Source organism: Pinus tabuliformis, chromosome 4_1 (assembly GCF_031772625.1).
Source record: "Pinus tabuliformis cultivar Carrire ecotype Pingquan chromosome 4_1, CPIR1, whole genome shotgun sequence".
NCBI classification, from domain to species: domain Eukaryota; kingdom Viridiplantae; phylum Streptophyta; class Pinopsida; order Pinales; family Pinaceae; genus Pinus; species Pinus tabuliformis.
This window is the reverse complement of record NC_142303.1, coordinates 201,671,609-201,959,966: the sequence shown is the minus strand read 5'-3', so window position 1 is coordinate 201,959,966 and position 288,358 is coordinate 201,671,609. Positions and strand designations below refer to the sequence as shown.

Sequence of the window (288,358 nt, the reverse complement as noted above, 5' to 3'; positions counted from 1 at the left end):
GGAAAGGATGTGTACCATGTTCCATATGCTAGTGAAATTGGTAGTTTGATGAATGCAATGGTTTGTACATGACCAGACATTGCACATGCAATGGGAGTATTGAGTAGGTTTATGTCAAAAATAGGGAAGGAGGATTGGAAAACAATAATGTGGGTTTTTGGGTATCTGCATGGCACTAGTGATTATGGTTTGTGCTACCAAGGAAGACCATGATTGGATAGAGTGTTGGACATATATGGCTTTGTTGATGCAGACTGGGTTGGAGATATGGATCAGAGAAGATCTACAAGTGGGTATGTGTTTAACCTATTTGAAGGAACAATCAATTGGATGAGCAAGAGATAGTCTGTAGTGGCACTTTCAACTACAGAGGTTGAATACATGACAACCACTCATGCAAGCAAGGAAGCAATTTGGTTGCAAAGATTGTGTTTAGGTATGGAGTTGGTACAACGAGATATAAGGATTTATTGTGACAACCAAAGTGAAATTTTCTTATCAAAGAACCCTGCTTATTATTTGAAGACAAAGCATATTGATGTTCAATATCACTTTGAGAGGGATATGGTTGAAGACAAAATATGTTGCTGGTAAAGGTGGACACTTTGAAGAATGTTGCAGAGTGCATTGACAAAGTTTATGAGCACATAGAAGTTTTCTTGGGGTAGAGAAACAATGAGCAATGCAACCCTGGATCAATGACTGTGTACCCCTACAACCCCCTGTGTGCAAATAAAACAACAAATGGGAGAATGTTGGGTATGTGTTATATTATTTACATGACTAGTCATAGGCACTGTTACGATGTGTCAAGCGTAGCAGGGGATGTATCCCCCCTTGCAAGTACTGCCCCCCTGCACAAGGTTTAGGGCAGTGCCCATAAATTTTGTTTTGTTTTGTTTTTTTGTGGACCCAAGGATAGGAATGGACCCACCCATGGTATTTTGTAGATCTAGTTAAGGGAATTATGATTATGTTTTAATCCAAGAGTTAATGGATTGAGATTTTATGAATTCTTCATCATGTATATAATTTATTATAACATTGAAAGGAATATATTAAAAATAAATATGTTTTTCCTAGTTTTGGGTTCTAGAAGAAAAATCTCTATGTATATTTTTTGTTCTCTCCATTGTATATTTACTAATTTTTTTTAAGAATTTGATTACAGGTAATTTCTGTACATGGTTAAAACCTTCAGAATGATCAAGGAAACTTTCTTGGTATTCTTCTCTATATTGTTCATGAACTTGTAGATTTGTTACTTGATGTTGCTCTTGAGTCCCTTGCTCTTCTCTTCCTCCCTAAGATGCATATAGGTATTTGATTGAGATAAGGATTTTCTCCACCTGAGATGCAAGTAGGTCTTTAATTGCTATCAAGATTTGAGAGATTACTTGAAGAAGCATTCCTTCCTTTTTCTCATTTCCAATTGTTGTGAAAATTTGAGAGATTCCTTTGAATACCATTTCTTCCTTTACTCAACAAGCTCTTCTGATAGTTGATAGATTCTATCAACAGATAGGGGAATATGTTTTTTTGAACTTTTCTAGAAAATAAACTATGAAAGCCTTAATCTCTTTTAACACGTCACCAGGAAAGACATCAAAATGTCGGGGAATTTAATTATCTGTTAAAAATAATTCATTCACTAAAACGTTAATTGTCAACTAGCTTGTTCGTAAAATTCAAGATCCTACACTATATGTGTGGAGTTCAAGGCATTGATAATATTCCTATCCTATTGATGCAGAATGGAAACTAAATCAAACAACTCACAACTATCTAAAGACAGTCGCGGGGAAAGTAAATCACCTGTGTGGAAATTAAATGGACACAAAACCACACCACTGTAAGTATTGAAAGGAAAGACAACTCAACTATTCTTCATTATGAAAAGGACAAGAAAAGTAATCGATCCATCGATGATCTATAAACACCAGCGATTAATACTTCCATTAAAGAGAAGATTTCAAGAATAAATAACAAACAACTCTAATGATAACCAATCTCTCCATTGCAAAGACATGAATGATCTAGCAATATGTTATGAATATAATTTATATAAATATAAATAATAATAATAATCAGATTAATGATTAATTAATTAATGATTAGTGTTAAAGAGACATGTCTCTAATGACATGATCGTTCATGATGGGGCACTTTCCTAGGTATATAAGTGGACCATCATTTGTAATCGATCAATCAATCATATTTTATATCTCTTGTATTCAAATATTCTTATATAAAAATATTATTCGTCCCATGATGGACATTCTTATATTTCAGATATTCTGAATATTATACTGCGTATATGAACCTTGTTCATTACATTGATATTAGAGACTCGTTCTATGATCCCAACCATTAGCCAAAATTTTACCACATACTCTAAGATTTTGAAATTTCTCCTACAGTTTCACAGTCAATTCGATTTTGGCCTTTGGCCTTTTGAAGTTGAAGTTGGCCTGGTCATAAAAAAAAATAATAACATAAAATAAAATAAAATTTATACTATAATTTATATATATATATAAATTAAAAAAAAAAAAAAAAAAAAAAATAAATAAATAAATAATATAAATATATATATAAATAACCAAAAAAAATTAAAGTGAAAAAAATAAAAATTTGATAACTGCGTTCAACTACCACCCTCCGTAAGACTGACATCCTTCACACCCGCCATGGTTTACACAACCTTTTGTTGCCTATCCACATCCGTAAGCCCAATTGTTTTCAATTAAGGTGTTCCACCACCTAAAAAAATAGGATATCAAATACTACAGTCACAACTCACAATCACCAATTTTCATTTAAAAAGGGGTTCAGATATTAACGTGTTGGTCGTACAAAATATGTATATATATATATATTAGCTACTGTACAAATTTTTCCTATTTGTGAGCTATTCTCAGCCAATAATTTACACCTGATCAATCCGTATGATGTGACGTGACCGACCTTTCGTATGGTCACAACCTCATAAGAATTCCCTTTAATTTTTGGAAAGGTAAATTAATAAAGGTTTTTCTAGGAGGGAAATATTAAATTACCTTGAAATAATTCAAAGTTATTTATAATGGTAAAAATAATAAATTATTATATTTTATAGTTTGTGTAAAAAGAGATTTAATTAAAGCTAAAGGGGAAATATAATATTATATTTCAAATATTTAAAAGGAAAAAAAGGTGACTAGGTGAATAAAGATTCACTATATATTTTTGTTTGTTTGTTCAGTTTGGTAGTTTTTTCCATTTTCTATTATATAATAAACAAGTTTACGCCACACAGATTAACTTGGTGGCCTCAACTTGCCTCGAGGGGAAACCAAGTCTGTTGGCCACCGGTCAACGTTGTAAGCCATCCAAAAACAATATTGTTTTAATCTTTCCAGCCAAGCTAGATACGTCTCTATCTTATGTCGAGACACTACATAATTGTAAAAACTGACATTTAAAAAAACATAAAAATTAAAAACTAACCGCATAAACCAAAATTATGCATGGGGTTGAGTCTAATCCTTCTAATCCTCTGAGGCAGATGCAACGGGATCTGGATCCTCAGCTGATGCCCCTGGCATGCCAGACAGCTCTAGAATGCAAGGGATGTGGCGGTCGATTCTATCCATCCTAATATCCTGTTTGTGCAATTGGAAGAGAATTTTCTCCATGTCCTTCTTATAATTCGACATTCCCTGAACTGTCACGCCATACTCACTGATATCTACTACATCGCCTTGCCTTGTAAACTCTTCATTAACGAGTACAATTACAATGTTTTCTTGAACTGAGTGATTCTCCCACGGGTGTTGCCTGGATCCGGAACAAGAGTCCTCCAATTATCCATCTCTTCCTCTGACTCACTTCCTTGCTTTACCTCCTCTTCCCATTCTTCCAACAATTTTCGAATGCCAGCATTTGTCCCCTCATGGTAAGCCTCTGCTGCTTCAGTGATGAGATGCTCTACTAATTTCCGACCCTTGCGTGTTTCTGACGTGCTCAACCCCTTTTCTATCCAGGGAGTTGGGCCTCTCTTGCCGCACCCACGACCTCTTGCAGCACGAGCCATGACCTATTTTCCAGAACACTGTTGACACCCATAAAAAGTTAGATTAAATTCAGAATTTTCGTAATACACCACCTTGCCTATTCATGCTTATTCTCTGCACCATTTCTCACCGCATACGAGTAGGGGTGGGCCGAAGACTGCAATTCCCAGAGGGGAGGTCTTTGTCCCTTACCCCTTGGCCCACTATTGTTCCCTTCCCCCTTACTATGGTTTGTATGCATGTTATCCCACCTCGTCTCAGGCCGAGCCCATAGGCCCTCCTTGATTCTATTAGTACGCTTGTGATGGTTCCAGTTCCTTGTTCCCTTGGCCCAAAGATAAATGGCTTTGCCTCTAAGGTCCCTCCGGCTGGTTTTCCACTCAGGATTCCTGGCCTTGCCATCAATCCCATGCGGTTTCCAGCTACCCCAGCAGTTTCTTTGCAGACTACATGTGTGGCTGCAACCCCAGCCCCTTGCCATCGACTGCCCCCTGCCCCTCTCTATAAACCACGGCCTCTCTTGAATTGCGGTGCCACTATCAAGCTTTCCCCCGACCTTAGTTACAGAGCATAGAGCTTCACAATCCTGCAACAAGATTTCCCCCCCCAAACAGTCATGCGTTTTACCCATTTGGGAGAAAGTATAGACACAAAACCAGGCCATGGCAAGCAGTTGCCTCCCCCATTTCCACCAACAACATTCTATTCCCCATATTTTCAGACTCTTTCCCCTCCTTTCCCCCTAGCATACCCCCAACCAGAACATAGATTCAATGCTGAGGCAAGGCCGAATTACATACCTGGTTTCTGCAGGCATCTGTCCGCAGCCTAGGTTCCTCCTGTTCCGTCGACCTTCCACTGCTCTGTATTGCCACCCTTCTCCACAGTCTTTCGTTCTTGCGTTGCACGTCGAATAACCTCACCTACCACTAAACCCAATCTTATCTCCTATCCTCCCACCTTGGCCACTTCCCCATCATGCATTCATGCCAAGGGTCACCGCACGCCCTTCCTTGAGCACGTGGGGGACGACGGTAATAAGTTCTCAGGTACTAAACACGACTGCACCCAGGCTATCCCAACTAGCGGCCTACATCCTGATTGGGATCATGAGTTGCTTGGATTTTGCTTTCGTGGCTCTGTTTGGAGTCCTGGGCCAGTATTACCTCCAGGGGTTCGAAGGTTACATCCTAGGGTCAGACTGGCCACTGCATTTCTAACATGTCTTGTTGATGATCGCACCCGCAATTAGCCAGGAAGTCGACCCCTTTGTTTCCATCCCTCCTGACATATCTGACCTTTATGTAATCAAATTGGGGGATGATTTCGCCTATCTCTTGGATGAGTCTCGCAGTCCTCCATCTCTGACTGAGTTTATCCCACTTAGTGACATTATTTAGTTTTGCCATCGTATTTATGACTAGGCTTGAATCGCCTTCCACCTCTAGGTTTCGATATCCCATTCTGGCAGCGATTAGGAGAGCCTGTTGCACTACAACAAACTCTACTTCATTGTTACTGGCTATCCCACAACTTTCTGTATAAATGAGTCGGGTGTTAGCCCGGGGTTCTCGAAAGAGGCCACCTAGCCTTGCCTCACTAGGGTTTCCTTTGGAAGCCCCATCAAAGTTAAGTTTCCTGAAGCCTTCTTCTGAGGGGGTGAAATGGGACCCGAAGGTCATACCCGCCTTGCTTGTCTTCCATGCCTTAGTAGCAATCATCCCCGGGGCTAAATTGAGTTTTTGTAGGATGTAGGCTTCTTGGGGAGGCACTTGCTAGTCTTCTTTGTGCCATGTCTCAGCAAGGATTGTTTCCCTTATATTCTGGACTATGCCATCCCATACTTTCTATTGTGTAGTGGCTTTCTTCTTGAAAATTATATGGTTTCGATCCTTCCAGATCACCTAGAGGGTGAGTCCTAGGGCCAGACCCCATGCCCGATTAACTACAGGGCTTGAATATATATGGTTCTGCCATAGGAGTATTATTCCTTTATTGCTATTTTGGTCTCTTTCCATTCTTTCGAAAACTCCTTGCATTTCCCTCCACTTTTGCTTCACAAACTGGCATGTGTTGAGGATATGCTCCATATCTTCCTTGTGTTGATGACATAGCCAGCAAAAGGAGGTCCCTTGAAAGCCTCTTTTTTGTATTTGGTCCCTTGGGCCACTAGCCTCTGTTGTAGGGAAAAGTATCCGACTCGGATGACCCTATCCCACTCTAAGGGTGATAGTACCTTAGCAACAACTGTAAAACAAACTACTTAAGGTTTACTTCTTTATGAAAGCAAAAGAGAATGGAGAAATGCACTAACCGTTGCCTTGCGCTTAATGTCGAATCCAAACTCTTCTCTTTGGCTGCTTGCTCCCAGCTCCTTGCTCTTTTACTGGCCCAGCTACAATGAGATCCTGCAAAATAACAAAGAAGGAAACTACAAGAAGCATGCAATCATAACTGGTTCAAGGATTAGTGTAAACCAAACATGCAATTATCACAATATATTATTGAAACAAGAGCACATAGGAGAACCTCAGTAGCTTTTATTAATGAAGAAGTAAAGGTTCTGAGAGTATTACAACCATTGAAGGCTCCAATCCAGCAACACCTCCCAGCAGAAAGAATTTCTCCTCTTCACCTCTCTCAAACAATCACCCAATAGCTCTATAGTGAAACCAACAGCATATCATTACTTTGCACCAAATTCCAGCCTCCTGAGCTCATAGGAGAGAGCTCAATATATAGATGAATTGAGAAAGGATGAGTCAGCTTGCAACTGATGTGTAGTTGCCTTGTGTCCTCTCTCTCTTCAGTTAATCTTTAGTTGATCTTCAGTTCTTGAGTCCACTTGGAGAACCTTGCTTCCACTTGGAGAAATAGAGCCTCTGACTCATCACAAGGCGAAATACCTGATCCAAGTGTCATTTTTGGAAGATTCCAGAGCAATGACTCAGTGTGCCACTTGTCCCATCTCGCTCAGCGCAGGTGGCCTTTGTCCCACTTGCTTTGCAACGCAGGTACACCATGGAGCAACTGAGTTTCAGCGCAGAAACCTAGTGGAGCACCTGCTTTGATTTCAGGATTGCTTGTTTTTGAGTATTTTCAGGTGGAGAACTGATCTGAGAGCTGTTGGTTTGCTGACCTTGTTCCTCTAGGGGTAGGAACATCATGTTTAGGGAACTTTGGATCCCTTGGATTATTGACAATTCATGCTTGTTGCTGTAAGGCACAAAATTGTCTATAACAGCCTCCCTTCTAGATCTTTTTCAATATGATATCTTGCCCTTCCTGATCTTGTCTTACTTGGATGTCATATGCTTCATTTATAGTAAAGGTGCCTTTGGTGGTGTGACCCCATCTCAAAATGTCAGCATCCTGGCGGATCATTATTTGTCTTGTCCTTAGTTCTTTATCTAGAGTTGTCCATTGTTCTGTTTCAATTGCCTGGTCCCAATCTTCCTTTGTCTTCCATCTCCTCCAGCTTCCCAGCCCTTGCTCTTCTTTCCAGAATTGTCCCACCTCATGCTTATTCCTGTCCCTGGTGTACTAATATATGTCCCTGAGCTCCTACCTCTCTATTATTTTTTCTCTTTGTTGCCAAGAATTAGTCCAGACTTTGTTTTTTTGCCATTGCGAATCTCCCAGAAGGCATGCTAATGAATAAGGTGCCTGTTGCAGGTTGCCAAATTCCACACCGTCGATCCTTTAGGGGGATCTTGATATCTCAGGATATCCTCAGTTCTCACCGGCATGTTGTACTTCCATGTATAGATTTGTTTCCATAGATTTGATCCCCCACCCATCCATCGCCACTAGAGTTTTTCTCCCATGGTGTGGTTTAGGATGTAGGGATCTCTAAGACCTAGCCCACCATCCAATTTATTTTTGATCAGGACTTGCCACGATACCAATGCCCATTTCCTGATCTGTTGGGCTCCACCCCACAAGAATTTTTTGAAGATATCCACCATTTTGGAACATGCTCCTTTTGGGGCAGCCATTCCTGAGAGTTGGTATATTGGTATCAACTGAAGCATTGCTTTGAGAAGCATTGTTCTGCCGGCTATGTTTAGAGATCTAAAAGTCCAACAATTGAGCTTTCCTTGAAGTTTTTGGAGGATGTTCTGCCAACAAGCATTTCTTAAAGGGTTATCAGAGAGGGGCATGCCTAAGTATTTGGACGACAGATTTCCAGTACTGAACCCTAGGATTCTGGCTAGATAGTTCTTGAAATTCCCTTGGGTATTGAAGAAAAAAATGCAGTATTTTTCGTTATTTATCATAGTCCCCAAGGCTCCCAAAAAGGTGTTTAGAATGTCTCTAATACGTCACGCTTCCCTCAGGGTAGCTTGACAGAAAAGCATAATGTCGTTGACGAATTGCTGATGGGTGATGGGCATGTCATTGCCCCATATCCTTAGGCCTTGGAGATGGGATTCACGAACCTCATGTTTTATGTACCAACCTAGACCTTCCACTGTTATGATAAACAAGAAGGGAGATATAGGGTCCCCCTGCCTAAGGCCCCAGGTTGGGATGAACATCGAGGTAGGAGTTCCATTCAGCAGGATAGAGAAGATCAAGGAGGATATCATGGAAAATATCCAATTGATCCATCTTTGGGAGAAGCCATAGGCTTTGGGGATACTCGCCAGAACCCCTAGCTGAGTCTATCATACGCCTTGGATAAATCCAACTTTATCATCATGCCCGGAATCTTATGGGTCTTAAGAGAGTGGACTACTTCTTGGTATGTAATGAAGCCATCAAGGATTTTTCTACCCTCAACAAATCTTGTTTGTTTAGGAGAAATGAGGTTGGGGAGTAAGGGCTTCAAACGTTTAACAATGAGAGTAGCAGTAATCTTGTAAATAACATTACATAGGGAAATGGGTCGAAATCCTTGGGGATCATCAGATTGAGTAGTTTTAGGAATCAAAGCGATAAAAGTAGAATTCAGACTGGGACATACCTTTTTGATACATCTAGATTCCTCCACAACCTCAAGGATGTCTTGCCCCATGAATGGCCAGGTGGCTTGATAGAACTCTACGGTGAACCCATCCAATCCAAGGGATTTATTCTTCTACATTCCTTTGACTATCTCTTCTACTTCTTCTAGGGTGGCAGCGCACATTAGGGACATGTTCTGATCACGAGTTATTAGTTGGGGGATATGCTGCGTGTTTATTTGAGTGGCTCCCATTCTATTTTCAGGGGTTTCCATGAGTAGGTCTTTGAAGTGGTTGGCTAGAAGTTCTTCCATCTCTTCATGTTGAAATTTGCACTGTCCTTCCTCATTCTTTAAGGAGTAAATTCTATTGTGTTGAAGATGGTGCACCATGCCTTTGTGGAAGAATATTGTATTTCTCTCTCCTTCCCGCAACCACTGGATCCAAGATTTCTATTTCCAGAGGATATCTTTCGATTTTCTTCTTTACTCCATTCCTGAATAATTTTCTGTTGGACTTCCACCATACGCTTGCTTAACTCATCTCGATCCTTGATAATGTGTCTGCATTCTTCTTTATTCCACTTCCTGAGCTTCTTCTTTAGCTCTTTTAGTTTCAATTTGAAGGTGTGCATCCTGTTCCTGCCTTGCTGTTCACTTCGTGTCTACCATTCCACGATTTTTTGAGGATTCCCGAGTCTTTGAGCTAGAAGGATTCAAACCTGAAGGGGTGGTTCTTGGGTCTTGCTTTTAGATCCAACTCCAGGCATACTGGACAATGGTCCAACCCCATGCAAGGAAGGATTTAAGCTTCTATGAAAATATCTCCTCTTTTCAGTTGTTCTATGAGTAGGAATCTATTCAGCTAGCATGCTATTTAATGAATCCCTCCTCTTTTGTTGTTCCAAGTGTGAATCCCATTGATTGTGGGCATATCAACGAGGCATAAATTTGTGATGGTTTCACTGAAGGCTTCCATATCTGCATCCGGTCTTCTCATTCCATCCTTTTTTTCCCCTGGGGCTGTAATCATGTTAAAGTTCCCCCCCCACTGCCCATAGGTCTTCTGGGTATAGTTTTCTCAGGTTTACCAACTTTTGTAGGAAGGATCCTCTTTCTCCAGGGATATGGGCTCCATATACCCTTGTAAATAGAGCCCATTCATTGGATCCAATATTCCAAAATTCACCTGTGAGGATTCTTGGTAGGCTGACCCAGTCTTCAAACCATACTTCCTCTAGATTCTAGAGAATCGCCAGTCCCCCTACGTTGCCATTAGCATCCTGAGCCATGACTTGGTACTCAGGATTAAAGTGATCCATAATTTCTTTTAGTTTTCTTTCACTAATTTTGGTTTCCTGTACTATTATAATACTTGGATTAACTTTTTTCAGTCTCTCTTTAAGGTAACTTTGTTTGCCTCTGCTATTGAGGCCTCTAATGTTCTAGGTTGTAATAATCATTTCAACAATTTTAGAGGTTGGTGGAAAACTTCTGACAATGGTACTACTCTTCTCGAATTAACCAGCAGCTCGCCAACCATCTATATGGATTCATTCATCGTTATCCTTCCTCTTTTTTTGCCTCCTTTTCCTTGTGTTCCTGCCTCTTTCCCTTGGCTAGCTTGGGCCCCTAAATGGTCAGGTTGGCTTATTATCTCTGAGCCCTACTTGTCTTTATATTGTTGAAAAGTGTCCTTATAGAGTTTCTTCTGGTCTTCCGAGATGAATCTTTTGTCCAGATGTCTCCATTCCTGCAATAGCCGCTTCATAACTTGCTCTTCTGCACTTAAGTCTTCTTTCTGGTTATCAACCTCCATTGGGGTTTGTTCCACCACCTGCATGGTGTTCGCCGATCCTTGGTATGCCTCTGTCACCATCTTCTTCATTTTGTTCCCTTCTAGTTCTTTATATTTTTGGCCTCCCGTTTCGGGGTGATGTCCCTCATGGCCTCTCCCATGTCGTCTTCCTGTAATACCAAAAAGCGGTTCTGGGGTCTTTGTTATTTCTCTATTTGATTTGCTTTTTGGTTCCATGGCTGCCTCTAGGTTTTTTTTATCTGTTGCACCTCTTGGGACCCTTCTTCATCTTCCTTTTCCATCGATTCCCCTACCCTCATGTTCGTAGAGGGGTTCTCTTTCTAGTTAAGGGGGCATGCCCGGAACAAGTGGCCATATTCATGGCATCAGCGACACCTGAATGCTATGTGTTCGTAGTCTAGAGGTTGTGGCCATACGTCATTGTGGTATTCTAGCTTTGTGTAATCTGGGAGTGGCTCCGTAATATTCATGTAGACGCAGATCTAGGCATAGGAAGTATATCGCCTTTTCTTGTCGAATTTGCCACTTTAACAAAGGTGCCGATAGAGCTACCGATTCCTTCTAAGATCTCTGGATCCTAGAATTCCATTGGTAGGCCGAATAGCCGCACCCAAATTGGGGCAGCCAAGAGTTTCTCCTGATCTGGGTTGTAGCATTCTTCCCAATGCCTAATGAAGAGACCGACATTGTTGAAAAAGTATGACCCATCCTCGAAAACTCTTTCTTTGTCTTCCAGATTTGAGAATATCACTGTGAAAAATCCCTTCACCCCAAGCTTGAGATCAATGTGGCCTTTTGGTTTCCATCTTTGCTGGATCCACTTGATCAACTCTTTCTCTATCGGCCATGCCCCAATGAACTTGCAGATGAGGGCATGGTCCTTCATTTATTTTCAATACTCCTCTAGTTTGTTGTTTAGGATAATGAATCTTGGTTTTTTGGCAGCTCTTGGCAGGCATTTTCCTCCCAAACCCACTTTCCATTTAGCTCCCAAAATTGGTGTTCCTTTACCTCTTCCCTCGTTTCTGCCAGTTTCTCCATGCTAGCTCGATTCTACTACTGCGATGTTCCTATAGGAGGGGATCTCTCCCCCCTACCATACCGTTCATTCTTTCCTCAGCCGTGCGTCGCAAGTCTGTTTGCAGGTCTTCGTCTGGTAGTACACTAGTAGGGGTGTCAAGGGAAAGTCGTGGAGACCCTCAAAACCCTAACCACTTGCGCTCCTTGCGATTTCCACCATATTGAAGAGCCAAAACTCATAAGATTCACCATTCTATTATAAAAGGCTAAATAAAAGTATTTTCGAAGAAAAAAAATCATCAATAAAATATTATAGTATTTTTCATTAAACATTTATAATAAAGGTTATTAGAAAAGGGGGGAAAGTAAAAAAGAAGCCAAGATATAAAGGGTTATAATAGAAAGTTATTTGATAATTATTAGAACTTGGGTTCATATAAAAAGAACCGGTATTATCAAAGAAGTGTAAAGGAATATTGAAGAAGAGGGTCTTTCATACTTATCATACTCACTTGTTAGAAAGGATACATAAACCCCTTGGTCAAAGTACTGTTGACGAAACTATCAATGAACACAAAATAGAGTCATTCACTCAAGAAAAAATAATGGAATATATTTCTGAAATGAAGGAAGATTTTCATAAACTTCATATAACTATGCTTCAATTCTATTCAAAATTAAAGGGACTCTTGCAAGAAAAAATTCCATTATTTCTATCTCACCCGCCAAACATAAAAATTATATAGATCCTAAACTCACTAACCAATTGGTGATTCTTGAGTTAAATATAATTGAAAGGTTAGACCTCTAGAACAAAAAACAATATGACATAATTGACTCAGAATTAAACATTGGGGACTATATTGCAATTCTTTGTTCAATCCCTATGCACCGATCAAGGTGACATAATTTTGGGTTCACTCTGGATGGAATCACTAGGGTCGTTCATTTTAAATATGAAGAAAATTTTTCTGACATTTTCTTACAAGAAGAAAAAAATAACGCTACAAGACCTTACATTGAAACTAGATTCAGTAACCCTAGAACACATAAAAGATATCGAAAAAATAATCCTTCGAGAAAGTCAAAAGGCAATGCAAAATAAGCAAAAATAAGTTGACAAGATTATCGTAAAAAAAATGAAGAAGTTTCTTGCCTTAAGGTACACAATTAAAAATTACTTGCAAAAATCAAGAAATCCAAAGATAAGAAGAAAAAACTTAACCATTAAAAGGAAAGTTCCGAGAAGAAACTCAACGAGAATCTATCAGAGAAAGAAGAAGAAAATTTGCATTTTAAAAACCTCAAGCAAAAGTTTTTTTCACATAGGAAAATATGGGCAGATCAACCCTGAAGGAAATCAAATCCCGCCAGCCACACTATCAGGGCCTAACCCCAAGGGCGTTGAGGAGAATTGACCCTGTAACCTCTTGATCGGAGAGGCACTTAACAACAAGGACTTGACTGGTTGAGCTAACCCTTGGAGCTCTCAATCAAAAGTTATTAGAACAAATCAAAGATTTAAAAAATGAGAAACTTGAGCATCAAAATGAAGTTGAATCAGAAGCTTAAGAAATTTCACGTTAAAAAAAATCATAACCAAAATCCGCTTACTCATATTAAGAAATTTAAATATGATAAGAAATCATTAAAGAACAAATTAGAAGAACTTATCATGAAAGAAGTATCGAAGTTTTCAAACGTGTTGAAGAAAAAGGAACGAATTTTGATCTAGTGAATATCACAACTCAAGAAGATGACAAACCCGTTGAAGGAAAAACATACTCATATGGTATAGTCCAAACAATGAAAATTCCAAGTGAATATTCTAGAACCAACTCAACAAAACCAATACTTGAAGTAAATCAAGAAATTGCCACACACATGATAAGGGAAAATCAAATTACAAAAAATCCTTATCGCTATCTGAATCACAAGAGTAGACATTTCAATCAGTCTACATATATGTATCACTCAAAACAAAAACAACATACTTATGTTCCAAAGAATATTGATGTTTGATAAATTGATTCTTACGATAACAATTTATTAAAACCATCAAATAATTGCAAGGTTCCACATAAAATTGATTTAGGATAGTTATATCCCTTCTTAATTCGACAATTTTTTTTATCACTCAGAGGATCCTATCATCGAAGCTGAGAACTCAAATAACTCCAAAAGATACAAATAGATTACAAGACAAAGAAACATATGACATGTCTTATTAGTAATAAGATTTGGGGACAAAGCCTTCAAAAGAGGAACACAATGTTATGAATATAATTTATATAAAAATAATATGAATAATAATAATGAAAATGATAATCATAATAATGATAAGTATTGAAGAAACACGTCTCTAAGGACATGAACTTTCATGAAGGGGCACATTACTAGGTGGTGGGCTCCAGTATTGTAGCAATAATGCTACAACTCCTGGAGCTCCATTCTTTAATTTTATCAACCCGGTAGTTCGTACAAACTTGGAAGCGACGGTGCTGTGTGCACAAGTACTAGCTCTTGTCGCAGCTGTCACTTGGTCAGCTGGCACAAGTCCGCTAGGGCTCAAGCCAACTTCTATATGCTCTCAGAAGAAGCTTGCTAAATGATGGACGAAGGCTATCTTAAAGGAAATTAATCTATTTTGCAAAAATGAACTGATAGCCAACCAAAACATGGAAACCCTAGTAAACCCTAATCTGACTAGCTCAACCTCGATGATGCAATGGTGGGAGTGCAAGTGTCTGGAAATGATGCCATTACTTCTAATGATGTGAAATGCATGAACTTAAACTACCTCTATTGAAAAGAACATTGTTTTTGTATTTTTGCTTAAGTGGATGGAGTGATTATGATTTTGTTTCTTATTAGGGTTTGGCTGTGCAGAGGTGGTGCGAAGGGAGAGAAAGCTTGGGAAAGGTCAGGAGGGCTAGGAGAGGTCCCAGAGGATCCCTAGCATCAGTCCACAGAAGTCCACAACGTTCAGGTGCTCGGCAACCGAGTTTGCAGGCTTCTACAGGATGTCTGCAGGGGATTCTACAGGAAACTCAGGAATTCTACAGGATGTTTCGAAATGGGATGTTTGAGGATGGATGGTTGATGGAAGATGCATGGATGGTTATGGAGGTAGGATGGGGGTCTGAAGTGACCCAGGAACTGATGGATGGAGTGGTGAGATGATGTGGAAGGCTGACTTGCATCAACGAAGGTGTAGGCAATGGAAAAGCAAGAAGGTAGGGTTACGTGGCAAAAGAGCAGATGGGAGATGAGGAAACAGACTTGGTGATGGAGGAGCTGATCTGGACGAGGCTCAGATGAACGAGGAGGTGATGAAGGTGATAGAGATGCCCTGCACAATGCTCATTCAAACGAATCAATGAATCCTTGCAAACAAACCAAGTCCTAGCTAACTTAATCCAACTGTCAATGAAATGAATAAACAACAGCTTTGTTTGGAAAGAGAACCATGTACATCACGTGAGTAAGAACATTCAAAAAGATCTAAATGCATGACAAACTCCTACCAATCGATTCTAACCATAAAAAGCTACTTTAACCATCAAAAGAAATCTAAATAACAAAGAAAGATCTAAATCTAGATAGCAGATTTTATTTCAAGAACGCAGCAAAACACATAAAGATAAACAAGGGAGGTACTGGGCGCTTGAGATGGGCCCAACCCCAAGAGCTACAGCCTCCCAAGAGAGATTTAGAGCTGGTGCAAAGCTGGATTCATCTTTATTAAACAAGAATGAAGAGTTACATCAAAACTGTCCACAAGGAGAGCTTGAGAATGAGCTGAAAGCAAAGCTAATATATTGCATAAAAATCGAACTACAAACTAGCTAACTAATGGCTAAAACAAAATGACTAACTGGCTAACCAAATTGACTAACCACTAGCTAACCAAAATGAGGCCCTAAGCCTTCTTATTTATACAATTTGAGGACCCAATAGTCCTCCTAAAATTTAGGGACTTGGCTGCCCAAGACTTGTAGTTAACAGCAGTCCTACTTGACTTGCTTGGCTGCCCTTGTGCTCATTGATTTGGTTGCCTTTGAACTCCGAGCTGATGGTGGAGAATTCGAGGTAAGGGCCCATAAATGAGGGGGACACCTTCCTACAAATCCTCTAGCTTGTTCTCCCACGAATTTGGCTGCCAAGTGCTCATTAAGACCTTCAATTTTGTCTCCAAGTTGACCAAAAAGGCTACACAAAGCACCCATTAGACTTTTTGGCATAATGACTAACCAAATTCACTCTATTAACATAAATATAATAAAAAACATGCAATAAACTAATGAGAATGGTGGACTAAGCCAAATTAGGAGGTTGAATGAGCCCCATTTTTGGGGCTCATCATCACCCCCCTACTGAAAGTGTTGCTCATCCTCTGAGCAACCAATCTCTCTCCTCGTCTTTGATGGCCCTGGTGGCTTCTTTGGCTAACATCTCGGCCGATTCCTCCTTTGGCTTCCCTATTTTCAAACTTCCTGTAGAAACAGTTCGCTGGCTTCCTGTAGAAACAGTCCTCTGTCTTCCTGTAGAAACAGTCCTCTGTCTTCCTGTAGAAACAGTCTGCTAACTGTTCTCTGTCTTCCTGTAGAAGCAGTCTTTGAGTCCATCACCTTGATTTGCTTCTCTCTAGGTGAAGGTTTTTAGCTTCCTCATTCATAGATGATGGACCCCTTTGAAGGAGACTCTTCCTTTTGTTTAGCTGTGGTGTCCTCAATTGTAATTGGCTCCTTTGACTGTGGCTAGGGTCTGCCAGCTTTTATCCACATGCTCCTTCTTGCCTTAAAGTACATGGAAGGCTCCCTTTTTTGCTTCCCTTTTTGCCTTGGAGATGTGCTTAGGGCATCTAGCACTGCTATTGCCTCCCTGGCCAAAATCTCAGGCGATTTATCCCTTTGCTGCTCCGTTTCCAGACTTCCTGTAGAAGGTCCTGTGTCAACTGTTTTGGTCTGCGTGGCTGAGGGTGCCTTCTTCTTGAACTGTGCTGCTAGGCATGGTGAGAATACCCGTGTGACAGTGTCACATTTTTCATCATCATTCATCACTGCTTCATTGAGATCTTGATCTGTCTAGACAGATCTGAATATAGAGCCGAGATGTAACCCTTGTTATTTCTGCACTATATACACAGTCTTCTTTGTCCATCCGGGATACTGCGTTTCAGGTATGCCGAGCTTGTAATTGCTTCAGTGATAGATTTAGAGCTACTTTTCACACTAACCATATAACAGCCACAAAAAGAAAAAAGTAGTTTATATGTGCACAGGTGAGCGTTACAGTGGTTTATCATTATCATGTGGAGCATTTGTTAACAGGAACCTTGGAAGAGAATGTGATGCAGCGCTATTTGAAAAAAATTCCGTGTATCCCACAAGCAAACCACCATTCTTGAGTCTTGACCCACAGGCAGACTGGTTTTAATTGTCCCCACTTCAACCAAGCTAGTTCACCACCCTTTAAAATCTCATGCATGGAAATGGTATTTTTGAGCCTACCTTTCTTCAAGCTTCACTGTGTCCTGCTTGGCTGTGGGTGATTTTCTTTTCAGCTGGGCTGTGGCAGCCTTCATCTTCTCCCCCTTTCTGCTCTTCTTCCTCACTGTTAGAAGGACTGATATCTTTGGCCAAAACTCTTCATTTTTGTCCAACAGTTCAGTTCACCACATGACATAATCTCAATACGTTCATCCACCAATGGTCCTGGACACCCTTGCAAGTTAGCTATCACGACATCCTTCCCAGCAGCATATTTTCCTGTGTCTTCATTGCCATTCTCATCCAATGAGGATGTTGATGGTCCTTGCAAAACATCCTGCTGAGTAGCCTCTGTTACACATCTCCCTGCATGATCTTCATTTATTTCTCCCAATATTGGAATTGAAATAGGCTGTTTTGACTGTCCAGAATCAACATGTTTTTCTTGAAAAGATGCAATAACAGTTGTGTTGTGTCCAGCATCATTGTCTCTTGGATTTTCATTCATCCCACCTTGTCGTGTACCCTCCATCTCTGTCAGACTGCTCCGGAAGGCTATGCTGTATTTCCTGTAGAAGACTTCACCCGTTTCCTGTAGAACGTGATTCTGCCTTTGGGTGAGCCCGATGCACGAGTGAAATTCGAACCAGGTAGGAAACTCAGCGGAGGACGATAGGTTAAGTCGATTGTGGGAGCAGAGGATGTATACTTTGAGTTAAACATGATGCAAGTGCAAGTTAGCAATCAATCTGTGAGTTTCAGCTGAGCGTTGATTAATTGTTGCGTGATTTGTGGTGAAGGAGTGCAGTGGCCAAGCGTACGTGGCCACATGCAGACGGCAGTGCTGTGAAGCTGCATGTCCTCTTCCCGTTAACCAACTGCACTGGAGTTAAACTCTCTATCACTGTTTTTTCTTTTAATTTTTACGTGAGTCCACTGTCCACGTGCACTGCGTGACTTCCAGCTGAGTGCTAGAGAAGACAAACGGTTGAGCCTCGCTAATCCGTGGCTTAATTCCACCATTCCATCAATTCATGCAGTTTTCAAATTAAACTTATGCAATAGAAGAATGAGATTAGTCACATACCTCGAAGTTGAATGGCTGCCGTGAGCTGCTGTGGGCTGTCATTGCTGCATGCATTTGATTTTATGGTTGCATGATGGCTTGGTTGCTGATTCATGGCTGGTTTCCTTGTGCAGGTGTCCTCTGGCCAGATGCATGCAACAAGAGTTCATTTCCACGTTCAGATCTGCACCCTCAAACTGCTGCCATTGAATTTTCACAGGACCAGAACTTGTTTTCACCATTTCTCCCAAACGGTGAAGCGGATTGATCTGAAACTCGGTGAGCATGTTCCTACCATCATTATGCATCTCCCATAGCAAAATCGTGATCAACGGATGCACGGATTTCGAGAAAAATGGAAAATGGCTGAATATTTCAGAGCTCAATTTCTCGGAAACCGTGCATCGGAATCGGCTGAAACTGCTTGGGTAGGCTACTATCACCCATGTGCATCTCCCCATGAAACAGGTTTTAAAACGGATGCACGGATATGGAGAAAATGCAAAAATGGCTGATGGTGATGGAGGCTGATTTCTTGGAAACCATGCGTCGGAATTGGCTGAAACTGCTCAGGCATGTTGTCATCAACCTTGTACAATTCCCCATAAAACGGTTTGTCAAATGGATGCATGGTTTTCAAGTTATGGCAAAAACAAATTTTGCTCTATGGATTTTTGCTTCAAGGCACTTTGCATGTGTTTGCATGGTATGACAAAATGAATTTTGGCTGTGATGCAGGTATGGAGATGATGGAGGAGGAGTTGGAAGATTGCATGAGGACTTCTGAACCCTTGAGGAAGCTACCATGTTCGCCAAACCACTTTTTGAAATGCATGCCTAGTTTCCCACAATTTCTACAGGAAGTTCCTGTAGAAGCACAATGAGAAGCACAAGGAGGTGGAAAAAATGATGGATGAAGGCAAGGGATGGACACACAAGTGCTTGTAGGCCTAATCAACAGATTCCCACCATTAGATTCACTTTTGAAATTGGATTTGGCTCATCCAAAGGTTCTACAGGATGTTTCCTGTAGAAATACAGAGCTTCCTGTAGAAGGCAAGAAAATTCCTTTGACCTTGATTTGAGTGCTCCTCCTGTCATGAAACGTTTTTCTTGCAACCTGCAATGTCACTGCTACAACATGAAATTATTCAATGGAGATTAGCTTTTATTTTTCTTTTTCTTTTTCTCTTTTTTTTTGAAAAAAACAACTAGGGCGCCTCATGGAGGTTTTCACCCTAATTGCCTGCCTTGGGCGCCTCCAAGGGAGGTTTTCACCCAAAGATCTTATTCTCTTTTCTCTTTTTTTCCAACCCATTGACCGCCTCATGGAGGTTTTCAATCAATGAGCCAATCTAAGGCGCCTCCGAGGAGGTTTTCACCTTAGATTTCTATTTTCCTCTTTTTTCATTTTTTTTTTTTTTTTTTTTTGTTTTTTTTTTTTCTACCCTACCCTACTTGAAAAACAAAATCATTTTCAAGTATAAGAATACTTCCAATGGAGCCATGTGCATCGAGATTAGAGAAAAAATGATGTGAAGGCTCGAAATGCATGCTTGGACAAGTATCCAGATCTCAGAGACCAAATGATCTGGCGTTGAAGGGATCAAACAAAGCTGAGGAAGAAAGTACTGCTGCAACTTAGTGACCTTCTGAAACCATATCTCAATATAGCTTTGATATCCTTGGTTCTTTCGCTGATCTGGATCATTCTTCATGTCACCTTCTATCATGACCTTCTGATCTTCCTCTTTTTGTTGATCTTTCTCTTGAGTACATGGAGGATTTGATGATAACCATGAGGGAACTCTCTCGATCTCTGATTTAGATCTCTTCTCTTCATCAAGTGCAGCCCATGGTTCTTTGATCTCCTCTTTTGAATCTTGTTTTTTTGGATGTGGTCCTTCAATGCTTTCAAGATAATCTCTTTTTTGCAATGCTTTTCCTGAGCTATGGTGAAGATCATTGAGCTCAAAAGGAGTCATTTGCACATGTTGTGCCTCAGCTTTGCACTTGTGTTGAGCTGCTCCAATGTGTGGGTTTGGAGATGATGGTACGGGTAGTTGAGTGGAGGTGTGAAATTGAGATGGAGATGGATGGCAGTGTGGTTGGGTAGGCATTTGGGGTTGCCTTGGTGGAGGAGGAGGCGATGGTTGTGGATGAGCAGGTGGTGGAGGAAAATGAGCGGGATGAGAGTTATACTGGGGCCTCCACTCCTGATAAGGTGCATTCCACCGAGGCTGTGGCTGAGCATAAGAGTGAAATGAATGAGCAGCTGGTTGGGCATAATATGGATCTGTGAAGGAATAAGGAGGAGGTGTGAACAAGGAAGGGTGAGCAGGGGGACCCCAAGAAGGCATGAAGTGGCTTGGTAAGGGTCATAATAGGTCTCGGGTGTCCCTTGTAGTTCCTGCTGGTAGGGTACGGGTCCATGTGGCCTCCTTTGGTTCATATAACAGAGTGATTCAGTGGCTCCCTTGGCTCTTTGATATGTAGCTTTGATTCTGGGCAAGGAAGGGCACTGATCTGTAGGATGGTATTCTTCACAGATGAAACGCACTTCTAGAGGGTGCATTGGACATTCGTTCCTAGGATGCTTTCTAGTGCACCTAGGACAAAAAATGGCCAAAGCCCTCTTGGCTTCTTCTTGCTTCTTTTGGATCTGCAAGGTATCCAGTTGCATGGCAAGAAACTGCCTCATATCACTCTTGAAATCTTCGATCTGATTTGCAAATTCATCTTTGGACAAGGGACTGCTCCCAACATTTCTGCTTGTAGCCATTTGCTTCAGAGGAATGTTTCTTCTTCTTCTCCCCTAGAGGTTCTTCAGATATGTCTTGATGTCCACCCAGGGGTTCTTTCATCACAGCCATCGAAGAAGAACGTTGGCTGTGTGAAGCAGTGGGGGTGTTGTGCAATCATTTTTCTAACTTATCTCTACTCCTACAAAGCATGAAATGAAATCTTTTTGGTTGATTTTTTGTTTTTTCTACTTCTACCTGCAAAGCTAAAATAGATTGAACTGCAACTAACTATCTTGCTGAAATGAAAATGCGGAATTGAAATGAAAGCAGGAAAGGACTAATCTATTTTGCTCAAATGAAATTGCAGGAATGAAATGCTAGGCTACGCTTGCGAAATTGAAATGCTAATCTACGGTTGCAGAAATGAAATTGCGGAATTGAAATGCTAATCTATGAAAGCAGGAATGCTAATCTATGAAAGCAGGAAATGCTAATCTATGAAAGCAGGAAATGTCTATGCTACTTTTGCAGAATGGAAATGAAATAAACTACTTAGCAGAAAGTTGTAGTAGAAAATAGAAGAATAGCAACAATCACCAATACTCTGCCGCTTCCCCGGCAACGGCGCGAAAAAGATGGTGGGCTCCAGTATTGTAGCAATAATGCTACAACTCCTGGAGCTCCCTTCTTTAATTTTATCAACCCGGTAGTTCGTACAAACTTGGAAGCGACGGTGCTGTATGCACAAGTACTAGCTCTTGTCGCAGCTGTCACTTGGTCAGCTGGCACAAGTCCGCTAGGGCTCAAGCCAACTTATATATGCTCTCAGAAGAAGCTTGCTAAATGATGGACGAAGGCTATCTTAAAGGAAATTAATCTATTTTGCAAAAATGAACTGAAAGCCAACCAAAACATGGAAACCCTAGTAAACCCTAATCTGACTAGCTCAACCTCGATGATGCAATGGTGGGAGTGCAAGTGTCTGGAAATGATGCCATTACTTCTAATGATGTGAAATGCATGAACTTAAACTACCTCTATTGAAAAGAACATTGTTTTTTTATTTTTGCTTAAGTGGATGGAGTGATTATGATTTTGTTTCTTATTAGGGTTTGGCTGTGCAGAGGTGGTGCGAAGGGAGAGAAAGCTTGGGAAAGGTTAGGAGGGCTAGGAGAGGTCCCAGAGGATCCCTAGCATCAGTCCACAGAAGTCCACAACGTTCAGGTGCTCGGCAACCGAGTTTGCAGGCTTCTACAGGATGTCTGCAGGGGATTCTACAGGAAACTCAGGAATTCTACAGGATGTTTCGAGATGGGATGTTTGAGGATGGATGGTTGATGGAAGATGCATGGATGGTTATGGAGGTAGGATGGGGGTCTGAAGTGACCCATGAACTGATGGATGGAGTGGTGAGATGATGTGGAAGGCTGACTTGCATCAACGAAGGTGTAGGCAATGGAAAAGCAAGAAGGTAGGGTTACGTGGCAAAAGAGCAGATGGGAGATGAGGAAACAGACTTGGTGATGGAGGAGCTGATCTGGACGAGGCTCAGATGAACGAGGAGGTGATGAAGGTGATAGAGATGCCCTGCACAATGCTCATTCAAACGAATCAATGAATCCTTGCAAACAAACCAAGTCCTAGCTAACTTAATCCAACTGTCAATGAAATGAATAAACAACAGCTTTGTTTGGAAAGAGAACCATGTACATCACGTGAGTAAGAACATTCAAAAAGATCTAAATGCATGAAAAACTCCTACCAAGCGATTCTAACCATAAAAAGCTACTTTAACCATCAAAAGAAATCTAAATAACAAAGAAAGATCTAAATCTAGATAGCAGATTTTATTTCAAGAACGCAGCAAAACACATAAAGATAAACAAGGGAGGTACTGGGCGCTTGAGATGGGCCCAACCCCAAGAGCTACAGCCTCCCAAGAGAGATTTAGAGCTGGTGCAAAGCTGGATTCATCTTTATTAAACAAGAATGAAGAGTTACATCAAAACTGTCCACAAGGAGAGCTTGAGAATGAGCTGAAAGCAAAGCTAATCTATTGCATAAAAATCGAACTACAAACTAGCTAACTAATGGCTAAAACAAAATGACTAACTGGCTAACCAAATTGACTAACCACTAGCTAACCAAAATGAGGCCCTAAGCCTTCTTATTTATACAATTTGAGGACCCAACAGTCCTCCTAAAATTTAGGGACTTGGCTGCCCAAGACTTGTAGTTAACAGCAGTCCTACTTGACTTGCTTAGCTGCCCTTGTGCTCATTGATTTGGTTGCCTTTGAACTCCGAGCTGATGGTGGAGAATTCGAGGTAAGGGCCCATAAATGAGGGGGACACCTTCCTACAAATCCTCTAGCTTGTTCTCCCACGAATTTGGCTGCCAAGTGCTCATTAAGACCTTCAATTTTGTCTCCAAGTTGACCAAAAAGGCTACACAAAGCACCCATTAGACTTGTTGGCATAATGACTAACCAAATTCATTCTATTAACATAAATATAATAAAAAACATGCAATAAACTAATGAGAATGGTGGACTAAGCCAAATTAGGAGGTTGAATGAGCCCAAATAATGGTACATTTTTGGGGCTCATCACTAGGTATATAACCGGACTCTCTTTTGTAATCTATCTATAATATCTCATATCCGTTGTATTCAAACATTCTTATATAAATATATTATTCTTCCCATGATGAACATTCTTATATTTCAGATATTCTGAATATTTCGCTGTGTATATGAACCTTGTTTGTTACACAATCCTAGATACTCTCTATGTAATCTTTGGAAACCTCCCTACTACTCTAATGCAACCTCTATTTTTACTAACTAACTGACTCTTCTCCTATTATTCTCCCATACATTTTATAGAAATAAACAAGGGTGAATTGGAACCAATTACCCCAAATCTGGATTGTCAAAGCCATGGATAGATTACAAAATAGGACTGTCGAAGCCATGGATAGATTACAAAATATTGTCTTTACTTGATTTTAGTAGATCTTAGTTGAAAAAAAACTCAAGATTTGATTACATCTAATCCATCTAACATACAATCAAATGAGAATAGTTTTGATTTAGTTTAATTACTAATTTCTTGCTATGTTTGGATTGTAGTTTGTTGACGATTGCAACAAGAAAGGACCCTTTCAAAGAACCATGTGTATTTCCTAATAAATGAACATTTTGGAGAAATCACTCGAATGTAAAATAATTAGGGATATTTTTGACAAATACAATGTCGTGGATTTTCTATATTATTCTTCATTTCTTTAGAAATCATGCTTGAATACCATTACCTGATTCTTCCTAGCATGAGTTGTTTGAGTTGGTGTTAATTTTTGAATTTGAGGTAAAATTCCACCTTTTATAGCTCAAATTACCAATATAATGATGGCATTAGATTCCTATTTTCTATAGGACCAAAATCGACCTAAATATCACCGAATTTGGTCAAGCAGAAGTTGAGTTATGGATTATTTTATTCATACATGTATTATGGGCTGGGTTGGCCCTAACCACAAGGGTAACTTCTTGGGTCAGCCTTAGCCTCAAGTAGACCCTTAGGAAATCCTATAAATAGAAGATACCTCAAGCTCATTTGGACACATTCAATCAATATATCTTCTCTTCTCTTTTGTCTTTGTTCGCACAGGTTTGATGGGAGGAGTTCGTGCAAGGGTCTGAAATCACAGGCGTGAGTTTCGCTCTGAGTTAGGGTTGTCTGGTTTCTAGATGCTAACACTAAACATGCAATTTTAGTCCCCGAACACTGGCACATAGTGGTTATGAGAGCATCCAAAGAGCCTTGGACTCTGGCACAAACACTTATGGGAGTATTCAGGGCTTCAAAGGCAGATCTGGAGGTGTCGGTCCTCAGACGCTCGCACAGAGTGGTTTTGAGAGCGTCTAGGTTGTCTCAGATGCACACATAATAAATTCATGGGCACAACCAAGGGTTTTTGAGTAGATCTGATGATTTGGTCCTCGGACGCATGCGCAAAATGGTATGGGAGCATCCGGGCTGCCACAATCGCTGGTACATAGTTCTCAGAGAGCGTTAAGGGCTGCTATAGTTGCTCACACAATTTCTCCTCCCTATGTCCAAGACTCAATGATGAGATTTCAATATTTCTATGATTCCGCTCAATGTTCAACAACGTTCGACACAGTGACAACAATATACAACATTTGACATCAGTTTGTGGCACCACATTACAACCATCAATATGAGGGTTTTGATTTCTAGGATGATTAGATCTGTTTCATGGATATCATTATTGTTTTGTTGCATAGATAAAGTTATGGATCATTGTACTCTCTTTTGCTGCATCATTTGATGACAATATAAGAAGAAGAAGATTTGCAAGGGTTTTCCCCATAGCAGGTTTTTCCCTGGTCTTGGACCAATCTTGGTGTTTCTATGTTTGTGCATGCTTTTATTCTACTGTTCCTTTTATGTTTCGCTGCATTGATGATGATGACGTTGTTTTTTCTATATAATTGCATATGTTGATGAATAATGGTGTAGATATGAATAATATAATGATGATATGGGGTGAAATTAATGTATTAATGATGAAATTCAATTATCAAAGCAAAGGACAATGGAGCCCTATGAAACGATAACATGGTATCAGAGCTGGGCTGAAGAAAAGTCATGAAGATCACCCCGATAATGACACCTTTGATGGAAACAAGAAGAGCATGGTGGAGACCTAAAAGAATTCTAAGGTTTGAAGAAAACCCTAGGAATATTGCTGATTAGGGTTTGATGGATTCTATGAGGTTAGGGTTGGAGAGAAAACCCTGGTTTATGGAAAAGACTTGAGATTTGATGTATGAAACTCTAGGATGGTCTATGTGAAGATTCTCAAGCACTTGAAGAAGATTTGATGAAGCCCTAGATGGGATAATCTTAGCAAACCAGATTGGATACTTGAAGGCAACATTAGTATATGGACCATGGACATTGATGGCCCTTGAAGATTGGTTCAAGAGGGAGAGGATCACCTTTCATTGAAGATAAGTATTTCTTGACTCATGATGCTTCTTACTTGTTAGACTTATAAATATGATGATTATTTTTATTACTTCTACTTCCTGCATATGTATTTGAGTATATGGATGTTTCTAATCTCCTTGATGAGATGTGATGCATAGATACTTCTTGAGGATCATTTTAAGTTGCAGATATGGAAATAAATAGAGGTACTTGATGAAAATATGTTTAAGTGCTTCAAGCAGCCTAAGTCTAATGAGAAGGTGCACAGGTATTTGAATACCGCAAGGTATGCATGGTATGTTGTGTTTAATCTATTGGCTCGGTAAGCCCTAAAGTATCATGAGAATGTCTCTTTCTTTAATGGATCATACATGCATATGAAAGTGACTTGGATCTATGTTTCCTATGATGAAATGATGCACCTGGTGTTGAAGGTTTTGATCTTCTTGAATTCTATGAAGCTATCTAATGTTGATACATTGATACACTTAACATCTATGTTGATCCTATAAAGAAGGTTAACACCTTGAATCTAGAAAATGATACTCTTGATACTTGTCATGATGGATTTCATATAGAAGGATAGCTCATTGACTCCTATACATGAGTCTGATGGTAATGCTTGCGATAAGAATGATTAAAGCATATGGAAAGAGAGATTGACACTCTTGTTATTTTGATAAATATTTATTGAATGACCTAATTTAATCTCATTGGTCATGAAGAGCATGATAACCTTGATGGGAGAGGTATAAATGTAAGATTGATATTCCAGATTTCTTACTGCCTGTGGTCTTGTCTTGATGGCATATGATTAAAATGGATGAAGTGACTTGATAGAAAGTGCTATTGTGTTCATAATATTTGAGATATGACGTTGCATCTATCTGCGGCTTTGAGTCTAACCATTGATGAAAGATTGATGTCAGAATGTTGATAGCCATGATAGATATATCTTTATGATCTAACAAGATCTGTTGTTGCCTGACTCTAGTAGAGACAGGTTGATGATATGAATGAAGATGAATGATGCATATCCATAGACATAGGGAGAATATCTTCTCAAGACTCTTACTCATACTACTATTTGCATTATGTGTTGCTGAAGTATGATTTATGTGCATCTGACAGTATTGATCCGCAGTAGAGTCTCAAATCTGAAGCCCATACAGAAATTAGGGTTTTTGCTCCGGATGTAGTCACAGATCTAGGAGATCTCGTCCCTCGACGCTCACATGCTAAGGCTTAGACATCATCCAGGTAGTTAAAGATGCTCCCATGCTAACCTGAAGGGAGCATCCAAAGGTTTGACTACAGTTGAGCATCATCTGAAGCTTTATGAAGTTGTCTGAATTCTAAATAAATATGTTTCTGACATATTCTGCCTCTGTAATCTAATCCTTGAAAGTTGTTGGGTTAAATTGTTGATCACATAATAAATTATTGTGCATGAAACTGGATGGTCACTTGGAACATGCCTTCCTACAGGTGTGTGGAAGATAACAACAAGATATGCTAGCAGGAAAAGGTTTAATGATTGTCATAATATAGACCGAACTTGTGTTTGCGGGTGACCGGGACATAGATATAGATATGTCACTACATTTGTGCTACAAGAGGTTGGCATGATTTGGTTGATTGATATAAATGAATAATGTTTTGTTATGATGATTGAGAATAAATTTGAATTGACAATTGAGATATGTTTTGACTATAGATATCTCTACGATAGAAAATTTGGACTTGACCTAATGTCTAATGATCTGATGTTATGTGGGCATAATGACTTATGTGAATATTCAGAAAAATGATTTTGTATTGTCCTCCTTGTTCCTAGCACAATGGTTGAAGTAATATGAAAATGGAACCTACATGAATTATCCTAGGTCAATGCATTTTCACTTAGTGACAAAAATGACTTGTATTATGATTATGAGAATGACTTGATAAAGTTCGGATTGATAATGCATGGTTGATGAAATCTTGTTGGCATGACGAAGTCATGATTTGATATGAACTCCACCTGTCTCCTGCTTGAAAGAATTCATACTATGATATTGATGACTTTGATAATGGTCGTGATCTGACTTCTAAACTATGACGAGATGAATTTTCTATATGATGACACAAAATTTTTGTAAGGCTGATTATGCTGGCTTAACAATGCATTATGCTTAGAGCATTTCAATCCAGATATGTCTATATTTGATAGTTATCGAATGAAGTCAGGATGATAAGTTCCAAGGTATGGCTTTGATATTGATTATGGTTTTGGTTTTATATCCTGATGATCTACTTGTGACAGGTGATGAGCCTCTAATAATCTAAATCAGAGGGAGATGGATTCTGAAGCCCGAAATGATGTATCATGGCATGATGAATCGATTTCTAAAATCCGGGAAAGAAATTCCATGTTGCAAAGCTATTGGAAAATGTTTTTGAATAATGAGAATGTAAATCCTTGGATACTCCGATTTTCCATTCAAGATGTGGTTGAACCTGACATGGCATCCAATAGTTGTTTGAAGCATTGATGTTCCATTTTGAACATCCATCTGTATATATATGATGTGCATAGAACCTGAATGAATTCATGAGTGAGTTGCTTCACTCACATAAGGTTGCCGCCAAGAATCCTTTGAAATATCTGCATGAGGTGTTCAATTTTGAGAATGAGATATTTCTCCTATGATATGTGTCTGCATAGATGTATTGCTAATATTTGAGATTATTGTTGATAAGGACATTTGGATGTTGCTTTAGTATGAAATCTTCCATGTTATCTTGGACTAGAGTTCCATAGTTCGATTGAGATTGAGTACGATGTTACTAGCATGGCTAATTGTGATGCACGACGAAGAAGCTCCTTGGAGAGATTTCTAAGCATGATTTGGATATGACATGGATACATTGTGATCCGATTAGCAGAAAGTCCCATATTTATAGTTGGGACCGAGATACTCTCATATACTGAGACCATGCAGTTGTTCGAAACAAGCTCAGGCTTGTGGTTGGCACCTCCTTGAGAGGGAGGGTGATTATGGTATCATTTTGTGATTTATATGATTATATATGATCTAACATGATATTTGATTTGATGTTCTGTATGAACAAGAAACAACTTCTATTGAGACAAGAAGATACCATAATTGAGTATGATGAGAGCAATGTGGACTGAGGACACTGAGCCAACTCTTCCTCCCTGTTTGAGATCCTAGGGAGATGGAGGGCTCCTGGGGTTGAGGGAACTCTGGAAAATAGGATGTTACCTCTATTTGTTACCCATAATGTTGGATAATGTTGCTCTCCTATCTTCATAAGGTCGAAGAGTGTTTATCCCTTGTTTGATCTTTGCAGCATATACCCCAGTTGGCATCATACTCACAAGTAGGCTAGCTTGTCAGGAATATCGCTCCTTGTTTGTCCAACGAGTTGAGAGTGTACTTGAGGTGTACAACCCAAGTCGATTATGATGCAAGTGTTCTACCACATGACTATTGAGGGTCTTTGATGGAAAGATCAATAGGCAATAAGATGGGTTGAGATAACCCTATGCGATTCCAAGTTGAGATTGAGCTCCCTGATGAGATCCCAAGGTTGAGATGTGCTCCCCTGTGTGTGTGGATATCCTATTTCTAGATATGGGGTTGCAGATGTATAACTCGCCCATGATATTTCGAGCCGAGATGTGCTCCCCGATGTGGTTCCAAGTTGAGATGTGCTCCTTGATGATATGCTCTTCGATGACGATTGCTGATATTCTGGGTAACAACCCACTGACCGAGATTCCAGGTAGCAACCTAATGGATAGAGGGTGGTAGCTTTATCTCCCCTCCGAAATTCTTCTTCTTTTAGATCCGAGAATGTTCAACATAGGAGAAGGTAGAATCAAGAGATAAGAAGGAATAAGCAAAGGATAGATCAAGATGTACAATGATGATTTTTGATGATGAGACACTTGAGATAGACATGGCACGATGACTACATGAAATAGATGATTTTTAATTGTTACACTAAAAAATGTCACCATGACTATTTGCAGTTAGTATGGCTCCATCAACTGTCATACTATCCTCCTTGGCAAGCCTCATACCTCTGCTCTCCATGTCAAACTTCAAGAAAGAGAGAAAGTCATTAAAAATATATATATCTCTGGGTACGCAGTTTCTCTTAGCCTTACCTGCGTGTACGCACTCCAAGTTCACAATACCTGCGTACTAGTACGCTCTGTATGTAAAGCAATGGGTGCGTACTCCTGTAAAGGTCAAAAGGCGCAAGTTTCACTCCAAAAAAGTTACTTGTGGTCATTTCTAGAGTCTTCTAGAAGCTTGTTTGACGTGTATGAAGCGCCTCCAGATGGTTCATGTATCCCTACCTAAGAGGAACTTATCCCATCAAGAGGGGAGCTATCCCATCCAAAGAGGGGCTTATCCCATTGATGGTGGACCTGAATAACTTCCTCTAGAGCACTATAAATACAGGCATTGGGCCAAAGGGAGAGGAGGTTGAAAGCTGAACATTCCTAAGGGTAGATGCTGCTGGAATTAGGACTTCCTTGTAGAAGCTTGTGAGGAGAGATTACCATCTTTACTTGTTTCCATTGGGAGGTGGGTGAGCTGATCAGAGTAAGGGAGAACTCTTGTGGACCCTGGGAGGAGCTTGCACAACACCAAGGCTCAGGTTGTAATGGTTCCTTTTGTTACCTTTTAATACAAATTAGTCCATTCTTCTCAACAATTTGTTATTTATGAGTTGTTTCATATACTCCTTGGTCTATATGTTAAATATGTTTTATTTTATGTGATATTCAGGTGCTATTTAATCGTTTGATTGTTAGTGAATGCAGGTTTCGAAGGGAAGGAGGAGCTCATCCGGATCAACGAAGCTGGACTACTACAACAGCGTTGGATTACAGGTAGGATCTAAACACTTGATTTCTCATATTGTAAAAGCATATTAAGAGAAGGATTGCTCTAATTTGTCTTGTTTGTCATTAGAAAGTCTTAGGCTTCTAGGAAGGTCGGTTGTGTCCGCACTAACGACTCTTTCCACGTGACAAAATGGCGACTCCGCTGGGGAATCCATGAATGTGTTTGAGTTCTTTTTGATTTGATATTTTGGTCTGAGAAAAATCGCTTGTTTTCTGATTTTTGGCTGTCTAACTGTGTATTTGGGTGGGTTAGCTTAGAGTCAATTTAGATTTTTATTTTTCTTAGCTTTGCCAGCAGTACGCAGTCTCTGAGTTTGACACAGTGCGTACTTGTACGCACTGTGTCTTTGTTCACAGGGCGTACCCGCGTCTGTGTCAACAGATCACCTGCGTACCCCTGTCAAATTTGAGAAAATTCCATTTTTCCTCTTTAGATTTTGTTTTTACTTTGTTTTTACTGCCCAGATCCATTAGTTTACTGTCAAAGATCTTCACCTAAACTTGTCCCGTTAGTGTCGAGGGTTTTGGTGGAATTCATAGGGATTTTGCCTTAGGGTTTGATTTTTAACTGGTCCTGTAGTGACTTTGGCGTTATAGGTTGTCAAACTTTGGATCTCCTTGGTTTTGATCAGTCCTCTTAGGAGTCGGGCCTGTCATAGAAGTCACCCTTGTGAGAGACCTACCTTTGTGTCTTCTCTTTGCGAATCTCGAAAAGTTTGTTTGTTAAAGCCTTGAATTCCATTCTTGAGAAAAAAGAACAAAAAGATTTCGATTTTGTTTTTTGGTTAGTTTATGATTCTGCATGAACTGATCCTTAGTTGCATTTTGACTGAGTAAAACATCCGGGAATTATCCTTGTAGGCTTTTGTCCTCATTATTTTTTGCTTTTAGGTAAATTTACTTTTGATTTGCTTTTGAGTGAATTTGATTTGATTGTCTTAGATTTGTTAAATTTCATTTGATAAATAGTTTTTACATGCTTTATTAATCTAGAAAAAACACAAAAATTCTTTTGGAAAAAGTTTGCTTTGGTAGCATTTGTAGACTTTTGGGAGAAAAAGGAAATTTTGTAGAGTAATTAGTGGTCATGAGTTGTGTGTTTTGAAAAGATAAAGAAAATTGTTTCTTTGATTGTCTTTACTAAGAAAGTTGTTTTCTATAAAATTTGCATTTTCCAACTCTCTTAGTTAGGAGATTCATTGAAAAAGAAAAGTAGTGTAAATCATCTTAGGTGCATCTTTGTAGTGGTTGCGAGTCGAGTCTACACACCACCAGTTTCATCTCCACTACCTTTTGTCTTTAAGAAAAACCATAAAATTAACGCTTAAAGTAAAATCCACTTAGTAACTTTTATTTACTAGGGCTCTGAAACACCAATTTAGATCAGGCTAGTGTCTTGGAGTAGGAGAGTAATTAACTCTCCAAGACAACAAAACCAAACAAGTAGCTTATCTTGTGATAGAATAAATCCAATTGTTTCATTTGTACTCTGGGAAATCTCCTCTTAAAGGAGAAGCACGAGCTCGTGTCCGAACCAGTGAGGGGATCAATCCTCCCTCGTTGGGAACGACGCCAGACACGCACGTATTACAAACGGTAAACCTCGGATTAACCATTGTCGAGGAGCCAGGGGTCACTTGTCGGTAAACCTTGGATTATTGTCAAGGAGCCGGCAAGGGGATTGAGCTTGATACTCTGCCCTTGCGTGCTGTCGGAGTGTAGACTGTTCCCCCAGGTGCATTTGTTGCGGTTGGTAACCTTAGTGACCATTATCTTTAGGATTCTACCGAGGTGACGGTGGAGGGAAGATCCCACTGTACCTGGAGCAGACGTCGGCTAGACTCACTTGGATTTTCCGGGGGGTTCACTTCACTCGAGACGGTTAAAGTGGAGGAACTTGTGCCGGTCTATTCATTAAGCAGGTTGCCGGGGTAACTGTTCCACCCGCCACTTCTGTACTGAATCCGACGATGTTGGGTTTCATCTCCAACTAGCGTTTTCGGTCTGGAAGGTTACTGTTTGTGCTTGGTTTGACGCCCTAGATTCTTTAGGCGTGTGATTCAAATTTGTTTGGTTCTTTAGAGACTTTAGGTGGTTTGCTTTGAGATTTTACTTTGTTTGCGTGTGCAGTAGTTAAAAGTTTTTAACTGTGGCGGAATTACCGAGACAGTCCCGTCGACTTCGGGGCAAGTCTCCTGAGGTTGTTTCTGTGGCCGAATTGTTGAGGAAATCCCGTAGACTTCGGGGTGAACCTCCTCAAGACGTCCCAAGTCATTACGAAGGTTTAAAGGTCCTTGTAACTCCTCCTAGTGGCAGTAGAGTAGGTTCACCTGAAGAAGGAGAGTCTTCGTTGGTAGTCCATCAAGATTACCAAAGTCTAGAAACAGGTTATAATCCTGAAGCAGTTGCAGTTTCCGAGCTTGCTGGTAGTTTTTCATCTACTAGTGATATAGGCGAAGAACCTGAAATATCTGAACCTGTTACTCCAACTTCTAGTGTACCAGATTCACCTAGGGTAGAAAGAGTCATCACCGAAAATCTTCCTACTGGTTTGATAGCTATTGAAGAACTTGCTCCAGAGGAAGAATTAGGCGTATCTATCCTTGAAGATCAACCTACTATTGATCTAAGGGAGCGTGAATCTATCTTTTACAGTCCTCCTAGAAGTACTACTTGGTACCTTTCGTTAACCAATTATTTAGACAACTCAGGGGTAGGTTTTTCTCCACCTCGTACTCCTTTTCCACCTGGAGGTATTTATACTCCTGTAAATATGTCTGGTCAGTCGTCCGTGTTCACTCAATCTCTTGAATCTTTCTTACACGGCGGTCCTTCTGTTCCCACCGGGTATCAGTCACTTTCTGGTACCTTTGCGGGGGCATCTCCTCAACCCATTGATCATGGGTTATTAGTTGGAAACAATGGTAATAAACCGTTGGGTGTAGGGGACATTTACATGATGTCAGGTTCAGTTCCCGTTTCTCAACCTCAAGGTGGCCAATTAACGCCTGGGGGGCAACCTCAAGGTACACAAATTGTGTCTGGGGGGCAACCTCAAGGCCAGTATGTACCCATAGTACAATACATGCCTCAAGGTCAACCCCAGCCTCAATATGTACCCCAGGGTCAACCTCAGTATCAATATTTACCTCAAGGGTATCAACCCCAAGGGTATCAACCTCAAGGGTATCAACCTCAAGGTCAAGGTCAACCCCAGTATCAGTATTTACCCCAAGGTTATCAACCTCAAGGTCAATACTCGAGTCAAGGTTATCAACCACCTCAAGGTCAGTCATATGTTCAAGGTATGGGAACTGTGCCTTTCAGTTATCAATCCTATCCTCAATCCGGTTATGGATCTCAGTATCCTCAACCTCTTACGGGTCAATACCCCGGAATGATAGTGTGGGATCCATCACAAGGTCAACAGGTGTTGCAGCCAAGTATACAGTTGTTACCTCAAACTGGACAACCCGTAGTTTCTGGTTCACCCCAGCAAACGCAACCTGTCCAGTCAAATGTTCAAACTTCTGTAACTTCGGTAGTTACTCAGCCGCCAATTGCACCTAGTACTCCATCTCAAACGACTGGTGCAACTACCGCAACATCTACCGCACTTACTTCTGGAGTATCGACAGCTCCGGTTTCTACTGTCTCTGCAACCACTCCTCAGACATCTTTACCGTTGTCCGGATCTACGATTCAAACCACGGTCCAGATGCCTGTAGGGCAGCCTGGTTTAAGTACTGTTGTAACAAGTCAACCTCAATTTACCTATCAATAGTACCAGGGACAGTACCAATTTGGTCCTGCTGTCCAACAACCAGTTTACCAGTATCAACCATATCCTGGGTACACTTATCAACAACCTCAACAACCCCAGTACGGTCCGGTTAATCCTGGTTTTCCAGGAGGATATAATATCCCAAATGCGATTCCTGTTCGTAGTTATCCTGGATATCCTCCTCCTGGAACTGGTATTGTGACCCAGAGTTTTAGAGATCCTAACCGGCAATTACCGTTTATCGCAACTTTGGATTTACCCGACTTGACGCGCCTAACGAACGATCCAATTCAATATCTTCCGTTCTGGCCGCCAATGCCAAATAAGTTGCCCAGTGATATACCCAAGTTCGAAGGTAAGTCTGGAGAGGATCCGTCCAATCACGTGATGACTTACCACCTCTGGTGCGCTTCAAATTCTATCTCGGATGATTCGATCCGCTTACGTCTTTTCCAGCGTACGCTCATTGGTCTCGCGGCCAAGTGTTACATTGAGTTACCACGGGCCTCTTTTTACAATTTTAGCCAGTTAGCTACCTCGTTCCTAACTCATTTTCAGTTGCCGGTCAGATACGACAATGGTACTGAGTTATTAACTTCATTAAAACAATCGACGTCCACTTATATTTCCGATCATATTCATGAATGGAGACGTCGAAGACGTTTAGTGAAAGTTTTTATCCCGGACCAAATCTTAGCTGAATGGTTTGTAAAATCATTATTACCGAAGATTACTGAAGATGTAGCTAAGGCCGGAGTAGTTACTGAGGAGAAAGTCATTGCTCAAGCCCAGTACCTTGACTTAGTTTACACTCAGTCGGGTACGTTGCACGAGAAGATCCCAGATCTTCCTAAGTCGAATCAAATTGATGCTGCTCCTTCGGGGTCTCATGCTGCTGATGGCATGATTGGTACGGTGAATACTAAAAGTAAGAAGAAATCCTCAAAGAATTCTTCTCCAATAATAACCTTACCGGACTCCCCGACAGGAGAATCTTCTCCTGAAATTACCGCCGACATTCACGCTGTAGAGTCATCTACGGCTAAATCAAAAAACGGTGGTAAGAAGTAAGGTAAGAAGAAGGATAAAGCAGACAAGGCTCCAAAGGAGAAAAAAGAGAAGTCAGAATCTAACGACGAAAAGCGCAAACCTCGCTATCCTTGTTTAATTTGTGAAGAAGATCATTTCACAAGAGATTGCCCCCATCGGGCAGAGGTTGTGAAAATCGTTAAAGGTTCCCCAACTCCTGCTGTGTTGAAAGATCCGTTTCCAAAGCAGGAGAGTAAAATGATAGGTTCTTCCTTGAGTGCCAGTGAAGAACCCATATTGATGATGTCTCATGTACGGATTGCGACTCGATCGCAAGATTATGGTAGTAAGAATCCTGTTGATGGTAAAGAAGCAGAATCTTCTCATTCTAATCCATCAACCTCAGCTCCCGGTTCCGATCCACTACAGATCGAGAAACCTAACCCGGACTTGGTAATCAAACCGCCCGCCAAGGGTATACTTCGAAAGTCTGCTTTCAATCCACATGCGAGAGCAGCTCAGAATTATAACATTGTTGAGGATTTAGCTGTTTCACCCTCAGCAATGTCGGCTTTGGAAGTGCTGCAATCATGCCCAGCACAACGAAAATTACTCTTGTCGGCTATAGGAGCTGTTGATATTCAGGACCCGAACCTGATAATCTTTGATCTAGAAAATAGTACACTGCGTCTCCCTCATCAGATGGCTTTCCAGATTCCAGTGATAGTCAAAAATAGGCCTATTCATCGGACTGTAATTGATGAAGGAGCTTCTACGTGTATTATGTCGATTCAGTGTTGGAGATCGCTTGGTTCTCCTTCACTGAACCAATCCCCGACGATTCTTAAGGCCTTTGATGGCCGTGGGTTCCATCCGTTTGGCATTCTACAGGATTTGCCTATAGGGGTTGAAGGAAAAACCGTTAGTCTGGATGTGGAGGTGGTTGATGCCCCTCTAGACTACAACCTTCTTTTGGGTCGCAGTTGGTCTTACACTATGACAGCGGTCGTGTCATCGGTCTTCAGAGTAATAAAGTTTCCACATAATGGTAAGATCGTAACGATAGACCAGCTGGCTTACTTTTCATCCGACCGAACCTCTTCAGAGAGTATCCAACATGTCGGTAAAATGACTATCCCTTACAAGGATGTTGGTGTAGGATTAGTTAAAGATTCTGGTTTACTGGGAACTTTTCCTTTTCCTTCGATCAATGCAGACCCTTCATTCGCGTCCATTCATATGATTACTTCAAACACTATTATTTACGATGATCCTTGGATTGTCCCATCTGAATCTGAGATAGACTCATTCGGTAATGCAATGCCTTTGAGTCCATATGAAATTGCTTATGAGGCCGTGCAGTCTTTTTCCGACTCCAGTTCAACCCAATTCGACCAAATGAATGTGGTCCGTGAGGAATCACTTTTCACATCAACCTCAGAACGGATAACATTTCCTGAAGTCGTGTCATCTGACGAACAACTTCGCGAAATCCTAAGTGTAGACGATCTACCATGGGAAGATCTTCATCATAGATCTTCGTTTTTACCTGAGGGTGATGACTTTGAAAATGATTTTTCATCAATTTTTACAGCTGAATATGTCAAGGACGCTAAGAATCCCACGAAACATCCTGATTCAGAGTTGAATTTGGGAAACATTTCCCAAACTATTGCCATTGACATCTCAGTTAAAACCGGAATTATTGAAAACATTCATATAGGCGCCTCGTGTACAGATAACGAAATTCAAACATACAAGGTCCTATTTCAAGAATTCCGCGACGTGTTTGCCTGGTCCTATGAGGAAATGCCAGGAATTGATCCCTCCATTGTTGTTCATGAAATCAAGACTTACCCGGACGCTAAACCCGTTCGGCAACGTCTGCGTCAGATACACCCTAGGAAAGCGGCTGCGATTAAAGCAGAATTCGAGAAGCTGTTGAAAGCAGGTTTCATTTATCCGATCCCGTTAACGGATTGGGTATCGAATATTGTTCCGGTTAACAAGAAACAAGGAACAATAAGAATATGTATCGACTATAGGGATATAAATCGTGCTTGTCCAAAAGACAACTATCCCACGCCCTATATCGATCAAATAATTGATGATTGTGCCGACAGTGAAATATTTTCCTTTATGGACGGTTTTTCCGGTTACAACCAAATCAATATTCTACCTGCCGATCAACCAAAAACGGCTTTCATTTGTCCTTGGGGGACATTTGCTTACTGCAAATTACCTTTTGGACTTAAGAACGCCGGAGCCACTTTCCAACGGGCAATGTCTTACGCGTTTCACGATATCAAGCACATTGTGCAACCGTATCTCGATGATTTGCCTGCTCATTCTTTACATCGAGCTGATCACCTTGTCCACTTACGCGCTATTTTTATGAGGTGTCGGCATTATCGAATTCGGTTGAACCCACACAAATGTGTCTTCTGCATAAAAATGGGACGATTGCTAGGATTTGTCGTTTCAAAAGCCGGTATCCACGTCGATCCCTCGAAGGTCGAAGCTATCATCAAATTGCCTCCTCCTTCGAGTTTGCGCCAACTCCAAAGTTTGCAGGGGAAAGCAAACTTTTTACGTCGATTCATTCCTAACTATGCCGAGGTTACAAAGGGTTTCACCCGGTTGTTGAAACAAAACGCTCAATTTTCTTGGGATGACATAGCTCAGAAATCTTTTGATGCACTTAAGCACGCGTTGACCCATGCACTGTTGCTGCATCCTCCCAACTACAACCAAGACTACTTTTTGTATCTCGCCGCTTCCCACTCCACCATTGGAATGGTCTTAGTTCAGGAAGACGAATTCAGAACGGAACATGTGATATATTATCTTAGTAGGACATTAAATCCCACCGAGCTAAAATATTCTCATGTGGAGAAATTGGCCCTGGCAGCCGTTCAGGCTGTCCAGCATTTTCGTCATTACATTCTTCTCCGTAAAACTACAGTGATTTCAGATTGCAACCATATGATCTATATTTTGACTAAACAATTGCTAGGGGGCAAGTACTCCAAATGGATTGTTATCCTGCAGGAGTTCGATTTAGAGTTCGAGAAGTCCAAGTCTAAGAAATCCTTAGTTTTTGCGGAATTGATGTGTGACTTCCCGCGTGCTGACACGGAAACTGTGGCAGAGGAACCCATTGCGAACGAATCTCTGTTTCTTATCAGCACTTTAGATCCGTGGTATGGGGATATAATCGTCTATCTCCAAACCCAATCCTTTCGGCCCGAAGCTTCAAAGTCGGAACGCCGGAAAATTCGATTCCAGTCCCAACAGTACAGAATTATTGGAGATACTCTTTATCGTCGTGGGGCGGACTTAGTTTTTCGTCGTTGCTTAACTCATGAAGAAGCAGAAAGGGCTCTGAATGACTGTCATTCTGGAGCATGTGGCGGTCATATGTCTGGGTATGCCACAGCTCAGAAGGTGTTGCGTGCTGGCTATTTCTGGCCGTCCATGTTTAAAGATTGTATCATTGCGGTCCGGAAATGCCACAACTGTCAAGTGTTTGATCGCAAGATGCGCGCACCACCTGCTCCTCTCCACCCTATAATTGTCGTTGGTCCTTTTGCTAAATGGGGTATCGATTTTATTACATGTAACCCTCACTCGGCCGGGGGGCATGCGTATATCATCCTTGCGGTTGATTATTTTACTAAGTGGGCCGAGGCGATGCCTACATTCGAGGCAAGCGGCAAGACAATAGCGATTTTCGTATTCAATCATATTATTGCTAGGTTTGGTGTCCCACAAGCGATAATCACTGACCATGGATGCCATTTTCGAAACATTATGATGATCGAACTTACAAGCCATCTTGGTTTACGCCATGATAGTTCTACTCCTTATTATCCTCAAGCAAACGGTTTGGTTGAATCCATCAACAAAGTTCTAGTTATCAGCGGTTGATTATTTTACTAAGTGGGCCGAGGCGATGCCTACATTCGAGGCAAGCGGCAAGACAACAGCGATTTTCATATTCAATCATATTATTGCTAGGTTTGGTGTCCCACAAGCGATAATCACTAACCATGGACGCCATTTTTGAAACATTATGATGACCGAACTTACAAGCCAGCTTGGTTTACGCCATGATAGTTCTACTCCTTATTATCCTCAAGCAAACGGTTTGGTTGAATCCATCAACAAAGTTTTGGTTATCATGATCCGACGAATCATTGGTATTCATCAGTCGAATTGGCATAACATGTTATTTTCAGCGCTTTGGGCATACCGAACCTCAGTAAAAACATCAACAGGGTTCACTCCTTTCCAATTAGTTTATGGTTTGGAAGCAGTGTTTCCCATTGAATGCGAAATCCCATCACTTCAAATGGCTATCGAATTACTTCCAGCTACTTCCGAAGAGGAGAAGCGTCTATTATACTTAGCTAAATTAGATGAGACTCGACGTGACGCTGCTTTGGCAATCGAGACTCACGCAAAAAGGATGAAAGCTCAGTATGATCGTAACGTGACCCCTCGTAATTTTTCGGAAGGAGACCTAGTGCTATTATATGATCAAGCTAACGATAAATTAGGTGCTGGAAAATTCGTTCCCATGTGGCATGGGCCCTACATTGTCAAGCGAAAGCTAGCAAAAGGGGCCTATGAGCTGGTAGATTTTGATGGGGACTCTTTGGGTAAGCCCAGAAATGGACTTTACCTAAAGAGGTATTATGCTTAAATGGTGGGTATGGAGATTCAGTTAGTTTTAGTTAGGTTACTTTTTCTTTCTAGCTGGTATGTTTGCTTAGTTTAGACAGTGTGCTTAGCTTAGAGAGTGTGTTTTTCGTCGTTATTCTGGCTTATCTTGGTTTTACTCTTGATATTGCAGATGTCGACGCCTCTCCAAACGTACATTGGATTTGCTGATGGTGCTTGTCGTAGTACACGGAATATCTCTTCCGCAGCTTGGGTTATCTATTCGCCCTCTGACGAGTTAGTTTCTATGCATGGGGTGAGCCTCGGTCAAACAAAAAACAACATTGCAGAATACAGTGCAGTGATTGAGCTATTATCTGAATCTATTTCATTTGGGATTCAGAGTTTGATAGTGAGGTTAGATTCTGAACTCGTTGTATTACAGCTTAATAGAGTCTATGCCATTAGAAATCCGGTGTTATTAAGATTGTTTTTGAGGGTGCGTCTCTTGGAACGTGAATTTAATTACATTGAATATCAGCATATTCCAAGGTCGTTAAATACATTAGCAGATGCAATGGCGTCTCGAATGTTAAATAGACATTTGTAACAATCATAAATGTAAATTTATAAACATTTCATCACACATTTTTAACAAAATAAGCCGTAATAATGATATATATAGATAGGAGTGTGTCAAAAATATACATCGTCTTCGATCATAGGTTGAAAAACACCTTATGATCGGCAAAAATGATAAATACAAAAAACCAAAAATGTCGCATGTGTCTACAAAGTGACTAGCCAATCACTGGTGGTGCTCTCTATACGAGACCACTGCCCGCGCTACCCTACACAAGAACCTCCTGAAAGGTCCTGGGACTGCGACCACGTAGCGCTGAAGTCGGATAGGAATGTCATCTATAGTGGTCTCTGGTATACCCGCTGTCAGACGCTCTAGATCCTGTTCCAGCTCGGCTAAGGTCTCTGCGGCCGCATCCTGTGGGGCTGGTGCTGGTACAGCTGGTACTCTTCTCTCAAAAGCCCGGAGATTGGCCGGACGCCGTGGACCTACATCTGCATTTTGGAAATTTGTGCTGTCAGTTTTGAGACGATATATAAAAAACAAAAAAAATAGATAATTTAAAAAACTTGTGAAAAATGAAATACCTCTGTCGTCCCATTGTTCTCCCTGTGGAAGAACCATGTCCGGATCATTGCGAAAATCCATTCCGGCATAAGGAAAATCCTGGATCGCAAAGACCTGGCCCTCCAGCCAGTGAAAGTAACCATCAGGAAATCGAACAACTGCTGCTCCCTCATCAGGATGCCGGGCCATTACGGCAACCCATCTCGTCAACTTAGGCTCCCGAGGAGGCCCAACTGGAACTGTAAGATGCTGGGGGATCAGCATTGGAACTCTCTCTAGGGCAAAGCTCACAACTAAAGGCCCATATCCAAAGGTCTTCAGTTGTCTGTTCTTTGCCCTGGTTAGTTGGTCCTTCATATTGGCCAACACAGCATCACACCAGTTGAAAATGGTGCCTTGGAAGAAATCTATAGCCATCCGCATTTGGGAACCAGTGGCTATGTGCAAAGCGGCAGCACCGCAAAGTCTGGTAACTGTAAAGGCAATTACCATAAGTTCAGGTCGGGATATGTATTTGATTTCTATCCCCTTATCTTGGTTTTGATTATTGCACCACTCTAGCCGGAGACTAGCAAGGGATTGGCCACCCGGCCTAGTCCCGAATAGAGAGAGTTGCTCGCCCCTGTTAGGAAAGCCAGTGAGAAAATATATGTCTGAGGACTCTATCTCGAGCTGGTGTTCTCCGATGTAAAAACATTGATCCTGAATGTTCCACCTTTCAACCAGCCACTCTAAGAATGGCACCTGGGCCCTCATGCCAGGTATGGCCCAGTACTTGTAGAGACCGCATGCCTTTAAAGCATCAATGGAAGGTTGATGACCTATTGCGACCAAATCGATATCTTCGTGTTCTCTTTCACGCCAATCTATCATGGTGGGCAATCTACACACCAAAAAACATTAATTAGAATTCATAAAATAAAATTTTGATGGTTGATTTTTGTGTTTGGGGTTTGAAAATCCACTTTGCGCGGAGTACGCACCCCGCGTTCAGAAAACAGAGCGGTGGGACGCAGCTGTTCTGAAGGTGGGCTGCGTACTCCGACCTTTTTCCCATATACGAAAAAGTCGGGGTACGCAGGTCGCCCATGGGGCACCTGCGTCCCCCGAGAAGCGGACCCTAAAACCCAAAACCCTCTAAAAAATCAAACTAAGACTTGAAATGAAATTCTAAACGGATGAAATTGAAGAGGAGGATGTTGTGAAATACCTGAAAGAGACGGCGCTCGATTCTGACGGTCGGATTCTCCGCAAAGTCCACGGGAAGTTTCTTGTCAAAAGCCCTTTTCTCAACCTCAACAGTAAAATGGTAAAAATGACATGGTAAAAAGTCTTTTTATAGGTTTTTTGGATAAATGAATGCTAAATTTGTTTATTTTTCACCATGAAAGGATATTTTTCAATGTGTTTTTGCCCATCTTAAATAGGTATGAGTAATGTGTTGTTTTTGTGCAGGACAAAGGGGCTTTGGGGTAAAATCATCATTTTTCACGAACCAAGAAATCAGAGTCATCTTTTAAGCCCTTTTCTGACTCCTAAAACATGAAAAGATTGCCGAGCGTTTCTTTTACACTCGTTAAAACGGAATTAAAAGACGGTCCTCTTACAACCCTTTTCTGACCGTAAAAACACGAAAAGATTGCCGGATTTTTGTCGTTTCAAATTCGATACTGGAAATAAAACGACATGCCTCTGATCGCTTTTTACTTTTCAGGTCAAAGGCATTAATCATGAAAGTACTCCTTGGTCGCAAGATCAAGCGGTTCTCTCAGGTATTATTTTATACTTTTTCGGGCTTGGGAGACACAAACTTACGAAAAAGTCCACCTTGGAGTCTTCTTTAGTTTTTTCAGACTCTCTAAAATTGAAAAACGTCGAGTTTCTCCTATACTGGACTCGTTAAAATTCCACAGTAAAGGACCTGTTCGATTACAAACAGGAACGGACCACTCCTTCTTAGGGTCCGAATCTAAACTAAGTTGGACTCATCCGAAGGATGAGCTTATAATCAAGCATATGTTATCCTCCTCAAGCTTGTAAAAAATAAAGAGGTACTTGCCAGAAATGGTGGGGGAAAAGAGAGAAGAATGAACCTATTTGTCATCCTTTGTTACAGAAGAACCTTATCACCGCTCTTGAACACGACACTTTTCATTCACCTGGGTTGGGAAATCCTTTGCCTTAAAGTTGATCAAACCACTTTAAAAGTCTTCAACCGTTTCTGGGTATTGACTTTGGGTCAATTGTTACCAAGCCATCTGTCGTGTCGTTATGTGTTCAAGAGGTCTCTGCAAATAAACCATTCATATGCAAAATACTTGTCATCCATTTGACCATCCCTGAGTTAGTCCTTACAACAACATTTCTTCAACTTGAACAATGATTTCGTTTTGTGGGCTTGCCTGCAACGGGTCGCTTTCTATCGACATCAGCACATTATCTAGAAAGATGACTTAGAAATCGTCAGTACCTTGAAGTCTGCATGCATCAATGGCAGGTTTCTCGCCTTTGACGACAGTTTACATCATTGACTTTCGATCAAAGGATTCCGTGACGTGTTCGACATCAACCCATTTATTCACATTTCATGGATTGTACTGGGTACTTTGAGAACCATTGACATTACTGGTGGTCTCTCTCACACTTGTTAACGGTTTACATCATTGACCGGTAATCAAGTGGTTTCTACCATGCTCGACATCAACTCATTTATTCGTATGGATAGAATCGTACCAATTCGGGAAGTAGAAATGAAGACCCTGGATCTAGTTTCCACCATCCAGGCTGCGAGGAGTTTTGTATTCATTATATAGTAGACTAATCATAAACAGATGGCTGCGTCCATACTGTGTCTACAAAAGTCTATGATTGTGATGTACTGCAAAATCATTCTTGTATCAGAGCAGTAGTTAGATTGTTAGTTAAAGTTTTCAATCTGAGTATGGGAATGCCTACCTCAGCGATGATACCTTCTTATATATGTATTTTGTGTTGGATATTTGCAGGTTTTGACGGGGTCCTCCGCAAGATACTCCTTGAAATGATAAAGTACTTCACCCTTCCTAGATCATAAAAACCCTAATCTACTACAGGCTTCGCACTTTAGGGGGCAATCTGTTACACTAAAAAATGTCACCATGACTATTTGCAGTTAGTATGGCTCCATCAACTGTCATACTATCCTCCTTGGCAAGCCTCATACCTCTGCTCTCCATGTCAAACTTCAAGAAAGAGAGAAAGTCATTAAAAATATATATATATCTGGGTACGCAGTTTCTCTTAGCCTTACCTGCGTGTACGCACTCCAAGTTCACAATACCTGCGTACTTGTACACTCTGTATGTAAAGCAATGGGTGCGTACTCCTGTAAAGGTCAAAAGGCGCAAGTTTCACTCCAAAAAAGTTACTTGTGGTCATTTCTAGAGTCTTCTAGAAGCTTGTTTGACGTGTATGAAGCGCCTCCAGATGGTTCATGTATCCCTACCTAAGAGGAACTTATCCCATCAAGAGGGGAGCTATCCCATCCAAAGAGGGGCTTATCCCATTGATGGTGGACCTGAATAACTTCCTCTAGAGCACTATAAATACAGGCATTGGGCCAAAGGGAGAGGAGGTTGAAAGCTGAACATTCCTAAGGGTAGATGCTGCTGGAATTAGGACTTCCTTGTAGAAGCTTGTGAGGAGAGATTACCATCTTTACTTGTTTCCATTGGGAGGCGGGTGAGCTGATCAGAGTAAGGGAGAACTCTTGTGGACCCTGGGAGGAGCTTGCACAACACCAAGGCTCAGGTTGTAATGGTTCCTTTTGTTACCTTTTAATACAAATTAGTCCATTCTTCTCAACAATTTGTTATTTATGAGTTGTTTCATATACTCCTTGGTCTATATGTTAAATATGTTTTATTTTATGTGATATTCAGGTGTTATTTAATCGTTTGATTGTTAGTGAATGCAGGTTTTGAAGGGAAGGAGGAGCTCATCCGGATCAACGAAGCTGGACTACTACAACAGCGTTGGATTACAGGTAGGATCTAAACACTTGATTTCTCATATTGTAAAAGCATATTTAGAGAAGGATTGCTCTTATTTGTCTTGTTTGTCATTAGAAAGTCTTAGGCTTCTAGGAAGGTCGATTGTGTCCGCACTAACGACTCTTTCCGCGTGACATTAATTATACTTGATGACACTTGAAGATTCTAGAATGGCATATTGATTGATGGACAAATATTGCTAGGTGGAATTCTCCCTAGTTGAGAGGGAGTCTTATTTTTTTCAACTGTAGTCAAATTCCACCTTGGATAGCTCAAATGAACAAGATAATGATGTCATTAGATTCCAATTTTCGAGAGGACCAAAATCTACCTAAAGATCACCCAGTTTGGTCAAGTGAAAGTTGAGTTATGAATTATTTTATTCATACATGTATTATGGACTAGGTCGGCCCTAACCACAAGGGTAATTGTTTGGGTCAGCCTTAACCCCAAGTGGACCCTCAGGAAATCCTATAAATAGAAGAGACCTAAAGCTCATTTGGACACATTCTATCAAGCTATATTCTCTTCTCTTTTTTCTTGGTTCGCACAGGCTTGACGGAAGGAGTTCGCACAAGGGTCTGAAATCACAGGCATGAGTTTCACTCTAAGTTAGGGCTTTCTGGTTTCTGGATGCTGGCATAGAACAAGGATTTTTATTCCTTGGAAATTGGAAGATAGTGGTTATGAGAGCATCTAGAGAGCCTTGGACACTAGCACAGAGGCTTATGGGAGCCTCCAGGGCTTCAAAGGCAGATCTGGAGGTGTCGGTACCCGGATGCTCGCACAAAGTGATTTTGAGAGCATCCAGGCTGTCTTGGACGCACACATAGTAACTTCGCAGACGATACCAAGGGTTTTTGAGTAGATATGATTATTTGGTCCCTAGACACATGCACAAAATGGTATGGGAGCATCTGGGCTTCTACATTTGCTGGCACACAGTTCTCAGAGAGCGTCCAGGGCTACTATAGTCACTCGCACAGTTTCTCCTCCCTATGTCTGAGACTCAAAGATGATATTTTAGTATTCTGGTGATTCCACTTAGTGTTAAACAATGTTTTTCATAGTGACAACAATATACAACAATTGACATCAGTTTGTGACAACACATTACAACCATCAGTATGAGGGTTTTGATTTCTAGCATGATTAGATCTGTTTCATGGATATCATTATTGTTTTGTTGCATAGATAAAGTTATGGATCATTGTACTCTCTTTTTCTGCATCATTTGATGATGATCCAAGAAGAAGAATATTTGCAAGGGTTTTCCTCATAGTGTGTTTTTCCCTGGTCTTGGACCAATCCTGGTGTCTCTATGTTTGTGCATGCTTTTCTATTACAATTCCTTTTATGTTTTGCTGCATTGATGATGATGACGTTTTTATTTCTTTATAATTTCATATGTTTATATATATTGGTGTAGATATGAATAATATAATGATGATATGGAGTGAACTTAATGTATTAATGATGGAATGCAATTATCAAAGAAAATAACAATGTAGCCCTACAAAAAAATAACAGTTGGAGCCTTATGGAGTTAACCTAGGTATGAGTTGAACATCACAGATCCATGTCATCACTCTTAGGAACAAAACCCATGTTGCATAATTCCCCCTAGAGCTGCATAAGTATGACAACCTCAGAGGCTGGTCACAATGATTAAATGTAAGCCACATTAACAACACTAGTAAAACTACCATCAGCAAAACCAACAACAATCTTTCCTAATTCATCTAAATTAAAGGAAAATAACGATAATTAACTACTATAGCATTCATAACCTTATTTTGGCTCATTCATGAAGAACTACATCAAGACAGGTAATAGACAGGTAAAGAAGTGTAATAAAATCACTGAAAATCAGTGTTTAGAATGGTGAAAAGATGACAATTTGGAAACTCAAAAAGTAGAAGTAGGCATGAATTAATCCTACAACTAAGAGATCAATTTATACTCACAATAAATGGTTTGGGTTGTTGAGGTATGGGCTCTAGCAAGTGGCTTTAAATATAACCGTTAAACCCCGCCTAAAAATGCATGATAATGTGCACATTAAAAAAATGGTGCAATTTGAAGGCATACATGAGTTTCTTTCAAGAGACCCGTGGACATATGAATTTTTATTTTGTGAGTCACAAATATACACATTATTCCATAATAAAAAAGGGTGTATTGGAACTCAAAATATGTTTTCTTGAAGAATTTTTTGGAGAAATAGAGTCTGCTATAGGGAAAAGGGTATGATTTCACGACCAAAAACTGCATCTCAGAACAAGTCTGGCCAAAAATGTTGTAACACAACCCTAGAGTTGTAACAATTTCACTTTTGTTTCTTTCATATTGGTTACTTTTTGTTACATATTTCTAAATGTCCTTATTCATCTCTTTCTAAAAAAAATTGTCACACATTATAGTAAGTCTTGAAAAAATTTACATGGCATACAACTAGTGAGCCTTGCAACTCCTTTGGAAATTTGGACTTAAATTTTGATATTGGGCTTAGATAAATTCTTCCCTTATATCAGTGCATGTCATTCTTCCATTCAAATCTTTAATTATGGAACATGTTTCTAGGTTTTTGGCATACTTTCCTCAAATTTCATCTAATCATTCAAAAACTACAATTGAGTTTGCAAATGATGGTATCTATTCATTCTTTCATGAAATAGTATCAACAAATATATTTTCCTTGCACATTTTATGTAGTATTTCCATATCAAATGTGGCAATTTTATTTATCAATTTATGTTATTCTAGAAACAATGTTTTTTTTTCTAAAGGTATTGAAGGCTATTGTGATCTATACATATCGAGATTTGCTTACTAAGACATGCGTAATGGGAAACATTTATTTATCATATACATACTTGAGCATTCTCTTGTATTGACCTTCCTATTTCAAATACCTTAGGGTGGTCTTATTGCATTAATTTTTCTCTTATCCCAAACCTCAAAGCATCATATTCAATTACAAAAGGTTTTGTAAAATCAACGGTTGGTAATACAAGTGTTGATGACATAATTTTATTCAATGCTTTAAAACACTTTTGTATTTCATCATTCCATTGAAACATTTTTTTCTTGAAGATATTCATCAATGAGGAGTTCACATAAGCATAGACTTCAAATGAATATTTGATAATATTCTATGAAACCCAAAAATCCCATTAGCTTGGAAATGTCATTTGTCTTGGGTCATTCTATAATTTCTGTAATTTTTACTTGGATCTATCTTCACCCATTCCTTTCATATCACATCACCATAGAAGTATCCTATTTTTTAACCAAACATGCATTTTGACACTTTTGCATAGAATTGGTTTTCTTCGAAAAGATAATACTTGTTCAAAGTGTTTTAGATGTTCCTTCTATGTTTTATCATAGATGAGAACATATTCTAAAAATCCCAATACAAAATTTCTTATAAATTTAAGGCTATAACATTTCATTCTTGTTATTTTGAATTTTTAGTGAACTTTAGGAGTTTGGAAAGTAATTTTTCACCATAAATCCTAATCTTAGCCTGATTTGATCATATCCCAATCTCAAGACTAGTTTTGGGAAATACTTGGCTCCATGAATTTCACCCAACATTTCATCTATGAAATGAATATATATATATATAGATATTTTAGTGAATTAAAATTTCTATTGATTATAAAAAAAAAATCAATACATCAAATTGTTTTCCGTCATAGTCTGCCACTAGGGAAACCAAACCAGTGACGAAAAAGTAAATCCTTAGTCCAAAAGAGTACAAATAGAGTGAAAAAAATATTATGAGAGAGAGTGCCATCATGAGATACAAGTATACCAAAAATATATGCTATGTTAACTGAAACAAAATGGCCAAAACTATGCCTTTGGCCAGTAGTGACAGTGGGAATGCCAACCATAGAGAAACAACTCCAACCATTATGACAAGATTAGGAGTGATGACTATATTGAGGTAGATAGATTGATAAGAACAACAATATTTCCCTAATAGGTTGCATATTTCCCTTTGTGAAGCAAGGCTTCAATTTTTGAAAGCCTCATTGCCATGCCTTTGTGTTCAAAATACATTTTCATCTTTTATGTGTGGAAGATGCTAAGCTAGAGGGAAAACATTCTTTTATTATCTCCCTTGTCTTTGAGTTCCTTTCTAATAAGAGTCTTAATGTGATAGTAGAGATTTATTATTTACAAGTACTAGTTCTTCGGGCCACGAGTGTGGCTAGGATAGGGATTCAATTAGCTTGAGAAAGGATATCATCATCAGTATGAGCTTCACACTCATGCATAGATTTAATGGATGCTTGGTTAATTCATTGGTGTATGTGCTTAAGCATAGCCTCGTTGTAGTTGTGCACTACAAATTGAGCCTATGAGCAGTATCAAGAGCTTCCTTCACCACATATAGCAAATCCATGTCATCATCTCATGTGTTGATGGGGCATGGTGGAATTATACCGGAGTAGAGTGATAGTGAATGTTATGAAGGAGCGAGAATGGAAGGTGAAGGAAAAGGCACAGGCTCTGTGAATGTTGAAGCAACTTGGAGGAACATAAAGACCAGCTACAATCCAATAATGAGAGGAGGGAAAAATAAAAATAGGTTCCAAGAGAGTGTAGAAATACCACAAAGGTAATAAAAGAAAGGCTCTAAGGGAGGCTCAAGTTAGGCCAAAAACTACAATAAAGCACCTCCATAAGTAGACTTGAATTGTGACTGAAATTAACTAGGAAGAGATGATATGAAAAGTATAATGAGAGAATACACCGAAGCAAGGCAAAAAAAATAAAATAAAAAATAAAATAATCCCTGTAATTTAAATTCCAGACTGATGCACTTCAAAAAAAACTTGAGAGTACCATTGTAAGAGAGAACATGAGTAGATCAGAGATGGGTACTATCCATGCACTAGTGCTGAGAACAAAGTGAAATCCTAAGCCTACCTTCCTGAGAATTAACATAGCAAATTTTAAGTGCCACCCGAAGTATCCTTATCATTGCAATTCTTGAAATTGGATTCTCGTGACCAACTAAGTTACAATAAAAGTTTTAGGGGAGGATAGGTTAGGAGGACACAGACCTACCCCTTTCACGAAGATGGAAACACCAACAAATGATTGGGGAGAATTGGGAAAGGTGGTAGGCTTCTACTTAAGGTTACCGCTTACCACTATAAACAAACCTCGCCACGAATGATAATATGAAGGAATTACCAAATTGAGGGAACCCCAAAGCGCTTTGGGATGTGTAATAATCGAAGAGAGTACCATGAGTTAATGCATTGAAGTTTGGCACCAAGTGGAGGGAAATTTGGCACCTCCCCCCCCCACCAAGTGAAGTAGGGTGATAGTCCAGGTCAAGCCTCCCCTCCTCTCACACTTTGCCTGGTTATCATCCTGATCATAGGGGGGGGCGGGGGGTGACGAAGAAATTGGTTTGTAATTTTTATCTTGTTTAATCCTTTGTGATATATATATATATATATATATATATATATATATATATATATATATATATATATATATATATATATATATATCATGTCTCTTAATTAGCATTTTTATTTATATAATATTCATCTCTATCTTCTATTGTATTTTTATGTTTATTTATTTACATTTATTATTGTTTATTTATAAGACCACCCTTATGTTACCTCATAAAACCAAAATTTTTGAGTATATCATTTTGGAAAACTCTTTTGGAGTCTAAGATATAGTTTTCAAAAAGGATTCGAGAATATTTTATAAATGTTTTGTGCATAAATAAATTTAATATCACTTGAATAAGGAGCCAAAAGGACCCGAACACAAGCATTTTGGAAGGCTTGTCATCCATCTACAAGCTAACAACAATCTTGAAGGAGAAATGCAAACCCATAATAGCGGTATAAAATCCATGAAGTTGTAATAGCCCCATGGTTTTTATACACACACACACACACACACACACACACACAGAGTTTAAGTCTAAACAGTGAGGCCAACCTTGGGAACTGAAAAGAACAATTATCCTAAGCACAATTCAAATTCTGGACACCTACATACAACAATGTTTTTAGAAAGCCCTATTAAAAGGGTCATCTCAAGAAAAGTAACAATGGTTATCCTTTGAAGGTCATCCTTTGAAAAAACTACTGACATCTAGAATAAATTGTAACAGTGATTGAATAAGCATCTCTAAGCCTTGAGAAGAAATCGTATATTGGATAAAAGAATCTCTTTGATTGTCTTATAATAGACAATGATAAAAGGAGCAACAACATATTATCTTTGTTTCATAATTGATCTTAAAGTTATAAAACCAAGAAAAGAAAACTACAACAAAAGGCTAGAAGAACAATTAAAAGAGCATGACATCCTTGTAGCAGACCTTGTAGCACCCTCTATGATCTTGGAGGACAAAGGTACATAATCATAAGGTATGTGTATTATGTTAAGGATCTAAAATGAGACATTTTAGGGTTAGTTTCTTATATGATTCTAGATTTTGTTATCGAAAGTTATTAATATTGATATTAATATCTAAGACTGTAAATCCTAGGTGACACATAGTCATATAGAAACCCTAACCCTAATATATCATTACTATTGACTTCTAGGGTTTGTAGGTAATCTAGGGTATCAAGTAAACCCTAATGTTGATTGAACGAGAAGATAATTTTATTTTTTCTAGATCGAGGATTTTTACTTGGAAACTGTAGATAGAAACCCTAGATTGAGAACATTTACATAATGTTTTTGGTATCACATATTTTGCTTGGTTGTATTTGTCGATAAGTATTGTAGGTATAGATATTATGGATAAATACATAAGGAACACCTCAAGGAAACCCTACAAGGTTTGTAAAGGAGCAACTCAAGGTACACTCAAAATTCACATGATTTATTGCTAGTCTTCCTCACTCAAAATGGTACAATTGTTTTTTGAAATTTTACTAACTCTCTCATGTTTAGGTTTTTGAATCATAAGGATTCTTGTTAGGGCGGTTAATCAATAGATTGAATCTACCCTTATCATACTATCTCTTGTTGGATTATATTTTGGTGAGACCCTAACCTTTAGGGTTCTGTAAAACCCTAACCTCTTGATGCTTAGGGTATGTTGACAATCAAACCCTAGCCAATTTAAGGTTTGATGTTAAAGAATAGAAATCATGATTAATTCCTACTACATTGATGTTTAGGTTTTTGATTGTGTTATAGTAAAAACCTAGCCCTTTAGGGATTTTCTATTCAGAACATATAATGAAATCCTAGATCTTTAGAGTTTGGTGAACTAGGGTTTATGAGAAAACCCTTGTATTAGAAAAACCCTAGGAATGAAGCCCTAGGTGTATAAGCTTCTGCATAATTGAAACCATAGCATGGTCAAATTGTTGAAGTTTGATATATGTATCTAGGGTTTACAATAAAACCCCTAGTAAGAGATTGATATAAGAATGAATCCCTAGATATGAAGTTATAGTATGTTAATTAATGAAATCTAAGGTTTTATACAAAACCCTAGTAAAATTTGACATAAATTTCTAGGGAATAATATTGAAAATATAAAATTCTATGATTGATTTGCTAACTTGTTTAATTTGTTGATATCAAAGTTTTAAGTCTCGATTATGGAATCTAGAGTTTATAACAAAAACCCTAGCAACTTGTTGAAAAGATGTGACCAATGTTAACTATGAACCTACTTTGGTGTTGATATTTTTTATTCTTCATTTGTAATGATATAATTTTGACTTCATGCTCTTGTACATACATATTTTTGTTCGTTTGTACTTGTTGAAGTTATGCAGGTACATAATCTTCAAGATGATGAAGATGCTTACCTTGTATAATTTGATGGTGATGTTGAGCATGATGGAAAGAGGAAGTATGAGAACCTTGATAAAATTAAAGTATAGATTAAAGTTCGATAGATGACCTTGTTTCCATGTGAAGGAATGATGAAGTTTTGGAAGGTCTAAAATTCTCTGATAAATTGTTGATGCGAAAGGAAGAGCCTATGTGAAGAATTAGATAGTTGATGAACTTGTCCCCTAGTTATCTCCCTAGTTGAGAGGGATCCTGAAGAGAAAAGGTCATGAGGATGTTTGAGATCAGATAATATTTAAAGAACTACAGATAAGTTGCTAATGATTGATGAAGTTGTAAACAAAAACTTGGTTACATTGAAAAGTGTTGAGGCTGAATTTGGTGCTACTGGAAAATTGAAAAAGGAAGCTTCCAACAATATGTATTTGGATTATGATTTAAGCAACATCAGAATAACCAAAACTCCAAAGGTTTGTGCTAAACATATATGTATATATATTGAAAGTTTATTATTGATTAGGGTTGTGATTGTGTAGGATATCTCCTTAAGAAGGTTAAACGTTTGAAGCAATGATGCTTGGATTGGTGGATATATCTCATTTAGTTGATAAGGAGAGATGAAGCATCTTGGGGTGAAAATATGCTTGGGAGGACATATGGACAACCTCTAATGATGTCAATATCCAGAAGTAGGGATGGTGGCATTGGCCTTAGAGATATTACCTTGGATACACACCTAGATCCCTTGGTTGGTGTTAGAGTGGAAGCCTGATGGTACCTAGAGTCGTTGAAGCTTGGAACACACCTTAGTCCCAACCAAATTAGATACCTTGGTCAAGTATCTAATCTATAACACTGTGTGTGTTATGACTCTTCATAGAGTATATCATTTTTAGATCTTCCATATATATGTAATTATGAATACCTACCTAGTTAAGAGGGAGTGTTGAAGGATGCAACTAGTGTCGGTCTTGATAATTCCATTTGAGTCATGTAAAAAAAACTATTTATAAAATACTTTTTTTATTAAATTATTAAAGCATGGGTTTCATTTTTGGGTCAATGGTCAATAGGTCAAAAGCTAATCCAAGTTGATATTGGTGGCCACCCGCCTATTCCACCTAGACTTCCCAATCAATTTCATTTGTTTCCTTGTTCATTTCAATATTTACTTTTTTAGCAGTTTTTCGGGTCTTGAACTTCCGGAGCAGTTTTGACCCCCTAAATGATGTTTTTTTGGGGTCCGTGGCAAGCTCGTGGCCATAGGCACAACCTTGTGGCAAAACCTATAGTACTCAGGAAGACATTTCCAACGAAGTATCCTACGCGCCAAACAGAGATAATATGACCAAGTTACGACCTCAGGAAGTTGGCTGCCCAACTAACACCAACAGGGCCCACAAACTCTTGGTGTTACATCTCCTAGGGTTAGGGTTTTGGTTTTTTAGGGTTTTCTCATGTTTTCCAATAATAAATAGGGCCTTAAGCCTCATTGTAACATAGTTCACCAGCATGTAGCCGCCACATCTCTTCTCAGAGATAAGCTACCATCACCCGAGCTATCTTATTTCCATTCTGTTTGTAAGCATAGTTCAATATTTTTCTATTAATGAAATGAAGTGTTTTTCTACAGCATCTTTTTGTTTATGATTATATCTGTAAGTTGTTGCATTCATGTTTAAGTTCATATCAATGGTATCAGAGTGGTCTGATCTTTCTCTGTTTTTCTTTGCATGTCCCCAACGAGGTCGGGGTATAAGGAGTTAGGGCTTGATCTGGTTGAGCTATTGCAAGATCAGCCTCGCAAAACTTGACGACCTCCCATGGCGGAAGAAAATAAAGACAAGGGGGCAAGAGATCCTTTCAAAAAGTTGCTCGAGGAAGCCCTCAAGCGAGAGAGGGATGCAATGATGGATAACTTTACCCAGATCCTTTGACGACCACCCACAGGCGATGCATATTCATCCAACAGCCACTCTGGAGGTGCCACTCCTCTTAAGGTACAAGTTAGCTTTGATATTCCCATATTCGAAGGCATGATAGATGCAGACATTGTAGATACATGGTTAAATCTATTGGAAGGATATTTTTCAGCATGATTTTTCTAATCGGGAAAAGATTAATTTTTTACTTCTTAAAGCTGTACCACAAGTCAAGGATTGGTGGGAGACCTACTGTGAACAAAATGATGAGAGTGAACGCTCGTTGTTTTCAGTCACACCCACTTGGAATTATTTTCAAGACACCATCAAGGAACAATATTACCCTGTCGAGAGCTATGAAGACAACTACATAAAGTGGACCACAGTACAACAGGGACGGGACCAAGATGTGCCAGAGTTCAAAAATACTTTCCATACCCTTCGCATGAAGTTGGGTATCAAGGATATTGAGCGATATGTGGTGCTCAAATACTGTGGTTGTCTACATAAGTACATCCAAGATGAGATGTATTTCCTGGACATTTCCTCGCTCGGCATGACGTATTGGTACACTTTCAAGATTGAGCAGAAATTTAAACAAAAGAAGCGGAACTTTGGATCTGCAAATCCAAAGCAAGGAAAATGTGCTCCCAAACCACAAAACAAAGGACCAAGCCAAGGTGACGCTACCCAGGACAGCTTGCCGAAGCTGCAAGAAAAGAACAACACCATGAAAACGAGGAAGGACACGAGAAAATGGTGTGAGTTCCATAATAACTCCACTCACAATACAAGTGAGTGTCGGACCAAGCAGTCTGGTGGCCGAGCTGAAGGCTTCTGAATCAGACATAGGTTCCGACTCTGAATTATAACCCAATAAGGAAACTGTCAAAGGGAAGAAAATCATTAATGCAGAGCCCAATGCCACAATGGCCATCACCAAGATCCAGAAGATTGAGCCTGAAGATCCAGAGGAGGGGGAATGCCTCTTCCACTCACATATGTGGGTGAAGGGTTCTCCTCTGTAGTTCATTGTCGAAAACGAGAGAAAAAATAACCTCATTTCAGTATAGGTCGTGAAGTGGTTGGGCCTAAAGACTATAGCACATCTACAGTCGTACACCATCAGATGGCTTCACCAAGGATGAGATCTTCGTGTCAGTCAGTAGTGCCTCCTTCCCTACAACATCAAGCCCTTCACAGATGATGTACTGTGTGACGTTGCTCCTCTTGAAGTTTGTGATTATTAGGAAAACCATACTTGTGGAAACAACATGTTGTATATGAGTCTATACCTTGGCATGTGAGTATTAGTTTGGCTAATAAGTTGTATAGGATATCGTAGGTAGCGCCACCTACCGCCATCTCTTTGATTACTGCAAAGAAATGCAGTAAGATCATTTCCCAGAATAGGAAATTTGTTTTCCTTATGATTCTCCCCCAAGGCAAGAAGAAGGTTGTGGCCACAGCTTCCAGGTAGAGCTCCTCTGCACTGCAACAACAGATGGACAAGGTCATGGAGGAGTACATGGATATTTTCACCTCACCCATAGGGATACCTTTGCACTGTCAATTCAAGCACTCCATCGATGCACACCACTTGCCAATGGACCTATCTATCGATGCTCTGTTTAGGAGAATGACGAGATCAAGAGGTAGATTTAGTAACTATTGTAGAAAGGACACATCAGGCCAAGCTCATCACCTTGTGGGAGCCCGATTGTATTGGTACAGAAGAAGGATGCAACTTGGAGGCTCTGTATTGACTACTCGGTGCTGAACAAGATCACTGTTCGGAACAGGTACCCAATCCCATGGATTGATGACCTTCTAGACCAGTTCAAGGGGGAAAAATATTTCAGTAAGATTGACTTGAAGTCAGGTTATCACCAAGTGCCTATTGAACCCTCCGATGTGTGGAAGATTTCCTTCAAATCCAAGGAGGGCCTTTTTAAATGGTTGGTCATGCCATTCAGATTGACGAACGCCCCTGCAACCTTCATGAGACTGATGGATGACACCTTGTGACCCTTCACCAATGCATTCGTGGTGGTGTATTCATATGACATCTTGATCTTTAGCTAGAGTTGGGAAGAGCACCTCCACCATAGTTGACATGTCCTTCAAACCCTGCACCAACACAAGTTGTGTGCTAACTTGGAGAAATGCACCTTTGGCCTGAACCAGGTTCAATATCTGGGGTACATCATTGATGAGTAGGGTGTACATGTGGACCCATCCAAGATACTAGTCATTCGGGATTGGCCAGCCCCATCCACTCTAAGAAAGCTCCACATCTTTTTGGGTCTTGCAAATTTCTACCGTAGGTTCATGTTGGGGTTCTCTCACATCACCTGGCCTTTAAGTCAAGTCACCAAGGGTGGAGCAAAAGCAAAGTTTTTTTGGTCAGAAACCCAACAACAAGCATTCTCCGAGTTGAATAATCACCTCTTTTCTGCACCAATGCTCACATAACCATACTTGCAACAACCATTTGATATTGAGGTAGATGCCTCTGACTATGTTATTGGTTTGGTTCTTACTCAGCATGGGCATCCAATGGCTTACCACACTGAGACACTTTCAGACAGAGTTCAAAATTACCCCACTTACGACAAAGAAATGTATTCCATTGTGCAGGTCTACCGTCAATGGAAGCATTACATTCTGGGGAAGGAAACGGTCATCCACATAGACCACCGACCTCTACATTTCATGCAAACACAATGGAAGTTGCAGAATGATCGTCATCAGAAATGGTCCACCTATTTGCAACAATTACATTTGAACATTAAGTATAAGAAGGGCAACACCAATATGTTGTTGATTGCCTCAAATGACCACCGGTCATGGCGCTGATCACTGTGCTCGACTCCTGTGGGCACGAGACATCGGGGTGGCCGCATATTTACCAGAGCAATCCAAAATTTGGAAACATATACCAGACACTCTTGGAAGGGAAGCAAGTTCTAAATTTTCACCTTCAGGATGCACTATTATGCCACCTGGGACACATTTGTGTTCCTTCAACTGAGCGTGCCAAGATGATTTGGGAGGTGCACTACAATTGGGTCGCTGGACATTTCGAAGTAGAGAAAACAGTGGTGGTATTGCAGAAATATTTTTATTGACCGAAAAGTCGTCAGGATGTTGGGAAGTACATTAGATCCTGCACTGCCTACACCATTTCCAAACCAACCATCAAGAAGCAAGGCTTGTATACTCCTCTACCTACTCCTAACCGACCTTGGGAATTTGTCTCCATGGATTACATGTCGGTCCTTCCTTATACTAAGCAGGGCAATGATTGCATTTTCGTGGTCGTCGACAGATTCTCTAAGATGGCCATTATGGCAGCTTGCAAGAAGAGTATCACAACAAAGTCCATTGCTAAGCTCTTCTTTGAACGAGTATGGGTGCACTTTGGGATCCCACAGTCCATTTTCTCAGATTGGGACAACAGATTCTTGAGTGCATTTTGGTCAAGTCTCTGGTCGATGTTGGATAAAAAACTTACTAAGTTGACAACTTTCCATCCCCATACTGATGGAAAAACATAGGTTGTCAACAGGATGATCATACACATTATGCACATGTACAACTTGAAGCATCCACACACGTGGTATGAAAGTCTCCCCTATGTCCAACACAGCTACAACAAAGATCTCCACAGCTCAACATGCCACAACCCCTTTCTTGTAGGGTTGGGATTTCATCCATTATGCCCCATTAATGTGGACATGCCATTTGCAGCCACTCAGGTAGATTTGACTCACGTTCAGTCCGAAGTTGAAAGGGCTAACAACTTCATTGAGTGCATTCAACACATCTTCCAGTAGGTCTATGATATATTGGACAGATCCAATGCTAAGTATAAGTAGTGCCATGATCAACATTGAGTTCTGCACAAATTCCAAGTGGGTAAGAAAGTTTGGATACATTTGCAGAAGGAGCGCCTTACTGGACCCCACCACAAGCTTTGCCCGCTTTGATATGGGCCATACACCATCACCAAGGGCATCAATGATAACGCCTTCGAGCTCAGCATCCCATCATTGCTTGGTCTACACCTAGTGTTCAATGTAGGTTGCCTTCGGCCATACTTTCCACCATTGTTGGACACATCTGACATTGGAGAAAAACTCACACCAACAAAGCTCAACCCAGAATCCATGGAACATGACACAACTAATCAAATCATGGACACACATATCAATAACACTCACCAACAGAGGATACATCTATATCGAGTTGTCAAAGCAGGCCAACTCCTTCACTAGGGAAAGTGGTTTAATAGGGACCAGGTTCAACATAAATTTTCTCACCTCATGGATGCTCTGCACACAATGGGGACCATTTCTTCCTAATGGGGGAGGAATGATCCAGGTGGATATTGGTGGCCACCCGCCTATTCCACCTAGACCCCCCGTCAGTTTCATTTGTTTCCTTGTTCATTTCAGCATTTACTGTTTTTAGCAGTTTTTCAGGTCGTGAACTTCTAAAGCAGTTTTGACCCCCTAAACAACCTTTTTTTGGGGTCCACGGCAAGCTCATAACCATATGCACGGGCCTATGGAAAAACCTGTAGTACTCAGAGAGACCTTTCCAAAAAGGTATCGTATGTGCCAAATAGAGATAATATGACCAAGTTACGACCCCGCGAAGTTGGCTGCCCAACTAATCCCAATGGGGCCCACAAACTCTTGGTGTTACATCTCTTGGGGTTAGGGTTGATCCAGGTCCGGGTGTGACAAAGGACCCTTCCAAGACCTTTTACTTTCGTGATGTTTTAAATTGCATTTTTATAAGAACATAAATGAATACATGTGCATGCTGTAAAGAAGAGGAACATGACAATCATCAGCACATGAAAACATAAGACATTGATAACAGAGTTCATCCAGGAGGGACTACGTCTCTAGGCCCCGGTGTCAAGATGGTGTAGGCTGCTACATTAAGTGCTGTCAATAGTGATGATGTACATAAGAGATGATTTCGCTATCATACAAGGAAAATTCCCTCATGCAGGAGTGGCTCCAAGAGATGTTTCGCTACAGGAACTCTTAGTCAAAAGGACTCCTATAAGTATGACACAAACTCATGCATGATGATAATGAGAATCCCGCCAGCATGGCACAAAAGGGATCTCAATGCAAACATGAATGGCAACACGTGAGTATCCCATCAACATACAATAAAGGGATCTCAAACAAAACATGACGAATCATGACAATGAGTACATCCCACAAATGATTCTGCATCACATCAAGCATGATTCATGAAAATGAGTAAGAAACAAGATCCCACATCAAACATCAAACAGGGATCTGTGTAGCACAATGCATAGCAAATGAAGCACATGAACACACTACCTATACCTCACATCCTGGGGCCATCTGAAGAAGTAGATGTCAAACTGCTGAAGCTGTTCGTACCATCGATCTTACAACATCGAATCGCATGGAAATGACTATTTGCACATGAATGCTAACACCTGCATTCCGCTCAGAAAAGTGACCAAAAAATGAAATGAGCAAATAGAAAATCTGAACACACCATTAGATTTGTGGCGTCGAATAGTGCAAAATTGACTGTCAAATTTCTGAATTCTGAGAAAGTGAAAATATGGGGCTCAAGGAATATTTTAGATTCCCCCTAGATTCCTCAAAGATTCTCTCCTCTGGGTCCTCTACAAATCGGCTGCTTGTTGGCTCCCGGTTAATGGCGGTGTAGAAGGTCAATGCTCCCCGTGTGTTTCGTGGCATATGCTTAAATCTAGCGATATGTCTGTTTACTAACACTTGCGGGTTTTGGTGCAACGACAATCGTGTCTCCAACAAGTGGTACCAGAGCCAGAGGTCTCGAGTTCAAAACACACTGGGCTCATGTTGGGGGGGGGAGGAGATTGTTGGCTCCTGGTTAATGGCAGTGTAGAAGGTCAACGCTCCCCGTGTGTTTCGTGGCATGTGCTTAAATCTAGCAATATGTCTATTTACTAAAACCTGCGGGTTTTGGTGTAACAACAATTGTGTCTCCAACACTGCTCAGATCAGGAAATTGACTCCGCCACCGGGTTCGTGTCACTGAGAGGTGTAGGATCTACATAAAAGTTGTCCAATTTGGACACTGAGAAAATTTCACCCTCCTAGAAATTTTGCTCAATCATGGTTCCACCTGCATTAAAAATTAATTAAAAAAATGTCACCTCGAATTTTGTGCCCGCTCCTGGTTCCTCCATGCTACCTGGGTGCACTGGTGAAATGAAGGCTTATATAAATTTTTGGGTGGATTAATCAATAAAGTTGTTTAGGTGGCTTGGTTAAGGCAACGAATTATGAGGAGGAGGTCAGGTGGTCAAACCCCGACCCCTCCATATTAATGTAAAACCTGTTTTTACTAAAACCGCATCCTTTTATTTTTTGGGGTCGGGTCCGCCTTGGGCGGCCCACCGCTTAACCCCCACAGCTCCTTGCATTTTTGGTTTCGGGTTGTTGGAGTGTATGTGGGTTGGTTTCAATGCGGGTTTATTTGTTATACATGGGGCCACCGCACGGTGGCGGGCCAACCCACGTCACTAGCGTTGGCTCGATACCCGCCGTCCTCCCTTAATTAACACGACAGTGGTATATGTGTTGGGGTTTGGAGAGGCGTGGGGTGGTGGCCCACCACCCTGACTTTATATATATATTTTTAATTTTTATAACATATAGCCCCTTTTTGAATTTCCAAAATTTGACTGTAGGAGTCATTCTAATAAGGCCACAATTTCACCCAGAATCTGGCCTAGGTTGGTCGGAATCCGGTGGCTGGGTTTTGGTGAAATTGTTCCCTCCTTAAGCATGCCCAGTCACCCAAGTCAACCCTGAACTTTGACTGCCTCTAACTTTCGCATACGAGCTTGGTTTGACGAACCATTCACACCGTTGCGATCAGGACGACGAGATATATGCTTTGGTCTTGGTTCAACAACATTCTAATCATTTTTATTTTTGACCCTTTCTGAGTCCTCTAGGACTTCTGCCTGTGTCTGGAGCCACCTAGATCAATCCTCCCCACTGAGGAGATTTTGGTCCTCCAAAAGCATGAAAAAATAATCTGCAACTTCTTTGTACCTTGTCTGCATCACAAGCGTCTTGAAAAGGTCTCGCTTCCATCTCCTTCACCTTTGTTCTTCGGAGCCTTAAGTGATAAGATGACACCTGCAACCTTTGCAACCTGTAGTACATTGTTTTGCAAATGACTTGCTTGGCTTACATGACTAACTAATGACCCAAGCATCCCATACTTGCCACAAGTTTATAACACATACTCGGTGGTCAAGTTTACATCAAGATGGAAACAATACCCCAACTACAACAATAAGGCCAGAATATCATTGTTGCTTCAACAAGTGGTGGAAAACACATCACCACTACAACACACGATTTACAAAATATAAGGCCAAACATTATTTTTTCTTTTGACAAGTGATGGAAACACGACATCACTTTCACAGTTTATCATGCAACTCAAAATAAGACCAGACATCATTGTTGCAGAACAAGTGATGCAAAACACATAATCACTTTTACATCTTGAAATGCAACAAATGATTTACAAAAGCACGACCATGACAAGACAACATATCTAGAAACCATTTTTCACTTATCAAGGTGAATGGGTCACCTCCCTGTGGTGGTTTTGCTTGTCGAACAATTTTTTGACTTGGTTCATGCATCGACACTTTGTTTTTAAGTCGTTGCTATGGATGAAGCCTCCAACAAGTGGCTTTTTGATGGCCACCTTTGTTGCAATGACTGCAATACATCTTCTTCCTCGAAATCTGCTTACCATGTTTCTTTACTTGTTGTTGAGAGGGTCTTTCATGCCTCATCCTTTTGTGTGTTGCATCTCTTTTCCAACTCTTAGAAAATGTATGGTTATGTAATCCACAAAAGGTACATGTCTTTCGATGCCATGTTTTATGTTCATCATTAACAACATGATCATAATCGAAATGAACACTCGAATGTCGAGAGTGGTTATACCTTTCCTTGTTGTCTTGGGTGTAAGTATGGCGATGAGAGCTTGCCTCAGCTCTTTCTCTACAATGGAAACTGACATCGGATGATGGGGATGTGTTCCCATCATTCTCTTTCCTCGATGATTTCGATGATATCTCGGAAGAATTTGACACCTTCAAGCATTCTCTTTTGGTGTATATCAAGCCTGCAAATTGAGGTCTCTGCACAACCTCCAATGGTTGAGTTATGCCTTGGTTATTAACACCAATTTTTTCTTCCTCCTCATGCCTCGTCCTTGTAAGGAGCCTCATGTTTGTCCCTATAATTGGGATCTCCAAATCTCCAACAGAAAGCATACTATGTGACAACGAAACCGAAAGGAAATCAACATCTTTTACCTCCTCTTTCGATTTGGAAAGAACTGATGAGGGTTTCTCATCATCTGTTGTTGGTGGTTCGCTAGTTGTCTCGGCGCATTCCCTAACTTCCTTTCTGACATACCCAAGTCCTATTTGATGGGGTAATTCCTCCACCTTGATGGGGTTGACAATTCCTTGGTCATTAATGCCCAAGCCTTTTCCTTCATACCCCATTTTCTTCAACAGTTTGGAGCCAATTCTTGTGGTATGATTTTCAAAAACAGCGAAATCATCATCAGGACACATACATGAATTCAGAGAATTACTTTTTACCTCATATGGGTCACACTGCAACTTTTCCAAGGCCTCGTCCTTTGCTTGCAGCTGTTGTAGCAAACTATGTGTATCCTGTTTCTCTTCATGTAGAAGAATCTTCAATTTAGCATTTTATGTTTGAAGATTATGTTTGTTGTGCTCCAGTTCTTCTAGGGCCTCTTCCGTGGCTTGCAACTGAAGCTGCAATCGCTCTTTTTCCTCTGTCTCTTTTTGTAGAGTTTCATACATTATTTCCACTCTTTTGGAAATTTTGAGCATGGTCTCGTACATCGATTTTTCATCCTCTATCGCTGCACGTTCCATTGTTCATGCTTACAATTCACATCCACAAAAAGACCGCTCTGATACCACTTGATCCAGGTCTGGGTGTGACAAAGGACCCTTCCAAAACCTTTTACTTTCATGATGTGTTAAATTTCATTTTTAAAAGAATATAAATTAATACATGTGCATGTTGTAAAGAAGAGGAACATGACAATCACCAGCACATGAAGACATAAGACGTTGATAACGGAGTTCATCCAAGAGGGTTTATGTCTCCAGGCCTCGGTGTCAAGATGGTGTAGGCTGTTGCATTAAGTGCTGTCAATAGTGATGATGTACATAAGAGATGATGTCGCTATCATAAAAGGAAAATGCCCTCACACAAGAGTGACTCCAAGAGATGTTCCACTACAGGAACTCTAAGTCAAAAGGACTCCTATTAGTATGACACAAACTCATGCATGATGATAATGAACATCCTGCCAATATGGCATAAAAGGGATCTCAATGAAAACATGCATGGTGACACGAGTATCCCATCAACATACAACAAAGGGATCTCCAACAAGACATGACGAATCATGACAATGAGTACATCCCACAAATGATTCCGCATCACATCAAGCAAGGATCATGAAAATGAGTAAGAAACAGGATCCCACATCAAACATTAAACAAGGATCTGTGTAGCACAATGCATAGCAAAAGAAGTACATGAACACACTGCATATACCTCACATTCTGGGGCCATCTGAAGAAGCAGATGTCAAACTGCTAAAGTTGTTCGGACCATCGATCTCACATCATCGAATAGCATGGAAATGACTACTTGCACATGAATGCTGACACCTGCATTCCACTTAGAAAAGTGGTCGAAAAATTAAATGAGCAAATAGAAAATCCGAACACACCATCAGATTTGTGGCGTCGAATAGTGAAAAATTGGCTATCAAATTTCTGAATTTTGAGAAAGTGAAAATCTGGGGCTCAAGGAATCTTTTATTCCCTATAGATTCCTCAAATATTCCCTCCTTCGGGTCCTCTGCAAATCGGCTGCTCAGATAAGGAAACTAACTATGCCATCGGGTTCATGTCGCCGAGAGGTGTAGGATCAACATAAAATTTGTCCAATTTAGACACTACGGAAATTTCACCCTCCTAGAAATTTTGCTCAGTCATAGTTCCACCTGCATTAAAAATTAATTTAAAAAATGTCACCTCGAATTTCATGCCCGCTCCTAGTTCCTCCATGCTACCTGGGGGCACTAGTGAAATGAAGGCTTATATAAATTTTTGGGCGGATTAATCAATAAGGTTATTTAGGTGGATTGGTTAAGGCAACGAATTATGAGGAGGAGGTTGGGTGGTCAAACCTCGACCCCTCCATATTAACGCAAAACCTGTTTTATTAAAACCACATCCTTTTATTTTTGGGGGTCAAGTCTGCCTTGGGTGGCCCGCCCCTTAACCCCCACAGCTCCTTGCATTTTTGGTGGCGCATTTAGTTTCGGGCCATTGGATTGTATGTGGGTTGGTTTCAATGCAAGTTCGTTTGTTGTACATGGGGCCGCCGCACGATGGCAGGCCAGTCCACATGGCTGGCACGGGCTCGATGCCTGCCGACCTCCGTTACCACAAATAAAAGGACCACTGTATATAAAAGGCATCCTCTAGATTTCAAGTTCGAGGGAGCCACGCTCTAGCCCGGTGTGTCTGTATCAAATCATCGTTGTAGTAAATTTAGAGGCTGCCACTTCTATATGCTCGCTTGACCTAACCTGAGTTTACAACGACAGAGAGCCGAGGTAATAGACCATGCATCAGAGGTATACCCTTAGTTTCCCATTGACAGAGAGACAACCCATTAACAAAGACAGAAAAATAGTAGCAGATTGATACAACATACCAGTATCAACCTAATTTCATGACTGCCAAATTCTTTTGTTTCGAATGACAACGAAAGAGCTTCACTGACGTGTTCTGGTCAAGATTGTTGATATTCAATCTCTTGTGTTCGTTTCAAAATAAGTACCATAGGTCCCATCTCATTGTTGTTACAACAACGTCAAGATAATAAGTGCAGTTGTTCCTTTGCTTCAACCACTGCATGCTCGTTTATTGTGTCTATGGAAAATTTTCATGTGGACTCCTACGTTGATGGTGGATGGTTCCCTGACCAAGCTTGTAAACTAGTTCTCATCCAAAAAAATTCGTAGCACGAGATGTGCAAGGCTGAAGTCGACCCTATAATAAGGGTGTCCAGAGACATTCGTTGGAGCAGTTTATCTTTTACGTCACACCTCTTGGATACACACATCAAACTCAAATCCCAGGGTTCGAATAGTGGAGGCAAATTTATAAGGCCGAGTTGACGCCTTTTAGAAGAATTATAATACATTTTATTATTCCCATTATCTCTTTGCTCACGACTTAGATGTACACGTGCATGCTCGACAATTAGCCACATTTTATCATTGACAATGAAATTTTTTTCATTATAAGCAAGCATATTAAATCCATGCCTACACGTGCATAATTTTCTATTCAGTATTGAAAAGTGAAAAAAAAAAACTTCGCAAGTTGATGAAGTTTTGGAGTTTTTGAACACTCTTATATTTTCTACTATTCATGGTATGATAAATGTTAGCGAAACTTCTCTCTGAAATTCAAAATTGCTTGCAACATGCACATAAGAAGATCGAGTTTTTCAACTTGAATCTTTGTTAGAGAAAGAGGAACTACAAAAGCGTAGTCATGGTTCTAAACTTGTTTTGTTCATAATAATCTCATTTTTTAGTCCAAAGTTGACTGTAATTAGTAGCCAGAAATTGTTCAGATCACTAAGCCCAGTGCAAAAGTAGATTTGAATGCAGAAGAAGAAATTCAACTTACACTTCCCAAGTCCATTATCAGACCTTGGGAAGAACTTGTCAACAAAAAGCACAGAACAAGTCTTGGATATGATAAGGAGGCGTCATTTCATTCTCAGGACTACTTAAAGCCAATCAAATTTCAAAATGTTGGATTTCTTTAGGACAATTCATCTTCACCTATTCCTACTCCTCCATAAAAACAAAATGTCAAATGCCAACATTGTAACAAAGTTGGCCATATGAAAGATCATTGTTTTGATCTTCACCCATGTGAGCATTGTGGTCAGCACACTCATTCTTCAAACATAAGCTTCAAAAATAAGCCTCCTGGAAGAACAAAGATTCACCTTGGATGGATCGCTTCTTCGCAATGGGATTCAACAACCAAGAAGATATTTCACTCATATCGCATAATTTGATCACAAGTACTAAAAGGTCTTGCAGTTGGGTTTTCTCCATCTTCTCACCTTGTATCTAACAAGGGGGGAATCAATGGTCATTTACAAGTTTCAAAGATAAATCAAGCAGTCCTAAGCCACAACTTGAACCTGTTGCCTAAGCCTACAACCAGAGATAGTCATACCCAGATTCAGAGTTGCAGCCAGAGACATAGAAGCCCCTGAACATGCCTATGGTTGGTGTTCTTCCTTAAACGACCGTAGGTTGTATACGTCCCTTTTTCAGGTTGAAGGTATCCCTCTCCAAAGCATTAGGAGCACTTCCTCGATAAGAAGACTTCAACTTCTTTCCAGATTCAGAAGAGTTCTGAGAATTGCACTAAGTGTTCCTTTGATTGGTGGCCTTCCTTAAACCATCGCAGGTTGTAGACCTCCCTTTTCCAGTTTGAAGGTCTTCCTCTTCAAAGCATTAGGAGCACTTCCTCTAGAAGAAGACCTCGGCTTCTTGCCAGATTTGGAAGAGTTCCAAGAACTGCACTAAGCATTCCAATGTTGGTGGTCATCCTTAAACCACTGTCGATTGAGACCTTGAGTTCTCCCACCTTATCCTTTCATTTCAGAGAGCTCATCCAGTGTATTGTTATCATGCATGATTGTGTTTTTAGGCCAATAGGCCTTTCTTTGAATCAATTTGTTCATCTACACTTTTGATATCAATTTGACATTTGGCATATAACTTTTTTTTACACTTGCCACATAATTTTTTACGCTCAGCTTTAAATCTGGCTTGTGTTCTTCGCAAATCTGGCTTGCGGTCCTGCAAAACAGGAAATGCACCTGCAAAAATTTCCGTTGCACGACCATGAAATGCACATGTAGAAATTTTCGTTGCATGACCAACTGCTATTTGCCCATGACGTCGTCAAACAAACTTCTTGCCGTGTCCAGTCAAATTACATTTGGAATTTTATTTGTGTTATCGCTCCTGTTTCTCAGTTCCCTGCAATGTGTATTATCCTCGGTCCAGTTTCAATCATTGTTGACGTGTAGAGTAGCCCTCGTCATAGAGAATAGAGCAACCAGTTTCAATCATCGCTAACGTGCAGAGCGGCCCTAGTCACATCCAGACATCGATATTCTTATTAACCTTTGAATGTAGAAAACATTCTCCCAGCGCGGGAAGTGATAAATAACGATTATACGTCACAAGACATAGTTGAGAATTATGGCTATGGCGGAATATTCTTCATCACTTCACATATTCTTGTGGTCGATAGGCTGAACGAAAAGGTCCCGCTTAGTAGAGTCGCAGGTTTTATAGTTCTCAATGCCCATAGGTTGACAGAAACATGCACATAAGCATTCATAGTTTGTCTTTACAGATTTGCAAACAAAAGGGGTTACATTAGGGCTTTTTCTGAAAAACCCCAAGCCATGATTTCTGGGTTTTCGAAACTGGAGCGTATAATGAAGACTTTATTTGTTAAAAAAACTACATCTCTAGCCTAGGTTTTAGGTTTTTGTTTCCAAGCTATTGGACAAAAACCCTCTCGAGGTGATTGATATCAAGGTTCTGTTAACTTCTTATATGAAGGGAATCCAGTCTGCCATCACTGAGGTCATGGACGCATGTTTGAAGGAGCTCAGGAAGACTAATAAAGTGGATGTCGAGGACCTGACGGTGGAGGACGGCCTTTTTAAGTCATTTCATGAGATTGTGAGGTAGCAGTTGGACTCAATATGGCATATCATTGGAAGGAATACGAAGCAGCTGGTTGGAGATTTGAGGACATTGAGGAAACTGTTAGATTACTTGGTTTGGTATGATGCCGTGACTTACTTTAAGTACTTGGATGCATTGAGGGTCTCTGAGAGGATGAGATCGGTTTAGATTTTTGTTGGCCCTAGCCACAGGGTTTTTGATTTTGCAAAGAAACGGATTTATCAGGTTGCGAGAGCCGATGACAGTAAGTGGGATCTGCGAACGGGTTGATCAAGGGCGTTGGAAGAGGAAGAGGGGATGCGGGAAAGCGCAGAAACATAGGCAACAATGAAAGTGGTAAGATTGACATCTGTTACCACCATTGTTGATTAGTTGGTGACTGTAAAAAAATATTTATTACTAGTTTGTTTCTTTTTTTTGGCCTTTTTAAAACTGTTTGGCAAGTTTTTGTCATTTTTTCCGATTCTTATATTTTAGACCCTTTCCCAGTTATCGCCGGACACGATTATTGTAACTTTAAGCTTGAAATTCACAAGGTGCTTCTTTTTTTGATGGCAATATCTACTTTATTAAGTCTTGTGTTGTTCGTTCCCTGCAAAATGAAATGTTTTAAGGCATACAACTGCTGTATATCTTCATTGAAACGTTGTGAATGCATCTCCCTCTGGAGTCAAGGCATGCTTCTTTTTGTATTACAATCTTTCATTTTATTGTTTCTTGTGGAATTCTCATCTTTGACAATGTTATGCTTGCCTATATTCGGGATTTGTTTCGTCAGCTGACGGCAAAATGAAATATCTTTTAGTCATATAGCTGTTGTATATCTTTATCGAAATGCTGTGGATGCATCTGACTCTTGTTAACGTTTGATTGTTATTGTGGAATTCGTACCTTTGACAAGGTTATGTTGTCGTCTGAAAGGGATAATTCCATGAAATCGTGAATTTTGAGAATGGGTTCTCTATTAGCCAGGAGACAAGCTGCTCGATCTGACGAGTTCTATTTATTTTTCGTGTGTTTTAGCAAGCGATCCATCAAATTCAGACAAGACACAAGAAACTGAAAATGGTTCATCGAGAGACACTCCGGGGAGTGTTTGAAAGTATACAAAGGCTTTGAGTGTTGCAGTGTGAGATTTCAACAAATGGATTGAAAGATGTTGAAAAAGAGATATATCGAACATGATGATAGAATAGAATTTCAAGAACTAAATCATCTTCGTATGGATTGAAGTTGCAAAAACAAACTCATTTTTGTTCATAAATCAGAGAAAACTAATTTCCCACACATGCAGCTTTGCCGAATAGTTTAGGCATTTGCACATATTTCCCCGATTATATATTTCCTCAGCATGAGAAATACCATCACAACAACCGCTGTTTACTTGAATGGACGGTGAAAAACAAAAACGTAGATGAATGTCGGTGGTGAGTTCTTTGAAATAATAATTAAGTAAATGAAATATGAAAATTGTATCTTACTTGGGACAAGCACAGATAGATTTGATACAAACTACTCGTTTTTAAATAAATTCAAAACATATTAAAATATATATATTTATATATAAAGAAAGATTTCTCAACCTTTCTTTAAAATATTTCTTATTTCACTCCACTAGTGTGGCAGGTTTCACGAAGAATATGAATCAATATTGGAGAAGAGTTACAATTGTGGAAGCATATGTTTGTGTAAAAGTTAACTAAATTGACAATACAATTGATTTTAATTAATTTAATATATATATCTTCTTATATATATATATATATATATATAAAATAATTTAGACTGTAGATGTTATGTGGTTTCCAATATTCATTATTTTCTATTTTTCATATTTTTTAGAAAAATACTTGTACTTTTTAATATTTTATAGAAATTCAACAATTCCAACTTCATAAGTCTATCGGCCTCTCTTTGTATCTTTTGGGACAATTGCTAGTGTATTATATCTTTTTTCTTGGACTCATATATACCCCTTCAGATTAAGGGGGGAATGTTGGACATCTAATCCGCTAAGGGTTAAGGTGTGGGAATTGAAGAGTCAAAGGAAGTCCAAGAGACATTGGAATATGAATCCAACAGTCATATCAAGGTATTATAAATGTACATCAATGTGAATAGTAAAGACAATGAATTTTTTATCTTTCATATCATGTCTTCATCATGGTTGTGTTTAACATTATTTTACATGCAAATTTTTTTGACACATTTATAATGAATGTTCAAACATTCTCTTTGCTTATTCTCATCCAAAATTATATTTCTTCACATCCAACAATTAATCATTAACAAAAGATCATCACGACAATGTTTATTATTTATATTTCTAAAAGCAAATTTAATGAAAATCATGCTAATGTATATAAGTTCAATTTATCCACACCTAAGTGGGTTTGAACTCCTGTCAAATTTATTTTGTCAAATTGGTATATATTATATAATCTAACATATCAAAGCATTGTCCACTTCTAAATTTCATTGTCAAAATTCCATTCATGCTATGAATAATATTCTCAAATTTTATTGCAAGAGTTTCACATTTGTTTTAACTAATCCCAAATATGTTATGATACATACATTTGATTTGATATAGATTTGCATCAAATGATGTAAAACTAGCCACTCTTGAACTAGAAAAACCTAAACAAAGCTTCTTTATTATTTATGCCTATGATGCGTTCTCTCTATTTTCAGTGATTTTACAGTCATAAACTTTTATTGATGCATAATATGTGAGCTTCATGATATAAGAACATGTGGTGACATCAATGCTAATCTTTGAGTATGATTGTCCATTTGATGATCTCACTACCAATATTCTCATTGCACTTTGTTGAAATATCTTCAAATATATGTATTTCCCAAAATATAATAATTTCAAATATGCTAAAAATGTATTGCACTCACTATAAAATAAATTTGGGAAAAATGACTTCAATAATAATATAATGAAATATATATATATATATATATATATCCAAATTTTCATGGAAAACAATGCTCTGAATTAACTCCAAATATGATAAATGATCACAAATTTTTAAATTTATAAGTTTTAGAACATTACTTCATTGTTTGTTCAAAGATCATTATTTTTGAAGATTTGCTTTCAAGTATCCTTGCATGAGAAAATATAAAGCCAAAAATTGAATGAGCCATAAGCTTATCAAAATTTTGGTCCCATAAACCATAGATTTTCTTTGAGAAAACGATATTAATGGTTATAAATTGTAGCATGATCGATGTATCAATATCCTTGATTAATCCCCATCTCTTATAATAACATATATTTTTAAGGGAAAGAATCAATGTATTGAAAACCAAAGAACAATGTCACCCATTCTTTAGCATTTATTTGTTAGTGAAGATGAAGAATAAAGTTACCTGCTCAAAAGAAAACACTTTAGAGGTTTTTTTTTAAAGATGTATATAGCGGTTGTTTTCACTTTTTCCCAGAAAGTGGTATCCCAAAGCACCATTTTTTCAAGCTTAAAATTAAATATTTTGCTGCCATGGCCTTCAATCATAGTGACGTTGCAAAAAAAATTTAATGATTTGGTTGAAATTATTGGATTATTAAGAAGGTAAACTGCCATTATTTATAATAAAAAAATGTCCACTTAAAATCATGACTAGTTCATTGGGTCGGATTAATGTAAGATGTTACTAGAACTTTTCTCTTTTCTTTTTCAAATTAAAAATTACAACTTTTTATAATCATAGCTTTAAACCTTTGTAATGTTATAAACAAATGCCTTAAAATCAACTTTTGATTTGAAAAGTGATGCTCACACAATCACCTTTAAAAAATAAACAAAATAAAAACATTCAATATTAAAATTATAATGTTTTACAACTGTGACCTTAAATCCCCTTAATGTTGCAATCTAAAACTTTAAAATTAACCCCTAAACTTAGAAAGTGTTGTCATGAGTAGAGCGTTTTTTTTCAAAATTAAAATTGCAACTTGGTTGAACTCATTGCTCATCTGTTTTTGTTTTGTTTTTTTTTTAAGGTTGAGGAGGTGGATATGAAGTAAAAGGGTTGGGGGTTAGAATTGGGGGATTGTATGAGGTAGGAGTGGAGAAAGGGAGCAGAGGGGTGGGGTTGTGGAGGCGGATTGTTACAATTGCTTTTGTCCCTCATTCAAAAAAATATATTCTTTCAAATTTTTGTGTTTATGATTTTTTTAAATAATAACTTGTCTATTTTCATTTGATTAGCTTATTTTTTTAATTATTAATAAATATTTTAAATTATAGGGTTAGTGTTGTATTTATTTATTTTAAAATTCATTTTTTTTAAATCATGTTTTTTCCCTATTTTGAAGTTTCTCTTTTCTATTTCTCTGTTTTTTAATTTTTAATGATTTTATTTCTCTTTTCTATTTCTCTTTTTTTTAGTTTTTTTAATTTTTAATGATTTTATTTGCAATGGCACCAATTTTTTTAGTTTATAGTTTAATAACAAGATTTTTTTATTTTAGTTTATAGTTTATTAACAAACTTTTTTGATTTGGTGGTTGATTAAATAGTTTGATTACAATAATATAGTTTTGAATAAGTTGTAATGTTAATTAACCTTTTCTAACAATTATTGTTATTGATAATAACATTTTTCAATTCAAAGATCAATATTATATGGTTTTAAGGCTACAGTTTCAAAATATTGTAATTTTAATCAAGAAAAAAAATAAATTTAAAAAGTAAAAATTGAAGCACTATTTTTCGATTCAACAATTAATTTGTGGGCTTTGTTTACAATATTACGAGTTATAACCATGGTTGCAAAAGGTTGTAATTTTGACCCAAGTTTAAAAACAAAAGGATGATCCTATGAGAACCCACTTTTAAATTTGGAGTTGATTTTGAGTTATTTGTTTGTAATATTATGAGGTTTTAAAGCCACGTTGCAAATGGTTGTAATTTTAACCTCAATGTAAAGGGTGACTCTAAAAGCACCATTTCTTGGTTCAAAGATTAATTTTGATTTTTATAACCCCAAAACATGGGTTTTTAGTGCTAGAGTTTTCATTTTGAGGTAAAAAATTTGATCAACTCTATAACTATGTTGAGATTTGCATCATGTTAACACAAATTTCAAATCACTACCTATAGACTACAACAATGATTAGTAAAACATCCAAGAAGGAACTTATTATAGAAACATCTGAGAGCATGTGTTTCAAAGGCATCAAAGTTGGATCCCACAACTATTAGACCTCATGTGGACGAAAGGTAAGCCTATCAAGATTTGAACATGAGTGATCTCCACAACCACTTCAAGTTGCCACTAGACCACAACTTGAACTATATAAAATATAATACTATATTATTATCTCAAATATCAAATATATATTAACTAAATCCATTACCAAATGTTATTGAAAAACTAAAAACATATATGTGCCATGATTGCCACTTATAGCATATGAACATGATTGAGTTTAAGGTTGGCTAAACATATAAATGTCAAAGAAAATTTCAACTCAAACCCTTTATAATTTCCGTAGTTTTACCTAATCAACTTTGAAAAATGAACTAGTCCTATTTTATCAAGTATTGATATTGACCAATATGCTACATGGGCTATGTGCCCCTTACCATTCAATATGTTTGATGGTAAAACAATTTAAATTTAGAAACGGGAATTGATACTGTTACCCGTTTCGTAGAGATAGCAAAAAAGTGATCCGATTTTGAAAAGGGACGATGCAGAACACATGTTTTTTTTAGAGCATAGTTTTTAGCACTTTAAATTTTTTTATGTACATTACGTTTTAAAATGGTAGTGATTTTCATACTGATTTTAAAAAGTGGCGATTCTGCATCAACCCCTTTTTTTAAAATACCTATTTTTTGGCTTTAAATTTTCTAATGTATGAAATGTAAATAATTATTTTCTAAATTTAACAATTTTTTAAGTGGTCATCTTCTTCATATATATATATAATTTTTTTGTAGTGAGGTTTTTAATGTTTTGCATATTTAAAGAAGAAGATTGATATTTTGAATTTTCAATATTCTACATATTTATACATCGTTAATTAATTTTTCAATGCACATGAAATACTTGTTTCTAAAAAACAATAAATTTTAACAATTGACATAAAAATAACCATTTTCAGCATAACTAAAAAACTACACATTTTGATAATTTTTTGTAATTTTTTGCTAGAAATGACATGTCAAAATCACAATTTTTATAGGAAAATTTTAAAAAATGGTTAAATAATAGTTTTTTTTTTATGAATTTCATGTCAAAAAAAAAAATAATGATCACAGTTTTTTTTCAAAAAATAATGATTAACATAAAAATTAATGCAAAAAACACATAATACAAATATTGAACACATAACAACATTATTTGAGTTCTTATTCTTCTCATAAAATGTCAAAGTCAAAACATTACAAGTATAATTAATAGTTACAAAAAATGAGCTTGATTTCCAAGCATAACTTAAATTTAATCAACAATATCACGTAATCCAAACTCTTCATCCTTTACAGTTTCATCATTGTCTTCTTCCACAATATTTTCTGCTTCATTTTGCTCAGTTTCCTCTTGTAATGGATCTTTGATGTCTGTGAATCTCCCAATGTATGCCTTTCCAATCATTCCATGTAATGGTGGTTGGGGTTCCTTTGTCTTTTTTGCCACACGTGATTCACCAAAGTCTCATTTCTTCAACCAAATTTCTTGCATTGCATCTGGAAGAAATTGAAGAGCATGAATTCTTTGCTGAATAAAATTGCACTGTATTGGATCTTTTTCAATGGCAATGCAATTTCTTCATTTTTGAAGGCAACATGTTAGTGTTGTACCTAATTATCAAGCACAAAAGAAATAATGAAGTAAATTAGTAAAATGACATATAAATTAAGAAATAAGATATTGAAATTCAATTCCATATAATAAAACTTACCCGAGCCAGAAAATAAATCCAGAACTCAATCTCCTTCATTTGAACATATGTCTATAAGATAGTTAATCAATAACTGTAGTTTTTGATAAATGTTAACTCTCTCTCCTTTTGCTTCTTTGTCTTCATATGTTAGTTTTCTCATAACAACATCATAAGTCAGTACTTGGCTATGAATCTTTCCATCTACCCGATTAAAAATCATAGACATATAGTTATCATCTTTTGCCCAACTATCAATATGGATGAACTCACAATCATTTATAAATGGTTGATCTTCACGCTTAAGAAAATTTGACTTTTGTCTTAACATGAAATAGTAAAATTTCAATTAAATTGTACGTAAATGAATTTTTTAACATTAATCAAATATACATTTTAAATGTCTTACCATGTAAGCTGCATCCTTGAGTTTGTTTTCCCCTTGAAGCTTGACAATACCATTGTCAATTATGTGTCTAAATGAAATGTCACAAATCTCCATAATGGTGATGATGTGACTTCTAGAAATCTCGCAACCACTTTATTAAGAGCTTGATAAGTATAAGGGTCACTATCATAGTCAATGTTTGGAATATTGAAACCATGGGGAATATCTGCAATAACTAAGGCATAATCCCTTTTAGGTATGAATTTAGCAATGTCTTCCCAGTCACCTTGTATTAATTGATATTGAATAGTGTCAAGCCCATTTCAAATGTATTGAGTAAGAGTTGGATCAAATTCAACATTCTTAAGACGTTGCTTCTTCAGTCTTTCGATCTTAATTTTTTCAATAAAGGTTCTGGAACTATCTGGTGCTCCATTTGCATCCTTCTTCATATTTAATAAAATAAACAAATATATGTGTAAGTTATAAAATAAAATAGTATACAGATGAATAAAAATGAATGTATAAATTAACATACCTTTTCAAATGCAAGATAATATTTTTTTAATGTTGATGTAGAACTTGAATCTGGATAGTTGCGTACAACATCATCCCAACTATCTTCATTCAACAATTTAACCATTTGTTCTTGAATTTTCATGTAAACTTTGTGACTGCATAAATAAAGTAAAAAAGTTAATATAATGATATGTATAACAAATACTACCAAGAACAATATGTTATATTTAAAAGAAAATTATAATCTAGAAATAAGTAAAAATAATTCAACAAACTTACTTTTGAAATTCCTAAGACGTTTCCTCCAATGATAATTCCCTGACCTCACACGAGATAATATTGCTTTGACAAGTTTTTCATCCTTCACTCCTTGCAATGCTCTCCAAGGTGTGATAGTCATATCTTCTGGAAGTTGCTTCATTTCAAGACCTGATTTACTGTTGCTACATATCAATGGTTTAGGCCTTTTGACCTTCTGGTTTTTAATGTCAATGTTCTTCCACATGCTAAAAATCTCATTAATCAATTCCCATATCTCTTTAGTTCTAAATGCCAACTGGAAAATGTTATCAATACCTCTGAATAAATCAATATTTACTTTGCTGCCTTTTGAATTGATTTTCTCTTCAATTTGATAGTCTATTTCCATACAACATTCCTTTCGGAAATATACAGTAACATTTAGTTTATCCCCACCACATTTTTCTTCAAATTCACTATGAATAAATCTAACCCTTTGGATGAAAGTCATAGACATCCTATATTCATTATCTGAATTATGATCCCATGCCACTAACTTTGCTTCTATATCTGATAAACCAACATAAATCATACATTTCATTGTTTCAAAACATGGGTTATTGGAATATTCCTCCATCAATTGTTTTTGAGCTTCTACAGAATGGTTCCCCCCAAGCACATAATAATTGTATTCAAAACATTTTGACTTATTAAATGCTTCTTTGTTGGGAACTTGAATTGGATCAACAAGAAGCACATAATTAACCACATGAGCATATGGATTGTACCTCATCAATGTCTTCAAGTTGTGAACATGCATATGGTGTGGCTTTCTGATTTAATATTTACATTGTCCTTCACTTGCCTTATAGATTTGTCTGACATTAAGCTGAAATGTACAACCACCTTCAATTAAGTTTATCTTTGTCAAGTTTTGTCGAATGGCATTTTGTTTTGTTTTAATAATGCCATCCTCTAAATCAGCTCCTAGTGTAATGATTTCTCTGCTTTCTTTTGAAGTTTCACTAGGTTCTTGACTATTGATAATGATTACTTTAGAATGTTCAACTTTACTTTTCTTCCTCATAACATTCTCATCATTAACTAGAACAAATTTATTCTTAAGCATTGTTACTTTTGGTCTTTTACGGCTCTTCTCCTTTCTAACATCAGTTCCTATGTCATCCTCAGTAACAACAACATATTCTTCAGTGCCAGTTTCAACTTCCTCATCTTCAAAAGTAATCTGTCTACCTTTGTTAGATTTATCCACCATAGGCATTTTTTCCTGATCCCTTGGATGTAGTTTTGTAGCATCATGAATTACTACATTTTGCTTGTTTGTCATATCTTCTTCTGACACTGAGTAAAAACCACTGACAACTTTCATAATATCATGCTCTATGAAATGAATGCCTCCCAATATAATTAAACAACTTTCAACAAAATTTTGCCAAACAAAATATCATATGTCAATAAAAACAAAGTTATAAAAATAAAGTGAGACAGTTACAAGAACACAAATATAAATAACAATACTTACGATATTTTGTGTCATCTCATTTATGATTTGTTTACACAACTTTGTAGATACCTCTCTCGTGTCATACAATGAATATGATAACTGGTATTTAATCCTTTCATGTGACTTGGGCGGTTTTGTAAGTATGCAAACAACTTCATTGTCTGATACGAAACACATGTCTATGACCTTTCCCGGCCCGTCATAAATTCCATTATCGTTGGGTATATCAACATATAGATATATCTGCACATCTTGGCTTTCTCTTTCTTTCACATACCAGACATTTGATGGAAGTTTCACTTCTTTTGATTTCTTCCAATATGAAATCATCTTCTTATCATTTGAGGCACTTGAAAGATTTGTAGCCATCAGCTTAGGTGGGGTTCGTTCAACAATGTTTTTTGAAGATCCACCTTTAAGAGTCTTTGGTCTAGAAAGATTCACAGAAATCTTCTTTGATGCCATTTTCCTAAAAAAAGACACATATAAATCAGTTAACCACAAAAAATAATAACTTAAATTAACAAAGAAAACAATAAATGATAATTAATTTCGTAAAACATAACAATTTAAAAAAAATAACAAATTAAAAAAATACATCGCCCTTCCGCCCCACCCTGGAAATTGGTCGGCCAACTAAATTGACAGTTCAACCCGGCCCCCCTACACCACCCTGGCGGCCCAACAACTACCCCACCTCCCGACCCCTAGCCCCACATGACCCCGATGGCCCAACGACCCACCGCCCGAGCCGATTGTTGGGCCGCGGGGGTGGGGCGGGGGATCGAGCGTTGGCCCACCGCCCCACCTCGGCGTCCCAATGGCCTGCCGCCCTGGACGGCCACTGGGCCGTTGGGGTGGGGCGGGGGAGTTAGCGCCCGACCCTCCGCCCTACCCCGGCGGCCCAACGACCAGCTTAGGTAACGGGCAGTTGGGTCTCCGGGGTGGGGTGCGGGGCTGGGCAGGCCATTGGGCCACCGGGGTTGGGCGGAGGGTCGAGCGCTAGCGCGCCCACCCCACCCCGACAGCCCAACGGCCCGCCCGGGTGGTGGGCTGATTCCGGGAATTGGGCTGCCGGGGTGGGGCAGGGTGCTAGGTTGCCAACCCATCACCCCTAACCCATGGGCCCGTTTAGCCGCCGGGAGCCTGAGCGGGCCTACCACACCCATGGCGGATGTAGTGGGTAAATTTGTCCTACGAAAATTTTTAATTTCTAAAATAAAAATTAAACTTCATTAAACATTTTTAATTTTAAAATTTGCAAAGTAGAAAAATTAACTAACCTTTCAAATGTGATAATCCTTCGTTGAATATGTTGTTGATAGCAATGTAGCTGCTCCACAAATTCACTCCAAGTCTTAATGAACCTTGTAAAACCTTGTTGTGATGTGAGTAATAGTGATAATGAAATTTATTATATGAGTGAAATTACGAAATTGTTTTACCGTATGGTTAATGTGGGATTAATTTGTTTTTATAAATTTTAACATGTTAATTTTGTTATGGCGATATTGGAAACTATGATAAATCGAATATTACGGAATTATTTTACAACAAGGTGAATGTGAAATTAATTTGTTTTAGAAGGTATAATAAAAATTAAAAAAAAACATTCAAGTGTCTAGTAAATATTATATAGTTTAAGTATTAAATTAATTTAGGTAAAAGATTTAGTTCACAATTTTAAATTTAAAGATTTATTTCAAAAAAAAATAGTTAAAATTTTTCAATAAATTGTATAAGAAAATAATGGAGGGAAATACATGAAACGAAATTTTTGGAGGGAAATTTTCATTCTTTAAGCTATATAATATCATTAGGAGAGTCTGCATTTGTATCATTCAACCTCTTCTATTTGAAAGGGATGGATTCTTCTGATAGAGAAGTTTCGTTTTGTGAAGCATCAACATCTTCGTTGCGTAACAAATCTATTCATATTGATGAATATAACACTATGAATAAAAAGTCAATTCTTCCACTTAGTCCTGATCCTAAGGACTATGAGAGCAGCACTGATGAAAGACAGGATGAATAATTTCAAATAAATAAAGAGTCACAGTTTCCACTTAGTCCTAATCTTGGATTATGAGAGCAACATTGATGAAGAGCATGATGAAGAATTTCAAAAGAATGGAGTGTCATGATGTCCACTTAGTCCTAATCCTATGGACTATGAGAGTAGCAGTGATGAAGAGTATGATGATGAATTTCAAAAGAATGGAGTGTCACGGCATCCACTTAATCCTAATTCTATGGACTATGAGAGTAATAGTGATAAAGAGCATGATGACAAATTTCAAAAAAATGGAGTGTCATGGTGTCCACTTAGTCCTAATCCTATGGACTATGAGAGCAGTAGTAATGAAGAGCATGATGATGAATTTCAAAAGAATGGAGTGTCACAGTGTCCACTTAGTCCTAATCCTATGGACTATGAGAGCAACAATGATGAAGAGCACGATGATGAATTTCAAAAGAATGGAGTGTCACGGTATCCACTTAGTCCTAATCCTATGGACTATGAGAGCAGTAGCCATGAAGAGCATGATGAAAAATTTCAAAAGAATGGAGTGTCACAGTGTCCACTTAATCCTAGTCATATGGACTATAAGAGAAACAATGATGCAGAATTTCAACTGAATAGAGTGTCACAATGTCCACTTAGTCCTAATCCTATGGAATATGAAAGTAGCAGTGATGAAGAACATGATGAAGAATTTCAAAAGAATGAAGTGTCACGGTGTCCACTTAATCCTAATCCTATGGACTATGAGAGCAGCAATGATGAAGAGCATGACGAAGAATTTCAAATGAATAGAGAGTCACAGTGTCCGCTTATTCCTAATCTAATGGACTATGAAAGCAACAATGATGAAGAACATGATGAAGAATTTCAAATGAATAGAGTGTCACAGTGTCCACTTAGTCCTAATGCTATGGACCATGAGAGCATCAGTGATGAAGAACATGATGAAAAATTTCAAATAAATAAAGAGTCACAGTTTCCACTTAGTCCAAATCCTAAGGACTATGAGAGCAGTAGTGACGATTGACAGGAGGAAGCACTTAGTCCTAATCTTAAGGACTATGAGAGTAGTAGTGACAAAGGGCATGATGTAGAATTTTCAGTAAGTAAACAATCACATTTTTGATGTAGTCCTAATTCTATGGACTATGAGAGCAGCACTGAAAATGCACATGAGGAAGAATATCCAATAAACATCGAGTCAAATTTTCCGTTTAGTCCTAATTCTAAGGATTATGACAGTAGCACTAAGAAGGGGAAGATGAAGAATATCCTTCAAGTCAGTATTTCAAAAGCACGGATGATCATAGTGAGGATAGCATTCCTCAGAATGATGATGAAAATTCTTATACAAAGGATGATCCAATGATGGGGATGTTGCTAGGAAATATTGTTTCGAGGAGTAGGAGCAGACATTTTCGCATCAATCCGAGATGTTCTAATTATACCAGGGGTGGAGTAGAATATTTTATGAGAAGAAGTTCTATCAGCGCTCTCATTTCAAGTGAATGTTGTCAAAAAGATTGCTTGAAACATTTGGATTTCAAATTTGCATTAGAGAAAAGGAAGAGATATTTGTCAATGAATAAAAGCATACAAAATTCATATATAGTTGGGTGCATGCAATCTACATTGTCAGGTTATGATTATCATATTGGGTCTTTATTTATCTGTAGAAAGGCTTTCAAAATGTTTCATTCGATGGGTAATTTTCGTCTCTCGAGAATCCAAGAAAAATTGGAAAAGGATCCCACATTTTATTCAGAAGTACGTCATAGACGACAGCTTCGGCCATTATCAAATACTGCAATGTCATGGATGAAAGATTTATTTTCAAAGCATGGAGAGTGTATGACAAATAAATAGACAATACATATTCGAGATAATTTTTCAAGACGAGAAATCTACAACTTATACAAAGAATATGCAGAAGGTTCTGAGGGACATGGTCGGTTTATTACATATCAATATTTTGTGAAGGTATGAGAGAAAGAATTCAGCAATGTTCGTATTCCTAAGAAGACAAGGATGGGGATTCGCAGTACATGTGCTTCTCTTAAATTAAAAAGGGATAAATGTGAAGGGTCAGAAAGAGGTAAGCATTCATAACTTTAACTTTTAAAAATGTATAGTCATCAACTATGAAAACGTATTTCTTCATGGCTTTCTTTTATGTTGCGTAGATTCCATTGTCAGAGAACTTCAGGAGCATCGAGAACAACAAACAAGTGAAAGGAAAAAGTTGTACAAGCATCGAAAGAAGTGTTATGATAATCCAAATAAATATTTGGGTTTGATAATTGATGGTATGGAACAAAAGAAAACACTTTTACCACATTTTGTTCGCACACCCAAAAATTTACAGGAGGAAAATTTTATTCAGTATCACTTGGTCGGTTGTATGGTCTTCAATGGGAAAATGTTGCTAATGTTGTACTTCACAACTCCAAATATTCATAACGATACCAATCTGACAATAACCATAATTCATTATGTGCTTTCTCATTGGTCTGGTAATCTTCCTGAAGTTTTGTATCTACAATTAGATAACACTTGCCGTGAAAACAAAAATCAAGTTGTTTTTGGATATCTAAACATACTTGTTGAATTGAGATTTTTTCAAAAGGTAAAGGTTGGTTTCCTTCTTGTTGGGCACACTCATGACCATATTGATCAGAGGTTCAGTCGTTTTTCAGTCACATTGAGGAAGGAAGTTGGGAGCTTGCCATCATTAATTGAATGTATAAAGAAATCATACATGCCAGAGTCTACTTTTGATGTGTTGGAAGAAACTATTGACATGCGAAGGTTTATTCTAGGATCGCATGGCGAGGATAAATGCATTGAATAACTTAATGACATTAGCTTCCAACATCAATTTCGTATCAAAAAAATTGATGGAAAAACACTAATATGGAGCAAGAAGTATTCAACTACTACAAAATGGGCACCGTCATCAGGTTTGGAACTTTTGAAGTTCATTCCAGATCATCCAATATTTGCATCAAAAATATTGTTATTACAATCATTTGGTGAAGTTCATAATGCACGCAGAAAGAATAGAGATATAAATTATTCTGATTGCCTAGAAGAAATTAAAAAATGTATTAGATATACATATGAGTACTTTGACATTCCTGATTCAGTTTGGTGAGAGTCATTTTTCAATAATCAAAGTGATATCATTTCAACAACAACAAATGAAGATATACCTTTGAAAAATCCATTTATTTGGCCACAAAATGTGTCAAATGAACTTGAGGAAATAAAAATTGTTGAACAACGACAATCTCAAGGTATTATTAATTCTTCATAGGCAGAGGAAAGAGAGATGTATATTGGTTCTAGAAGATCTCGTGCACAACGTGAATCCATGGAAGACCTTCAGGGGTTCAGTACAGGATATTAAAGAGAGTTGCATGATCGCAGTGCTAGCAGATGGAGATCCCAATGGCTATCCATTCTGGGTTGGTAAGGTTATAAAGGTCTTTACATAAAATGAAGATGTTACAGGTGTTGAAGTACATTGGTATGCCACAAATACACACCCATTCAATGGTGTGTATAAGCCAGAGATGGTAGTTGACAAAACAATTGGCAGAAAGAGAAAAAGAAAGGGTACAAATATAAATCATTGCTGCACAGACCTCTTAAAATTGGAGGATGTTGATATACTTGTTTATGACTTCAACTTAACAAAGAAAAAAACTCTTCGCTTCAAAACGATAGAGATTCTGAAAAGGTTGTTACCAGAAGGTGCAATGTTGAGATGGGAGTCTACAAAAACCAATCGTACATCCAGAAGAATTTTGAAACCTAAAATGGTGGGCATGCATGTGAACTCCAAATGGGGCACTAGTTAATGAAAGAAAAGAATATGGAACATCTTCGTTTGCATCCAGTCATTCATCTGAAGATGTGAATTTTGATGGTGTGCAAGAAAATATGAGTGATTTTGAATAATTGTCTAAGACAGTTTATATAACTGATGTTTGCATCGTATCTTGAAATAAAAAATTTGATTTCCATATGGTGTTAAATCAGAAGTTATGAGTCATTTTTATGTTGTTGGATTATACGTTTTAATTATGATTATTTTTATTATTTAGAATATCTACAATGCAACAATAAATTAGAGATATAATGTATGTTTCATTCAATAAACAAATAATGACATTTTGATTAATTTAGTCATGTAATTTGTTCATAATGTCATGGTTTTTTTAATTTTATGGTTGAAAATTTTCCAAATTTTTTTGTATCTTTAATGTTATGGTTGAAAACAATTAGAATTTTAGCGATCTTTAGTGTGATGTTATTATATGTTTAACAACATGGATAAAAACTAATAGAATTTTAATGTGTTTCAGATCCCATTATTTTATCTTTATTGTTATTACTAAAACATGTTGAATTTATACTTAGGAAAGAAAAATGTTATTCTTCCAAAAACATTAGTGTGTTTTTTCCTCAAAAACAATTGTTTTTTTGCACATAAGAATTCGATTTTACTGGCATTTTTAAAAAATGTTGAAAATTGACCCTAAAAAAAATCCATCATTCCAGTATCAACACTTTTTGTTTTCAAGGTGTTTTTTGCACAATTTTTGCACGAAAATTTCATTTTCACTGCGATTTTTAAAACATATTCAAAATTGACCCTAAAAAAAAACCATCGTTCCAGTATACACACTTTCTGTTTTTAGCACTGTTTTTATGTTTTTTCAGGGCTTTTTGGCCAGAGTTCCCGTTTTGATTTTATAGTTCTCGTTTCAAAGTTTACATTGTTGTAACATCCGTGAACACAAATTTCAACGGAAAGAATCAAAAAGTTTGAAATAAATGTTTTATACATCAATAACTTTTTTCCATTTTCTTAGAACTTCTACTTAACAAATTACTCCTATTTAACAACAAAAAGAAATGCTAGCTCAACACAAGATGCACAAGTTTTTTTCTTGGGTAAATTTTCACATAATGTATTTCTTAGTGAAACCATTGACTACTTCCCCTTATTCAAAGGATATTACTTGAGGCAAATTTGACTCTTTAGGGCTCAAGGCTAGGTCAACAATCAACAATTGGCTCATGAAGAAAGCAAGCAAGTCAAAATGTGGGATTTGAACCTTAATGAAGGACAACGACAACTTTCCTTTCTACCACTAGATGTTATAGATCTGATCCAAAAATATAAGATAATGCAAATATACCCAGAAACAATAAGATAGACATAGATATAAATGATTCACTTTATTGATCAAACCCTTAAGGTAGGGCAACACCATACATTCACTCCTTAAGGAAAGAGAACACTCCACAAGCCATATGCTTGTTCATACAATAATCCTTGACATCCCTCCATGTGGAGTCTCTAGCCTCTATATAGGCCTCATACATAAAATACCATGGGTCATTACCATGCTTCCCTCATACCATCAAACTAATACCATGGGCCCATTACATTATTACTAACTACTTGTGGTCCCTTACATGATATGGGTTAACCACCTTATTTATTACTATGGCCCATTCCATTATTACATTATTACCTTGGGTACCTCCCTTGGTACCCCATATTATCCCCCCTAGGTATATAACATTCCACCCCCCTTAGCATGTTTCGTCCCCGAAACATGGGAAGAACACAAATAATAAGATCTACTCAAAAGAGTAGTCCACTGGTACCATGCATGTGCATCTAGCCATCCAAGAGAAACGTGAACCCTCGATTTCGCTGGTGCCTCGGTCGCTTGAGATGGAAGTTAACCATGGTAGCTCTTCTATGTTGATGTGCAGTAGGTGGATCTTCGCTCCTCTCTATCTGTTTTGCGGGGGTTGTTGTCCTTGTGACTAATTGGTTGTCATCTTGATGGTTGTCTTGCTGGGTGATGTGGGTGATGATATGTTGAAGTTTTAACCCACAGTGTCTTTTTCTTTAATTCACCCTTTACTGAAGCCTGACTTTTATCTGGTGCATGTTGTAGTGCTTTCTGTGGTGTCTTATCTTCCAATATTACTTCAACCACTGAACCCTTATCATATGTGTCAACACATGTAACCTTTTCGGCTTCAACCTCTGTTTGTCTCTGATTGTCGACCATCAATTGCTCATCATCTGATATGTCAGTCCCTGGAACATCTTCTGCGTCAACTTCCGTGGACTCTACCTGTTTATTGATGGAAATATCCTGTAGTGTAATTTTCTTCTTTTTATACCAGAGCTTCAAGGATTTCTTCTGTATATTAATATTGATAGTACCCACTAATTCCATCCAAGGGAATCCCAAAACAACATCCATGTTATCCATATCGGAAGCATAAAAATCACCATGCAACACATACTTATCCATAGAAAGCTTCAAATCCTTATAAATTTGAACATCCTCATCATCAACCTCTGTATTTTCAATTTGTTTTGCTGGAACTTGCAATTTTTTTGCCAAATTAACATTGATGGAATTATGCTTGCAACTAGGATTTATAGAAACAATGATCTTCTCTTTCTGAATCAATCCATGAACCTGCAATAAGGAGATACCAGCAGAAAATAATTCTTTAGGTTCCTTGGTTTCCTTCTTTTCTGTAAAAATAAAATCTTTGCTAGGCTGTGTGTCTGTCTGTGTGAGCTTATCCACAAGATTAATTTTACGGTCAAAGTGGTCCATAATAGCTTTTGTGAATATGTTCCAAGTCAAGGGCCTTCGATAGCAATGTTGATGCCTTTGCCACCATGGCCATCTTTCTTGTCCAAGTACATTTTTCTCATTCTCAGCTGAGTCTCATCATCCATGATGTAATTCAAACTAAAACATTTCTCCATTTGTGCTATCCATTTGGCTGGATGAGAGCCATCAAATTTATACAAGTCCCTCAAACTCTGATCTTGGCCCGCCATCACAAAAAATAAATAAAATAAATAAATAAATTGGCGAAAATTTGAAATGGCCACAATTTTGTCAATATTGCTCAGAATCCCTATTATGACCTGTTTTTGGAAATGAAACAATCATTCTACATCTGCCCATGTGATAGAAATCTTGATCCAGACACTCTAATTTTTTTTTTTTTTTTTGAAATTGGGTATTTTTTCACAAAGAATCTAGATCTGTAATTAGATTTTATAGATATTGCACCAGGACGTCCAGATCTGCGCCGCAAACTCGCTGCCTCGAAAAATTGTCTACAACACCACTGATTTTTAGATCAGCGATATCTTTTTCATCCAGATTCCGATTCGACCGATTTTTTTTTTGAAATCGGGTATTTTTTCACATAGAATCCAGATCTACAATTATATTTTGTAGATCTTACACCAAAACACACAAATATGATCTGCAAACTCACCGCCCCCGAAATCTTGCAAAAATAAATAAAAAAAATTCTCCACTTTTTTTGCCCAAGAAAGTGCTCTGATATACCACTTGTTATAGATCTGATCCAAAAATATAAGATAATGCAAATATACCCAGAAACAATAAAATAGACATAGATAGAAATGATTCACTTTATTGATCAAACCCTTAAGGTAGGGCAACACCATACATTCACTTCTTAAGGAAGGAGAACACTTCGCAAGCCATATGCTTGTTCATACAATAATCCTTGACACAATTCCTTGACATCCCTCCATGTGGAGTCTCTAGCCTCTATATAGGCCTCATACATACAATACCATGGGTCATTACCATGGTTCCCTCATACCATCAAACTAATACCATGGGCCCATTACATTATTACTAACTATTTGTGGTCCCTTACATGATATGGGTTAACCACCTTATTTATTACTATGGCCCATCCCATTATTACATTATTACCTTGGATACCTCCTTTGGTACTCCATATTATCCCCCCTAGGTATATAACACTTGAGCTACACCCCATTCACAAGAGGCAACGGTATGTTGCATGGCTTGATTGACCATAACATGTTTGACATGAAGTTTGAGTGGATTTCCCCACATTACATGTTTGATTCTACTTAGAACATTTTTTTTTTAACTAGAGACATCGAAAATTGGGTCAATTTCATACTCACATGACATAGAATCAATTCCCACCGCTACCACTACACCTCTAGGTGTCTATGTATGCACCTTCCATAAGAACGAATAAATCAAAGGGATTTGAACCTCGAACCTCCTAGTACATAACACTTAATTCAATTGATAAAAAAAAACTCATATTTTTTTTTACTAAAAATTAAAGGCTTGATTTAATTGACAGGTCCTTGAAATTTATTAGGAGACAATAAGGATATTTTTAGTATCCAACACAAATCTCCTATTTTTAAGTGAGAACAGAACATGGATGCCTAATAAACAAGAAGTTATATTTGACTTTAATCTTCCATCTCAAAATAGAAAAAAATCTCCTTTATCCTAAACTGGTTCACAAAACCATTGAAGTCCCTTCTACTGCCATGTTGCATGTTTCAATTTTTTCCATTAACCCTTGACCAATGTAAATTTTTAATAACCACGTTTGAGAATGTAAATAGGCATGCCAAAAGCAATACTAATCTAAATTCTCAGTAGCTCTTTTACCTTCATATATCATATCATAATTTGGTAATTGTGCTTAGAGATGACATGCTTTTGTAAAGGGTCTTTGACTATATATTCTAACATTGAAATTACCAAAGCTGTAAACACATGAGATTTCTATTTTTTCCAACCTCGTCTCCAATTTCCTTTTGACAATTAAACTACCGCAGGAGACATCAACATGATTTCCATTACACGATCTAAACTCCGCTAAAATTTTCCTTATGCTCCTTTGGGTTGTCAGCTTAGCATTATAACGCTTATCCCGTTGTAATACTTTACCGATAATAGGATATTTTTACACTGAAGGTGTTCTCTTTGCGAGATTGGGATGAGCAAACATTGTTAAGCCCAGCCAATCCCAGTGTCTCATTTTCGTCGTTCTATCAAATGAAAATATAACATGTGGAAAAATCATTGTCGGTTTCACATGTCATTTAAATATTTTCCAGTTGCTCATACTGACGTGCTTATATGAGCAAATCCAAAGTCTACGCAAGCAAGGCCGAAGTCATTCACTCCAATTCATTTGTACATGCAGTGACTTTAACTGACGCTTTTCCTGATCAATTTATGTGCTTTAAAGGAATCCATAGCTACTTGACTCTTGTCATTAGATTTGGTAACATTCAAGTGCTTTGAGTTACTACTAAGTTCACATTTCTAAGTTACTACTAATTTTACATTTCTCACTTTGAAACCAATATACATGAGTATCGTAAAAGTCGTTGATCTTCATCATAATTTCCCTTGGGTAGTCCAAATCATACTGAAAGATAGTCGACCAATCAATAAAAATTAGTTACATTTCATAGATGCTACATTATAGTATGACATTTATGTTATACAATCCATCTACTATACAAAATGCCTAACCTTATAAATTCACAAGGATATAGTTGTGATTTACCACTATTATTGTGTCATTGGCATGTCTTTCTCACAAGAACATTCTGTAACTCCCACCGTTACAGTACGTACCATGTACCCCCAGGTCCCCCATAGCTTGGAGAACAATACAATATGTTGTACTTCTTGCTCTGTGGCCATGAAAAATTTTGGTTCTTTCTTTCTGCGAAAGAATAAAAATAAAAACCCATGAAAGGAAATGTATCGAGTGCAAGAATAGGTATAGACCATACCTTTCCACCTTTCTGATCACTACAGGTAGTTTCAGGATTCACCTTTCTGTATATGTATATCGTTGAACCCGCACTTGTTGTTGTTGTTTCCGTTTAAATGGATCAAGATAGAAAACATTTCGGGGTAAATTACTCTTAGTTATTAAGCACTAGAACTTAAAATTGGCTTTCAAACATTTAAAAAAACATTATATTTACAATGAATTATACAACTATTTTCTGTTGCTCTCGACCTGCGAGAAATTCCAGAATACCAAATAATTGAAGAAATACAATCCAGAACACAAAACAAAATGAGAAAAACAACAAGCATTTTATTATTTAGAGATGAAAGAAATGTTCACTTGCCTCTTCGAAGGGGAAACCTCCAGCAGAGCAGAGCTCGATTACAAAATAAGACTCAACCCTATTGGGTTTATTACATAAATAAAGGGGTTAGGGTTGGACCCTAACATGCCCTCCCCCGTCAAAAGAAGCCTCATCCTCTAGGTTGAAGTTGTAAAAATTGTTGAAGAATAGTGGTTGGTTCCCAGGTCGCATCTTCTGGAGAGGTGTCTTTCCACTTGACGAGGACTTCCTTGATCGTGCGGCCACGCAGATGTCTTTCACGAATATCGAGGACCTGTTCAAGTTGGAGCCAGAGTGAACCTTCCTCATCCAATTCAGGTAGATTGGTTTGAATTCTGCAATTGTTCCCCACCACTTTATTGAGGCATGATACATGGAAGACTGGATGGATTTTTGAAGTTGGTGGCAAGGCTAGCTTGTAGGCCACTACTCCAATGCGCTGAATTATTTGATAAGGTCTGTAGAATTTGGGAGCTAATTTCTGGCAGCCCTTTTCTTTAAGCGATGTTTGCTTATATGGTTGCAGCCGTAGGAATCCCTGATCCCCTTCTTGAAATGTGCGCTCTGAACGATGTTGGTTTGCCTATTGCTTCATTCGATTTTGAGCTTGATGGAGATTCTCTTTGAGACAAGCTATCATGGCGGCATGGTTCTGTAGGAGTTGATCAACTACTTGCACCTTAGAGCATCCAGGGATATAAGAAATAGGTGAAGGTGGGAGTTGGCCATACACTACTTCATATGGAGTCATCTTAGTGGCTTCATGATAGTTAGTATTATACCACCATTTAGCTAAAGGTAGCCATTGTACCCATTGATGTTGCTTTTTTGAAGTGAAGCACCTTAGGTATGTCTCCAAACATTTGTTGACTGCTTCAGTTTGACCATCAATTTGGGGATGATAAGCAATACTTAGTTGGAGTTGGGTGCCTTGTAGCTTGAAAATTTCTTGCCAAAATTTGCTGGTGAAAGTTGGGTCATGATCAAACATAATGGAAGTTGGCATGCCATGCAGTTTGAAGATCTGGTCCATGAAATATTGAGCCACCAAAGTGGGGGTAAATGGGTGGGGTAGAGCGCAAAAATGAGCATATTTAGAAAGTCTGTCCACAACCACCATGATGACTAATTTGTTGCCTGAATTTGGTAGACCAATAATGAAATTCATAGAAACATCCGTCTAGACAGAGGCAGGGATTGGCAATGGTTGTAAGGTTCCTGGTGACTTGACTGTTTCTCCTTTGTGGCATTGACACACATCACATTCAGCTACAAAGGTAAGAATGCCATTCTTCATGCCCGTCCAAAAGAAAGAACGACGAGTGCGAGCATAAGTCTTCTGAAAGCATGCATGCCCGGTAGTGGGAGATGAGTGCAATTCTGCCAAAATGCGAGTTTTGAGGGTGGATGTCGGCGATATCACTACTCGATCCTTGTAGCGAAGAATCTCATCCTTCCAAGAGTAGCTAACTGAGGAATTAGGATCTGCTCTCAAGTTATTAATAAGTTGGGAGAGAGAGGGGTGTGAAAACCATTCCTTGCGGGCTTCTTCAATCCAATTTGTGATGGGAAGAGAGATTGATGGCAGGGTGCTTTCATCCTCAAATTGGTGCGATAAAGCGTCTGCTACTACATTGTCATGCCCTTTATTGTAAATTATCTCATATTCATATCCCAACATTTTGGCCAACCATTTGTTTTGTTGTGGCGATGATAGACGTTGCTCCAAAAAAAAATTGAGGCTTTGATGGTCTGTGCAAATTTCGAAACGTCGTCCCAAATAGTATGGTCACCAGGGATCTACTACATGTAAGATGGCCATCATCTCTTTATCATAGGTAGATTGTCCCAGATGTTTCCCACTCGGTTGTTGGATGGTGAAAGCCAAGGGTCGACCTTCCCGCATTAAGACAACACCAATACCAGTACCTGAAGCATCACATTCAATCACAAAAGATTTGGTGAAGTCGGGTAGTGCCAATACTGGAGTGGAACACATGGCCTGTTTGAGAGCCACAAACGCCTGTTGTGCTGCATCAGTCCAAAGGAATGAATTTTTCTTGAGAAGGTTAGTGAGGGATCTAGCAATGCGACCGTAATTGCGGACAAATTTGTGATAGTAACCAGTGAGACCCAAGAATCCCCTCAGAGTCTTCAAGGTTTTTGGTTGGGGCCAATCTTGCATTGCCTGTATCTTTTTGGGATCAACCCTGACACCTTCATGACCCACAATGTGTCCCAAATACTCAACTTCTTCCATGCCAAAATAGCACTTGGAAAATTTGACAAATAATTTGTGATTCCGAAGCAGTTGCAAGATCAGGTCTACATGATGGATATGTTTTTCCCAAGTTAGGCTGTAGATGAGAATGCCATCAAAGAACATAAGGACAAAGTTTTGGAGATATTGTTTCAGCACGTGATTCATGAGGCTTTGAAAAGTAGATGGAGCATTACAGAGACCAAATGGCATGACCAAGAATTCATAATGGCCTTAATGAGTGCGGAAAGCAGTGTTAGGAATGTCTACTTCCTTCATGCGGATTTGGTGATGGCCAGAGCGAAAATCTAGCTTGGTAAAGAATTGAGCACCATGTAGTTCATCAAGAAGATCATCAACAACTGGGATAGGGAATTTGTCTTTGACAGTTAGCTTGTTGAGGGCCCGAAAGTCTGGATACATGTGCCATTCCCCATCTTTCTTGAGCACCATGACCACTGGTGATGAATAAGCGCTGATGCTAGGACGAATAGCACCTACTTCAAGGAGTTCCTTGATGATTTTTTCAATTTCATTCTTTTGGGCGAAAGGATATCAATATGGGCGCACATTAGGTGGTTGGGCCCCTGAGACCAAAGTGATGCTATGATCATGTTCCCCTCTAAAGGGTGGAAAATCTTTATGTTTGTCAAATACTGACTGGTGGCGGTTTAAGATCTGTTGCATCTCAGGATGAATATGAAGAGTAGTGGGTTCTATGACCTGGATTGCATTAAATTGGGCGATAACTCCATGATGGCCCTTTTACAACAACTTTTCCATTCGATGCGCGCTGATGATAGAAGGAGCACCTGCCTGGAGTCCATGAGGGTATGCATGTGGTCATTCTACTTAAAGCTCATATGTAACTCCTAGAAATCCATTGTGGTTGGGCCTAGTGTGTGAAGCCATTCACCGCCCAAGATAATGTCACAACCACCCATGTTAATCGCAAACATGTGGGTCTTTAGGTGGTAGTCTCCCATATGAAGTTTAATATTTTCGCAGCGGCCTTCACATTTCATTGTCCCCCCATCAGCGATCAGGACCTGGGAATTAGAGGCTGCCCTTACAAAACAATGAACAGCTTCGGCAACTCGCTGATGGATAAATTTATGAGTGCTAGCACTATCAACCAATACTACTACAAGGCGATGTTTAATAAAGCCTTTGATTTTGAGAGTTTTGGGCGCAAAAATCCCGCCAAAGCATGTAGTGAGATAATTGGTTCCTCTGGCGTCGCTGTGAGCTCATTGTCCTGCTAGGTTTCCTCAACTTCGTCCTTTGGTCCCCCAAGGGGTGGGGCTTCCTCACATGGGCTGTGATCAGTAACATCAATTTGAAATAATTTTGGTTCATTACATTTATGGCCCGGGGAGTATCTGTCATCATAGTAGTAGCACAATCCTTTTTTTCTTCTTTCAGCAATTTCTACTGGAGACACCTTTTGAACCTTAAGTGTTTGGGAAGGGCCCTGAGCCTGGGTGGGGTGTCCCTTGGCTATGAAATTTGGATGAGGAGACTGGACAGCTAAAGCACATTCCACTTCGATAGCCTTTGTGCAAGCGTCTTTCCATGTAGGTGGGTGGTGCATCCGAACATGGGCTTGGATTGCTTCTTTGAGACCACTTATAAAACATTCCAAGTAAAATTCATCTCCTAGACCTTATGTGCGGATGGCCAATGTCTCAAAGGTTGCAATGTAGTCTTTTATTGTGCCCGTCTGTCGAAGCTTAGTAAGATGACCCAAAAAATTAGCTTCTCTGTCAAAGCGGTCACAAAGAGATCTCGAGAACACCTGCCAAGTTATGTTTCTAGGATAGCATTTTCGATGCCACTACCATCATTGTCGTCTCTCTTGGTCCAAGTAAAGGGCTCCCACACGTCGTTTAGTTTGATCATCTCAGATATCATTCAAAATGAAATATTGTTCCATTTGTGCTACCCATACTACCAAATTAGAGCCATCAAATTTATACATGTCCAGCTTGGGTGGCCGAGGGTGGGAATGCTGGTGATTTCCATGGAAGTGAATATGATGGCTAGATTTTCCTTCAAGGTCTTCATTAATACCATGTGCCTCCGGATGCAACCCTGACGTGCTCATATTGAATTGTGCCATGAATTTTTGCAACTGTTCCTGGAAAGACTCCATCTTTTGTTCAAGGTGCTTGATCTTCTCGTTGGCCATGACTTGAGCTCTGGTTTCTACCATACACAGATCTTGGTCACTTGACGTCACTTTGAAAAAATTTGGGACCACCCAAAAATTGAAGCTGATGAGTGAATGGTACCACTCCAATCAGCTCGTCGTCCTGAATCTTATGGGCTAAGTCTCTTGTAAGCATCCCAAGAAGGCGTCTCTTGTAAGCGTCCCCACTGATCAATCCTACAGTGGCCAAATTCCATAAAACTTGATCTTGCCCAATGTCCTGCAAAAATCAAGCCCAAGCTATAGGAGCCACAAGCCTCACTGCAAAGATGGTCAGATCTGCCTGCGAAACCCCAAAGGCTGAATGTGAGTTGGACTGCGGCAACGACACAACCCCAGCTGCTAGATCTGAATGGCACTGTGGCGGTAGAACCTCAACTGGTGGATCTAATTGCTACAGCGGTGACAGAACCCCAACTGCTAGATTTGAATTGCACTGTGGCGGTAGAACCCCAACTGCTGGATCTGATCTGGCAAATAAAATAATGGGCGATCTTCAAAGAGTTGAGGGAACTATGGTCTCAAAGGAGTGTCAGGTGCTACAGATCGCAATATACATAAGGGTCCAACAATAGTACTCGGCCCAATCTTTCAGGGCACTAACTAAGGAGGATCAACCGTACCCTTAGTCATACTACCGGACTACCCTATCGTACGCGCGATTAATCTCCCAGAGTGTTGTTCTCAATGTACTGTGGCAGTAAGACGGCCGACAGCTTATCTAAGGCGAGGTTCCAGGTGAGCCTATGGGGCTTCTGATATACCTAGAAGGTACGTGGAAGGCATTCCGTGTGTGGTTCTGTCTAATGCGCTACTACTCGAAGGGGTACCCACAGGGGTTACAAGGGAGTCCAACAAGCGTGAACACCTCTTGTATTTCATGTGTGCATGCCTCCCTAAATCCGCAGGTTTATGTGCTCAACGACAGATCCTGTGGTTTAAAGACGCCGAAACACGTCTCTAGCTTAATTTTTTTTTTTTGCCAAAAATGGAGGTACCACCAGCCCTGGAAAGTGCTCTAATACCACTTGTTATGCTCTTGACCTGCGAGAAATTCCAGAATACGAAATATGCGAAGAAATACAACCCAGAACACATAACAAAATGAGAAAAAACAACGAGTATTTTATTATTCAGAGATGAAAGCAATGTTCACTTGCCTCTTAGATGGGGCAAGCTCCAACAGAGCAGAGCTCGATTACAAAATAAGACTTGACTCTATTGTGTTTATTACATAAATAAATGGGTTAGGGTTGGACCTAACATATTCACTCAAATCATTGGCACATAAAATATATACAGAAATGTTGTATGGCCTGCTCTATAACCAGCTTGATAGGATCTCTCAACCATTTTTCTAAAATATATGTAGAGGAAAGCTTGATTATGGTCATTGTAGCGAAATGATCTACTGCTCAGTGGATAGATCTCCTACAAAACCTTCATGTGCAAGTGATTCTTGTCCCAACTGTTCCTATGACGTTTTATTTAAAAAAAAAAATGGAGAGAGAAATGAATAAACACACCCAAAAAAATCACATATAGCATGTTGTAATAAACTCTAGCAGTAAAAAACAAATTCCCCGAGTTTATAGAGAAGAATAAACGAGTATTCAGAAAAATAATAAATGAAAATGAATACATTACCTTGTAAACTAATACTCACCTCTTTGAATCGTGACATTATCCCTTTGCTTTCATCGCTTTATTAATCATCCATGTTTTTCCAAATGAAAAAACTTAATTATAAACAATTTGATCGTCTTATGCAAAATATTTATCTTTTTTTTACACTTCCATTTTAAAATTACATTCAAGATCATTCTATTAAATATTTTAAATTTTATAGGTTGAAAATTTATAAATATTATTTAAAAAACAATATTTATAATTTAAAAGTATTATAGTGCGATGTGATATTCTCTTTTAACTTTTCATATTTCTATTAAATCTATTACTATTTTATGTAATAGGTTGAATAACTTTATGATACCCACATTAAAAAAATTAATATTTATTTTTAAATTTAACACTTTTTTCTCTTTAATTATATATTTCATTTTAAAAAATCAATAATTTACATTTTTTAAATTTTTATATTTTATTTAAAAAAATCAAAAAATTATATATTTTTATATTTCAAAGTAAAATCATTACATTAATATCATATGTTCTTTCCTCTATCATTATATTAATACTATATATTATCTCTCCAATTTTATGTTAATATTATTAGGTTATTACTATATTATAGGACAATTTCTTTATAAATGAAAACACAGCAATATTTTTGAAAATGCATATGGTTTATTATTTTTTCTTTAATCATTAAGTTAATATTATATATTATTTTTTCACCATTATATTAATTTCTTAGGACAAACCATTTCTTTCCTAAGTGAAAATTTAAAATCCAACATTAATGATGAAAAGATAATTTATTGAAATAATTAAAATTTAATATAATTATTAAATTAATTAATTTTAAACTATATTTAATTAATTAAAAATAAATTTTCTTGAAAATATTTCATACACAGTAATATTTTTAAATAAATATATATTCAAATTTGGAAAAAAAAAACTAAATATTTTCAAGTTTATACTCAATAATTTATTATAATAAAAAACACAAATATATATATATATATATATATATATATATATATATATATAATTCAGTGTTTACAAATTTGATTTCCTTTGCTAATTTGAGCTTTTGTTGTAGCTCAAAAGACATGAAGAACTAAAATAGTTCTCACATGGCCCTTCCCCTCGTCTCCTTTTATGATACATACGGTTTGGAAGCGGGCAAAATTCGATGAAATTTGATCGCAATGAAAATTTCAAGGCTCTTGTTAACAACCATATCGTGTGATAATTTTCCTGAGGTGTGCAACACCCTACCACGACCACCCTAAAATTGTTCTCGTTTAATACAATAGTTAATAGCGCAATTATAGGCTTGCTCACATCTCTAAGGTCTTATCACACATATTGGGTGTGCAGTGGGACGTAAGTGCAAAACAAGCCACATATGTGGAGCATGTGTCGTAGTAAGGTGAATTTCTTCTGCATATTGATTGTCTTCGCTGCTCTCACATTAGTAGGGCAATGGTTTAGCGATATATACCTCTTGAAACATTCGTAACCACCATCTTAGTGCACATTCTCTTCTTCATTCTCATCTGGTGCCTATAGCTCATTCTCCCTATCGTCTTCCTCTACATGTTCCTTCTTGGCATATGACAATTTTGTTTCCATCCATCGCACCCACCCCATAGCACACATGTCTCTCCCAGGCCGAACCAGTTCACCCAGGCGAACTAGATGAAGAATACAACGCATTCCCCACTATCAAAGCCTTTAACATTTTGAGAATGTGATATGATCGACTCAGGAGCGTTGCTAGGCGAATACACACTGTGGTGGGAGATATGGCTACTCAGAGAGAAAGATTTCAAAATCTTCTAAGCTGGAGAGATATACCATCCACTACCATATTTTTCATATTTTGCGCTACCATAGTTCTTTATGCCACACTTTTCTAATTAATTACAATGGTTTTTGTTATGTATCTCTTGCGTCATTAGAGGTTCAGCCACAGGCTTCCTTCTAACAAAAAGTCCAGAAATTTTGACCACAAACTCTATGGTTGCTTAGCATCCCTTTGACACCATACACGAGGTAAGGCTTTCTTTTCCAATGTAGAAGAATGGAATAATATAAAGAGTTTCCCATGGTTTAAATTATAGTAACATTCAAGCTGTTGAATTTTAGTTCAAGTTTTGCAATTACTTTTTTGTGGCCAAATCATTTGATATTGATATGCATTTAAACATTTATATATTTTTTTGAAATGCAACCACAATTGCATTGATTTGGAAATTTGTAAGTCCAATCCTTGAGTATGAAGAAACTTGTAATGTTCCTTATTTACTTTAATTCTTTGCTTTGTGTTGCCCATTGATCTGAAAAACATTTTGATGAAAGTTTCATGGATTGGAATGTATATGCTTATTCTATGGATCTATTTAATCATTGTATAATGCACATTTCTTTGAATTTCAAATTTCAAACAAATCCACTCCAAACTAGGGAGGCTGCACTTTGTTCTTTTAGTGGCTATGTTTGGTAGTTGTTTGAGCCTAATTACTCGCTGGAAATATGTTGCATCAAGATATGCATACCATCTCACATCAAAATTCAGACTAGTCATCATGAACACTAGTGACATGGTAACTCTTTTTCAAAGTACCTGAATTTCTTATACATAATGGTTCAACCACGATCTTTGTAGAGTACTTGTATAATTGTCATGTAGCTTTGTTGTTTTGTAATGCATGTCTTACATTACCTATTACATAGTTTTCTTTGGCTCTTTGCCAACCTAGAGTTATAAGTTGTAACTTATCCAATGAAATGATTTGAGAGAATACAAACATATATTTCTCATATTATTTGTGGTTTATCAAAAAGGGATAATTCTTCAATATCCCAATTAAGAATGCATTTTATTTTGGTCAATAATGAAGAAAGTTTCCATTAATAATACAAAATTAACAATATTACAGTCAGATATTTATTCCTATTATTTGTCTCTAATTAAAAATAGATTTTTACTCTATTCGAAATAAGAGTTTTTATATTTAGTGATCTTGTTTTTCAAGATGATCTTCTCAAATTTCTATTCCTTAGGTGTAACTTTGCACCTTTAGACGCAATTGCTAGTTTATTTTTCTTAGAGAAAAGCACGAGTCTGACACACCAGACATTGACCTCCAAAAAGCTATTAAACACTCTAGTTAAGAAATATAGGTTTTTAAACTAACCTGCACAAACCCAAAAATTCTACGAATGCGGAGAAATAAAACATGCCATGACGAAAACTTGTTAAATAGATAAATATACAGCATAGTCAGACTCAGTAGCATGTTTCACCTTCATAAAGTCAACCATTTAAACACGCTACGACTCATAAACTTTCAATCATTAATAGAAGTAATTATAGGATTGCATGCGATTTTCACTTATAGACACCTCAACAGAGTTACTTCAGAATCATTTGATTTTTCTGCTAACTCTTATGCAAACAAAATCCTATCATTCTCCCTAGTGGAAAATCGCAAAAACCATCAATCTATATTCCACGTTGGTTAGGACATGGGGACCGGGGGATGAGTTTCTCCGAGGGCTTGAGAGACCCACCAATTATCAGGAGGGACAGCACAGGGGATGGCAGGGTGCAATAGGGGACAACCCCCGTTCCCCATATATATAAATACTAAAAACCAAAGCTTTTCACATGTGAAACAAACTCTTTTCCTGCTGATGGCAGGTTTTGATTGCATAGCGGGGTCTTCCCAATAAAATAAAATAATACCCTCTTCTTAACTCTTTTTCTGAAGTTCACCATCCGGCCTGTCCCCTGTACCATTGACATAGTGGGATACAATGGACATGTTCTGCAAAACATGGTCGTTAATCCAAGAAATCTTACATCAAGAATAGATATTTTCTTCTGCCTTTTATTCTCAGGCTATAAAAAGATAGACATGTGGTGACTTCCAAACACAGAATAACACTGGATCTTGTAGACATTATTAAGTGAACTTCAGTCAACGGATAGAAATTTACCCATATTTACAGATGATTTATTCTCTTTCTAAAGAAAAAAGTCCACCCGCTTTCCAATTCTAAGACTCGCCCTAAGAAGTCTTCATGTCCAAACATACAGAGGGAATAAATAAAGATTACAACATTCTCTGTAGCTGAAAAAAATTATGCAGGATTCCGCATGCAGAATCAGATAAATCATAAGAAAGAAAGAAAAAAATGTCAACTTAGCACAATTGAGAGCTAAGTTAGACATTTTAACAATGTGGAAATATATTAACTAAATGAAAAATGTTGTAAGTACCCTTTCACAACCACCCACATGTAGCAGTTGAACACAGTTCCTGAGATTTACAATCCTGGGGGTCACTCTACTATCAATAACGAGTATCAAAAATGTCTTATTAAGTTTGACAAGTAGTCAAACATGGTACTCTTACCAGACACATTGAGGGTGCCCTTTGGATTTGGAGTCACTGTTAGAAGTTGCAGCAGAAGCCATAGAAGAATCCAAGTCCGTATCATGAAAGCCAACAATTGGTGATACTGCAGATCTTCTCGCATACTCATTGAATTCTTCTGCAACTTTCGTCCACACATTTGCAATTCTCTCTGTATATCCTACCTGCATACAAGTAACGTGTTAGAATATTAAAAAAACATCAATCTCAGAAATATATATCTATATATCTATATATATATAGATGAAATGCATATACAGGCCAGTTTATAACTTTATATTGTGGCACCTCTTAAAACAATAAAATGTTTTCAACACATTTCTCTGTTTTGTTTCACAGTTCAACCAGATTCATTATTAATGATTACCTATCCATTATTCAAAGTAGAAATTGAGCACTTACTAAAATACAGGAACTCTGATGTTGTTTGTGGGTTTTCTGTTATAAACATTTAGGGTCGTCACTGATCATTTCTCGTGGAAATTTTCCTCGTTGTGATCAAAATCTAATACCATGGAGTTTCCCTGATATTTTCTTGTGTCTACTATTGTTACTGATAGCGCGCACTTCATCCAAGGGACAGCTGACTCCCAACTGGCTTCCAAAGAACAAATGCTACCTTCACAATAATTTAGTTTGTAATAATTTAGGAAAAGCACATGAATATTGGTGCCGATGTGAACTCAGATGTTTTCTCCCAACATGTTTCACTATATGATCCACCATCCTTGATGTTTATTGAACTTATATAATTGAACTTCTTATTCTCTCACTCAAAGAAATTTTACTGACTATTTCGTAAATGATCCACCCCCACAAAAGACATCTAATATTCAATGATAGAGGTCTTGGAGATTAATAGCTGCCAAGTTGCTTCTCCGTATTAACTAAGTAGTAGTTTCAGACCTGTTGCCCCCTCAAGGGAATCTACTTTGAGACCTGTCATGACACTTTCCTGCACCCTGCAAAAATGAGTTTGGAAAATAAAGTATGATAAGTGTGAAACAAATAATAGGCTCGCCCTATGGTCACTTGATAAGCACCTTCTCTATTTAGATTTTTAGAAGTCAAGCGAGGATTCTCTATTCAGACGTAGGATCAGCAAACATGTAGGCTTGGATGATCTCAATAAAATGCGCCCCCCCCCCCCCCCCCCAAAAAAAAAATACCACAGCAGTATTTCACATCGCTGAAAATAAGCTCATCATATAATGATGTGAAAGTAACAAGTGGCTTCAAAACTCAAGAACATCTAGCTAATTTCAAATTTAGATTTCAGATTTCATATCAACAGTCAAATCCTGATGAAAACAATAAATTTCAGACCAACCAATAACAGGTTAGGATAAGTTCAGTTTCATTATATAAACAAATGTGTTTGAAACCCAAAAATTGTTGAATTTTCACGATCTTGGGATCTAGGATAGAATCTTAAAATCTCTGACGCTACCAAACCAAGAATAACAAAGGTACTTTGCACAGCGGAACAATATAAAGCAGTAAATCATACATGCACAAGTATAGAAAACTTTTTACAAAATATTGTACACATATGTACAACCACCCAATTTTCATTATATTAAACCAACTGAATAATACAACAATCTAGGGCTCTCATACAAGGGATAATGGCCCTCAATTATCCACAAGTACAAAAATACAAGATACACTGACAATCTCGCTGCAGCCTCTATTTCATATCTCATCCTGCCGGTTCTTCGCTTCCTGATGGGACCAGCCCATACTTCCATGCAATAATACTAAACGAAAACAAAATAATGCACTAATCAAGAAGTGAATGATTAAACGGTGATTTTGTGGCTTAACAACGGTGATTAGTGGTTAAACTTAGGATGATTCTGGGTTGTGTTTGGTGGCATTTATGACAGTCATTAATCTCGCTGTGTTGGCGGTCCTTGCCTTGGTTGTTGTTTCCCGCTCCTCGGGCTATGCCAAAACCCTACCTTCTATTGTCGGTCTTTCATTTTTGTTCTACGACTCTGCTGCACTGAGGGTTTGAACTGGAAGCAAAGTTTTCATGCTGTGAGGGTATGGTAATGAGCCACAGGCTCCATCTGCGCCGGCTATGGGCTGTGCTACTTGCTAGTGTGGCTCTGTCGCTTGTCCTGGTGACTGGTTTGCTCAACTCCTTGGGCACAAAATGGTGGTTTGCTTGTTCGTGTAAGAAAATGACCATTGTAATTGTCTATTTGGCTACTCGACTGATATTTGTTCCGCTGTTCTCGTTTCTTTGTGGTTCTCCTGCTTGTTAAGTTTGACTAATGGTGTGCATGCTACAGGTCGCAGCTACGGTGGCCTCCTCCTGCTCACAATTCGCTCCAGGTAAACTATCACTCCATGATTTATTTTCCTCTGTCTTTTTCGGTTCTAACAAAAATGTTTCCTCGGTCTCAGGTTGTCACTGTGGTTTGTGACTCAATGGGCTTGCGTTTTGTCTGCGCTGCTAAACCTCCAGGTAAAACAAAAATTCTCACTGTATGTACAGTTCTTCGTTTGCCTTTCCTTTCCTCTGTTGACAGTTGGGCTAATAGTGTTGCTCTATTTGGGTTGCACAGGTCGGGGGTTTTCTCTTTAGCGTGGTTGGTGTGAGCACCATGGTTCTTTCCTAGTAGGCTCTGCCACTGTTTCAACTTGTTCTTATTGTTAGTCTTCATCGATACTGTTAGACTGAGTCCCAGTTCTTTGTCTATTTGGAACTTCCGTGTTGTCGCTATGCGACCCGACTAGTTTGATACAAACCCTCGTTTGTAATCCACAGTTGTGCAATTATTAAATATTGTTTTGGAGCTAGGCACAAGCCCTTGGCTATATTTTGCAATTCTGAAATTGTCAAATACTGTATAGGAATTAGGCCATCCAAAACCCTCACCTAGGGTTCTACTGGTTCATTTAGTTTTTTCGCTGTTCGTTAGGTTATACCTGGACTCTGTCATATGTATACAAACATTTCATTTTTGGAATGAAAAGAATTACAGTGGATTCGGTTGTATTTGTTACCTCTGTCCTGAATTTGGTTACTCGGCGTTATTTACTCATTCTTGCTCGGATTGTTTGTGATGCGCTTGGTTCTTTCGGTCATGGTCTCTATTTGCTGATTGCCAGCCTTCGTATTGGAAACTTGCGTGCAATTCTTGTTGTCTGTGTTTTGTTCTTTAGGAGAGAAAATAAATGAAAGAATTTGCATGCACCATATCTGCTATTCTGGTTTATTCAATGATTAGGAAAAAGTAGACAAATGTTACAATGACTGTTACAGATGGACTTGAATGAAAGAAAATTATTTTCTTTGTTTTCTATTACTGTTCTCATATGCTGAACCCCCCTAATTTACATTTTGTATTTGTATTTGTTTGTCCACAGTTACCTGAACTGTGCATAGTTACGCTTCAGTTGTTCATTCTATTAGTTACATAACTATTAATTCATTCGGTTCTTCTTGCACTGCAATATTTTACATTTGACATGATTGTCTTTTTTCCCTAAAATGAAAGAAACAGTTATAAAACAATTATTCACTAAAAGACAGACAATTGTGACAGTGACCTTAACTAACTAGATTGTTCCCTAACTAATACTGAAATTAAAAAAAAAAGTCCCTACATTCTGCTTTGACTAATTAAACATAAAGAAACCAAACACTGATAAAACTTTCCACCTTGGTAGAGACCAACACCCGGTCATGGTGCCCTTAGCTGGATGCTCCTGCATCAAGCTCCTAGGGTAAAAAGAAATCATGACTCCAGTCCATGAGCTTCTCGACTGAATAACCCACCTGCTCTATCTGCCTGGCATCAAGCCACGAACTGTCCTCAATAGGACGGTTCTTCCACTTGACCAGATATTGCAGATACTCTTTCTGCTGAGTTCACTTGGCCACCTGAGTGTCGAGGATCCTCTCGATCTCGGGGAGCTGAACATAAGGCATTTGTCTCATCCAAGTCTCACTTCCGTCTTGGGTGTCCCGTGTAGGTCGTGCTGTACTATCTTCTTCTGGATCAACAGTGTATGGAAACAGGTCTGCTACATTAAAGATGGGCAAGATGCCTATTCCTGGTGGCAGCTGTATTTCATAGGCATTCGCTGAAAATTTCCGGAGGATTTTGCAAGGACCTATCTTTTTGTACTTCAGCTTGTTGTATGCACCTCTAGGAAAACGTTCCTTGCGCAAATGCGCGAGGACTTCATCCCCCACATTAAACTGCACTTCTCTTCGTTTCAAATCTGCTTGCTGCTTGTACTTTTGACTGTTGTCCTGCAACTTAATTTTCACCTGCTCGTGCAAATCTTTCATCGCGTTAGCGAAATCTTCCCCATCAACACTTCAACTTTCCTGTTGTCCTAGATCTCGCAACTCATGCACTCCACGAGGATGCATGCCATACAAGATCTGAAAAGGATTGTAACCCGTGCTGCGATTAGGCGAGTCATTGTAAGTGAACTCTGCCTGGGCAAGTACTCGATCCCACATCTGCAAATTTTCACCAATCAAACTCTGTAGCAGGTTTCCCAGACTTCTATTTACCACCTCTGTTTGCCCATCAATCTACGGGTGATAAGCAGAGGTAAAACTTAACTGCGTGTCCATCTTCCACAGGGTGCGCCAAAAGTGCCATGTAAACTTCACGTCCCTGTCAAAGAGAATGGACTTAGGTAGACCGTGTAGCCTGACGATCTCTGTAAAGAACAAGTGGGCCACGTGAGTGGCATTGTTGGTCTTTCTGCAAGGGATGAAATGCGCCATCTTCGAAAACCGGTCCACTACTACCATCACCGAATCATAACCCCGCTGTGTCCTTGGTAGACCCAAGACGAAGTCCAAGCTGACTGAGTCCCACGATCTACTTGGAATGGGCAATGGTGTATAAAGTCTCGTATTTTGACTGTGTCCTTTTGCCAACTGACACACTTTACATCTGTTCACAAATCTCTGCACATCCCTTCGCATTTTTGGCCAATAATAAAAATGACTGAGCTGCTCCAACGTCTTGTCTATGCCAAAATGTCCGACTAGACCTCCACTGTGCTTAACCCGAATGATATTCTCTCTCATTGAGCAGTGAGGAATGCATAACTGTCCTCCTCTAAACAACAGCTTCTCCTGCAAATTATAGTCCAACCACAGACTATTGTCTCTCACCAAAGGATTCTGACACGCTTCGTAAGCCTCCTTAAAATCCGTGTCAGTCTGATACAAATCTTTCAAGTGCTCAAAGCCCAGCACTTGTATAGTACTCTCCTGCAAGAGTAAGGCTCTCCTACTCAACGCATCTGCCACCTTGTTGGCCTGCCCGCTGATGTGTTTCAACACAAAGGTGAAACTCTGCAAATATTCAACCCACTTGGCATGTTTGTGATTCAGCTTGTGTTGTTGCATCACATACTGCAGTGCAAAATTATCTGAGAATAAAACAAACTCATTCCCCAGCAAATAGTGTCTCCAATGCTTCAGTGCTTGGACGACAGCATAGAATTCCTTGTCGTAGGATGAATACTTCTGCCTTCTTTCATTCAACTTCTCGTTGAAAAACGCAACAGGTTTGTCTTCTTGGCTAAGTACAGCTCCGATGGCCATACAACTTGCATCACAACGAACTTGAATGAGCTTTTTAAAATCTGGAAATCTCAGGATCGGTCTCTCTGTGATCTTCTTCTTCAGTAGCTGAAAACTCCTTTCTGTTGCCTCAGTCCAATGAAAAGGCTGACTTGCCTTCTTAATAGTATCCAACATAGGTGCGCAGATTTCACTGAAATTTCTTATAAATTTTCAGTAAAAACTTGCCAGCCCATGAAAACTACGTACCTCAAACAAACTTTTCGGGGATGGCCAATTGACTATCGCTGCAATCTTCTCTGGGTCCATCTTCAACTCGTTTTCTGCAATCACAAAACCTAGATAAACCAATTCTTTTTGCAGAAAAGTACACTTTTTCAGATTTATCAGCAGCTTATTCTGCTGCAATTTTTCCAACACTTTTCAAACATGTCGAAAGTGTTCCTCCCTCGTCTTGCTGAAAATTAATATGTCGTCCAGGTACACTATTACAAACTTCCCAATGTATTCTTTCAGCATTTCATTCATTAATCGCATAAAGGTATTGGGTGCATTGCTCAGTCCGAATGGCATTACCAGCCACTCATACAGTCCCTCGTTAGTCTTGAAGGTTGTCTTCCACTCATCCCCTTCTCGGATTCGAATCTGATGATACCCACTCTTTAAATCAATCTTGGAAAAATATGCTGCCCCGCTCAGGCAGTCCATCATGTCGTCCATTCGTGGCAATGGAAACCTGTACCGGATGGTAATCTTGTTGATGGCCCTCGAATCTGTGCACATTCGCCATTCTCCTTTATTGGGAGCGAGAACTGTTGGAACTGCACAAGGGCTCAAACTCTCCCTTATCAGCCCTTTATCTAGCAATTCCTGCACCTGTTTTCTGATCTCCTCATTGTCTTTGGGGCTCATCCGATATGTTGCCTTATTCGGCAAACTTGCTCCGGGTATAAAGTCAATATGATGACTTATACTTCTTTTAGGAGGCAATTTATCTGGCAAGTCATCCACCACTATATCGCTAAAGTCCTGCAACATCTGCTGAATTTTTGTGGGCAAATCTGACACCTCTGTGTGTAGCAACACCGTCTTTTCTCTTCTTACAACAGCATAGCTTACTTCACTGTCTTCAATCTGCTTCAAAAACTGTTTTCCGCCCATTAATAACACTCTCGTCTCACTTGTTTCCGACACATTTTCTGCTTCTTGGGGAGGTGCCTCTGCTTCCTCGGGCTGTGCGACATACGCACCCCTCTGTCCAACATGTTCCACCTCAGGACACTCAAAAGATCTGTGCCCCCACTTGTGGCACCTGTAACATTGATAACTAGCTCCTTTGCCTCGGCCATTTCCCCTGCCTCGCTGATATGGCCTGCCACCTCTCGTGCTGTCACCTTTTTCTGCTGTCCCAGAAGCTTTGGAACTGTTGCCTTCTTCATTACTATTGGCAGTTCGTCCCCTGCCATAAGACTGTCCTCTTCCTCTATCGGTTCCCCGTCCTCTTCTAGCATTTTGTTTCCTAGTGATCTTCTCCTCTGCTTTCATAGCGCTTTGATATGCTTCTTTTATATTTTTCGGGGAAAGAATGTTGATTTCATCTAATATTTCTAACCTTAAACCATTCACATACCTGGCTGTTTTCTCCGGGGTGTCCTCCGTATAACTGGCTCTTAAATTTACCCGGTAGAATTCTTCAGTGTACTCTCTTACTGTCATCCCTTTCTGCTTTAGATTCTGCACTTGCCGATGTAGTGCAATCTGGTAATCCTTAGGCAGAAATCTGCCTTTCAACTTGGCCACCATCCTTGACCATTTCTTGATTGGCAACTTGTTCAACCTCCTTCTCTCTGTTTGGACACTGTCCCACCACAGGGCTGTGTGTCCCTTCAGTTTTGTTGCAACAAACTTAACTCTCCGGTCTTCACTGATCTCTTCACACTCGAAATATTTATCCAGCTCGCTGATCCAGTCCAACAGAACCTTTGTGGACAAGCTGCCATCATAATTCGGGATTTCTAGTTTAGGCTTGTTGCTCGCCAAGAGGACCGACGTCAACAGTCTCATTTCTGGCCCTTGTTCATCCAATCCATCTGTTGTCACTATGGTTTCTTCTTCGCTGTCATCTCCTACCTCTGGATCCCTACTCCTTCCTGCTTCAACTGCCTCCAAACGGGCAGTAAGGATCCTGATCTCCTCTCTCAATCCTTCATCTGCTGCTCTCCAAGCAACTCTTCCACATCCTCGTCTTCCAACTTCCATTTCTCAGGAAAACACTAAATCCTGCTTTGATACCACTATGATGGGACCAGCCCGTACTTCCACGCAATAATACCAAACAAAAACACAATAATGCACTAATCAAGAAGTGAATGATTAAATGATGATTTTGTGGCTTACCAACGGTGATTAGTGGTTAAACTTAGGATGATTTTGGATTGCGTTTGGTGGCATTTATGACAGTCATTAATCTCGCTGTGCTGGCGGTCCTTGCCTTGGATGTTGTTTCCCACTCCTCGAGCTATGCCAAAACCGTACCTTCTATTGTCGATCTTTCATTTTTGTTCTGCGACTCTGCTGCGCTGAGGGTTTGAACTGGAAGCAAAGTTTTCATGCTGTGAGGGTATGGTAATGAACCACAGGCTCTATCTGCGCCGGCTAGGGGCTATGCTACTTGCTAGTGTGGCTCTGTCGCTTGTCCTGGTGACTGGTTTGCTCGGCTCCTTGGGCACAGAATGGTGGTTTGCTCGTTCGTGTAAGAAAATGACCATTATAATTGTCTGTTCGGCTACTCAACTGATATTTGTTCCACTGTTCTCGTTTCTTTGTGGTTCTCCTGCTTGTTAAGTTTGACTAATGGTGTGCATGCTACAGGTCGCAGCTGCGGTGGCCTCCTCCTGCTCGCAATTTGCTCCAGGTAAACTATCACTCCATGATTTATTTTCCTCCTTGTCTTTTTCCGGTTCTAACAAAAATTGTTCCTCGGTCTTAGGTTGTCACCGTGGTTTGTGACTCAATGGGCTTGCGTTCTGTCCATGCTGCTAAACCTCCAGGTAAAAAAAAAATTCTCACTGTATGTACAGTTCTTCGTTTGCCTTTCCTTTCCTCTGTTGACAGATGGGCTAACGGTGTTGCTCTGTTTGGGTTGCACAGGTCGGGGGTTTGCTCTTTAGCGTGGTTGGTGTAAGCGTCACGATTCTTTCCTGGTAGGCTCTGCCACTGTTTCAACTTGTTTTTATTGTTAGTCTCTGTCGATTCTGTTGGACTGAGTCCCGATCTTGTCTATTTGGAACTTCTTTGTTGTCGCTATGCGACCCGGCTAGTTTGATACAAACCCTCGTTTGTAATCCACAGTTGTGTAATTGTTAAATACTGTTTTGGAGCTTGGTACAAGCCCTTGGTTGTATTTCGCAGTTCTGGAATTGTCAAGTTCTGTATAGGAGTTAGGCCGTCCAAAACCCTCACCTAGGGTTCTGCTGGTTCATTTGGTTCTTTGGTTGTTCGTTAGGTTATACCTGGACTCTGTCATATGTATACAAACATTTCGTTTTTGGAATGAAAGGAATTACAATGGATTCGGTTGTATTTGTTACCTCTGTCCTGAATTTGGTTACTCGGTGTTATTTACTCGTTCTTGCTCGGATTGTTTGTGATGCGCTTGGTTGTTTCGGCCGTGGTCTCTATTTGCTGATTGCTAGCCTTCGTATTGGAAACTCGCATGCAATTCTTGTTGTCTGCGTTTTGTTCTTTAGGAGAGAAAATAAATGAAAGAATTTGCATGCACCATATCTGCTATTCTGGTTTATTCAATGATTAGGAAAAAGTAGACAAATGTTACAATCAGTGTTATAGATGGACTCGAATGAAAGAAAATTATCTTCTCTGTTTTCTATTACTATTCTCATATGCTGAGCCCCTCAGAATAATTTACATTTTGTATTTGTACTTGTTTGTCCACAGTTACCTGAACTGTGCACAGTTACACTTCAGTTGTTTATTCTATTAGTTACATAACTGTTAATTCATTCGGTTCTTCTTGCACTGCAAGATTTTACATTTGACATGATTGTCTTTTTTTCCTAAAATGAAAGAAACAGTTATAAGACAATTATTTGTTGGAAATAATACTGAGAGGGAGGGTGAATCAGTGTTATCAAGTCAATTATTTCCTTTTTCAAACCCAGATCATATACGCTACTTCAGTTAGTGAAAGTCGCGTATATACGCAACTACGTATAAGGAAACCCACGTATACCATGCAAACTTATAATTTAATTTATCTTACAGATGTTGATCATTAATCTGTGTATCAGAATCAAATAAACAGTAACCAGAAACAATGAAGCAAAGCATAAGACAATCACACACAAGAACACAAGATATAAGGTGGAAACCCAATGTGGGTGAAAACCACCTGCTGCAATTCGTCTCTATCTTCTTTTAATTAGAAACTTCTTTTTACAATGTTTCTGTACTGGTGCAGTATTTTACCAGTACGCAGGCTGCTGCCTACAGAGAGCTACAACCCTCTCTCGTTCTCCAGCTTATCCTGAAAGGGAGCTACAACCCCCTTTGCTCTTCACTAGCCAAGATACTGGTACATAGGTGCTGGCCTACAGAAGGCTACAACCTTCTCTTTCTTCCAGGGACCACGTTTCATAAATTTTCAGACTGGATCCATGAACATCAATCAATCATCAAGAATTTTTTGCATCAAACAATCTCCTTTTCACCAATCAGAACTGAATCAAGTAGACACTTCTCTGACAGTTGTACCCAGAACATAGTAACAGTAACCATACACCAAATTTTGAACCTAGAACACTGCAGCGATAAACAGAAGCATCTAGAACACAACTCAAGAGATGTACGCTACTTCAATAACCCGAAACCTGCGTGCATACGCTTCTGTGTTTGGACCAACCTGTGTATACATTGTTTTTACTCACAGAACCAGCGTGTATACGCGCCTTCGCTTCACTGAACCTGCGTACAGATCTATAAAGGATAATTCACTCTTTCAATTATTCAAACATTAATTAACCCAGATTACCAGATTTATAGATCAAGCATGCGCCACATATAACGGATCAAAATCATACAAAGATACTATTATTCAAGCCTTAAGATTATGACCCATCAATAGAGCTTATCCTTCTCTTTGCGCTCAGGTTCCTCCTTCATTCAAATCCAGATCTGCACCATAACCCAGTCACCAATATTCCAGATCTGCACCATAACCCAGTCACCAATATTCCAGATCTAGCACTTTATCGGATATTCAATAATTCCGATGAACTATTGCCAAATGATCTCCTTCCTCTTTTATAGTCTTAGGCCTTTCACAATACCACGGTCCAAAACCATAACAAAACAATACCATGGACCCAATACTTGGGATCAACACTTCTGACGAGATACCATGGCCCAAAACCATAGGTTCAAATACCAAGGACTGAATACCACATACCAAAAATAAGTTCTCCCACATGTACGCGCTTTTCCTTGCGTGAAAGTGCGTGTATACGCATACGCGACTTCGGAACGTCTAACCCGCGTGTATACGCGGCTTCATCAAGGTTAACCTGCGTATATATATTTTTCTTCTTTCTGAGTGCCTAAACTGTGATTTGTCACCAGAGTGAGTTGCCATCAAGGACAACACCTGTGCCATAGCTCCAAACCTGTGCCATAATGCCAACAATCTCCCCCTTTGGACTTGATGGCAACCCCAAGATCCTCAAAGTCATTCTCCCCCTTTGTCATCAAGGGCAAAGGGTTGTGCTCCCCCTGAGTACATGCTGAAATCTCTGCTCTGCCGTGCTGACGATGCTCCCCCCTGACTGTAGGCAAAATCTGCAAAAAGATGTTCTTCAAGAAGAATCATGACTTATACATCATAAAAGACCTTCCCATCACCAAAAGACCCTATACATACATCCATCACCCAACCAAGTGGGGATCATCCACCCAACCAAATAGGGATACATAAGAAATTTACATATGACAACCAATTACATTACATCATTCATCCCAGGCATAGTGGGGAAACCAAAATAGGCCGTTACATGACCTTGACACCATAAAAGAGATACATGACATAGAGACGAAATATCTAGAGCAAGACTTATGAAAGTCACCAATAACTGATATCAGCAACATCTGTCAATCACTATTCAGATCAGCAACCATGTTTTCTTTCTGTTCTCCCTCTGCATTTGTTCCACTTGAAACCAACAACAGCTGTGTACTAGAACCAAAAACTTCTAAGATAATGCCAACAATGCATTATTAGAAGATTATCTGCTCCCCCTGAACCTGTGCCAGATGGTCTCTGTCAGACCCATATCAGACTCTCTTCAATCAGAGTCTGTCCCTACTAATTTCTTTCAAACTACCATATACGCGACTGTCTCTGTATAAACCGGCGTATGTACGCGGATCCTCCTCAGGCAACTCGCGTACACCCACTTTTCTCTGAAACAGACAAGTTTCAACAACAAGATGATGCATCAACTACTCCCAGCTTCTGTCTGAGGTATTCAAAAGTTTCTTTGGGCAGTGGTTTGGTGAGAATATCAGCAACTTGTTCCTTAGAGGGAACATACTCCAATTTGACCTTTTGTTCCAACACTTGTTCCCGGAGAAAGTGATACTTGATCGGTATGTGTTTAGTCTTTGAGTGCATGACAGGATTCTTTGAGATACTGATAGCACTTGTATTATCACAAAAGATGGAGATAGGTGGAGTACAAGTGATTTGAAAATCCTGCAAAGTTTGCATCATCCAAAGGAGTTGTGTGCAACAAGATGCGGCAGCCACATACTCTGCTTCAGCTGTAGATAAAGCAATCGAACTCTGTTTCTTGCTGAACCAAGATACTAATCTGGAACCCATAAAGAATGCACCACCACTAGTGCTTTTCCTGTCATCCACGCTTCCAGCCCAATCTGCATCTGTATAAGCATGAAGAGTGAGATTTGTATCTCTAGGATACCATAGGCCATAATTTTGAGTTCCTTGAAGATACTTGAAAATTCTCTTTACTGCCTGAAGATGAGTTTCCTTAGGATTTGCCTGAAATCTTCCAACCATTCCCACTGCATGCACGATGTCTGGTCGGGTACCTGTTAAATAGAGCAGACTTCCAATCATGGATCTATAAGTTGGTTGATGCACTACTGTTGATTCATCATTTGCACTGAGGCTGCATCCAGTAACCATAGGGGTACATACTGGTTTCAAATCTTCCATGCCATACTTCTTCAAAATCTGCCTGAGGTACTTGGTTTGAGATAAAAAGATACCGCCTTCATTTTGTTGGATTTGTAATCCAAGAAAATATGTCAGTTCTCCAAGCAAGGACATTTCGAATTCTTTCTGCATCACCAAGGCAAAGTTTTGACTCATAGCTTCTTCGTTGCTGCCAAAGATGATATCATCAACATACACAACAAGTATTAGCAATTTGTTATTTTCAATTTTTATATAAAGATTGCTATCTGCTGATCCTTTTGAGAAACCTTGTTGATGAAGATATTTGTCCAGACGATAGTACCAAACCCTTGGAGCTTGTTTAAGACCATAGAGAGCCTTCTTAAGTTTGCATACAAGTTTTGGATCATTTCCAAGGATGAATCCATCTGGTTGTTCAATATACACTTCTTCTAAGTCTCCATTCAGAAAAGCTGATTTCACGTCCATTTGAAATACTTTGAACTTCTGAAAGCTTGAGAGAGCAAGGAACATTCAGATGGCCTCAAGTCTAGCAACGGGAGCAAAAGTTTCTTCAAAGTCTATTCCTTCTTGTTGAGCATAACCTTTACAAACAAGTCTGGCCTTGTTTCTAATAACTTCCCCATTTTCATTCAACTTGTTTTTTGAATATCCATTTTGTCCCTATGACATTCTTATCTTTTTGTCTAGGAACCAACTCCCAACTGTTATTATTTTCAATCTGCTCAAGTTCTTCATCCATTGCCTTGACCCAGCATTCATCTTTGCATGCCTCTTTTACATTTTGTGGTTCAGTGGAGGAGAGCAATGCCAAATAGCTTGAGGCTTCTGCAATTGTTCTTCTTGTTTGTATACCTGCCTCTTTCTGCCCCAGAATTTGAGTTTCTGGATGATTCTTTTGAACGTATCTGGATGGAGTCTTCTCTTCTATCCTTATCTGTTCCTCTGGTGCTTCTTGAGCTTCTTCTTCATCATAAGTCTAATTTGATGTTGAAGGATAGTCCTCATCATCTTCAAAATCTTCAGAATTCACTTGCCTAGGAATGTTTCCTTCTTCATCAACCACTACATCAATGTTGTCAACAATTCTTCCAAGTCTTTTGTTGTAACACTTATATGCTTTGTTGTGGGGAGAATAACCAAGGAGAATGCCTTCATCTGCTCTAGGTTCAAACTTGCCAAGATTTTCATCATTATTTTTAATATAGCATTTGCTTCCAAAAATTTTGAAATGTTTTACTGTAGGAGTCTCACCATACCAGAGCTCATGAGGAGTTTGAGTGCTGTTCACCCGGACATTTGTCTTGTTGAGAATAACAACTGCAGCAAATGCGGCTTCACCCCAGAAGGTTGCGGGAGTTCCAGACTCATCAAGCATAGCACAAGCCATTTGTTGAACTGTTCTGTTCATCCTTTCCACTACTCCATTTTGCTAAGGAGTCCTAGCTGTAGAGAATTCCCTTCTTATTCCATGTTCTTCACAAAAATCGAAAAATTCATTCGAGGTAAATTATCCTCCTCGATCAGACCTGAGGCATTTGATTCTGTGATCTGATTTGTTCTCCGCCAAAGCTTTGAATGATTTGAATTTTTCAAAGGCTTCGTCTTTATGCTTCATAAGTCCTATCCAACACATTCTGGAAAAATCATCAATGAATAATATAAAGTATTCTTCTCCTCGGGGTGACCTTTTCCTAGATGGACCACATACATCAGTATGGACAAGTTCAAGTGGCCTGCTAGCTGATCCTTCCTTCTCAGGGAAGTTAGTTCTGGTTTGCTTACCAAATTGACACGATTTGCATATTGTATTGTCTAGAATTCTGATGTCTGGAAGACCACGAACTGCCTGGTATTTGCATGATTTCCTTATTTGTGAGAAGCTAAGATGCCCCAATCTTCTGTGCCATAGCCAGTGTTCATCATTCTTGCTTAGATAGCATTGATGTTGTCCTTCTTTGAATATGTATAAATTATTTGGAGTTCTTACGCCTTTGATCATTGTTCTTCCTGTATCAAGATCACGAACACTACATCCATTTGATCGAAATATTACCTCAGTTTCTTGATCACACATCTGACTGACACTCAATAGATTATGCTTTAAGCCATCAACATACATGACATTTCCAGCTTTGACCCTTTCTTTTAACTGAACAAAACCTTTACCTTTTATTAGAGCAGGGGTGTCATTTCCAAAAGAGACCTTCTTCTCCTTTTCTAAGGCACTATATGACTGAAGTTTTTCTTTATCACCTGTCATATGTTTTGAACATCCACTGTCGATCTACCATTGATTTTCCTGCCCTTCCGCATATAAGGCTATACCACATCTTTCTGGTTGTGGTTCTTTCATTCTCCATGTTTTGGCACTTGAGGCTTGCTCCTTCTGAGTTGTCTGCCAAAACCTGCTCCTGCATTCAGAATCTTCATGACCGAAATTGTTACAAATAGAACATTCTATTTCATTTTCAAGAGCAGAAAAGTTATTGTAGGTCCTTTTCATGATCCCAGTCATACTCCTCTGTTTTTGAGCTTCTCTAGTCATGATAGTTTTGTAGGCAACACACTGAGCTGCTTTGTGTCCAAAGTTATGACAAGAGAAACATTGGCCATTGAAGAAATTCCTGCGATTATCAAATCTACCAGCCAAATGATTGTAGTTTCTATTGATGTCCATTCTTGAGGCAAATTGAGAAGGTTTTACCTATGGCTGGTTGTAGCTTCTGCTCATCCTTAAAGTAGATTGCCCCTGATTTACCTGGTAGTCTTTGTTCATTCTTGAGGTAAATTGTCCCTGATTTACCTGGTGAGCTGCATTGTGCCTTTGCTGTTGATTGTCAACCTTTTCACTTCTCCTTGCTGCATCAAGATAACTTTTGGAGGTGGATGGCTTCTACGCTTGAGATGATTCTTCATTATATCCCAGACCTGTCTTGATTAGTGGAGAACGCTGCACTTTGATAATCTCATCTAAAGTGTCAGATCCTTTAACAAATCTAAGATTAAGAGCTTTTGTTTTCTCAATCTCTTTTCTAAGTCCCACAATTTCACATTCTAACTTTTCATGATGTTTTTCCTTTTCAGCAAGTTGGAATTGTAGAGTATCTATGATCACATTCTTCTCTTCTAAACAAATTTTGAGTCTAGAAATCTCTTCATAAAGACCTTCTTCATCTATAGCATCCACAAAATCGTCATCTTCAAAAGCCATTAAAAGTTTATAATTATAACCTTGTTCATCTTCATCACTATTTGAAAGTCCATCACTATCTTCATGAGTGTAATAGCTTTTCTTATTTACATTTTGTTTCTTGTTCCATCTAACAGGTTCCTTGCCCTTGTCAAGCTTATCTTTATGAGGACATTTGGCAGCATAGTGACCGACTCTTCCACAAGCAAAGCATTTGAAAGATAACTTACCTTTGAATCTTCCAGCACCCCGTTGAAAGTTCTTGACAAAATTTGATTCTTCCTCTGAATCCTCTGACATATGTCCTGACTCATAGTAATCTCCTTTGCCTAAAGCCTTGAATGCAGCTTCTCTCCTGTCTGATGGTCCTCCTTTCCTCATTTCGTAAGCAGTTAGAATTTCGTGCAGCTGTGACATGGTAAGGTTCCGTAGATTCTCTTTTTCTTCTATTGCAGAAACTTTAGATTCAAACTTAGAGGACAAAGATCTTAGAACCTTTTCAACCACAACAACCTCTTTTATTTCTTCACCCAAGTTTTTCATACAATTAACAATCTCATCTATACGAAGGAAATAGTTAGCCACACTTTCATCATTATGCATTCTGAGATTTTCATACTGAATTCTGAGGGTTTGAAGTTTTGCTCGTTTTACCTATTCATCTCCTTCATAGCTCAGAACAATCTTGTCCCATATTTCTTTTGCGGATTTATACTGCATAACCTTGACGAATTCTGATTGAGATAGACATCCTAATAGAGTATTGACAGCCTTTGCATTTGTTTCATATTGCTTCTTACCAGCCGGATCTGTAGGAGTTGCTGATGGAAAAGTGTACCCTGTATCTATGATATCCCAGACTTCTGTACCAAGAGATTGAAGATAGGTTGTGACTCTTACCTTCCAATAGACGAAGTTGGTCCCATCAAAAATTGGTGGCCTGATCGATGCTTCTCTCTCGTAGTTGCTCATGATGATAGATCTTCCTTCAAGCGATCAAGCTTCTTCAGAAGGACCTGCTCTGATTCCAATTGTTGGAAATAATACTGAGAGGGGGGGTGAATCAGTATTATCAAGTCAATTATTTCCTTTTTCAAACCCAGATCATATACGCTTCTTCAGTTAGTGAAAGCCGTGTATATACGCAACTACGTATAAGGAAACCCGCGTATACCATGCAAACTTATAATTTAATTTATCTTACAGATGTTGATCATTAATCTGTGTATCAGAATCAAATAAACAGTAACCAGAAACAGTGAAGCAGAGCAGAAGACAATCACACACAAGAACACAAGATATAAGGTGGAAACCCAATGTGGGTGAAAACCACCTGCTGCAATTCGTCTCTATCTTCTTTTAATTAGAAACTTCTTTTTACAATGTTTTTGTACTGGTGCAGTCTTTTACCAGTACGCAGGCTGCTACCTGTAGAGAGCTACAACCCTCTCTCGTTCTCCAGCTTATCTTGGAAGGGAGCTACAACCCCCTTTGCTCTTGCACTAGCCAAGATACTAGTACATAGGTGCTGGCCTACAGAAGGCTACAACCTTCTCTTTCTTCCAGGGACCACGTTTCATAAATTTTCAGCCTGGATCCATGAACATCAATCAATCATCAAGAATTTTCTACATCAAACAATCTCCTTTTCACCAATCAGAACTGAATCAAGTAGACACTTCTCTAACAACTGTACCCAGAACACAGTAACAGTAACCACACACCAAATTCTGAACCCAGAACACTGCAGCAATAAACAGAAGCAGCTAGAACACAACTCAAGAGATGTACGCTACTTCAATAACCCGAAACCTGCGTGCATACGCTTCTGTGTTTGGACCAACCTGCGTATACGCTGTTTTTACTCACAGAACCAGCGTGTATACGCGCCTTCGCTTCACTGAACCTGCGTACAGATCTATAAAGGATAATTCACTCTTTCAAATATTCAGACATTAATTAACCCAGATTACCAGATTTATAGATCAAGCATGTGCCACATATAACGGATCAAAATCATACAAAGATACTATTATTCAAGCCTTAAGATTATGACCCATCAATAGAACTTATCCTTCTCTTTGCGCTTAGGTTCCTCCTTCATTCAGATCCAGATCTGCACCATAACCCAGTCACCAATATTCCAGATCTAGCACTTTATCAAATATTCAATAATTCCGATGAACTATTGCCAAATGATCTCCTTCCTCTTTTATAGTCTTAGGCCTTTCACAATACCACGGTCCAAAACCATAACAAAACAATACCATGGACCCAATACTTGGGATCAACACTTCTGACGAGATACCATGGCCCAAAACCATAGGTTCAAATACCAAGGACTGAATACCACGTACCAAAAATAAGTTCTCCCACATGTACGCGCTTTTCCTTGAGTAAAAGTGCGTGTATACGCATACGCGACTTCGGAACATCTAACCCGCGTGTATACGCAGCTTCGTCAAAGTTAACCTGCGTATATATCTTTTTCTTCTTTCTGAGTGCCTAAACTGTGATCTGTCACCAGAGTGAGTTGCCATCAAGGACAACACCTGTGCCATAGCTCCAAACCTGTGCCATAATGCCAACATTATTCACTAAAAGACAGACAATTGTGACAGTGACCTTAACTAACTAGACTGTTCCCTAACTAATACTGAAATTAAAAAAAAACAAGTCCCTACATTCTGCTTTGACTAATCAAACATAAAGAAATCAAACACTGATAGAACTTTCCACCTTGGTGGAGACCAACACCCAGTCATGGTGCCCTTAGCTGGATGCTCCTGCATCACTTCCATTCTGCTCTCTCGCTGCCCCTTAGTCCATCAAAGGACAACACATAGAGTCTCCAGAAGGGCTGCCACCTATCACTACAGCAAGTCGTTTATGCTACAATGAACACGGGCTGATCCAATCTGCTCTTCTAGGCTGGCCAATACCTGAGCTCCAATTTGGCAATCTAGCAGTCCACTAGTCCATCAATGTACTTCACATTAGGCTCATCAACTTCACCCAACCTTCAGCTGTCATACTCCCTTTAGGGCAGCTTGTCAAGGGCTACTCTTGGACATCTGCACGCTGCCCTCCAACAAACCAATGATGTCCAATACCTGTGTCTTCAATTCACTGTGAGATCTGCTCCTAATTGAGGTTTCCAACCACCCAAGTCAATCTCAACAATTGGCTCCCACAGGCTGCAAATTTGTCCACACTTGGACACCACCCATCCAGCAACAATTCAACATAGAAAACAACAACAGACCTGTACATGTGAGCTGGTGCAACTGTTATAGGATAACATTCTGGTTAGGGCATCAACGCAGACCTTGTTAGCCCTCTCCAACCACTGCAACAGTCCTCTTTATCACCGTGGTTTCCCTCCTTAGCTCCCTGCCCACGCTGCCTGTTCCACTTCTTTTGCAAAGAGAAATACACCTTACGGCCCTCCAAGCAAGCCTAGAACAGGCCTGCAGTACCTCTGTGACAACTACAGGGCCTGTGGCTTAGTCAAACAGTGAGAAACCAACCATAACCTTGCACCAAATAAGCCCAGATCTACTCGGATTCCTCTGCCGCTCCTCGGCCCTGTCAAAATCATACAAAAGGACCCAAATCTGTCCCTTATGCACCTTGGCCTTCTCTTCTTTGAGCTGCGGCTTCCACAGGTAATCTTTTCACAATGAAATGTTGCACATGGATGCTCTAAATGAGCCTCACGCATCTCATATTTATATCACTTAATGAAAGCTCCAACGAATCCTTGTCGACTGTCAACAAGTCCTTCTAAACCCAAGCCAACTTGCACAAAACATAACAGTGACAAACAAAAATTAATATCTCTCAATCTAGAGCTCCGATTTGAGTGATTCTCGATGCGTTGGTTTTGTCTCAACATCCTTTATCACCTCAAATTTTCTCATGCTCAAATGCCTCATGATTTTGGCCCAACTCCTTTTGGGTACAAAACCCCAACCTTGGGTTCCAAACCCACAAATGACTTTTGTGGTGCTTCACCCTCCAAACCCCGAACCCTAGGGGTTGGAGTACTTCCCAAGCTACTCAAAAATCAACAAAAATCAGCATTGAGAATTACTGGACATATTTGAGTTTTCAGTCCCCTTCAACACTGTTTCTTTTTGGTGGGTGAGGGCCGCAAAGGTACAAAAGACTTTATGGTTGAAACTTGAAAGCACACACTGAAAATATCATAATTAATGCAGCTGGTACAACGTCTTATATTCTGCTGTAAGTGACATTTAATACTCTGAAAATTGCACAGCCAGCACAGATTTTTCCTATCAATGGAAACAAACAGTTTTGAGACTGATACACAGGTGGTAAGAGGGATCGGAAATCAGTGGGAATGTAACTGCAAATAAAGCCTTAAACTTAGAACTTCTATTTTCTTCTAAAAGACTTGAGCACTTGGTGGAAGATCAAATAGGGCTGCAATTAGATGTTCTAGAGGGCTGAAATGTATGCAAATGTGGTTGTAACTGTCCTTGGAGATGGTTGAAAAAATTGTACTTTGTTTCTCTCACCTTTAACTTGGTGTGAAACAATACTACAAAGTATTTTTTTCCAAAAAGTAAAAGAAAACTAGCTAATACAGATAGCATTTTCCATTTTTTATTTGCAAACTTCGAAATTCTAACAAACAAAAAGACTAATGCTAAAACTAAGATCCTAGTTTGATTGAAATTTGGATTTTGTGAGCAGATATTCAAAAGACGTTCAAATATTAAATGTAATATGCTCGAATGAAAGAGAAATTAAAGACAAACATTTCATCTCTACAATGCATGAAATTCAACCCAATGTTACCAACAAGATATGATAGCACAGTAGCTGAGAGCAAAACCAAACTTCATTCATAACATTCCAAAACACAGGAGTCAGCCATGATAACCAATTACAAACTGGTAACGGAGATCTTCCTTTCATACAATACCGGAGACAAGAAGAATATAGAATGATAGGAAAATGCCTAAGAATTTCTGATGATGAATGGGAAAGAGAGAGCTCTTATTTTTAGTTTTTTGGAGCCAAAGGGTGCACCCCCTTCTTCATGCATCATGGTTGAGTTAAGTGGAGCGAATTGAGGGTAGAATGAGTGAGATGTAGAGCAAATGATTGAGATGTGGCATGGTAGAGTTGAGTGAACTAGGAGATAAGAGTAGTGAGTTGAAAAGGCACCCTCTTAAGGAAGAGAGGTGGCAATGCAAGTGAAGTGTGCCCTCTTTGAAAGTGGAGTGAAATGAGGGCAAGGTGGAATGCATGTGGAGTGAGGTGGAGTGGGATCCATGCATGTGGGAGTTTAGTTGAGTTAAAGTGGGTGCCTCATTTTTATGCATCCATTTCCCATGCATGATGCGTCATTTGCCTTTCATTGTGTCATGTGTCAACCATGCAAAGCGCCACATGTCACCCACGCATGGTGCCATTTGTCACTCATGCATGCAATTTCAAACTGACATGCATGCATACAACATTATACTCATCAAACTCAGAATTTCATGGGGAGTCATCGGTGTTGTCAGAATATGCATGCATTATCTCGAACTCATGCATGTGTCTCAAAACTGTCAAAACTTATTGCATGTCGCATGTGAGCCATATGGATCCATACCAGAAACTGTAAAAGTAGAAAAACCATGCATGTCACATGTGAGACCATCATTGGGTCTAGAATTCCAAAAGGAATTGAATATGGTGTCAAAATCGCCATGTAACATAATGCATGCATGAAAACTCAACTGAAAGTAGAAGTGCTCGCATGTTGCATGCGAGTATATCACTAGAATCTTTAAGTGATGAAGATTCTCCTTGTATCAATGCATGTGCCATGCAGTTGCTTGATCTCCTCCAAACTGAAAAAAATCTCCAGTGTCATGCCTTGAGCCCTGTACTAAGAAAAATCACTGCACTAGTGTGCAACAGACTATGATCATAACTCAATTGGTATGCTCTTTGTGTTTGGATCTATTATCCACCAACCGTGGTTGACACCCAACGGAGAAAATTTTCTCCTAGATGGTCCTCAGCTAGTAGCTAGCAAACCCTTGCAGCCACTAGATAGCTCAATGTGCCAACATCTCCGACACCTAAGCTAGCCGTTATGATTACTCAGCAATCTGTTATGATCATATGTTTGAAGGTGGGCCTTCCAACCCCGAAGGTATGGCTTCCATTATGTGGTTGAGTAATTTTGTTTGCTTATCATGGACACTTATGGGCATGGATTAGTGGAGGAGTTCGGAGGAAAGAATGTGATTGGTTTATACTCTTGTCCCTTGTCCAACTTGGTGGTTAACCTTGTATCGTAGTCCAGTGCGATCTTCTTTGTTGGCTACTAGCTTTAGGAGTGGCATTACATGGGAAATCTCAATTTTGGTTGCGTGGTCCCGCTTACTGACACCACATACATCACTCCCCTCCACTCACTATAACCCCTTTTCGCATATTTCCCATCTAGGCCCACATTTGTCCATTTTGTGGGTGATATCCGTAGGAGAAATTTTTTATCCTTGATGGTCCTCAGCCGGCAGCCACCATCTAGCTCATTGTGCCATTTCTTTGCCACTTGAGCTAGCCATGTGGTCCCTCGCCCATCTGTCATGATTGTATGTTTGATGGTGGGCCTCCCAAACCTAAAGGTATGCCTTGTCATTTGGTGATTGAGTATTTTAGTTTATTTATCATGGAAATTCTTGGGCATGGATTAATGGGGGGATTTGGTGGAAAGAGCGGACTAGGTTTGTGCTCTTGTCCCCTAGGTCTCTTTTGGATGTTAACCTTAGACCCTAGTCCCGTGGGATCTCTTTTACTAACCTTTGGGCTTTAGGGATGGTACTACATGGGATATCCCGATTTTGGTTGCATGGTCCCACTCTCTGATCCACATAGATCACCCCCCTTCTGCTCATTATAGTCCCATTCATCACTCCTCCCACCTGGGTCCACATTCCTCCATTGGGTCCACAAAGAGTCAGCCACCCTCCTTCCTTTGCCCACACCTTGGGTCAGACTTGGAACGATGCTCGGAGGTTGATGCAAAAAGAAAAGAAAAGAAAAAAACATAATTGGCCACATTCAACAAGAAATTATACCACAAAATGCAAAAGATGGTCAGGACAAAAACATTTAGCACGTTGGAAAAAGCCAATACATGAGCACTACCCGCTTCCATGGCCATCACCTTGGTTCCTATAGGCACTAGATGAGCCTCCTCTATCACTCGGGAACCCATGATTGTCCCAAACCCCTGGTGGGCAATGAACTGCCCCACCTTAAAAGGGATATCCACTGCTATACTTTACACATCATGCTCTCATTCCCTTAAGCCTCGAGCAGTTAACCAAAGAAAAATCATAAAAGGAAAAAAGCATACGAAGAAGGGTAGAAAAATCAAGGTCGGGGCAACTCATGTAGCACTATTGCTCCCTCCTACACATCATTTACCCAAGTATGGGCTTTCCTTTCATTGGCTACCCATGTACCATGGCATGTGGCCCAGGTTTTCCCCTTCATCCCCTACTCTGTTCCATCACTTTATCACATGCCACCACCATTAGAAGGATGTACCATGGACATACCACCCCTTTTAGAAACAGAAACCACCTAATAGAGTGCTTGGTTAGCCCCCTTTGAGCTTGGAGACATTTTCACATGTCAAAGCCCACTATGGAAGGGCATGCCATTATGAAGTGCCCACTTGTTTTCCATGGTTTGTAAACTCTTTTACTTGATTTCTTTAATGACTTGGTGTACTAAAGGGCAAGGGGATGCATTGGATCTTATACAGGATTACAGATGGTCTCCATTTTGAGTTTGGTCTCCCTATACGGGGTCCTAACCCTCTAGAGGCCTACATTGGCACATGTAAAGTGTGTGTAGAAAGCCATGGGCCTCCACAACAGCAGACAACATTCCATGGATCCCCAGAGGGATTTAGAGACTGCTCATGGTTCACCTATTGGACAAGGAAGATGCACCTGGTCCACCATGCCCAACCAGCTCCACAATTGCACTATACACTATACACTTGGCAAATGATCCAGGATCTATATGATGATGTAGCATCACTTATATCATCATACTAGCCCATGCAGATGGTTTACAGGCATCTTCGATCTGTTTGGAGACCCATGAAGACATTTGTGTGCCCCCACATCCATTTGGGAGCACCACAAATTTATTACTTGGAGAATAAGGGGCCAACCCCTTGTCCATTATTTTTGGTGTCCTTTTTCATATTATGGCACCTACAAACTTCATTAGGCCTCCTTTAAGGCCCAACGACACATGTTATTGATCATTCAACCCTCTTAAGAGGCTTACTCCTTTGTTATTGAGCTAGTTTGGTGGGCTTGTCACCAAAAGTACTTGTTATTTTACACATTATTTTATTCTAGGGGCTAAATTAGGCCAAAATAAGCTAAATCGAATTCATTAGACATTGTATAAATAGATGATGAGTTGATTCATTCTCTCATCATCACTTGGATTGATCATTCTCTGAATATTTTCGTTATTCTTTTTGAAGGATGAAATTGGATGGATGGATGAATTTTGATGTTTGGATATCTTCATTTTTGTCTTGGAGCTTCTATATTGGCATATGATGATGATTGGATATACTTGTTCTGACATCTAAGAGCTCTATTAATGTTATTTTGTCATTCTTTTCTATGTCACATAAATGATGTTAGGATTTTTGCTATATTAGGACAAAATTTTGCCGCTTTTCTTGGATGAAAGGGTATAAATTTGTCTTTTATTAGCGTTGCATCATGTTATGGGCCATGTTTGAATAAGTGAATGTTCCTAGAGATATTTCACTGAAATTTATCTTGACAAGTCATCACATATTGCACATTGAAGTATAAAGACCTTGAAGTAGTTTTCCTCATGCCCTAATTGTCATGCGAAATATTTCTAAAGACCTCCATGATGAAGTGAAATCATCCCAAACATTGGAATCATCTTGACTCCATTTCTCCCAGAGGATCATGCACTAGTCCTCCATAGGTCATTACCCTAAAGCATATTTTTCTCACCTTTCTCTCTCTCTTTTTAGGTCTAACCTACATAGGTCATCTAGGGCATCAACTATCTCAACATCTAGCCATGAAAACACCTCGATTTTTGGTCCACAACTGCGTTGGAGTTTGTTCTAGAGGCCCTCCAAATTTGAAGCAAATCCGACGGTGGGATCTCGATATATTGCGAGCCCTAGCTCGAGGACCGTTTCCTGCCCTAGGTTTCCCTTGGCTAGTTAACTCATTTGAATCGTTGCATTCTATTCCAAGAAGATTTGTCCATTGATCATCTTCTCTTCCACAATTAGGTCACGCCCCTCCTTGAGTGACCAATCCCTCTTACTTGACCTAATTTTGGGTCCTCTTGGTCGTGTGTGGTCCCGCAACTTTTCGAAGATAATCTTACAAAGACCATTTGGAAACCAAGTCTTCACAAGGGTTTTTAGGACTAGGTCCCTCCTTTACAAAGCTTGTTTGCAAAACCTAGCCCTAGAAAACCTAGCCCTAGAAGCTCTCTTGGCCCTTCTTATAGAGCTTTTCATCTTGCCACTTAGGCAAGCAAGCCATATATTGAGCCTCTCTTGTGAATAGGCCTGTTCAGGAATCACTCTTTTCCTTTATTGACCCATTTATCTAGGTGATTCCCTTCATTCTAGGTCTCCTCCCATCAGTGAAAGCTCATAAAAATTAGGGAGCTTTAGTTGAGGTGACAGTGGGCTATTGCTCCATTGTTGCCCTTGACCTAGCAGCTACCCCTCTAGGACCCCTGCTAGTTTGAGTGGTAACAGGCCCACAAGGAGTTAGCCTCCCCCTCCCCTTTTCCACACTTTGGTTCAAACCCGGAACAATTCCCCAAAGGTTGATGCAACTAAAAAGAATGTAAAAAAACATAATTTGGCCATTTACAATAGGAAATGTACCATAAAATGCAAAAGATGGTCGGGACATAAAAATTCAACATGTGGGAAAAACCAAACATGAGCTCTACCCCTTTATTATGGCCATCACCCCGGTTCCTAAGGCCCCTACGTGAGCTCCCTGCATCATTAAGGAACCCATGATTGTCCCAACCCCTAGTTGGCAATGAACTGCCCAACCTTAAGGGGGTATTCACTGCTATATCATCCATATCATGCTCTCATTCCCTGGAACCCCAAGCAGTTATAAAAGAAAAATCAATAAAAGGCAAAAGGCAATATGAAGAAGGGTGGTAAAACAAAGGTCGGGGTAACTCATGTACCACGATTGCTCCCTCCTTCATCTATACACTTATGTGGGCTTCCCTCATTATTGCTACCCTTGTACCATGGCATGTGGCTTGGAGCCTCCCCTGATGCCCCCAATCCATTCCATCATTATGTCACATGACACCTTCCATTTGAGGGATGTACCATGGACCTGTCACTCCCTTGAAGGATGCAACCACCTAATAGGGTCCTTGATTAACCTCTTTCTTGCACCTGGGAACACTCGTACATTCTAAAGTCCATTATGGAAGGGCATGCCACTATGAAGTCCCCACTTGGTTCCATGACTTGTAAGCTCATTTGCTCAATTGCACAAATGATTTGTTGTACTGGAAGGTGAGGAGACGCATTGGAACTTATACAAGATTGCAGTTGGGTCTTCATCCTCAGGTTTGGTTTCCCTATACAAGGTCCAAGCCCTCTAGAGAGTCATATTGGCATTTGTAGGGCGTGCGTTGAGAGCCATGGGCCTTCACTATAGCAAAGAGAACATAGCCACGCCATGGGATCCTTTAGCACCATTCATTGCTCGCTCATGTTCCACTTATTTGATGATGATGATGCACCTGGACCACCTTGCCTAGCCGGCTACACTCTTGCACCACACACTTGGCAGTTGATCCACGACCCAAATGGGGTTGTGTCTCACCATGGGAGACAAAGGGAAGGCTTGCATCATTGTTCTGACCCTTGCAAATGGGATACATGTTTGTTCGATTCAATTGGAGACCCATGAGGATGTTTTGTGGCCCCACAACCAATTGGGAGCACCACAAGTCATTTGCTTGGAGATCAAGGGGCTATCCCCTTCATCACTATTTTTGGAGCCCTTCCATTCATTTTGGCACATGTTGGACTTCACTAGGCCTTCAAACAACCCTCTTAGCTATTATATTATGATTTTGGCCCTCTTGAGAGGCTTATTTTTCATATTATGGAGTGTTATGAATAAAATATTCATTAAAAAAGATCAATTAATAAATAACACTAAAATAATAATATTAATAATAATTAATTAATTAAATTAGTGAATGCCCCATTAATTATGAAGGGGCATAGGTCAAAAGATGTGACCGCTCATCTTCGTGGCCAATCACACCCTATATAGGAACACCACCACAAATAATTGTAAGCACCATTCAGTTTTTCAATACAATACAATTATTTATTTGACACTTACAAATACAAAACTACACACAATATTCTTGCACTAGGTTTCTTGCTACAACGGTATCAGAGCGATGTTCCTCTCCCCTGTGTATCTTTGTGTCGCCTGTACTTGTTGTGATAATCTCTCTGTTGCCTCCCAGTCTTCTACTGCTCATGTTTCCATCGTTGTACAATCCACAGTCGACCCTATCCGTTGTGCTTGCTTCTTGTCCGCACTGTTTCCCTACTGACCAAATTTTCGTTGTCACCGCATTTCTCAGCCACCGAGCTTTCCGTTGTCACTACATCCCTCTGTCATGACCAGTCTTCAACCGTTGCCGCTCCATCGTTGCCCAATCCCTCACCGTGGCCTTCTCACATTCTGCAGCTACTGTGTTGTTCTATCCCTGACAGTCGTATTTTCGTTGTCCCCATGTTGTTTTTACCCCCGCCGCTACAAGTCCGACAACCTTCTCTGTCGTCAGTCGCCTTGTCCCCAACAACTGTCACGATGTTTCAGATTTCATTCCGTCATCTTTTCCTTAACTCATGGCTTGGTGTATGTTAACATAACTTACAAAGTCATAAGTTATATATCTATATATATATATAATTAGATTACATATATTGAATTAAAAGAATTTATTATATAATTCTATATATATATATATATATAATCAATTATATAGTTAATTAATTTAATCTAAATTTATAAAAACAAGACAAAAAAAAAGAGAGAAAAAAGTAGGATTCACTAGGAAAAAATACAAAATGGTGAATAATGAAGAACTACAGACTGACATTAGCCGTTGTAGAGACGACATCCATGGTGTACGATATCGTCTTGGAAATTTAGAAAAAGCACAAACAGAATTTAATGAGGGCCAAAGGAAGTTAACATTAATGATGGAAAAGATATTTCAAAGAGATGACAAGTTTGAGGAAACTACCAAAAGACTTGATGACCATAACAAACAACTTAACCAATTAATGAAGAAGGTGGACATGCTAACAATGCAAACTATTCAAGGACCTGAATCTAGCCTGCAAAGTAGGGTTGTGCATGAACTTGTTGATCCGCCTGGGATATGCTTTTCAAGAAGCCAGTATTACACTAAATTTCCAAAAAGAGACTATCAATAGATTAAAAAGAAGCTCCCAAAATACGATGGAAAATGTTGATTTGGGGTAGCATCAGATGTGCTCTAACCATGAAAATTGGTGGAGAGGCTAAAACACATGAGATCTCCAAGACCCAAAAATCGTTTTAGAAAATTTCATCCGAATGAAGAGTTATTAAAATAATTAATATTTTTCATAAGTTCCTAAGTCTCAACTTAGGAAAATTAAAAATATTAATGGATACTAATAAAGATAAGGATGAGAAGCTTCTAAAAGATAAGGATAAATTCTATTTTAATCTTAGCCGTTGATTAGGGACTTAATCTCGGCCGTTGGTTCATGAACAGGAAAAGTATAAGAGAAGACTTGAGGGTCAGTTGGAGACACACTGAGGTAGACCAGTTAGTTCGATTTCTAGAGCAGGGCTTACTGAGAAATTCGAACTAGAAGACTCGATTGCAGCAAGAGGTAGCGAGTACGTAACAGAGAGGCAGGGACAATGCCAGAGGACCAGTGCAGAGATCAGAGAGGCAGACGTAGAGCCACTCAGAAAGACGCAGAGGTAGCTGGACTGCACAGTGACTAGAGGGCCTACGTGGGTGACGCAGAGAGGCCAAGTGCTGATGCAGTGAGGCAGAGTGCTGACGCAGAGGGTCTAGGAGTTGCGTAGAGGCTAGCTGGACTGACGCTAAGCCTAGGAGAAACGTCGAAGGATTTATCTCTGTTGGGTGAGCCAGTTTGGCACCCTAGTTGTACTCAAGAAAAGCTGATTAATAAAATCCTCCTCTGCTGCACCGGTTTTCCCGCATTGGGTTTTTCTAGGGACAATTGTCCAAAAATAACTATGTTGATGTGTTTGATTCTTGTGCATGTATTTGTTTCTATATAATGGTGTGATATCTGCAGTAGAATTTATTTTAATATTTACTGAAGGGATTTCGTAAATAACTTATTGGAAATAAGTAGGTAAAATAAATCAGTTGTTGCAGTAATAGAATTTTCACATGGTATCAGAGGAAAGAATCAGAGACAGGAAGGGAAAATCAATTATGGGTCGAGATCATGATGCAAAGGCATCTACGTCAGGAGACTTGTGCAGATTTTCAAAAAATTGCACAAGAGATAGTAATTTCGATTTCTCTATGCTGGCTTCCAGATTGGAAGAAAAAGTTGCTTGTGTGACAAGCTCTGCATCATCAGAGGTATGGTATATAGACAGTGGAGCCTCCTGGCATATGACAGGAATCGGGAATGTTTCTCAAATTATCTGGAGAAAAGGATGAACTTTCAAATCACCATGGGGAATAAGGCAAAGTGTACTCCAGTAGGGAAGGGTACCATAGTTTTTCAAATAGAAACGGGAGAGTGGTTTCGTGCTACCAATGTGTTGCATGTGCTAGGACTGGGGATGAACTTACTTTTCGTATCACAACTTCAAAGCAAGGGCTATGACATTTTCTTCATTAAGGAGAAAGTATACATCAAACACCCAAGTTGGAAAAAGAAAGTGCAAATCGGAATCAGAAGTAACAGGTTGTACAGGTTACAGCTAGAATCACCAATGGCACTAATAGAAAGCAATGGAGACAAGGATTTGAATGAACTATGGCATAGAAGAATGGGACATTTGCACCATGGGGATTTGAGAATTCTCAGGAAAACTGTAACCAGAGTTCCAAATCTTAATACAGAACGAGATGATGTATGCAGAGGATGTGCTTTGGGCAAGTATGCCAAAGCAGCATTTCCTAGAAGTAAAAACAGGGCCAAGAGTGTACTAGGATTGATACACTCAGATATCTGTGGACCAATGTCCACTAAAGCTCTTAGTGGTGCCAAATACTTCGTCACCTTCATTGATGACCACTCCAGGAAAACTTGGATTTATTTTCTGAAAACCAAGGATGAGGTTTTTTGTCGATTTAAAGAGTTCAAGGCTCTAGTGGAGAATCTGACAGGGAAGAAAATAAAAGTTTTGCGCTCAAACAATGGTGGAGAATATGTTGATAAGGACTTCACCGATTTTTGTGCCAGGGAGGGCATCAGAAGAGAGTGGACAGCTCCTTACAATCCGGAGTAGAATGGAGTAGCAGAAAGAAAGAACAGGACTATCGTAGAAGCAGCTAGGGCCATCATGTATGATCAGGATATGCCAAAATCCCTGTGGGCAGAAGCATGCAACACAACAGTCTATGTCCATAATATAACTCCAAAGAAAGTCTTCACTAGGAAGACACCTGAAGTCAGCGACTTCAGGATATTTGGGAGTTTAGCTTACTGTCGTATACCCAAGGAGAAAAAGAAGAAGTTAAATCAAACTGCAGAGAAAGGATATCTAGTGGGATATAGCGAGAATGCTAAGGCATATAGAATCTATCTTCCAAGAAGTAGGAAGGTAGTAGTTCGATGAGATGTGAAGTTCATGGAAGATAGGGCCTTTAGAAAATCTCGAGAAATGCCTTCCAAGGAGCAGTCAAAAGATGAGTCGTTGGTCAAACCACTTCAACCAGCGGAAGCCAGGAATTCTCCTTCAGAATACAAAGAATCACAAGAAGAGGAGGAGCTAACAGATGCACCTGCGACCGGAGGAAAAAAAAGTTGGGAACTTCGACAGATTCTGCGGGATGCAGAAGATTTCAACGGTGCACCAAGAAATAATAAAAGGGAGCGAAGACAGCCAGATAGATATCAGGCCTTAGTAGCTCAAGATGGGGAGCCTTACAGTTTTCAGGATGCCGCTCAACATCAAGTTTGGATGGATGCGATGGTACAGGAATACAGCTCTATAATGGTGAACGATGTCTGGGAAGTAGTGCCTAGGCCTCAGGATAGATCGGTGGTAGGTTCAAGATGGATCTACAAATTAAATACGCTGCAGACGGCGGTGTGGAAAAATACAAAGCCAAGTTTGTGGCTAAGGGGTATGCTCAGAAGGAGGGAATTGACTATGAAGAGGCCTTCGCCCCAGTAGCCAGGTATACATCTATTAGAACCGTGATATCTCTTGCAGCACATATGGGATGGGAGATTCATCAGATGGATGTCAAAACGACATTCTTGAACAGACTAATAAAAGAGGAAGTATACATTGAACAACCAGAAGGCTTTGAGACACATGAGAAGAAGTCTCATGTATGCAAATTGAAGAAAGCCTTGTATGGGCTCAAACAAGCACCTAGAGCATGGTATGGTCGAATTGATGGCTACTTGCAGAAGACAGGGTTCGTCAAGAGTGACGCAGATCCAATCTCTATTATCTCGTTGTAGAGAATGAGCCTCTAATCTTAGTATTATATGTGGATGATCTCTTCCTGACAGGATCATCCAGGCTCATCCAGGACTGCAAGAAGAATCTAGCCACAGAATCAAAATTCAACATTAAGGATTTGGGGCGTATGCATTATTTCCTGGGGTTGGAAGTTTGGCAGCAGAAGGGGGAGAACTTCCTTGGACAAGGGCGATATGCTACAGAATTCTAAAGAGATTCAGGATGCAAGACTATAGGCCTATGGCTACTCCAATGTTCACCAACTGGAAGAAAATTGATGCATCAGAAAGCAAGGATGTTGATCCCACCTTATACAGGCAACTCGTAGGGTCCCTGATGTATCTAGTCAATACCAGGCCAGACATTTGTTACGCTGTCAACACCCTCAGTCAATTCATGGTGGAACCGAAGAGGGTGCACTGGGCAGCAGCCAAACATGTTCTCAGATATATACAAGGAACAGTCGATTATGGACTCTTGTACACCAGAAGAAATGATATCAGACTAAGTGGGTTTACTGATGCAGATTGGGTTGGAAGTTCAGTAGATCAGAAAAGTACCTTTGGGTACTGTTTCAACATTGGATCGGGGATGACCTCCTGGTGCAGTAGGAAACAGAAATCCATAGCTCTGAGCTCAGCCAAAGCAGAATATATGGCCACTAGCACAGCTTCGTGCGAAGCCATATGGCTTAGAAAATTGCTTGTAAACCTGTTCAGAAGAAGGATGGAAGCGACCAAGATCATGTGTGATAATCAGAGTTGCATCAAGCTCTCTGAGAATCCAGTATTTCATGATCAGTCAAAGCACATTGATATTCGGTGTCACTTTGTCAGAGACTGTGTCCAACGAGGAGCTGTGCAGTTGAGTTACACTCCTACAAGAGAACAGGTGGCAAACATCCTTACTAAGGCCCTTGGAACACCAAGTTTGCTTATTTCAGGGAGAAGATGGGGATGGTAAATAATCCATTTCAATAACAAAAATGGATAAGTATCAGGTGTTGCAGTGATATGAACAGCATGATGCAGCGTTTGAGAGAGAGTTGTAGTGCAAATGCAGTGTTGGGAAGAAGGACCAACAGCAACACGGATGCAGAGGGAGCTGCAGTACAGATGTAGAAGTGGCAGTGGCAGAGTCATGGGCAACAGTACAGGAGGCAGCAGTGCAAAGGATGTTAGGCAATAGGCCAAGCATCAGCACAAGTACTGGTGCCAGATGATCAAGGTGGTACTCAGTGATGGAGTATTACTAGAGCACATTCCTCGCTAAGAGTGAGTGTTGATTTGGGGTAGCATCAGATGTGCTCTAGCCATGAGCATTGGTAGAGAGGCTAAAGCACATGAGATCTCCACGACCCATAAATCGTATTGGAAAATTTCATCTGAATGAAGAGTTATTAAAATAATTAATATTTTTAATAAGTTCCTAAGTCTCAACTTAGGAAAATAAAAATATTAATGGGTATTAATAACGATAAGGATGAGAAGCTTCTAAAAAATAAGGATCAAGTCTATTTTTATCTTAGTCGTTGATTAGAGACTTAATTTCGGTCGTTGATTCATCAACAGGAAAAGTATAAGAGAAGAATTGAGGGTCAGTTGGAGACAAACTTAGGGAGATCAGTCAGTTCGATTTCTGGAGCGAGGCTTGCTGAGAAATTCGAACTAGAAGACTGGATTGCAGCAAGAGGTAGTGAGTACATAACAGAGAGGCAGGGACAGTGCCAAAGGACCGGCGCAAAGATCAGAGAGGCAGACACAGAGCCACTCAGAAAAACGCAGAGGTAGCTGGATTGCGCAGTGACTGGAGGGCCTGCGTGGGTGATGCAAAGAGGCCAAGTGCTGACGCAGAGGGTCTGGGAGTTGTGCAGAGGCTAGTTGGACTGACGTTGAGCCTAGGAGAAATGTTGGAGGAATTATCTCTATTGGGTGAGCCAGTTTGTCACCCTAGTTGTACTCAAGAAAAGCTAATTAATAAAATCCTGCTCTGTTGCACCGGTTTTCCCGCATTCGGTTTTTCTGAGGATAACTGTCCAAAAATAATTGTGTTGATGTGTTTGATTCTTGTGCATGTATTTGTTTTTGTATAATGGTGTGATATCTGCAGTAGAATTTATTTTAATATTTACTGAAAGAATTTCGTAAATAACTCATTGGAAATAAGTAGGTAAAATAAATCAGTTGTTGCAATAATATAATTTTCACAAAAAAGACCCTAAAGGCACTATTGTCTGGGTTAATAAAATGGAAGCCATTTTTTAATCAAACCCACCAATAGGCGAGCGAGAAAAAATCGTGACCGCATCCAACAATTTGGAAGCAGAGGCATATGATTGGTTGCTATGGTGGTCTGGAAAATGTGATGCTTGTTCCTTTCACGAGAAGACCTTCGTGGATGCCTTGCTAAAAAGATTCTACAATGAAGAAGAAGATGATTTCTACGAAAAATTTGTTCATCTCAAACAAAAAGGGTAAAGCGAATACACTCACGAATGGGAAGTACTGTTTACAAGACAAAGAAGATTTATTGATGAACAACTACTTAAAATGTATAGATGTGGACTTAAGGAGTATATCCGTGCAGAATTGAAATTGTACAAACCTAAAACTATCGAAGAAGCTAGACATGCGGCAAAGCTTATTGAACAAAAACATAAGTTCAAAATGTCATCATTCAAGGAAGACGAAGACCAACAACAATACTCAGGTAAAAAAGAATCAAACAAATGTAGGTATTGTGGAGACAAATGGACATCAGGACACAGATGCCTTAACAAGAAATTGTATACTTATGAAGTTGAGAAGGAATCAAACACTTCAAGTAATGAGTCAAAGAAAAGGATAAAAAAGAAAAATAATTGTCGCAAGTGTGGAGAAAATTGGACGCTAGGACATAAATGTGAAGACACATCCTTACGCTACTATAAAATAGTAGATGGAAGGCAAGTTGAAGTACAAGAACCTGATGAAGAAATCATTGTCACACACAATGAAGATTCAGATCTTGAGGAACCGTCATTAGCTGCAATCTCATGTGTCCAACAAAATCAAGATGAAGAAAGCAATTCTTCAAAAGGTCAAAAACAACAAGTCACTGCAAAATACGTTCCACCACACCTTCGGAAGTAGAGAAACTAGTCTCCAAGACGAAAGAACATTAAGCCTACTACTCTACCAACAAACATGACAAGGAGATTACGCCCTAAAACCCTGAAGTTTAAAGGGATCATAAGAGGCAGAAATGTCAATATACTTGTCGATTCTGGCAATACTCACAATTGTATAAACATTAATCTTGCTAGACAACTTGATCTTTGTGTGTGCCCAATCAGGGACCTGAGCATGATTGTTGCTACTGGGAAAAAGTTTAAAGAGATAGGAGAATGCCATAATGTTTCAATCCAAAGATAAGAACTAGAGCTACAAACAGATCTATTTGCCCTACAACTCAAAGAAATGGATATAGCTCTAGGGGTAGAATGGTTAGTAACTTAATACAACTAGGAAGCTATACTACAAACCTTGAAGAACAGTTCGTGGAGTTTAGCTGGCAAGGATGACATTATAAATTATATTGCGTTAATGCTTCCAGGTTCAAAGAAGGTACAAATACACATGAGGACTTCACCAGGCACAAACAAAGTCAAAGTAAAGATGTCATTCCATAGCAATGTTGTTAAAATTGGCAACTAGAGCCAAACTCCATGTGGGTCATCTTATTCATGGCTGATAATATTTTTATTAGATTCCTCTCGTCGAGAGGTGTAGGATTGATCTAAAGATCATCCGATTCCGATAAGTATTTATGGAGATATGAATTTATTTTGATTATGGAATAATTATCAAGCCGACCAGCAACTCATGTAGGCTCAGAAGCCCAACAGTCGCATCTATTCAATCATCAACATTTGTATATAAATACAGGAGGTCTTTTCCTCATTTGGACACACTCTCTCATCACATCTCTCTCTCTCCTGCGCAGAAAAGAGGCTCTTCTCCTACTGCGCAAAAAGGGACTCTTCTCTCACACGTGTGGAAGGAAGGACGCAGAATTTAGGGCTGCAACTGCAGATTGGAAGTTTGACCAGCGTTGACCATCTTTCTCTCTCTCAGAACTGCGTTGTAGGTGGAACTGACTCTCCTCAAAAGGCTGCATTTTTTGGTGAAGGAATCAAGCCGATCCGACGGTCGGTTTGCAAGATATTCTCTACCCTAGTTGAGGGTTGATCTAGGGTTTGTTGTTGTTGATGTAAATCAGATTTATGTACTATTTCTCTCTATTGAATTATTGAAGATAAAAGAAAATTTGATCAAAGGGTTTCCCCATATTGGGGCTTGTCCCTGGCTAGCCACCACATCTTGTGTCTCTTGTCATGGCTTGTTTTCTGTCGATTGTTTAATGTTCTATCTACACTTTACTTAATGTACATGTGATTGCTAATCTGTGGATAATAATAAGAAAAAGAAGTAAATTGCTCTAAGCATAGAACATACCGTAATTGAACATGGTATCAGAGCTAAGGTGAAGACAAAGCCCGAGCAAGAGCAAGAGCAATCACCGAAGAGAAGATTGGCAAGGCTATCCTAAAAGAACTATGGGGTCCTCAACACTCTTCCCTGCCGAAGACAAGCTCTGTGAGAAGTCTGACTATCACGGATGGAAGATGTCTCTCGATCTAACCTTAGAAGATCAAGGAGTGTTGGACCATGTGAGAGGCAATATTGTTGAGCCTCCATCAAATGCACCCGCTGCTGCCAGGAACAAATGGAAAACTGGTGAAGTCAAAACAAAGAAGATCATTCGGGACTCTATCGACAAGCGCTTGGTGGCCTACATCTCCGACCTGAACACCTCCAAGGAAATCTACGATAGACTGGTGAGTTTATTTAAAGTTAATGATGCAAATCAAGTTTTGTTTCTTAGAAATAAGCTAAAGGAAATTAAGAAGGGCAAAGATGAGAGTATGCAAGCATACTTCTTAAGAATCACCGAGATCAAAAACGATCTCCTATCTATTGGGGAGATTATTACTGATAGGGAAATGCCACTCACGACTCTTGGAGGATTACCATCCGAATGGTATGTGTTCAAGACTACTCTTCTCAACAATAACGTAAATCCTAGTTTCGAGGAATTAATGGCAAGATGCATTCAAGAAGAAACAAGGATAGAAGAGCAAGAAATGCCCATGCCTAAAGGTCCTCTTGCTGCCTTTTCTTCTCATGCTAAGAAAAGAAATAATTCTGGGACTAAATCAAAAAGAAAGGCTGGACCTAAGGGTGGAAGAAAAGGACGATGTTACATTTGCGATAAAGCAAGTCACTATGCAAGAGAATGCCCTGATAGAAGGGACTCACACCGAGACGATGATCAGAATCCCTCTCATGGCAATCAAAGGAATGGCAAATCTAATAGCAGAGGTAAAAGGAGTGCTGAAAATCAAGGAAGAGGACAATCATTCAAGAAGGCTAGAAATTCCAGGTATGAATCTAACACTGTTGACAATAAGCAAGATGAATATTATCTATCAGCTGCTCTATCTACCTCTGCTCCTTCGGACTCGCTGGGAATTTGGCTTATTGATAGTGGTGCCTCAAGGCACTTCACTGGTTACAAAGAAGTTCTCCATAATCTAATAGAGAAAGAAACTAACCTAGAAATTGTTCTTGGAGATAATATGAAATATCCCGTGAAAGGTGTAGGCAATGTCTCTCTTAAATTGAATCAAGGTAATACGATCCACTTACAGGATGTATTATATGTACTTGACCTCAAAAAGAACTTGGTGTCCATCTCGGCAATGGAAAACAAAGGCTACAAGGTAACCTTGAGCGATGGCAAGGTACATGTATGGAAAAACAATGTTAAAGATGCCTTTACTCTTGGGTTTCGAGTTGATTCATTATACCAGGTTAGTGGAAGTCCGCTAGGTGTAATGTCTTGTGACACATCTCTTCAATCTGAATTTTGGCATCGGAGGTTTGCCCACCTTCATTATAAAGCTCTACCCGATGTAATACAAATGGTGACAGGGATGCCCAAATTCCGAGTAGAGAAAAAAGGTGTATGTCTGAGATGTGCCGAAGGAAAGCTCAAAAGGGGACCATTCCCCTCAAGCCAAAGCAAAACCTCCGATATATTACAGTTGGTTCACTCAGACATATCTGGTATGATGCCTGTGAACTCCTTGGGAGGATATTCATATTACTTTACTTTTACAGATGACTATTCTCGAAAGACTTGGATATACATCTTGAAAAAGAAGGATGAAGTGTTCTCTTGGTTTCGACACTTCAAAGCCTTGATCGAGAATCAAACCGAAAAGAAGATCAAGATCTTAAGGACTGATAATGGGATTGAATATGAATCTAACGAGTTTCATGACTTTTGTAAAGAGGCTGGCATTAAGAGGGAGACTACTACACCATATACTCCTGAACTGTACGATTGTGGAAGTTGTCCGTGCCATGCTTCATGATCAAAGACTTCCGAAGTTTCTCAGGGTCGAAGCTCCAAACACCACCGTATATGTACAAAACCAATGCCCTCATCAAGCATTGGGTTCCAAGACTCCTGAAGAAATGTTCATCGGTAAGAAACCTGACGTATCTCATTTTAGAATTTTTGGAAGCCCTATATATTTTCATGTGCCGAAAGAGAAAAGGATTAAATTGGGTGCATCTGGAAAGAAAAAGAATCTTCGTGGGCTATGGTGAAAATACTAAGGGCTATAGAATCTATGTAGCCTGTCAAAGGGAAGTCGTGATTAGTGATGATGTCACCTTTGACGAAGATATGGCTCTCAACAAGGTGGACAATCTTCCGACTTTGAGGAGCCCTCAAGAAGCCGACACCAAGGAACCGAAAGAAAAGGATGATGAAACAATGCCTGATGTGGAAGAACCCTTGGATCCTATTGATCCACCTAAGCCTTCCTCTTCTAGGAAGAGGCCCTCTTGGCTTAGGGGGCTACTTGATGATGCTGAAGGACACACTACACCCCGAGGAACCTTTTGTGAAAGTAAGAAACCTAACAGGTATCAGGGATACCTGACCATCATGAGGACGATCATACAAAATAAGCGTTCATCATTCTCAGATGTCATCAAGCATCAAGTATGGAAGGATGCTATGACCGAAGAATATGAGTTTATTATGAAGAATGATGTCTGGGAAGTAGTTCTCAGACCCCAGGAAAAGACATTTGTCACTTCTAAATGGCTTTACAAGATAAAACATGCAGCAGATGGAAGTACGGAAAAGTATAAGGCTCGTTTTGTCGCTCGTGGCTTCTCCCAAAAGAAAGGTATAGACTATGACGAGATATTTGCACCTGTTGCCAGATATACCACCATCCGCTCGATCATAGCCCTTGCGGCTTCACAAGGATGGAACCTACATGAGATGGATGTCAAAACCGCATTCTGGAATGGTTCGATCAAAGAAGAGATCTACGTGGAGCAACCCGAAGGATTTGAGATTTATGATCGAAAATCTCATGTATGCAAGTTGAAGAAGGCTCTCTATGGGCTGAAGCAAGCACCCCGAGCATGGTATGAGAGGATCGATAGCTACTTGATGAAGTTAGGATTCACTAGGAGTGAAGCCAATCCTAACCTTTACTTTAAGGTTGAAGATGACAAACCTCTCATACTGGTGCTGTATGTGGATGACCTCTTTCTAACAGGTGCAGACCCTCTCATTCACAAATGTAAGAGGGAGTTGGCTTCTGAATTTGAAATGAAGGACCTAAGACTGATGCATTATTTCCTAGGACTTGAAGTCTGGCAGAAGCCAAGTGAAATTTTCCTATCCCAAAAAAAATATGTGGTGAAGATATTGGAAAGATTCGGCATGGTAGACTGCAAGCCTGTAACTACCCCGATGGAGCTTGACTTCAAGAAGTTAAGCGGTAGTGCTGCTGGACCTGTTTTACGAAATGCTACCGAGTATCGGCAACTCATCGGAGCATTAATGTTCTTAGTGAACTCCCATCCAAATATATGCTTTGCAGTCAACACATTAAGTCAACATATGGTTGAACCTCACCAAATACATTGGATTAGTTCCAAGAATATGTTAAGATATCTTCGTGGCACAATTACATATGGGTTAAGATACACTGCCAGAGATGTAAGACTACTTGGATACACTGATGCTGATTGGGCAGGCAGTGTGGTGGATCATAAAAGCACTTTCGGGTGCTGTTTCTCCTTGGGATCTGCTTCGATATCCTGGATGAGCAGGACGTAGAAGTCGGTGGCTTTGAGCACCGCCGAGGCAGAGTATATTGCTGCTAGCATGGCCTCCTGTGAGGCAATCTGGTTGCGAAAGCTCTTCAATGAGCTGTTTGGATTTACATCGGATACCACTGTGATCCTATGTGACAACCAGAGTGGGATTCATTTGTCAGAGAATCCCGTATTTCATGATCGCTCCAAGCATATCGATATCAGGTACCACTATATTCGAGATATGGTGCAGCGAGGAGCAATAAGGCTCCAACATATCGGTACAGATGAACAAGTCATCGGCATCCTAACAAAGCCCCTAGGGAAGGTCAAATTCCTGACTTTCTGAGAACGACTTGGTGTCGTTCAAAGACCCTCTGATGAGGGTCCTGTATGAGGTATTGAGCCCTAGGAGCTCTGGGGGGGCATGGGGTACTTCTTGGAGCGACATATGACCACGAGGTGACTCACCATCCCCTGGTGGTGTACGTGTACACGGTAAAAGAATCAAAACTTTCCCTGTGACACCACATGGCGACTATGTAGCAGGATGATTAGTTCTCCTATGAGGTCTGGATGATGTGTTCTCCATGGCGATTGTGTAGCAGGATGATTAGTTCTCCTGTGAGGTCTGGATGATGTGTTCTCCATGACGATTGTGTAGCAGGATGATTAGTTCTCCTGTGAGGCCTGGATGATGTGTTCCCCATGGCAATTGTGGGACAGGATGATTCGCTCTCCTGTGGACAAGATGATTAGCTCTCTTGTCGAGGCATCCTACCCATGCAGTCTGGGACTCATGGGAAGTACCTCTCATCTAATCAATGAGCAGGGAAATGAGGATAGCGACCATAGTAGTACTGATGGACACATCGATGTATCTACCGTACTCCCTATGCTAGGATGACCTTTCATTGATCTGGGATCAATGATACTGGTCTGGGACCAGTGGTAGGTGTTAGTGCCTAGATTTACCTCTGACTGAAAAGGTAGGATCCAGGGCCAACATCAAACCATGCACAACCTGGTAGCTAGCCCTACTAGGTCAGGAGAGGGCTCTCTCCGGGTCAATCTCAGCAAATTATGATCGATGAGGGCTTGAGATGACTGAAATATATATTAGGCTAAGTATATGTGCAAGAGAGTTTGATTGAATAAAATAATGCTTTGTTGGCTCAGATGGAAAGATAGATTTTGGGTGCGGGGATTGAGGCTCAGTCCTGCAGAGATCTCAATGGGGCAAGGTAGGCAATTGTTTTTGGCACTTAAAATTGAATGAGATGGAAGGAATAGACAGGTGAGGTGTTGAAGAGGGCAAGAGCAATCATGGATCCTCCCCAAACAGCTGAAAACATCAAGAAACTAGTAGAGCACTGCAATTTCAATGGATTCTACTTACACTCTTGTTTTTTAGTTCAGAAGAAGCAAGATAGAGAATGGCATACATGACATATAAGCAAATTCACAATTACAAAAGAAAGCACTGTACCAAGACAATTGCCACATGGATCCCAAAGAGTGCTGCAAACCCTGGTCTCAATTCCTTAGTCAAAATGCTGATATGAATGTACAATGAAGCTCAAGGCTTTCTCAAGAGTCCAACCATGCTAATGACTGAAAAACAACATAATATAGACAAACATAGCTCATCCTTGCCTCTAGGGGTTGAGCACACATGTTTAGGAGTTGTTTCAACTAATTCTAAACTGAGAACTAGAAATTAGGCAACAGAACAGCATGCCTCTAGAAACAAGGGAACTGATTCATTCAGTTTCAAACAACCTTTAAACTGATGAATCTATCTCTACAAGTGAAAATTTAACATATTTACATCATGATCCATCAATGTACATCAAATTACATCACAAATTTGCCATTAAGAAAGTTAAAAAGTCAAACTAGCCAAAGTTGGGCGAAAAACAGAGCAAAACTTGGTCAAACTGGCAATTTTTCCTCTATGCACTGCGCCTGATTCTCTATGCGTAGCGCCTGTTTGGACCCACTTTTGGAGGCCTTCCCGATGTCCAAATGAGCTCCAAGTGTGCTTGTTGGAAAGGTCTGCATGTCTACTTTCCAACCCAAGTGGAATTTTTCAATTTGGCCTCCATTTGCCCCTCCAAAAGTCAGTTCTCCCAACACTGCTTCCTGTGTGTCAAAATAGGGGCAATGAGGTCATTTTTTGAGTGTTTTTGACCTCTTTGAGGGCTCAAAACCTATCCAAATTTCTTGGCCATTGGTAGGCAAGCATATTTTTCCATGCCAAATCCAAAAACGCTGAGTTTTTGTGCTTTGGAAGCTCCTAGCAAAAGCGAGCGCCACATGGCGCGGCGCATAGGGCAGAAAAACCTGTTTTTTGTGCCAAAAATTTCAAAAATGCAGAAAGTGCTCCAAATTTTTTGAAATTTGGGCTGAGTCTCCTCCATCAAACATGGTGTTGGGCTAAAGAAGCTTCAGCCAATATCTGAAGTCTTTCATCCTCTTTTGCCTCCTTGATGCTCTCTTCAACTTTGCCTTTAAACTCCTGATTCTCGCTTGGCACACCAAGTTCCTAGACAAGTAATGATATGACAGGTTTATAAGCATATTCTTCTCATTGATGGCCTTTTCTAGCTTTCTCTCCAAGTGGATATTAGCTCTTTCAAGCCATGACTCCCTATCAGCATTAATCTCCTGCTCAAGTGAAGTAAACTCCACCCTCCTCCTTTAGGCAACTTGGCGATTCTCCCGAATGTTTTGCAATTCCATAATCACCTGCTGGTCCTCAAGCTGCTTATTCCTTTGCTCCAGGTACTGTATCGTCCATTGGGCTCTATCCAAGTTGATAGACAAGGCATCAATGTCCGCCTGTTGCTCCTGAATGATTTCTCTAAGATTTGTGCTTTGCAGTCCCATATCAGTATCATCACCCTCAATGAGAATGAAATCAGTCTCTCGCTCACCTGTAGTGGCCTCTTGCCTTTGTCCTGAACCTGTTGTGCTAATGACAGAAGCGAGGCCCCTTCCACCCTGGGTGGAGATAACACTCACTTTGTTGCTGCAAACAACCGTCTAGTGCCCTTCTGATAGGTGATGAACACCGGCATGCTAGCAGTCTGTGTCTCATGGCCCTCATGCTGATAAGAAGGTCCACCTGTCTCATGCAAAGCCTCTGAAGGTCCCTGTGGAGCTCTGGAAAACTCACGAGAGATGAAGTCCTCCCAAGTGATGCCCTGTAAGCCAAGCTGATGAATGACCACAATTTTAATGAAAGCAAAATGGTAAACACTGTTGAACTGCTGTTGCACAAGGGTGGTCATCTTCTCTATGTTTCAGCACATGAAGTAAGGGATGTTCATCATCCTTACCCAGGTAAAATGCATCAGCAACCTAATATGATAAGCATACAAACGTGAAAACCAGCCCTCACAGTTGAAATACCTCATGATCAATTTCATCAAAGGAGCATAAGCATCTTTGAGGTACCGGAAAGGAAATACTCTGCTGAGTTGTCTCAAATAGCCCGGTTTGATATATGGTTCATAATGTTGCCGGTCAATTTGTTGCCTCTTGTTCCATTGCTCTCCAATGTTGGGAATATCTGTTGCTAGTGAAATGGGTTCTGGTGTTAATGTGAAGGTGACACCAGGTAGAGTGGCTTGATCTTCATGTAAATGCAGCACAAACAAACGAGCCAACTCATGATGAAACTGAATCCTAGCAACCTTCTCACAAAATTCATAGCAGGACTGATGTTGGAAACAAGAGATGGCAAGAGGGCAGGCCTGTAATTCAGCAAGAGTGGCTAGTTCTTCTCTAATATGTTTGCCACCTCTATGAGGCCTCCTGGGTGCATGTATCTCTGTAGGTGAATCACTGTGGGTCTCCTCTTCATAATCATATGAAGGATCAGATGCCATGTCTGTTGGTGGATGGACTGTTTTGGAGCTGCCTTGATAAGTAGGTGATTGTGATGTTTTAAACTTTTGCTGCCAAAGGAAACAGTGAAATGAGGGACTGTGGGGGGAAACAGTGAGGGATTTAGGGACTGTTGGGGTAGGGTTTAGTTAAGGGAATAGGGAATTAGGGAGTATTTTGGGAGTTTTTAGTATAGGACTAGGGTTTGGGAGTTTAAGTTTGGGACTTTGGGAAATGGGAATGGGGATAGGGGATTAGTGAATTTGGGGAATAAGGAAATCAAGGGAGAAATGGGGAATAAGGAAATCAAGGGAGAAATGGCGTAAGGGAGTGGTGAGGGAATAAAGAATGGACTTGGCAGCAAAACAACAGTTTGAAACCCTAGGCAGCAATTTGCTTTGCAAGTTTTGAAGAGATAGGGTTTGATTTCTTTAAACAATCACCATACATCAACCACCATGAAGCAAGCATTAATCTTGGATGAAAAAGAGTGATAGACGTTCAACCTACTTGTACCAATGACAATCCACACATTAAGAGCGATTTGGAGCAAGCTTTGGCAATTTTCGGGCATGCCAGCTGTATGCGCCGCGCAACAAACCCAATGCGCCGCGCCCAGTGTATGCGCCACGACTGTGCAAAATTGAACTGGAGTTTGAGGCCCAGTGCGCCGCGCCAGTTATGTGCACCGCACCACCTGCCCAGTGCGCCGCGCCTAGTGACTTGGAGCGATTTTCACCAATTTTGCCTTGCTCAACCTCAAAACGACTTTGCTTTGCTTTCTCTTTGATCTTGGAGTGCAAATGAGCTTTAAACATTTGGAGACATGACTTATACATGGAGCTTTTAAATTTTAATTTTGCAAAACCCACTTTCATAATGTTTTGAAAATGACTTTATTTTTTAAACTCTATTTTTGGACTTTTTCACTTCATTTGAGCTTTGTGATGAACTAAATGACCTGAGCTTTGCTTGTTTTGCAGGTGTTGGAACTACTGGGGCTAGGGAAAGAAACCAGGGTTGCAGGGGAAGTAATTTACATATGGAGAAAATAAAATTACATAAATTTATACCATAAAAGCAAACATACTCTGAGCACTTGATGATGAAATTTATTTGATGCTAGAACCTCCTCATGGCCTGCTGGTTATTATTGGACACTTTGAAACTCCTTTTGACGAAACCCTAATGAAACCCTACACCTAAATGACAATGAAACCCTAAAGAAAAACCTTTGCAATTTTTAAGACAAAAAGTGACAGTACATGATATTAATGAGTAAACATGAGCCAGCAGGTAAATGACATGAGGGAAACTGTAGGAGAAGCCACTACCGTCAGATGATCCATGCTCCTAATGGAATGCAACTGACTGAGCGAGACACCTAATATGCAATGCAACAAGAGAATTTGATCTCTGACGGAGGGATGAAGATACCGACACTAAGGATAGGGACCATAGTAGTACTGATGGACGCATCGTTGTATCTACCGTACTCCCTATGCTAGGATGACCTTCATTGATCTGGGATCAATGATACTAGTCTGGGACCAGTGGTAGGAGTTGTACCCACTATGACACCGACTTCGGGTCGGTTGAGGACTGGTCTGGGACCAGTGGTACACACTCTGAGACTGACTTTGAGTCAGTGGAGGATGGTATGATACATCCTCGATCATTTCTTCTTCTTCATAATTCGGACAAAGCAGAGCAGAGCAAAGCAGAACAGAGCAGAGCAGAGCAGATCAGAACAGGGCAGAACAGAACAGAGCAAAGCAGGCAAAATAGAGCAGAGCAGGGGTCAAGCTGTACAGGGCAGTGCATTTGATGGATGAATAGTAGCGATCGACAGACGAATTGCAGATGGAGTTCTCCCTAGTTGAGAGGGAGTGTTAAAATTGGCAACTAGGGCCAAACTCCATGTGGGTCATCTTATTCATGGCTGATAATATTTTTATTAGATTCCTCTCATCGAGAGGTGTAGGATTGATCTAAAGATCATCCGATTCCGATAAGTATTTATGGAGATATGAATTTATTTTGATTATGGAATAATTATCAAGCCGACCAGCGACTCATGTAGGCTTAGAAACCCAACAGTCGCATCTATTCAATCATCAACATTTGTATATAAATACAGGAGGTCTTTTCCTCATTTGGACACACTCTCTCATCACATCTCTCTCTCTCTCCTCCGCAGAAAAAAGGCTCTTCTCCTACTGCGCAGAAAGGGACTCTTCTCTCACACATGTGGAAGGAAAGACACAGAATTTAGGGCTGCAGCTGCAGATCGAAAGTTTCACCAACGTTGACCATCTCTCTCTCTCAGAACTACGTTGTAGGTGGAACTAACTCTCCTCAGAAGGCCGCATTTTTTGGTGAAGAAATCAAGCCATTCCGACGGTCGGTTTGCAAGATATTCTCTGCCCTAGTTGAGGGCTGATCTAGGGTTTGTTGCTGCTGATGTAAATCATATTTATGTACTATTTCTCTCTGCTGAATTATCGAAGATAAAAGAAGATTTGATCAAAGGGTTTCCCCATATTGGTGTTTGTCCCTGGCTAGCCGCCACATCTTGTGTCTCTTGTCTTGGCTTGTTTTCTGTCGATCGTTTAATGTTTTATCTGCACTTTATTTAATGTACATGTGATTTCTAATCTGTGGATAATAATAAGAAAAAGAAGTAAACTGCTCTAAGCATAGAACATACCATAATTGAACAAATGTGTTCAACTAGAGAAAACCCTTCTTGTCATGCTTTGAGGACAGAGCATCTCTAAAGGTGGTGGCAATGTTATGAATACAATATTCATAAAAAAAATATAAATTAATAAAAACATTAAAATAATAATATTAATAATAATTAATTAATTAAATTAATGAATGTCTCATTAATTGTGAAGGGGCATAGGTCAAAAGATGTGACCACTCATCTTCGTGGCCAGTCAATGCCCATATAGACATATTGCCACGAAGAATTGTAAGCACCATTTAGTTTTTCAATACGATACAATTACTTATTTGACACTTACAAATACAAGACTACACACAATATTCTTGCACTAGGTTTCTTGCTAGATGGAGCTATCTGGTGGGCTTGTTACCAAAGGTTGTTATTTGTACATTATTTTATTATTATGGGCATCATTAGGCCTAATTAGGCAATTCAAATCCCTTAGAGGATCATATAAATATGAGAGAGGTTCATTTGATCTGTCATCGTCACTTGGATTTGGATCCCTTTTCTCTCTTGAGAATTTCGCTATACCTATTTGAGGAAAAATTGGAGAATCTTTGATGCATTTTGATGTTTGGATATCTTTCTTGGTCTTGGAGCTTTGATTTTGTCTCAATTTGATGATTGGATATACTCGCTATACTTGTAAGTGCTTTTCACGATCTATTTTTCTCTCTTTATTATATACATGTATAACGTATGGAATTGTTGCTCATGAAATCTGAAAATTTGCCCTAATTTAATGCGAATTAGTCAAATTGTTGATCTTGTGAGGAATTGCATATGTTACATGTTTGGGTATAGTGAATGAATGTTCCTAGGGGTACATTATCTCCATAATTGCCTTGATAAGTCATCAAATTGCTGCAACAAGAAGTATAAATTCCTTGGTAACCTAGTAGCTGCCTTTAGGGCTATACAAAGTTGCTGGAGGACTCCTTCATTAAGAACATTCCAAAGGTTGAAAGCACATTGACTCCACTCTCCCAATAGGCTAGGCATTGATCCTATCCTTGGTGATCACCTCAACAAATACCTTTTTCACCTCTTTCTATCTTTTCTAAGCCCTAACCCTAGGGGTCTCCTAGGGCATCACACGAAATCCATTGCAGCCATCCATTTCAAGAGCAAGTTGGGCTACAACTGCGTTGGGGTGTCCTCTAGGCCCTCACAAATTTTGAAGAGCTTCCTGTGGCTAGATTTGGACTTATCCCAAGCCCTAGCTCCAATTCCATTCTTAAGATGGACTACCACTGCATTGGGGTGTCCTCTTGGCCCTCACAAATTTTGAAGAGCTTCCCGTGGCTAGATTTGGACTTATCCCAAGCCCTAGCTCCAATTCCATTCTTAACTTTAGGTTTCCTTGGTTAGTGGCTTCATCAAGGATCATTGTATTGAAAACTCAAGTCAAATCTAATTTCTTTCATCCGCTTCTCCTCCTTTTCTTGGTCAAGACGTTTTATTTGAAGTTACACCCTAAACCCTTGACCTTGTTGGGCCCGCCTGGGCTTCTTTGTGGCCCCACATCTTTTACCACTCTAATTTCACAAGGATCATCTTAGGAACCCTATTCTCCTAGGATTCTTAGGTCTAGGGCATCCCTTATCAAGGAATATCTTTCATCCCTAGGTCTTGGCTTCCTCTAAAGCCTTTCTTGGAGAGCCCTACACCTTGCCTCTTAAGCAAGTAAGCTCTATCATCTAAGTCTCTCCTGCAAATGGGCTCTTGAAATCACTATCTCTCCATCATTGATACAACATTCATAGTGATTCCTCTCATACTAGGACTCCTCCCATCAGTGAAAGTCCATAAAGAGCAGGGGACATTGACTGAGTTGACAATGGCTCATTGTCCCATGGTTGCCACTTGGTCTAATAGTTGCCCCTTTGGAATCCCTCTTAGGACTCCTGCTAGATTGAACGGTAACAAGGTCATCTAGACTATTGGTGTGCGCTAATTGTTGACTCCCAATTATAGTGAAACTAACTGAAGTCAACAAGACCACCCTCTTGAGGGTGCATTAATGTTGCTCGGATGAGGTCCTTGCTCATCTTTTCTTTTTCAGACATGTGTTTGCAGTTATTCCATCATCTATTAGATCATCAAGCCTTACATCATTAGCCTCCCATAAATTATGCAATTCCGTCCCTCTGACTTAGGTTTGCTAGCAACTAGTATGCAGTCTATAACAACTATTTATTTCATTCAATCGTGGGCCTTTCTTGGCCTCTTAACTCATGCTTTGATTGATCCTTGAGCGCCTTGTCACTCCACTTGACTACTTGTAACACTTAATCAATTAAAACATGTTTCTAGGTTGTCCCCAGTTATTTAATTTTGATTTTTCTTTTCTTTTCCATCAATTTTTAAGTAAAAGTAATTTTTGGTGAGGAAAATCATTTTTTTGCTCCCCAAAGTGGGTACTCACATGCCACACAACATTTCCTAGAGCCATTTTTTACTTATTACATACAATTTAAATAAAAATTCCTATTCTACCGAAAAATTTTAATTATTAAAAATTCCTAGAAAAACCTAATGCAATTTCTTGAGACTCTAGTAAATGCCTAACATGGTAATATAAACCAGTGAAGATAATATCGCCGAATATCGGAAATATCGCGATATTTTTGGCTCTCATATTTTTGGCTCTCGAAAATATCGCGATATTTCCGAGATATCGGTGATATCTCAGCAAAATATCGCGAGACGATATAAAATATCGCCGAGCGTGTTTTGCCGCGGCTAGAAAAAGGAAAAATCGTTTTTTTTCTTCATTTTTGTTTCTGAGTGTTGGAGAAGGAAGGGGAAGAGTTTTGTGGTGGTTGTCAAGGAGGGTTTGAGGATCAAACAACAATTATCACCACCAACTAAGATTTTTTTGTGGATCAAAGATTGAAGAATAGTGAGACAAACTTCATTTCTTCCATTAATAGATATGTTCTTAAAAACCCCTATGTTAATGATTTTTTCATAGATTTAGGGTTATGCTTGCTTGCCTCTTTGCCTACCAACATTTTGTTTCTTTGTTTTTTTCCATTTGCTATGATTTTCATGCCCATGAACCAATGCAAGGGTTTTCTCCATATTTGGACAGCAAGCTTCATTTTTTTTCAACTTTCTTATGCACCCTCTTATTACCATTTTTCATTCACATTGCAAAATGCAAATAATGTAGTAATTTTTTTTTGAATGAGGTGGTTATTACTTATTATTTTTTGTGTTGGGGGGTTTAATGCCAATTTTTTGTTTTTTTGTGCCCTAAGTTTGAATTAGTGCACTACAAATGTCAAATATGCCAAAAGCCTTGGACCCATTTTGGGAGTATGGGGAGGTTGTTGGTGGGGCAAATCAAGCATATATATCATGCAACTTGTGTGGGACCAAGATGTCAGGAGGGGTTACACGATTGAAATACCATCTGGCTAGACTATCTGCACATGATGCAGATGTAATGCCTTGTATGCTTTCCAGTGCAGAGGTTATACAAAAAGCTCGTGAAGCAATTGCTGAACAAGATAGAAAGAAAGCTGCTAGGGAGAGGCCAATGGTCTTAGATAGATAGTTGCTAGTTTTATTTGTTTTGCAACTTTTGCTACATATAATTTTATAACTCATGATGATGAAATACTTTTAAAGTTTTATTATTATATATGTGATGTTATTTGTTTGAGTCCTTGATTGGACAATTATTAGGGATCAGCGGAATATGTGATGTTATTTTGTTTGAGTCCTTGATTGGACAATTATCAGGGATCCGCAGGATTTGGTATCGCCTTTGAAGTTTTATGTATCATTTCTATTTGACATCATATATATCAGTGCCTTCTTCATATTTATGTGCCAATGTGTTTAGTAACTAGTTCATGTTGTTATTGCTTTATATGTTTGTTGTCGCGCAGATTGGCACGACAACGCTCGGACCGGGGGCTGTCACTCTGATCCCCGATCCCTCCGTTTAAGCCTGTCTCCCGCGGCTAAGGGGGGTAGACCCTCTGATATGATGAGACCAACTGTCGACCAGTTGGTTGGGAGACACGAGACACGATGTAAAAAAGCACGCGATGATTTGGTTAATTTAGCAGACCAGTGCCTTGTGGAGTTAATGTTTAAATGATTACTTTTTAAATGATATAGAAACATGGACCATGAATAGCAACCATCTATCAACAGCTAAATCATATGACCAAAACGATACCCGACAACTGAAAATTTGAAAAGATGAATGCTTTAAAACACCACAAATCATAAACCATTAACCAGATATCAGGTTCGCATCTCGGATAAAATTTTTTAGATCTTCAGCATAAAAGATATAGCATAAAAACCACTGAAACTTGGCAAAATAAAATTTCCGCAATATTTTTAAATTTTTTTTTTTTTTTTTTTTATTTATTTTTTTTTTTTTATTTTTTTTTTAATAAAACAAAAGTTAAAAGTTAAATCTAAAAAAATTAAAATCTATTCAAAAAATTAAAGTTAAAATCTAAATATGAAATAAATCTAATTAAAATAAAACAAAATTTAAATCTAACTAAAATTAATCTAAAACATTAAAAAACTAAAGCATAAAATAAAAATAAACTATATAAAACTAAAAAAAACTAAAATATTTTTATGATTTTTTATATATGAAATCTGACTATATGAAACAAATTAAAATCTAAAAATAACTACGCTAACCTAAATCTAAACCTTAGACATACATATATACAAAACTATATCTAAACTATGGAGACCTATGCTGCCAACATAACAAAAAAAATCAAAACGCGTTAAACAGCAAATCGAAACCCTACACCACAACTCTACGCTAACCTAACACAAATTACGACTTGGAGAGCCTAACCTAAACGAAGCGTAAGTCAAAATGGGCTCTCCACGCATAGGAAAATCACAGTCAAACAACGGGTTTAGAAGAGACCTGAGACTGAAATTGAAGGACGCAGAGAAATTTCGATGAGGCTTGATGACCCACGCTACAGCAAAAATGAGAAACGAAAAATCGATTTACCTGTTGCTTGCTGCGTTAAAAATGTAAAATCCGACCTGCTTGATCACGCGGAGCTTTAATGTTTCCTTTTGATGCAGGTATGGCGAAATCGAGTAATGGAAAGGCGCAGTTTGAAAGCAGAAATACACCGATATATACCAGAAATCCCCAGCGCGTGATGAGCCGCCGTGAATGAAGCTCGATGCCTACACATTTGAAACTTCAGGCAGAAGAAACGATGCAACAGTTTTATTGCATACTCACCGCATACAATCGCTGGGCAAATCGGCAATACTGCAGCCCTTGAGGTGTGAATCGTTGAAGTTGAGCGTGATCTGAAACGTTTCCTCTGGCGTTATCAAAATGCCTGTACAGAAAACCCTTTAACGCCAAACATATGTGAACTGTATCTTCTGGAAGTCTCAGTGATTTTGTTTGAACGAAACAGGGATTGATGATGTGCTTCTCCCTCAACGCAGTTAAGAAAATCGAATAGTATGAGAATACGCAGAAGGCAGGATGGGATCGGCGGTAGAAGAAAATGATGCACTGAGTGGATTTCGCTGGTATCATAAGCATAACCGGATGCGCAGTCTGAAAAACTTTTTGTCTTTCTTGCTCAGAAACCCACATTCAGCAGTTTCGTTTGGTGGCAGATGGGGATGATTCCTTGTGCATACGCAGAAAGGACCCTCCTTTACTTCTGTTGGTGGCAGGAAGCTATTTGAAAATACCTCTGGAGAGACCCTGTTCCTGTAAATGCAAAGAGACAAAACCCTATAGAAAACTGTGTAAAACAAAACACTTAAAAAAAAGAAAAGAAAACTAGATCAGAAAAATTAAAACCCTATGACAGCTTAATAATTTACAGATTTTTGGCCCCTGAAATAGCCAGATTCAGCAGATAAGAGCAGAAATACTTTCAGAATATCAGAGATTTTGAACTTCACTGTGAACAGAAAGAAAAATCTCTCAATGTAAAACACGAAATAAAACTTAAAAGATTAACCCAGGGCACAATCAGCTGGGCTCTGCACAGAAAAGCCTGTGGGAGTCGGCTGGTTCAGCCCAGAACTTCCCCAAACGCCCACAAATAACCTTCAGCTAAAGTTTTCCTGCACATCTCAAGCAACCATCAGCAAAGAGAGAGAGAAAGCTGCTAGATCTCAGGAAATAATGGAGATACCTGCCATTATTTCAGAAACCCTAGCAACCCTCAAACCCTAGCAGGTGAACAAGATACCTGTGCTCACACTACTCTAAAAACAAGCTATGATTAATGGCTGAAAACTGAAATATGCAGAAAATTAAAACAATCATCTCACAGCAATTCCGAAGAGTAACACCAGCCAGTTTGAACCCCAAAGTCTTTTTATTAATCAGAAAATCAGATTACAAGAGAGCTTTCTCAGTACAGACTCACAGATCAGATGATCTGAAATGACCCCCTAAGACCCTATATAAAGGAAATGATCCCAACGGCTAGTTTTGGGTGATCCATGTAGAACTGATCTCGACCGTTGATGAGGATCAAGACATCTCTTGATCTCATCCGTCGATTTATTAACTTAAAATATTATTATTTTATTAGTTAGGGTTTTTGCTTCATTTTTTAATTTTTTATTATTTTTTTATTACTTTATTATTTTTATTCATTTTTTAATTATTTAATTCATTTTAAGATGGATCATCAAACTAAGCCGTTGGAAACATCACCTAGGACCTAGGACTCATGAGGGGATTTACAACATTTCTCGACCCTCGGGATACATTACATCATGACTTTTACAAAATTACATCTTTAAGGGACAAAACCATTTAATACAGACCCTCACAACACACCCAGCTCTGCGACACAACGATAATCTAGCAGATCAACACACTAGGATTCTCCTAAAGTTCTAATGACAAAATCAATCCCGGCTTTGGGGTCAGGTTTGAAGGAAAACTCTGCCGATCCGTGGATCGGTGAGACAAAAAACCTTCCGGGACGTAGATTATCATCAGAAAGTTAGGTCCACCTAGGCAAATTACATACATGACTTCATGTCTGCTAAGATTATTTACAGTCAATACATGCAGACTGGGTTTACAATTAGATTGATCAAGCTGCTGATGAATGCTGGATGGCACGGACACGCTGATCAGGTGCTGCCCCTTTTTGCCAAGAAAAGGGTGGTGTACTGCATGGGTAGTTGACCAGTAGAGGTCAACAATGTTTAGAAATCTGAAGAAAAAAAATGAATATATTAAGCATTTTTTATGCTTGCCGATATTTGTCGATATTTTGCTGATATTTTCGCCGATATTGCCAATAAGATATTTTCTGGACCCTCGCCGATATTTTGTCTACACCGATATTTTCAACACTGATATAAACTGACCCTAAACTTAGAAAACCACTCAAGGCCTAGTTACTAAGATGCACTTCGGCGTTTGAGGTTATGAGTAAAAAAACTCAATTAATTATTTATCACCAAAAAGCGAAAATATTTAATTAGGTGAAAAAAACACCCTAGAGCAACTTCCTTAGTAACTAGATCCCCAAGGGTCTAAGCCTGTTACATAAGTTCATCATGCTAGTGTCATTTTATACAATTCCCCTGTAGGGCCACAAAATTTGCATAGAGAGAAGATAGAGAGAGAAAGGGGCAAAAATGCCCTAATGACTTCTAAACTTGAAAAAATTTGATAGTTTCCTAGTCCATTAGGCCATGGGGTCTTCATTCCTGCTAGGTACAACTTAGCAGGTAACAAGGATGACCCTCTAACCATCCCTAACAAGGTAGGGAACACTTTTACAGGTCTTGGTCTCATTACATATTTGAAGGTGATCACAGTTTGAAAGTCTTACTATGCCCTTAACAATTAAGCATGGTCTAATATTATGCATCTACAGTCATTGTCTCTAATGATTGGTAACTTTCACTTGAGTTTGAGATGGTTTTTCCTGGTGTTCCTTCATAGAGCAGCAAAGGCCTTGAAGGCACGCACACACTCCATGCCTTCACTACACATGATGCCCAGGCAATACTACACTTCCAAAGAGCATTGATGACCTTGCAGATGTAGTATTGCCCTTTTATAGCAAAGCGTTGGGCACTTTGATGATCCCAATAGTTGATTGACACCACAAAGCACCCCCAAATGTTGAAACACTGAGCTCACTTTGCTTGGTATTGGAGATTCTTGATGATGTACCCAACAGACCTAGCATGCCCCCAAGCTGGGCTTAACACTATTTGATGAGCATGGCTTAATACGAAGTCCAGATGATGTTGGTCATCTCTAGGATGACAAGGGAGGGCTTTTACTACCACATGGAGCCCCAAAGTTTGAGAGAGAGTGTGCACATCATCCTTCGAGCCACCTTGTGTGAAATTTCCTTAAATTGCAGCGATTGGAATTTGTTCTTCTAACTAATTAGCAGTTTATTAATTTTCTGATTAATACTGAATAAATCACACTGCAATTCTTCACAAATAAATTTTGCGGAAGCTAAATAAAAATGCTAGAACTGAGAAAATAGAAGCGCACACACAATAAAAATGACACCAATATTTTTGGACTAACATCCCTGGAAAAACCACGAAGGGAAAACAGATGCAGCAGATAAGGGTTTATTTTCATTATTATGCAACAACAAAATTTGAGTACAATAATCTGGATGCCAAATTGGCAATCCTCCAGCTAGCAATCTGAGCATAAAAATTGTGAGACAAATCTTCTCACTCCACAACATATCCGTCTCCAGAAACTGGCCCAACTAGGATACTCAAGCTACCCCTACGCCAGCCTCTACTCAGTGCTTGCGCAGGTTCTACTTTGCACTACCCTTGGATCTGCTCGGAATTCGTCGTTCTGTGTACCTCTGCTTCTGGAAATGACTCGCTTGGCCTCCTCGAAAATTCCCCACCTCTAGCTCCTGAATCAATCTCCTCTTTGACTGAATTAACTGGCTCTCTGAAACTTTTGCACAACCTCACTGAGAAAACAATGCGGCCTCCCTTCTACTAGCTCTCCGACACTGGAACTCCATCGGAACAATGTTGTTGCTCACCCAATCACTGTTGCTCTAACTCGAGCTCTTCTTCCCGCTGAATCACTACACTGGATAGCTCGATTTTCCAAGGATACTCGTTCTTCCTCTTGCTCGATGTGTGTCCTCCTCTACCTATCGACCTGTTGAGAAATCTAGGGGAAAGATATTAAGTGATTTCTCTTTAATTAGTAACTTCTTGTGAGAGCTTTTTACTTCTTTAGATTAGGATCTTCCTTTACTTAGGTTATTAGTGTTCTTCTTCATCAAACAGCTACCAATGCATGAACATAAATAGACAAGAGACACAGAATGTAGGCTATCAGCCAAGGCCAAAACCTCTCACTCTTTGGGAGGAAAATCCACACAAATTCTTCCTATAGAGATTCCAATTGACAAATACCAAGACCATGACCTTTGACCTATTTTCCACTCCAAGACCAAGACACAAGTTCTCTTGACAGTCAACCTTTTGCTCCTTTCCTCTTCTCGACTCCTCTTCCACTTCGACCTTCTTAGCACCAAGACACTATCACCACCAAGATCTTCTTACTGTGGTAGTACTGAGATCTTATTCACTATGGTAGCACAAAGATCCTTTCGTTGTGGTAGCACCGAAATCCTTATGTTGTGATAGCCATTGAAATCCTCTCACTGTAGTAGCACCAAAACATAGTTACAATGGTAGCATCAAAACGAACTGTGGTCACACTGAGATCATCTCCTATCCGAGCACACTGAGATGGTCACCAAAACTGTGATAGCAACGAACTGTGGTCACACTAAGATGGCACTGAGACTGTGGTTTTTTGAACTGTAATGACACCGAGACAGAGAGACTTCTTCTTTGTGATAATACCAAACCTTAATCACTATAATTTCATCGAAATGTCTCCACTGTAATGTCCAAACTTGTTTCAAAAAATGATCTGAACTTCTGCTTCTCTGTGTTAGCCCGAGTTTTGTAGTCTTATGATGCGAAGACCCTAGCCCTGTATATATAGTTGTTGTCCGACATAAATAAGCCGACATGAACATATGAACAGTTGTGTCTCCATTAGGTGAAGCCGACATGTGTTCTTTATTTTATCTTGAGGCCGACTTGAAGAGGAATAACTTGTGCTTGTCTTGGAGGGCTACTAGACAATCCTATAGATTGATATACATTTGTAACATGCCCAAGAAGGGTTCTTCATACATGACATTGACTCTCTTTGACTTTTATGACTAGATGACAAATCCTAAAGGCTCACAATGGGAGCCATCTAAGAATAAAATTCCATGCTCAGGAAACCAATGTGGCAAGCATTACAATAATAATTTTATTTTTCATCTTTACATCATTTACATAAAATCACAATTACAGGTAGTGTTGAAAATGTCGGTATCGGCAAAATATCGGCGAGGGTCCAGAAAATATCTTATCGGCAATATCAGCGAAAATATCGACAAAATATCGGCAAATATCGGCAAGCATAAAAAATGCATAATATATTCATTTTTTTTCAAATTTTTAAACATATAAAGCAATAACAACATGAAATAAACACATTGGCACATAAATATGAAGAAAGCACTAATATATATGATGTCAAATAGAAATGATACATCAAAAGCAATACCAAATCCTGCTGATCCCTGATAATTGTCCATTCAAGGACTCAAATGTGGAGAACCAATACAAAATAACATCAAATATATAAAAGTATATCATCATCATGAGTTATATGTAGCATAACAAATAAAACTAGCAAGCTAGCAGCTATCTATCTGAAATCACTGCCCTCTCCCACTTTTACAGGAAAACATGATGGGCTGTTTGCCAGGCCTGCCCCTAGTAGTAGAAGGCCCTGACCCTGCCTCTGCACCTAATGTCAAATAATGAGTGCTAGGTATGGAGCTGTGTTCTCCTATATCTATAGCAAATGGTGTTGATGTTGATGCTCCCACAGTGTCCTCCTCCTCCTCCTCCTGCTCCTCCTCCAAATGTTGCTCCTCCTCCGAATCCTCCTCTTGTTGCCCCTGTTCTAATGGATCATCTAGCTCTAACCATGAAGGTGACTCCTCCAAGATGGGCTCCTCAGACTCCACCCTCCATTGAGACAATACATCAATATTGTCTAAGGAAATGGCATTTGGATCTATTGGTGCTTCTATTTGCCTCACTTGAAGTCGGATGTTGTAATGCACATACACTAAATCATTGAGGCGTGTGAACTCCAACCTATAAGTGCGTCAAAAAAACTAATGAGTCTTGACTCTTGACACTTGAAGGTCATAAATTAAAAATTAAAAATTACAATAAGTGTAATTGCTCAACTGAAGGTTGGAGCTCAAAGTTATATCTGTTGCACTTTTTTGCATGTATTTTCTCAAATACACTCCAATTGCGCTCACACCCTGAAGAGATGCATGTTTGACTCAAGATTCGTATGGCCAATTTCTGCAAATTTGGTGCCCTTGCACCATAGCTTCGCCACCAAATATCTACAACAAAATAAAGAAATAAAACATTCAAAAACTTAAAACATAATTAAACTTTCAAATAAAAGTTACATAATTGAATTTAAAAAAATAGAATTATAAGTAAGGAAATTCTAAATTGAAAATTCTAATTTCTAATGAGTGACGACTTGTCACTTACATGGCATGAAGAGGATCCTTTCCCTAATAGCATCATCAAAGCCAAATAGGCCAACAGAATCCCGATAATACTGTATCTCGCGATTGATTCTGCTACGAAGCTCAGGATCAGGTACCATCCTATGAATATAGGAATGGAGCCCTTCCATCACCTCGCCATCAAAATCAAAGCCAATGCGAGGTTGAGGAAGAGTGCTGCTGCATGAATGGGTCGATGAAGCATCCCTGTCCACCGACTATCAATCACATCCCATAACATCATCTGCCTATCAAGGCCAACAGAACCGTTGTCTGCATAATAAAAACAAATGGCCTCCTTGGCCCTATCCATGCCCTCATACAAATAAGCCATTGCAGGCTTCTCCCCATTTACCAATCTGAGAACCTTTACTATAGGTTCACAAACTGAGCATGTTTCTTCTACTCCACGCCAAAACGTCTCAGAGTACACCATATTTGCAATGGCTTTCCCGTCCTGTCTCCTGTTGTATCTACAATCACGCCAGTCATCAGACACAAACATTTGCTTCAACTCGAACTAACATCGAAGCAAACAATGAAGAGTAATAAAGTTTGTGGCAAAACGTGTGATCGCAAGACGCTGCAACTCCTTGTTTCTAGTGAACCTCCTCATGAGGCTAAGAACAAAAGCATGGTTATAAATAAACTTGGGGACGCTCCTAGCCATATCAATCGCCTCCTTGATGAAGGAGAGTTTCCCCATATCCTCAAGCAACAAATCGAGACAATGTGCTGCACACGGAGTCCAGAACAATGTGCGATGCCTCTCCATAAGCATTTTGCTAGCAGACACATAATTAGCTGCATTTTCTATTATAACTTGCACCACATTCTGCACACCAATCTCCCGAATGAACCCATCTAACAACTCACATATTGTTGTTGCATCTTTGATATGTTATGATGCATCCAACTATTTAATAAACATGGTACCTTTAGGACAATGTACCAAGAAATTTAGAAGGGTCCTACCCTTCCTATCTGTCCAACCATCAGACATCATTGTGCATCCAGTAACTTCCCATGTTTTTTTCAACTCCGCCAATCTAGAGTTGATGTCCTGCTTTTCTGCTTGAAGAATTGGCCCCTGCAACTCCTCATATGTAGCACTTTTGTACCCTGGGCCCACAACAACAATAGCATCACACATTGGCTGCCAAAACGGATTGGTTTTGGTGATGCTGAGAGGTAAGTCACTCCAAAAAATACACCTCCCCATGACTTTATCTGCTTCTTGCTTCTCCTTTTTTTTAACAAGCAATTTATGCCGAGTTATGATCCATGTCCTGTTCGTGGAACAAAAAATGATGACCTCGCACTAGCAATAGCAGATGAGGATGTGCCAGCTGTGGAGCCCCTCCCACTACCCTCAACATCAAAACCAGGAGAAGATATCCCAAAAGATCTACCTGCACGTTCAGCCTTGTTTCTTTTTGTCTCTTCCTTCTTTCTGTCTTTTTCATCAATTGCCTCGAGCTTTTTGTATAAGCTTAGGACTAGAAACTGTACAAATCCCAACATCATGTCCACTGAGTCTAGCCAAATGGTATTTCAATCGTGTAACCCCTCCTATCATCCTGGTCCCACACAATTTGCATGTAAGATATGCCCGATTTGTCCCACCATCAGGGTTCCCATACTCCCAAAATGGGTCCAAGGCTTTTGGCATATTTGAATTTTGTAGTGGGCTAACTCAAACCTAGGGCACCAAAAAAAAAATGGAATTAATAACTTAATAAGTAATAACCACATCATTTTACAAAATAGTTTTTTTGCTACATTATTTGCAATTTTGAAATGTGAATTCAACAAAAAACCATAAATGACGATAAGAGGGTGTATTTGAAAGTTTAAAAAAAATGGAGTTTGCTCTCCAAATATAGAGAAAAGTTAAAACTTAAAACCCTTGCATTTTCTCATGGGCATGAAAATCATAGCAAATGGAACAAACAAAAACAAAAAAAAAAAAAAAAAAGAAGCAAAATGATTGTAGGCAAATAGGCAAGCAAAAATAACCCTACAACTAACAAAAAATTCATTAACATAGGGGTTTATTTGAACAGACCTGTTAATGGAAGAAATGAAATTGTCTCACTGTTCTTCAAGCTTAGATCAACAAAATCTACGTTGTTGGTGGCGATAATAGCTATTCAACGCTCAAACCCTCCTTGGCGGCAAGCACATAGCTCTCCCCTTCCTTCTCCAGCAATCAGAAGTGAAAATGATTGAAAAAAAAAACAAAATCAAACTTTTATAGCCGCAAGGCAATTTTCCACTGTCTCCAGGCGATTTTTTGCATCGTCGCGCGATATTTTCCCGAAATATCGCCGATATTTCGGAAATATCGCGATATTTTCAAGGAGACAAAATATCGCGATATTTTCTCGGCGATATTTCATCTCCCGGAAAATATCACGATATTTACGAAAATCACTGATATCTCGGCGATATTACATACATTGATTACACGTGTCATTATGAAAACCGAACCTAGTTACTTTCCAACAGGACCTACTCTTATAATCTCTCATTGGCTCACCAACGGCCATGATTAAATCGTTATCAATGACTAAGATCATCTCAGACTCGATCTGTGTGAGTCTCTAGAGCTTTCACGATCTTTCTCAATTAATTATTGTTAATTAATCAATTTTCCGAAGTTAGAATTACGAAATATTTAATTATTGATCAATTAACTTAATTGAGCGGTCTCTAGGTGTTTTCTCTAGAAACCTTTTCTGGGTTTTGGAGACATCGTGTTCTTTAGCCTCTCTAACACAAGTCGAGACTAGGACACCTATCCGATGCTACCAAAAACTAACACTTCCTCTTAGCGAGGAAGGTGTTCTCTCTTATCTTCTCCATACTATCGTACTCACCATCCTGATGAATAATCTGTAGTTTATAGCCTAGACCACCCCTCGCTACTAATGTCTAACAACTGTGATACAACTAACTCTCACTGTCCATCAACCACTACGCATACTCTGATTCATCTTCTAACCCTGTAGCTGACCCACTCTGCACCTGCGTTGCTGTTGACATCTACACTGTACCTCATTGCACTACTGCTAACTTTGTGTTGCAACTGATCTCAAGTTGTTGCTATTGCTGCAACTACTGCAACTGAGAACTTGATCTATTGTCCTTGCAACTGTCTCCCTGAGTCTCTAAGTGCACTAGTTATCCTCTGCCCACTGAGTAACTTTTTGCACCCATCTGTCCATGTGCCACTCTAGTATCTCACTACTACACTAGTTATGCAATTGTCCCTCAAGATCTAATTGCGCCTGCTGGACATCATGATCCATTTGCTACTATGACACTATGGGCTCTCATATCGAAGGTACTGATCCTCATGAGGAATCTGCAACAACTGGATCAGGTTGTTGCTCCGCATACGAATCTTGCCTGTCCTGCAACTCTGAAGCATCATGCTCCTCCATCTGGAGGTGTAGCTGCTACTAATGCAAACTCCTCCAATCTGGAGGTCAGCTCATCTATCTCCGTTGAAGTTGTTGTTTGCACCTGCTTCTCCTTCTTGTCCTTCTTCCTTTGAGGACACTGGGTGCTATACAGACCAAACTCACCACACTTGAAGCACTTGATCTTCGACGGGTCTTTCTTCTTCTTTTCTCCTCCCTTTGAGCCTTGTCCTTGATTGGGACCTTTCTTCGCCTTCCCTTTAGATGCAAGGGCTACATTCTCCTCAGCTTTCACAACCTTTGGTCCTTTGCTACTACTACTACTAGTAGTACCTCGACAAGAGCAAGCCCTTACATGTGGCATTTATGCCCCCTTTGGCTCCCTAATGATGTGGCTTCTCCCTGTATCATGGTGCTTCTCCTCTCCTCCTATTGGCTCCTACTAACACTCCTCCTCAGGTTCGCAATCAAAAAATACCTCAATGTAGTGGACCTTGCCCTTAGAACATTTGTGCCCAAGGCTCCTAACACGTGAAACACAATTTCCTCCTCTAAAGATCCCTACTGGTCTCATCATCAAGTTGTCCCTGTCCTGGCCACTTCCTTTGAGGTGGTCTAGTGTCCTTACCCTTCTGGGGAAGGGTAGGCCTTGGTGGTAATCTAGTCTTAGGGACTACGACCAGCATGTCCCTAATCCTAGTGATTGCATCCTACAAAGTAGTGGGCTTGTAGGCCCTCACCTACCCACGCAATGAGTCTGTCAGCCCCTCAACGAACAACATGATCAATTATTCTGAATTCCGGATTTTTCTTCTTCAAACCCCTCAAGTATTCCAGAGTTTTCTTCTTAAAACCCTACCCACATAAACCTACAAACAAAAATTATCACACTACACGGAAGATAGACTTGGCATGACATTCGTTTACTCGAAAAATTGAGAATTAAGACTGAGAGAAGAATGGTGGACCTGAATTTCCTTAAAAGCTTTTTGTTTTCTTTCATTTTTTTATTTATACTCTATCACTTCACCTTCTTCTCTCAAATCATTTTTTGTCCCGATGATGAGTCATAGTCTGTACTTGAAACGTCAACCTAAAAATCAAACTATGGAGCATATTCCATATTTTTCTTCTTCAAACCCTACCCACAAAAACCTACAAACAAAAATTAGCACCTTGAACGGAAGAGAGACTTGGCATGAGATTTGTTTACTCGAAAAATTGAGAATTAAGATTGAGAGAAGAATGGCAGACCTAAACTTCCTTAAAAGCTTTTTGTTTTCTGTCATTTATATATTTATAGTCCATCTCTTCGCCTTCTCTCATATCATTTTTTGTCCTAATGATGGGTCCTAGTCTAGACTTGAAACATAGACCTAAAAATCAAACTATGGAGCATATTCTAAATTTTTCTTCTTCAAACCTTACCCACAGAGACCTACAAACAAAAATTATAACCCTACATGGAAGGGAGACTTGGCATGAGATTTATTTACTCGAAAAATTGAGAATTAAGATTGAGAGAAGAATGGTGGACCTGAACTTCCTTAAAAGCTTTTTGTTTTCTTTCATTTTTATATTTATACTCCATCTCTTTGTCGCCTTCTCCCAAATCATTTTTTGTCCTGATGATGGGTCTTGGTCTGGACTTGAAACGTCGACCTAAAAATCAAATTGTTGAGCATATTTTGGATTTTTCTTCTTCAAACCCTACCCACAAAAACCTACAAACAAAAACATGATCAATCTCACCTCTGAGATATCAGACACCTTCACAGCTAGCCTCTGCAACTCCAAAATATACGCCTTTGCACTACCTATTTGTCTCAGCTAAGCCAACTCCCTGAAATGTAGCTCTGGGTCCTTGTCGAATCTCTTTATGAGCCTTTGCGTGAACTCTGTGTAGGAAGTAATGCCTGCATGCCCCAGAGTGATCAACCCATGGTACCACCATTCTTGTGCACCTCCATCTAGATGCAAGGTGGCAAACTTAATGACATCCATCTCCATTATGACGCTTAGCTGGAAATAAGTATCCAACTTTTGCACCCACACTCTAGTAGAACTCCTAGTTGATCCATCAAAGCTGGGAAGTGTTATCTTTCCCACTGTCCTCTATATGTCTTGGTTCCGCTGACCTCCCCTATACGATGTCCTAGCTCCGGGTCTACGTTTCTCCTTCAAGTAGCAAAACTCCCCAAAAGTCATGGCCATCTTAATCCTCGATTCCAATGCATCATACTCCTCAATCCCCTCTGCAAATGACCTCATCAAGGCTACGAATGAGTTTGGTTCTCCTAAGGGCCCATCCACAAATTGGGTCATAGTGGATCGGTTGGAATGGCTAGTTATGTGTGGGGTGTCCTAAATATTTGTGCACACATGCATGTGGCTCCCCTCTCCAGATCGGGATTCGCCTTCCCCATTATTATCCTACTTCTCCTGATTCTGTAAATGAATGCTAGCCAACTGCGCCAGCATGTCCATCATAAGCTTTTGTTGCCTTGCCATCTCTGCCAATGTTAGCTCCTTTCCCCCTTGTTCAGGTTTTTCCACATTCTCTGTGGGTTCCCCTTCCCAATTATCACGCTCCCTTACTTGGTCTACCTTAGTGTCTGAAAAAGGGTCATGGTTCCAACCTCTACCTAGACCTCTTTCATCTCATCCCTTGCCTCTATGAAATACCACACCACTGAAAAGAGGTGGCATCACCTATTCCTTCTCCCACAGCTAGCCAAGAACATGCTTTGATACCACTATAATATTCCTAATGAAAAATCAACAGTAGAAACCAGAAACAATGAACTTGGAACAACAACAATTGAAGTAATAATAACGACAAATTTAGCACGCAAATGAAACCAACATAATAATCTGAGCCATTATATTAAGCATTGATCTAAGTACATAAAATGAGATAGAACAATGGAACTTGGGCTTGCCAAGCAAGCTGAGCAAAACCCAGAAATATGTTGTTGACCCAAGTAGTTGAAAACTGAGAATGGTGATTTTGTTGGCCCAGTGAATAAATTGTTGCTAGTTGACTACTAGGATGATGATTTTTGGCTTGAATACTTCCCGGATTAGCCCAAAACTTCACCCACAGATTCCTCTCTAGAAACCCACAAAACCCCGAAAATGGTTTGATCTGGTCCCAAGCAATAGAGAAGCCCTCCAACTAATGTGAATGGCCCAACTGGCCAGCTAGTGTGTACCACTACCAAAATCCCTTGCTGGAAGTAGCCCTCAACTCAGCAACTAAAGAAATCCTAATCAATCAAAAGTTTGCCTCTAGAAGCCAAAATTCTCCAGCCCTTTAAGTTCCCAATCTGCACAGCTCTTATGCTTGTGCACGAAGTCTCCAGTGAGCCCCACAAACTGACAGAAAATGATGAATTTGTCCCTCAGAAATGGCCCCCAAACACCTTGCAAATTACCACCAAAATCCTGCTTCTCCAACAAGAGAATTTCCCCCTTCGAGTTTTCCTCCTAATCTCCTCTACATCCTACGCATTGGCCAAGTCGACTTCTCTCCTGTGCCCAAGAAATGCACACTGATCCAAGAAAGTTGAATGTTATGATCAGGGGACACTCGAGGTTCTCCAAAATTAACTTGGATTTCACCTAAAATCCTTGTGCTCAATAACACTCCAACCCTTGCATTGAACAACTCCAAGAGATGTTAAATTACTAATAGACGAAAGATAATGTGGGGTGTGAAAATTCTGCCTATTGCAACTACTGGAGATTATTCTTCTAACTCATAAATTAATTCTGCAGTTTATTTTCTACAGCAAATAATGAATAAAATCACAGCTGCAATTTTCACTATAAAAATACTGCAGAAAATAAAATGTTGGAAACTGAGAAATTCTAGCACACACAATAAAATTGACACAGTTATTTTTGGACAACTGTACCCAGAAAAACCCAACTTGGGTAAACCAATGCAGCAAATGAGGTTTTTATTATTTATGTTCAAAAGCAAATCTAAGTACAATAATTTAGATGCCCAGTTGGCAATCTAATCTAAAGAAAACACTGGCAAAGATATTGTGAGAAATTTCTCTCACCACACAGCTATTTTCTGCTCCGAAATAGCTTCCCCAAACTCTGCGTGAGATAATTGCGTCAACCTCTACACAGTCCCTACACTGGCCCTCTGAAGATTTCGGTCTTGCTTCCTTCGACTATTCCGGGAACTGAAAACTTTCTCCCAAAATGTTGTTGCTCTCCTGCTCCACTTGCTACTCACCCTCTGGCTCTATCTTCTCTGTTGAGCTGTTGCGACTGAGGAAATCGAATTGCCTCAGCGACTGAGTATGTGCACTGAATGATTTCCATCACCACATCGACTTTCTTTTATAATCCATTGTTAGAACACCAACGACCAAGATTAAAACTTAATCAATGGCTAGGATCATTCTTGGCTCGATTTGTGTGAGTTTCTAGATGATTCACACCTTACCTCAATTAATATTGATTAATTAACCATATTCCATAAGTTTAGACTTGGGAAATATTTAAAAATTGGTTAATAATCTAATTGAGACACTTCTAGGTGGAATTTCCAAAAACAATTTCTGGGTTTTGGAGATCTCATGTATTATAGCCTCTCCACAAAATTCCGTGGCTAGAACACATTTGATGCTACAAAAGCTAACACTCCCTCTTAGCGAGGAATGTGTTCTAGTGTTGTTGCCCCCTATAGCAACACCCTGTCTCTGCATCATCTCTTGTCACATTGCTGAAGTCTGGCTGCCGCTACCCACCAACCACTGCGCAACTCTGATATACGTTGCATTTGTGCTACTGCTAACTTTGCAAAATTGTTGCCAACACTACATCTGCACTGCAACTCCCTCTTGATTTGTTGTTGTTGCAACGACAACATCTGCAACATCCAAAATAGTTTGTCCCTGCTACTGAAACGGGTTCTCCACCATACCCATCTGTTCTCTAAAATAGATGAACTTAGCTCTCCCTAGAGCTTTCGTGAGTATATCTACAACCTGCTCTTCTGTGGGAACATATTGTAGCTGGATTGCTCCTTGTTGTACACAATCTCTGATGAAGTGACATTGAATATCGATGTGCTTCGACTTGTCATGAAACATTGGATTCTCAGAGAGCTTTATGCAACTCTGATTATCACAATAGACACTGGTCGCCTCCATCCTCTGCCTGAACAAGCTTACTAGCAGCTTCCAAAGCCATATAGCTTCACACGTAGTTGTGCTAGTTGCCATATACTCTACTTCTGCAAAGCTCAGTGCTACTAACTTCTGCTTCCTACTACACCAAGAAACCATCCCTGATCCAACACTGAAGCAGTACCCGAAGGTACTTTTCCTGTCCACTGAACTGCCTTCCCAATTTGCATCTGTGTACCCACAAAGTCTGATGTCATCCTCTCGAGTATATTTCAACCCATACTCGACTGTGCCTCGAATGTATCTTAGAATATGCCTCGTTGTTGCCCAATGTACCCTTTTCGGTTTCACCATGAACTGACTAAGGGTATTGACTGTGAAGCAAATGTCAGGAATAGTGTTGACCAAATACATGAGAGACCCAATGAGTTGTCTATACAAGGTGGGGTCGACATCCTTGCCATCTGATGCATATGTCTTCGTCTAGTTGGTAATCATGGGAGTAGACATGGGTCTGTAATCTTGCATTCTAAACCTCTTCAGAATATCTGTAGTGTATCTTTCTTGCCCAAGGAAGATCTCCCCATCCTTCTGCCAAACCTCTAATCCTAGGAAACAGTGCATCAACCCCAAATCCTTCATGTCAAATTCTACTGCCAGGTTTCTCTTGCAATCCTCTATAAGCCCTGATGATCTTGTCAAGAATAGATCATCCACATACAAAACTAGAATGAGGGGCTCATCCTCTACCATCAAATAGTAAAGGTTGGGATCTGCATCACTCTTGACGAACCCCATCTGCTACAAGTAGGTGTCAATTCTACCATACCATGCCCTGGGAACCTGCTTGAGCCCGTATAGAGCCTTCTTCAATTTGCACACGTGTGCACCTCTCCTGAGTCTCAAAGCCCTCTAGTTGTTCTATGTACACTTCCTCCTCTATCACTCTGTTCAAGAAGGTTGTCTTGACGTCCATCTAGTGAATCTGCCATCCCATCTAAGCTGCTAGAGATATAACTGATCGGATGGAAGTGTATCTGGCAACTGGGGTGAAGGTTTCCTCATAATCTATCCCTTCCTTTTGTGCATACCCCTTTGCCACGAACCTAGCCTTGTACTCTTCTACACTATCGTCTACTGCATATTTGATCTTGTAGATCCATCTCGAACCTACAACTGATCTGTAATCTGGCCTGGGCACTACCTCCCAAACATCATTTGTCATGATAGAGTTATAGTCCTCTACCATGGCGTCTATCCACACCTGATGCTATGCGACCTCCTGAAAGTTGGAAGGTTCTGTAAGTTGAACTACCAATGCTTGGTATCTGTCAGGTTGTCTGCGCTATCTCTTGATCATCCTAGGAGTCCCAATAAACTCCTCTGCATCCCTTAATGTTTGACGAACCTCTCCGCTCGCTCGACCACTTGTCGTGGGAGGTTCTGCCTCATCCTGTCTCTACTGCTCTATCTGTTGAGAACTCCCTAGATTTCCTACCCCTGAGGAAATATTGGTACTGGTCACAATACTTGACCCTTGTGACCAATGTCACATGGTTCGTGTTCGAGTTTGGGTTCAACAATATGATTAGGTTCAGTTTTAGTTCGAATTTTTGATGAGATTCAGATGATGTTCGCCATTAGGTTCGTCTACATAATGAATCTAAGTTGCACGAAATGGGGAAACATGTATGAGTTTCTGAAACGGACACGGGTACAAAACGTGACCCCCCAAAATTTTGGAAACGGGGAAACACAATATATATATATGTGTATATATATATATTAGGACATTTAAGAAATATGTGCAATCATAAAGCATATATGATACATTCTTATTTACTACATTATGATTAAATTGTCAATTGTCAATGCATAAATTATAAGTCTCTAAATTTACATCACATTTACTCATGAATGATCATATAATGAAAATAGCAATATCCAAAATCAGTCACGAGAAATTTCTAATTTCTTGTCTCGTGCTTGATTGGGAGTCTCCTCCTACATAGTCAAACGACCTTAGTGTTCTGGATTAAATACAAGTTCCATACCCTAGTACCTTATGTGCTCTTGATTATAGGGAGTCTCCCCTGCATAGGGGGCTTGGTTCTCTTGATTAAATACAAGTTCCATACCCTAGTACATGACAAAATCCAATGGAAACATTGCAATCCCCCCAATCCTGAAAACCTGAAAAACAGATAAGTCTCCTGGATTTTGAGTGAGATCTAAAATTCTACTTTCTCCATATGAAATCCAATGAGGTCGAAACCACTCTCAAACATCCTGAGTCATTTCATGGTAATGTTAAAAATTTATGTAAAAGGATGAAAATGAAAAATAAAGGAGAATGTCACTTTTACTTTAAGAATTTAACATTACCATGAACTGCATATCAACACTAGGGCCATAGGCTTGAACATTAGGTTGCCCCACTCAAAAAAATCCTCTTTTTTATAACTTGAGAGGCATCTAGAAGCATCCAGAAGATATTTTAGTCGCCCAATAAAAAATTAGAAGCGAAAAAATAAAAATAAAATACAAGAAAAAGTCAAGTTAGAAGAGGAAACTCCGTCGTATGGCCTGGAAACTCGTTTCCGGCCGTACTGGCCACGTTTCCTCCTCAAGAAACGGGCCAGTACAGCCGGAAACGAGTTTCTAGGCCATATGGTACGAGTTTCCGCATTTCTGAAGCCCTACTGGCCACGTTTCCTCCTCGAGAAACGGGCCAGTACGGCTGGAAATGAGTTTCCAGGTCGTACGGTATGAGTTTCCGCGTTTCCATTTCGTTTCCGACTGGAAATGGACCCTTCTCCAACGTTTCCTGCAACTTAGTAATGAATTATAGGATAAAATAGTAAGAAATCAACATCAAAAATGTTATCATAGACATGGAAACTGCAAGGATAAATTACAAGCTTGAGTTGTGACATGAGGTTATGAGTATTGATCTATGGACTTGATCAATGGCTATGAGGTTCGATGAGGTTCGTCGAACCTCAAAAAAAATTTAAGGTTCGCCAAAATTCGAACCTCAAGGTTAAAGTTCGACGAACCTTGTGACATAGCTTGTGATTCTCCTCCTGTTTTTCCCACTGGCTGCTCCTATGGTTGCCCCTATTGTTGGACTAAAGGAGCTTCTGCAGATTGATTCTGATCACTGGTAGGCATCTCTCAAGCGCTCCTGAAAGCTCAGTCCTCCATGAACTTCACGTCTCGTCTTACTACTATCTTCCTACTGCTAGGAATGTAGATTTTGAATGCCTTTGAGGTTTCACTAAACCCAACCAAAAACCCCTTCTTTGCAGTTTGATCCAGTTTGGTCCTTTTATCATTTGGCACGTGACAATAAGCAACACTGCCAAAAATTTTGAGGTGGCTAACTTCAGGCTTCTTCCCCGTGAAGACTCCTTCTAACATTTTCTTCCCCAATGCTCTATGAGGAATCCTGTTATGAATATAAACTGTCATGTTACATGCTTATGCCCACAGAAATCTGGGTAGATCCTGGTCATATAACATAGCCTTTGCAACTCCAACAATGGTTATGTTTTTCCGCTCCGCTACACCATTCTACTATGGATTATATGGAGTTTTCCATTCTCTCTTGATGCCTTCCTTCGCACAGAAATCTGTGAAGTCTTTATCAATATACTCTCCACCATTATCTGAGCGAAGTACCTTGATCTTCTTCCCTGTCACATTCTCCACGAGAGCTTTAAACTCTCTGAAACGGTCGAAGACCCTTGGTCTTCAAGAAGTAGATCCAGGTTTTCCTGGAATGATCATTAATAAAGGTGACGAAATACTCGGCACCACTGAGAGCTCTAGTGGACATCAGGCCACAAATATCTGAGTGTATAAGTCCTAACACGCCATCAGCTTTGTTGTCACTCCTTGGAAATGTCGCCTTAGCATACTTCCCAAGTACGCACCCTCTACACACATCATCATGTTCAGTCCCTAGTTCAGGAATCCCTGTTACGATTTCCTTGAGCATCCTAAGTGCTCCATGATGTAGATGTCCCATTCTTTTGTGCCATAATTCATTCAGCTCCTTCCCACTCCTACTATTGCTACCTATCAGTGCCATTGGAGAATCGATTTGTAATCGGTACAACTTGTTACTTCGAACTCCAATCTGTCTTACTTTCTTCCATCTCGGGTGCTTGACATACATTTTCCTCCCTACGAAGTGAACATCGTACCCTTTATCCTGTAACTGGGATACTAAAATCGAATTCATACCCAATCCTGGCACATGCAATACAACTAAAGCATTGATGCTTGCTCCTGACTCCCCTTGAAAATCTATGGTACCTCTCCCTGCTGGAGTACATTTCATTCTATTTCCCATAGTAATCTAGAAATCCAACTGCCCCTCTTTGTAGCTAGAGAAATATTCTCTAACCCCTTTCATGTGAGTTAAAGCTCCACTATCTATGTACCAGACTCCCTGTGAAGTTGATCCTGCTAAGCAAGCAAATTCGTCTTTTAATCTGGAAGACAAATCTAAAGTCCCCTGAATGTTACTTCTGTCAATGGCTAAACTAGAAAAAATTTAGTGTGCTATTTCTCTTTTTCTCCCGATGCGAATTCTGCAACCTGCAACAAAAAAATTTTGCGTCCAACCAATATTTTGCTTAGCGAAAAAAAATTGGGCTACAACTACTCCCTCTGACTGTTGGAATCACTAACTAGGCAATTTGAATTTTCCTGCCTCCTCTCAACTGAGAAAATCAAATTGTTGCCCTGGCAACTCGAACTCACTAATCTGGGCTCTAGGCAGTCTCTCTAGTAATTTCGATCCATTGCTCCCAATGAACAGTGAAATTCCTTTTTTCTGCTTCTGAGCTTCCTGGCTGATCAATTATGCTCTGATACCATGTGAAAATTATGTCTATTGTAGCTACTGGAGATTATTCTTGCAACTCATAAATTAATTCTATAGTTTATTTACTACAACAAATAACGAATAAAATCACAGCTGCAATTTTCACTATACAAATACTGCAGAAAATAAAATGATGGAAACTGAGAAATTCTAGCGCACACAGTAAAATTGACAATTATTTTTGGATAATTGTCCCTAGAAAAAACCCAACTTGGGAAAGCCGGTGCAGCAGATGGGGGTTTTATTATTTATGTTCAGCAGTAAATCTAAGTACAATAATTTAGATGCCCAGCTGGCAATCTAATCTGAAGAAAACACTGGCAAAAATATTGTGAGAATTTTCTCTCACCCCACAGCTATTTTCTGCCTCCGAAATAGCTTCCCCAACCTCTGCATGAGATGCCTGTGTCAGCCTCTGCATAGTCCCTACGTTGGCCCTCTGAAGATTTCGGTCTTCCTTCCTTCAACTCTTCTGGGAACTGAAAACTTTCTCCCGGAATGTTGTTGCTCTCCTGCTCCACCTGCTACTCACCCTCTGGCTCTATCTTCTCTGCTGAGCTGCTGCTACTGAGAAAATCGAATTGCCTGGGCAACTGAGTATCTGCACTAGACTATCTCTGTCACCACATCGACTTTCTTTTATAATCCACTGCTAGAGCACCAACGGCCAAGATTAAAACTTAATTAATGGCTAGGATAATTTTTGGGTTGATCCGTGTGAGTTTCTAGATGATTTACACCTTATCTCAATTAATATTGATTAACTAACCATATTTTCTAAGTTTAGACTTAGGAAATATTTTAAAATTAGTTAATAATCTAATTGAGACACTTCTAGGCGGAATCTCCAGAAACGATTTATGGGTTTTGGAAATCTCATGTATTCTAGCCTCTCCACAAAATTTTGTGTCTAAAACACATTTGATGCTACAAAAACTAACAGAGTGCCCCCTCATTGCCTTTAAATAAGTCTGGCCCCATACTCCCTTCTTGGTGGCCCCCATTTTCCCTCCAAAATTGCACTCCTTCTCTAGTGGTGTGTATTGCTCCCTTGTGGCCCCCACTTGGGTGTGGGACCCACTTCACCTACAACTCCTAAATCCCAAAGAAAATGCCAAATTTGCTTTCCAAAACGCTGAAATTGATCTTCCTAGCAATCTTATGGAATAGGGGATATTACAAGAAAGGACAAGTAGATGTATTAAAGCCAATCTATAAAATATAATAACAAATAAGCAATTCTAACCAACAAACATGCCCAAGAAAGCATAAGAAGCCCCAAAAACATAGCAAAGCAATCGTTCTCTAGTCTATACAGGGAAGCCAAAATCTCACCCTTCTACAAGAAAAAGTCCTCTCCAACTTCTCAAGGGAGTAAGTTACCTGTTACCCTTCAGGGTGTTAAAAATAGTAGAAGCAGCCCCAACTAACAAGAACTTTGTCATTCTGTTTGGTAACATGATGCATGATGTAGACATGGAACCCTTTATTACTAATTAGTTACCTTATTGGAAAACCTGCCCGACCGATACACAAGCCTTGCCTAGACAAATGGTTTTGGTACACTATATATTACTTCTTATTAGAAAGAAGCCAGATTAAAAGGACTAATCTATGAAGTATTTTAAGCAGAAGCTTGTGCCCTTTCTAAGACAATGAAATTAAAAGGCTAAGTGAGATTGTTAGTTGTTATCTGCCAAACATGAATCATGCGTGCTCCATATATTCATGCTGATAGAAAGAACAGTGGCTATGACAAGAGCTTTTAATAACTGTAGACATTTCAACATGCCATAAGAGCCAAAGAGAATATTGAAGGAACTTCCTTTGAGATGGAAAACTGAAGAGAGAATTGTCTGGTTTATACATTGATAGTGTAAATACAACAATTCAAAAATCCAGTGACATATTTTCACAAAGCACAAACATAGTAATTGGGTCATACAAATGTCAATCATAAAGAGAAAGAATTTGAAGGAAGAAGAAAGTGCCTACCTGATTATGGATGAATCCTTTCAACATGTTGAAGAAGTCAATCTGCCTTTCTGTTTCAAATCTTACAAGTTCCTTCACATTGTTTTCCTGCAAGCATAAAGCAGGCCAACTTAAGCCTAAAAGGAAATGATTATTCTATTTCTTTCTAATCATTGGGAGAAACTTGCAAGTAGTCATTTTCTTGTTTGTGAGTATCTTTTCCATAACAGACTCTCCAAGAATGCCTGTGGGACTACAACCCTTTAGCCAAACACTGAACATGAACATTATTTATGCATTTGATATATCAATGAAAAAAGAGCTTTCTACAAGAAAAGATACAGCGATATTTAAACCCAAAATGTATATTTCTTTTTTACAATTGAATTGTTTTTCAAGGAATAACAGACCATTTAGCACGACAGAAAACCCATTCACAGGTTTCTCTTCAAAAGATATCCATGAGCATTTCCCCCCTGACCTAATTACAAAATAGCATATGCTTACGTTACTTGTCTAAGTTCAGCTTTTGAATAAAGCAACTGCTAATGTTACACAGAACAGTACAGTTTCAACTGTTCCCAGCAGTACAACATATTTCCAATTATGCAATGTCCCATTTCAATAATAACAGAGCTCCACGTAACATTCCTTTTCTAACATGGAAATAATTCACCTTTTCTGGTTCCAATCCTGCAGATGAAGATCCTCCGAAGTTGAGGAATGCTTCTAAGTAAAATATTTTGACAAATTTTAGCTCATAAAAATAAAAATGTGGATCCATATTTGACCAAGATGCAAGCTTTACACTCACTTTAATTATTAATAAATATGTCTTTGTGGATTATGTACATGCATATTCGACCAAGATGCAAGATACTCGCCCACTTCAGTTAACATTAGTTTTATTGGAAGCTATTGCAACAAGAGAAATGAAAGAACTCCATTCTTTTTCTGTAACATTTCTCATCTCATATTTTATCAAAAAGAAAAACTTCACTTGTAAATTTCTAAGCATGTGGGGCTTGTTCCTCTGTGTTGCAAAAATGCATTTTAATTACATTAGTGCACACAAAAATAGTAAATACATTCAAGCATACAAATCAATGAGCCAGGCAGCCAATAATCATTATAAATATTATCCCTGAACATAGGCAAGGAGTGCCAGCAAATCCACCTTATAGCCCCAATCTCGAGAAAATCTTCATCCTTACAGATGATGCCAACTGTAGCTGAAACTGATCTGAAAATTCTGCTCTGAACAATTTAGTCTCACCAGCTGAAAAGGGGAGGCGCTCGCATTGTAAGTACATGTACATCACCTTTCTCATAAAAAAAGAATTCCTATAAACCTTCTGGTGTTCAAATTCCTCTGCCATGCTATCTAATCATTCACCTGATTTCCCAAAGGACTCTTTTCAGCTTTAGAGGGTGGATAAAAAAGATGGCCTACTAACAGGTAATGCCATAATACATGCCCAAAATACTTGTGCAACTTTAAATTCCCAGCACACATTGACAATCTCCACCTTGCAAAAAGTCACGCAACACCTGTATGTTAGATCAGAGTGGTGGATTCTATCTTTAACCGCTAGGTTTTGATTGAGCTCTAACCATCCAAGCACCCCAGTCTTAAAGGACAAGTGGGTGTTTCAAATATATTGGCACCTCCTTATCCATTCAGCTTCAACATCTTATAAGGCCCATCATTTATTAAGTTGTGTCTAGCTTTGGCTTGAATTTTTCACATATCTCTTTAGTCATGTAAATAATAAAAAGCTTTGTCATAGGACCACTCCTAGTCCTTCCAAATTGGTCCTCAAACATCCTCGCTAATCCTGAATAAACTAGATTCTAGAACAACCTGGTATAGTTATAAAAAAGCTTGTTTGCGGTCAGTAAACAATATGTATGCACAATTGATCATTCTCAAACTCATACATCCTCTCAACTCTTTATCCCACTAGTCTCGCCAAGTGTGAAACCCTCTTTCCTACAAAACAATAATTAAGCCAATCTATCCTCTGTGATAAGGGAATATCCATATGGACCTTGTTGCAAAATCAAATCCGCTTCTTGGACCATCAAAGAACAATTGTAATTCCTTGGAGACTAGCTATTTGTTAGGCCCTGGGAAAACCTTTGAATAAAATGGTTATTCGAGGTATACAGAGAACATCGGGGGGGTGTATCATCACCTTGGTCACACTCCCTCCCACTTTGCGCTATTGCTTGCTATCCTTGGAGGAATATCCCTATGGTTGTATCACTGAGTGACTCAGAAAATCTGCAATAAACACTTTCAAATCAATGAGAAAGGTTGCAGATCAGCACTCTGATTCTTCAAATTAGCAAACACAGTTTCAAATCTGCACTTGAATTTAACAAAATAAGCATGAGAGTATGTTGTCTGACCGGTGCCAAGTCTAGTGGGCCATGGACTTAGATGGAAAGAATAAAAACAGCAAGCCAATCCTGAATCTTTCCAACCAAAAACCCTACAAAGAAATCAACAAAACAAAGAGAGTAATCCACTTTGAACGAATTGTCAATATTAGGGCAACTTTACAAACTGAACAAACTTACCTGTAATTAATCAGGGATGTGCCAATTGTACTATTCCTAAGCGGAAATTAACATTAAATAACAGAACAATGAATTAGGAACAGCAATACAAATTTTAAGCCCAAGCACACAATCAGAACACCAATGAAAGAGAGCAGAACCGCTAAGCCATTTTATTAAAGATGGAAATTTGGGTACATAAATGAGTCAGAACAATAAAACCTGGGCTTGCTATGCAAGCTATGCAAAACCCACATGGAATCTCGCTGACCCAGATGTGGAAATGACCCCAAACATGAAATGCGTACTACCTAGAAATATTGCCGCTGGCTGCCAACTGGAACTGAATATTCTACCCTATATACTACTCAGAAAATTCTGAAACTTCAGCTATGGCCTCTCCTCCAAATACCCACAAAAAACCCAGAAAGGGTTTGGGCTAAACCCAAGTGATAGAATTGACCCCAAATAGTATGAGTTGCCCAACTGGCCAGCCGAAGAGAGAAACCAGCTGAAATGAAGGGCTGGAACACCCTTCGCTCCTCACTAATGAAATCCTCCCAAAATCCTTTGAGAATGACCCTGGAAGCCACAAATATTCACTCTTCTTCAGCTCCCAACTCCACCCACCAAATGCATGTGCAGGCTTACACAGTCCTTTTCCATGCTCTGCCAAAAGATAAGGAAATCAGCCCACTAAAGTGGCCCAACACCAGCCCAGAAATTTGACACCAAAACCCCGGCAAAATGATGAGAAAACACCCCTGCAATCTTCAGTGCACCCAAGCTATTAGAGTTGGTCCGTACTTTGTTGGTTCGTACTGCCTTTGCACCCAGGAAGTGTGTAGAACTAGATAATCTGCTGCAAATGTGGCTCTATGGAAGCCCGGAATGGACTCCCCCAAAAGCCAAGCTAGGGAGACACTATAAGTTCTTCGAAACCGAGGTGGAATTCCGCTTGAAATTCCTGTGCTCAACAGCACTTCAATCCCTTGCGCTGAACAACTCCAAGAGAGGTCAAATTGTGTAAGTGAGATAGTCAAAAGATCGCCCAAATGCCTTCCTTTTCGCCTTAAGTACTCTAGCCCCACGCGTACCCCTTAGTGGCCCCCACAATCCAGTAAGGATTTGATTTTTCTCTCTCCTAGTGTGCATTGCCTCCTTTTGCCTCTAAAAATTTCGTGGGGCCTACTCCACCCACTTTTCCTAAGTCACCAAAATTGCCAAAATTCACCTCTAATGCCAAAATTGCAAAATTGTGCTACACTTCATGATTTTATAAAATAGGGGATATCACAGCCCTCCCTGCCAAAGTTTGCTAGTACTCAAGCAACTGTAATATTGGGAGTTGCAATACCTGCTCTCCTTCCCATGTAGCATCCTCCTTCAGTAACTCCTTCCATCTGACAAGAAATTCCCTGATGACTCTATTCCTGAGCCTCCTCTCCCAAACCTCCAAAATGGCTTCACGAACCAACACAAGATGTCCCACCTCATCCAAGGACGGTAGCTCTGCTGAAGTTGTTACATGCTGTCCCAATGCCTTCTTCAGGCAAGACACATGGAACACATTATGCACTTTGCTTCCTGCTGGGAGCTCCAACTCATATGCCACCTCCCCTACATGCCTAGTCACCCTATATGGTCCATAGAAACGAGGCTTGAGTTTTTCAGCCCCCTTCTGCTTGAGAGTTGATTGCCTGTATGGTTGTAGGCACAAATAGACCATGTCCCCAACCTCAAATTTCCTCTCAACTTGGTGGTGATCTGCATAAATCTTCTGTTGATTTTGTGCAGTCTGCAAAGTGTCCTTGAGAGCCTTGAGTATCTCTTAGCTCTCTTGGATCCAATCTTTAGCCCCTAGGGACCCTGCTGTCTCCAAACACCATTTCAACAAACAATAAAGCATCATAACCATAAAGAGCTCGAAAAGGGGACATACCAATGGACATATGATAGGTGGTGTTGTAGCAGTACTCCCCAAGATGTAGCCACTTCACCCATGCTCGTTGTTGCCCTGTCACATAATTCCTCAAGTAGCCCTCCAACCATTTGTTCACCACCTATGTTTGCCCGTTTGTCTGAGGGTGGTAGCTAGTGCTGGGAGTGAGTTTTGTGCCCACCAGTCTCAAGAGCTCCTGCCAAAATCCCACCATGAATTTGTTGTCCCAATCACTAATGGTCTTGTGGAGACCATGGGGTCTGAACACCTCCCTGAAGAACAACTCGGCTACCTGTGAAGCTGAATACCGGGGTGGAATAACAAAGAAATGGGCAAACTTCGTCAACCGGTCCACCACCACATAGATGCAATCTCGTCCCTGAACAACTGGGAGCCCTGTGATGAAGTCCATGGAGATACTCTCCCACTTCTGCTCCGGAATAGGTAGAGGCTGAAGTAATCCTGTCGGGTGTGTGTGCTCTACCTTATTCCTCTAGCACGTGCTGCACTCCTGCACATATCGTAGCACATCCTCCTTGAGGCCCCTCCATGTAAAACGCTCTCTGATATCCCTTTAAGTCTTCAAGAATCCTAGGTGCCCTGCTAAAGGTGAATCATGCGTTGCCTTTAGGATCTTCTCCCGAAGCTAAGAACTGGGAACCAGATAAATGGTGAATTTTGTATGTCCTGACCATTTTTTGCATTTTGTGGTACATTCCCTGTTGAGAGTGGCCAAATTATGCTTTTTCTTTTCTTTTTAGTTGCATCAACCTCCAGGCATTGTTCCAGACCCAACCCAAGGTGTGGAAAAGGGGAGGGGGAGGCTAACCCTATGTGGACCCTGTGAACACATGTGGACCCAAATGGGAAAAGAGAAGAATGGGGTTAAAATGAGTAGAAGGGGGTGATGTATATGGTGTCGGGAGGCAGGACCACGCAACCAAAATCGGGATTTCCCATGTAGTGCCAACCCTAAAGCTAATGGCCAGTAAAGGAGATCCCATGGGAGTAGGGTACAAGGCTAACCACAAAATCGAGCAATGGAGACAAGAGTATAGACCTAGCCCACTATTTCCGTCTAATCCCCCCACCAATCCATTCCCAAACGTGCCCATGACAACTAAGGAAGATTACTCAACCATACGAATGAAAATCCATACCTTCGGGATCGCGAAGCCTACTTTCAAACATAAAATCATAACAAGTGGGTGAGGGACCACATGGTTGGCTCAAGTGGTGGAGATAATGGCACATCGAGCTATTTGGTGGCTGCAAGGAGTTGTTGGCTATCAGCTGAGGATCATCTAGGAGAAAAAATTTCTCGTATATACACTACCCACAGTTGGTGGGTAACATCGCCAATTGTCATTGTAGGGTGTATGTGATCCTTGTCTTTCAGGAAAAGTTGGGCTATCCTCCCCTATCAGTTGGATTTGACAGAGTATACACCAGTATGCATCCTACCCACAAGCTAGGCTTGTTGGGATTGCCACCCATCTGGCCAATGGGTGAGGATACTTGAGATGGTTGTGATCCTTATCTCACATGGTAAGTGGTATCTTGCTCAAGTGATGGGAAGCAATGGTTCTACCACTTGATTCTTGAGGATCAAGGTGGGAAGATCAACGGACATTGGGATGGATGTGATTCTTACCTCTCATGGCAAGTGGTATCTTGCCTATTGTCCTTAGAAAGTGGGATGGTTGTGATCCTTGCCTGGTAAGTTGTATCTCGCCTATTTCCATTAGACAATAGGATAGAGTGTGATCCTTACCTCTCATGGTAGGTGGTATCCTGCCGATTGTCAATCGAATATATAGGGTCGTAGATTAATCTCCCCTATTATTTGTGAATATAGGGTGGTAGTTGGAGCTCCCCTGTTATGATTCTTCTTCTTTAGATCGAGACATTATTGTTCAGTTGATGATCAAAGTTGAGATGAGATGGTTATCTTGTTGAGGTGGTTAAAATGTAGGTCATGCAACTTGACCGGGAGACTTGTAGGGTTTGGAAGATCTAACCGATCTCCCCTACCGTCATTTATGAATTATTCTTCTTCTATGAAACGAGATGACATGACATGACATGACAGGAGTTGTGACATGATGTAGCTGGCATGTACATCCGAGATGAGACTTGTGATGCAGATGGAAATTCCTCCCTAGTTGAGAGGGAGTGTTTAAATTGGGGCAGCTATGGGATGAATTTCCCATAGAAACCCTAAGACCCCAAGAGGAGCCCTTCTCGCCCCAAAGGAGGATTCAAATTGATAAAAGAAATATTATTTCTAATATTTGCAAATTTGGCGTGGCACTTCTCTCATTATTTAAATATGGCAAATCATCATGAGCAATCAATTATTAAGGCACATTGAAAATGTATTTGAATATAATTGGGAACAAATTTGAACTTGTGATTTTTCCCTCCAAAAGATTATCATGTCAGCTCCTTTATGGAAAAGCCACATCCCAAAATCATATATAAAAAGACATTTGCTATGGATCATTTTCATAGAACAAGGAAATCAAGATTCTCTTAAGCTCGTTATATCTATGGTTCGTATGCCTCCTTTGAGGCTCGCTTTCTCTTACAGTGCCCACATTTCACTGAGGCTCGCATACTTTGTCTTTGGCTTGCACAAGTTCACATGATGGCTCACATTTATTGGAGGCTCATGGGTCACATTCATTAAAGGCTTGTTATATAACTTTGTGTATGTCTCGCACATACTCTGTGGATCGCATACATTCTCTGGCATCGCTACATGAACAGGATCATCGCATACAACCTATGGAATCGCTACATGTACAAGATCATTGCATACATCCTTTGGCATCAATAAATGAACAGGATCATCACATACATCCTCTGGCATCGCTACATGAACAGGGTCATCGTATACATCCTTTGGCATCGCTACATGAACAAGAACATCGCATACATTCTAAGTGACATCGCATATTCTAAGTGACATCACATACTCCCTGGCAGCGCTACATCAACAGTGGCATCGCTCTCCCATGACAATAGCAACGATGTTCCCCGTAGCTCACTCGCACCTGTGACATTGCATTAGGTACATTTGTGGCCTAAATTATATATGTATCGTTGTATATACTCTGTGATCATACAATTACACCAATGGCATCGTAAATATTACATTCTAAGCGACATCGCATACTCTCTGGCAGCACTACATCAACAGTGGCATCGCTCTCCCATGACAGTAGCAACGATGTTCCCTGTAGCTCACTCACACCTGTGACATTGCATTAGGTATATTTGTGGCCTAAATTATATATGTATCGTCGCATATACTCTGTGATCATACAATTACACCAATGGCATCGTAAAATATAATGACAATAGCTCGTTGGACTTTACCTCTGTGACATTGCACTCATGTGTCTGTATTATGGTATGGTTTTGCATCCTCTGTGTATGGTCTTGCATATTATAGTAATCTATGGTTAGGTCTCGCATTCACTGTATGGTCCCACATAATACAATGATCTATAGTTAGCAATGCAGTATGTGATATAACAAATGGAGAAAAACAACCTAACCAATTTCTTCAGTGACAGTTAGAATGTAACCTTGTTTACTTAATGTTAGTACCCAAATTCATCACGATAGTGCCTGGCAGAGATTATGATACCTAATCTTGATAGAAATGACCTTGATGGATAGATATATATTATAATAGTGACTTTATGTATCTAGATGTCAGTGATAACAAAATGTTCACAACGCTCTTGATGATAGTGGTAACAATAATTAATCTGATGACTAAGATGTGACAGTGAATTATGACAATGCCCTATGACAATTATAATAATGCATTTGGTATGTATCTGTGATCCTGATGGCAATAACATGCCATTCCAACGTGACTATGATCTATATGAAATGGATCATGATGTACAACTATGACAGTGATAGTAACCTTGATAACATAGATACCATGATGGATGGCAGATGTGATAGTATCTCTATGTCAAATGTGATATTGGATATATGATAGCAGCTCTCTTGGACTTGTTTCATTCGGTTCACAAACGAAGTTGTTAACCGACTTGGATTAGCCTTAGGAGGCCTATTGTGATCGATGTATCTCTTAGTACTTTGTATCTCAGTTGAACATTTGATGAATATCTAATAGAAGAAGAATCTTGTTGAGCTTTCCCCCTTGTGGGGGTTTGCCCTGGTCTCTGACCTAACTCCTGGTCTCTCTATTTGTGCATGCTCTTCTTTTGTTGTTCATTTATGTTTTGCTACAATATTGACGTTATTTGTTCTTTCTACATAATTGCTAATCATGATATGATGTAATGGGGTGAATGCATATGTAAATGATGAAAAAGTTTAAAATGCAATTATTTACAGTAAAGAGCAATATAGCCCTAAGAAAAATTAACATTATGTTGTTATGAATTGTGAGATCATCATGTGTTAAAATTGGCAACTAGGGCCAAACTCGATGTGGGTCATCTTATTTATGGCAGTTGATATTTTTCTTGGATCCCTCTCATCGAGAGGTGTAGGATTGATCTAAAGATCATCCGATTCCGATAAGTATTCATGGAGTTATGAATTTATTTGCGTTATAAGACAATTTGTCAAGGTCGGCCAGGAACCAAATAAACCCCACATGTGCTCAACATTTTAGTATAAATAGAGGTGGCCTTCAAGTCATTTTAACACACTTGGGATCTCTTCCTCTCTCTACTTGTCTTTGGGTTTTAGTAGAAGGAGATATCCTAAGGAATAACATTGCCCTGATCCAGTGGGCAGAAAGCCGGAACTGCCGAAAACTCCGGAACTGCTGGAAAAGCTAAAACTGCCAGAAAAGCCAAAACTGTCGGAAAAGCCAGAAAAGTCGGAACTGTCGGAAAAGCAGGAAAATCCGGAACTGCTGGAAAAGCCAAAAATGTCGAAAAAGCAGGAAAAGTCGGAACTGCCGGAAAAGCCAAAAATGTCGGAAAAGCCGAAAATGCCGGAACTGCGGGAAAAGCCGAAACTGCAGGAAAAGCCGGAAATGTCGGAAAAGCCGGAACTACCAGAAAAGCCGAAAAGTCGTAACTGTCAAAAAAGCTGGAACTGCCGGAAACGTCGGAACTGTCGGATCGTCGGAACTGCCGGAAATGACGGAACTGTCAGAAACGCTGGAAAGGCCAGAAATGTTGGAACTGTCAGAACCGCAGAAAAGACGGAAATGCCGGAAAATATGGAACTGCCGGAAATGACGGAACTGCCAAAACTGCCGAAAAAGCCAGAAATACCGAAACTACCGGATAAACCGGAACTGCTGGAAAAGCCGGAACTGCCGAAACTGCTAGGAACAACCGGAACTGTCGGAACTGCCAGGAACAGCCGGAACTGCCAGAACTACCAGGAACTGTCGAAACAACTGGAGCATCTATCTCCGAAGGAGAGCAACATGCAAGGGATAGCTAACTAACATTGGGACAGTTGTATGGTACTTAGCAGCAAATACACCAAGCATGCAATGTTACAGCTAGCATGCAAGGGACAACTAGCATGCAACAACAAGCATGCTAAGGACAACAAGCATGCTAGGGACAACAAGCAAGCAAGGTGCAGCCAACACATAGGTCAGGATGGCAACATGGTGCAGCAATGGCACATAATGCAATACAGTGATGGGTACAGTCATGATTAATGAAGCGTGATGAGATGCAACATAGTGATGATGGGTGCAGCACGGTGAGGTGCAGCATGATGACGAAATGCAGCACAATGATAGGTGAAGGAGTCACCTTGGAGAATTAGTTGAAGCAACATGTCTTCAACAAATCTCATGTATCATCTTCTTAGAGATGATCTATGCTCTTATCTAGATAATTCAAAGTGTTGACTTCTGTTGTAAACGTACTATCTCTCTCTTTGTCTTTGCTGAACTATTGAAGAACATATAAGAAGAATTGATCAAGGGTTTCCCCACATTGGGGTTTGTCCTTGGCTAGTGCCACATCTTGTGTCCTCTTGTCTTGGCTTGTCTTCTGCAATTTATGTTTATGTTCTATCTACAGTTTACTTTAATGCTGATGTGATTGCTAATATGGAAAAGATATTGAGCTAACTGTGAAAATTGAAATAAATTGCTCTAAGCATAGAACATACCTAAAATTAACATGGTATCAGAGTTGAGGTGAAGACAATGCCCAACCGAGAGTGAAAGAGCAATCACCGAAGACAGTTGGGAAAGGACAAAAGGATCAGTGGATTCCTCATCCCTCTTCAAATTCACCAAGGGTGAAGTCGAAGCAGAGAATATTATCAGAATGGCGCAGCGGAATATGGCCTACCGAAAGATCACTTCATTGAAGACCGGATCTCAAGGTGGAAGGAAAGGTAGATAACTAGTTCAGCTATTATGCGAAGGAGTGTCCGGATGGCAAGGACACATCACTTGATGATGATAACAATCATTCCAGGGACATCTTCAATGATCAAAGGAATGACAGGTAATGCAGGTCATCAAGGAAATGGCCGACTCTTTATAGAAAGCAAGGAAACCCAGGTATGAAAAATCAAATGTTGTTCTTGATAAGATAAAGAAATGTTATCTTGTATTGGCCCTCTCCTTCAAATTCTTCGTGAATCTGGCTTATAGATTGTAGTGCTTCAAGGCACTTCATTGGATAGATGGGTGCACTCCCTAATTTGGTAGAGATGGAAACAATCGTGGGATTATACTTGGAGCCGATGCCACCTATCTTGGAAAGGGCGTAGGAAATGTTAACTCTCAATTGAATAAGGGTAACTCGATTCATTTACAGAATCTCTTTTATGTACTTGATCGCAAGAAGAACCTGGTGTCCATCTCAGAAATGGAAGTCAAAGGTTTCAGGGTGGCATTCATCGATGGAAAGGTACGTGTTAAAAAAATATAATTTTCAAAGATGCTTTTTCTCATGGGTTCAGCGTTGGCAATTTGTATCAAGTTGCAGGATGTGTCCATCTTGGAAATGGAAGTCAAAGGTTTCAAAGGTTTCAGGGTGGCATTCATCGATGGAAAGGTACGTGTTAAAAAATATAATTTTCAAAGATGCTTTTTCTCATGGGTTCAGGGACGGCAATTTGTATCAAGTTGCAAGATGGTCCATTGGGGATCATGTCAATTGACATATCGCATCTATAACACCGAAGGTCTACCTATGGGGCCCTACTTGATGTGAGTCAAATGGTGATAGGGATGTCTGAATTCAAGTAAAGCATGAAGGTACGTGTCTGAGATGTACCGAAGGAAAATCTTATAAGGGGACCATTCCCCTCATGCAGCAGGTCCACAGGTTTGGAACAACCCGAGGAGTTTGAGATTCATGATCGGGAATCTCATGTATACAGGTGGAAGAAAGCCCTCTCTCACTACTTCAATCTCTAGCTCTCTCCGGCAACTGACTGCTGCTACTCTGGAAATCGATCTACCAAGAAATCGAACTGCTCAAGTGTCCTCTCCATCACCACATCGACCTCCTATTATAATCCTCTGTTGGAGCACCAACGGCCAAGATTAAAACATAGTCGATGGCTAGGATCATCTCTGGATCGATCTATGTGAGTTTCTAAATGATTCTCGCCTTGAATTAATTAATACTGATTAATTAACCATATTCCCTAAGTTTAGACTTAGGAAATATTTAAAAATTGGTTAATAATCTAATTAAGTCATTTCTAGTTAATATTCTAATTCAGTCATTTCTAGGCGAATTTTCTAGAAACGATTTCTGAGTTTTGGAGATCTCATGTAATCTAGTCTCTCCACCAAATTTCTTGGTTAGAACACATCTGATGCTACAGAAACTAACACTCCCTCTTAGCAAGGAATGTATTCTAGTGCTGCACTCCCTGTCACAACGCCCTGTCTCTACATCATCTCTTGTCACGTTGTTGATGTCTGGCCATACTGCCTACCAACCACTGCGCAACACTGATATATGTTGCATTTGTGTTGTTACTGACGGTGCCATATTGCTGCGAACACTGCATCTGCACTACAACTCCCTCTCATCTGTGGTTGCTGCAACTGCAACATCTACAACTGAAAAGCATCCAAAATACTAAATCAATTGTGATCAGTATCATGCATATGTCTACTGAGTCTCTCACTGTTACTAGCATATGCACTGCCACTGAAGAATTTGCATCGCTGCTGACTCTACACTGTGCCAACTGCACTGCTGCCAACTTTGCACTGCGCTCCCCAGCGTCTGACTGCTACTAATCTACAACTGTCACTCTGGTACTGATTGCATCAAATGTCACTGATCCATCCTGCTACTGAATATTGTGGGCCCCCATAGCCAAGTAATGATCCATGAGGTGGACTCCTCAAGGACCCTGCCCAATCTCTATAGCTCTCTGGGGCTACAGCACCAAATCTCCCCACCTCACTCCTGGAGGTATATCAGCGAACATAGCGAAGTCTTCCTCTAGCCTGGAGGAAAGCCTATCAATCTCTGTTGAAGCTGCCTGCTAGTCCTTCTTCTTCTCCTTGTCCTTCTTCTTGGGATGGCACTAGGTATTGTAGTGACCGAGCTCACCACACCTGAAGCACTTGACCTTTGACAAGTCCTTCTTCTTTCTCTGCTCCCCCTGTCTCTGACTGGGACCCTTTAATGTGAGGGCCACATTCTCCTCCTTAACTTGCTTCGATCCGTTGTTGTTGCCACTAATGGAGCTCTTCAATAGAGCTTGTCTCAACTCCTCCTGCTGCAAATCAGCCCATATTCTATCCCAATCTAGTAGCCTATCTCTGCCCAATATGCTTTGGACAAAGCCCTGTCACTCCTCTAAGACAGTGTTGAGTGCCAATCGTACTAGCTCCGTGGGTTGAGGTGCTGCCACAATGACTAATAGCTGGTCTCATGCCTTCCCCTTTCTGCATCCGGATGAGCCTCAGCTTCCCCTTTAGGTACATCCTCTGCTGCTCGGAAGAACCCTTGTACAATGTGGAGAGAACATCCTACATCTACTTGGCAGTATCTTTGCCAGTTATATGTGAAACAACATGATCCCGGACTCCATCTAGGATCAATTGTTTCGCCCACGCCATCTCCTTCTTGTACTCTTTCTGTTGATCTGCATCCTAAGGAACTACCACTACTAAATCTTTGCCAGTTATATGTGAAACAACATGATCCCGGACTCCATCTAGGATCAATTGTTTCGCCCACGCCATCTCCTTCTTGTACTCTTTCTGTTGATCTGCATCCTAAGGAACTACCACTACTAAATCAATATAGGTTTTCAGGCCATATTCATCTAAAAGGAAGGACATCCTTGCCTTCCAGATGACGTAGTTGGAAACTCCATCCAACTTGTCCTAGTCACGAAGCCCATCAGTGGCCATCTCAAAGAACTGTCGAAAATTTTCTCTTTCCTTCTGCTCGGCAGCTACTCTATTATTTGCACTCCCTTCTGGAGTGAGAATATTTGCTCACAATACTGCCAATCTACAAGGAAAATTGAACTTCTTGAGACTAGAAGTTCCCTGAGGAAAATTTTCCCTCTGTGTGTGCTCTTCTCTCTTCCACCCCGATGCTAGCTATGCTCTAGTGAATTGCTAAAAAAACCCCTGCATCTAGCTAGAGATATGGCCAACGAAAAAATTTGAGTTGCTACCTCTGCCTCTAGAATCAATTAACATGGAAGGATCGAATTTATCTACCTCTCTCAAAAAAATCGGTCTCCTCAAGCAACTCGGCCTCCTCGCAAAACACTGCGCTGCCCCAGGGAATTTTGGCATGTTGCCACACTAAGCAGCGAAATTCCTTCTCTTCACCTCTGAACTCTCCGACTAACCAACTGAGCTCTGATACCATGTGCGAATTCCGAAAACTGAAACCCTATTGCAGCAACTAATATTATTTCACCTAATTGTTAATTAATTAACAATTTATTTGCTACGGCAAATATCAAAATAAATACATTGCAACCTTCATAAATAAAATTATGCTGAAAAATAAAACACTGGACGCTGAGAAATGCTAGCACACACACATAAAATTAACACAATTATTTTTGGACAAAAGTCCCGGGAAAAACCTAATGCGAGAAAACCGATCCAGCAACTGAGGGTTTTTATTATTATGTAGCAGTGACAAATTCTGAGTACAACTGGAAGACGAAATTTGGCAATCCTACATAGAATAAATACTAGGAAAAATCTAGTGAGGAATTTCCTCACCCCACAGGCAAACTCTCGACACAACTTGCCTTCAGAAACTCGGCCCTATGACCCTCTACGTCAGCGTCTGTGTTGCTCTACGCAACTTGCTTGACGTCAAGCTTTAGGTTGGTCTCTGATGAAGTCGTTTTGCCTTCTGCTGACTGGAAAGATGCTTCTTCGACACTCTGGGACTCCTTCCCAACCTATTGAATTGAAGACATCTCTCCCTCTCAGCAAATCAATCTTGCCTCTTGAAGTTGTTGTGTTGCCCCTGCGTCAGCTTCTCTGTGCCTCTTTTGCTTCTCTGCAAATGCACTCACTGGATCTGGAATACTTCCTCCAACCTCAACGTCTCTGCCCTCTCTCACTGCTTCGATCTCTAGCTCTCTCTGGCAATTGACTATTGCTACTCTGGAAATCAATCTGCCAATAAATCGAATTGTTAAAGTGTCCTCTCCACCACATCGACCTCCTCTTATAATCCTCTGTTGGAGCACTAACGGCCAAGATTAAAACATAATCGATGGCTAGGATCATCTCTGGATCGATCCATGTGAGTTTCTAGATGATTCTCGACTTGACTTAATTAATACTGATTAATTAACCATATTCCCTAAGTTTAGACTAGGGAAATATTTAAAAATGGTTAATAATCTAATTAAGTCATTTCTAGGCAAAATTTCCAGAAACGATTTCTAGGTTTTGGAGATCTCATGTATTCTAGCCTCTCCACCAAACTTCATGGCTAGAACACATCTGATGCTACAAAAACTAACACTATTCTCGGGATGGTGTACTTATTCTTCAGCAATCTCTTGTTGAGGGGGCTCAGTAATTAATGCACATGCAGAGAGTCCCATCATTCTTCTTCCCCAACACCACAAAAGAAGCAAAAGGACTAGAACTTGGCCTAATGTGGTCCAAGGCTAGCAACTCCTGAATAGCTCTCTCTATCTCATCCCCATATGCCTTGGGATGTCTGTAGGGGGTGGTGATGACCGCCTGAACCCCTCATCTAGCTCAATAGTATGCTCAAATCCTCTGTCTGGGGGATAGCTTGGAGGAATTTCTCCAAAATGCATGGATGATGTTGTCGTGTCTGAGCCCTTGTCCCTGTCTTTGAAATCCTGCACTCCACTGCTCGTGCTATATCTCCCTTTTGTAGATCTGCCTCCATCTTGTTGGTTCTCATGAACTAAGGTGGGTAGGAATGCATGCCCCTCAACACCACTTTCTTCCCATTTGGCTTTATGAACTCCATCTCCATCACCCTGTAGTCTGTAGTGTAGCGGCCTATAGAGCAGAGCCACTAAAACACCCAACACCACATTGGTGTCTGGGACGTTCACCATGAAGAATCCATCAGTGACCGTGTCGTTCCCCATCGTCAACTTCATCTTGGGGATCATCCTGGTGCACTCCATAGTCTGGTTTCCAAATATCATAACTGAAAAGCCCAGAAAAGGTTGCGTATCCAACCCCCTCTAGTCCACTAGTTGTGCATCTATATAGTTGTGGGTGGCCCCACCATCGACCAAAACAATCACTCTCTAACCCTGAATAGTGCCCCTAATCCGCAATGTATGATATCTCGAGACCCCAATAAACGAAGCAATGATGCCCCCTTTGGCACCCTGATAATGCAGCTCCTCCCCTACATCATGATGCTCATCCTCTCCTCCTATCTGCTCCTGCTCACCCTCCTCAAGCTCGTTGTTAGAAAACACCTCAATATAGTCGGTCTTGCCCTTAGAACACTTGTGCCCAGGGGCTTAAGGCTCCTGACACGTGAAACACAGTATCCTCCTCCAGAGGTCCCCCGTGGCCTCATCATCAATCTGCCCACACCCCTTCCACTCCTTCTGAGGAGGTCTAGTGTCCTTGCCCTTCTGAGGAAAGGTTGGCATGGGAGGTAATATGGTCTTAGGGACTATGTCCAACATGTCCCTAGTCCTAGTGATCGCATCCTGCAAAGTAATGGACTTGTAGGCCCTCACCCACCCATGCAATGGGTCTGTCAGCCCCCCAACGAATAACATGATCAATCTCACCTCCGAGATATCAGATATCATCACAGCTAGCCTCTGGCCTCTGTGCTATCTGTCTGCCTCAACTATGCCAACTCCCTGAAATGCAACTTTGGGTCTAACCTATCAAATCTCTCTATGAACCTCCACGTGAAATTGGTGTAGGAAGTAATGGCAGCATGACCTAGAGTGATCAACCCATGACACCACCACTCTTGCGCGTCTCCTTCCAATTTCAAGGTGGAAAACTATTAATTTTTGGTATGTTCTATGCTTAGAGCAATTTATTTCAATTTTTCATATTAACCCAATGACAATATTCATATTAGCAATCACATCAGCATGATAGTAAAGTGCAGATACAACATAAACATAAACAGTAGAAGACAAGCCAAGACAAGAGGACACAAGATGTGGCACCAGCCAGGGACAAACCCCAATGTGGGGAAACCCTTGATCAGTAGTTCTTATATTCTTCAATAGTTCAGCGGAGAGAGAGATAGTACAAATACATTTGAAGTCAATACTTGACTTGCCAAAATAGGAGATCAGACATCAGAGATCTTCACCATGAAGATGACACAATGAGGTTGCAGGTATGATGACAAGGACTGAAGATATGCAGCAAATGATAGGCCTAGAACAGCTCAACCAATTACCCCAAAATACTGAGGCTTTCCTTCAATGAGATTCTCCTTCCTTCGCTGCTTCACTGATCATGACAAGGCTGCTCATCTTTCTGAACGCAACACTTAAAGACCTTCAATTGTTGGCTATGGCCTGCGGCCTAGCCCAGCAATGGACTGTAGCTTTAGTCCCTCCAAACAATGATCCAAACAACCCTTAAGCAACAGTCCCTAGCTCCTCCCTATTGCGGATACTTTTGCCCAGCATATCGAGTTCAAGAATAGCTTGAACATACCCAAACAATACTGAAATGGCCACACTGTCACCTGCAGCAATGTGGCATTATCCATTATGACAACGGCTAGGAGACTACAGTTAGGTTGCGTGTAAGGCCTCCTTCTGGATTGCAACTAAGCCTTCTTATGACAGCTGTTAGGACTGCCTTTGACCATCCTCCTGTAGCTGCGTATTAGGGTCTAGATGTTGCGGAATAGGATCACTCTCTAGTTGTGAATTAGGGCTCAATAGTCTGTGGATTTAGGCCACCTTAGGACAGCGTATAAGGGCCTCTTTGAAAAGCGAATAAGGGTCCCCCTTAACTGTGAATTGAAGCCTCTAAAGACAATGGATCAAGGACTCTTTTATGTTGCATTTGAGGGTCTCTTGTGACAGCGAATTAAGGTCCCTTCATGACCTGTGTCTAGGGAATTTAGGACAGCGTATGAGGGCTTCTCCTTCAACTGTGTATAGGCCTCCTTTACTACAGCTAGGTCTCCCTCTAGGATAGAGAATTAGGGCCTCCTTTGATTTGCGTTGAAGCTCCCTTAGACAGCGTATAGAAAGCCTTTTCTTGACAGCGTTTAGGGCTTACACGTCACTGCTAATTAGGCCTCCTCCTTGATTGCGGCTAGGGCACGCTTAACTGCAGCTAGAGCACCTCCAAGACTGCAATTGTGTCTCCTCCTTTGGGATTGTGTATAGGGCAATCCTTTAGACCTTACCTTCCACTAAAACCCAAACGAGTGGAGAGTGAGATCACAAGAGATGAGTGTCAAAATGACATGAAGACCTCTTCTATTTATAATGAAACGTTGAGGATAGGTTGGGGTAATTTGGTCGCTGGCCGACCTTGATGAATTGTCACATAACACAAATAAATTCATATCTCCATGAATGCATGTTGGAATCGGATCATCTTTAGATCAATCCTACACCTCTCGACGAGAGAAATCCAAGAAAAATATCAGCTGGCATAAATAAGAAGACCCACATGGAGTTTGGCCCTAGTTGCGAATTTTAACACTCCCTCTCAACTAGGGAGAACTCCATCTGCTAATCCATCCGCCAGTCCGTGCTATCTCAACCATCAATGCAGTGCCTTGCACTGCTCTGCTGAACTATGAAGAAGAAGTGATCGAGAATGTATCATACCATTCTCTATTGACCCAAGGTCAGTCCCAAATAGAGACTGTCACATACCACTCTTACTAATCCGAAATCAGTTCCAAATAAAGAGAGTGTCTCATACCACTCTTACTAATCTGAAATCAGTTCCAAATAAAGAGAGTGTCTCATACCACTCTTACTGATCCGAAATCAGTTCCAAATAAAGAGAGTGTCTCATACCACTCTTACTGATCCGAAGTCAGTTCCAATTGATCCCAAATCAATATCATCCTATCATAGGGAGTACGGTAGTACACGATGCATCCATCAGTAGTACTATGGTCCCTATCCTCATTTCCCTACTCATTGGCCAGATGAGAGGTACTTCCCATGAGTCCCAGACTGCATGGGTAGGATGTCTTAGCAAGAGAAGGATGAACCACTCATCCTGCCTACATGTCACCATGGGGTATCCCAGGGGAAGGCTGAACCACTCACCCTGTACACAACAAATCACTAGGGGAAGGCTGAACCACTCACCCTATGATTGTGTCTCAGCAGGAGAAGGATGAACCACTCATCTTGCCTACATAGCAAACCACTAGGGGAAGGCTGAACCACTCACCCTATGGTTGCTCATCACTCCAAGAAGTACCCCAAGCCCCCCGAAGCTCCTAGAGCTCAATATCCATATCATACAAGACCCTCAGGAGAGGGTCTCTCCACGACTCCTAGTCGTTCTCGGAAAGTCAAGAATTTGACCTTTCCCAGGGGCTTCATCTGAATATCGGCGACTTGCACATCAGTCCCAATGTGTTGGAGCCTTCTTGCTCCTCGTTGTACCATATCCCAAATAAAGTGGTACTTGATGTCTATATGCTTGGAGTGATCATAGAACACGGGAATCCTCAACAATCGAATCCCACTCTAGTTGTCACAGAAGATCACGGTGGTATCCAACAGGTGTCCAAACAACTCACTGAAGAGCTTCCTCAACCAGACAACTTCACACGAAACCATACTCACAGCTCTATATCCGGTCTTAGTGGTGCTCAGAGCAACCGACTTCTGTTTCCTGCTAATCCAGGATATCGAAGCAAAATCCAAAGAGAAGCAACACTAAGAAGTGCTTTTGCGATCCTTCACATTGCTTGCCCAATCAGATCAAAAAAATATTGCAGCCTCACAGCTCCAGCAATGTATCTCAGTACATGAGTGATTGTACCCCAAAGATATCTCAGAAGATTCTTGGCACTAATCCAATGAGAGTGATGAGGCTCAGCCATATGTTGGCTCAACATGCTAACTGCAAAACAAATATCCAGATGGGAGTTCACCAAGAACATTAATGCTACTATGAGTAGATGAAACTCAGAGGCATTTCCCAAATCAGGGCCGGCAGCACTACCGCATAACTTCTTAAAGTTAAGCTCCATCGAGGTAGTCACAGGCTTGTAGGCCACCATGCCAAATTTGAAATCCAACTCCCTCTTACTTTTTCAAATGAGAGGGTATGCACTTGACAGAAAGAGGTCGTCCACATAAAGTACCAGTATGAGAGATCTATCATCCACAACCTTAAAGCAATGGTTTGGATCGGCTTCACTCCTAGTGAATCTCAGCTTCATCAGATAGCTATCAATCCTCTCATACCAAGCCCAGGGTGCTTGCTTTAAACTAGAGAGAGCTTTCTTCAACCAGCGTATATGAGATTCCCAATCATGAATCTCAAACCCCTCGAGTTGTTCCACATCTGTGGTGTTGCTATTACGAGAGGGGAATGGTCCCCTTGTAAGTTTTCCTGTGGTACATCTTAGACATGTACCTTCATGCTCTTCTTTGAATTTAGGCATCCCTGTCATAATCTGTCTCACATCGGGTAGGGCCTTACAATGATGATGGGCATACCTCCGGTGCCATTGAAGAGATGTGTCACACGACATGGTTCCCAATGGACTTCCTGCAACTTGATACAAAGTGCCAACCCTAAACCCAAAAGCAACTTTAAAATTCATTTTCCAAACATGTACCTTTCCATCGATGAATGCCACCTTGTAACCTTTGTCTTCCATTGCTAAAATGGACACTAGGTTATTTTTTAGATCAGGTACATAAAGAACTTCTTGTAAATGAATCATGTTACCCTCATTCAATTGAAGGGTAACATTCCATACACCTTTAACGGGATAGGTGGCATTAAAGAGAGCTTCCTTGTATCCGGTGAAGTGCCTTGAAGCACCACTATCAATAAGCCAATTTCCCAATTGTTACTCCTTTTGCTTATCAGAAACAACATTTGATTCTTCATACTTGGAGTTCCTTACTTTCTTGGAGGGTCAACCATTTCCTTGATGTCCCGTATTCCTTTTTCCTTTGCCATTTGATCATTGTTGTTGCCCCTGGAATGATTATGATGTGTCCCTTCTATTTGGACATTCCCTCGCATAGTGGCCAAACTTATTGCAAGCAAAGCATCTGCCTTTCCTTCCACCCTTAGATCCAGGCTTTCCATTGAAATGACCTTTAGACCCTACATTATTTCTCCTTTTGGCATGAGCGGAGAAAGCAATAGGGTTGCCTTTATTAGAAAGCATTTCTTGCTCCACTATCCTGGCTTCTTCTTGAATGCATCTCGACATCAATTCTTCAAACCCTGGATTGACTTCACCCTTGGTGTACTTGTTATTTGTAGCAGCTGATGCATTTGCTAGAGGCTCAGGGATTTTGCCCTTCACGTAATCCAGCACTTCTTGCTCTTCTAATGTCAGATTCAAAGACATCTTCCATCCATGATAGTCAGACTTTTCACAGAATTTGTCTTCCGCCGGGAAGTGGGATGAGGAACCCATTGAGCCTTTGACCTTTCCAACTATCTTCGGTCATTGCTCTTTTACTCTAGCTTGTGCTTTGTCTTCACCTCAGCTCTGATACCATGTTAATTTTTGGTATGTTCTATGCTTAGAGAAATTTACTTCAATTTTTCATATTAGCCCAATGATAATATTCAGATTAGCAATCACATCAGCATGATAGTAAAGTGCAGATAGAACATAAACATAAAAAGTAGAAGACAAGCCAAGACAAGAGGACACAAGATGTGGCACCAGCTAGGGACAAACCCCAATGTGGGGAAACCCTTGATTAATTCTTCTTATATTCTTCAATAGTTCAACAGAGAGAGATAGTACAAATACATTTGAAGTCAATACTTGACTTGCCAAAATAGGAGATCAGACATCAGAGATCTTCACCATGAAGATGACACAATGAGGTTGCAGGTCTAATGACAAGGATTGAAGATATGCAACAGATGATAGGCCTAGAACAGCTCAACCAAATACCCCAAAACACTGAGGCTTTCCTTCAATGAGATTCTCCTTACTTCGCTGCTTCATGGATCATGACAAGATTGCTCATCTTTTTTAACGCAACACTTAGAGACCTTCAACTGCTAGCTGTGGCCTGCGGCCTAGCCCAGCAATGGACTGTAGCTTTAGTCCTTCCAAACAATGATCCAAACAGCCCTTAAGCAGCAGTACCTAGCTCTTCCCTATTGCGGATACTTTTGCCCAGCATATCGAGTTCAAGAACAGCTTGAACATACCCAAACAATACTGGAATGGCCACGCTGTCACCTACAACAATGTGGCATTATCCATTCTGACAACGACTAGGAGACTGTAGTTAGGTTGTGTGTAAGGCCTCCTTCTGGACTGCAACTAAGCCTTCTTACGACAGCTGTTAGAACTGCCTTTGACCATCCTCCTGTAGCTGCGTATTAGGGTCTAGATGCTGCACAATAGGATCACTCTCTAGTTGTGAATTAGGGCTCAATAGTCTACGGATTTAGGCCACCTTAGGACAGCGTATACGGGCCTCTTTGAACAACGAATAAGGGTCACCCTTAACTACAGACTGAAGCCTCTAAAGACATCAGATCAAGGTCTCTTTTATGTTGCGTTTGAGGGTCTCTTGTGACAGCGAGTTAAGGTCCCTTCATGACCTGCGGCTAGGGCATTTAGAATTAGGACAGCATATGAGGGCTTCTCCTTCAGCTGTGTATAGGCCTCCTTTATTGCGTCTAGGTCTTCCTCTAGGACAGAGAATTAGAGCCTCCTTTGATCTGCGTTGAAGCTCCCTTACACAGCATATAGAAAGCCTTTTCTTGACAGTGTTTAGGGCTTACACTTCACTGCTAATTAGGCCTCCTCCTTGACTGCGGCTAGGGCACGTTTAGCTGCAGCTAGGGCACATCCAAAACTGCAGTTGTGTCTCCTCCTTTAGGATTGCGTATAGGGCTATCCTTTAAACCCTACCTTCCACTAAAACCCAAACGAGTGGAGAGTGAGATCACAAGAGATGAGTGTCAAAATGACTTGAAGACCTCTTCTATTTATAATAAAACATTGAGGATATGTTGGGGTAATTTGGTTGTTGGCCGACCTTGACGAATTGTCACATATCACAAATAATTTCATATCTCCCTGAATACATGTCATAATCGGATGATCATTAGATCAATCCTACACCTCTCGACGAGTGGAATCCAAGAAAAATATCAGTTGCCATAAATAAGAAGACCCACATGGAGTTTGGCCCTAGTTGCCAATTTTAACAAAAACTTAATAGCATCTATCTCCCTCATGGGGTTTAGTTGGTAATAAGTGTCCAACTTCTGCACCCATGCTCTAGCAGAACTCCTAGCTGATCCATCATAGTTGGGAAGTGTTATCTTCCCCATTGTCCTCTACAAGTCTTGGTTCTGTTGACCCTCCTATATGATGTTCCAACTCTAGCTTTGTGTTTCTCTTTCAAGTGGTAAAACTCCCCAAAATTCGTGGCCATTTTAATCCTCGGGTCCAAAGCATCATACTCATCAATCCCATCTACAAATGACCTCATCAAGGTTGCAAATGAATTAGGTTCTCCCAAGGGTCCATCCACGAATTAGGGCATAGTGGGTCGGCTAGAACGGCCAGTGATGTGTGCGATGCCCTGATGGTTAGCGTGCACAAGTGTGCGGCTCCCCCTCTAGATCAGGATCCACCTTCCCCATTGTTATCCTGCTCCCCCTGATTATGTAAATGAACGCTAGCCAACTGCGCCAGCATGTCCATCATGAGCTTTTGTTGCCTTGCCAGCTCTGCCAATGTCAGCGCTTTCCCCCTTTTTCAGGTTCTTCCATGTTCTCCATGGGTTCTTTGTCCCAGTTATCATGCTCCCTTGCATGTTCTACCTCAGTGTTGAAAAAAGGGTCAGGGCTCCAACCTCTACCTCGTCCTCTTCTATCTCAGCGTCTGCCTCTGTGAAATACCACACCACCAAAATGAGGTGGCATCACCAATTCCTACCAGTTGTAATTTCTAAGTCTGACACTTTAGAAACCCTTCATCCACCTTACTGATTTATTCCTACCTACTTGTTCTGTTAATTAATAAGTTATTTACCATGTAAATACTGGAAATAAATACAAATACATGTTCAACACATTACAAATCATCAACTGAAGGAAATAGAAACAAGCACACAAGTGACACCATTGTTTTTGGACAAATGTCCACGGAAAAACCCAATGCGGGAAAACCGGTGCAGCTATCTAAGGGTTTGATTTATTAAGCAGTTTCATAATACAATCTGGGTGCCAAATCCGGCTCACCCAACAGAGAAAAATCTCGGCAATAGTACCTCTCTACTCGGAAGCAGATATTCCGACTGAAACCCCGAATAAACACTCCGGCAGCTCCACAGCTCCAATTTGCCCCACGAAACCCCAGCGTCAGCCTCTAGGGACTGCGTTAGCCTCTCTCTGGCCCAGCGTTAGCCCAACGTCACTCTAGCTTGGCTTGTGTCAGCCTCTGGAGGCACTGCGTCAGCCCTCTGGCCCTCTGTGTCACCCACGCTCGCCCTCTGTGTCACCCACGCTAGCCTCTGAGGCACTGCACAGCTCCTGGCTGCCTCTGCGTGAACCCTTGGCTTCTTTTGCGTCCCTCTTTCCTGGCTACTGCACTGATTCTCTTAGTGCTATCTCTACCTCTCTGCTTCTGTACTCACTGCCCCTCAACTGCAACTCTAATCACTGATTCTATCTCTCTTAGCAAACCCCACTCTAGAGAATAGAATAACTGATCACTCTGGTGTGTTCTCCAAGTGACCCTCAAGCCTCCTCTTATACTTTTCTCGTTGACAAATCAACAGCCGAGATTAAGTCCCTAATCAACGGCTAAGATTAGATCTGGCTTGATCCATGACTTTTGGACCATTCTAACACAGTTTTATATTAATTCACATTAATATTTTAATTTCTCTAAGTTTAGACTTAGGGACTCCATTAAAAATATTAATTATTTTGATATCTCCCAAACTGTTTAGAATCTGCCCAAACCCTTTCTGGGTATTGGAGATCTCATGTGCCTTAGCCTCTCCACCAATTTTCGTGGCTAGAACACATCCGATGCTACCCCAAATCAACACTACTTCCACAACTGGCCAAGAATATATGTAACAAACAAAGTTCGTATACTCAGAGGAATGTTCTGATACCAATGTAATGAACAAAGTTTGTATATGCAGCAGAATACTCAGAACATCTGGTATAAAAGAATGTCCATCATGGGACAAATAATATATTATATAAGAATATTTGAAACCAAGTCAAATGATGAGATCTTACAAATGAGGGTGAGGGCTTGCTTATATACCCTAGACAGGGACCCTTTCACATACGTTCATGTCCTTAGAGACATGTCTCTTCATTATTAACTACTAGTTAATGTTCACTAATTAATCATTGCTATATTTACATTAGTTTTATATAAATTATATTCATAATATTGCCTTCTTCTTCAAAAAGCTTTGTCCTCAAAGCTTATTGTTGACAAGGCGTTATTGAATTGGGGTAGCATCGGATGTGCTCTAGCCACGAAATTTGGTGGAGAGGTTGAGGCACATGAGATCTCCAATACCCAGAAAGGGTTTGGGCAGATTCTAAACAAATGAAGAGATATTGAATAATTAATATTTTTAATGGAGTCCCTAAGTCTAAACTTAGGGAAAATAAAATATTAATGTGTATTAATATGAAACTGTGTTAGAATGGTCCAAAAGACAAAGATCAAGCTAGATCTAATCTTAGCCGTTGATTAGGGACTTAATCTCGGCCATTGATATGTCAACAGGAAAAGTATAAGAGGAGGCTTGAGGGTCACTTGGAGAGTACACCAGAGTGATCAGTCATTCTATTCTCTAGAGCGGGGTTTGCTAAGAGAGATAGAATTAGTGATCGGGAGATGCAGCTAAGAGGCATTTGAGTACAAAGAAACAGAGAGGTAGAGATACTGCCGGGAGAGCAGCGCAGTAGCCAAGGAGAGTGACGCAGAGCCGACGAGGGCTCACGCAGGGCCATGCAGAGGCAATCGGGAGCTGCGCAGAGCCTCAGAGAGGCCTGCGTTGCTGACGCAGAAGGCCAGAGAGTTGACGTAAGGCCTCCCAAGGCTGACGCAAACCCATCCGAGGTGATGCAGGGCCAGCATGAGGCAGAGAGGGGCTAACGCAATCGAGAGAGAGGCTGACGCTAGGGTTTCTAGGGCAGATTAGTGTTGAGTCGCTGCCAAAAGGATTATCCGAGGTTTCAGCCAGGAGATTTGTCAGAAACAGAGAAGTATTACTGCCAAGGAAACTCTCTGTTGGGTAGGCCAGTTTTGGCACCCAGATTGTACTCTGATATTACTTAATAAGAAAACCCTCAGATCGCTGCACTGGTTTTCCTGCATTGGTTTTTCCGGGGACATTAGTCCAAAAATAATGGTGTCATATGTGTGTGTTTGTTTCTGTTTCTTTTAGTTGCTGATCTGTAATATGTTGAACATGCACTAGTGTTTATTTTCAATATTTACAATGTAAATAACTTGTTAAGTAAAATAACAGGTAGGTAGGAATAAATCAGATAAAGTGCATGGAGGGTTTCTAAGTAAACTTAGAAACTTCAACATGGTATCAGAGCGTAATTGCAGATCACAGGAGGACTAAGGACATCAGCCGAGCGGGGCAATAACAGCAGAAAACAATTGTCCCGAGGTGAGAGAACCTGTTTCTAGCAGAGCAGCAACAAGGGAAGGGTGACGCAATGCATGCATCATCAAGGGTGAGCCGGGAAGAAGCAGCGCAGAGGCTAAGGAAGGCAAAAGAAAACTCACGCAGAGCCACGCAGTAGTTGGGAGGGCTGACGTAGTTGGCTGAGGAGGCCAGGTTGCTGGTGCCGGGATTGCACACAGCGTAGGAGCTCTCACCTTCAGGTTGTTGGGGTTTAGAAGGCTGCGGGAATATTGTAGAGTGGAGTTGGTGAGGTACTGTAGTTAGAACAATACCTGACAGAGCAAGGCCAGAGGAGTTGCTACCGAGGGTTTCTAGCCGAGGAACCCGAATCAGTGGTGCAGTTGCACAAGACGATCAGAGTAGGGATCATCTCAACAACGGCAGAAATACTTCCAGGAGGGAAATCAGGACTCAGAGGGAGTCCAGAAGAGAACTTCCAGACAGAAAGTAGAGACTCAAAGGAGTCGAACAGAGAACTTCCAGAGGGAAGTAGAGAAGCATCATGGCACTACACGGAGTAAGAGTCCAGGATAGACTAGACGAAGCGTCGAACTTCGTAGTCTGGAAGGCCAGAATCTTATCCGTACTTGAAAGGAATCGTGTCAAGAACTTTGCCTTGAAGGTAATAGCTATCCCAGTCAAACCCAATAATAATGACAAGTACGAGGAGGCAATGGTGAGGGCCAAGAGCATCATCCTTGACGAGGACAAGGATCATGTAGTACCACACATAGCCGAGAAGGAAATGGAATTTGAGATGTGGGAGGCCCTCAAGAAGTTGTACCAGCATACTTCTATACAGAGAAGAATGCTACTTGAGAATCAGTTGAGGTCGTATCAAATGAAGAAGGGAGAACCGATTGACACCTTCCTTGAAGGACTGAATGAGATCCGAGATCAATTGACTGCTATAGAGGCGACACCGGATCAGGAGCTGATGGTGAGGACAACCCTGAATGTTGTCTCAGAAGACTGGGAGGTATTTATCCAGAGTATATTGGGCAGAGGGACTCTCCCACCTTGGGACGAGATGTGGGTAGCTCTTCGCCAGGAAGAGATCAGACGGCAGTCGAAGACGGGTAGCAGCAGCAAGGGGATCAAAGTCAAGCAGGAGGAAGAAGACGTGGCCTTAGAATCTGAGGGAAAGCAGGAAAAGCGGAAGGAGAAAGATCTCTCCAAGATCAAGTGCTTCCATTGTGGGGAGTTGGGTCATTATGGGACCCAGTGTCCAAGGAAGAAGAGTAAGGGAGAGTCTTCCGAGACTAAGGTAGCGCTAGCACGGGCAGAGAAGGAAGTGTTGATAGACGACCACTGTGCTATGAGTGCTCACACGCCACTTGAGCGAAAGTGGGGAGACATGGAGTTGTAGTCAGGTCGACTACAAGCGATGAGGGGCGGGATCCTCAAGGTACCCCACCTCTTGGATTATACCTTGCTACGGGAGCCCCGACGAGGAGTAGCAGGACTCGCTGATGTGAGTAGAGACAGATGCGGATGGAGCAGCAGAGAGAGCTGCAGTGCAGGAGTCCCGAGATAGCGCGAGGCTAGCAGGTTGCAACAGTGCGAGAGGCACAGGAGTGTTGCACCAGTGCAAGATGGCACAGAGAGGTGTGCAACAGAGCGAGATGCAGGAAGTTGTTGCAGCAGCGCAGAGGTCAAAGAGGGAGCACTTGTCAGCGGCAGAGGGAGTTTCAACATCAATGGGTGTCTCTAGCCCAACAGGAAGGTCAGATTGGGAGATCAGTTACTTACTTCTCAGTAACTGAGTTGCAGTGCAGATGCAGCATGATGAGAGGAGGTGCAGTGCGGATGCAATGCTAGGAGAAAGGACTAGCAGCAGTACGGATGCGGAGGGAGTTGTCGTACAGATGCAGCAGTGGCAATGGCAGAACCATGGGCAGCAGTATAGAATGCAGTAGTGCAAAGGATGTTGGGCAGAAAGGCCTAGCATCAGCACAACTATCGATGCCGGATGATCGGAGTAATATTCAGTGAGGAGTATTGCGAGAGCACAGTCCTCGCAAAGAGGTAGTGTTGATTTGGGGTATCATCGAATGTGCTCTAGCCACGAAATTTGGTGGAGAGGTTGGGGCACATGAGATCTCCAATACCCAGAAAGGGTTTGGGCAGATTCTAAACAGATCAAGAGATATTAAAATAATTAATATTCTTAATGGAGTCCCTAAGTCTAAACTTAGAGAAAATAAAATATTAATGTATATTAATATGAATATGTGTTAGAATGGTCCAAAAAACAAGGTTCAAGCCAGACCTAATCTTAGCCATTGATTAGGGACTTAATCTCGGTCGTTGATATGTCAACAGGAAAAGTATAAGAGGCTTGAGGGTCACTTGGAGAGTACACCAGAGTGATCAATCATTCTATTCTCTAGAGCGAGGTTTGCTAAGAGAGATAGAATTAGTGATCGAGAGATGCAGCTGATGGCCATTTGAGTAACAGAGAGGCAGAGATAGTATCGGGAGAGCAGCGCAGTAGCCAAGGAGAGTGACGCAGAGGCAGCCAGGAGCTGCGCAGAGCCTCAGAGAAGCCTGCTTTGCTGACGCAAAGGGCCAGAGGGCTGACGCAGGGCCTCCCAGGGCTGACGCAGACCCATCTAGGGTGACGCAGGGCTAGCGTGAGGCAGAGAGGAGCTGACGCAGTCCAAAGAGAGGCTGACGCTGGGGTTTCTGGGCCAGATTAGTGTTGAGTAGCTGCCGAACGAATTATCCGAGGTTTTAGCGAGGAGATTTGTCAGAAACAGAGAGGTATTACTGCCAAGGAAATTCTCTGTTGGGTAGACCAGTTTCGGGACCCAGATTGTACTCTGATATTGCTTAATAAGAAAACCCTCAGATAGCTACACCGGTTTTCCCACATTGAGCTTTTCTGGGGACATTAGTCCAAAAATAATGGTGTCATATGGCGTGTTTGTTTCTGTTTCTTTTAGTTGTTGATCTGTAATATGTTGATCATGCACTAGTGTTTATTTTCAGTATTTACATTGTAAATAACTTGTTAAGTAAAATAACAAGTAGGTAGGAATAAATCAGATAAAGTGCATGGAGGGTTTCTAACTAAGTAAACTTAGAAACTTTAACAGGTGTGTCATTTATTTCTTTGTCTTGTAAATTGTTCGCGTTCCTCCGAATTGTTGGAGTTGTCTTCTTCATTGATACAAGATGATAGGATCCTCTAAGTGATAAACAAAATTGTCACACTAAGAAGGGATCAAACCATCCTAAATTAATCTTCTGTGGAATTTGGTAGTTACTAGATAGCTGGAATAATTTGTTATTGTCAGCTTGGATTGTGTCGACAGCGTTATTCTTCAGAACATGAGTTTGTTGTTTCTATCTTGAGTGATACAGATACGCAAATTGATTGACATGTACACTCTTCTGATTCGGATGTCATAAAGAGTACTAGCGATTTGATTTTCCCTCATCATGTGTTTGGCAATTTCCTGATTTACTTTAGGTGTCGATGTTGTTGAGTTAGTTACAGAACCTTCAATTGGAATGTTCATTGTATGAACTGCAACATCTAAATATGTTTTTCCTTCAAATGGTTTTTCATTTTCTTGAGTTGTGATATTGATTGGATCAGTGTTCGTATCTTTTTCTTCAACTTTGACTGAAGACTTCGACACTTCTTTCGTGATAAATTCTTCTAATTTGTTGTTCAATGATTTCTTATCTTTTTAAGTTTTTTAATTTGACTAAGTAGACTTTGATTATGATTTTTGAGACGTAAGAGTTCCTCACTTTCTGAGTCAACTTTATTTTGGCATTCAAGCTTCTCATCTTTTAAACACTTGATTTGCTCTAATAATTTATAATTAAGGTCTTTTAACCGTAATTTTTTCACTTCTTTCTCTGATAGATTTTCGTTGAGCTTCTTGTCGGAACTTTCCTTTTCTTGTTCTAACTTGTGCTTCTTAGTTTTACACTTTCTAACTTATGCAAGTAGTTTCTAAATATGATCTTTTAAACGAGAATTTTCTTCATTTTTATTGGATATGACCTCCTTAAGGTCTTTTTGCTCCTTTGATATTGTGTTTTGATTCTTTTGAGGCATCAATTTCGTAACATCTTTAAAGTCTTCTGATGAGGGCATTATCGATTCTAACTTCATTGTCATGTCTCGGAATGTCATCATCTTTCCTTTATAAGCAAACATCAAAAACAAATTATCTATGTTTAACATGAACGTACCAAATTCTTTAAACCAAGGTCGACCAAGAATTATATCAACCTCTCTATCATATAAAGTTACAACACAAAATTGAGATATATACTCATAATGATTTATTGTCACTTGTAAATCATTAATTTCATATTTATTTCCAAAAATATCTATTGTTTCGCCTACATTGACATTTGATATTAATAGTCGATTCGCCAAATTAATATTTATGTAATTTTTGTTGTTGCTTGTACTGATAACGCTATTAACTTTTCCCCCTTGGATTTTCCCTTTTAATGTAATTAACTCGTGATGGGTAATTAAAATACCCTTATATGAAAATTGTCCTTCCTTCAGTTCTGACTTAGATTCCATTTGCATTCGTCGATAAATTCAAAAGATATTTAGATTTTACCCCCCTAAAAATTTTGACACCTATCATTGGGATTGGGTGAACATTTGTAAATAATGTAAATAGTAAATAATGGAGAATAAGAAAATGAAAAGAAACTTGAAGGTGAAGCCCAAGAGTCTCTCCTTGCTTGTATATAACCATGAGCAGCCTTAATGAAGAAATGCAATTCGTTTTGAGGAGTTACCTCCTGGCCTGATATGGTATCAGAGCCAGCTCCATTTTTGGCATTCCAGTCTGCCCTTGTAACTCCCTTCTGCCATTTTTTTCTCTGCAGTTTGTCCTCTGCCCCTCTCCTTTGACAGAAAATTTGTCCTACCATGCATAATCTCTGCTTTGAAGACTGTCTTCTTGCATATGAAATGATGTACACTAAAGTCTTTGTTGCTAAGGTCGAGAGTCGGTGAGCATGGAATAGAGGAAGGATTGGAGCTATGAAGGATTGAACACTGGTGCATTGAATTTGGACACGTTGTTTGTTATATCCGTTGGCGTCGATACATCAAGGTGAATGCGTGAATGTAATTGTGTTAATGATACGTTGGAGTGTTGGCATGACTGTGTTGCTAAAGTTTGCGTTATTGTGTTACAGTGAGCCGGTATTACTGTGTTCTAGGGCTGAGAACCAAACCACCGATTATATCACCGCTCCCTCATATACCACCACTCCTCCCACGCACAGTCTGGTCCCTCGACTGTGATCCCACAACACTCTCGGCACTCTCAGCACCCACGCATACCACAATCTGCAGTCACTATAAATACCTCCTCCCCACTGTAATAACATATATCTCCCTTCGGTTCATATAATATATCACAACAGTCCCGCATACCACAGTTCGTTGCCACACTATAAGCGGCCTCACACCCCTCCTCACTGCGCTGCCACACCAATATTTTGTATGTGTTATTGTATGTTAAGCCTCCATGCTGCATTTTTTAATATGACTGTGATATGTTGAACACCCTAACCACCTCCTCCCAAACAACGCTCTCCCCATACCACCAATTGCTTTCTCCAATACCACTTTAGTATAACATGATTCCCGGTTTCTCATATCCCACACACCAGTTTCGACTCCTGGTTCACCCCTCCCCCATATACACCCTCCCCTAAATATACCCTCCCCCATAAACCACCTCCCCTAATTAATACCTTTGTTTTAATATATCAAAGTGCATTTTTTTGCACATATTACCAGCAGAAATGCAAATTCTTACAGTAAGGGCAGTAGAGTACCTTTTTACACAATACACATATTTAAAATGCATTCATTGATATCTATTGTTGGAGTAGTTCTCTCGGGAAAAGAGAACTATCCTGAATGGTCTCGAAATATCAAACACACTCTCATTTTCAATGAGTTGTGGAAAGGAGTCTGTGAAGGTGTAGGAGACAATGCACCTGAAAAGCCCACTTCAGACAAGGAGTTCGCCATTTGGGAAAGCAAGAACAGCAAGGCCTATGCCTTGATTGCAACATTTGTAAATGAAGAGAAATTTGCTGAGAGAGAGAAAGCTTTTGGGAAGAAGACAGCTCCTCAGTCTTCTGAAGAAGTTGTGTCTTGCACATAGAGAGAAGAATCATGCTCAAGATTCTTCCAGAGGAAGAGGAAGAGGAAGAAGAAATTTCAGAGGCAAGGGGGCAGACACTCTCAAGGAGAAAAATATGATCTTCATTGCATAAGTTGCAATAGAGATGGATCACGTGATGCATCCACATGCAAGTTGCCTTGGGACAAAATTGAGAAGGAAAGAAATCAAGCCAAAGGTAAAACCAATGACAAAGAGAAAGGTAAAGCACCTGAATCCGCTCACGATGTGGCACATTGTAATATTGGAGTAACTGAAAACTTGTTTAATGCTTCACTTGCTTCTTGGAAAAACGATTGGCTGCTTGATTCAGGAGCAACTTGCCACATGACTTTTAGAAGATATTTTTTTGAAGAATTTACTGACAATGTTGATGGAGCAGTATACTTTGCAGACAAATCAAAACTCAAGCCATCGAGGCTTAGCACAATCAAGCTCAAATTGTCTGGTCTTCCAGACTTTCTTCTGCATGATGTTTTATATCTCCCATAGCTGAGGAGAAACTTGTTGTCCTTGGTCCACATCCGTCAACAAAGACACTCCATTCATATGTTTGATGGCAAGGTTGAGGTAAGAAAAGCATCAGAGCACTCACTTGTCATGACAGGGATAGAAGAAGAAAGACTTCTAAAGCTGCAAGGTACCTCTGCTCGTGCATAAAATTTCTCATACAATTCTCATTATGATGAAGGTACATTTCCATCAAGTCTTTTATGGCATGCTAGATTTGGACACTTGAACTATGACAACCTTCGCTTGTTGAAGAAAATTGGTGTTATTGGTTTGCCTGCAATTCCTAGCAAACTTAAGCAATGTGATGCTTGTATTCTAGGAAAGCATAGAAAACAGTCTTTTCATGATTCACACTCCAAAGCACATAGAAAACTTCAACTCATTCATTCAAATTTATGTGGTCCAATACCTGTTCCTTCTGCAAATAGAAATAAATATATAATAACATTTATTGATGACTACACCAGAATGTGTTGGGTTTATTTATTGAAGAAAAAATCTGATGCCTTTCAAACATTCAAGAACTTTCATACATGGATTGAAAATGATGCACAATTTCATATTGGCTCTATTCGCACTGATAATGGAAAAGAATACACTTCAAATGAATTTGAAAACTATATTTGCCAGCATGGGATCAAACATCAAACCACTGTGTCGTATAATCCCCAACAAAACGGAGTAGCTGAAAGAATAAATAGCACAATCTTAAATATGGTACGTTCCATGATGTTTTTCAAGAATGTAAAATTGATGTTTTGGGTTGATGCAGTTCTATGTGTTGTGTATGTAAAGAATAGATGTCCATCTAATGTTATTAGAAATAAGACTCCTTATGAAATGTGGTATGGCCACATTCCTTCAGTAAAGCATCTCAGGGTCTTTGGTTCCACCTGTTATGCCTTGATACCAAAGGTACAAAGAAACAAACTTGGTGCAAGGAGTCGTAAGTGTATCTTCTTGGGGTATTCAAATACCTCCAAAGCATATCATCTCTATGATGAAGTTAATAAGAAGTTTGTTGTATCTAGAGATGTAATCTTTCTTGAATCTTCCAAAGCTGACAATGTTGTTGAGCGGCAGCTTGATCACTTGGATAGATTCAGACATGCAAAATCGTTTCAAGAATTTGATAATCAGATTCCACATCTTGAAGGGGGGATTCCTATACTAGATCAATCTGTGGAATCTTCTTCTGAAGCACTCTCTCCCCCACATGAAGCTCTAGCCACTGATGATACTTTGAGTGATGTGATTGACAAAATTGGGAGACTCAATCTTGATTCAGTCCCAACTCAGTCAACTGAGCAGCCTGGACCATCTCAGAAAGGTCCCCCAAAATGGCTGACAAAGACACTTGAAAGTGTTCATCCTGATGAGGTTGGAAAGACAGGAACAAGAAATTCAACCAGGCAAAATGGAGGTGATGTAGATGATTTTGATTCACCTGTTGATATGGATGTTTCTTATGATTGTGAACAAAATTTGTCTACAGATTTTGAACCAACTTTCTTCAAAGAAGTCGCTTCTCATGATGAATGAAAAGAAGCGATGCAAAAGGAGTATGATGCCTTGATAAAGAATGGCACTTGGAAGCTGGTTGATCCTCCATTGGAAACAAACCAATTGGTTGCAAGTGGGTCTACAAGAACAAGTATAAAGTTGATGGCTCACTTGACAAGCACAAAATCAAGCTTGTGGCAAAAGGTTCTGCACAAAAGGAAGGGGTCGATTATGAAGAGGCTTTTCCCCCACAACAAAATGGGCTACCATCCGAACACTCTTTGCCTTAGCAGCTTAGAGCGATTGGAAAGTGCATCAAATAGATGTAAAAATTGCTTTCTTGAATGGAGATCTAAAAGAAAATGTTTTTATGCCCCAGCCAGAAGGATTTGTTGTGAAGGGACATGAACATAAAGTATGCAAACTTGTGAAATCCTTGTATGGCCTCAAGCAAGCACCACGAGCCTGGTATGAAAAGTTAACTGAGCATCTTTTGAAACTCAACTTCAAATATTATGATCTTGATGATGCAACTTTGTTTGTCAAGAAAGTTGGCAAAACAGTTGTATATCTTGTGGTATATGTAGATAATATTTTGTTGACAGGGAACAATGAGAGCTACATTGCATCCATAAAGAAGGAATCGAGGAAAGGTTTTGAAATGACTGACTTGGGCTATGTTCAATACTATCTTGGTATTGAAGTAACTCAACATCCGAAGTATATATTCCTCTCTCAAAAGAAGTACATTGGAGATCTGTTAAACAGGTTTGGCATGGTTGAGTGCAATCCTTTGACTACTCCAATGGAACAGAACTTAAAGCTCACATCCATTGAAGGAAAAGAATTTGATGACGCAACAAGGTATAGACAGCTTGTAGGAAGTCTCAACTACCTGACTACTACCAGACCAGATATTTCGTTTGTTGTTGGAATGGTCTCCAGGTTTATGCAAAAGCCTTGTGAGGGACATTGGTTTGTTGGAAAAAAATTTCTAGAATCTAAAGTACTTAAAGGGAACCCAAGACTTTGGACTCAACTTTCAAGTATACACAGGTGAGCGACTTCAGCGTGATTGGATACTCTGATTTAGACTTCGATGGAGACAAAGAAACTGGGGTATCTACTTCAGGTTATGCTATGAGTCTTGGATCAAAAGTTGTCTCCTAAAGATCACGCAAACAATCAGTTCCAGCAGATTCCACAACAGAGGCAGAATATGTAGCAGTTGCTGAGGCAACAAAAGAAATTGTGTGGCTCAGGAAAATTCTAGAAGATTTGCAGGTAAAACAAGTACATTCAACTCCACTCATGATTAACAACACCTCTGCAATAAAGTTGGCCAAGAACCCAAAGTTCCATGATCGAACGAAGCACGTCAATACAAAATACCATCTGATTCGACATCATGTTGAGGCCAAGACAATCCATTACGTCATTGTTCCACTAATAAGCAAATTGCAGACATTTTCACCAAAGCGCTTATAAAAGAAAAGTACGAAAGATTCATAAGAATGCTTGCACTGACCAACATCCCTTCAGATTAAGGGGGGGATGTTGACACCTAATCATTGGGATTGGGTGAACATTTGTAAATAATGTAAATAGTAAATAATGGAGAATAAGAAAATGAAGAGACACTGGGAGGTGAAGCCCAAGAGTCTCTCCCTTCTTGTATATAACCATGAGCAACCTTAATGAAGAAATGCAATTCGTTTTGAGGAGTTACCTCCTGGCCTGACAAAAAATATGATAAGAACTCTAGATTTTTCTTTTTCTAATCCACTTAAATATAAACTATATATTTCTATAATATAAATTCTTTTTTTATCAACCTCCTTTCTTTTTAATAAATAACTACTTTAAAATTTCAAATACCTTTACATATATATATATATATATATATATATATATATATATTTTCTATTCTTTTTATCTATTTAAATTACTTTTACCCTTCTCCTGGTATTGTAACCTTTTAATTAATGTATTCAATGAATTAAGTCACACTATAATTAAACAGTGGCAACATTCAAATATTTGAACTTTCTTGTAATGGTGGTTTAATTGATTTATACGACAACATCGATTTTGCATCTTGTTGAAAGGGCGCAGTCGGAAGGCGTGTGATGTGGTGTGGTGCGATTGAGACGCATAGAGCAGTGAAAGGGTGTTAGAAGGGGACAAGGGTTGGAACACGGAGGAAGAAGTTGGATGGTGGTTGAGCGTTGGCTAGAAGGACGGAATGAAGTTGCAACGGCTGGCTATGTTGCACATAAGCGGCCACGAAGGTAAAGGAAGCAGCGGATTGGCGTACAGAAGGCAGAATATGGTGGCAGCGTGACCGCCACAGAGTAGGATTATTGGGATGCATCGCTAGGTGCCCCGTCAGCATTTGTGGTGGTTGTTGTTGTTGGCAGTTGTTCAACTCTTCCATTTCCTGCGGCTGCGAAGGGTGACAGTCGCTGGCTGTTGCGTGTGGCAACCAGGTAAGTTTTTGTTTTTTGTTTTTTTATTAAGTTATTTATATGTAATTTCTTTTTCCTTTTTTTAATTATACAAACCCCTTTTTTATTTTTTATAAAAAAAATTATAATTTTCTTTTAATATTTTTAATAAAAAAAGAAATACTCTTTTTTTAATATAATTAACTTTTATTTTTATATATTTTTTCTTAGTCTTTTCTTTTTTTTCTTATTTTTTTTCTATCTCTAAATAGCCAAAGGCCTAACAGCAAAACAAAGAATCTCCAAACTTGAGTAGCAAAACGCTTCAACTACGGCGACAACAAGGTTCACGAAAATTTGATGGTCAAAGGCCGAGACCAGAGAACGTGGCTCTGATACCAATGTAACGAACAAAACTCATATACTCAAAGGAATGCTCTGATACATGTCACAAACAAAGTTCTTATACTCAGAGGAATGCTCTAACACCAATGTAATGAACAAAGTTCGTATACTCAGAGGAATGTTCTGATACCAATGTAACGAACAAAGTTCGTATACGCAGTGGAATACTCAAAATATCTAGTATATAAGAATGTCCATCATGGGACAGATAATATATTATATAAGAATATTTGAATACAAGTCAGATGATGAGATGTTACAAATAAGGGTGAGGGCTGAATATATACCCTGGGCAGGTACCCTTTCACGTAGAGTCATGTCCTTAGGGACATGCCTCTTCATTATTAACTACTAGTTAATGTTCACTAATTAATCATTACTACATTTACATTATTTTTATATAAATTATATTCATAACATTCTCCCAAGGGTCCATCCACAAATTAGGGCATAGTGGGTCGACTGGAATGGCTAGTTATGTGTGGGATGTCCTTATGGTTAGCATGCACATGCGTGTGGCTCCCCTCTCCAAATTGGGATCCACCTTCCCCATTGTTATCTTGCTTCCCCTGATTATGTAAATGAACGCTAGCCAATTGCACCAGCGTGTCCAACACAAGCTTTTGTTGCCTTGCCAGCTCTGTCGATGCCAGCTCCTTTCCCCCTTGTTCAGGTTCTTCCATGTTCTCCATAGGTTCTTCGTCCCAGACTCCAATTATCAAGCTCCCTTGCATGTTCTGCCTCAGTGTCGGAAAAAGGGTCAGGTCTCCAACCTCTACCTCATACTCTTCTATCTCTACCTCTACCTCTGTGAAATACTACACCGAAACGAGGTGGCATCACCAGTTACTACTCCCACAGCTAGCCAAGAACGTGCTCTAATACCACTATAATATTCCTAATGGAAAAATTAACAGTGCATACAAAAACAATAAACTTGGAATAGCAAATAAACGAATAACATGGCCACAAAATTAATATACAAGTGATACCAGCAAAATAAGCTAAGCCATTATATTAATAACATGGGTCTAAGTACATAAGGTGAGATGGAATGATAGAAGCTGAGCTTTCCAAGAAAGCTGAGCAAAATCCATAAATATGTTGATGACCCAAGTGATAGAAGACTCAAGATAGTGATGTTGTTGGTCCAAAGAATAAACTACTTTTGGCTACCAAGTAGAATGATGGATTTCTTCATGAATATTGCCCAGATCAGCTTATAATTTTATCCACAAACTCCTCTCCCCAAACCCACAAAAACCCAGAAATGGTTTAGCTTAGTTGCAAGTAGTGAGAAGCCCTCCAAGTGGTGTGAATGGCCAAACTCGCCAACTTGTGCATACTACTGTAGAAATTTGATGTTGAAGCAATCCTCAACTCTCTACTGAAGAATTCCCAATCAATCAAACCATACCTCCAGAATGCCCAAATTCTTCAGCCCCTTAACCCTTCGATCTATTTCAGCTCATATGTCTGTGTAGGCTTTGCCCAGAGAGGCCCACACGCTGCAAAAAATAGATGAATTCGCCCCTCAAAGATGGCCCCAAAATACCAAAATTCCGGCTCCAAGTGGTAGAAACAACTCCTGCAATTCCATCTCACACAATCTTTGAATCTGACGCAACTGAGTGCCAATTCGTATTGCCTCTGCGCCCAGGAAGTGTGCATTGCTAGTTCAATTTTGTTAGGGTCCCACCCTAACCCCCTTATTTATGTAGTAGGATCGAGTCATAGTTATAGTTAAGTAAAGAGTCAATAAAGCCCATATTAATAATTGTAAGTGGTTAACCCGCAATTAATGACAGGACCACAGTTAGTTGCAAATGGGCCATGGTATTAGATAGATGGTATTAATAAGAACCATGGTATTGCTCCATGGTATTGCATATATGAGTCATATATAAAGGATAGAGACTCCCTGCGAGGAGCATCGTGTCTTATTTTGTAATCGAGCTCTGCTCTATTGGAGGTTGCCCCCTCGAAGAGGCAAGTGAACATTGCTCTCTGAATAATAAAATACCTGCTGTTATTTCTCACTGTTCTATGTTTTGGGTATATTTCTGCGCATATTTGGTATTCTTGTATCGTCTTGCAAGTTAAGAGCATAACAAGTGGTATCAGAGTGCTTTCCAGGGCCGGTGGGATCTCCATTTCTTAGCAAATTATTTTTTTGGCTAGAGACATGTTCCGGCGTCTTTAAACCACAGGATTTGTCGTTGAGCGCATAAACCTGCGGATTTGGGGAGGCATGCAAGCAGGAAATACAAGAGGTGGTCACGCTTGTTGGACTCCCTTGTAACCCCTGTGGGTACCCCTTTGAGTAGTAGCGCATTAGACAGAACCGCGCACGGACTGTCTTCCAAGTACCCTCTGGGTATATCGGAAGCCCCCTAGCTCCTTTGAAACCTCGCCATAGATAAATCGTCGGCCGTCTTGCTGCTACAGTACACCGAGAACAGCACTCGGAGAGATTACTCGCCCGTACGATAGGGTAGTCGGGTTGTACGGTTAAGGGTACGGTTGTTCCTCCTTAGTGCCCTGAAACATTGGGCCGAGTACTACTGTCAGACCCTTATGTACATTGCGATCTGTAGCACCTGACACTCCTCGAGACCATAGTTCCCTTCTCTATCTCTGGATCACACATAATCTCTGCCAGATCAAATCTCGCAAGTGGGGGTTTTACAGTAGCAGCAACAATTAGTCCCGTCGTTCAGATTTATCAGAAAGCCATTCAGATCTATTAGATCCATCAGATCCGTAGCAGAAATCTATTCCGCCTCTCCGATCAGCCATTCAGATCTCTCAGATCCATCAGATCTGCCATCCAGATTTGAGTAGTTGTGTGGGTTCCTATACCTGGGCGTGATTTTCGCAGGACTTTTGGCAGCATTGACATTTCGGAGATTCGGCGACTGCAGTATTCCTAAGCAAGGAGTAAAACTCCGTTAGGAGTTTTCAGAGAAAACAAACAAACAAACAAAGAAACAAAAAGTCTGAGACCCCCGGAGCACTTATTGGTGACTTAGCCCATAAGAATCAGGACGACGAGCTGAGCAAGAGGGTACCATTCAATTGTAGTGCCAAAAAAATTCAGGCAGTCCCAAATTTCAAGTACATCAGATCGGTGCATGGTAGAAACTAGAGCTCAAGCTATGGCCAATGAGAAGATCGATAAACTTGAACAATCCTTGAAAGAAATCCAAGACCAACTGGCGACAATAACTAACACACTCTCTAAGGGCAAGGCGGAAGCCCGCGAGGAGGTGTATATTGGCAATGAACACAGTGAGGGTGAGTCTAGCCACTCTCTTCACCTCTGGGGCACCCACCAACAATCCCGTCCGCGACCACCCAAGCTGGATATGCATAAATTTGATGGTTCTAACCTGGCAGCATGGGTAGCACAAATGGAGCAGTATTTCAATCTGAATTACATCTTGGATAATGAGACTCAGCTTATGGTAGGGAGCATGTACTTGGACAATGAAAGATGGCAATGGTGGCAATGGCATCAACGTTGCAATGGAAGGCCCTTGACTTGGGACACCTTCAAAAAAGCTCTTATAGAGCACTTTGACCATGACTCTGCTTTTTTGGGTCGTCTCACTAAGCTCCGACAGACTGGCACAGTGGATGAATATATTACAGCCTTTGAAGCCTTAGCTTTCCGCACTATGGGTCTCCAAGATGAGTTCTACACGGAATGTTTTATTAGTGGTCTTAAAGAGGCCATACAAGCTCACGTCCGACTGCACCACCCTCCCACATGGTTGGAGGCTTGCAAGGTAGCTCGTAAAGTTGAACGTGCGTTAGCGGCCCAATCCAATCGCCCAAATTTCACCACCAAGGGTCACCCCCCACAGGCTCACAGCACTACTCAAACACTTAAGGTTCAAAAGGTGTCACCTGCAGAAATGGCAGAAAGACGAAAGCAGGGATTATGTTACTACTGTGATGAAAAATACTCTCCCGGTCATAAATGCAAGGAGCCTAAATTCTTTCAAATTGATGCCACTGATCACAGCTCATCGGAGGAAGCCCCACCACTTGAGGAACATGAGGAGGAAGAAGAGGACAACCAGAAGGACAATGTCCCGAACGAACCAGTTATTTCGCTACATGCTTTGGCAGGGATTTCTTCACCTCAAGCTCTCAAAATCAGAGGTTTTATTAAGCATCGCCCAGTAGTAGTCCTGATTGATAGTGGAAGTACACATAATTTTATCCATCAAAAAATCGTGAAAGCAGTGCATTGTTTTGTACGAGCAGTTTCTAACTTCCAAGTCCAAATTGCGGATGGGGGAACAATGAAATGTGACGACCGCTGTGAAAATGTCAAACTTCAAATGGGTGATGATCTGTTGAAGACCCACATGTTTGCCATACACATGGGAGGGTGCGACATTGTCCTCAGTGCTGAATGGCTTCGCACACTTGGGCCAATCACAATGGATTTCCAGGAGTTATATATGAGCTTTAAGCAAAACGACTACACACATACCCTCCGCAGACTCCAGGCGGGAGCTCCCTCTATCATCAGCTCACATAGGATGGAAAAATTGTTAAAAAAGGGCCATCATGGAGTTATAGCTCAATTTACTACCATCCAGGCCGTCGAACCCAATTCTCTTCCGATTCATCCTGAGATGCAACAGATTTTAAATAACCATCTGCCAGTCTTTGACAAGCCTCATGAGCTTCCACCCTCAAGAGGGGAACATGATCATAGCATCACTTCGGTCCCAGGGGCCCAACCACCAAATGTGCGCCCATATAGATATCCGTTCACCCAAAAGAATGAAATAGAAAAAATAATCAAGGAACTTTTGGAAGCAGGCGTCATTCGTCCCAGCATTAGTCCTTATTCATCACCGGTGGTCATGGTACTCAAGAAAGATGGGGAATGGCGTATGTGTCCAGACTTCAGGGCCCTCAATAAGTTGACAATCAAAAATAAATTTCCCATCCCGGTTGTTGATGATTTGTTGGATGAACTAAATGGGGCTCAATTCTTCACTAAGCTGGATCTTCGCTCAGGCTACCACCAAATTCGCATGAAAGAAGTCGACATTCCAAAGACTGCTTTTAGAACTCATGAAGGCCATTATGAGTTCCTGGTCATGCCATTCGGTCTTTGTAATGCCCCATCTACTTTTCAGAGCCTTATGAACCACCTCCTCAAACCATATCTCAGAAAATTTGTCCTTGTTTTCTTCGATGACATCCTCATCTACAGTCGCACTTGGGCCGCACATCTTCAGCATGTAGATCTGCTCTTGCAACTGCTCCGCAAGCATAAATTATTTGTTAAGATGTCCAAGTGTTCTTTTGGCATGGAAGAAGTTGAGTATTTGGGCCACATTGTGGGGCGTGAAGGTGTCAGGGTGGACCCCAAAAAGATCCAGGCAATGCAGGATTGGCCTCAACCTAAGACCTTGAAGAGCCTGAGAGGATTTTTGGGTCTCACGGGCTACTATCGCAAATTTGTCCGCAATTATGGTCGCATTGCGAAGCCCCTCACTCAACTCCTCAAGAAAAATTCATTCCTCTGGAATGATGAAGCACAACATGCCTTTACAGCTCTCAAAAATGCCATGTGTTCCACTCCAATCTTAGCACTACCCGACTTCACCAAATCTTTTGTCATTGAATGTGATGCTTCCGGTACAGGTATTGGGGCGGTCTTAATGCAGGAAGGTCGACCCTTGGCCTTCACAAGCCAACAACTAAGTGGGAAGAATCTGGGACAATCTACCTATGAGAAGGAAATGATGGCCATTTTACATGCAGTAGATACTTGGCGACCTTACTTATTGGGGCGTCGTTTCCAAATCCGCACAGACCATCACAGTCTTAAATATTTTTTGGAGCAACACCTATCCTCACCACAACAAAATAAATGGCTCACCAAAATGCTAGGATATGATTACGAGATCATTTACAAGAAAGGGCGCAAAAATATTGTAGCAGATGCATTATCTCGCCAATTTGAGAAGGAAAGTACCCTACTCGCAATTTCCCTTCCCATCCCAGAATGGATTGAAGAGGTTCGCAGGGAATGGTTTTCACATCCCAGGCTCTCCCAACTCATTACTCAATTGCAGGGGGATCCAAATTCCACCAAGCGCTACTCGTGGCAGGATGAGATTCTTCGCTACAAGGACAGAGTCATAATATCACCAACATCCACCCTCAAAAGCCGCATTTTGGCGGAGTTGCACTCATCCCCCACTGCAGGACATTCAGGTTTTCAGAAGACGTATGCTCGCACTAGAAGATCATTTTTTTGGACAGGCATGAAAAAGGACATTCTTACTTTTGTAGCGGAATGCGACGTCTGTCAGCGCCACAAAGGGGAGACAGTCAAAGCACCAGGCACATTACAACCATTGCCCATCCCAGCATCAATATGGACAGAGGTTTCTATGGATTTCATTACAGGTCTTCCAAAGTCAGGAAACAAGTCAGTCATAATGGTGGTGGTGGACCAACTTTCTAAGTATGCTCATTTTTGCGCCCTACCCCACCCTTTTACACCGACTTTGGTCGCTCAATCTTTCATGGATCAGATCTTCAAATTGCATGGCATGCCCACTTCTATTGTGTCTGATCGTGACCCGATCTTCACCAGTAATTTTTGGCAGGAACTCTTCAGGCTAAGGTACCCAACTAAAACTCAGTACTTCCTATCATCCACAAACGTTGGTCAAACTGAAGCAGTCAACAAATGTCTGGAAACCTACCTTAGGTGTTTCACTTCAAAAAAGCAACATCTTTGCGTACAGTGGTTACCTCTAGCTGAATGGTGGTATAACACCAACTATCATGCCACCACCAAAGTGACTCCCTATGAAGCAGTTTATGGTCAACTCCCTCCTTCCCCTACTTCTTATATCAAGGGGTGCTCAAAGGTGCAAGCAGTGGATCAACTCCTATAGAACCGCACAACCATGCTTGCCCATCTTAGAGAGAATCTTCATCAAGCTCAAAATCGCATGAAGCAACAGGTAGATCAGCATCGTTCAGAACGCCAATTTCAAGAAGGGGATCAGGTATTTTTGAGGCTGCAACCATATAAGCAAACATCACTCAAAGACAAGGGTTGTCAAAAACTATCTCCAAAATTCTACGGACTGTATCGAGTACTTCAGCACATTGGAGAAGTGGCCTACAAGCTAGCTTTGCCACCCACTGCAAAAATCCATCCAGTTTTCCATGTCTCATGCCTCAAGAAAGTTATTGGGAACAATTGCAGAATTCAAACCAATCTACCTGAATTGGATGAAGAAGGGTCAATCTGGCTCCAACCTGAACAGGTCCTAGACACACGAGAACGGCACCTGCGTGGCCGCATGATCAAGGAAGTCCTCGTCAAGTGGAAAGACACCTCTCCAGAAGATGCAACCTGGGAACCAGCCACTATTCTTCAACAGTTTCCACAGCTTCAGCCTTGAGGACAAGGCTATTCTTAAGGGGGAGGGCATGTTCGGGTCCCACCCTAACCCCCTTATTTATGTAGTAGGATCGAGTCATAGTTATAGTTAAGTAAAGAGTCAATAAAGCCCATATTAATAATTGTAAGTGGTTAACCCGCAATTAATGATGGGACCACAGTTAGTTGCAAATGGGCCATGGTATTAGATAGATGGTATTAATAAGAACCATGGTATTGCTCCATGGTATTGCATGTATGAGTCATATATAAAGGATAGAGACTCCTTGCGAGGAGCATCGTGTCTTATTTTGTAATCGAGCTCTGCTCTATTGGAGGTTGCCCCCTCGAAGAGGCAAGTGAACATTGCTCTCTAAATAATAAAATACCTGCTGTTATTTCTCATTGTTCTATGTTCTGGGTATATTTCTGCGCATATTTGGTATTCTTGTATCGTCTTGCAAGTTAAGAGCATAACAAATTTGTTGAACATGACATCCTGTGGAAGCCCTAGAATAGACTCCCAGAACTTCCAGCTAGGGAGACACTCGAAGTTCTCTGAAACTGGTGTGGATTTCGCTTGAAACCCTTGTGCTCAACAACACTCCAACCCTTTCGTTGAATAGCTCCAAGAGAGGTTAATTTTTGAAGTGTAATGGGCAAAAGATGAAGTAGAGTGCCCTCTCCTTGCCTTTATATATGCTTGGCCCCATACACTCTACTTGGTGGCCCCCACTTTTCCTCAAAAAATTGCACTCCCTCTCTAATGGTGTGCATTGCCTCCTTGTGGCCCCAACTTGAGCATGGGTACCACTTTACCCATGTCTCCTAAGTCCCAAAAGTGCCAAAAGTAATCCCCAATCTTTTGCCTTTTTTCCCAAGTGACAAAATTGGGTTGAAGGTTATACTTATAGCAAACTCATGGGATGGGGGATATTACACAAAGACTTCAACTCACGAGGCCATGATATTTAAATGAAAAGAAATAAGCAAATTAAATATGAAACAGTGCAAACCCTATTTTAATATGCAAATTTCAAACTTCAAACTTCAAACTACTAGAAAGATGAAAGTACAAAACTTAAAAGACAAATTCTAGATCTACAATTTCATGAGAAAAAAATGGGGCAAATTGACGAATAGGCAGTAGGCACAAAAATCTAGTTCACAACGCCTTCAAGCTTGAATATGGACTATGGCCTCCTCACTTGGAAGCCAAACCCATCACAAAAAGCCCAAGCGAATTGCTAAACAAGCTCCAAGCTCACTCTAAATCACTATTCTTCAATAAAACTCCAAATCAGAGGTGTGAGGCAAATATAGGGCGTGGGGGGTCTCTTTATTGTCATTTTGGTAGGGTTAGGTTGCTATAACTTAGGGTTTAGTTTTTCTTTTGTTGTTTTAATTTGGCTTTTCATAGAAAGTGTGTCACAGTGAGGTCTCAGACTAACTCAACCAAATAGGTACAAACTCAACCAATTTGGTACCAAACCAGTCCCCAAATGGAGCAGACAACCAAATTGACTCGATTAGAGATCAGCTCAATCACCCCACCAAAATCCAAGGTTGACTTTGAAAACACTGCCCTTGATACAACAGAAGAAGCCAAAGTTACCATCTTATCAACTTAGGAAGTAGGTCAATTTTGTCTACAATAAAACAAAGCTTCCTCTAGTTCAACTGTAAAGTTTTGAAGATGTTCTATGCTAAGAGCAATTTCACTTTTCTCACAGCAATCATACAAGTAGATAAGCAAAATGCAGATAGAACATATAAGCAGATCTTACAGAAGACAAATCAGAAACAAGAAAAATGTATGTGTTCGTTTCGGCGGTCAACAGGATGCTTCAACCAGCAAAGTCTCCTATGGTCAGCCAGCCCAGCATGTGTCACAACAATCCTCCAACCAGTAGATGAGTCAACCCAAGTCAGTTCTACAAAAGTCAACGTTGTCCTGAAAAGTCAACGCAGGGGCAGCAAGCTAAAAGTCAACGCAGCAGCAAAACGGACAACCCTTTGACCTCGATTTTTGTGCCAGGTAGTACGGCCTTCAAAAATCGAACCTCCCACAAGTTTTCAGCTTGTTTGGACCAAGCTTTGACCAAAGTCAACGCTGGTCAAACTTCTGCGAAACCCTAGCAGCAGAAACCCTAGCAGAAAAAATCCTCTTCGTTCTTCCCACGTGTGGCTGAAATTCGTCCTCCAGGTAGCTCGTACTTTTTAGGATGAGAGAGGAAGATGTGAGTTGTGTTGTGTTCAAATTCTCTCCAACTTTTCCTGTATATATATCCATCAATGAGGGTGTGTGACACATCTGTTGGGCATGTGAGCCTACATTACAAAACTGGCTGACCTTGCACATATAATTTATTAAGAATAATAAATTCAAAATATAAGTTCTGCTCATCGGATTAAGACTATTTTTATATGGATTTTACACCTCTCAGAAAGAGGAATCCAACAAAAATATTAGCCTCTTAATCTGAGCATCAGAACATGGAGTTTGGACCTAGTTGTCCAAATTTAACACTCCCTCTCAACTAGGGAGAACTCCATCTATTAGTGCAATTAACATCGTGAGTCATCCCGCCGAAACTTGCTTTGCTGGCTTCTTTATTTCAGAACAGAAGTGGGTCAGTCACAAAGACATCATTCCCCGACTGACATAATCAGTCCAGAGGTCCCAGACCTCACAAATCTTGATCCCAGATCAAGTGGTTGGACCATGCCATCCTAGATAGAGAGTACGGCAATCTCTGATGCGTCCATCAGTCTTTGCTAATAGTCTCTAGCTTTTCCACACCTCATTGGCCAAATGAGAGGTACTTCCCATGAGCCCTGAACTCAATGGGTAGGATGCATACGGGGCACAGATTAAATGAGTGGCGAACCAGCTCAATAATCACAAGGGTGGGGCAGAAGCATTATGAGTGCTTATAGCTCCGAGAAGCTATCCCCAAAGCCCCCCAGAGCTCCCAGAGCTCATCGTCCAACAGGACCCACATCATAGGGTCTTTCCACGACACCAAGACTCTCACGGAAGGTTAGGAACTTGACCTTCCCCAGGGGCTTAGTGAGAATATCCGCGACCTGCTCATCAGTTCCTATATGATCGAGCCTTACGGCGCCTCGCTGTACCATATCCCGGATAAAGTGGTACCTGATATCAATATGCTTGGATCAGTCGTGGAACACAGGATTCTCAGTCATACGAATCCCACTCCGATTATCACAGAGTATTACAGTGGTATCTAGCACATGTTGGAACAGCTCACTGAAGAGCTTCCTCAACCAAACTGCTTCACAACAGGCCATACTAGCAGCAATGTATTCGGCCTCCGCGGTGCTCAAAGCCACCGACTTCTGCTTCCTGCTCATCCATGAGATCGAAGCAGAACCAAGATTGAAACAGCATCCAGATGTGCTCTTACGATCCACCACACTGCCAGCCCAATCGGCATCAGTATATCCCCGGAGTATCACACTCCCGGCAGTGTATCTCAGCCCATGGTTTATCGTGCCCCGAAGATATCCAAAAGATTCTTGGCACCAACCCAGTGAAAATGATGAGGCTCAACCATCTGTTGACTCAAAGTATTCACTGCAAAACATATGTCCGGACGGGTGTTCACTAAGAACATCAAAGCTCCTATGAGTTGACGATACTCAGTAGGATTGGCCAAGATAGGCCCTGCAGCGCTGCCACTCAACTTCTTAAAGTTGAGTTCCATTGGTGTCGACACGGACTTACAGTCCACCATCCCAAATCTTTCCAGAAGCTTCACAATATACTTTCCTTGAGAAAGGAAAATCTCTCCAGGTCTCTGCCAGACCTCCAGGCCTAGGAAATAGTGCATCAGTCCTAGGACTTTCATCTCGAACTCAGCAGCAAGCTCCCTCTTACATTGATGAATGAGAGGGTCATCACCTGTCAGGAAGAGGTCGTCCACATACAGCACTAGAATGAGAGGCTTTCCTTCCACAACCTTAAAGTAAAGGTTTGGATCAGCATTGCTTCGAGTGAAGCCCAGCTTCATCAAGTAACTATCCATCCTCTCATACCAAGCTCTGGGTGCTTGCTTTAACCCATAGAGGGCTTTCTTCAACCTGCAGACATAAGTGTCTCGATCTTGAACTTCAAATCCCAGAGGTTGTTCTACATACACCTCTTCCTTTATTGCACCATGCAGAAAAGCGGTCTTGACATCCATCTGATGAAGACTCCATCCTTGCGTAGCAGCAAGGGCTATGATGGATCGGATGGTGGTATATCGAGCCACAGGTGCAAATATATCATCATAGTCAATTCCTTCCTTTTGAAAGAAGCCACGGGCAACAAATCTTGCCTTAAACTTTTCAGCACTCCCATCAGATCCATGTTTAATCTTGTAGAGCCATTTAGCGGTGACAACAGATTTGTCCTTCGGTCTCGGGACCACATCCCAGACATCATTCTTCATAATAGCCTCATATTCTTCATGCATAGCATCCTTCCAGACTTGATGCTTGATGGCTTCCTCAAAAGATCCAGGTTCAGATTGTATAATAGTACTCATGGCAGCTAGATACCCTTGGTATCTACACGGCTTCTTGCTTTCTCGGAATGTTCCCCTTGGGGCAGCATGACCCTCAGCATCTTCGAGGGTGTCCCTGAGCCATGATGGCCTCTTTCCTAGAGAAGTGGAAGGATCAATAGGGTCCATTGGCCCTTCAACATCAGGCATAGTCTCATCCTGGGGTTCTTCCAGATTTCCAGGTCTTTCTTCATGGTTTTCTTCAGATCTAGGAAGATCTACTACTTTCTTCAGGGAAGCATCTTCGTCAAAAGTGACATCATGGCTTATCTCTACTTCCCTTTGACCAGGTACATAGACTCTATATGCCTTAGAAGTCTCACTGTAGCCCACAAACATTCCTTTCTTCCCAGAAGCATCCAGCTTACTTCTCTTTTCTTTCGGCACATGAAAATAGACAGGACATCCAAAAATTCTAAAATGTGAGACATCAGGTTTCTTACCAGAGAAAACCTCTTCGGGAGTTTTGGAGTCCAAAGCGGAATGAGGGCATCGGTTTTGAATGTACACAGCAGTATTTGCAGCTTCTCCCCACAGAAACTTTGGAAGACCCTGGTCACATAGCATGGCACGGGCAGCTTCCACAATAGTCCTATTCTTGCGTTCAGGAACACCATTCTGCTCGGGAGTATATGCAGTGGTAGTCTCCCTCTTAATGCCAGCTTCTCTGCAAAAGTCTTTGAACTCATTTGACTCATATTCAGTGCCATTGTCAGTCCTCAAAATCTTGATCTTCTTTCCGGTCATATTTTCCACCAAGGCTTTGAAGGTACGGAACCACATGAAAGCCTCATCCTTCTTCTTCAAGAAGTATATCCAGGTTTTGCGAGAGAAGTCATCAGTAAATGTCATATAGTAAGAACATCCCCCCAGGGATGTTACAGACAACATACCGGAAAGATCAGAATGGACCAGTTGCAATATCTCAGATGTCTTTGTGACACTTGAGGGGAAAGGTCCCCTTGTATGTTTTCCTTCAGCACAGCCCTTACATACACCTTTATGATTATTTCCAAAATCAGGCATCCCTGTCACCACCTTCCTTGCTTCGGGAAGAGCCTTGTAATGAAGGTGTCCAAATCTTCGGTGCCATAGTTCGGTTTGACGGATAGTATCACAAGTCATAGCTCCCAACGGACTCCCTCCAACCTGGTAGAGTGTACCAACCCTAAAACCAATTGAGATAGCTTCCTTGAAGCTCTTCTTCCACATGAGTACCTTTCCATCAGAGAAAGTTACATTGAATCCTTTGTCTTCCATGGCAGATACAGACACAAGGTTCTTTTTCAATTTGGGTACATAGAGTACATCTTGTAGATGGAGGACTTGTCCTTGAGACAAGTGGAGGGTCACAGTCCCGGTCCCTTTCACAGGATAAGTGGCATTATCCCCAAGGATAATATCTAGATTAGTATCCCTTTCAACCATGTCAGAAAGTGCTTCCTTGAAGCCGGTGATGTGTCTTGAGGCACCACTATCGATTAGCCAGACATCCATAGTGTCGGGCGGAGATGCAGCTGAGAGAGCAGATATTAGAATATACTCATTTCTTTTATCAACAACATTAGACTCCTCATACCTGGAATTTCTGGTCCTTTTAGAAGGTGGATTGTTTCCTTCAAAGTGAGCCTTCCTCTTTCCTTTGGATTTGTCATTTCTTCGATTCCCATTCCTTCGGTTGTTGTTGTTGTCGTCACTATCGGGAGAATTCTTCTGGAAGGGGCATTCTCTAGCATAGTGTCCAGTCCTATGGCAGGTGAAACATTTACCCTTCTTCTTTTGAGTCTTAGTCCTTCCTTTGTCCTTGGAACCACCAGAGTTTTTCTTTCGGGAATGAGCAACATAGGCAGCATTTCTTTCATTATCAAATTCCTTCATCCTTGTTTCTTCTTGCATACATTTAGACAGAAGCTCATCAAAGTTAGGGATGGTATTATTGTTGAGAATGGTAGTTGTGAATACTTGCCATTCATATGGAAGTCCTCCAAGTGCGGTGAGAACCATCTCACGATCAGCTATTGTCTCCCCAATAGCTAGCAGATTGTTCCTGGTTTCGGTCAACTTCATAAAGAAAGTTTGAATAGACTCATCTCGGCCCTTCTTCATATTCTTCAACTTGTTCTTGAGGAATAGCACTTGGTTCACATTGTTTACTCGGAACATAAGTATCAGTTTGTCATACATCTCCTTGGATGTGCCTAGTTCAGATATGTAGGCAACCAGACTCTTATTTATGGATTCCCTGATCAGCAGCGTTGCTCTGATTTCTCCCTTCTTGTACTTGTGTTTAACAGCAGCAGAGGCATTTGATGGAGGTTCTTGAATCTTCCCTGTCACATGATCTAGGAGATCATGATCTTCTAATTTGAGATCTAATAACATCTTCCAGGCATGGAAGTCATCACTTCCAGTCAGCTTGTCATTCTCCCTGAATTCAAGCTTAGAGGAATCCATTTCCTTCGATGATGATTGCTATAGATAGAGTTTGTCTTCACCTCAGCTCTGATACCATGTAAAGTTTTGAAGATGTTCTATGCTAAGAGCAATTTCACTTTTCTCACAGCAATCATACAAGTAGATAAGCAAAATGCAGATAGAACATATAAGCAGATCTTACAGAAGACAAATCAGAAACAAGAAAAATGTATGTGTTCGTTTCGGCAGTCAACAGGATGCTTCAACCAGCAAAGTCTCCTATGGTCAGCCAGCCCAGCATGTGTCACAACAACCCTCCAACCAGTAGATGAGTCAACCCAAGTCAGTTCTACAAAAGTCAACGCTGTCCTGAAAAGTCAACGCAGGGGCAGCAAGCTAAAAGTCAATGCAGCAGCAAAACAGACAACCCTTTGACCTCGATTTTTGTGCCAAGTAGTACGGCCTTCAAAAATCGAACCTCCCACAAGTTTTCAGCTTGTTTGGACCAAGCTTTGACCAAAGTCAACGCTGGTCAAACTTCTGCGAAACCCTAGCAGAAAAAATCCTCTTCGTTTTTCCCACGTGTGGCTGAAATTCGTCCTCCAGGTAGCTCGTACTTTTTAGGATGAGAGAGGAAGATGTGAGTTGTGTTGTGTTCAAATTCTCTCCAACTTTTCCTTTATATATATCCATCAATGAGGGTGTGTGACACATCTGTTGGGCATGTGAGCCTACATTACAAAACTGGTTGACCTTGCACATATAATTTATTAAGAATAATAAATTCAAAATATAAGTTCTGCTCATCGGATTAAGACTGTTTTTATATGGATTTTACACCTCTCAGAAAGAGGAATCCAACAAAAATATTAGCCTCTTAATCTGAGCATCAGAACATGGAGTTTGGACCTAGTTGTCCAAATTTAACATCAACTAAACCACATCTGATTTCCCATGTAATGGTTGTCAAGGTTAGTATTGTATCTCATAAAATAATATGCCATAAAATTGTTCTCACAATGGAACAATACCTTCTTTATATCCTCACAAATATTGTACCTTCGAGACGAATGCATATCCTCGACATAGAATGTTTGAATCCTTCAGAGATATTTACAACAAATTTGAGAGAAATGTGAAAATTCTTTAAACAGCAACTATTGGAATTTATTCTCCTCACTCATTAGTAGTTTATTAATTTTTTGATTAATATCAAATAAATCACACTACAATTCTTCACAACAAAATAAATACGCTACGAAGAATTTTAGGGATCTCCTCCTGGACGGACTGCTCGGAGCTGCTCCCGCGCCCGACCTGCTGCTGCTGCGTGCTTCTGACCTCTGCGCGCCTGCGCCTGGCAGCGCTGCTGCTGCTAGGCTGCCTCTCCCGACTGCCTGCTCCCTTTCAACCTGGGGCCTCCTGCCCGTTCTTGGGGACCTGCGGCCCTTCCCCTCCTTAGCCTTTCGCAGGAGCGCCTCTGGTGCTTCTGATCCCCCCTGCAATGGATCCACCTTTCAAAGAACATGAAGACCTGGAGAAGACCTTTGACTCTCTAATCCAAGAGAACGCCTCTGAGAAAATACGCCCCACTGCCTCAAAGTTCATCAAGAAGCTGGACGAAATCCCGGAAGTTCCGCTCCCTCCTGCACTTCCGAGGAAAGCAGCGGTTGCCCTAGCTGATCGTGGTTTGGTTGGCCAGTTCACGGGGCTATGGCCCTCCCCCCGCACAGTTCAACGATGGGTAGAAAGGAACTGGAACGCAATGGTCCAAGGAAAGATAGCAATAAGATTCTGCGGGAGGGGATTCTTCACCTTCCTTTTCGAATCGGTGGAAGATCGCAATCTCATTTTTAGGAACGGCCCATACTTTATGGACACCAGAGGCCTTTACCTAAACAGGTGGACTCCTGACTTTGATCCAGAGATGGATGTTCCTAGCGCTGTTCCGGTCTGGGTCCGTCTCCCCCATCTGCCCCTCCACTGCTGGGGAGATGAATCTGTGAAAGCAATAGGGAATGCTGTAGGGAAGTACATTGATAGATCGGAACCAAAGGAGAACATGCACGCATGTGCAAGGATATGTGTAGAAGTGGACCTGGGGAAAGGCTTACCGGAAGCGATCAAACTCAAGGTGGACCGATGGACGCATATACAGCAAGTGGACTATGAGCAACTGCCGTTCAAGTGCAAGGTATGTCACGAATATGGGCATTTTGCTAATAGATGTAGTAAAAATAAATCAGTAAACTCTGATAACAATGTTGAAGCCCCGGAAGAAGCTTGGGAAATAGTGAAGAAGAAAAAGTCAAATCCCCCCCCAGGAACCTCCTCAAAGCCCCCTTTTGATACCTCAAACCCTCATTCCCTTCCCTCTGGATCTGGCCCCTCATTCCCCTCCTCCTCCAACCCTTTCGAATCTCTTTCAGCAGAGGAACCCTCCTCCCCTCCCCTCTCTCCGAGAGGCCCCAAATCAACCCCTCCCTCCCCCCCTCAGACTTCCCCTCCCCAAACTGTTGAAAGAATCCTAACAAGGAACAAAGCGAAGGAAAACATCACATCCACCGACCCACCCAGGAAAGTTGGAAGGAAATCAAACAAGGAGATAAGGGATGAGAATGCTGCAAAGGAAATGGCTACAGGGACCCAACAGCCAATGGACACATATCTTGATAAGACCAAAGGAAGCGGGGAGAAGGTGAAGGAGAGAAGTGGACCACATATCAAACAAAGTAAATGATGAATCTGGTCTCTTGGAATTGTAGGGGGATGGGCTCCTCCCTAAAAGCTAATGCAGTCCGTGATCTTCTTAAATTGGAACACCCAGACTTTCTACTACTTCAGGAGACCAAAATTACTGAGCAGGAGTTTCAAAGCAGTGTGAACAGAAGCAGAAATTATGAAGGAATAGCACTAAGCGCAGTAGGAGCCTCAGGCGGAATAGGTACACTTTGGGACAAAACTAAATGGAAACTCAAAGATAGCAGGCAGAATAGATGGTGGTTAAGATTAGATATGCAAAACATATCTGGAACTGAAGATTACACCATTTACAATATCTACGCCCCCCCCCACTTCAGAGAGAAAGCTTCTTGCTGGGAGTCAATCACCACAGACTTAATGAATGCCCAAGGTAGAAATATCTTCTTGGGAGGAGACTTGAATTTGATAAGGAATGCGGAAGAGAAGATGGGGGGAAATTTTTTTGCAGACCCATCAAGGGATGCACTGGAACAAATCATCCAAGATCACAGTTTTGTTGACATACCGCCTCAGAACGGGCGTTTCACTTGGTCAAACAAGAGAACCGGAAAAAACAACATCAAAGAGAGGCTGGATCGTATTCTGGTTCAAGAAAGAATTGTGGCCAACTTCCCAAGGATCCAAAGCACAGTCATCCAAGGCTACATATCAGATCATAAACCAGTGGCTTTGCATCTGGTTAAAAGGGAAAATATGGGGCCGATACCCTTTAAGTACAACAGAGCGTGGGACAGCAGTGAAGATTTCAGGAATTTGGTAAAGGACAGTTGGGCAACAGAAGTTACAGGCTCCCCACACTTCATATGGGAAACTAAGATCAAACTTCTCCGGACAGCCATCAAACAATGGGCAAGAAATTATGCAACCGAGGAAGGAAAAAGAAAAATCGTTCTACAAAAGAAGCTTGCTGAGTGGAGTCAAGAAAAAGAGAAAGGCCAAGATACAGAAGAGGATCTAAGGAAGGAAAATGAGCTGTACATGGAGTTGTATAAGCAGAACAGGGTGGAAGAGGAAGAGCAAAGGCAAAAGTCGAGATGCCTCTGGCTTAAATCAGGCGACAAGAATACTTCCTTTTTTCATAACAGCATCAAATTGAGGAGAGCAGGGAACAACATTGGGAAAATTGCAGTTGAGGGCAGAGTTCTAACAGAGCACGAGGAGATCAAAGAAGCAGCGTCTTATCATTTTCAAACTCTTCTGACTGCTGATCCTCACTACTTGGAAAACCCGGAATTTCTAAATATAATCAAGAGCAAAATTACAGAAGCCCAAAACATAGAGTTAGATAAGGAGATAACAATGGAGGAGATAGTCAAATCTATCCAAAGCATGCCAATGGATAAGGCTCCTGGTCCAGATGGTTTCACAGTGGCCTTTTACAGAACCCACTGGGAAATCATTAAGAAGGATTACATAAGAATGGCAAAGAATTTCTTTATTAAATGCAAAATGGGCAGCAACATCAAGTCTTCCCATCTAGCCCTTATCCCCAAAGACTCAAACCCTCAATCATTTGATAGATTCCGCCCTATTTCCCTGTGTAATGTTTCTTACAAAATCATCACTAAGATATTGGCAAACAGGCTAAAAAAAGTGCTTCCCTCCCTCATTTCCGAGAACCAAGGAGGCTTTGTTCCCAGGAGACACATCACGGATAATGTCATCCTCATCCAAGAGGCAATACACAGCAGCATGTCCAGAAAGGAGAGGGGCATGATCATCAAGCTGGACATGGCGAATGCCTTCGACCGGGTAAACCATTCCTTCCTTCAGGCAGTCCTAAAGAAATTTGGTATCTCAGAGCACTTCACTAATCGGGTCATGGAATGCATCTCCCATAACTGGACAGCTCCCCTTATCAATGGAAGGCCCTGCAAAGCCTTCAAGAGTTCAAGAGGCCTGAGGCAGGGATGCCCACTGTCACCCTTTCTCTACATTATAATGGCTGAAACCCTCAGCTTACATCTGGAGAACAAGCGAAAACTAAAAGAAATAACAGGGGTGGATATAGTCCGGGGTTCAAAGGGAATTAATCACTCCCTTTTCGCAGATGATACTCTGCTAATAGGGGGTGCCTCCAGTATAATGGCCAGGAGGTTCAAGAACACACTGGAGCAGTTTCTTCAAGCCTCTGGAGGCAAATTGAACAACAACAAATGCATGATTTATACCTGGAATGTCCCAAGAAACATAACTCAGAGAATCTCCACAATTATGGAAATCCCTGCCCAAGGGAACTGGTCCCATTTTCTGTACTTAGGGCTCCCTTTAGCCAAGGAAACTATCAAAGCTGAGATCTGGGCAAAGCTTATTGAGAAATTAAGAGGGAAACTCCAGAGCTGGGGAGTGCATTGGCTTAATTTGGCAGGCAGAACCATTCTCATAAAGGCCATCCTTTCAGCCCTTCCAATCTACCAATTTGCTACTACTCTCGCACCAGCAGGCATCCATAAGCACATGGAACTGATTATCAGAGGTTTCTTGTGGAAAGGAGGAAAGCAAGACACAAAGAAATTCAGCCTGGTTAAATGGGATAAGGTCATTCTTCCCTTAGAAAAAGGAGGGCTCGGAATCAGAATTCCAAGACTAGCTAACATGGCAATGGGCTATAAACTTGTTTGGAGAATTCTAAATGAGAAAGGGACCTGGTGGACAGAGGTGCTCAAGAAAAAATATTTAAACGGGACCAACAGCAGCATTCTCTCAGAAAACATCACTGAAAGACAGTGCACTCCGGTGTGGAAGCTGATCAAAAAAACTCTTCCTCAATTCAAATCTTGCATCTCCAAAGCTCCGGGGAATGGCAAAACTATTAATATTTGGGAGGACAGGATAATGGGTATGGAAGCAAGGGCTATGCTCCCCAACTACAGGGCCCTGCAAAGGTGGATGGCAGAGGCTAAGATCAAATCTCTTTATGACCTCTCTATCTGGGATCAGGACTGTTGGATAGACTGGAGACCTCTCCCCCTCCCGGATGACCTCAAGAACCTCTGGATCGAGCTCAAGACTTCTCTAATAGGCTCGGCCCCCACAAACAGAATGGCAGAAGACAAATATGTCTGGGACCCTAATGGGGGAAGCTACACGGCCAAAGAGGGATACAAAGTCTTGCAAAATGCCTCAGCAATCAATAACTGGCCACTTCATAAAGCAACGTGGAGAATTGAGTGTTTGCCAAAGGTTAAGATTTTTAATTGGACCCTTCTGCATGGTAAAATCCTCACTGCATAAAATCTCAGGAAGAAGGGCATTCAAGGGCCTTCAATTTGCTGCATGTGTAGGGAAGCTGAGGAAAGCAGTACCCATCTCTTTAGGGATTGCCCCTTTGCAAGAGCTTGCTGGAATCAAATAATTAGCCCCCTAAGCATCAATGACCTCCCCAACCAAATCGCTCTCCTACAGAAGCAATGGGGAAACAGCTTCCCCCATTCGGGTAAGGGTATGGGTCTAGTCAAAAGAACATGGAACAGTATCCCAGCGAATCTCTGCTGGCAGATATGGCTATCTAGGAATAAATGCATTTTCAAAGACAAAAAACCAAGCATCTCCAGCGTTCTTGCCAAAACAATGGCTCTCATCTCTGAGACCATCGAGGCAAATGGCAGAACTCAGGCAGACCTGGACTCGGCAGACGAAAGAGTGAAAGATTGGATTAGCAAGTTTAACTACAAAAGGGGAACAAAGGAGAAAGCAAGCACAGGAACTAGGAATCTAGACTGGAAAGTGAGAGGGACGAAGGAAGAAGTGGAAAACTGGATCAAAAACCAAAACAGACCTACCTTGCACTTTGATGGGGCATCAAAGAACAACCCGGGCAAAGCGAGAGCAGGTGGAGTTATTAAAGACTGTCAAGGGAAACACATAGTTTCATACGAATGGGGTCTGGGCATCATGACAAACAACAAGGCGGAGGCATACAGCCTCCTTCTGGGGACCTTCATAGCCAGGAAACTTGGTCTAAAAAGCCTCTTGATAATTGGTGACTCTGCTATTATTATAGCAGCCATGACATTAGGGAAAGACTTCAAACAAACAGCTTTAAACAGAATTACAGAAAGGATTAAGGAAAACATCAAGACTCTCGGGGAAGTCACCTTCAAGCACATCCTCAGAGCAAACAATGGGGAAGCAGATGAACAAGCGAATAAGGCCACTGAAAGACAAACAGGTCAAGTAAAAGAAAATGATTATGTGTATGAGAAGGCCATCCCCTAAGCAGATCCACCTCAGCGCCTCCCTCAAGAAGCCCAGTCACCTCAGGAATAATCTTCTCCGTACCCGGCCCTTCCCCAAACATCCCCTCTGTTCATCCTGGCATCATTGGAAATCCAAGTGTCCTCTCACCACTGAGCCATATCTCATCGGGATTTCTTATCTGAATAGCGCAGACATTTTCAGGATATGGGATCGTGTCCATCCCCTCCGCACGTCCCTCGACAGCAGAAAAATCATATCAGCTGACTTCTCCGCTCCCAAGAACAGAACAGTCCAGATCAGACTCAAGCACATGAGGATCCTCCATGGTCTTATAAATTGCAGACGAGCCTCAGGTAATAGCACAGCTCTGGAGGAAGATAGCACTGTTATTTGTAATCGCAGTTGTGTTCTTTGTGATCGTGTTCTCTCCAAGCGAAGGCATCGGGCTGACGGCAACAGCTCTCACCGGGAATCCGAGCTCCGCTTTAAGCCCCTGGTAACTGTGATTTCATCCTCTGTTATTCATAAGCTGACTATTTTGTTTCTGAAGTGCAACAGTGTCTCTGGATTGTTTTGTTTTGCATCCTCTCAGCCCTCTCCCAGTCCTCGGCTCCTTTCCTTTCTGCGACTGCAATCCCGTGTCATCGTCTCCCTCTCATCTCTGCTCTCACTTCCTCCCACAAGCCTTGAGTTTCTCTCAATCAGGATGGCAGATCAGCAACAACAACCAGCAGGCCAGGCTCAACCAGGCAACCCTCTGGACAACATTTTTAACAACAGGGACTGCACCATGTGCAAGGCCCACACATTCATGATAAATCGCTTGACCCAGCAACTCAAAGAACTGCAAGAAGACTACCACCCAGACAGGAATTCAAAGCGAAAAAAATTGGATAAGAGGAAGACAGAGATTGAATCTTTAAAAGAAAGATGCAGCCACCTGGAAGCGGCCATCGAACATATTCGCTCCCTTACCCAAAGCTACCAAGCTGAAGCTTCAACCAAGGCAAGTGCCAGGAATCCAGAAGACTCGGTCACTCAACATTACCCCTAAAGATGCATTGTAAATTTAGGTGGATAGGAGGTTCTTTCGTTAGGCAATATAGTCGTCTTTGTTTTGCTTTCTGTTTAAACAAAAGGAGCAGCGAGGAATATGGGTCTGCGCACCCTCTTTTGAATCTCAGCTCTAAGCTCCATTTCCCTTATGTATTAGAATTCTGTATTACAGGCTTTTATAATATATAAGTAACCGACTTCGTTAAAAAAAAAAAAAAAAATACGCTACGAAAAATCAAACTGGAACTGAGAAATTCATGCACGCAATTAACACAAATATTTTGGACTAATGTCCCCAGAAAAACCCCAAAGGGAAAATCGGTGCAGTAGATAAGGGTTTATTTTACTATGCAGCAGTAAAAAACAAATCTAAGTACAATACTCTGAATGCCCAACTAGCAATAGTCCATAAAATATATTGGCAAAATAATTTGGAGAGAATTTTCTCCCTCTACAAATAAACTGACCCCCTTCTGGCTTGCTCACACTGCCTATTGGTTGCTCGCACTGTTGGCCTGCGCAAGACTGGATGGCCCTTGAAACTGCTTCCAACTGGGTCGTCTAGCCTCCTTTTGCCTCTCGAAATGACACGCTCTACCTTCCAAGTGGTCTCCTATCCTTCAACAACTGAATCGATCTCTTCTTGGCACTCACACTGGGGTTTCTCGCTCACTCGCACTGCCTAGACGGCTCTTCTACAAAATAATTCAGACTCTCTCTTTCCTACCTCTCCGACATTGGAAATCTACTAGGAAGTTCCTCTGGAATTCTCTCTGTTGCTCCCTCAATCACTGATGCTCCTCCACTAGCTTGAAATTCTTCCCTCACAGAATCACTGTGCACTAGGAAATTTGCACTGCCTAGATGCTCACTCCCTCACTTGTATATCTCCTCATCCCATCAACATGCTCTTATAATCTCTCGCTAGAGCTTCAACGGCCATGATTAGATCCTCATCAACGGCTAAGATCTTAGGCTCGATCCATGTGAGTCTCTAGGGCATTCTTGATCATCCTCAATTAATTCCCATTAATTAATCAATTTTCCTAAATTACACTTTGGCAATTTTTAATTATTGATCAATTAATTTAATTGAGGGGTTTTGCAAGCTTATCTCGCGAAACCTTTTCTAGGTTTTGGAGATCTCATGTTCCTTAGCCTCTTAGACACAAATTGAGACTAGAAAACTTGTCCAATGCTACAAAAACTAACAAGAAAGTAAGGAAAATCTCTAACATTTAAACCTCCTCCAACTTGATTACTATCGCCACACAAAATAAAAAAGATCAACAACAATAACAAGATGTTATGCCACAAAAACAAAGCAATATTGCAGTCTACACGATGACACAAGCAACTACTATGCTGTACAAATTTCATTACACTGTCGGAAAATTGATATGAATGAATTCATAAACAAACATTCCATCACCTTCTAGGACCTACCAGTTGGGGAACTGCTAGCACAACACATGAAGCATATCATCAAACTAGCACAAGGATTAATCTGTCAAGTTTCAACGTCAAAACTTACTTGTGCCCTCGATCACCACATACCAGAAATTGAACATCTAACAAGTCCAGACTCCCTGCGGAAAAGTCTGTACTCCTAACTATCACCCTCATACAAAAGAGGATCGAAATATATGATTATGGCATTGCTTAGTCATTAGATTCTTTGTTAAACAATTACGCAAGGGTGAAACTCAAATGGCAACCAGAGATCATTCATGTCAGAAATGTCATGACCAAAAATATGTGCTATATTAGGCAGTTAAGGAAGTTAGATAACTAGAGGAGAGTCTAAAGTTAAACCATCCATCACTTTACATCTAACATCATTTTATACATATGGTATGACACTTGTAGGCTGTTATATAACAACCTGTCAGTCAGGTTGGTCCAAAGTCCAAACCATGTGAAAGTATATGCAAGTGTTGAAATACAGAAGACAAGTATTTCAATTTTCACCAAAATTGATCTACAATAAGGATATTATCAAAATATAATTCAGTTGAAAGTCATCCCAAAAATAGCTCTCCACACTAATGAAGGTCACCAAAAACATTCAGAAATGCCAATTTGGTCGGCCAAAGTACTCCGCCAAGTAAATATTCTTGCTGGCACTTATATACCAACGGCCTTCTATAACAATCTTTCTATCGCAATGAATAAAAAAGGGTATAATGACATCAAATCAAAGACCTATTACCTTGATACATTCATACTCCCTTATTGCACAATCTCGTGCCTCCTCTGTAACCTTTATAATATCTCTTAATTCCTCTGCTTTACGATTCTTGGTTTTATCACCTCCAAATATCTTTGAGGATGCGGCTGCAAGATTTTCAACCCGACTGTTCATTGAAGAAAGTTTAGACATTTGTGTTTGTACTGTTAATAAAGCATCAGATCGATCACCAAATGCTGTGTGTACAGCTTGCATCAAGCCAACGTACTCATGTATCTGATCCTGGAAAGTATGAACGAATATTTTAGTCTTTTACTATGTACCTCTTTGATATAAAACCTACAGATGAAAGTTATCTATCAAACAGAGTTCAAAACAAGGTTAGCAACATAATTGATGAATTTCATAAAAGGTCCCCACAGCCGCATCAATGCAAAGGAAATACCAAATGTTTTGTTGATTGTGCATTGACTCCTCGATATAATCTACTTGCTTTCACAGCAGCAGTACCAACACATTTCAGATCTGATGCATTCACCCTCTGAAAATTTGAAGGAGCCTCCTCATTTTCGAATTTACTTAATCTGAAAAATGCTAACCCAAGTTCTCCCATCGTTTCTCCAAGCCGTTTCTGAGTTTTAGCTAGTGCCTCAGCCTGGGTCCAAACACAAGGCCAGCAAACAGGTTTTAACATGTTATGCATAATAATGTATAAGCCTCATATTCAGAGCCATAAAATTTGCCAATAAAATTGTTTATATTTGCCAAATAAAATTTCCATGGAACTTCAGCAGTACATATCTCAAACAAAGGAGAATTGAAATAGTAGAAACAACTAAAGTCTTTTCTGAAAACACATGTAGCAATATTGGCAATGCAAGCATAAGTATTTGATTTTCACTCGGAATTTATCTCGCATTCCATGCATAATAATTTATCATCCACTATCATGGAAGAAGATTAGATGCACCCAAGCTTTTCTCGAAGATAAGTAATATTTCATCCCTGTTGACAGGGAATTTTCACAAGTATTTCCAAACCACCTTTACATTCCCCTATCACATGCAGGTTTACCCACAAAAAACTAAAAATAAAATTTTATTAAAACATTAACAAAGCAGAAATAGTATTATGTTAAAAATTTAAGATCATAATGTCACCCCACCAAGAATGACAAAGACAATCCACCTCTTGATGCAGGTCTGATCTCAGCAGCAGCCTAAATTGCCAATCTGAATGTGTGTTGTCATCCCATTTGTGCCATCATGGCATGACTTGGTGTTTATTGTTATCAAGTCAGGTGGCTATTTTGAGAAAATTAGTTTTAATTGATGAACAGCAACCAGACAAGTGGCAATTTTGATAAGACATGATCTAGAGTGTGTTGTTGCAAAATCTAGCAGGGCTTGGAGAGGGAAACCCTACAAGGAATAAACTAGACAGTGGGACAACAATGGGGTAGAGGCCCTATTGTCACCTAAGATGTACACCTAGATGTGGGAAAGTTTCCAACCCCACAAGGTATAGTCCTTATGGCGCAACACTCAGAGTAGGGGCTGTCACCTATTCCCTACTCACTCCGTTTAATCTCTCTCCTAGGCCAGATAAGGGGGGTAGTCCCTAAAGATAGAAAACTAAGGAAAAACTTGTTGAAACAAAAAGTCTAGGAGATCTAAGGGCAAGGCAATCACTTCTCATAGCAACTTGAATTAAGATTAGACGACAAGTTAGATTATTAAATTGAGCAATGCAAGCTAAAAGATATATTCAATTAGATCAATATAACACTTAAGATGAAGCAGTGAGAGATCAGTGCCTTAATGCTCAAATGAATTTAAAGGTACTTGCGCAATAATAAACGAGATCTCAAGCTACAAGATAAGCAATGCTGCAAAGAAATGTTAATACAAGAAATCAATAGATCAGGATAATCAGATATATGAGCAATAAAACCTTTAAGACCAATTGCAAGAAAAAGAAACTTGTGACTCCAAAAAAAGATGATATTCAAAGGACGTAAAACTTGCAAACAAATTAGGCTCACAATTCAAATTACGATGATCAATGATAAATGATAATGGATAAATGCAAGATCTATCTAAGTGAAATGCAAGATCTTGGTTGATTTTAATTAAATGCCTATGCTAAGGTTGAAGGCCTTCCTTTCAATTATTGAAGCAAATCTTAAACAAGGTTGTAGAAAGAATTGCTAGGGAAGGAGGTTAAGGCCTCATTAATGATACCTACCCAAGAGTTCTAACAACCCAAGTGCCTCCGTTCCTACAAGGGATTGCCCACAAGAGAACTGCAAGGTCACTCGTTTTAACCATTGAGTAAGGGTCAAACTTCTCAAATTGGAGATGAAGAAGGTGGTCCTAACTTTCTATACAACCAAGCTTATGCTTGGAGGTAAATTTTAAAATGCAATACTAAATCTAAAATGATAATGCAAATGATGATTAGATTGCTTCAATGAGATTACAATTATGGCAAAATGCTTCAATATGGGAAATTAAACAACTTATAACCAAGCTTATTGAATATTCACTTAGGGCACAAGATTATCAGATTCCAATAATGAACCAATGAAGCACTTTAGGATTACTCAAATGAAACAATGACAACATTTCAAATGCCTTTGGTTAGAGTGCTTGTTAGGATTATCCACTTATATGATATGACAATAGAGACAAGTGAAAATTAAACAATGAAGCAACCACCAATAGACAATGGAAAATGAGATTGCTAACAGTGAAACAAGATGCAACTCAAAGACTAGATCTAACTTATGATATCAATGAAGTTCTAATCTAATTAATGAGAAAGAGTTAGTATCTAAAATCAAAACAATAAAACTAAGGAAATGAAAGCTAATGATAACACTCCTAATGCCTTGAGGAAATCACAAAATGATAACACTTCAACAATTACTCCTCAAGTCACCAAAAGCCAAAGATAACAGCACAAGACAATAGATAATAAGCTTCAGTGGTAAACACCTTGCGTCAGACCTCAAGAAACCCCACGGCCTTGATGGATCAGACCTCCAAAGCCACGGCCTAGCAACGAAGAAGGCCAGAAAATTTTAATAAAATTTATGTGATGAATTATATGTGTTTTCAAGCCTTTAACTCTTTAATTTTAATGTGAAAAACCCTCCAAATAGATATGCTTCAGATCAGAAGTTCTGTGGCCTCTTCAAGCCCATGGCTAGGAGGAAAAGAGGCCTCAAGGCCTAGCAGTTAGCCCTCAAAAAATATCTTAAGTGACAGTCCCAAGAGGCTAGTCTTAAAGCCCAAAAATCAGTGATAAAACCCTTAAAAATGTGAAGATAGGCCTGTAAAAAATCCAAGGGTTAGTCCATAAAACCAAATGACAAGATGAGAAGCCCTAAGAGGCTTGCGTCTAGGCTAGAAACTGACAATAAGGCTAGCGGCTAGCCAAAAGAAGGTGTGTAATCCAAACTTGAGCCACAAAATGTGTCTATGAGCCTGCAAAATTGAAACCCAAGTCACGATCTTAATGGAAAAATGGATAAATAAATTGGAAAATTATTTACAAATTTTTTAAGTCAGAAACCCTTGCCAAAAATTAAATCTGAAGTGATAGAAGGGCTTAAAACAGTAGTGGCTCCCTTAGAAAAAATTTTGTTGATGCAATGACACCACAAAAAAATCTTGATTGATGCCTTGAGAGGCCTCGAAGATGCCCTAAATGCTTGCTGTCCCGAAAGAGGAAGCTAGAGGGCTAGACGTCCCTCCAAAGATGAGGCTTTGAGCTCAAAACCCTAGTCGTCTAGGCTAGGTGAGGGCTAAGACCTTCAAGAAATTTGATCTTCCCTTGATCCCTTGAGAAATCGACCTGCAAAACAAATCAAGAGGAAAATCTCCGTCCTTTCCTTCAGATCTGCAAGAAAATAAAACCCCAATGGCTATATACGAAAATAGAAAAATATATACAAGGGTTAGAGAAAACTATTTACAAAAATAATTTACAATGATTTAAAATAGATGAGAGAAATAAATTAATAAGTAAGCAATAGCCAATATCTTTGCAACACAAATCATTAGAAAAGTCTTGAAGTTTAACAAAATGGGCTCTTAAGCTTTCTTCTCTTAGGAGTTGGCTGGTCCAAAAGAAGACTTCCCCCCGCACCCAACATCTGAATACGCAAAAATCTCTATACTCTTAAGATTCAAGTTATTAGATCAATAGAGGCATAGATAACACAATAATCCTCAAAATCTAGAGATACCTACTAGATTAATTGAATTAGAATGCTTCTCTAAAACCCAATAACTAATGCAAGATACCTGCGCAAATAGTTGTTGAGAATTCAATAGGGCGGTGAATATGTTAATTCTCTTTAACTTGATAATCGTTTGTGTTATCTTTTACCTTATTAACTTTGTTCCTTATTATTACAGTGTGAGATACATCAAATAGCTATCAAAACAATAAGAACAATGACATAGCATATAGGTTGCAAGCCAGGGCCAAAACCCCTTCCTCTTGAGGGGAAAACCCTTAAATCTCCTCTTCTTATAGATCCTTCAATTGACGAATACCATGACCTAGTGACTTAGAGAAATAGCCTCCAAGATCAAGATCAACTCGGCCTCCTACTGCAAGAACTTTGACCTTCCACTATAGATCCGAAATTTTGTCTTCCGGCAATTGTTGCAATTGTTGTTGCTCCTCTTAGAGACTTCAATCTTCTTCATATAGCCTCTTCTTTCCTTCACTTGCCTCTCCTTGAGACTTAGCGCTAGTGAGACACCCTAATACACCTTCGCTTGACTTCCTTTCTCTCTTTCCTCCAAGATCCAACCAAAGATAGCCCAAGCGCAGAAACCCTAGCTTCGACTTTTTCGTGTGAGAGAGAGAGAACTAGCCCAAGCACTTCGACTCCCTCTTCGTCCTCCTTCTTTGACCTCTCTTAGTCCTCTTCTTCGCACAGAATGAGATGTGAGTGAGTGTGTTTAATGGAGGATGAGTTCCACTCTATATATAGGCTTCTTCAAGGGTAGAGGTGGCTCTTCATCTAGGCCGACTTGATCTTGGAGGGCATTTCGACACTTTAAAGACAAAAACATTTTTTTCTTTACAAGATACAATGTGCCCATAGGGTCTTCAATATATGACAATGACTCTTAAACCTAGGACAAACCCTAGAAGCACTCAATGGGTGCTTGACCTATAAAGTAAAAGAACTTGAGCATGAAACCCATAGCCCAATAATAATTTCTTTTCATTTTATATTTTACAAGAATACATTTCATACTTATAAAGACCGAACCTAGTTACACATTTTTCAACGATAGTTAATCCAACAACTGGTTAATGAAATAATAACTTTTAAAATTTAATTCAATAGAGCATTAAGAACATGATTCACAAAAATATTACCACAAGAAGCAGAAGAGGAACACCACCATGAATAAACCCCAAAGACTTCTTTATTATTCCAATAAAAAAAAAATTACAGACCATTAGAGCTTGACTTAGAGCTAGATTACCAAAACTTTCATGATCTTCTAAGGAGAAAATAGCTTCCTTATATAGAAAAAAGAGAGCCTGAGACCTCTCCAAGTGGAAAAACACCTAGTTCCCTTGATCCATGGCTTGATCCCTATCAAAATAATTTGATCCCTTGATTACTGCTGCACAGATCTCCAAAAAAAAATTTGAATTCCTTGATTGTTGAGCAAGATGGACCAAGCGTTGACTTCTGGTTGGTTTTGGACCACTGGAGAATCTTCAAAAGATAGAATTCTCGAAATTCCCTCATTCAAATCCTTGAGAAAATAATTCTTTCTGACCCAAAGAATTTTTGTGGGACTTTTCTGCCATGGAAATGTGACCTTTCACATCTTTTAACTTGATTCCTTTTTGGGAAAGGTCCTCACAAATTTTTGATAATTTTTCCACTTGGAGAAAATTTAATTTCCTCACATTTTTTTTTACAAATTTCCAATTAATTATTTCGACATTTTTTCACTAGAAAATAACATAAATGACTCACGGGGATTAAACATATTTTTCCACCCTCAAAGTGTGTCTATATAGAAAGTATAGGAGTTGAGGTGTAAAATCAAGTACTCATACCCCCTATAATTTCTATAGACAACACTTTTTACATCAAATATTACATAGACATCCTATCAGAAAGGGAAATTTTATAATTAAAACATGACCTGTAGACATAACCAAATTCTGCGACACTTGACAGATGATCTAGTATGATAATATACATAGACTCGATAACACTAGGACTCACCTAAGACCTTACCATCGAGCCCCACTCTAGCTTTGGGGTATATGTGGGAGACAAACTCTATTAATTATAAACGTCGAAAAATGCAGATGATTAGCGAAGGAAAAAAAATCCCTAGAGTGAAACTCTTTGCTAAGAATCAAAGGCTTACCTAGATGTCTTACATGGCTTAATAAGCATACTAGAATCATTTTTACAATAAAGGCCCATAGCACTGCAGAATTTGGGATTACAATGATAATCTAGAAGTTGCATGATGATGATGACTTCGAAAAATTTTATTTGTTCTGCTCTATACTCTGCATCTTGGGGAAGTTGACACGTGTGGTCAACAGGCCCAATGTCACCTCAGCCAACACCCCCTGCTCTTTACGAATTTTCACCGATGGGAGGAGTCCCAGTAGGAAAGAGATCACTTTAAGATAGATATACCAAGGATAAGCTACAAGATGATCTCACTATGGTTCATTCGAGAGAGACACACAATTTAAGTTTAAGGCATCAAGGAAGCAATTCGCTCTCAATGAAAAGCCCTAGAAATGAAACCTCAAAACCTAGGGGTTTGAAGATTTGACAAATGATGGAGTAACTCAACGTCAAGGCAAGGGAAAAAGGTTTCCTACAATGAAAATCAGCTAAGTAAAGGCTCATGAAACCTTCAAAGAAGTCCTTAATTTGAAAGAGGAAAAATTAGGATTCTCCTCTTAGGGCAAACACCTAGGGCAAGAGATTTTATGGATGAAATTTGAGTGGATGCGCACCAAAATGATAAGTCTTGTAGCCAAGACCTACCTCTTGATGTTTAGCCTCTCAAACCACCGAAAATCCTCCTTCCTAAAAATTCGCACTAAGCCCTAGTTCTCTTCTCTAGCCTTCAAAGGACCAAACTTTTAGAGGAGAAAGATGGATAAGTTTTAAGGTTGATCATGAAGTGATTGGACTAGTGCCTTGTCCTTTGGGCATATGGAGTCATGGATGCTTAAGATAAGCCAAATTTCCTTCTAAGGAGGCCAAAATTTGATGCCCTAGTTATCAAAATTCCCCACTCAATGGAATAATGTTGCTTCATGGAGAGTTAGAAGAAATCCTCCACTAGGAACATTCATTACATGTTATTATGAGTAATGCACCAAAATTCATCTAGATATTCTTCAATAGATTGATTTTCAACAAATTAGGGCACAAATATTTAACCTAGAATCAATAGTTCCATGCATTAGACATTCAAGAAATAAATATTCAACAATAAGATTCACTTACAAAAAGTAAGTGTGAATTCTCTAAGAGGTCTGAATTTACAAGCTTGATGATGAGAGATCACAATGAAATGATCTCTAATATATATGTGCTCCACTAAGTCTAATTTAGCATATGAGTGCCTCAAATCATAAAATAATGGGCAATCACTAAGGTCGGTCACAAACCGACCTTATAGCCAATGTGAAAACAAGATAAATCACCCACAGGAGGGTCAAAATGTTGACACCATGCACGCGTAGGCCCCTTTAGGGCATGCGATGAGGCCTCAAGTGCCAAGTCAAGTGCGGAAGGCCTCTAAAATCATGATGGAGGGGTTGGCCCCTCTGCCTCGGTGCAAATCATTCTAAGGAGCCCCAAATGTGGTTTGGGGGATAAAATTGGGTCTCGTGGGTCTCCAAGTGACAAAATCTTTGTCTCTACTCCAACATTGAGGGTACTGAAGATGGTGCTACCCTCCCATGTCTCAAGGTATGAGACAAACCTCATTTGGGACCTGGATCAACTTCCAAACCATGTGATCACTAGTAAGTCGGTTGGGGCACGCTAGTCCAGGTGCATCATCCCAATAATATAGGGTAAAGTCTAGAAGCTATGTGGGTCTTGAAGGTTCCCATGGATACATATGATGCTCTATGATTGTCTAGGGACCCATGGCTCTCAACGCATCACCTGTGGGTGTCAATATGATCCTCTTGTGAACTTGGGCCCTAATTAAGTTGCCCAGCCAATGATGAAAACACCCGCCAATCACACACAATATCCAGTGCTACAATTTATATCATCACGTACATTTAACCATTCTTGCATCTAAGTGAACCAAGCTTGCAAGTAATGGGCAATGCAACACTTCATACAAGGCTTCTTTTCCAAATTTGGGGTCTTGAACTCATGAAAGTGTTGCCTCCCTAGGTAGGAATGGCTAAAAGACCCTATTAGGTGCTTCCAGCCCTTAAGAGGAAAGGCAAGTTCCTTGGTCCACCCCTTCAATCAATAGGTGTTAGTGAATGATGATGGAACGAAGGGGTGAAAACATCATGGCCAAAAGCCATGGTCAATGGGTCTAGCAATAATGATGGGGGATTCCACATCCTGAATTTATAGATATGAGGAGGGAGCAATCATGGATGCATGGGTTACCAGCTCAGCCTTTGTTTTTCCACCACTCATTTGCCTTTCCACTTTTTCTTGATTTTTCTTTGTATTACTGCTCATAGCTCAAAGGGTTTTGGCGCTTGCTTTGAATGATGTATAGCAGTTATTACCCCCTTGAGATGGGGCAGTTCATTGCCCATCAGGGGTTGGGACATGCAATGGTTCCTCGTCTCTATGAGATAGGGCAACATCTAAGTAACTGGATTCGTTATCTAGGGGCCACGTGTCTGAATCCTGCGAAACGGACACGATTTGCTGGGGATTCGAATCCCAGAAGGGGACACATCGTGTCCTAACGGGATTCGTACGAATCCCGTACAAATCCCGTTAGGACACAACATATCCCGATTCTGCAGGACATTAAGGCTGATCTCATCACTTTAAAGAGATATTATAAGACAAGAATAAGTGATAAGTATAAGACAAATGCAACCTGCAAATGAATTAGAAAAGCTCACAAATCAATGAGAGATGACAAGGATGGATGAGATACAACAAGCTATCAAGAGAGAAATGCAAGAGGAGATCACAATTAGGATCTGCTTTAATGAAACTGCAAGTGTGAAAAGCGCTTGTTTCTAATTTAACCAAATACCATTTGTCAATCAGGATTCAAATAATAAAACGGTGATAAGCAATACTTCCCTGTTGCCTATGTGTGCTTTATTAGGATTTCTCTTTTACTTACCGGATTATCAAGTAGAACAAGAGAAGTCTTCAAGATTTCTTAAGCACGATCAATAGGATAAGCTAATCATGTAATGAAATGCAAAAGAGAAGAAATGTGCAATTCAACTAGTGAAGAAATGAGAGAGGGACAAATAGTAATCCAACAAGGCTATCTTCAAGAATCAATGCAATCTGCTGTCCAATATATTTTCAACATGTCACAATAATGCATGAGAAAACCAATGAAGGACTAATGAATGCACCAGACTTTAAGATATACCAATGTTAGTCCACTGTCAACAAGAGATCAGACTGCTGCAGTTTATTGCCAAGTATATAACAGTCAATTAAATGATGAGATCAGCCTTAATGATGACTTAATGAGAAAACTACAGTTGTCAGTGTCTTTATCTTACTATCTTGTAGTTGTAAGTTGTCTTTCATTTATGAATCATGATTTATGTGACCACTGACATGTATTTGAATTTTGTATGTACTATGCATGCTATAGATGAAGATCTATGTTTGAAATCAATGAATTTGTATCATTAATTAGAATTTGTGTAAGAAATATCTAATTTTTAATATATATATATATATATATATATATAAATATATATATATATATATATATATATATATATATATATATATATTTTTAATAAAATAATATATAACGAATCCTACGTGTCCTGTTCCGGGGGGTCAACGTGTCCAAATCCGACACTCGAATCCCCGTGTGAGGTGAATTGGAGATGCAGTGGTTGCAGCAGCAACAACATGAGACCAGATGCAGCACAAAGCAGAGTTGGTAGCAGTGCAAGGTGGCACAATGCAGTCTCAGCAGCAGCGCAGATGCAGGAAGGTTCAGCTACAGGGTTAGCAGATGAATCAGAGTATGCGGAGTAGACAGTGACAGGTTGTTATAGATGTCAGACATCTACAGCATGAGGGAAAATGTTATGGGAGAGAACACCTTCCTCGCTAAGAGGTAGTGTTAGTTTTTGTAGCATCAGGTAGGTGTTCTAGTCTCGATTTGTGTCAGAGAGGATAAGAACACGAGATCTTCAAAACCCAAAAAAGGTTTCACAAGGTATGCTTGTGAGACGCCTTAATTAAATTAATTAACCATCATTTAAATTTTCCTAAGTCTAACTTAGTAAAATTGGTTAATTAATCTAAATTAATTAAGGAAAGTAGAGAAAGCTCTAGAAACTCACATGGATCAAGTTTGAGATGATCTTAGCCATTGATAACAATTTAATCATGGTCATTGGTGACCCAATAAGAGATTATATGAGCAAGTCGATGGGCTTGGAGATGATAACGATTTAATCATGGTCGTTGGTGATCCAACAAGAGATTATAAGAGCAAGTCGATGGGCTTGGAGATGATATAGTTACGAGACACAGGGAGAGCAAGTTCATTAGAAGATCAAAGTATCCAATTCCAGAGATCAAGCAGGGAAGAAGAGTTTGAACCAGAAGGAGAGCAAAAGCAAGAGGGAGCAGCATAAGAGAAATTCTGGAGGAATTTCCTAGTGACTTCCAGTTTCGGAGAGCCAACAAAGAGGAAGCCGAAATATTCTGCAGAAACGTCGTCCAGGAGGTGCGAGTTAGCCAAGTTAGCAGAGCGAGTTGTCGGGAATAGGTTGGGTCAGTTGTCAGAGGCCGGAAAGTCATTCTGGAAGGTAGATTGAAATTTTCCAATGGTAAGAGAAGGCTAGACTGCCAGTTTGGAGCAGTTCCAGGAGGTTGTACAAACTGCGTAGGCCAGGAGTGCGAGTAGCCAATCAGGCAATGTGAGCAAGCCAGAAGGGGGTAGAGTTGTTTGGCAAAAGGAGAAATTTTCTCCTAATTATTTTGACGAGATTATTGTTGGAAGATTGCCAGTCAGGCTTCCAGATTATTGTACTCAGATTTTACTGTTGCATAATAATAAAAATAAACCCTCATATGTTGCACTGATTTTCCCTTCGGGGTTTTTCCAGGGACTATTGTCCAGAAATTATTGTGTCAATTTTATTGTGTGTGCATATATTCTCTCAGTTCTAGTTTATTTTCATCAGCGTAATTTTATTGTGAAGAATTGTAGTGCGATTTATTTTTTATTTCTTGTAATAAATAAACTGCATAATTAATCAGTTAAAAGAATAAATTTCCAGTTGTTGCAATTTAAGGAAATTTCATAGGCTACTGGCAGCTTATGAAGCCATATAGCTGCACATGTAGCCATGCTTGTTGCGATGTACTAGGCCTTTGTAGAACTCAATGTTGAAGAATGTAACTAGTGTTGGTCTTCATAATTATATTTGAAATGTATTTGTCAAAAAATATATATATATTATTAAATAAATTGGCTTATTAAAGCATGGGTTTCATGCTTGGGTCAATTGTTTTTTGGTCAAAGTCTCCATTGAAGACTTCTAGGGTTTATGTTAAGTGTCCTTGTCCATGTCATAATGTAAAGAACCCTTCTTGGGAATTATTTGTCAAGAAAGAATATTATTTTAATGTAAATTAGGTCAATTAGGCCTCCTCCACCAAGTCAGCCTCATTAGAAGAATTCAATCACCTAAGAAGACCATATATAAGCAACAACTTGAGTCATTTGGAAGGACATCTCACACAAGTTCAAATTGCAGTAGCTGGGAAGCAGAAAAAGTATGAAGTTCAAGAAGGAAGTTGGAATCGAAGTTTTTGAGTCTCTCTCTCTCTCTCATGTGCAATGAAATTCTGAAGCTACATCAAGGTTGAAGTTGTGAAGCTACTGCATCAAGGTTGAAGCTGTGAATTTGTTGCATCAAGGTCGAAGCTGTGAAGCTACTACATCAAGGTCGAAGTTGTGAAGTTGTTGCATCAAGGTCGAGGCTATGAAGTTGCATGAAGGTCGAAGTTGTGAAACTGCTAGGCTGAAGCTATTGAAATTTCTAGATTGAAACTGCAACCCTAAAGTTGGGGTCGAAGTTATGTTGTTGGAGCCTCAGAAGCCAAAATTTCTGGATTGTTGCTGGGTTGAAGCTGTTGGATAAGAAGAGACTACTAAATCATCTTGGACGGCTGCCTTGGTGGAGGAGGAAGGTCTGTTGGTCAAGGGTCCTGGTCCATCACATTTGAATTACTGAAGGGAGAGTTTTTGACTGGGTTTTCCCCTATATAGAGGTTTTGCCCTAGTTGTGCACCTACATCTGGTGTCCTTGATCTTCGTGTTTTGGTTTTGGTAATTGCTTGATGAGCTAATATAAAATAAGAACATAAGGAAAACAATAATAACTCAAAGAAATCACAAGTAATTATCAACAAGAGAAAATATGTTGCCTTTTCGATTTTCCAACATGGTATTAGAGCTAAGGTGAAGAAGAAGAAAAAGGCAGCCTGAAGATCTATTGAAGGAAAAAGGAGATTGAAGGAAGATCATTAAAGGGATCATATAAGGGGATAAGCCTACTATCTACAAGAACTATGTCTAACTCAATGAAGGGAGAAAACAAACTAGAAGGAGCCTCCAACTACAGGGCATGGAAAAAGAGGATAGATCTCATCCTTGAGAAGAATAAAGTTTTGGATTTAGTTCAAGGAAAAGTCAAGAAACCTACAGATGAATCAAGTGAAGCAGAGAAAGCAAAGTTCAGAGAAACCGAAATATTGGCCATGAACCTAATAGTGGATGGAGTAAAGGACAACCTCATTCCATATATATCCAACATAGATTTCGCTCAAGAAATGTATGAGGCTCTATCCAAATTATTCACAATCAAGAACATTGGTCAAATTGCAAGCCTCAAGAATGAATTAAGAACTATTAAGATGACGAAGGACGATACTGTGGCATCCTTCTTTATAAGGATATCTAGAATCAGAGACGAACTTCAAGCAATAGATGAAATTGTACCAGAAAAAGAGCTTGTGATTACTACCCTTCTAGGACTACCAACATCATGGAGTGCCTTTGCATCAAGAATCAATAGTTGGAAGGATACTCCAACATTCGAACAAATGTGGAATGCATGTAGTCAAGAAGAAGCCAAAATATCGTTAGTAAGCAACAAGGAGGAGGATGAAGAGGAGAACATCTCAAATGCCTATTCCGCTCATCACAAGAAAAAGGGAACCTTCAAGAAGTACAAAGGACCAAAGAAGAAAGTAGACCTATCAAAGATCGAATGTTACAATTGTCACAAGATGGGTCACTACAAAAGTCATTGTCCAGAGAGCCCAAGGAATAAGAAGAGAGATAGGGATTAAGCAAATATCGGCAATGAAGCTCCACCAAAGAAGAACAAGATGGAAGAATCTGAAGTCAAAGACATATTTGCTAGGGACTCTTAGGGATTCTATCCCTTAAATATCCTTTTATTCTAAGTTTTGATTTGTTTTCCTTTATGTTTTGATTTCTAAAACTTGTAGGTCTAACATGTCTTGTTAGAACACCTTTTATTTATCGTTGTGGGTTTCCCTCAAGATTAGATTAAGAGGGAACCTCCACCAAGTTACCAAAAGATAAGTATTATGTTCCTTGTTTCGTCATTCAAGTTTGGTTTCCTCCTCACATCAAGGCTTGTTTGAATTATATGCTAATAACCTTTTATATTTTCCATTTTAGGAAAGCTTGTTGAATACTCAAGGGTTACGAAGGAGACTTCAAAGGATAGACTTGAAGCATGGAAGAAGTTTTTCCCTTCAAGAATTGATGTCATACAAGGTTTGTTAAGGAACAACTCAAGGTATGTCTTAAACTATAAGCTTTGTTATAAAGTTCTCTTCATGCAAAAGGTACGGTCATTCTTTCTTTTAAAATTTGCTTTACATTACTAACATCGTTATGTCTAGGGTTTTGAATCACAAAGATTCTTGTTAGGGTGATTAATCATTAGATTGAATCTACCCTCATTATATTATCATTCTTGTGGAACCCTAAAAAGGTTCACCGTAAAACCCTAACCTAAGGGTATGTCGATGCTAATATGGAAACCCTAGTCTACTTAGGGTTGTTGATGAAATCTAGAATTCCTATTCTTTTGATGTTTTGGTATTGTTATGATAAAATCCCTAGTCCTTTAGGGTTTTCTATCTAAAGTTATGTATTGAATCCCTAGATATTTATGAGCAAAACCCTTATAATATCTATAGTAAGATCCTAGGAATGAAGCCCTAGGTGTATGTTCATTTGTCTGATCAAAACCCTAGCCTGGTCAAAATTGTTGTATGTCTAACTTTAATGTATTGATATTTGTGTCTTGGGTTTACCTAGTAGATATTGTTGTGATATGCTTGTGCATGATTATGAAATCCTAGATATGTATATATGCTAACCTAATTGTTGATGCTCATAGTTTGTAAATTCTAGGGTTTGTAACAAAGCCCTAGTAGAAGTTTGATATTCTAGGATATGATGATATTGTTTTTGATATGATGATTAAATCTAGGGTTTGCAACAAACCCTAGTAGAGTCTAAAATGTATAGTAGAATTGTTATTTGATTGAATTGTTGATATCTAAGGATTTGTGTCTCTAAGATGGAATCTAGGGTTTGTAATGGATCATAGTAGAATCTATCATATATCTCTGAAAATAATATTGAGCAAGAAGTTTAAGTCCAGATGTGTCTTATGTTGATTATGAACCTAACTAGGTTTAGCTAATTGATATCTAACGTCTAATGCTTCCATTATTGTATTGACATGATTCTGATATAGTTAACTTCATGCTTTTATATTTGGTTGTACTTGTTGTTAAAGTTTTGCAAGTACATAATCTTCAAGATGTTAGAGATATTCGTAATTGAAAAATAATGATGAACATGATGGAAAAAACTATAAGGATGAGGATGATCAAGATGACCTTGATGAAGTTGCGAAAGGTTGAAGCTTCTCCGATGTTATAGAAAAAGAAAATTGCTCATCTTTCTAAGTTGAGAAGAAACATGGTTAGAAGAAAAGAGTACATCTCCCCAATTAAGAGGGAGGGCATATTATGATAGTCATGATGGATACCTTGAAGAAGAAATCGGAGAATGAATGAATGCACCACAAAGTTTTGAGGATGTCTTGGTGCTGATGAAGAAATGAAAGAAGAAAAGCTTTCAACTAGTTGCATATGAATAACTTGATATAAGTGGCATCAGGATGATTGAAGACTTTGAAGGTTTGTGTTTACTTGTATGTATATTTGAAAGTTTATTACTAATTGGGGTTTGTGCTTGTCTCTCCATAAACAGGTTGAACACTCTGGGAGCATGCTTGGACAAATGGATATATCTAGTTTATTAGGGAGAGATGAAGCATCTAATGGCGGATGCTTGGGAGGACATCTGGTTGGCCTATGTGTGTTTGATGTCTAGATCCCGAAGAGGGAGGGTGGCATTGGTCTTGGAGCTCTGACCTTGGATACGCACCTAGATCCCTGGGTTGATGGTTAGTTAGTAAGCCTGATGGTACCTAGACTGGTTGAAAGCTTTAGTCCATCTTAGTCCCACCCAGATAGATTACCCTGGTCAGGAATCTAGTCTGTAGCACTGAGTGTGTTGAACTCTTCATAGTTCATTTTGGAGATCTTCCATGTACCTCTATAGATATAGGTAATTATGAATACCTCCCTAGTTAAGAGGGAGTGTTGAAGAATGTAACTAGTGTTGGTCTTCATAATTATATTTGAAATGTATTTGTCAAAAGAAAGAAAAATAAATTTTATTATTAAATAAATTGGCTTATTAAAGCATGGGTTTCATGCTTGGGTCAATTGTTTTCAGGTCAAAGTCTCCATTGAAGACTTCTATGTTGGAATTTCTAATTCTAACCCGTTAGAAATTCTTCCTGTACTATCTGGTTTATTTCACCTACTTGTTTAATTACTTAACAAGTTATTTAACCATATAAATACTGAAAATAAACACAAGTACAGTCTCAACATCTACAGATCATCAACTGAAAGAAAACAAGCACACAAGTGACACTGTTATTTTTGGACAAATTTCCTGGAAAAACCCAATGCGGGAAAACCGATGCAGCTATTCAGAGGGTTATATTATTATGCAGACTATCTGAGTACAACTGGGTGCCTAACCGACTCACTCGACATAGAAAAATACACAACAGCAATACCTCTATATCCGGAAACAAGTATTCAGAAAACCTATCCCACGAAACCCTCTCTGGCACAACTGAAGCTCAGCGTTGGCCCTTCTGGCCTCTGCATTAGCCTCCTGCTGACCTGCGTCAGCCCCAGGACCCTCTGCGTCAGCCCTCTGAGGCACTACGCAGCCTCTAGGAGCCTCTGTGTCACTCCCTCTGCCCTCTGCGTGGATGACGCAATCTCTCTAGGCTCTGCATTGCCTCTGTTGGGCTCTGCGTAGCCTGGACTGACTGCTGCTCTCGCTCTCTCTGCTTCTGTGTTGGTCTCCCAGTATTGTCCCTGCCTCTCTGCCTCGTACTCACTGCCCCTTGTTGTTGATCATTGATTCAACTTTGCTTAGCAACCCCGCTCTAGCAAAATGAATGACTGATCACTCTAGTGTATTTTCCAACTGACCCTCAAGCCTCCTCTTATAGTTTTCTCGTTGGTCCTTCAACGACCGAGATTAAATCTCTAATCAACAGCTAAGATTAGATTTGGCTTGATCCATGACTTTTGGAACCTTCTAGCCCAGTTTTATATTAATACCCATTAATATTTTATGTTTCCTAAGTTTAGACTTAGGAACTCCATTAAAAATATTAATTATTTTAATATCTCCCAAATGGATACAATCTATCCAAACCATTTCTAGGTCTTGGAGATCTCATGTGCTTTAACCTCTCCACCTATTTTCATGGCTAGAGCACATCCGATGCTACCCCAAATCAACACTCCCTCTTAGCGAGGATTGTGCTCTTGTAATACTCCACATTGAGCATCACCTTGATTATACGGCACCGGTACCTGTGCTGATGCTAGGCCTCCCCGCCCAACATCCTCTGCAATGCTGCATCCTGTACCGCTGCCCATGGCCCTGCCACTGCCACTGCTGCATCCTGTACCGCTGCCCATGGCCCTGCCACTGCCGCTGCTGCATCCATACGACAGCTCCCTCTACATCCATGTTGCTGCTGGTCCATCCTCCCAACACTGCATCTACACTGCATCCCCTCTCATCATGTTGCGTCGTGCTACTGCTAATGCACTGCAACTCAGTTACTGAGAAGTAAATAATTGATCCACCCAACTTCTGACATCCCTTTCAGGCTAGAAACACTCCCGATGTTGAAGCTCTCTCTGTCGCTAACAAGTGCTCCCTCTACTGACCTCTGTGTTGCTACAACAACTTGCATCTTGCACCGTTGCACACCTCCCTGTGCCATCCTGCACTGGTGCAACACTCCCGTGCCTCTCGCACTGTTGCAGCCTGCTAGCCTCACGCTGCTTGGGGACTCTTGCACTGTAGCATTCTCTGTCGCTTCATCCACATCCGTCTCTACCGACATCCGCCAGTCCTGCTACTCCTCTTCGAGGCTCCCGTAGCAAGGTATAATCCAAGAGGTTGGGTACCTCAAGGATCCTGCCCCTCATCGCTTGTAGTCCTCCTGACTACAGCTCGATGTCTCCCCACTTCTTCTCAAGTGGCACATGAGCACTCATGGCACAATCGTCATCCTCCTCGACTTCTTTCTCCGCCTTCGCTGACACTGCCTTCGAGTCAGAAGCCTCTCCCTTACTCTTCTTCCTCGGACACTGGTTCGCAAAATGACCTAGTTCCCCAAAATGGAAGCACTTAACCTTGGAGAGATCCTTCATCTTCCTCTTCTACTGCTTTCCCGCAGATGCTAGAGTTGCATCCTCTTCTTCCTCCTTCTTGATCCTAACCCCTTTGCCGCTACTCCCCGCCTTGGTCAGCCATCTGATCTCTTCTTGACGAAGAGTCGCCCACAGTTCTTCCCAATCCGGAAGACTCGTCCTGCCCAGTATGCTCTGGACAAATACCTCCCAATCCTCGAAGACTGCGTTAAGTGCGGTCCTCACCATTAATTCCTCATCTGGCATGGCCCCTATGGAAGTTAGTTGGTCACAGATCTCCTTCAACCAACCAAGGAAGATATCTATCTGCTCTCCCTTCTGCATCTGGTATGCCCTTAGCTGATTCTCTAGGAGCATCTTCCTCTACACGGAAGTATGTTGTTACAATGTCTTCAAAGAGTCCCACATCTCCTTTGTTGTTTCCTTCTCGGCAATATGTGGTACCACATGATCCTTGACCCCATCAAGGATGATGCACTTTGTCTTAGCCATTGCCTCCTCGCACCTATCATTTGCTATCGAATCAACTGGGATAGCCATCGTTCTCAAGACAAAGCCCTTGATGCGATGTTTGTCTAGAATGGACAAGATCTTGGCCTTCCAGACCACAAAGTTGGACACTCCGTCCAGCCTATCCTGATCTCTCGACCCATTCACGGCCATCTCGCTGCTCTTCTCTGACAACTCCTCTGAGTCTCTCTACTTCCCTCCTGGAAGTTCTCTTCTGGGCTCCTCTGAGTCCCGATTTCCTTCCTGGAAATCCTTCTGCCAAAGTCAAATTGCCCCACTCCAATCGTCTATGCAACTGCGACACTGATACGGATTCCTTGGCCAAAAATCCACCTCGGCAGCAACTCCCTCCACCTTGGTCTTGCCCTGTTAGGTACTATTCTGACCACGGTACCCCACCAGCTTCGCTCCACAAACTACCCACAGCCTCCTATACCCCAGCAACTGAAGGATTGAACCTCTTGGCTCTGCACAATCTCGGCACCGGCAAAACAACTCCCTCAACCAACTGCGTCAGCCCTCTTGGCCTCTGCATGAGCCTGTTTATGCCTCCCTTAGCCTCTGCACTGCCTTTCTTTGGCCCAAACTGATGACGCAATCCCTCTGCATCACTCCTTCCTCTGTCACTTTCTGCAAGGATCATCTCTATCACTCGAGACAACTAAATCTGCTACAAATGCTCTGCTAAGTTGATGCCTTCAGTTTTCGTGTGATCTGCAACCACCCTCTGATACCATGTTGGAATTTCTAATTCTAACCCGTTAGAAATTCTTCCTGTACTATCTGGTTTATTTCACCTACTTGTTTAATTACTTAACAAGTTATTTAACCATATAAATACTGAAAATAAACACACGTATAGTCTCAACATCTACAGATCATCAACTAAAAGAAAACAAGCACACAAGTGACACTGTCATTTTTAGACAAATGTCCCTGGAAAAATCCAATGCAGGAAAACCTATGCAGCTATTCAGAGGGTTGTATTATTATGCAGTCTATCTGAGTACAACTAGGTGCCTAACCGGCTCACCCGACAGAGAAAAATACACGACAGCAATACCTCTATATCCGGAAACAGGTATTCAGAAAACCTGTCCCACGAAACCCTCTCCGACACAACTGAAGCTCAGCGCTGGCCCTTCTGGCCTCTGCGTCAGCCTCCTACTGACCTGCATCAGCCCCAGGACCCTCTGCGTCAACCCTCTGAGGCACTACGCAGCCTCTAGGAGCCTTTGCGTCACTCCCTATGCCCTCTATGTGGATGATGCAGTCTCTTTGGGCTCTACATTGTCTCTACTGAGCTCTACGTAGCCTGGACTGACTGCTGCTCTCGCTCTCTCTGCTTCTGTGCTGGTCTCCCAGTATTGTCCCTGCCTCTCTGCCTCGTACTCACTGCCCCTCGCTGCTGATCACTTATTCGACTTTGCTTAGCAACCGCGCTCTAGCAAAATGAATGACTGATCACTCTGGTGTATTCTCCAACTGACCCTCAAGCCTCCTTGTATACTTTTCTCGTTGGTCCTTCAACGGCCGAGATTAAATCTCTAATCAACGGCTAGCATTAAATTTGGCTTGATCCATGACTTTTGGAACCTTCTAACCCAGTTTTATATTAATACCCATTAATATTTTATTTTTCCTAAGCTTAGACTTAGGAACTCCATTAAAAATATTAATTATTTTAATATCTCCCAAACCAGGTACAATCTGTCCAAACCATTTCTAAGTCTTCGAGATCTCAAGTGCTTTAGCCTCTCCACCAATTTTCATGGCTAGAGCACATCCGATGCTACCCCAAATCAACATTCTAGGGTTTATGTTAAGTGTCCTTGTCCATGTCACAATGTAAAGAACCCTTCTTGGGAATTATTTGTCAAGAAAGAAAATTATTTTAATGTAAATTAGGTCAATTAGGCCTCCTCCACCAAGTCGCCTCATTAGAAGAATTCAATCACCTAAGATGACTATATATAAGCAGCAACTCAACTCATTTGGAGGACATCTCACACAAGTTCAAATTGCAGTAGCTGGGAAGCAAAAAAAGTGTGAAGTTCAAGAAGGAAGCTGGAATCGATGTTTTTGGGTATATCTCTCTCTCTCTCTCATGTGCGATGAAATTTTGAAGCTACATCAAGGTCGAAGCTGTGAAGTTGTTACATCAAGGTTGAAGTTGTGAAGTTGTTGCATCGAGAAGTTGTTGCATCGAGGTCGAAGCTATGAAGTTGTTGCATCAAGGTCAAAGTTGTGAAGCTATTGCATCAAGGTCGAAGCTATGAAGTTGCATCAAGGTCGAAGTTGTGAAGCTGCTAGGCTGAAGCTATTGAAATTGCTAGATCGAAACTGCAGTCCTGAAGTTGGGTTGAAGTTTTGTTGTTGGGAAGCCGAAATTTCTGGATTGTTGTTGGGTTGAAGTTGTTGGATAAGAAGAGACTACTAAATCATCTTGGAAGGCTGACTTGGTGGAGGAGGAAGGTTTGTTGGTCTAGGGTCTTGGTCTATCTCATTTGAATTACTGAAGGAAGAGTTCTTGACTGGGTTTTCCCCTATAGAGGAGTTTTTCCTTGGCTGTGCACCTACATATGGTGTCCTTGATCTTCGTGTTTTGGTTTTGGTAATTGCTTGATGAACTAATATAAAAGAAGAACATAAGAAAAACAATAACTCAAAGAAATCACAAGTAATTATCAACAAGAGAAAATCTTTTGTCTTTCCTATTTTCCAACACTCGATGCCACGAACTTCTGCTTCCTGTTGTACCAAGAAACAACTCTTGATCCCGCGCTAAAGCAACACCCTAAAGTGTTTTTCCAATACACTATGTTACCTAGCTAGTCTACATCAATATAGCCAACCTACCTGCCACCATCACCTCGATCATACCTGATCCCATACTCGATTGTGTCGTGCAAATACCTCAACACATGTTTTGTCGTTGTCCAATGCACACCCTTCGACTCCACCAAAAAACTGACTGAGAGAGTTTACTGCATAGGATATGTCTAGCCTGGTGTTGACCAGATACATGAGAGAGCCTATCAACTACCTATACAAGGTGGGGTCCACATCCTTCTCCCTGGATGCATCTATCTTCCTCCAATTAGTGATCATGGGAGTAGACATGGCTCTACAATCCTCCATCCCAAATCTCCTTAGGATCTCGATACAGTATTTCCTTTGTCCAAGGAAAATCTTGCCATCTATCTGCCATACCTCCATGCCTAGAAAATAGTGCATGAGCCCCAAATCCTTCATCTCGAACTCAACTGCAAGATCCCTCTTGCACTCCTCTATGAGCCCCAGTGAACCTGTCAAGAACAAGTTATCCACATATAGGACAAGAATGAGTACCTCACCCCCAACCACCAAGTAGTAGAGGTTCATGTCCACCTCACTCTTCATAAAGCCCATGCCCTACAAGTATCTGTCGATGCGCTCATACCACGCCCTAGGAGCCTGCTTGAGCCCATACAAAGCTCTCCTCAACCTATACACGAGGGTCTCCCTGTTGTGTGCCACAAAGCCCTTCGGTTGTTCATTGTACACCTACTCCTCCAGTTCACCATTCCTCTATTGTGCACAAACTTCCCTCAGTGCGACAACTTTGTGACGACAAGTGCAACACCAAAGATACACTTTGCGACACTGTGACAACACTTGTGCGACAATACTTCAAACTTTGGAAATGAGTGCGATACATGTTTACATGGTAAGTACAACTCATTAACGCAAAGATTAGCCCTTGAAACACATCAAAACTAGCTTTCGTGAGTTGTGCGACACTCCGCATGCCAAAAGACGACATTTACTATATGAAGAGAAAAGGGGGAATGACACTTGCAATACACGAACGATAGTGAAAGTGACACATGCCATAGAGAAGATAACACAAAAACGACACTAATTAAAGAGAGAGCAAGCAAAAGCAAGAGTCGAAAGCATGAAAATGACACTCACGAAAGCGAAGGTGCGCAAAAGCAACAATTTAAAAAACTCACAAAAATAGAAGTACAAATGCAGCCAAAAGTGAGGGACTATCAATAACAACGCGCACTGACTGTCGATATGTGTTAAACATTGCACAGACATTGTCTCGATGGACTGTGCTATGCTTGTTCAAGCTTGCGTAAAAGAATGCACTCATGAACTTGTAGCAAACTGAGCATGTGTGAGCAAGTGACTTCGACCAATCAAGAAGTGACTATGGAACGACCGATCACAAGATCCATAGTAGGCTCCAAAATTCAAATGTTGGCAAAATTTTGGAAGGTGTTTTTCGTAACGACAACAAATTGAAAAGGGGGAATCTCTATTTATACCAAAAATAGATAAAAACTCTTACTTAAAGCTTAAATTATTGATAAAGTGATCAGGCCCTTACTATTAAAAATGTGGCATGTTACAAATATTGAAATATGATACTGTAAGGGCCTAGGACAAGAACATTGCTACAAAATGACTAATGTATATAGAATCTAATGTCCAATAATAATAAAAAATTGTTCATGTGCATAACACCCAACATGCTAATACATTGTGCTATGCCTTTACTCATACTCTAGTAGATACATTGTTTGACTACCTTGAAGGTCATCATGAAATTCATGTAAGATTGCCTTTCAATTCCACCATGTCAGGAATAACTATTGCTTTATTGTGCTGTGATATGACTTCCTCCAATTAAAAGTCGAGAAGATCATTGCCTTATTCAAATAGCACTTGATGGCCCCAATTATCCTTATCTTGTGCTTTCTTTTTTTCTTTCCTTGATGATTTTTGTGCCAAATATACGACTGGCATATATTTTGAATAAGGAGTAAGTGACCATGTTTCTTTACTACTGTTGGCCTAAAATTATTGAATACCAATTCCCAACAATATTGGTCATATCCTTGTCTATAGGGTTGATTTTGGGTGATTGGGAGGAACGATTTTTATTCTCCCCATCCAAGTTCAATTCTTGCAAGTGACATGTTGACTTTCTATTGAGTATGTTGTAATGGCTTCGAGCCTTGTTGTTGAACGACCTTGACCCCTAAAGAATACCTTACCCTTGCCTACATGCTAGAAGGTGGAGTACTTGGTTATATGGAAAAAGAAAAGTACTATTCAGAACCAACTCACTTTTGGAAGTAAAAAATAACAAATTGTAGAGTCTTTTTTTTTGTGTGCGTCTAAAGGAATCAGCAACCGGGTCGGGTTTATATTAGCATGACACGGGGTCAATTCCAACAGCTACCACTATAACCCCTACGTGAACCCATATGTGTCCCCACACACGGCTCACATGGTAAGTCAGGGGAGTATTGAACCTGAACCACATACATCACATTAGACTTCGTATCACGACCATTGCCAATCAAGCTGCCATCCTAGGGGCAGCAAATTATATAGTCTTATTATCACTTTAAGATCATTATTTTTGAGATGATGATTCCAAAGTTTGATGACATGAATGATAACCAACCAACAAATCTTGGTGAAAATAAAGATCTCTCTACTCAATTTTATTCATCCTCCTACTTTTGTTTGCAATTATTCTACCATCTTGAAATAACAATTCCTATGGCCATCCCACTTGCATGTTTATAAACAGTAAATGATTTCAAAGCAGCTAGTAGAGCCATTACCAAAACTTCTGTTAATTTCTGCTTGAGTAGATTAGAGTTGTCTGATTGCCTCTAAAGTCCACGAAACGCTTCTGGGTTTCTTCAACATCTTAATCATAAATATTACAATCTAGGAGAAGTTAGGACAAGTTACAAATCCTTTGTAGAAACTTATCAGTCCAAAAAAACTACATATTTCATGCACGCTAACTGGGGCTTTCTCTTCTCTGATGACATGAACATTTTTCAGGCCCATAGCTATGACTTTTCAAAGACTTTGTCTCACATACTCCATCACTATCTTTAGAAAATCACATTTTGAAAACTTAGTAGATAGACTGGCCTGTATGAGGAGACTTAAAAGTGTTAACACTAATTCCACATATTGATATATATACTTTTCATTTTGTTTTAGATCAAGATATCATCTCATATCAGTGTAACAAATGCTTTCAGCGTGTTCAGTTGCAATAGCGTTGAAGGGATGAAAATATTACCCCATACAAGCTGGATACAACTTTGACTTGAATATTATTGCGCTATTGGAGCCAATTTGGCATGGGATTTGCTTGGATATATATTCACAACATTTGGGTAAGCATTTGCATGTTGCTTTTCTATCACCAAATTCTTTTATGGAACACACTATATTTGATGTGATCTTATCTGCAGAGCTATAGGCAGATGTTTCTTATTATAATTTATTTTATCAATGGCCTTGAGATGCCTAGAGTTTGTTCAGTTTAAACGGGTTGACGGATGAAAATATTTCCAATAAGGCTAGATACATCGCCTTACTGGAACATTATTGGATGACTGTAATCCATATGGCATGGCAATTCCTTGCATATACATTTATATGGCCTAGAGCAATGAGAATTTTTAGGTTGCATTTCTATCACCAAACTCATCCATGGAATCCACTATTTGTTGTAATCTGAGCTGCAGAGCTAAGGATAGAATGTTTCTTATTATATATGTATTTTGACATTGGCCTTGAAATTCGAACTTGTTCAGTTTTGACGGGTTGAAGGGATGAAAACATTTCCCAATGCAAGCTGGATTCACTTTTTAACTAGATCATTATTGGACTGTCAGAGCCAATATGACATGGGAATTTGCTGGGTGTATATGTATATAGTTTGGAGCAATAAGCATATGTATGTTACTTTTTTATAACCAAATTCTTTCATCGAAACCGCTATTTCATGAAAATTTAGGTGGTTGCCACTATGGATTTTTGCCATATGGTTATACAAATAGTCCAAGAAATCCCTTGAGTTTTGGCTTTTACGCAGAACTCTCTACCTTCGTACAATCAAAAAGGCAGTTTGCTTCAGTCATATCTATATCTAACAATCTACTTATATATCTATAGAGGACCCATCCATTTATCTAGCCCCGTCTTTCCTTCTTGCAAGCTCATCCTGTGAGCCTCAAAAGTATGATCCATGTGGTCCCAAATAACATAAGTCATGCTAGTGTGCAAAAAGCCCGTGCCATAGACATTATCGACCCACAATGCCCAAAGGGCCTATAAGGCATCAGCCCTACAAAACTTCAAAACATGAAGATCAGCGTGAGGTAAGAACAAATACCTTAAATATATAATGCCTTGCATGCATTAAATTTATTAGCTTTCCAATTGTTTAACTGTAACATGGACCTATATTAGTGTGTCTTAGACTATTAGTGTGCGTGCGCGCATAAAATGCCACATAAAAACAATCTAAAAGAAAGACACTTTCACCAATGATGATGAATTTTAAGAAAATATGACTGTACAGGCTACTATTAGTGTGCGTGCCCACATAGAATGCCACATAAAACTATCTAAAAGAAAGACACTTTCACCAATGATGATGAATTTTAAGAAAATATGACTGTACGGGCTCAGAAAAACAATGCAGAACATATGCACTAGAAGCTAGTAAAATCAGATAAACTTCTATACATACCTGTTTAGAGGCTTGTCCTAGACAGTGTTCAAGATCCCATAATTTTTTTTTCCTTTCCGAAAATTCCTTATCTTCCTCTACAACATAAGACTTTGCTCCTCCCCGATCATGTGTCATGTACTGCCTTAGCTCCTTAAACATTCTCCGCAAAACTCTGCCTCCTTTTGCAGGTTGAACAACGTCTCGAGAAGTAAGCAAGGTACTGCTTTCAGCTCCAAAGAGCTGCTGGGGAAGTTTCACTGCTCCATCTAACATTCTTGAAGCCATATCTGTGGTGGGTGTAAAGGCAGTCTCCCTTGAACCTGAAGAAATAACATCAATTCCTTGCTCTTTCTAATAACGGGATGAGCAGCTAGTCGACCAAGGTATTTTTCCACTGCAATTCTCCTCTGCTCAATAAACTCATCCTTATTCATAACCTGACTTTCCACAGTATGTTTGTCCGGGCGAGGAGGGATGAAATACCCTCGATACGACTCGGAAAGCCTATCAGCCAGAGTCACGACATCACGAAATCGACGCCTGACCTTGAACTCCTTATTGCCAAATTCAGGGATATTGGTGCAAGTGACGATAAGATATGTAATATATGTGTTTCCGCCGGGAACTAGAGAAGTGGCCATCTCATCATGCTCCTTCTGAGGCTTTGTCACTGTCACTGTCAAGTACTCCGAAGAACTCGATGAACCAGATTGCGGAAAAGGACGGCCAGTCACTGGCAAGTACTCCGAAGAACTCGACGAACCAGATTGCTCAAAAGAAGAACCAGTCACTGTCAAGTACTCCGAAGAATTCAGTGAACCAGAACGTGAAACAGAAGAACTAGAAGCCTCCTTTCCTGACGCTCGGGCACTACCATTTCCAAAAAGCTGAGTGAATAGAACATCTGCACTGATAGGAGGACGATCCACAAGAGAATCACCGTTATCATCATCCGCCGCTGAACAACTCTTCTGAAAGGAATCTTTACTTGGAGACCGCAAAGGGTCCTCTGTAGGAGACAAATGTTTTTGAGTTTCAGAAGAAGACATCCCCCACCTTGACGTTACGATTTCATGATGTCTATTGGACAGATATGATGGTTGTGGTTTTTGTTGGTCAAGTACAGGGCTATTAAAAAAATTGAAGGGCTCAGTTGCTTGGCTCTCTTCATTTTCAAACCCCGTCATATTGACTGGCAATTTAGCAAATAGGAGCTCTAATGCCCTCCTCTGTTATATACATAAATTAAAGCTAGGGTTTCATGTTGATGAAGAAGAAACCATTCACAACAGGAATTGAAAGTTGAAAACCCCGACTAATGACAATAAAATATAGGAGACTTTGGGTTATAAAAATACTAATTCGATAAAAAATTATGGGGGCGGCAACAAGTAATCATTGACAAAATTTCCTAATTCAAGCAAAACATGGTGTCCACGGATCAGAGGAGGAAGTGGGCATCGTATAAAATAAAAATAAAAACAACGCAGGCCTTGCTGTTCTCTAATAATGTGAATGATCAATCAAGCAATCGTGAATGGAGGAGGCCAGAAATCTAAGAGAATATCTAAAGCTAGATATCTGATTATTGATTTCTTTTGCAAAATCAATTGCTCTGCTTACTTGCTAACACGTCGATCGGCTCATCTCTTTTGCAAAACCAATCGCTCTGTGCACTTGCTAACACAATGATCCACTGTGATTTTAACTAAAACAGGCTAAAGAGGCCCTACAAGTCCAAATTTGGCACTGTTTCTGTTCACCTGGCCAATGTGAGATTTGAATTTTCTCTGTAGCTGGATTGGCTTTTGAATTCAGTAACCCGCTGTATCTATGTCGAAGTTCGCGCAATTCTCAGGAAGCGATCCCTATGACTTAATTGACCTTTAAAAAACAATGGCAAACGGTGGCAGTCAGAAGTGACGCCTTACCTACCGTTCCAATGGTTCATGCGTTCAAGAATTGTACTTCAGAAAGCACTTTCCGAATAAAATCAATAATCCAAAAAGGGAAAATCAATAATCCAATAAGGGAATTGTACTTCCAAAAGTAGCTTCCCCAGAAATGTTTTTTTCACAGCTATTTATTTCTTAGGTCTATGACATTGAAAAATCATATTAAATTTATTTTAATTTTATTTGGTTACTATGGCGTATCTTTTTTCAATAGTCAACTCATCATATAGCTTCACCTGTGAAGAGTCTCTATATTTGATATTTAAAGTGTTATTTAATGAAAGTTACTTGAAAGGTTTGGACACTTGTTGTTTTTTAAGTTCTTATTTGGATTTATGTATTATTAGCTTTCTTTGTTTAATTTTTTCACATCTTTGATATTTTTTTTTAAATATCTTTATGAGATTAATTTAATATGATATAAGAAGGTTATTTAGCTAGTTTTTGTCATTTAGTTTAATTATTTAATTTTCAAAGATATGAATCAATTGTTATATTTGAATAAGGATAACATTGTAGATTATCTCTCTTAGTTTAAATATAATTAAATTAGAGTAAAAAACGAAGCTTAGTTTAATTCTTGAACTTTCAAAGATATGAATCAATTGCTATACTTGAATAAAGGCAATATTGTAGATTCTCTTGCTTACTTGAATAAGGGCAACATTGTAGATTCTCTCGCTTAGTTTAAACATAATTCAATTACAGTAAAAAACGAAACTGACATTTGAGATGACTGAGAGAGATATAATTATAATAATGAACAAAGTATTTTCATAAATTAATTAACTAAAATTAATAAATAGATAATTTATTTTCATTGTTTTTTTAATATAATAAATATTTTGTTAAAATGTTATAATTTCATTTCATTAATAAATATTTTAATATAATAATTTTATGTTAAGTGTTTTAATTTTATTTTTAAAAAAATAGAACAAAATTAATCTTTATTGTAAATTAATGGAATACTCCTATATTGAAGGATTGAAATGGCATAGTAGGAAATTATAGTTAAAGGGGACTTAGTTTTAGGATCCCATGGGAGAAAAGGAGACCATAATAATTCTAGAACATTAAATGTGCTCATTAAATGTGTTGTCAAAACAAATCAGATTGAATATTAAATCCTCGTTTTAGGGTCCGCTGGGAGAAAAGGAGACCATAATAATTCTAGAACATTAAATGTGCTCATTAAATGTGTTGTCAAAACAAATTAGATTGAACATTAAATCCACTGACAACGAAAGTGACAAGTACAATGATAACACAATAAGACTATAACCAATAGAAGGTAAGAAAAATAAAACAAATTATTTTTAAATAATAAATATTTTGAGTTTTATAATGTGAACTTTAGACTGCGAAGTTTATTTTTTTGTCAATAAGTAACTAATTGGGTAGTCAACCATAAATCAATCACGTTAACTAATTGGGTAGTCAACCATAAATCAAACACGCTATACCTACCAACAGCAGGATAATAAGGGTAGTTTTTCATATAGGTATTATAACTATTTCAAATGCATGCATAAGTGTAATAATAAAATGGAAAAGCAGTTTAACAAATATGGATAAGAAATTCCATGGTAACCAAATGTTATATTCAAAATTAGGCACAATTAGACATGTGTAACATTCATACTACATATAGACATGGCAAGGAAGATGAATTGGGAGATAGGAACTAGGGTTTCCTCATGCTTGTGAATTGAATAACCTTAATTTGCTTGATTACAAGATTCTTTGGTAGTGAGGTTTGTGAACAAATGGAGTATGGCCTACCTCTCATGGATTACTCAAAAGATATTATCTCCAAGGAAGGGATGTTTGATGTTTCATCAGGGCTTATGGCATATGGGATAGGTCGACACCTTATGGGGCTCCTAAGTATGTGGAGGACTCTCCACACATGTTTGCTCTCATTTTGGTACTATCACGAGTCCTACTTACCTCCACATGAGCCTCACATAAAGTGCCTTTACACTTTTTGGAAAAAGGGAAGGGAGAAGCCTCATTAGCAAGCACTAGTGTGACAACAAGTATTATGGGTCATATGAACCCACCAAAGGGCCATGTTCTTTCGCCTATTCATGTGAAGATGAGTAAAAAGGGATTTTAATGCATAGGGTCCAAACCAAAGAGAGATTTGGTATCCACATTGGTTGAACATTTTTGTGATTTAGAAACAAAGGCCTCTCTTGAGCCTCAGGGTTTTGGTGGATAAGTTGAGTGGTTTAGAGGACGCTCACCCTACGAGTGGTAAGAAGTGGTAGAGGAATGTCATCAAGATTTTGAGTGGAGGTATCGTGTTGGTTTTGGTTGATGATGCCCATATCAAACAAGTGGGGATATTGGTTGGGAAAACCCTTGTAGGGGAACTTCTAGGTCGAAGAGTGGGAATGGATAGTCTAAATTGGTGGATACAGTATGCTTGGGCACCTACTATGATATGGCCCTACTTTCCATCTACTGGCAAAAAGGTGGATAAGATTCATTTTTATAATGAGGAAAATGTCATAAACGTGCTAAAATGAAATTGGTTTTAGAACACCACCTACTTCTCCTTAAAGCTTTGGTACCTTAGTTTTGATGTGCAAGAGGAATTCTCTCAATCCACTCCAATATGGCTTAAATTTTGCGTCTTACCTATGGAGATGTGGGTTGATCACACATTGAGGGATATAGGAAACACACTACGCAAATTTATTGTGGCATATGATAGTTACAATCAATGCAATGGTTGGTCAGTAGCTCGTATTTTGACAGTTATCAATTTGGGCTAGGGATTTTATGAATCGATGGAACTGGTAGTGGGGGAGACTCATCATCTTCAGCTTCTAGAATACTAAATTGTCCTTCTGGGTGCAAGCAATGTCATATTTGTGAACACATTTTGAAAGATTTCCCTAAGCCCTTATAGTAGAAAGTTTAGAGGAAAAAGGAGCCTTCTCACATGGTTTTTGTTGGTAATGTTGGATTTTCCTACCATTGGGCAGACAAAGGTGTTTCAACTCAAGATACCAAAACAATCCTATCTCCCAAAATTACTTTGTTTAGCCCTCCTCGAGTAAACAAGGATGAGGTGGGGATTGGTGATTTTTCCATCCCTTAGGATCTAAAGAGTTGAGCTTGTGACAAAAAAAGCTATATTTCTTGCAGCAATAATGGGAACCTTTGTCATGTAAGTCTCATATGCCTTATTTAGATCAATTTATTTACAGTGTTGGGGTTGATTATATAGAAGAGGGTTATCCATTAGGCCAGGGGTCTATGATTATTATGCAGTTGTTTGTTACTTCAAGTGTTAGTCCCTCCTTTGGCACTATGTTGGTTGGTGGTCTTGAGCCCAAAAACCTTATGCTATCAATCTCTCTAAGGGCTCTAAATTAGGGGCTAGGGATAACTTTTCTTCCTTGAGCGTTTCTCTTTGTGAAATCTCCTTTCCCAAAAGTCAGGGTTTGTGGGAGGAGTGGGATTCACTATAATTTGAGATCTCTCACAAGCACATAATTCAACTTGCCCACTTGGGGTCTTGGACTAGAATGTCCAAAGGTGTTGGTGGGGTCTAAAAATAAGACACAAATTAGCTTAAAACTTGGCTTAGGAAGAGACCATCAAAAAATATTATCAAGGTCATTAAAGGTTACTAACTATTTTAGAGCAAAGAAAGCCCTTTTAGGGGTTTCCTCATTAAAGTCCTCTCCTTAAACATTTGTGGCTTAGCGAGGGCACTAATAAGGTGACCTCAAGAGAATAATCTCATAAAATTTTCTAGACATGATGTTCCTTCGAGAAATTATGGGTAAAAGGGATTGTCTAGTTAAGGAGTTGACGAAGAGTTTTGTGAATTGGGATTTTCTTTCTCTACATGCATAGCGTTTCTTTGGGGTCTAACTTCAAGTTAGAAGTCGACCTTTACCCTCATAAATTTTTTTCTACTTTCTCAGGGCTATGCTTTACAATCATAATCTTGACCCTTGTGAGGGAAAAGAGGGATTTTGGAACAATTTGCTTGCAACTTAATGACTCAAGGATGTTAACCTAATATTGAGGGGAGATCAAAACTTTATGATGAATTGAGGAGAAGTCTTGGGAGCTTCAACTTGAGTGGGTTAGTTGGAAGTTACTTTCATGATGAGATTGAATTATTGGGGTGGGTGCGTTTAAAATCTCCAGAGCCCAAGCCTACTTGTACAAACAACCAATTGAGGAAGGCTAGGATCTCAAATAGACTTTATTGTTTTTCAGCTCTTCGTTCCCAACTGGAGAAGTTCAATAGTCATATATCTTGGGAGGACTATGTATGTTGTTCATAACAATCTCCTATTTATTTGGAATTAAGCATGGGAGAAGAGAAGACAAAAGCTCCTTTTAAGTATAACCATTGTTGCAAAGAGTAGGAGGAATTTAAAGATGTTTTCAAGAATAGTTGGAAATCTTATGATGCTCAGGTCAACACTTCTGCAAGTATACAGTTTTTTCAATCTCTTTGATGAGTTAAGGAGAAATGTGTTCCCTAGGTAACTAAAAGTATGAAAAAAATGGACAAGACCTTAAGGGAGCTAGAGCATAAGTTGACTCAATTTTTTCATGAAAACTTGGATGGGTTATATTTAATGAAGTGTTGGGTAGGATAAAGCAATTGGAGACAATGCACAACAACTTGAAAGGGAAAAAGATTATAGAATAAAAAGTAGAGCTACTTTATTAAGCTTAGGTGACCTTAACACAAAGTATCTTCATCAAGTTTCCAAGTTTAGGAAAATCCCAAATACCATTTGGGAGTTGAATAATATTTGTGGATTTTTTTATGGAATTCTAGGGCTTGGCAGCTTTGGGTGTAAATCAATTCTCTTAGATTTCTAAAGAACAATATAGAGAAAATATAGTGTAAGTCTCAAAAGTGATATCATCTTTCACTAGGATGTTGGAACTTGAGGATAATAAGGAACTATATTTAGATGTCAACAAAGAAGAATTGTTGAAGGCCCTTCACACATTTCAGAAATATAAAATTTTAGGTTTGATTGATCTGAATTGGATCATTATATTGTTTGACATCGATCTCGATGCATTTGGAGTGGAAAAAGTGGAGGAATCAACTAACGGGACCGTTTTTACTAACAGGACCCAATTTGGCGAAACAGGGTCTGAAACCTTCCAGGAATGTTTTGAGGCATCAAATGACATTTTTTGGGGGTAAAACTTTTCCATTCAAATGCAACTCCTTTTTATGCTATTCTACACACACAGAGCTTTCCAACGGCGAAATAATCATGTCAATCAGAGTCCGTATGCAAAAGTTATGCCACTCAGAAGTTGACCTTCCTGTTTTCACACCTATAGTTCAGGAGGATGCCGCATCAGCCCCCATTATTCATGGAAAAGGGGCTAGCCACGTGTTTGTGATGTAAAATACTCTAGAAGATTCTATTTTGTAACTCTAGTTAAGAGTTGATGTAGTCAAACTTAACCACTAGTAGGCTATCAGGTTGTGTTGTAACTGGGCCAATAGGAGGAAGAGGCATCGATTCTTTTGAGAACATTTTGTTCCATAGTTGAGCAAAGATAGCTAGGAGAGATAGGTGGTAGAGCACATGTTATGAAACCAGCTCACAAAAAGATAAAAAATATAGATCAACACCTTAGAAATCAACCTCTTTGAGGGGGCAACCTCCTTTACATTACACAAATGAACAATTCTTGGATGATACAAATGACTAAACCTCCTTTCTATACATAGGAGTCTAAGGGGTCACAATATAATCAAAGCCAACATAACAATAATAATACAAGGGCACAACAATAACAATAGTGGGCTTCTATGGGGCACACTAATAACAATATGGGGACAATGGGGGCACAATAATAACAATAAGGGCAATGATGATAGTAATGGGAGAATCACTAGTATTATAAGGACCTAACATGCCCCTCTCCTTCAAAAAAGTGTTGTCCTCAATGCTTGAGTAGTTTTGGATGCTTCTGTATAAAATTATCATCCTCCCATGTGGAATCTTCAATGGGTAAGTTCTTCCACTTGATGAGATACTCCGAAATGGATCGATTTCGTAGCTGTCGAGTTCTTGTTTCTGTGACTGCTTCAGGTTCCAATATGATTTTTCCTTCCTCGTCAAGCTCTGGCAATATTGTTTGAACTGGGATCTTGTCACCTATAACCTTCTTTAAACATGAAACATGGAAAACTGAGTGCACTCGAGAAGCTACAGGAAGCTCCAATTTGTTGATCCAGGTCTGGGTGTGACAAAGGACCCTTGCAAGACCTTTTACTTTTGTGATGTGTTAAATTGAATTTTTAAAATAACATTAATGAATACATCTGCATGTTATAAAGAAGAGGAACATTTCAATCATCATCACATGAAAACATAAGCCGTTGATAACGGAGTTCATCCAAGAGGAACTACGTCTCCGGGCCCCGGTGTCAAGATGGTGTAGGCCACTGCATTAAGTGTTGTCAATAGTGATGATGTACATAAAGGTGATGTCGTTATCATACAAGGAAAAATGCCCTCACGCAAGAGTGGCTCCAAGAGATGTTCCACTACCAGAACTCTCAGTGAAACAAGACTCCTATCAGTATGACATAAACTCATGCATGATGATCATGAGCATCCTGCCAACATGGCATAAAATGGATCTCAATGCAAACATGCAAGACGATAACATGAGTATCCCATCAACATACAACAAAGGGATCTCAAAACACAACATGACGAATCATGACAACAAGTACATCACACAGATGATTCCGCATCACATCAAGCAGAAATTATGAAAATGAGTGAGAAAGAAGATCCCACATCAAACATTAAACAGGGATCTGTGCAGCACAATGCATAGTAAAAGAAGTACATGAACATACTGCATATACCTCACATCTAGGGGTCATCTGAAGAAGAGGATATCAAACTGCTGAAGATGGTCGCACGTCGAATCTCGCGACGTCGAATCTCATGGAAATGGTTGCTCGCACATGAATGCTAACACCTACATTCCACTTAGAAAAGTGGCTGAAAAATGAAATGAGAAAATGGAAAATCTGAATGCACCATCAGATTTGTGGCATCGAATAGTGCAAAATTCACTGTCAAATTTATGAATTCTGAGAAAGTGCAAATCTGGGGCTCAAGGAATCTTTTAGATTCCTCAAAGATTACCTCCTCCGGGTCCTCTGCTAATCGGCTACTCAGATTAGGAAACTAACTACACCATCAAGTTCATGTCGCCGAGAGGTGTAAGATCGACATAAAGTTTGTCCAATTTGGACACTGCGAAAATTTCACCCCCCTGAAAATTTTGCTCAGTCATGGTTCCACCTGCATAAAAATTAATTAAAAAAATGACTCTACCTCGTTTTCCGTTCCTGCTCCTGGTTCCTCCATCTCCTGGGTGCACTGATAAAATGAAGGTTTTTTTATAAGTTTCTGTGGTGGATTAAACAAGAAGGCAATTTAGGAGGATTAGTTTAGGATTTGAATAATAAGGAGGTTGGGTGGTCAAACCCCGACCCCTCCGTTTTAAAAACTCTTTTGTTTTTAAAAACCGCATGTATTGAAATTGGGGGGAGGGGGGAAGGTTGGGTTCGCATTGGGCAGCCCACCCCATACCTCCCGCAATAAAATACTGGCACATTAATTTTTTTTTATTTTTTATTTTTATTTTTTTTATTTTTTATTTTTTATTTTTTTATTTTTTTTTTGTGGGGGCGGGGGGTTGTTTACATGGTACATTGGTACCGCATTAAGGTGGTGGTACATTGTACTCATGGGGCCATCCGTTTGGAGTCTGGCGAAGTGGGCCGGGCAGGTTCGACCCCCACTGGCACCCTTACCAAACTCCGGCATCATTTTAGGTTTTTGGGGGTGTGGGCCAGGTCCACCAGAGGTGGCCCACCGACCCCATAACAATATGTTTTAACGTGTATAGTGGAGGAGGCAAGAGTGGCTCCAAGAGATGTTCCACTACCAGAACTCTCAGTGAAACAAGACTCCTATCAGTATGACATAAACTTATGCATGATGATCATGAGCATCCCGCCAACATGGCATAAAAGGATCTCAATGCAAACATGCAAGACGATAACACGAGTATCCCATCAACATACAACAAAGGGATCTCAAAACACAACATGACTAATCATGACAACAAGTACATCACATAGATGATTCCGCATCACATCAAGCAGGAATTATGAAAATGAGTGAGAAAGAAGATCCCACATCAAACATCAAACAGGGATCTGTGCAGCACAATGCATAGTAAAAGAAGTACATGAACATACTGCATATACCTCACATCTAGGGGTCATCTGAAGAAGAGGATATCAAACTGCTGAAGACGGTCGCACGTCGAATCTTGCGGTGTTGAATCTCATGGAAATGGTTGCTCGCACATGAATGCTGACACCTGCATTCCACTTAGAAAAGTGGCTGAAAAATGAAATGAGAAAATTGAAAATCTGAATGCACCATCAGATTTGTGGCATCGAATAGTGCAAAATTCACTGTCAAATTTATGAATTCTGAGTAAGTGCAAATCTGGGGCTCAAGGAATCTTTTAGATTCCCCCTAGATTCCTCAAAGATTACCTCCTCCGGGTCCTCTGCAAATCGGCTACTCAGATTAGGAAACTGACTACGCCATCGAGTTCATGTCGCTGAGAGGTGTAAGATCGACATAAAGTTTGTCCAATTTGGACACTGCGAAAATTTCACCCTCCAGAAAATTTTGCTCAGTCATGGTTCCACCTACATAAAAATTAATTAAAAAAATGACTCTACCTCGTTTTCCGTTCCTGCTCCTGGTTCCTCCATCTCCTGGGCGCACTGATAAAATGAAGGTTTTTTTATAAGTTTCTGTGGCGGATTAAACGAGAAGGCGATTTAGGAGGATTAGTTTAGGATTTGAATAATAAGGAGGTTGGGTGGTCAAACCCCGACCCCTCCATTTTAAAAACTCTTTTGTTTTTTATTAAACCGCATGCATTGAAATTGGGGGGGTTGGGTTCGCATTGGGCGGCCCTCCCCATACCTCCCGCAATAAAACACTGGCACATTAAATGTTTTTTTTTTGTGGGTGGGGGGGGGGGGGGTTGTTTACATGGTACATTGGTACCCATTAAGGTGGTGGTACATTGTACTCATGGGGCCATCCGTTTGGAGTCTGGCGACGTGGGTTGGGCGTGTTCGACCCCCACTGGCACCCTTACCAAACTCCGGCATCATTTGAGGTTTCTGGGGGTGTGGGCCAGGTCCACCAGAGGTGGCCCACCCACCCCATAACAATATGTTTTAACGTGTATAGTGGAGGAGGGTTTGGCGGGGTCATGGTCGCCAACCCATCATTTAATTTTTGTTATGTAATAGTTGGGGGGGCCGACGGGGGTCACGGCCTGTCGGCCCCAATTTTTTTTATAAATGGAATAGATTTAGGGTCCGATAGCAGTGGCGAGGGTCATGGCCCGCCACCATATATATATATATATATATATATATATATATATATATATATATAGTATTTTAAATAAATAGTCATTTTTAATTTTTTTTAAAATAAGGGATATTGGGCATTTTAACGAGGCCACAATTTCGACTGTTTTCGAGAGCTAGGTTTCATGCCCCGGGGTCGGTCAAATTGTAGGACACTTAAACCCGGCCCACAACTCGACTTTGACCAAAAATTTGACTGGCTCGTTCTCCCTCATACGAGCTCGGATTGACGAACCATTCACACCGCTGCGATTAAGACAACGAGATCTACGCTCTGGTCCTGGTTCAAGAGCATTATGATCACTTTGATTTTCGAGCTTCCATAAGCCCTCTTTGTCCTGTGTGTCTCTCGAGCCACCTGGATCAATCCTCCCTACTGAGGAGCTTTTGGTCATCCAAAAGCATGAAAAATACCCTGCAACTTCTTTTTACCTTGTCTGCATCACAAGCATCTTGAAAGGTCTTGCTTCCATCTCCTTCACCTTTGTTCTCGAAGCCTTAAGCGATGAACCGACACCTGCCATCTCTGCAACCTGTAGTACATTGTTTTGCACATTACATGCTTAAATTGCATAACCAACTAATGACCCAAGCGTCCCACACTTGGCACGAGTTTATAACACATACTCGGTGGTCAAGTTTACATCAGGATGGATACAACACCCCAGCTATGAACACAAGGCCAACATATCATTGTTGCTTCAAGGTGATGGAAAAAACTTCATCACTACAACACATGACTTACAAAGATAAGGCCAAAAATTATTGTTTTGCTTTGACAAGTGATGGAAACACGACATCACATTCACAGTTTATCATGCAACTCAAAATAATACCAGAAATCATTGTTGCTGAACAAGTGATGGGAAACACATCATCACTTTTACATTTTAAAATGCAACAAATGATGCACAAAAGCACGACCATGATGCGCTAACATATCTAGAAACCATTTTTCACTTATCAATGTGAATGGGTCGCCTCCTTGTGGCGGTTTTTCTTGTCAAACAATTGCTTCATCAGGTTCATGCACCGACACTTTGTCTTTAAGGCACTGCTCTGTATGGAGCCTCCAACAAGTGGTTCTTTGATGGCCACTTCTATCGCAATGACTACAATAGGTTTTATTCCTCCAAATCTGCTTAACATGTTTCTTTACCTGCTGTTGAGAGGGTCTTTCATGCCTCATCCTTTTGTGTGCTGCCATTCTTTTCCAACACTTAGAAAATGTATGGTTATGTAATCCACAAAAGGTACATGTTTTTCGATGCCATGTTTTACGCTCATCATTAAAAACATGATTATAATCGAAATGAACATTCGAATGTCGAGAGTGGTTATACCTTTCCTTGTTGTCTCTAGTGTAAGTATGGTGATGAGAGCTTGCCTCAGCTCTTTCCCTGCCATGGGCACTACCATGGAATGATGGGATGTGTTCCCATCATTCTCTTTCCTCGACGATTTTGATGATGTCTCGGAAGCATATGACACCTTTGAGCATTCTCCCTTGGTGTATCTCAAACCTGCAAATTGAGGTCTCTGCATAACCTCCATTGGTTGAGTTATGCCTTAGTTATTAACACCGAGTTCTTTTTCCTCCTCATGCCTCGTCCTTTGCTTGCAGTTGTCGTAGCAAACTATGTTTCTCCTCTTTCTCTTCATGTATACTCATCTTCAATTCAACGTTATCTATTTGAAGACTTTGGTTGTTTTGCTTCAGTTCTTCCATGGCCTGTTCTATGGCTTGCAATTGAAACTACAATCGATCCTTTTCCTCTGTCTCTTTCTGTAGAGTTTCATACATTATTTCCACCCTTCGGAAATTTTGAGCATGGTCTCGTACATCGCTTTTTCATCCTTTGTCGCTGCACGTTCCATTGTTCACGCTGCAATTCACATCCATGCAAAGACCACTCTGATACCACTTGATCCAGGTCCGGGTGTGACAAAGGACCGTTCCAAGACCTTTTACTTTCGTGATGTGTTAAATTGCATTTTTAAAAGAACATAATGAATACATCTGCATGTTGTAAAGAAGAGGAACATGTCAATCATCAGCACATGAAAACATAAGCCGTTGATAACGGAGTTCGTCCAGAAGGAACTACGTCTCTGGGCCCCGCTGTCAAGATGGTGTAGGTCGCTGCATTAAGTGTTGTCAATAGTGATGATGTACATAAAAGTGATGTCGTTATCATACAAGGAAAAATGCCCTCACGTAGGAGTGGCTCCAAGAGATGTTCCACTACCAGAACTCTCAGTGAAACAGGACTCCTATCAGTATGACATAAACTCATGCATGATGATCATGAGCATCCCACCAACATGGCATAAAAGGGATCTGAATGAAAACATGAGTATCCCGTCAACATACAACAAAGGGATCTCAAAACACAACATGACGAATCATGACAACAAGTACATCACACAGATGGTTCCGCATCACATCAAGCAGGAATCACGAAAACAAGTGAGAAACAAGATCCCACATCAAACATCAAACAGGGATCTATGCAACACAATGCATAGTAAAAGAAGTACATGAACATACTTCATATACCTCACATCCAGGGGCCATTTGAAGAAGGGGATGTCAAACAGTTGAAGTTGGTCGCATGTCGAATCTCAGGGTGTCAAATCTCATGGAAATGGTTGCTCACACGTGAATGCTGACACCTACACTCCACTTAGAAAAGTGGCTGAAAAATGAAATGAGAAAATGGAAAATCTGAATGCACCATCAGATTTGTGGCGTCGAATAGTGCAAAATTGACTGTCAAATTTCTGAATTCTGAGAAAGTGAAAATCTAGGGCTCAAGGAATCTTTTAGATTCCCCCTAGATTCCTCAAAGATTCCCTCCTCTGGGTCCTCTGCAAATCGGCTGCTCAAATCAGGAAACTGACTGTGCCATCGGGTTCGTGTCGCCAAGAGGTATAAGATCAACATAAATTTTGTCCAATTTGGACACTGCAAAAATTTCACCCTCTTGAAAATTTTGCTCAGTCATGGTTCCACCTGCATAAAAATTAATTAAAAAAATGACTTTGCCTCGTTTTCCATGCCCACTCCTAGTTCCTCCATCTCATGGGCGCACTGATAAAATGAAGGTTTTTTATAAGTTTATGTGGTGGATTAAACAAGAAGGCGGTTTAGGTGGATTGGTTTAGGATTCAAATAATAAGGAGGAGGTCGAGTGGTCAAATCCTGACCCTTTCATTTTAAAAACTCATTTGTTTTTAAAAACCGCATGTATTGAAATTGGGGGAAAACGGGGCAGTGGGGGGGAGGGTGGGTTTGGGTCGAGTCCGCATTAGGCGGGGGGGGGGGCGTTGTTTACATGGTACATTGGTACCGCATTAAGGTGGTGGTACATTGTACTCATGGGGCCACCCGTTTGAGGGCCGACAATGTGGGTCGGGCGGGTTCGACCCCCTCCGGCATCATTTGAGGTTTCTGGGGGTGTGGGCCGGGTCTACCGGAGGTGGCCCACACACCCCATAACAATATGTTTTAACGTGTATAGTGGAGGAGGGTTTGGCGGGGTCATGGCCGGCAACCCATCATTTAATTTTTGTGATGTAACGGTTGGAGGGGGCCGACAGGGGTCACGGCCTGTCGGTCCCAATTTTTTTTATAAATGGAGTAGATTTAGGGTCTGACGACAGTGGCGGGGGTTATGGCCCACCACCAATATATATATATATATATATATATATATATATATATATATAGTAATTTTTTTAATTTTTCAAAAATAAGGGATATTGGGCATTTTAACGAGGCCATAATTTCGACCATTTTTTGGCGCTATGTTTCATGCCTTGGGGTCGATCAAATTGTAGGACACTTAAACCTCGCCCACAGCCCAACTTTGACCAGAACCTCGACTGGCTCGTTCTCCCTCATACGAGCTCGTATTGACGAACCGTTTGCACTGCCACGATCAGGATGACGAGATCTACACTCTAGTCCTGGTTCAAGAGCATTTTGATCACTTTTATTTTCAAGCTTCCATAAGCCCTCTTTGTCCTGTGTGTGTCTCTAGAGCCACCTGGATCATTTGTATGCCATAGTACCAATATTTTGCAACACCTTGTATGGACCATAATACTTTGATGATAATTTAGTATCCTTCTTAGCTTGCTTGAAGGACATTTGTTTATATGGTTGTAGCTGTAGGAATACCTAGTCACCTACATCAAAACTTCTTTCGTTGCGATGTTGATCTGCTTGTTCTTTCATTCTATTATGTGCCAAAGTGAGGTTATACTTTAAGAGTTGGAGAGCTTGTTGTTGATGCTTGATGTGATCTTCCACTACTTGAACCTTAGAATTTTCTCTTAAATATGATGTGATGGATGGTGGATGATATCCATAAAGTGCCATAAATGGGGTCATTTTTGCTGCAGTATGGAAGGAAGTGGTATACCACCATTCAGCCAGAGGCAACCATTTGACCCATTGTGTTTGTTTATCAAAGACAAAGCAATGAAGATATCCTTCCAAACGTTTGTTTACTATCTCAGTTTGCCCATCCGATTGAGGATGTTAAGATGAGTTATGAGCTAACTGAGTACCGAGACAAGAATATAATTATGTCCAAAAATTTCCAGTGAAAATGGGACTTCTGTCACTTACAATATCTTTGGGTTTCCATGTAGCTTTTGAATTGTTTCCATAAACGCAGTAGAAATTGTACTGGCTTTAAATGGATGAGATAATGCACAAAAGTGTGCATACTTGGTAAGTCTGTCAACTACCACCATGATGACACTCTTTCCTTCAAACTTGGGTAAACCTATGATAAAATCCATTGAAACCTCCTCCCAACGTTGGCTTGGAATGGATAAAGGTTGTAATAGACCTGGGGTTTTAATTGTTTCAACTTTATTTTGTTGGCAAACGAAACATTCCGCCACAAAATTTTGAATATCTGATTTAAGGCCATCCCAAAAAATTTCCTTCTTCGCACTGTGGTAAGTTTTTAAAAATCATGAGTGCCCTCCTACAGGAGAAGTGTGCAATTCCATAAGAATCTTTTGTTTGAGTTGGGAATTCTTATATAGGTATAAGCGATCTTTGTACCATAACGAATCATTTTCTAGCTAAATGTATAAGATGTATTAGGATCTTGTTGTAACTTTTGAATGAGTTCCCACACTTCTTTGTCATTCTTCCATTCATCCCTTACTTCATTTATCCAATCTGGTTGGATAATAGAAATGGCGCAAAGCAATGCTTCCACATCCTCATCCTTTCTTGAGAGTGCATCTGCCACAACATTTTGCTTCCCTTTTTTGTAGATGATTTCAAAGTCATAACCCAACATCTTTGTGACCCATTTTTGCTGCTCTTCTGAAGATAATCTTTGTTCTAAAAAATATTTAAGACTATCATGATCCACTTTTACCTTGAAGTGTCTTCCCATTAGTTAGGGTCGATATTTCTTAAGTGCATGTAGTATTGCCAGCATTTCCTTCTCATAAATAGCTTTGTGTAAATACTTTCCTTTGATTGGACGACTTTCGAAAGCAACGGGTCTTTCTTCTTGCATTAAAACAACACCAATTCCATTTCATGAGGCATCACATTCCACAATAAAGGTTTTTGTGAATTCCGACGTAGCTAAAACCAGTGCTTGGCACATTGCCTCTTTAAGAAGTTCAAAGGCTTTTGTTGCTTCTGGAGTCCATGAAAATGCATCTTTCTTCAACAATGTTGTTAGAGTCGCTGCTATTCTCCCATAATTCTTAACAAACTTGTGATAATACCCCGTCAACCCAAGAAATCCTCGCAGATGCTTTATGGATGTGGGGATTTTCCATTCCTTAATGGATTTAATTTTTCTAGGGTCTACCTTAATACCTTCACGAGATACAATATGACCCAGATATTCCACCTCTTGTACTCCACGGAAACATTTGGAGCTTTTTGCATGTAATTGTTTCTCCTCCAATAGTTTGAACACCCTCTCATCATGTTGAACATGATCCTTCCAAGACTTGTTGTAGATTAGTATATCATAAAAAAATACTAACACATTTTTCTAAGGAAGGGTTTGAAAATGGAATTCATCAAACCTTGAAATGTAGAAGGTGCATTTGTAAGGCCAAAAGGCATGACCAAAAATTCATAATGACCCTCATGAGTTCTAAATGTTGTTTTAGGAATGTCTTCAGTCTTCATTCTGATTTGATGATATCCTGAATGAAGATCCAGCTTGGTGAAGTAAATTGATCCACACAGTTCATCCAATAATTCATCAATGATAGGAATGGGAAATTTATCTTTAATAGTAAGCTTGTTAAGCTCCCTATAATCCAGACACATGCACTATGATCCATCCTTCTTGTGCACCAATACTACTGGAGCAGAGAAAGAACTTTGACTAGGTTGAATTATACCAGCCTCTAACATTTTTGCAACCATGCGTTCAATTTCACTCTTTTGGGCATAGGGATATCTGTAAGGCTTGATGTTTGGAGAAACACTTCCTGGAATCAAATGAATAGCATGATCATGATCACGAATAGGTGGGAGGCCTTTTGGAGTCTCAAATACCTTGGAATGATTGTCTAAGTCTTTTTAGAGATATGGAGAAATAGGTGATTTCGATGTGGGAACCTCTAGAGAACATAATTGTGCAATTACGCCTCAATGTTCTTTCTTTAGAAGCTTTGTCATTCCGTTAGAGCTGATTATCTTTCTGGTTTCCTTGCGATACCCCTTAATTCAACTTCCTTTCCTTTCAAACAAAATTTCATGAAAAGTTCTTGAAAATTAAAATCTATTGTACCAAAGGATTGTAGCCATTGGACTCCTAGTAACAACATAAGCACCACCCATTGGAATGGAAAGCATTGGGCTATTCAATACATATTCTCCCATGGATAGCTTGATATTATGGCACTTTCCAGAGCAATTTATGGTTCCTCCACTTGCAACCATCACTTGACACTCTGGTGCTGGATATAGGAAGCAATTCAATTCCTTGGCTATCTTAAAATGAATAAAATTATGGGTATAGCCCGAATCAATCAACACTATTACCTTTTTCTTCTTGATATGTCCTTTTATCTTGATAGTTTGAGGAGTGGTAATTCCAGCCAATGCATTATAAGATATGATCGGATTCATTTCTTCTTTCTCTACGATTTGTTCCTAGTGTATATCCTCTTCTTTTGACATTTCTTGTTCCTTTTCTTCCTCCTCTTCACAATCTATGTAAAATAGTTTATTCTCAGCACACTTATGACCTTTAGTGTATTTGCTATCACAACTGTAAAAAGCCCTTTTGCTCTTTTTTCTTCTAATTGCTGTGGTGTCAACCTTGTAGGTTGTGGAAGGCTAGGGGCAACAACACTTCCATCTTTATAGTTGTGAGTGGTAGGCTTCCTGGTTGCCATAATTTTGCTTTCCATTTTTCTTGCCAACCTGAATGCCTTCTCCAATGAATCAGGTTCCCAAAGGCGAACCTCATGTTGGATGTTATCCTTCAAAGTCCCTATGAACACATTAATCCTATGCTCCTCTGGAATATATTTTACTCTTATATTCAATTTTTGGAAGTCCTCAATGTGCTCCATCATTGAACCCTTTTGTTTGAGATTTATCAATTGGCTAAAAAAGGTGTTTCTTTTTGTATCCTCATAATGTGCTATCATTTCTTCCATAAAAATTGCCCAAGTGACAATTTTTTTACAAGAGAAAAGCCATTGATACCATACAAATTGATTTGGTTCCAAATATAAAGTTGCAATGCATACCTTTTGTGTGTTTTGCACATTATGGAGATCGAAATATTGCTCCATTTGTAGTATCCATGTTACGAGATCCTTACCATCAAACTTCCTCATATAGATATTTGGAACACGGTGGGTCTTCAATCCAACGTTAGAGTCTATGAAATCATGATTAACATTTCTTTTATTCTCATCATGAGTTTCCTTTACTACCCTTTCACCATTAGTAAGCATTTCTTGTAGCAACTTTGTCAAATCTATCTTCAAATCTTCCATTTTGCCTTCCATCTTAGCTTCGACGTCATTCATCTTAGCTTCCAAACCATCCATCTTAGTTTCCATGCCATCCATCTTAGCTTCCATGCCTTTCTTTAAACCATCCATTTTAGCTTTTGTTACTTTTTGTGAGAGTGAATTTTGTTGCACTTGGTCTCTTAATTTTGATATATCATGTTGCATTTCTTCCTCTTCTTCATGAGTCATGCTAGAGCTTTCAGGTTGCTTACTAAGTTTTTCCATTTTCTTTCTTCGGGGCATCAATTAATGATAATTATGCTTCACTATGCCCTTTGAATTCCTTCAAACTAATTTTTCAAACCAAACTTATGCAAAATTTAAAAAAAGCTACACACCTTTTTTCACTTTGTAGGAGCTCGATATTAAATCTAATGTATCTCTGAAATTTCAGATCTCCAAGGTCTGAAATTACAAACTATGGTAGCCCTCTGACTCCTCTTTCGAGTGCCACCAGGGTAATTGAAATTGGATTCTCTAAGAAAAATTTATGCCCAATCTCCCAAGATGCCCTGATTATACACTTTTTCAGTAGAGCAAACTTGTACGAAGTTCCACGTGTCACTGTTTCAACCTTCAGACTTGAAAATGATGCACATAAAACTATAGTCCGTACTCTTTCTATAACTTCTTACTAAATTTTAATTTGATACTCAGAGAGAAAGTTATGACGATTTTCCCAAGGTCACCTGTTTGGGATGTTATTCATGATCCTGCAAAAACCCTAACTTCCTTAGATCGTATCGTTGAAAATATAGCGAGACAAGATCTGAAATTTGGACCCAAGAATAACCAAGATTTCATCTCAAATGGGTTTTTTATTTAGCTTCTGAAACATCGTAGAAACAAAGTTACAGTGAAAATTCCACGATGACCTATTTGGAGTAGCGAAACCCTAGAATCCAAAGCCCTGATACCAAATGTTATGAAAACAACTCAAAAAAATATAGAAAAGATAGATCAATGCCTTAGAAATCAACCTCTTTGAGGGGGAAACCTCCTTTAGATTACATAAATGAACAATTATTGGATGATACAAATGACTAAACCTCCTTTCTATATATAAGAGTCTAAGGGGTCACAATATAATCAAAGTCGACATAACAATAATAATATAAGGGTACAACAATAACAATAGTGGGCTTCTATGGGGCACACTAATAACAATATGGGGACAATGGGGGCACAATAATAGCAATAAGGGTTGCAATGACAATAGTAATGGGGGAATCACTAGTATTATAGGGACCTAACAACACACAAAGAGGATTTGTGCACTGTAGCAGTCCATAGGCCACAGACATTACTTCTTTGTATATGTAGCCATATTTCCAGATAGAGAAAGAGAGCGAAGCGGCCTCACCTTCCAGCTGGGTTTTCTCCCGAAAGGGTTCCGAAAGAGAATATCTTGTGTATTATGTGTGTGTGAGCTTATTTTGTCGTTCTCTACTTTTCTGCTTGATTTACTTTTACATGCATTCACTAATTACGGTTAATTTTACTGATCTAGAAATTAAATAAAACTGTAATATTGTAGAATCTCAGATGTTTAATATAATATTATCAGATATGTTGTGACGAATTGTCCAGTGGAATATCCATGGCAGTTTACGGATCATTTGGTATCAAAGCCAAGTTTCTTTGGTTATTTTGTGGAGATTGCAGGGATCTAGATCAGCGAGGCCGAAAATCGTAAAACCCTAATCATGAGCGACGAATCTATAAACGAACCTCGTGATCCTACAGAGGTGAGGTTTTCGCAGCTTGAAGAACAAGTCACGGATATAAACTGCAATGTCAACCTCCTCATGGCGGCCCTAAGAAATAAGTTGGGGATATTTGGAGAAGAAGGGGGTTCGAATGCAGAGGACAAATCAGAAGGGGGATTGGGAGATCGAGAAGACGCAGATAACCAACCGAAGAAAGAACCTGGAAAATATCAACCCAATTCGAGTGTCATGAACCCCTATTTAAAGTGGAAGCAAAAGTCGATATCAAGCCATACCGTGATGATATTGACGCTCTGAAGCTAAGCCACTGGTTGCAGCAACTGGAAGTTTATTTTAGTGTCCATCAAATCGAGGAAGGGAAAAAGATCTCATTTGTGTGGCTGAAATTGGAGGGCCATGCACTGACTTGGTGGGAGAGCCACATGGAAACCCTGAGGTTGGAGGGAGAACCTCTAGTGACTAAGTGGGAGGATTTAAAAACCCTCATTAAGTCACAGTTTTATCCCATTGGGTACATGGAAGACTAGTGGATCCGGTGACATTACTTCAGGAAAAAGTCAGGCCAAAGCGTGAAGGAGTACACCACAGACTTCAGAAAGATGGCTATAATTTGGGTATCTCTCCAAAGAACCCAGACGTTCTCCTCAAGTATTTGGGGGGTATGCACTGCCATATGTGTGAGAAAGTGATGTTGTTCAAGCCCAAAACGGTGGATGAGGCTTATGTACAGGCACAGTACCTGGAGAACATAGGCCTGAAAAGAGCACAATCAAGTGGATCAAAGCAAAAGGAGCAACAAGACGCTTCTAAGGATGGGAAGAAGAAGCAAAAAAGGGGAATGATAAAAAGACGACAACCACAACACACCAGTGCAAAGATCCTAGCAACCACTACAACATTGATGGCCATACAGAGGATAAGTGATGGAAGTTGCATCCAGAGCTAAACCCAAAGAACAAGAAGAAAGATAATAAGAAGAAGAATCTCATGGCCACTGATTCGAGCAACCAAGTTGAAAGCAGCTCAGACGTGGATGAGAAGATCGTATGTATATCAGTGCAGAAGGAGGTGAATCTGAGTAGCCTTCAGCAACAGGAAGAGAAAGAAATGACCAAAATCTTCCATGTAAAGATACAGGTCAAGAAGACGAAGATTGATGCTCTGTTTGACTCAGGATCGTAGGCAAATCTCATTACAACAAATCTAGTCAAGAAGTTGGGGCTGGAAGTTCGTGATCATCCAAACCCATATCCATTAGGATGGGTACATAAGGATGCAGAGATGAAGGTAACAAAACAGTGTAAAATTAGATTTGCTATTAGTGTTGATTTTATTGATGAAGTAGATCTGGATGTGGTTCCCCTTGATGTATGTGGAGTCATGTTTGGGAGTCCATACATGTACATGCATGATGTAATATTCATGAGGAGAGCTAACCAGTACCATCTCATCAAGGATGGAAAATCATTCATCATCAATGCGCATAAAGGAAAGTCAAAATTTCCACTGGTAAGTGACAACCAAGCCAAGAAATTGATGAGTTCCAACAAGAAGTATGTTTTTATTTTTTTTAAGAGAAAATCAGTCTGTAGAGGAGTCAATAAGAGGCAAGGAATCCCTAAAGGGGTGTATTAAGAAACAAAAACATCAATTGGAGGAGTTGTTACATTCATACAAGGACGTGTTCCGAGAGCCTAAAGGGCTACCCCCTAAGAGAGAAGTGGAGCACGAGATTCAGTTATTGCCAGACTCCCCATTACCAAATATTGGGCTATACAGGCAGTCTGTTATAGAAGCAAGCGAGATGAAGAAAGAGTTGCAGCAACTGCTGGAACAGGGTGTCATTCGACCGAGTACATCACCATGTGGGTCACCCATGATCATTGTGCCAAAGAAGGATGGGACTTGGCGAATGTTTATATATTACAGGGCGTCGAATAAAATCATGATCAAGAACAAATACCCCCTGCCCAGGATAAAGGATCTGCTAGATCAGCTGCAGCAAGCAAAGTATTGCACCAAGCTAGACTTGAAGTTTGGATATCACTAGGTTCGAGTCAAAGAATAAGATACATGGAAGACCACCTTCAAAACCAGGCAAGGTTTGTATGGGTGGTTATTGATGCCATTTGGCCTATGTAATGCACCAACTACATTTATGAGATTAATGAATGATGTACTACGTCCTTTTATAGATTCATTTATTATTGTCTATTTGTATGATATACTGGTATATAGTGCTACCTGGGAGGAGCATATTTCACATTTGACACAGGTGTTGGAAACTTTGAAGAAGCACCAGCTGCTAGCAAATCTCAAGAAGTGCAAGCTTGCGCAACAATCCTTGGTGTATTTGGGATATGTGATTGTTGGAGGAGAATTGAAGATAGATCCTTCCAAGATGGAGGCCATCATAAAATGGTTAGTGCCTACTAATGCTGAGGTTAGGAGTTTCACTGGAGTAGCACAATACCTGAGGAAATGCATAGCCTCGTTTTCAGCTGTAGCAACACCGCTCCACGCCATAACATCAAGTGGCAAGAGTTTCCAGTGGGGAAAAGGGCAGTAGAAGGCTTTTGATGAGTTAAAGAAGAATATTAGTGAAGCACCAGTTCTGGCATTACCAAACTTGCAACGACCCTTTGAAGTGGAGACAGATGCGAGTGGGTATGCTATGGGAGTTGTCTTGATGCAAGGAGGAAGGTTCGTTTTCTACCATTCTGAAGTATTTCATGGGGCATTTCTTAACTACCCTACCTATGATAAGGAGCTTTATGCCATGGTGCAAGCTGTGAAGAAGTGGAAGCACTATCTGATGGGAAAGGAGATAATAATCCACACAGATCACCAACTATTATAGTACCTGTAGGCCTAAAATAAGCTACAACAGACTAGGAACTACAAGTGGATGGGGTTTTTACAACAGTTTCA

The 288,358-nt window shown here is 40.1% G+C and overlaps 1 pseudogene across 1 annotated transcript; it reads right to left on the bottom strand.

The window, feature by feature from the left end:
• Positions 1-101,056: 101,056 nt before the first annotated feature.
• On the bottom strand, positions 101,057-266,171 carry LOC149174920 (sorting nexin 2B-like; annotated as a pseudogene). Its single transcript, XR_016257954.1, has 5 exons — positions 264,210-266,171; positions 238,451-238,660; positions 238,027-238,287; positions 175,498-175,584; positions 101,057-101,801 (listed from the first exon to the last, which is right to left on the bottom strand). The product of XR_016257954.1 is annotated as a sorting nexin 2B-like (transcript).
• Between the last annotated feature and the right edge of the window lie 22,187 nt (positions 266,172-288,358).